The sequence below is a fragment of the Megalobrama amblycephala genome, linkage group LG23, assembly GCF_018812025.1.
Source record: "Megalobrama amblycephala isolate DHTTF-2021 linkage group LG23, ASM1881202v1, whole genome shotgun sequence".
Lineage (NCBI taxonomy): Eukaryota > Metazoa > Chordata > Actinopteri > Cypriniformes > Xenocyprididae > Megalobrama > Megalobrama amblycephala.
In genome coordinates this window covers 18218362-18506719 of record NC_063066.1, presented here as the reverse complement: position 1 = coordinate 18506719, position 288358 = coordinate 18218362, and the positions used below count along the sequence as shown (strand labels likewise).

General features: G+C 37.8%; 8 protein-coding genes across 25 annotated transcripts; 5 read left to right on the top strand and 3 right to left on the bottom strand.

Moving 5' to 3' along the window:
* The first annotated feature begins 14891 nt into the window (after positions 1–14891).
* On the top strand, positions 14892–87286 carry rxfp1 (relaxin family peptide receptor 1). 3 transcript variants are annotated; one of them, XM_048176908.1, is made up of 19 exons: positions 14892–15234; positions 15268–15356; positions 17574–17723; positions 55308–55391; positions 62400–62505; positions 64734–64805; positions 65961–66032; positions 66188–66259; positions 66643–66714; positions 66918–66986; positions 67214–67285; positions 73706–73777; positions 74080–74151; positions 76021–76092; positions 76526–76597; positions 77654–77883; positions 83472–83882; positions 85258–85476; positions 86529–87286. In XM_048176908.1, the coding sequence occupies exons 2-19, from the start codon at positions 15314–15316 to the stop codon at positions 86837–86839; spliced, it is 2271 nt and encodes a 756-aa protein (XP_048032865.1). In that variant the 5' UTR covers positions 14892–15234; positions 15268–15313; the 3' UTR covers positions 86840–87286. The 3 variants fall into 3 exon arrangements, with proteins under 3 accessions (XP_048032865.1, XP_048032863.1, XP_048032864.1); XM_048176906.1 differs by having other exon boundaries at positions 14892–15356; XM_048176907.1 differs by lacking the exon at positions 64734–64805 and having other exon boundaries at positions 14892–15356.
* A 7803-nt stretch (positions 87287–95089) lies between these two features.
* Positions 95090–108513, top strand: etfdh (electron transfer flavoprotein dehydrogenase). The gene is made up of 13 exons (XM_048176128.1): positions 95090–95283; positions 96178–96324; positions 97352–97581; positions 97794–97875; positions 98077–98195; positions 99735–99812; positions 100135–100281; positions 101238–101378; positions 102487–102630; positions 102721–102889; positions 102991–103173; positions 107240–107461; positions 107960–108513. Exons 1-13 carry the CDS (start codon positions 95253–95255, stop codon positions 108121–108123), a joined length of 1857 nt encoding a protein of 618 aa, XP_048032085.1. The 5' UTR covers positions 95090–95252; the 3' UTR covers positions 108124–108513.
* Positions 108514–108558: 45 nt separating this feature from the next.
* Positions 108559–115372, bottom strand: ppid (peptidylprolyl isomerase D). 2 transcript variants are annotated; one of them, XM_048176129.1, is made up of 10 exons: positions 115199–115372; positions 114115–114255; positions 113704–113810; positions 113136–113324; positions 112651–112773; positions 111587–111693; positions 111137–111281; positions 110167–110253; positions 109150–109192; positions 108559–109046 (listed from the first exon to the last, which is right to left on the bottom strand). In XM_048176129.1, the coding sequence occupies exons 1-10, from the start codon at positions 115281–115283 to the stop codon at positions 108958–108960; spliced, it is 1116 nt and encodes a 371-aa protein (XP_048032086.1). In that variant the 5' UTR covers positions 115284–115372; the 3' UTR covers positions 108559–108957. The 2 variants fall into 2 exon arrangements, with proteins under 2 accessions (XP_048032086.1, XP_048032088.1); XM_048176131.1 differs by lacking the exon at positions 115199–115372 and adding an exon at positions 114904–114922.
* Positions 115373–117663: 2291 nt separating this feature from the next.
* LOC125259232 lies at positions 117664–122037 on the bottom strand. Its single transcript, XM_048176712.1, has 3 exons — positions 121858–122037; positions 120444–120673; positions 117664–118296 (listed from the first exon to the last, which is right to left on the bottom strand). The coding sequence occupies exons 1-3, from the start codon at positions 121934–121936 to the stop codon at positions 118120–118122; spliced, it is 486 nt and encodes a 161-aa protein (XP_048032669.1). The 5' UTR covers positions 121937–122037; the 3' UTR covers positions 117664–118119.
* Positions 122038–123304: 1267 nt separating this feature from the next.
* Positions 123305–254705, top strand: rapgef2b (Rap guanine nucleotide exchange factor 2b). 15 transcript variants are annotated; one of them, XM_048176952.1, is made up of 33 exons: positions 123305–123965; positions 165660–165730; positions 168333–168389; positions 177141–177224; positions 188344–188419; positions 190953–191120; positions 199165–199182; positions 225663–225794; positions 228367–228402; positions 231803–231980; positions 233731–233867; positions 234593–234751; positions 235056–235208; positions 235824–235988; positions 236066–236173; positions 236273–236476; positions 237793–237901; positions 238107–238383; positions 238463–238620; positions 239045–239059; positions 239660–239900; positions 240026–240412; positions 240499–240710; positions 241041–241164; positions 241579–241602; positions 243381–243604; positions 243861–244031; positions 244149–244298; positions 244761–244826; positions 247076–247277; positions 247992–248440; positions 249099–249350; positions 252350–254705. In XM_048176952.1, exons 1-33 carry the CDS (start codon positions 123897–123899, stop codon positions 252373–252375), a joined length of 4902 nt encoding a protein of 1633 aa, XP_048032909.1. In that variant the 5' UTR covers positions 123305–123896; the 3' UTR covers positions 252376–254705. The 15 variants fall into 15 exon arrangements, with proteins under 15 accessions (XP_048032909.1, XP_048032903.1, XP_048032917.1 ...); XM_048176946.1 differs by having other exon boundaries at positions 249099–249450; XM_048176960.1 differs by lacking the exon at positions 249099–249350.
* An 820-nt stretch (positions 254706–255525) lies between these two features.
* Positions 255526–257558, top strand: LOC125259161. Its single transcript, XM_048176592.1, has 2 exons — positions 255526–255721; positions 256147–257558. Exon 2 carries the CDS (start codon positions 256337–256339, stop codon positions 257480–257482), a length of 1146 nt encoding a protein of 381 aa, XP_048032549.1. The 5' UTR covers positions 255526–255721; positions 256147–256336; the 3' UTR covers positions 257483–257558.
* A 3314-nt stretch (positions 257559–260872) lies between these two features.
* On the top strand, positions 260873–264475 carry LOC125259369. Its single transcript, XM_048176985.1, has 2 exons — positions 260873–263734; positions 264160–264475. Exon 1 carries the CDS (start codon positions 261012–261014, stop codon positions 263562–263564), a length of 2553 nt encoding a protein of 850 aa, XP_048032942.1. The 5' UTR covers positions 260873–261011; the 3' UTR covers positions 263565–263734; positions 264160–264475.
* A 334-nt stretch (positions 264476–264809) lies between these two features.
* LOC125259370 (galactose-specific lectin nattectin-like) lies at positions 264810–268297 on the bottom strand. Its single transcript, XM_048176986.1, has 6 exons — positions 268164–268297; positions 267965–268065; positions 267392–267471; positions 266816–266938; positions 266426–266537; positions 264810–265894 (listed from the first exon to the last, which is right to left on the bottom strand). Exons 2-6 carry the CDS (start codon positions 268020–268022, stop codon positions 265812–265814), a joined length of 456 nt encoding a protein of 151 aa, XP_048032943.1. The 5' UTR covers positions 268023–268065; positions 268164–268297; the 3' UTR covers positions 264810–265811.
* Between the last annotated feature and the right edge of the window lie 20061 nt (positions 268298–288358).

Below are 288358 nucleotides of genomic sequence, written 5' to 3'. Positions count from 1 at the left end.
GCCTATATATCAATCATTTTTAAGTGTCTGGTTAGGTTTAGATAAAGTTGTTTTATATTAAGGACAGGAAAGCGCTTCTCTTTCTCCTGCATGTGTATCTAACTCCACTATTACTAAATGTCTTGTATCTTATTCTATTGTAATGGCACAGCCTCCTGCAATTCTTCAAATGACTGATAAAATGATTGCTAAAATACATTTGATGAACAAGTATTTGTAATTTGTAACAAAATACTTTTTGATGTATTTGTGCCCATCTCTGCTTGTTTGGCATATCCGGTGGCACGTCCGGTTTTCTTTGTCATGATTTACCAGCAGGTAGTTGCCGATGAATTGCATCATGTGCCACTGACAATGCTGTGGAACATGATGCCGTATGTTGTGGCACCTCCAGTAGTGACTGACAGATGAGTTGAGATTATGCTGATGTAATTGTGACATAAAATCCTGAATAAATAGCCTAATTTAGTGTTCTTGTTGGGGGTTTTTTGTTGTTGTTTTTTTTTTTAAATATATAAATTAAATGTTTTTACAAATCTGTTGTATTTTTCAAATAGGCCTATGTTGTAAAATTGTGGCACATCTGTATTTGAATGACATACAGTGCATACTACTGAATGTTATGTAATATCAGAAACCCAGTCAGTTTGGGTTAAAATTCTTTGAAGTTAAAGTATTAGCATTATAATCACATAATTAATACCAACATATGAAATTAAATTAAATTAAGGACATGCATCAGAAAAATTGGGAATGTTGGACAATAAATATGAATATAACAGCTTGATTTTGCAGTGTTGTCTAATGTTAAAGCAAAAGTGTCCAAAAGTGGAAATTATGCGATAACGGACACAGCAATGCATCATGTATTATAAGATCATTATGTTTGTAGCGTGATCCATTAAAACAGGGGGCAAGGAAACAACAGTCTTACAACAGGCAGAGATCAGGGCAGGTAAAACACAGTCCAGGAAACAGGCTAGGATCAGGGCAGGCGGCGGAGTTTCACAAGAGGGTAAACAGTCCACAGGAAAACGCTCAGAAATGATCACCTCTGCAAATCAAGACTTTGCGGTGTATGAGTGTGTGTGTGTGTGTGTGTATGTGTGTATTAAGTAGTGTGAGTGTGATGCAGTGCAGGTGCATGTGCAATCAGTCCCAGGAATGAGGGCCTATGGGTAGCGTAGTCCGAATGGAGGATGCTCAGAATTCCGGTGACGGCTCCCTCCGGCGGCCCGGGAGGAAGAGCCACGGGAACCGTATTCGTAACAGAATACCTCTTGAGGGGGCCCTTCATCCACCAGCACTATTACCTACATTCAGGGGTTAAATTGGGCCGGGCCATCCGGGGCTGAGCCCCGGCACATAGGCTTACGAGGGCTCGACATATGCTTGTCCGGGACTGCGGGACAAGTGGATTTTTTGAAGTGAAAGAGAATTTTACTTGCCTGACCAGATAAGTAGTTTGATTAAAATGTCAATAACAACCAAAATGCGAGAATGATTAATCTATCTTAAGTGGCGACTGATAGTGGATGTAACGTACTGTTGGTGATATTGCGCTGTGTTGAGGATTCAATTCAATTCAATTCAAATTTATTTGTATAGCGCTTTTCACGATACATATCATTTCAAAGCAGCTTTACAGAAAATGGATGTCAACATTACAATTTAAAGAATGTAGTTAGCAAATAATATACTTTAGGTAATTAATTACAATCACTGTTAGCAGTTTAACTGAAGGTAGAAGCAAAGAGCTCCTGGAAAATGAATTACATTAACAATAAATTAGGATATAGAGATTGTGCAATGTGAATGTTGATCCAGATGATTGCGTCTTCTGAAGTCCTCGCAGGAGCTGGCGCCGTCTCTTCACAGGTGATGGTTGTCTGAGGTCTTCTTAAGAGGCTGGATCCAAACTGAAGCTGAAGTCCTCTCTAGTCACCTCAGGGCGGGTGTCCCGAGGTAAAACAGAAAAGCAAAAGGAGAATAATTAGCGTAGCTGTTGTTCATAACTTTAAGCAAAGATAGTCATGTGCAGTTGATCTGGTATGAGATGCATTATGTGAATGCTTGGCTAAAGAGATGAGTCTTTAATCTAGATTTAAACTGGGTGAGCGAGTCTGAGCTCCTAACATTATCAGGAAGGCTATTCCAGAGTTTCGGAGCCAAATGTGAAAACGCTCTCCCTCCTTTAGTGGACTTAGCTATCCTAGGTACAACCAGAAGTCCAGAGTTTTGTGACCTTAGAGAGCGTGAAGGATTGTAGGGCATTAGAAGATCGGTTAAGTACACAGGAGCTAAACCATTTAGAGCCTTATAGGTCATTAGCAATACTTTATAATCGATATGGAACTTAATAGGTAACCAGTGTAGAGATGATAAGATTGGTGTTATATGATCATATTTTCTTGACCTGGTAAGAACTCTAGCAGCTGCATTTTGTACTAATTGTAGCTTGTTTATTGATGAAGCAGGACAACCAGCTAATAATGCATTACAGTAATCTAGTCGAGATGTCATGAAAGCATTAACTAACTTTTCTGCATCAGAAATAGATAACATATTCCGTATTTTAGCAATGTTTCTGAGGTGGAAGAAGGCTGTTTTTGTAACATATGAAATATGATTTTCAAAGGACAAGTTGCTGTCTAATATAACACCCAGGTCTTTAACTGTCGAGGATGGAGTAACAGTACATCCTTCTAAATGCAGATTGTAGTCTGAGAGATTCTGTGTACAGGTTTTTGGTCCAATAAGTAATACTTCAGTCTTATCTGAATTTAATAGAAGAAAATTACTAGTCATCCAATGTTTTACTTCTTTAACACACTCTGTCAGTTTGGATAATTTAGAGATTTCATCTGGTCGTGATGAGATATATAACTGAGTATCATCGGCATAGCAGTGAAAACTAATTCCATGTTTTCTTATAATATTGCCGAGTGGCAGCATGTATATTGAAAATAGCAGAGGGCCTAACACCGATCCTTGCGGCACTCCATAGTTTACTATCGTGATCTTAGATTTTTCCCCGTTTATATAAACAAAATTGTGACGGTCTGATAGGTACGACTTAAACCACCGTAATGCCTGTCCTTGAATACCAGTGTAATATTGTAGTCGATCTAAGAGTATTATATGATCTATAGTGTCAAACGCAGCACTGAGATCAAGTAACACTAGTATTGAGACACAGCCTTGGTCAGAAGCTAGAAGCAAGTCGTTTGTAATTTTAACGAGCGCAGTTTCTGTGCTATGATGAGACCTGAATCCTGACTGGAATTTTTCATAGATAGAGTTTTTTTGCAAGAAGGAGCACAATTGGACCGACACCACTTTTTCTAGTATTTTAGACATAAATGGAAGATTTGAAATGGGTCTGTAATTTGCTAATACGTTTGGATCTAATTGTGGTTTCTTAATGAGAGGCTTAATAACTGCTAGCTTGAACGGTCGTGGGACGTGACCTAGAGATAAAGACGAGCTGATAATATTGAGAAGAGGTTCTTCTGCTACAGGTAACAGCTCTTTCAGTAGTTTAGTGGGTATTGGATCTAATAAACATGTTGTTGGTTTAGACGCAGTGATAAGTTTATGTAGCTCTTCCTGTCCTATAGTTGTAAAGCACTGCAACTGTTCTTGAGGGGCGATAATTAAAGCTGAATCATAAAACTCTGTCAAAGGTTGTACATTTACAATTTTATTTCTGATACTTTCGATTTTTTCATTAAAGAAATTCATAAAGTCATCACTACTAAACTGTAATGAAACATTTTGTTCTGGTGATGTCTGTTTATTTGTTAATCTAGCTACTGTACTAAATAAGAACCGTGGATTGTTTTGGTTATTCTCTATAAGTTTGCGAAGATGCTCAGCCCTGGCTGCTTTTAGAGTCTTTCTATAGCGGGACGAACTGTCTTTCCATGCGATTCTGAAGACCTCTAAACGAGTTTGTCTCCATTTGCGTTCTAGATTACGAGTTTCTCTTTTCATAGCGCGAGTAATACTGTTGTACCATGGAACAGTATTTTTCTCCCTAACCTTTTTTAATCTCATCGGTGCAACAGTATCTAATGTACTAGTAAAAATGGTGTACATACTGCTAGTCATGTCCTCAAGATCATTTGCGTGTTTGGGTACGATGAGCAGCTGAGACAGATCAGGCAGATTATTTGTGAATTTATCTATAGTTGTCGGGAGAATTGTTCTGCCTAGTCGATATCGTGGCGCAATTTGAAAAATATCATCAATATGCAGTACGCATGTTACAAGGTAGTGATCAGAGACGTCATCACTTTGCGGTAGAATTTCTATATCAGTAGGATTTATTCCATGTGATATAATTAAATCTAGAGTATGATTAAGACGGTGAGTGGGTCCAGTGACGTTTTGTTCGACCCCAAATGAGTTTAGTAAATCTGTAAACGCAGCCCCTAACGTATCATTTGTATTGTCTACATGAATGTTAAAATCTCCAACAATCAGCGCTTTATCAACGTTGACCAATAGGTCTGAGAGAAAGTCTGCAAACTCTTTTAGGAAATCAGCATAAGGCCCTGGAGGTCTATAAACGGTAGCCAAAGCAAGAGATAGTAGCGACTTTTTACTTATATCTGAGAGTGTAACATTTAGCATAAGAATTTCAAATGAATTAAAGCTGTAGTTTGTTCTCTGAGTAACATTAAGTATCTCTCTATAGATTGTTGCTACACCACCGCCACGGCCAATCAGGCGGCATTTATTTTTATAACGGTAGCCAGGTGGACAAGACTCATTAAGACCAAAATAATCATTTGCTTTAAGCCATGTTTCAGTAAGGCAAATTACATCAAGACTATTATCCGTGATAATTTCATTTATGATAACTTGAGGAGAATTCAAAACAAATGAGCTCTGTTCACACAAAGAAACTCAGTTATCATGTTGCAATAAAAATTCAATGGGGTTTAGCTTGCTATTTACGACATATGATAAAGTTAAGCATCACACGACCGAAAGTGCTGAATTCCTGAATATCACCTCGACTCAAATTGACACTAATTTCATACAACAGTTCAATAAACAAGTAGTTAATATCAATCACTTACGTTTTAGATGCAATATGCCTGTTTTTGTTCTATTGTAGCAGCGAAAATAGTTCTAAACAAAGCAGAAGCAGCGCATCTCGCAGCTACGCTCAGCCGTTTCGAATGATTCAGCGTTTTGAACGAATCGGTTGAGTGAAGATTCAATCGCCCATTCATAAACAACTGCTTCATTTTTGATTCAGAGTGAATCGTTTGAATAAATGAATCAGTGGCTCACTCATTAAGACGGTCACTTGCCGCCATCTACTGGCGGTTTAATTTCATGTTTAAAAGTATAAATTTCCCACCAGCATTTCTAATTTGTTTATTCAAAAATATTTAAAGAATCTCATAACATTATTGAACGCAGTTGTACTTTTTCAGTGTAAATTATTTAATTTGGTAACAACCCTATAGTGTCTTACTATTTTAATTTATCAAATGTAAGCATATGAAATAAAAGATAAAAGATTTGAATAATATATATATATATATATATATATATATATATATATATATATATATATATATATATATATATATATATATATATATATATATAATTTTTTTTTTTTTTTTTCAGACAAGCTACTTTTTTACTCTGACAAGTAAATGATTTAGTTGTCCAAAGGACAAGCACAAAACCAGGCTTAATGTCGAGCACTGTATTTTGTATATTCTGTCCTTTAATGGTAGCATCACTCTTATATTTGATACTGACACAAAGGAGAAGGCACAGGCCTACAGAAATATTTTATTGTCATCAGATGTAGCTTTGCACACTACCAGCATCTATAGAATGATTTTGATCAGCATTTTATTGTTCATAGCAGAGGGCTCTCTCAACTTGTTATATTTTCCAGTTTGTCAAATGATACGATTTTGTAGTCTTTGCATACACATGCACCCCTCGAAAGCCTGAAACCACAGAGCCCCCCCACATAACAAATACCAATTTAACCCCTGCCTACATTCACTCAATCTTCTTAATCACAAAGTGCAAGTTGTCAGCCTTTTATTTTGCATGAATACATGCCATTACCAAAACATCCGAATCTTTAGGTCTGTTATAAAATATAAATATCACTGCATGAACTACATATTGGCACATAGTCTGAACTATTTGTACAGGATACTCATTTCGAAGGCTGCATCCTCCAGAGGTCGCATTTGAAGGCTGTAAACTTCATTGAGGCCGGCTCATTTAAGAAAAACAACCGTTGAAAGAAAGAAAAACAGCATTTTACACCTCACGAGGAATAACCGTAAGTTTTATTATGGTTACTTTTCTTAAATAAGACATCCTTAATGATGTATGCAGCCTTCAAATGCAAGCTCCGGAGGACGAAGCCTCTGAAATGAGACGCAGATTCGAACAGTAACAAAGCCGTCAGTTTTACCGTATCAATTCCAGCGTGGGTCCTTGTCTTTTGGAAGTGCATGCAAAGTGGATTTGCTTTCACACCATAAAGATGTCATGTCAACATGTCAACAACACAAACCAAACTCTTCCAGTCTCAGCTTTTTGAAGTCTCAGTCTTCCAGTCTCAGTGTTTGAAGGCGGGTCAAAATAGATGTTGTTCGCGAGCAACCGGCTGCCATTACGCAAATTTTTACATTGTTATGTAGGTTTGTAACAGAAAGTGAGACTGGAATTGCTGATGACTCATTTCGGCAGTTCAGAATCAATTCATTACTTTTTCAATCAAAATTACTTTTTTATCCTGCACTTTGATCTTTAAAACAATGTGACAAAAACACACGCAAGTTCGACCCAAATGTTTAATGTCATGATTGTCACCATCGATTTGCATTAGTTTATATCCAGCTGGTCGCTTTTATCGATTCGTTATGCAGCAAAGTTACATAATTAAAACTAGTGTCATGAGAAAACAAACTGTATCGTTATGCAGCAGACATATAAACAAATCAGAAATGCATTTGATTTCATTTCTCTTTTAACATCACTGTAATACAATACAAATCTTATTTAAATAATAATAGTTCTAAAATGGAAGCAAATAATGTATACATACATACAATATGTGTCTAATGTCAATGCTATGGCCTTTGTGTAGATATTTAAAGATGGTCATCTTTAAATATGGATTTATATGAAATGGTAAGACTTTATAATAAGATTCCATCTGTAAGGTTAATAAAAGTATTGTTCATTGTTAATTTCAACATTTCAACATTTTACCTCATTGAATGTTTTCAGAAACTGTATTTTTGCATGATTTGTATTTTTATTGGACTACTGACGACTGCAGGGTTCAGTGAGTGAAGGGTCGCACACCGGTCGATAAGCGTAGCGCCGCACCACGTCTTTAAAATTCGAACACATTGTCTTCTTTGGGGCTGTTCACACAGAACGCGCTTTTCTGCGCTACTTTTTCTTTGTTTTTCTATGTAAACATGCGCTAGAAGGACGTGCAGAACCGTTGCGCTCGCGTCTTGATGCATGACATGGCGTTCTAAAGCCATGAATCAGTTCAGCTAAGTTAAAAAAAAGTTTATAAAAAAAGTTTGTATGCACACAGGCAGTGCCACTGGGTCTGTCCGCGTTGTCCAGATACTGATACTAAGTTGCTTGCTGCTAGACGCGGCGCGTCGTAATGAACTTCACGCGCAGAACAGCACATGTATTCAAATCAAAGCAATGTTAAAGGGACAGTCATCACATTATAAAATGCGGTTATATTTTTTCCGGCATCACCGGGCCCTCCCTCAGCTTGGGGCCCTGGGCTTAAGCCCAGGTAAGCCCGTGCATTAATGCAGCCCAGGTTGCAGGTGATGATGTGCCATGTCCCAAGTCACCTCGCTTCGGCGCATCCACTCAGTTACAGAGGGTAAGTTGGACGGTTCCCCGGACGAGGGGAAGAGAGGTGGCTGGAAGCCCAGAACGCATTGGAATGGGGTGATGCCAGTGGCAGGTTTCTTCAGAGAGTTTTGAGCATACTCTGCCCACATTAGGTAGCGGCTCCAGTCCGATTGGTTATGTTGTCAATACGCGCATAGGAATCTTGTGAGCTCTTGATTCATGTGCTCAGTCTGCCCGTTAGATTCGGGGTGGTACCCAGAAGAGAGGCTGATGTTGACGTTCAACTGTTTGAAGAAGGCTGTCCAGACCCGTGAAGTAAACTGTGGGCCCCTGTTGGATACAATATCCTCTGGCAGACCGTAGAATCGAAAGACATTATTGCATAGGAGTTCTGCTGTTTCCAGTGCAGTTGGTAACTTGGGAAGTGTTAGCAACAGGCATGCCTTAGAAAAACGATCAATGATGGTGAGTATGGTAGTGTGGCCCTGGGATTCGTTAAGATCCGTGACGAAATCTATAGCGATGTGCGATCAAGGTTGTAGCAGACCTGCGGGAGCTTGATGTGGAGTTTTGGAGGTTTGACAGGCTGTGCAGTTGGTGATGAAATTGGTAATGTCCGTCAGCATGGTTTCCCACCAGAATTGATTCTGTAATAGGTGTAGAGTGGCGGTGATACCTGGGTGGCCGGAACTGGGGCGATCATGGACTTGGTGTAACAGTTTGTCCCGGAGGTGGATGGAACAAAGGTGCGGTCAGGTGGACATTCTGGTGGAGGCGCAGTTTGTTCGTTCACCTGAGAGATCTCGGTCATGACATCCCATTGAACTGGAGCGAGTAATAGGGTTTCAGGGATTATATTCTCTGCATTTTCTGGACGTTCAAGAACATTGCCCATCGTGCTTGTCGGGGGTTCAGTCGTTTGGCAGACCACAGATATTCCAAATTTTTATGGTCAGTGAGAATGGTGAATGGGTGTTTCGCTCCTTCTAACCAGTGGCGCCACTCCTCCAATGCCGCTTTCATTGCCAGCAGTTCCCGGTTGCCCACATCGTAATTGCGCTCCGCAGCTGACAGTTTCCTGGAGTAAAACGCGCAGGGAAACATCTTTGCAGGGTTGCCTGGAAGCGTCTACCTCCACGATGAAAGGGAGCTCTGGATCTGGGTGACGGAGAATGGGCGCCGTAGTGAATCGTTCCTTTAGCTCTTGAAATGCATGTACGACTTCGGGTGACCAGGTGAGTCGTGTTGGCTGGCGCTTTGTCATGGAGGTTAGGGGAGCGGTGACCCCACTGAAGTTTCTAATAAACCGCCTGTAGAAGTTGGCGAACCCCAGAAACCGCTGTAATTCCTTTAAAGTGCGCGGTTGTGGCCACTCCAGTACCGCCTTTACCATGCTATCATCCAGTGCCACTCCCTCCTGACTGATAACATAGCCCAGAAATGCAGTTGAGGTGCGGTGGAACTCGCATTTCTCGGCCTTGGCGTATAATTTGTGCTGGATCAGGCGTTGAAGCACAGCTCGGACATGCTGGACATGTTCCTCAAACGTGTTTGAGTATATGAGGATATCGTCTATGTAAACAATGACCCAGCGATTAAGCATGTCTCGGAAGACGTTGTTGATGAAGGATTGAAAGACTGATGGACTATTGGATAGCCCAAAGGGCATAACGAGAGTCTCATAGTGACCGGTGGCAGTGGAGAAGGCTGTTTTCCACTCATCTCCCTCCCTGATGCAGATTAAGTGGTATGCACAGCGGAGGTCCAGCTTGGTGAAATATTTGGCTTGTCGTAGTTGTTCAAGGGCTGCAGGAACCAGTGGTAAAGGATATTGGAATTTCACAGTGATATCGTTCAGGCCACGGTAATCGATGCAAGGGTAGACTGCCGTCCTTTTTCTTAACATAGAAGAAGCCTGAGGATGCTGGTCATGTAGAAGGCCGAATAAACCCCTTAGCCAATAGCTGCGGACTCAGGTTGCGACAGAGGGAATATTCTGCCCTTAGGCGGCGTTGTACCGGGTAGTAGTTCAATGGCACAGTCACTGGGGCGATGAGGAGGCAGCTCTGTTGACTTGTCTTTGCTGAATGCAATCGCTAGATCAGAGTATTTGGCTGGAATGGCAGATTCGATGTCAGGCTCGGTCTTGCAGTCAGGGATAGTCCCATCTATCGTCTCCACTGTTAATGGAGAATGGCAGTTGGTTAAAGTGATCTTGTGGTCATGAATGAATGTATCTGACATGAAATTTCCTGCCGCGCCAGAGTCCAGGAGTGCATGGGTAGATATTATCTGATCATCGACAGTTATTTGAATGGGAATTTTTAGACAGTTGGATGCATAGTCAGAGTACTGGGTCGGATGGGGCAGTTCATCTTAATATGGCCGGCCTGGCCGCAGTGGAGACACAGATGTAGCTGGCGTCTTCTCTCACGTTCTTCTGGAAGAAGTGGGGTATATCCGAGTTGCATGTGTTCTGAGGTTGCGTTGACTCTGGTGGATAAGGGGCTGGGACGGCAGGATCGAAGGAGATTATCAATGTGGATGGCGAGTTCGATGAATTCATTTAACGATCTTCCCTCTTCGCGACAGGCCAGTTCAGCTTGGAGTTCCAGAGATAAGCCCTTGCGAAATAACAATTTCAAAGTGTCTTCGACCCAGTTTGTTTGAGTAGCCAGCGTGCGAACGTTTAAAGCAAATTCAGCTGCGGCTGATTTACCTTGGCTCAGTGAGAGAAGTTGATCACCAGCGCTCTTGCCACCCTCAGGATGTTCAAACACCTCCTTGAAGCTTTGTAGAAAAGAAGCGAATGTAGGGAATACAGAGCTATCCTCTCTCCATACCACCGTGGCCCAGTTCAATGCTTTGCCGGTGAGCAGCGAGCATACAAATGATATCCGACTAGATTCGTTGGAGTACAGTGAGGGCTGTTGATTCACAAATAGGGAGCATTGAAGAAGAAAGCCCTTACATTTAGCCGAATTGCCGTCGAACTTCTCTGGCAGAGCGAGGCGTGGATTTACTGCAGGAGACGCGGGGGGCACGTGACTGGCAGGTGTAGCGGGCGGCAGCATGGCGGCTTCAGGAGGATTAAACCGCAAACTTTGCAAGGTCTTTACCAGCTCCTCGGTGAGGAATGTTAGGCGAGTCAGTTGGTGCTGATGCACCGCGAGCTGGCTGGCCTGTGCTGATAGCTCGGCAGAGATCTGCATGAGAGCTGCTGGATCGTTTGATGGCGAAGTCTTCTGTAATGATGGGTCAACAGCGTGAGGATCCATTTGCAGCTTTTATTAAAACAAAGCACAATACAGACAAGGGCAAGGCAGTAGCGTAAACAGGGACAGGCAGAGGTCGTGGCAGGCGGCAAGGAAACAGGGTCTTACAACAGGCGTTGATCAGGGCAGGCGGCAGGCAAAACACAGTCCAGGAAACAGGCTAGGATCAGGGCAGGCGGAGGAGATTCGCAAGAGGGTAAACAGTCCAAACAGTAATAGATAAACAGTCCACAGGAAAATGCTGTATGAGTGTGTGTGTCTTAAATAGTGTAAGTGTGATGCAGTGCAGGTGCATGTGCAATCAGTCCCAGGAATGAGGGCCTATGGGTAGTGTAGTCCGAATGGAGGATGCTCAGAATTCCAGTGACGGCTCCCTCCGGCGGCTGGGAAGGAAGAGCCGCAGGAACCGTATTCGTGACAATAGCCTATTTCAATTCAGACCTAGATACTATTATTACTATTGTTCCACTAGGTCTGAAATATATTGTTCGCTGCAAACATGATGATCTTAATTTTATTAATTATTAATTTACTATTAATAAATGTGTAAAGTTACTCAATAAAGTAGGCTAACTACGTTACCTCAGATAGATGAATGGTTGGATTCCACAACTGGTAAAATAAAACATATATAAGACAATACAACATTTACTGTAGGAGCCATAAAATTTACTGAAGATTTCTTTTGAAAACTGTTCTATTGCGCTTCTGATTTGGCAGTGAAATTCGCTGATTTTGGGTGCGTAAGATGTGAAGGATTCTATGGTTTATTTAGTATTTTCACCCCATAATGGCTGCCGCACTATCACGCTAGTGGCTGTTGCCCATAAAGTATCAGAGTGTCGCCTCTTTTGTTCTATACTCTGATTTTATTCAGCTGCTGCTGCTAAAGTGAATAGCTGAATTACTTCTATGAAACCTTTCTGGGAGAGAGCGCCCTCCAGCTTCCAGTATGAATGAAAAGAGTGAGCACTCCATAATGTATGTGACACATGTCCAACAATGTCAGTGGCACATGTTACAAGTTTTAGTGGCACATGCCACCATCCACTGGCACATGCCAATGACAGCCGGATGTTCCACGGAATGAGTCACTGCATAGCTGCATGTGCCAAAGGCTTCTGTGCATAAGATGCCATGTCACTTAAAGGTGCTCTAAGCGATCCTGGGTGGAGTAACTTCCTGTTGACGTTCGAAGTGTTGTCAAACAAAACAGAGGCTAGCTAGACCAGTGTGTTCAGGGGACAGGCAGCTAGCGGATAGTGAGGAGATGTTTGCTGTATGTGACAAAAAATATTTTGGCCTAAAACACGTGACATGGCTTAGAGCACCTTTAATGTTAATTACGCCATTCACACCTCGTGTTTTAATCCATATCTTTTGTCCACTTTTAACCACTTCTGTCATGATTTCTTTGAGGGGATATGGGTAGGTAAATGTATGGCTGTTTGCCAAAATGATAAACAAAAGAGTATAAGCAAAATGATATTTTAAATTCATGCCTGTTTAGTACACAAGAGATATCAGCTGCTATAATGAGAAGTCTGTGTTGTAGGAGTCACTCAGAGTATCTGGGTCATGAGGCAGAGGGAGGTTAGAGAGCTCACTGTAAACTTATTCAGGCTGTTAACTGTAAATTAGCTATTGATTCATAATGTTTCTCTGCATAGCTCTAGGTGTGTGTGTAGCAAAACTCTGGGGAAATTGAGCTAGAGATCAGGGTTGCCAGGTCAGCGCAACAGAACCACGGACTTGGCAACACTGCAAGAGTTGTGATTCAATTAGAGACCCATAGTCATGGATCTCAATAAAATCTTCTTGGTAATTGAAAACCTTTTTTTTTTTTTTTCTTTTACAGGCAAGACTTCCATCTGTGTCTTTAATAAGGTCCTCTTTGAACACCACTGTCTGGCATGAAAATGGGAATGTTTCCCCACTGAGCTGGTGACCCAGAACTGGACTTGACTGTGTGAAAGGAAGGTCACATTCTTACTGTTGCACAAGGACAAGCTGTCCCAGTGTTTCTTCATCCAGGGTTTTATGCCATTGCCATTCTGTCATTCATGAAGGAAATGTCATGTAGATGTGGCTGAACAGGGCAGTGCTTACAGGGTAGAGACAGTGTGGTGAGTCATGGGTCACTGTGATTTTGCCAAGTAAGACATGTTCCTGGATCAACATGTTTGTTGACAACATTCCAATCAACCAATCAGATCTGAGGGACAAGTTTACCATTTATGTCAAGTTTAGGCTTGCAACCATGGTTAGGTGCTTCTACATCAGTGTTATTCACCTATCTTTCCCCTCTGATTTTAGGTGTAAGTTATGGGTAGGATTAGGTTTAGGGGTAGGAATAGGGTTTCAGACAAAATTTTCAGACTGGAATGTTGTTCCAGGATCAACAAAATATGTTGATCCAGGAACCGTGAGTCATGATCGTCCTGCTAAAATGTCGCATAGACAGCATTTTGAGAGCAACTGAGGGAGGGACACAAATCCTGCTGTTTTTACAGAAAAAAAAACTAGCTATGCAGATTGTCTAAAATACTTTTTTATTGACATCCACCATAGTAACACAAAAGCCAAAAGCCACAATTTAATTCATCACAAGTATAGCTTTTCCACACGCTGAGATAAATGCTAATAAATATAAGGTGCAGATGTTATGCAGACAAATATCATGCACACAAATATTACACGTTAATTTAACAACATAAGATGTAAAATAAACCCTAATGTACAAAATCATCATGGCACCTGTTTGTGGGTGGATATATTAGGCAGCAAGTGAACAGTTTGTCCTCAAAGTTGATGTGTGAGAAACAAGATAAAAGGGCAAGCGTAAGGATTTGAGCGAGTTTAACAAGGGCCAAATTGTGATGGCAAGACAACTGGGTCAGAGCATCTCCAAAACTGCAGCTCTTGTGGGGTGTTCCCGGTCTGCAGTGGTCAGTATCTATCAAAAGTGGTCCAAGAAATGAACAGTGGTGAACCAGCGACAGGGTCATGGGCGGCCAAGGCTCACTGATGCATGTGGGGAGCGAATGCTGGCCTGTGTGGTCCTATCCAACAGAAGAGCTACTCAAATAGCTACTCAAATGGCTAATGCTGGTTCTGATAGAAAGGTGTCAGAATACACAGTGCATCACAGTTTGTTGTATATGGGGCTTCATAGCCGCAGACCAGTCAGGGTGCCCTTGCTGACCCCTGTCCACCGCCGAAAGCACCAATCATGTTTTCTTTTACATCACGTGGATGGCCGGGTGTGTGTGCATCGCTTTCCTGGGGAACACATGGCTCCAGGATGCACTATGGGAAGAAGGCAAGCCAGCGGAGGCAGTGTGATGCTTTAGGCAATGTTCTGCTGGGAAACCTTGGGTCCTGCCATCCATGTGGATGTTACTTTGACGTGTACCACCTACCTAAGCATAGACCATGTACACCCTTTCATGAAAACAGTATTCCCTGGTGGCTGTGGCCTCTTCCAGCAGGATAATGCGCCCTGCCACAAAGCATACATTGTTCAGGAATAGTTTGAGAAGCACAACAATGAGTTTGAGGTGCTGACCCAGATCTCAATCCAATCCAAGTCCGATCCATATAGTGTATATATATATATATATATAATATATATTACATTAAATGTAAGGTTAGATCTATTACTTTTTTCCTGTATAGCAAGTAAACTGTTACCAATTAACAGGGTTTTAGCTTTATTTAAAAGTTTATTTAAAATGTGTCTGAGAATTTAAACACTGAACATAGGCATAGAACATTTTTGTTACCAACAGCACAGATCTATTAAACATCACCCCCTACACTTGTTTTCCAATTTAAAGTAAAGCGATGTAGTTCATTGCAAAGTCCCTCCCCCAGGTGTCTGTTCGTTGTGCATGTGCGTGCGCTCTCTGCACTCAGTACCCAGTCCGCTCGCGCACAGGAGCGCACTGAGCATCTCGGCGGAACAGTCAGACCTGTCCAAATCCGGCAATTCGCACACAACTTTCTTTTTCTTTGTTTGAGGAGGCTGGCAACAAGGAACTGCAAAACTCGTTTTTGTGTGTGTGTGTATGAATGTATATCAGTCAGGGGAACATAGAGGGTTTCAACTGTTGTCGGATATCACATTCTCAGTCGCCGTTACCATGCAAGTTCACATCGCCAGCATCTTGCTGTGTGGAGTGTCGGGTGAGTTGTTGTGCTTCAGGTGTTATCCTCATTCATTGTAGAAGAGAAAGCAGCCTGATTTCATGATGTTTATCACTCAAATCAACTTTAACTATTAACAGTGAATTTTCACTATCAAAAATAGTTTTAAATCATGTCCATTTTTGCCCCTTGTGGAAGCATCTATTATTCCGTTGCTTTTGATACATTGCCGATTACTGGGGAATATTTATTAATTTTATTTTACGGTTAACCATTGAGCCACGTGCGAATTACTTTCAAAGGTCGACTTTTTATTTATTTTCTTCGTGCATTCGGTTGAGGTTCGTCTTGCAGCCTTAGAGACGTTTTGTACGTTTTATCTTGAAGACATTTTTAACAAAACACCAAAGACTTTGTGATATGTAAATCAATAGTTAGATTATTAGACGAGCACTTGTATTGTCAACGTGCCCTCAGATACAGACAATAATCAAGCCGCTGTTGCTATGGTTACCTCCTCAAGCAAAGGCGATTTACGAGTTTATATATTTAGCGCGAGTCTGACTAACTTGTAATATAACGTTCGTGTTGTCAATGAATCGTTTGAACGGTGTTGAAACTTTTGTAAAAAAAAAAAAAAAAAAAATAGACATATATATATATATATATATATATATATATATATATATATATATATATATATATATATATATATAATTGAATAAAGTATAGAATAGAAGTCTGTGTGTAGGTCAGGTTTTGCCTTCATTGAGGGAGCCAGCCAACGGTCACCACAAGGAAAATCAGCTGAATAAACATACTAAACAACGTTTTAATTAATATCTAAAAAAAAAAAAAAGAAAAAAAAAAAGTTGTTTAAGGGTCAGTGGATAGGAAATATCTTGAATTTAGTATAACAAATAGAAAAAGTCAATAGAAAGTCCCCACTGTGGTCCAAAAAAGACTGTGTATTTGAATACCTATTTGGAATCTACTGTATGATTTGTATAATAACAGTAATAATAACAACATATTTGTTTTATCTTGATTGTTGCTTATAGTCTATGTTCTCCAATTTGTAGGATGAGAGATTTAAGCAGCACTCAAAAGCAGAAAAACTCCTTTTCTTGATCCAAGCACCACTCAATACAGCTGCAGGTCCTCAAAGAAATGTTTTTATGGACTTGTACTACCTGAATAAGAAAAGTTAAGAGAGCAATTGGAGCAGGATGAGTATTTGTGTGGTTTGCACATATAACTGGTGCAATGAGAAGCAGTGCATCATGGCAGTATTGATTTATTGATTCAACTAGAAACCTAAGAATATCTTAATGGAATATTTTATGATATCAGGGAGGGGTTACCTTTCAAAATGTTGTTATTTGTTGAAAATATCTTAATTAGGATCTGATTAAGATCATGTTAATTGTTATAATTTGCGGTGACATTTTATTTTACACTTGAAACATTTTACAGAACACTTTGCAATAGGCACCCATTCATAAGCTTTTTATAATAATTATAGTATAATAGTTATTAATTATCAATCATGACCTGTAATACATACAACGGAATAACATATGCTGTGCAGAATCATCCATTGTGTTCTATTAATTTTTTTTACAGCTTTTATCAATAAGATGCTTTTGAAGTATATCTATATTTTCTCTGTTGTATAAATTCATCCTAGACCTATGCTGTGTAACTCCCATTAAAAGAAAAAAAAAAGCTACTGCGTGATAAATAGCCCTGCGCTGCACGGTCTGCCTCTGAGCTTTTGCTACACTACAGCAATTCTTCACATTGACACACATCTACTTCTTCTGCTGAGATGTATATTCATATAGGTTGCTTTGAGAATGACTTGCAGTTATGTGAGTCATAAAGGTTGTGTTGAAACATCGAGTGAAGAATAAGAATAAAACCTTTAATAGATTTGTATCAATCATGAGAAAAGTAGCTATGCAGTGCAGGAGCTTTGTGATGTTCATTCTTCAAAGTGGTCATATTTCAGTATGCATTTTAGAAGTTTTTCAAGGTGATTTCTATGACCTCAGGTAATTCAGGTAATATTTTTGAAAACATGTAGGAAAAGGGGCCATTTTAAGTTAACACGATTGAACATAAATTAAATGTAAAAATATGTTTGAAAAAGGCGTTACACCTCACAGTACAAGAAACAGACAAATGCAGCAGTGCAAGACAATAAATAATGCTCAATTTCTCTCTTTCCCTTTGTCTTTGTCTCTTGTGAAGTGGTGCTGACCATGTTTAATGTATCAGAGGATCAGGCTCACTGCCCACTGGGCTACTTCCCCTGTGGAAACCTCAGTACCTGTCTTCCTCAGCTACTACACTGCAATGGCGTGGATGACTGTGGGAATCAGGCAGATGAGGAGAATTGTGGTTAGTTCAGACTCCTTCCTGTCTGTCTCTTGTTATGTCCTCTGTGTGCTATTCTTCTCCTTTATTTTTTATTTTATTTTACATTGTACTGTAAGGCAATGGTATTGAGCTTTTTTAATAGTCGGTTCTAATTCTGATGTACAGTCTGTGTATGAGTGATTTTTTTTCAGTGACTCTTTCTTAGGTTAAATCGTTACTCCAGTAGGTGGTTTCTCTGATTCATTCAGAAAGATGAGTCATTGAATCATTCATGCAAACGAGTCATTGTAAAATGTTAATTCATTATATATAAGAGTTTATTTGCAAAAACCTATAAAAGCCACAATTAAAAAAAAAAATAACTGACTGCTGTGTTATTCTCCACATATAGCATGTTCTGAACCCTAAATACGTTTTGTCAGAAAAGCTGGAATTGTCCATTGTCAAGGCATCGCGAGTTAACGTTTTACAGCAGAAACCGACAAGCGCCCTTGTTGTTGGGCAAAGTCCGTTTTAGTGAATCAGTACGCAGTATTCAGGTCAGGTGACAAGGCTGCTAGTCACTTCAAAAAGACGTGCTAGCTGAGGGGAGTTTCATCAAAGCTGACTAAAAGTGATCGAGGATTTATAATTTCGACTCCTGCAAGTCCTTGTACACCATATCTTACTTGTTGAACCCTTGGTTGTCCTTTTGCGTTTGGGTGTGCGCGCGTATATGTGCCGATCTGTTTGTGTGTGCCTTTGTGTGCACGTGTGTTTGAATGTGTTCACATGTGTTTAAGTGTGTGCAATGACAAAAAAATTACTTGGTTTGGTTTAACATGAAATCTGCTTTTGCCAAAAAATGACTGTTGGAGTTATCTGACTGGAGCTAAAAAACAAACTTTTAATATATATATATATATATATATATATATACAAAACATACTTTCAATGAACTTTAATTTTGTAAGTTACTTGTATTGTTTTGGAATTATTACTACTTAATCAAAACAACCCAACTGCAGTTTGATTGATATTACTTGGAATACACAACGGAGTTAGGCTATATGTATATATATATATGAAGTGTTTGGTTCCAAAACGCTATAAATCCATTTTGACTAATTTGACTAAAAATATGTTTTCTTTATCAAGAAATCAGCAAGATGAAAACCACTATTTTCTGTTTCAAACTTTCACATAGCATCTTTTGGTTATAAAAACATTAAACATTCAAATCCTAGATTTTGATTTTCAAAGGTTTATTATAAAAACAGATTGCTTTTTCCCCAAAATGTAATAAATCCATGACACTTTTTTTTTTCTAAATGCAATTAATCCATCAATATAAAAGTTATTTTTCATATTGGAAATACACAACAAATTAAGTTGATTCACATATATGAAAGCCTCTGAACTTTGTCAATACTGATCTTAAATACAGGCATTTGACTAATAATACACTCAGGCGTTGCTCCCAAAATGAATTTGAGTCATCTTGTGAATGTTATGAATTAATTATGTCTCTGTTTGTCATTACCGATTAAGGAGTATCTGACACCACCGCACAGTTAAAATAAACACATGTGCCAAGTACATTGGTTTTAAAAACGGCTTTTAAAAACTGTTCATGATTCAGTTTTGGAGACCGTGACAGAAGTTTGATGCTGTCGTGGAACAAGCAACAGCCGGCATTTTTCCTCCTCCCGACTCGAGTGCCTCATCTTCTTAATCTCCTCACGTAAATGATTAGATTTTGATTACTTACGTTTCTTCCCCACCGCAGAAACCACCACAGGTTTATCAATGGTGTCAAAATGATTTGTTGATCACAAAGTACAAAGCAGATAAGGAAAACTAGAATGCCGGGTGTATTCAGAGCGCCAGCATTACTGTTTACAGTGCGTGGAATGGTGTGCTGTGATTGGTTGAGCGGATATATTCTTTTTTTTTTTTTTTTTTTGCATCTTATCTTTGATTCTTGTGATTTTCTCTGACTATTTCTCCTTCCCCTTCTCTGTTCTTCATTCTATCTGTGTGAGGTGCAACTATGTGCCAGTTGAGTTTGCTTTCACTGCTGGATTCTGACTCTAATACACAATCAGTCAAATTAAAACAAAGATTTATGCAATTTTCATCTGCACAAAGTGTCATATTTCATTTATCATCTCATCCATCTCCCTGAATAATGGCAAGCCTAACAGTTAAACAGTTTGGTTTATCGTGGCTTATCAAGCCCCAATTGATTTTGTTCCCCGTGCAGGATTATCCTCTACTATCCCTCAAAGGCTTTCTGCTGAGAAAGTACTGATGAAGAACCAATTAAGTTGTAATTGTCCTCCCACCTTAAAATCAAATAGCATTCCGTGATTTGTTAACAATTACCTTCTGATTATTTATTTTTTACAAGACAAAACCCACAGTGCAGTTTATCTTGTGAAGAGGCACTGTGCAAATGGGTAGTAATTTCCCGTTGATTCTTCAGTGATCATTTACTCCAGCAATGTCACAACATGTTATAATGGAGGTTATGTAGGCAGTTTTGATAATGTCATACTTGTCAGAAGCAGAACATGCCCAGCCATTTGGCTACTGTCTCACAGCATCTGTCAAAGCGACTGTATCAAACTCAATCTTATGTGTCAACATTTGGTCCCTACAGCAGTGGGCACCATGTGTAACCTTGTCTTACTCGCTTTCACAGCCTTTGTATGATGGAGAAGAGGGGGAGATTAAAAGGCCTTGCGTCAGTACCAGACTCTAAAAGGTCAGGGCGAAGGGAAATGTCACATTGTACATAATATCTTAAGACATTTACTTGCCCTGTATGTTAAGTCAAGCAGAACAGGAAAGACACGAAGTGAGAAATCCTCTAATGCTTTTCCAAATCCTTGAGATTGGTATTCCGAGCATTTGAGATTCAACTCCCTCCTTTCTTATCGCATTCCCCTTGTCGTAACTGAGTTATCAAAGCTTTTTCAGGGCCAGAAAGGTCACTTTTGGATATCTCTGTAAACGGTGGGCATGAATCATCCAGGCTTAGCACCTGGCATGCATGGAGACGATTGCTCCCGCTGTTCTTCGAAAAGTTGGGTATCAATGAAAGACCAAGTGACCTAAGTGATAAGCTGTACTTGAGCTCTCGAAAGATGATAAAAGTATTTTTTCGAACTAGAAAGAAAAGAAATAGTACCTTTTAGATCTGATAGATAATAAAGTTTTGGATAAACAATTGAATACAAAATGAAATGCGGGCCCACCCGTAGTCAATCTCATTCTGTCTTTCTCTCATCTGCGCTCTTATGAGGATGAAAGACAGGGACACGGCCACATTTTGACTCTGGGTGATGCCATTTGTCATTTTTGCCATGAACGCTTTGAACCTCAAGAGCTTTGTCAGATTGTAAAATTCGAGTCCCTCAGGAGCAAGAGTATTCATCTCTGGGCTCATATACATTTTGTCATCACTAATGGTGTGTAGCTTTGATTTAGCATCGGATTAATCTTTGAAACTGAAGATATATTGCTGCACCGTGGACAGTCATCCATTATGACGGTGGTTTAGTCTATTCAAAATAATCTTCTTTCTCTCAAAGTGATTTTTTTTTCCAATTCTTTTGCTGCCAATATTGACTTCTGTGTGGATTTTCTTCTTCTAGAAAATGTCTTTCCTGTAGCTTTTGTGAATTGTTTCAACAGTGGTTAGAATTTGATTGTTTTGCTAGCTGGCAATTGAGACTCTGACTGTGTCATATGGAGGTTGGATTTTTTCTCTGCCATCCAGCGAATCTAAAATATCTCACCAGGCTTTCTTCTGATTTCATGTTCCGCAATACCAAATAAACAAAGCATTAAGTTAATCTTCTCGGTCAACAAACTGCTACGTCATCCCACCTGTTTATTACTGTAGGCCGCATGCATTCCCTTCAGCAAGTTATGGTGTAAAGTCAAGCATGATCTAAAACAGGCACATAAACTAAAAAGTTTGATGAAAAGAGGGGAAAACATCATCCTCCACTAACAAATCAGACAGCTTTTTAAACTACTCATGACCACCTTTATTAGAATTTATCATGTTCTATTGTATTTATTGTGGTATATTTTTTAACTAAATTGAAGATTTTATAAATTATAATCTGTTAAGGGAATAGATTTTTCACTAAAGATTTATATTACAACTGTGGCTATAGTTTCTAAATGTGTAGGTTGCTATTTTTTATGACAAATGCTATAGATCAATAATAATAATAATAATAAAAGTCAACATTGGCCTAAGCATGGTAATAAGAAGTCATCAGTGGTATTACCTGTAATTATTTCCTTGTTGTAACAAATGCTATAGTTAAACAATTACAAGAGCTGTTACTTTTTCATAAGGGCAAGTACAAGTTAGAATCAAGAGCTTTAAAGTTCTTGAATTATTGACTAAACAACTGGTTTTCCCCATGTGTAGAATGTGTTCTGCTATTAATAACAGATAGGGTACAACGGGGCTAAAGGCACACCTTAAGATGTGCTTTTCACTACTCTCAAAGTGTATGATTGCAGGAAAAATATACATGAAATAAAATAAAAGTGGTTAATTTTGTATATGTATGAGGTGGTGAGGGGGGCCTTTTACCCCACACATGGGGTAAAAGGCCCCCCAGCATGGGGTAAAAGGCACACGGTATTCATACAAATACTTTAGCTAAAATAACATGTTTTTAATAATGTCTAGGTTACTACTTGTTGGAAAGAATCACTAATTAGCAGTTTTTACTAAAAGTTTGTACTATTTTCTGTTTATTTTGTTCAATAAATATACTGTCAATAAAATAGGCCTATGTTAATATGAAAATATATTAAATACAGAAACAAAATTTCTTTAAAAAGTAAAGATTCTGAAAGCATTGAAGGAGATTTCAAAATATTTAATATAGATTTAAAGTAGTAACAATAAATGATATTTTATTATGAAATAATAATATAATATTCATTAAATATGGATATTATCTCTAAGATGGATACCCAATTTGATATATTTGGCATCTGAATCTAACCATGTCATGTCAACAAATGGAAAAGTCAGTCAGCTATTCATTATCATGTTAATTATTGTGCCTTTTGCCCCAACATCAGCGGCACTTTTTACCCCAAATACCATACTTTTACATATTCTTTCCGTTATTGAAAAACTGTTGCTAAAATTACCTTGAACAAAACTGAAAATCGTTAAGAAGACCTTTGTCTGAAAATACAAACATTAATTTAATAGATTCTCATTTGCTACTTAAATCAACAACATTTTCACGTACATTTTGAAAAACGAATGTTTAGGAAAGTGCTGCGGCAAGTTTTTGTGCCATCTAGTGGTTTAGAGGAAAATAAAATCAAAGGCACCTTTTGCCCCGCGGCGCCTTTAGCCCCACTGTACCCTAGAGGAAAAACCTGGCTTTCAGATATTCCAAGAGATGACAGAAAATTAACATTTTTAGTATTAGAAAAATAAAAGACAGTTTTACTTCCCATGGTACTTTGTAAACAAGTTATGTTATCAACCAACTTTGCATGTGATACCAAAAAAGATCATTTTGCAAAAATAAATAAGCAAACAAACAAACACATCAACCCCTCAGTGTTCAAATCAAAACTATGCCCTTGCAACCAAGGAGAAAACCAATCCTTATTTTTTGGAGGCAGTCCAATTGATGGTTAGAGCAGTGTTTCTCAAACCTCTCCTGGGGACCCCCACCACTGCACATTTTGCATGTCTCCCTCATCTAACACACCTAATTCAACTCTTGCAGTCTCTACTAATTAGCTGATGACTTGAATCAGGTGTTTTAGATGAGGGTGACATGCAAAATGTGCAGTGGTGGGGGCTCCCCAGGACAGGTTTGAGAACCACTGGGTTAGAGTATAAACCTATACAGGGAGTTTAAATGTTGCAATCTCAGATTTGATGATAAATATTTGAGTTCATATTGAAAGTTCCTGACTTTTCATTTCAGATTTTGATATTTTGGGAAATCTAAACACAGTTTGAGATGTTGTTGAGAGTCTATTTCCCTGAAGAAAATTCTGAGAACCTAAAGTTTTTAAAAGTTTAAAAGATTTCTTATTACAAGAAACAATTTATATATTAATGACCTTTATTATTCCCCCACCCCACAAGTATTAGCCATCTCAGTATTTAATTAACGGCCTTCTAGTTTAAAAGAACAGCAAATTAACAAGGTCATGATGCACAGTTGGATATGTGACTCCAGGCAACTGCTGAAAATGCTTTAATCTCTGATGGATTGGTTAAAGGATTCAACAAACATATTATCATTAATTTTCATACGCTGAGCATGTCACTTTTGTTTTGTTTTAGAAAAACGCAGTAGTAAATCCTATTCATTTTGTTTGCTTGGCTTAAAATGCAGACTGCAATGTTAATAAGGTGCCACAATGTGTATTGATTCAGTGTCCATTCATTACTTCCCAATCACAGAGCCATTATTTATTACTAATTTACAGTGCCATTATCGAAATGTATAACTGAAGGATTTTTCAGCCAAGGGTCCATTAAATAAAACTAGTAAAACAAATTTGTCAAAAAAAAAAAAAAAAAAGCAAACTCAGAACTGCACACTCACAAAGGCAAGACCGTTGGAGTGTCAGGGCTCTGTCACCAAACAAGAATAAACCAGACCGAAGTGACAGAACCCTGATATGCACAGTGGTTAGTCATCACATTAAATGGGACAGAAATTGTGTCGCATTTGCCATATTTATTATAGAGGAACAATGTGAAATGCAATAAACTAATGATGCTGTTTTTTTGTTTTTTTTTAAACCTGAATTGTGCAAACTTTGGCAGTTCAGTGATTGGTTCCTCCTCTTATCATTTCAACACAGTTGCTTTTAAACCCATTTTTGTTTCTAATCTCATAGGAGCTTGCAATTTTTCAGAAATACATTCCAGTTTTGTGTGCAATATGTATCAAATGATCTGTAAAAAGGACTGTGGGTGGTCCATGAGAGTGACTTATTGATAAGCCAAAATAAATGGACTTAAAACAGCAAAGGGTGCCTGCAACTCTAAGAAAGATGAATGTACTAATGTAATAATTGATTAGCAGTCTCTCTCTCTCTCAGCGCCCTGTAACCTTGGTCATGCCCCAACAGTTCTGTGATTGGAAAATGATTTCATTTACTGTATGGGCTGCATTTTTGCACTAAAATGTAATGAAAAATTATTGGAATTATCTATCTATTTATTTATCATCTATCTATCTATCTATCTATCTATCTATCTATCTATCTATCTATCTATCTATCTATCTATCTATCTATCTATCTATCTATCTATCTATCTATCTATCTATCTATCTATCTATCTATCTATCTATCTATCTATCTATCTATCTATCTATCTATCTATCTATCTATCTATCTATCTATCGACTTTTGAAGTATGTATATTTCATATAAATGTGTGGTATATGTATATCTTCATGCAGCATACATGTTTTGGATATTCATAGTCCAACATGGATAAAAAATACATCACAGAAATTATATAATTAGGTTATGCAAATACAGTGCTTAAACATTTACAAAACTAGGCACATTAATATTCATCTGTGCTTGAGTATCCAGTAGTCCACAGAGAAGAGTAGATGGATGGATGGTGCAATGTATACTTAACGGGTTGGTTCACCCCGAAATGAAAATTCTGTCATCACCCTCATGCAGCACACGAGAATGAACCTCATTGGTTACGCAGCACGTTTGAGCTTCCGGAAGAGGTTTGTTCTTGCACGTGTAGCAGGTTTGGTTGAGCTTCTGCTTATGTTGAGTTTATGATCAATGTTTACATGCGAGTAAAAGCCTAAATTGAATCTGATCATCATAATTTTCTCTTCAGAAAATTTGGACTAAACCACTCAATTTATATGGATTCGTTTTCCAATCTCTTTATTAGGTTTTTGAAGCGTCCTAGTGGAAGTTGCAAAGGCAGTCAATGGAATTAAATCTGACAGCATTCTGTCATCAAAAATATCTTAATTTCTCTTCCGAAGGAGATTGAAAGTCTTTCGAGTGTGGAACGACATCAGGGTGAATAATTAATGACAAAATTTTCATTTTGGGGTGAACTAACCCTTTCAAAATAGATCAGGAAAAGTTTACTTACCTAGTACTCTTGAAGCAGTATTAACAGTTTGTTGAAGCAGCATAATCATACATTTTGCAGGTCTTTAACAGATTGTTTTTTTTATTAAAGCAGACATGAATGAATAAATGAACTCAAATGGGTGATGTACAGGCAGTCAAATTAATGAGCCATTTGTTGATTGAGGAGATAGATGAAAATGATCAAAGGGCCATTGCAAAGACATCACAGCTCCTCACAGAAAGTGAGATCTTTTGAGAAAAAGAGTCAGGCTGTTGTTTTCCCATGGACTTCAGCTCTAATTTTAAGCCAGAATCAGACCTTCTCTTGTTGTACAGATATATGTTATCTAAAATTGGTCAATGTAGTAATTTAGCATTTAATGAATTAATGATGACTTCAGCTCTGTGGACATTAATAGAATCATAGAGACTTACAAGACCTGAAACCATGGAAATCTTTTCATGTTCACAAAGGCTCAGTGTTTTTTGCTCTACAAGTGGCTGACCCCTACATCCAAAGCTTTGTTTATAAATGTTAGATATTTTTAATGAAAAATGTATCAAAGCCTGTATCCAGGGGCAGATCTACTGGGGTGGCATGGGGTGGAATGGGGTGGCAACTGCCACCCTAAGAAAAAGCTTTGCCACCCCATCTGCCACCCCAGTATTATAACAGAATAAAATATAAATGTTAACAGTGTTTCAAGTACTGCTTTTCAGCAGCGACGCTTCAATGTGATGACCTAAAAAAGACAGCGTAACGCAAAATAATGTCAAGAAACATGTCTTTCAATAAACTGTGCATGATGGTTGCACGTGCACGCAGCGCGCCCAGTGTAGTCAGCTTCATTGACAAATGACTCTTTTGAACCGGTTCTTTGGGAGTCAAAAACATTGCACAGCCAAGTTCACTTACGATTTTTTTCCCATTTGTTCATGAATTGGAAAATTACTGCTTCCCGACTAACTCAGAAGTCCAGTGAGAATATGTCTGAGATTCATTTTGTTTGGCAAGCCGATTCACCGACCGACCGCTCCACTTTCATCATGGATAAAGGTCTTTTTCCGATCCCACGAAACAATAACATGAAATCAATAAGAAGATCCCGATCACAGAAAATAATAGCAGAGTTAGGTAAGAATCTAAACGTATTTGAGCTTTTCTCGATTGCTAACTAGGGCTGGACGATTAATCGAAAAGTAATCGAAACCGAAATTCAGAACCTCTAACCGACGTAATTTTCCCATGTCGGTTATTTCGTTTTTTTAATCCTTCCCTTTTAAAAACATAGCACGACTCTGCCCCATCCAGTCAGTGGCATAAAAGCAAAACACGGAGGTGAACGCCGGTTCAACACCTAGTGATGGCGCACGAGTGGTGAGACATTTGGACATTCAAGCGATTAGACGATCGGATGTGTATTATTATATCGAGCTACCGCGTTCGCGCAGCTGCATTGTGGCATGAACATTCATACAAACAGTAGCTGCACAAAACGTGAAGATCGCGCGCACAGAGAGGAACGCAGATACTAGTTGTCAGCGCTGTCCTGTGATTTATCACTAAAGTAGCTAAGAAACTCAAAACTTATTAAAGCATTTATTTTTCTACTTTTGAAGGAACTATTAACAACCCACAGCTTCACAATTAATAGAGAGACAGTATGACTAATTCACACGCAATCGCTCTCATTACGCACTGGTACTGTGCTATGTGATTTACAATGAGCAGATAGTGACTAACTGCTGATAGTGAGCTATGTCAGATCGCTCTTTCAATAGGAAAAAATATAATAAAAGTCAAGCATATTTACAGTAGCCTACAAACCTTGTCAGTGAACTATGAGGGCAAAAAAAAAACAGAAACAAAATAATCGTTCATTAATCGTAATCAAGGTAAAATGTTCAATTAATCGAGATTTTGATTTTAAGCCATAATCGTCCAGCCCTATTGCTAACACATTATCAGTGATTCAGTTGGACCAGTTTCCCAAACCATTCGTACAGTTCTCAAAACAAAGACACATTTCTCAAAACGTTTAACAATGACAACATTAGGTAGCAAAACTGATGACACACCAGTCAAAATCAGAGAGAGACCTGAAAGAATCATTTGCAGGGATTTTAAACGTACACAGTACCAGTACTTTAGATGAGGGAAATTTCACTATTCTATGTACAGTAAACTGTAGCACGTTATACACCCTCAAACTTGTGATTGTAAACTTTCTTTGTTGCCATTTGTTATGTGAACTGTATTTTTGCAGAACTGAGAAATGACTGCCTAGGGATATAGTCTTGTTTCAGAAGACCAATACACTGCTATAGTGCTGTATATACTGTAATTAAATTTGGCCAAATGTGCAGAGGATACTGAATTTACCTTTAATGTAATTGACAGGATACTGTATTACAGCGCATACCAAGTTCATACATATTTTTCTCATGCTTTTCATCTACTGCAAGATCACTTTACAATAGTAAAATGAAAAAAAAAATCTTTTTTACTGTATCTGCATCTGTAAATTTATTTTTGTATAATGTAGTAGACACTGATCTGCAAAATAATTCCTGAATCCCAATAAGAGGTTTTTGTTACAGTTTATTTAAGTTTTGTGTGCCAAAGTTTGATTTTGTTAGACAAGAATAAGTTTTTGACTAGAACATTTTATTTTGACCTGCAAGTTTGAGGTTTGAGTTGGTGTATAGTTTTGAGATTTTGTTTATAGTTGTGAGAAAATGGTGAATTGTTTCATGAATTATGCGTTGGCAATCAAGAAAAACAGTAACTAGACTGAAAAGTTTGAAAGACAAATTTATGCTGACTTGTCATAAAGCCAACTTAAAGTCTTGTTTAAAAAATGTAAAAACCTTGGTCAGTTAGTCCAGAATAGATGTTCTGGGTGATTGCTAAAGTGTTGCTAGGAGAGGCTCTTGCTATGCAGTTGCTGGGGTGTTGCTAGTTGATAGGGTGTTCTGGGTAAACACACACAGATATTCTCACCTCTGTTAACAGAAACTAAAAAATTGTTTGCAAAAAACATGTTTTTGTTGCTTTTTAACTTGCACTAAAACATGTGATTTATACCATCGAAGTAGCCTGTGTAATATTAATAAAACTGCTCATCTCCTTTAGTGATACAAGCTCAGACTCATTTAGAATCTGTTGATATTTTTCATATAGTGTCGTGATTTGGTGCCATGATGGATATTGAAATCTTGTTATTTATTTTTAATTTTAAACGGTATATACACTAGGCCTGCACGATTCTGGGAAAAATATGAATCACGATTTTTTAGCTTAGAATTGATATCACGATTCTCTACAACGATTTTTTTTCTCATGAAATGTAATGTTTATTGCACACATGAACCATGACAAAACAAAGCAAAGCATACCTTGCAAATCACACCAGATTGACCCTCGTCTTCTTGCTTGAATCCAAAATACTTCCACACCACAGAATGTGAGCCTTTTTTCGGAACAAGTTGAGACTGAGTGGTTGGCTGATTCTCGTCACAAGGACCTGGGTTTTCATCAATATCCATTTTGTTTATTTCCGAACTACCGCGCTCGCTCGACGAGTGAAACACGAGACTAAAACAAAGTCCCTTTAAGACAAGTCATTTCACTCGGCGGCCATCTTTGAAACGCCTCTCGGGCATCCTGGGCATCATGCAGCTCTTTGAATGGGGAAACATAAAATTCTCCAAAACTGTTCGCCAATCTTACGATTAAATTTCATATTTGTAATCACCAATCAAATCTAAAAAAACTGTATTTTTTAGGCTGGATCAAGCTAATGTGCTTGCGCAGATGTAAATGCGCATCTCCTGTGCCGCATTTTAGAGGAGCGCGTCTGACTGTTTCTATAGAAACCAGTGCTTCTAACGGCTGCTGCAGTGACGCGATGACTTTACCAGTCGGCGATTGGCTCTTATTTAGAAGGCGGGACTTATTCCGCCATATTGCCCGTTTCACTTTCTCCCATTCAAAACAATACGAGTGACACGTCTTGTGTTATTCTATAGTCTTTGACTAAAAGGCGCTTTGTCGTTGGCTGAGGGTGAAGCCCCGTGAGAGCGGTCCTTTCAAAATAAAGGCTGATTTTTTTTTTTTTTTTTTTTTTTTTTTAAATCGAAGTCATTTAAAAATGAAATCGTGAACAGGGTGAATCGAGATCGCGATTTTATAACGATTTATCGTGCAGGCCTAATATACACTGCCCTCCAAAAGTTTGGAAACACCCCTGGCAAAGTGTGGTTTTGGACGATATCAGCATAATTCCTTATAATTTTTTGGTGCAAATACATTAAAGTAACTTGACATTATCATTGAAGACCAGCAATAATAATTTTCAATTTGATTACATAATAATGGCAACATGTCAAAGTCAGACATGCCCCTTTTCCAGCTGTGAAGCCTGGTTACTGGTTTAATCTTGGCCCAGGTTTGTAAAAGATTTTTGGGTCAGCACACCTTAATAGCTTCAACAATTGATTGCCAATTAAGTTTAGAATACAATGAACCAATTAGAACCCAGTTTAGGTCAGATAGCTGCTAATGGTGGATATTTTGATGAATCGAAAATTTAATTTTTTTCTATGTATAAACTGTTTATGTGATAAAATATGTTTTCGTGGTTTGTGTTGTTCCTTATCAGTGCAAAATTATCACAAATTAAAAAGGATTCATGCCACTATTGTCCAAAACCATACTTTTCTAGGGCATTTCCAAACTTTTGAAGGGCAGTGTAGATGACTACTTTGTGATAATGCAATGTTTGTGAACTCAGTCCTATTATATTAGGTGTCTTTAACTACTTTGTACTAAAATTTATTATTGTGTACATACATGTTTTTATATTGTACTTATTTAAAACAAAACAAACAAACAAAAATACAGCTTTAATTATCATGTTGAGCCTTCCGTTACCCCTTAACCCAACCTTAAACCTACCCATACCACCAAACCTGTCACTAACCTTACTCGTATCCACATCACTAGCAGCAAAGCAATGTTTTGGAATACAACATGAATACAATAAGTACACTGTACTTATTTATTTATTTATTTATTTTTTTATGTAAGTTCATAGTCGATAAGGACACCTAATATAAGGTGTGACCAAACGTCCATTTTCTTTTTGTGTCCTTGTCCTTGTCCTTGTAAATTTTTACCTACTGCTGTAAAAAGCTCAGTGTGAGACACAAAAGCATTCATCTAAACAAAACTGACATTCTTGTATAGTGTAGAAAACTGTCAACTAAAAAGTAGAAAGCACATGCAATTTGTATATAACAAATATTTCCATAGTGATAAAACATCAACATTTTGACTAGTGTGGTTCGATGACAACTATGTCAAAAACACTGGCAATGGCCAATTTACTGACACAATAACTAGGTTTTGAAGGATGAATTAAATGTTATGGGGGAGAAACTACATTTTGAGGACATGCAATTGAGTTCTGATGTTCCAGCGAACAGTTGTGACAATTGCATTTAAAATTTAGAGAATGTTAAGACAGTTTCAAAAAATGTGCAAAACGATTTAGAAAAACTGTAATTCTAAAATTAATTCTAATATTAACACCTATCACACACACACATACTTCCAATATTTTTTCCGGTTGAATGACACAGGTCAAATTGTATTTAAAGACTTTATTTTTTAAATTGAGCTCTCAAATTTAATTGAAGGAATCGTGACAGCCCTCTCTTGTAATGAATGTCACTTCAGTTCTACTTTGAGTATGAATTATCATATGCAGTAAAAGACAGAACACCACAATGCGGACATTGTAAAATGTTTGCCACAAACTCAACTCTGTCATTGCTGGTATTGCAAGATCTCATGGCACAAGATCTCTTCAAAAACCTAATACACACACTCACACACAGTTCTGTCATGAAACTCTAGATGGTGCAGTCCTATAGCTCCTTAGGGGCTTACCTTATCTGCTTGCAATCACATCGTTCTCTAAAGGGCACAGCTGATTGGTTCCTGCTGTATAAGTAGCCAATGAGCTTACTGCTCAACAAATACTTGGGCAGCATCTGCGTAGCAATTTACAGCACTCTTTCAGAAACCCTCTACCTTCCCCAGCTCCACCTGTATAGATCTCATGTGGGTAATTTATGTACGTTGTATTTTACAGCAGGAATAACAGCAGCAGCAGAGTAGTAAATCTATTCTGCCAAGACCAAACATCTCAACACTGTCATATCCATTACCATGCCAAAGGCCGCTTTTCCACCGTCGGGCCGAACAGTTCTTAGAATGGTAAGGAACGGTTCCAGATATGTTTCCACTGGAGCCTGGTACAGCATGGCGTGATTACAAACCATTCTTGGCCCGGAATTCTCGGCACGGTTGTCTAACCGAATCGTGCTGCTGGTAGAATCCGTGAAGTGATGTCGACACACAGGATCAGTCAGTTGTCAGTTGCCTGGCTACCAGTTTGTCCGTAGCTGGCTAAGCGCTCTATTTGAACGATGTAAACACAAATTAATAAAAAAATTAAAAGAAATATCTAATCATCCACCCTAATGCTGTTACAGTACAGAAGGGGACAGAGACACAGGAATGCAGGTAATATAGTTTATTGAACAACCAGTTGCAGAAACGGAGTGCAGGTAAGTGATGGCAGATGAGACAGATGACAGATATGGATACTGGATTGATACTTGTCTTTTCTCTTGCAGATATCGTTGACAGATGACAGACTGGAGCTGAGAAGACACAGTGGAACTTACACGAGATGAGGAACAACGAAGGAGACTTGGGCACACACTGGAGACAGGTAAGTATCTTGGAAAGAGTCCTTGAGGTAAGCATACAGTAAGACCATGTGCAAACGAGACCGGACAGTGACTGTGCGAGTGCGTGTGCCTTTTGAGCTGCTGCTGATGACGGTGCTGATGGACTGCAGGTGTGCATGATTAGAACTCGGGTGATGACGTGTGCTGTGTCTGGGTGATGATAGAGCCCCCCCACCCTGACATTGTGGTGTTCGGCCTCTGCCACAGGGTGCAGGTCTCACTGGATAAGTGCCACGGAAAGTGTCAAGCAGGCTTGGGTCGAGTATATCATATATATATGGGGACCCATGAGCGTTCCTCGGGACCGTAGCCCTCCAATCCATGGTAGGCTGTTGTAGTGAATTCTGGGCCTACTCGGCCCAACCCAGAAACTGGTTCCAAGAGTCCTGGTGGCTGTGGCAGAAGGTACGAAGGAAGCGACCAATCTCTTGGATCTTCTGCTCCGTCTACCCGTTCGTCTGTGGGTGGTATCCTGAGGAGAGGCTGACGGCCACTCCTAGGAGTGAGAAGAAGGCTTTCCATACCCTGGAGATAAACTGTGGCCCTCTATCCGATATGATGTCCTCAGGAATTCCATAATACCTGAAGATATGATTGAACATAAGTTCAGCAGTCTCCATGGCCATGGGCACTCTCCTTAAAGGAATCAGACGACATGATTTAGAAAATCTGTCAACAACCACCAGTATGCAGGTACAATTATCTGAGGCAGGAAGGTCAGTTATAAAATCTACTCCTAGGTGTGACCAGGGTCGATTGGGAATGGGCAGAGGCTGGAGTTTTCTGGAGGGAAGATGCTGTGGACTCTTCGAGATGGCGCATTCCTTGCATCCCTGCATGTACCTTCTGACATCCGATGCCATGTTCGGCCACCAGAAGCTTTCTTTAAGCAACGAGAGGGTTTCATTGACCCCAGGGTGGCCAGTGCCCAGTGACGCGTGAGATGCTTGAATGAGGGGAGTATGCCGTGTCCGGGTGACGTAGAGCAAACCTGGTGGGCAACCCGGCGGAGCGTTGGTGGAGGCATTGGACTCAGGCAGTCTCTTCAGACCAGACAATGGGATTAACGAAGAGCTTCTTGGACAGAATTGGTTCAGGAGTTTCAGAGCTTTCTTCAGGACCATGGATGTGAGATAGGGCGTCGCCTTTTACATTCTTGGATCCAGGGTGATAAGAGATGGTGAAATTTCCGATGTCATAATTGATCTCCACTGGGTTGAGTTTGCGGGAGAAGAAGGCACATGGGTGAAGTCTACTTGGGTTCCCCTGCTGCTGTGACAGGACCGCTCCCACTCCGGTGGTTGAGGCGTCAACCTCCACGACGAAGGGCTTTTCAGGATCAGGATGTACCAGGAGGGGAGTGGTGGTGAAGGCTTCTTTAAGAGTCTTGAAGGCTTGGGTGGCGGCTGGGTTCCAGGACAGACACTTGGGCTTACTGCGTAGGAGGTTGGTGAGTGGAGTGTAAATGATACTGTAACCTTGAATGAATCGTCGATAGAAGTTTGCGAATCCTAGGAATCTTTGGAGCTCTTTTATGGTTGTGGGAATGGGCCAGTCCTTGATTGCAGTCACCTTCCTCTCGTCCATCCGGATGCCACTGCTATCGAAGTAGTACCCAAGGAACTGCACTGAGGGCTGGTGGAAGGTACACTTCTTTGCTTTGAGGTACAGGTGGAATTCCCTCAGGTGTTGCAGGACCTCCGCAACGTGGTGGTGATGGTCAGCCATGCTCCGGGAGTAAATCAGGATATCATCAATGTATACCAGGACTGACTTGTGAAGGAACTCCCAGAGCACCTCATGGATGAAATCCTGGAATACAGAGGGGGCATTGACAAGTCCATACGGCATAACCAAATATTCATAATGGCCAGTAGGGGTCACAAATGCGGTCTTCCACTCACGTATCCGGATGAGGTTATGCGCGCTGCGGAGGTCCAACTTGGTGAATACAGTGGCACCTCGGAGATATTCTAGTGCAGATGGGACGAGAGGAAGTGGGTAACGGAACTTCACGGTGATCTTATTGAGTGCTCTGTAATCAATGCATGGCCGCAAGCCTCTGTCCTTCTTTGCCACTAAGTGACAGAGCCTCTTGGATGTATTCCTCCATGGCCTTCTCCTCCGGGATGGACAGGGAATAGATTTTCCCGCAGGACACTGGCTCACCCGGAAGCAGATCAATGGCACAGTCCCATGGCCGGTGTGGAGGCAGCGTGGAGGCTTTCTTGGGGCAGAAGACCTCACTAAAGTAGGCGTAACACGGGCGAATGTCCACTGAACGGTTCTCAATGGGGCTTTCAATGGACTTGGCACAGATTGGCAGATCTTCGGAATGTGGAGAGGTTGGGACTGGAAACTCAGAGAAACAATTCAGAAAACAGTTATCGCCCCACTTCAGGATTTCCCCAGTTTTCCACGAAATAACTGGGTTATGCTGCTCCAACCACGGGCGCCCTAGAATCACGTCAGCGGTGGATTCCTCCAGAACCAGCAGATGGAGTTGCTCCACATGGAGGATGCCGACTTGAATCTGGATCGGGTCGGCGCTGAAGCGCACTTGTTTTCGACTGAGGGGCCTTCCAGTTACTGAGAGGATCTGGTAAGTTGACGGCATTGCTGTAGTTTGGAGCTTGAGCTGATGGCAGAGAGCGCCAGGGATGAAGTTGCCGGCTCACCCAGAATCAAGGAGGGCACTGACTGGAAGAGAAACACCGGCAGCAGTAAGGTTTACAACAGTGGGGAGTGGTTTCATCTTATTTATAGAGGAAATAATCACACTCACCATGGGACAAGCTGGACGAGTGGGGCATTCAGAGATGTAATGCCCAGATAATCCACAATGGAGACATAAATTCTGGGTCAGCCGTCTACGCCGCTCAGTCATAGGCAGACGAGTATTTTCCACTTGCATGGGTTCGTTCGCTGGTTCTGGGGAGCTGACGGATTCTGGTCGGCGGAGTGAAGATGGAAATAACGGCTGGCCCTGGTGCTCTTCGAGACATGACTGCATACGAGTGGCGAAGCGAATGGAGAGTTGGATAAAACGTTCAAGCCCGATGGAATCCTCATATGCAGCGAGATGCAACCACACGCGTGGGTCCAGTCCTTGTCGATACGTGGTAATGAGGGACTGTTCGTTCCACCCGCTAGTGGCAGCGAGGGTTCTGAATTGAAGAGCATATTCGTTAACAGTCATTGATCCTTGTTTCATCTGATATAATTGCTCACAGATCGAACAATCCCAGGCAGGTCTTCCGAAGACTTCTTTGAAGTGAGTGATGAAACTGGAGAGAGACTGGGTTATGGTATTTTTCTGGGACCAGAGAGGTTCAGCCCAGCAAAGCGCCTTGCCATCTAACTGAGAAATTATAAATGCTACCTTAGCGTGGTCATCGGGATACAGGTGCGGTTGCATCTCCAGGACCAGCGAACATTGCAGGAGGAATCCGTTGCAATCCTCCGCCGAACCAGAGAAGGGCGCCGGTTTGGCCATGGGACTAGCAATGGCAGGTGGTGCGGAAGTGCTCACTGGTGAAGATGTGGGTGGAGTGATGGAGAGTGCTCAGCGTAATACGTCCACGAGCTCTTGAAATGGATCCAGGGTGCTCATACTGGTGTTCAGCTGTGTTGAACAACCAGTTGCAGAAACAGAGTGCAGGTAAGTGATGGCAGATGAGACAGATGACAGATATTGAGACTGGATTGATACTTGTCTTTTCTCTTGCAGATATCGTTGACAGATGACAGACTGGAGCTGGGAAGACACAGTGGAACTCACACGAGACGAGGAACAACGAAGGAGACTTGGGAACACGCTGGAGACAGGTAAGTATCTTGGAAGTCCTTGAGGTAAGCATACAGGTAAGACCATGTGCAAACGAGACCGGACAGTGACTGTGTGAGTGTGTGTACCTTTTGTGCTGCTGCTGATGACGGTGCTGATGGGCTGCAGGTGTGCGTGATTAGAACTCGGGTGATGATGTGCGCTGTGTCTGGGTGATGATAGAGCCTGGAGTGTCTGTGACATTCGCAGCCATTATTACATCTCATATTGTAAGTAAACCATCAATGCATCTTAGGCAAGAGGTCTGAGATGCATCAGAGAAAGAAAAAAAATCACTCTAAAAAAACTAGAGCTGAATTCTGCACTGTCATTATGAATTCAGAAATTTAATATGACATTGTCACTGCTGAGTAGAAAGAATGAAAAATTAGGGTACTGAAAACTTTAACGAATGTTGCATCAACCAGAAATATGCTCAGTTTGTCACTTGTTGACATTGCAGTCCAAAACATCTATTACATCACTTCAAGCTTATGTGTTTATCTAATTGGGGTGGCAGTCAGTTTTGTTGATCTGCAGGGGTTTTGGAGTTCAAATAATTTACATCTGTGCATCAGAGAATGAGTTAAAACATAAACAGTGTAGGTTGTGATTCCCCAGTAGTGGCAGATGGGGGGGATGTGTGTTTTTGCTGTATTATTTAACAGTTCTGAGTCTACTGGTGATCGAGTGATCCAGGGGGAAATCTCTGACAGAATTTGTCAGGACAGAAGTAATCATAAGATTAAACAGAGATGTCTTAATCTTGTATCTGTTATTTCTATTTCTGGATTCAAACACTCTTAGAAGAAGAAAATGAGCCAGGCATTCCTATACTTCCTCTATAACAGCAATGGTGTGCAAAAATTCCTTTCAAATATGATTTCTCATTTATAATGTCCTTCCAGGAACGATTTGTTAGAATTCTGAGCTTGAAGTATTGTGATATGTAAAGTACACTACTGTTAAAAAGCTTGGGGTAGGTACGATTTTTAAATGTTTTTGAAAGAAGTCTCTTATGATGCTGACACTAGAGGCTGTGGTCTTTAGCCTCATTATTAGAGCGCCCGACTCCCATGCCAGCGGACCCGGGTTTGACTGTGATCTTTTGTATCCAATCCGGTCCATGCCGGTTACACAGCATCAGAAAATGTCTCCCCCACTGTCTAATGGTTCCACCTGTCTGATCTTAATAGTTAAAATGGCACATTTCAGGACAGATATTTTTTGGTAACTTTGTCATAATGTGATCAAGACTTCAGTCTATTTTAGAAGTATAGGGCAGCGTCCAACTAATGCTACCCTTTGTGCATGGGGCGTTTCTTAACGTTGACATGAAACGGAAGTTGTGAAATGGCTTTTCAAACAAGGAAACGTGGGCGAGACTCGTTTTTGTCTATCGGGAATTGATTTGATGGTTGTGGTTTGCTATTGCTGTGATGTCATGTGAGTGACAGGTTGTCCCGCCCTCGCACCAATAAAAACATCATCAGAGAGTAGATGTTGCTGCAAGAGGGAAAGTTATTTTGAAAGTTATTTTGATTAAAGATAATAATGATGTAATAATATTGATGATGATGATGTGCACAGATGAATAATTTATAATAAATAATGCAATATTCCATTAAAAATAAATGTGAATTTTGATTTCATGGTGGCTTTAAAGGCACAGCTGCAACTATTTAAAAGTGTCAGATTAAGACTGGATTGTGGCTAAGAGGCATAAGTTCTGAGGTCGCAGAACAGCAACTGCAGCCAGTAGCGATGTTGCCTTTTGACTTTTGATATTTATCCCAAGAGAGAAAGAAAGTCTGCTGTGATACATGAATGAGGCTAATGTTTTAAAGTCAGCACAATGAAAGTTGTCACAGTTCTAGAATAGAAATAATTTCTCAGTGTATATTCATAGCACATAATATACACTACTGTATATTATGTGCTATGAATATACTAAATTAGAAAACCGCTATTTAAATTTGTAATAATAATGCACAGTATTTTTGTTTTTACTAAGGCTGCCCTCGACTAAAGAATTTTTTTTTTGGTTGACTAGTAGTCATTCGTTTTAAGCATTTTATCAACTAATCACACGTTTATTAATCAATCATGATAAAGAGCCTTTAATGCCTACATAGCCTAATCAGTGTTCAAACACATACATAAAGTCTGCCACAGAGCACTGGCAGAAGTAATGATTATGAATGCATCAGGGAAAAACAGCAAGGAGACTGCTTTAACATTTTAATAATGAATTGATAAACTAGTGTTTTCTGAATTGCAGCTGCAAAGATGAAGTTGACGATGCTGACTAGTCATCTCTGCAGAAGTGGACGCACCTTGTATGCACGTTTCGTACGGGTTACATAACCTGAGAATATTTGTTTTCCATTTGAATTGGTTCATTTAAAAGTAGAAATGTCGCTTTCTATAGTTACATTTAAGTTTAAGTTCTTTTTTTTTTTTTGGCGCACTCAAGTGCCGAGAGAGACGGACAGAATGCGTATACTGTTTGCTTTCATTATTTTACAAAAGCAAAATGTTTTGTTGTTATTGTGAGTGCACATAACTAAAAGTACTCTTCACAGTAATCTTTACAGATTCAAATGATGTATTACTCTTATCTGTATGACCAAAAATGACGGAGTAATTTAAGTGCAAGTGATCGCACCGGCGCCTCCATGTTAGCTGTCATGCAGTAATCGCGCTACTATTCAGGTTTCACACTCTGCACAAACACTTGAATAGCCCACATTTTTCTAGGTTAACCTTAAAGTGAGGGGCCATGTAAAGTTGCTACTACTTATATGTTTCAGGTGATAAGCCATATTTGAGGTCGATGAATGATAGGCGAGCGTTTGGATGTCATGCCCGAAATACTGTAATTACCACAAAGATCAGCTTAACAATCTGTCAGTCGCAGACTGTGTGAGTTCCCTAATTCCTGTGGATTTTTTTTTCCTGTGACTAAGCCTCTTCTTGTCGACTAACGGTTAGTCGACTATTAGTGGGCAGACCTAGATTTTACTGTATTCTTCATCAGATAAATGCAGCCTTGGTCAGCATTAGAGACGTCTTCCAAAAATCTTATACCAACCCCAAACTTTTGAATGATATGGTACCTCTAGAGTAATAAATGGACATTTTATCATAATTTTAAGGTTAAATACTGGCAACGTCAAGCTCCAAAGTGAACATAAAAAGTCATAAAAGCACCAAGTAGTTCATATGACTTGTGTGCCATATAAGTCTTTTGAAGTCATGCATTTTTGAGTGAGGAAGAGATGAAAAAAGTAATTTCATTTCAGTATTCACTTATGAGTTTATTATGTGTTTTGTCAAATAATTACTTCATATTTGGTCTATTCCTCACAAAAATATCATTTGGAAAAAAAAGACAGGTTTTGATTAAAGACAGATTAAAGACAGGTATTGAATGACAGAGTACAGTAAATAGGAATTTAAATTTTTGGGTGCACATTTCTTTAATTCAGTTGTGTCTAAGCATTTATGCTAACAATTTCTCAGTAGCCGTTGACACAGTCTTGCGGCATCACAGATCACTGAACTGTAACTTAATAAATAAGTGGTGGAATGTGGCAGGGGCATTTGTCACGTACGTCAACATCCGCTTCACTTACACTTTGTCATCATTTGTCTGAACCTCACTATGTGAATCGTGTACGTGTCAAGGCTTTTCTTGGGCGTATTAATGATAGTTATCTTTCTCATCTCTTCTTTTTCTAAGCTGCCATTTCATGGTTCTCCATTAGATTTTGTTGACCCTATAGAAAACCTGTCAAACTTAGAAACTCATCAAACGAAGAGAAAGTAGAGGGTTGTCTTTGTTTAAAATTGGCCCTGATTGAGGCCACTGATTTTCTCTCTGCTGTCTAATAGTCCCATCATTCTCTCATAATTTAATTGTAAACGAGGGTATGGAATGAACGTTTGGATAGAATGGAGCACTGGAAATGTTCCTCTGGCACTCTTTATACATTCAGGACAAACGTTTTGTCCATTGCAATGAAGTCATAGCACTCAAAGCAAGCAATAACATGGTAAAAGTGATGAACTGACATGAACAAACAATGAACAGTTGTATTTTTAAATAATCTTAACAAAGATTAATATATACTATAACAAATGTATTGCTCATTGGTAGTTAATGTTAGTTAATACGTTAACTAATTATTGTTTCAGTTCCTCAAAGCTGAGCAGCCACCAAGATTTATAGTTTCAGAAAAGATCCACCTTTCATATTTTCAGTAGGCCTACTATTTCTGTCAGGACCGCAAATATTATTGATAATTGCATAGAGTTTGGATTGGCAGTATTATTCTGTTCTGGGCAAGAACTCCCTGTGCATCCATGCAGCCTAGCATGGATAAGAGCAGGGAGAGCAGCAATAACCCCCCTTACGGTAACAGAACAGAACCAGCATATGTGCAGATATCATTAATGTCAATAATTTAACATGTACACATTTTTCAAGAATTAGTCTGATTCAAGGGGAATCAGAAGACCAAATCCTGACTGATGAGAGGAGGAGCTGAGGATGGTGTGGGGTAATTAGATCCTGAGAAATGCGATAGTACCGATAATACTCAGGAGCTTATATATGGATGCTGTGATAGCGTTGTATTTCTGTAGGTAGACGTGATTCACCTGGGAGTCAGTTGATGCGAGCTTGACTGACATGACCTGCCAGAACTGACGCTACGCTTGATATCTCAAAGTACTAAGCTCATAATTGATGTCTCTTGTGAGTGCAGGTCATACTATCATGACCACAGGGAAGCAAAAGAAAGTAATCAAGCAAATGATAATGGGGCAAGATTATAAACAAAATAAGAAAATGAGGAGGTAAAGCAGATGTTAGTCAGGTTTTCTGTTAATGTCACAAACAATACTCTTAATATCATCTTAACCTACAATACAACCTACAATGTCTGTCAATATGACATTTATGTTCCAAGAAATATATTTCAAATAAATGCTGTTCTTTTGAACTTTCTATTCGTCAAAAAATTCTGAAGAAAATGTATCTACATAAGTTTTCTACAAAAATATCAAGCAACATGTCAGAATGATTTCTGAAGGATCATGTGACACTGAAGACTGGATTAATGGTTGCTAAAAATTCAGGCTGAAAAATTATGTTTTATAGGGTTTGTGAACTGAGAAATTTTCCTTGATCTTTTGGTATGCAAGAGGTCATTGTACTATTAAAACATCCTGTAAATTTCAGAACTCTAAAGTTCCTTGTTAGTCCTAAAACAGTTTTTATTGAAACCAAGCTAACCAAGCTAAAATAACATTACCTTCCAAGGCCCTGTTTAAACCTGATAATAAGATGCGTTTTGATCAATCGGATAACAAGTAGATGAGGGAGACGCATACCTGTTTACACCTGGTGTTTTAATCTGTCTCTTTTGTTCACTTTCAACCACTTATGTCCTGATTTCTTCGAGGGGAGGGTCTATGGGCGGGTAAATGTATGCTGTTGTTTTTTTTTTCAGATCTTTTGATCTAATGGATGAAACAAGCTCACACAATTTACATATGAACGCGCATGGAGATGATGGAAAACAAACGGAGAGCACCAGCTTTCGTTTCTGCTCTGATAGCCGTAAGACCACACCAAACGCTGTGAGAGCATGTTAGTATCAGGAATGGTGAGAGAACATTGTGCTTGGTACGTTTTTTAATCAAAGAACGCTCCCTTTATAATTGCTGGAGCTATCAACTTTCACCAAAACTCCTGTTATAATCAATAACGCTGTCTAGACTGCACAATGAATCTCTTATTTACATCGTGCAGAAATCGAGTTGCAATGATGAGTTGCACTGCATTCATGTCTGTCATCGGCTACAATGCTCATCTCTGCCACCTCATAGGAGCTTTTACATTGAAGTCTCACAACAGACAAGCCCCTTCCAACAAAACATTGGCCCTGTCCCAAATGGAACCCTAAGCCCTCGCAATCTTCCTCAGAGTCCACACTTTCATGATGTAATGGTGCTTTGACTGTTGGGTAGAAGTCTGCTGCAGAGTTTGCTTCAGTGGGGACCAGTGGGTGCATTGGAGAGTTCATGCTGGGCAAGACCAGCAGGGATGGGAGAAACCGGGAAATATCCTCTTCAAAATCATCTGTTACATTCCCAGATGCCAGGCTCAGCACATTCATAGTGGTGGGAGTGTGGGCGGGCTTCCATACAAGTCCTCAAGCTCCACTAATACTCTGGGGACATGCGTGTTAGCAGTCTCCCTCACCTGGTCAGACATGACAATGGGCACAGGGTCCGGGGGCAGTATATGACTCGGTTTTGTTTCCTGGCACTTTCTCCTCGGCAGGTGCTGACTCCGTGTCTGCGGTGGAGTTCAGCTTCAGCTCTGTCTGCTTGGGTGATGGCTGACAGGGCAGTGGGTAAGGTGGAGTGGGGCTGGTGGGCTCCACGAGGCTGATGGAGGCAGGACTAGATGTTTATGCTCCTCCCGAACCTATGTTTGGAACTCCATTTAATGAACAACAGTTGAACTGAATGAAACTGACACAGACTAGAAACTAGAAACTAGGACTCTCAAGCAAGCAGTGATAAACACAAAGAAACATAGCATACATGTTTAACCCTCTGGAGTCTGAGACTGATTTGGGGCCTGGAGAAGTTTTGACATGCCCTGACATTTGTGTTTTTTTCAGTTGTTCATAAACATATTAATGGAAAAAGTGTCATTACACTGTATTCAGCACAAACTAGGCTACCATAATATGTGAGGAACATGTATGTACATGTTTGTGTTTTTGAAGGAATAACATTTATGCGTGGTTATTGAAAAAACAAAAAACTTAAGTCACTGAAATAAGGGCAAAAAAAGTATAGTAAATCTGTGTTACAATACTTTAGGGTATTGGAGGTTGTAAACTGGAGTTTTTGCTTTAAAATTATGTAAATATTATGCTGCCTATTCCTTCATATAAAACAATATATTGATTTAGTTTTTGTAAGACACTTTTTGCCAAGAAACACAGTATGCGTGGAGGCGTGAATCACCACTGAATAATGGGCCATTCTCACCTGAGAAGACAAAAGAATTGCATAGTAATGAGCTGAAATGACTTGCATATTAATGAGGCATTTCAGTCAGGTAAAAAAAAACCTTCTGTGATGTCTCAAGCTCATCATGATATATGAAACATACAGAAAAATATTATTACAATATAAAGTAATTGTTTTATATTATACTTTAAAATATAATGTATTTCTGTGATACAAAGAGTCTGAATATAGGCTTTTAGTTTAAAAGCATGCACATTTGGAGAAATATTGGATTCTCATATGCTTATGTCAATTTTCTATACAGAGGAGTTATATTTATTTAATATTCATTGTCATTACTATGAGCGCTGGTGTTTTCAATTCATACTTGAAGTCGGAGGGCGCTCTCTGTGCATTTTTAGTCCACAAATTCATCTAAAAGAAGAAGAGGCTATTCCATGAATGGAGTTTCCAATTCATACTGCAGCCGGAGGGCGCTAAAGAAACAAAAACTCATAAAAGAAAACAGGAACTAACTGCATGTCTTCTAGAGCTCGCTAACCATGACTTTTACATCCAGATAAACACTTTTCAAGACAATAAATACACGATTGAGACGATGAATGCATGTATTGCCTCTGAATTTGCGTCTGAATAGCGCTGGCTCTGTGGGCGTGGCCGCGTTAGCAGATAATGAGCTGAATCACGGACTTCTGACATGGCTCTCTTTTCATACAGATTACATAAACACAGAAGGTTTGTTTTCTATTTGACTTACATGATTTAAAACCTGACATCTTAACGTTTTTTTAGACATAAGTTTAATTTTTTTGTGATTAGTATTCACTAAGTTACAGTTCATTTTCTGAGAACTATCAGATTGGACTTCGTTCAGAGGGAGAGGAGAAATCACGCATCATGTTTTCTTTATTTTACAAAAAGCACAACATTTTGTTTTTACTCTGAGTGTATACAAATAAAAGAAGATATTCTATAGTTTCAATTGATATATTACTTATGTCTCTATGACAAAAAATGACGGAGTATTTTAAGTCTGTTTTGCTGCAATGTGAAATAATGCAATGCGCGTTTTCAGACCACAGAGTGTTAAGCAATCTCTCTAATAGTTTATCTCCTAAACTAAAAAAGCACGTTGAATACCTTTTGTTTTCTTGACTTTTTACCCATATTTTCAAACTGGCTGTATCTGAAACAGAAGGCAGCTGCCCAGTCAGTCAATGATTGAACAGAATAGGATTGTTGTACACTGTAAACCCGAATAAGTTGGGCTTACTCAAAAAATTTGAGAATAAGTTGCAGCATTTATGAGTTGATGTTCCCAATTTTAAGTAAGAAGAACTTTCAAGTTTTGAGTTTGTAGTACTCATGAATGTTATTTGCTCGTAACTTGAAGTACTAAGTTAGCTAACTCATACATTTTAATAGCAATTAACATAAAATATTTAGTTAATTAACTTTTTTAGTTTGAGTTCTTGCAAATCAAATGAGTTATTTACTTCACTGTAAACCCTAAAAAATACAGAAAACACCAACTTGTTAATTTGCTAACATGTTAACAATAGCATGGTATAGCACTAACTGAATAAGTACAGCAACTTAAAACATGTAACTTACCTGCTCTCATACCAAGCCACATGCGCTACTTGTAACCATGATGGTAACTCTCCAAAAACCCACATTAACAGAAACTCTTCTAAATTAGCATAACAAATCATTAATCACTACTAAATCTCCCTCACCATTAATCTTGCGCAAAAAAAAAAAAAAAACATTATATAACACATCATTTTAGCATGTACTGTCCCTTTCGAGTGCAATGGGCAAAAAATGCTCGGAAATACAAATCCCAGTCCAGTTTCAGTTAAACTTAAGTTCACACAACTCAAAACAATGAAACAGTTCAGTTTACTTAAAAAAAAAAAAATCAGTTCTGTGAACTCAAAAGAAAGTTCTAAATACTCATAGCAGTTAATTTAACTGAACTAATTTGAGCAATTTAAGTTTGTTCTACTCAAACCAATTAAGTATTTTGAGCATTAGGGTTTACAGTGTATAAAGGTTCCTTCTAAGAATTCAGACAGGCTTAAGGCCAGGACACACCAAACCGAAGGTCAGCTGCTGGGCAATGTCGTGCCGTTTTTGAACATCGCCGGCTTATCTTTTTGGTGTGTTCTGCACTGTTGGCTGTAGTCAGACACCATCTGGGTTTTTTGGGCCGATTCAGCATGTTGTGAATGAGTCCATGCACAAGAATAAAAGCGAATGTAATGAAAGCAAGCAAAGAAGTCAAGATGGTACAGACAGAAGGCTGTTATAATTTTACATCATCTTACCTGAGCATTCTCTTTTTGAATGACAAAAACGGTGAAAGTGACATGATGTATGGTTAAGTATGGTGTCCCAAACTTGAAATTTGTGCTCTGCATTTTACCCATCCAAGTGCACACACAGTATTGAACTCACACTCAGAGCAGTGTGCTGCAGTGCCTGGGGATAGATTGGGAGCAGACATGTTCATGTCCCTGTGGTCCAAGTCCAAGTCAAGTCTTTGAGGTTCAAGTCTAGTCAAGTCAAGTCTCTAGTCTTTAGGGTTCCAAGTCAAGTCTTTGTTCTATTTTTAGCAAAAATTTTTCAGCTATTTGTTACTGTAATTAACTGATTACTTTTATTTTAAAATTGCTCAGTAAAGCACACAAAATATTACTTAAATCATTACTATTACTTTCCAACTTTATACAAAATTATACCATTTAGATTAGAACAAATTAACTTGGTAAATCTGGATATTATATGCATATATTAGCAAATAATTGGGGGGGGGGGGGGGGGGGGGGGGCATGAAAAGGACATAGGCTACTTCTTGAAAATGGACCACAAGCCTCTGCAGCTGTGCAACACCACAACTTTTCTTTTGGATTAATTGATTGCTTTTCAAATTAAATGACAACATTTATCGCAAGGTAATGCTTGGCTATATTTTTATTATGTGTTGCTAATTTATTTAACAGAAGTTTTCAAATGGGTGAAAAATGTGCGTGCCTTCAGATGCGTCACATGCTTGCTGACTTGGTGTGTTTAGAGATGATTTGTGATTCGCTGCTGCAGCACATATTTGGGAATGAATAAATAGTAAAATGTAGTGTTTCGTGTCGTCATGTGGGGTAGTAAAGAGAACATAATCGGGAATGCCATGCCAAAAGACATTTTTCAGAAGTCTCTGTCTTCAAGTCCAAGTCAAGTCTCGAGTCAGTTGTTCACAAGTCCAAGTCAAGTTGCAAGTCTTTTTTTTTTTTTTTTTTTGCAACTGAAGTGCAACTAAAGTCCAAGTCGCAGACTCGAGTTTCCATCTCTGATTGGGAGTTAGGTGCCATGACTTTCGGGGTCCAACTCTCTAATCATTAGGTCACAATTGCCCCCTTTTGACTATTGATGCCTGCTGATATAGACAGATATTTATATATTTAGATACTTAGACGCAGGCTTAGACTGCACATGCTAGTTGACAGTCACCTTTAGTCCTTTTGGTCTGTTCATGCGCAGCTTTTTGGTCGAGGCACACCCGATGAGAGGGGACAACACAGTCAGCATTTGTTGCCGCTAGTTCTTTGATGTTAGCTTGGTGTGTCCCGGGCTTTACAAGGCACCATAATGCCATGTCTAATGATCTACAACATATTCAAGAGAGCTTTAGACCAAGAAAATATTTAGTGACTTCAAAAGTTATTTCTCTGTGGAAATGTAATTACAGGTTGAAAAAAAGAAAGAGTGCATTAAAAACTCATTTTCTGCTTTCAACTTCTCTGTCAGATGCCATTTTTATTCTTTCCACCAGCTGTTGCATGCATAGGATTGTAGGATATCAAAGATAGTGAAGGATACATCCACACTGCCTTAAAATAACCAGATAAAGGTAATTTAGTGGAAAGGATGTTATGAAAACATTGAATTCGACATGTCTTGATGTCTTCCTATTTCCATATGCTGCCCTGAGGGTCGCATTTTTAGGTTTCTGACACAGCAGCTGTCTAGATTTAGACAGTGTATTGAATTATTCAGACACACTGACTCATTCTGTCTCATTATTAATAAAATATTAAATATTTTCTTTAGTGCTGAACTAGATACTTTATAGATTCCAAATAAAATTAAAATGTTAGAAAATAACATTAATTCTAAATATTTGTAAATGTTGAGCTTCTTATTATAGCCAGAGGCTTTTGTCTTATATGAAAGTCTTATCATGCAGAACTTCAAAATTCTCAAAAATTTTGCAGCACCAGAAATATGTAAATCGTAACACATTTCCTCCACACTTACATTTACATCTTTCATAAGATTAATCTTAATATTACTGGAAATTGTTTGATTGGCACACGTTTGTTTTCATTTTATGATTGGAAACCCAACCAGTTGTCCATTTCATTATCTCTAATGGTTTAAAAATGCCACTTTAAAAAAAATGCTATTTTGTGAACTTTTTGTGCTTCATTGATGCCATTGTGTTGTGACAACAAAGAATACAAATGAACTGATAACAGGTTCTTTTTCTGAGATCCAGTTTACTTTTTTGTTGTCTGTGAAGCATCAATGCTGTCAGTATGATTAGACTGTGCATGGGATAAAGTTCTCAACTCAAAGTGGACTGAAATGATTTGTTGAAATGTATTGCATTTATCGAGTTAGAAGCTACACTAATGTGCTTATGATGTTGTATCTTGTGTATTTTGTCTTCTCAGTGTGCTATTATAAAATGCTCCAAGACAGGTGCACCATGGGAATGCAGTGGCCATGTCACATCAATCTCGCTTGCATCTGTTAGAAAGGTCGTTTGTGAGTGAAAACTATGTCTATGTAGTAGAAGGTGCTGTGACACGTCATGTGAATTCAATGTTTGACCAATGACACGTTTACATTTATTTTTAGAATTTGAACCCCCCAGAGTTATATGTGCTCTCTTGTTAAAACAGCCTTATGTTATGAAATGGATGGCTTGGGACTTCTATATTTTCCTGTCTGGATGAAATAGTCATAGCTGAGGGACACAATATGACATCAACAGTATATCACAGTAATCACACCATTGACAACCTGATTAAAGATGCTCATCTTGAGTTTCATTGATTTAACCTTGAAGGTAATGGCTAGCCAGACACGTTATCCTTTCAATGGGCCTAGTCAATTTCCACGAGATAGAGTTGTATAAAACATACTGTATAACTAAATGAGAGCTATGATGATCTATGACACACACACACACACACACACACACACACACACACACACACACACACACACACACACACACACACACACACACACACACATCAGAATGGGGAAGAAAGATGATTTAAGTGACTTTGAATGTGGCATGGTTGTTTGTGCCAGATGGGCTGGTCTGAGTATTTCAGTAAATGCTGATCTTCTGGGATTCTCACACACAACCATCTACACAGAATGGTCCGAAAAAGAGAAAACATCCAGTGAGAGGCAGTTCTGTAGGTGAAAATGCCTTGTTGATGCCAGCGGTCAGAGGAGAATGGCCAGACTAGTCCAAGCTGATAGAAAGGCAACAGTAACTCAAATAAACACTTGTTACAACTGAGGTCAGAAGAGCATCTCTGAACGCACAACACGTCAAACCCTGCAGCAACTGGGTGCCTCTCCTGTCAGATAAGAACAGTAAACTTTGAACAGGAAGCATCGTTTAAATGCCACAGCCTGAGTATTGTAAAAGTGGGTCCAACCCGGTACTAGCAAGGTTTACCTAATAAAGTAGCCTTTGAGTGTGTGTGTGTGTGTGTGTGTGTGTGTTTGTGTGTGTATAGATATACTTATTCATATTATTTATGAATAAATATAGCCTATTTCATTCATTTTATTTATTTTTTTATTTCCCATAACAGCAGTTAAGTAGACACTCATTTCTTTAGATTGCTGTTTATTTGTAAGCATTTGGTTATTTAAAATTAGTTCTGCATTACCTGAAATGCAGTGGTCATCTTTATCTGTAGTTTTTGTAATAATTTTGTTCCATTTGTCATGGACCAGCCGTATAAACAAGGTAATTAATCTAAATGTTACACTGGGATGAGATATTACCTCAGCACTTAATCTTCCTTGTCATTTTACGTTTCTGTTGCCAAGCCTGAAAAAGCAGCAATGATGCATAGAGGATGTAGTGTGGTAATGCTTAGATTTAAAAAGCTCAACAGCTGCATCACATTCATATGTTTTACAAACATCCTCATTACAGATTTTAACGTTATCAGACAGTAACATGTTATCACACCAAATTCACAAAATCGATACTACCCACTTGATGTGATGTTCATCCACTTTTTAAGGATGACAGTGTCACAGATTAATCATGATGTGTTGTTAAGAGACATTAATAAAGTGAAGCGTATTAGTGGTGGAGAGCTTTTCTTTGGAAACACCCTTTATCTAAATTGGGTATTGTTATTGTCATGCGCTGGCTTGACTTGATAAATCCGAAACAGGAGGCTTGACGCAGATCAACGATGAGATAACATTTAATAAACATTAGAAACCATACCAGCATGAAACATTAACACAAGACCATGATTAGACGATGAGGGTTTAAATTCATAAAGGTAACAAGAGACTAAGTGAAGGACTGGTGTATGATCAGTTGACATGGCAACAAACAAGAGATTCTATGGAAACTAACAAGATTACAAAGGAGACAACTGGTAACTGAAACTAAATAAACAGGAACTTAACATAGGCACAACAAGACAAAAGAATATCAAAAGAATAGTCCATTAAACAGACACAGGGAGTCGTGACAATTATGTTTGATGGGGCAAACTTTCAGTCAAGACACAATAGAGTAATAGAAGTGTACAGTGTAACACTTTAGTTTAGAATCCAGTTCTCACTATTATCTAGTTGCTTATTAACATGCATATTACTAGGATATTGGCTGTTTATTAGTATTTATAAAGCACATATTAATGCCTTATTCTGCATGACCATATTCTACATCCCTTAATCCTACCCAATTCCTAAACTTAACAACTACCTTACTTATTATTAATAAGCAGTAATTAGGAGTTTATTGAGGCAAAAGTCATTGTTAATAGTTAGTCGATAGTGGGAATTGGACCCTTAACTAAAGTGTGACCAAAGATTATATGTTGGTTTTACTAATGGCTGCCTTACTGCTGCTCAATATAACCAACAGTGTGAGCTGCTGTAATTGTGACATGGATGGGGAAGAAATAACCTTTCAGAGCCTTGCTGGGACACAAATAGCAGCATTTCCTGGTGGATTTAAAGTCTTTGCAATGCTGTTCACTCATGTTGTGTGTAGTATAGTGTTATAAGAGGTCCTTTTTTTTTTTTTTTTTTGCAAGTGGTAGATTAGAGGAAAAGATTGTGAGTACCCTGCCCCAAATGAAAGGAACAGAAATGTTCTCTTAAATAAATGGTTTACAAAAGAGAAAGAACAGAAAAAAAGAAAAAGAAAAAAGTATGAGTCTGTCAGTAGTTATTATTGTTCCAAATCAGTCCATATCCTTTCAAATACTTTCCCCTTTGTGTTCTACAGAGAAAAATAACAACATACAGGTTTGGAATGACATGAAGGTGCGTAATGAGAGAATTTTCAGTTTTTGGTGAACTATTCCTTTTTATGGTTCTAATAGGAAAAGCAGTTGAAGTTCCTTTAATTCCACTGAACAACACAGTCCAAAGGGGGATACATGCTTGTTTTGTGGAATACATGCTAAACCTTAATTGAAGGCAGATGACTTTGCTACTATGTCTAGATAAGACTACCTACTATTTGCAATATCCTAAAGCCTGTTTGTAAGATAATAATTAAAGAGTTAGTTCACCCAAAAATGAAATTTCTGTCATTAATTACTCACCCTCATGTCCTTTCATACCTGTAAGACTTTCATTCATCTTCGGAACACAAATCTTTTTGATGAAATCTGAGAGCTACGCAACCACCACTTTTGACGTTTCAAAGAGATTTTTTTTTTTTTTTTTTTTCCGAAGATGAACAAAAGTTTTACGGGCTTGGGATGACTTGAGGGTGAGTAATTAATTAGAGAATTTTCATTTTTGTGTGAACCAACCCTTTGAGTGAGAATATTAATTGAGATGCCAGATAGGATTTTTTTAAATTTATTTTTTATTATGCTTAATCATTTATTTATGCCATTTGAATATGACCTATTTTTTGTCCTGGTAACAATATTTGAATATCTCTGTAGGTATGTCTCTTTTTTTATTTATTTATTTATTTTTTATTGTAAATTGTTGTGAAGTAATGCATTTCTATATGGTGCCAGGTTGCTTAATATTTTTATGAACGTTTGACAGGTATACATTTTTTTTCCATTACAGTTTACGAAAGTCATCAGCCCTGCCATTTTGGCACTTGAGTTTAAAATGAGAGAATGACTTATTTGAACACCCCTAGATTGAAATTGTGGTATGATGTAAACAAAACAAAACAAAAATATTTCTGTTGATGCAATATTAAGAATATAGGATATTTTATATAGATATATAGGCTACAACATAAAAATCATCTAAATTCGGCTGCCTGGCATTGCTCACTTTCTTGGAAAAGTTTATTAAAAGACTGTTTGAGGTCTTTGTAGCACAGCTTAGATGTTTAATTAACATTTGCATTTCACCCATGCTTAATCAATTACCTGCATGACACGAAAGGAATGCCATAGAAAATTGATGGATAATGAGCTACTCAAGCAAAGTGTTGATGTTTCAGCATCACAGAAGTCATTTCCTTTATCCTTAAACACTAAGTAAAATTAAATATGTTTATTGTTAATGACCCCAGAAGATATTCTCTGAGGCGGCGTGCTTGCATTTAACCATGCATAATTTGGCTAAACAGAAAGAGCACCAGTTAGAAGAGAATTACTGAGCTGAATCATCTTTAGAAAATCAGTTTTCTTTGTCAGACTGCTGTCAATTTTAAAAAATATATAAAATATGTATATTAATTATATATAAAAGAACACTATTTTTATTACATAAAATATATTTTTATGAGAATATCTTTTTCCCTACATCCTTGTGAATATGGTTTTTGTTATGTTTTATTATACTTTGTAATGATGTTTTATTAACAAAGTTTGGGAGGAACACGTTCAAATGATCTATCCAACCAGCATGAGAGGAGGCCTATATATATATATATATATACATAGCCAGCTCACCTCTGTTCCTCAACAGTTCCACAACTTCCAAGCTCAGAGCCCTTCCCCCAGACAGCACAGTGAATATGTGTGCTCTTTACTTATCTGATTATTTGTAAGTGTGAAATCGTGAAGATCTGGAAGAGTCCACTTTTATTCGTTTTTAACAATTCATATGGGCTCCTGTGGACCTTGAAGAATTAAAGTCCTGTTAAATCATACTAGTTGCTCTAGTTTATTCAGTTTATCTTAATGCACAACTGTGGATATAAATGCAGTCCATCCATCCATCTGTAATGGGTTGATCCTTGGGGCGGGGGTTTTCATTCTGCGTGGGTGGATGGAGCTGGGTGGAAGTCAAGTTCACGGCCCCTTTAAAAATCATGGAGATTTCCTTTTACTTCCGTTTTCTTCCGGCATGGTGTACAGGCTGTGTGTTGTTCGTGTTGCAAGAACAATTTGATGTGCGTCAAGCACTAAGCTTGCAGTAAACGCCGTAACCTGTTGTATAAGGTTGAAATTCTCCTCTAACTCTGGGTGTGGGCCTGAGGGTGTTCAACCGCATCAAGGCACTTCGGGGTATGTAATTGTTTTGATTTATGTTGCCGTGTTATTTTTAGTGGTGTCGGCTAATAATGGACTGTTTATTTAGCGTGATCCAGAGAATACTGGTGGATCGTTCACCACTCTTATTGAGGGCCAGTCAGTTGTGCTGCAAGTAGGTCTTCATATGGTATTTTGAAAATTGTTTGCTGCTTCAAAGAAGTAATTTTAAATTTGTGTATGTGTGGCTAATGACCAAACTGAGTATTTTATAGAAATTTGTCCGTTGCTGATTTGCTGCTGTGTGGCAGCTTGATCGTGGTGCTGTGTTGCGGAGAAGTCGTCCGGCTTCTTCAAGTGCACCTGATTGTGTGCGTGTGTGTTCAAGTCGCATTATAGCGAACTTGTTTGCATTGAATTTATTGGGGTTTCTGTTTCTTTTCTTTTTTTTCCTTCCCAAATGTTGAATTATCCCAAGGGATATTGATATTGTCAAATCAAGATATATCATTACTGGTGGCCACTGAATGCTACTTTTATGTAAAAGTAGTTTTGTACTTGTAACTTGTGTATTTTTCTAATGTATTGTGTGTTTTGTATGATTATATTTAAGTATATTTGTGTCAAATAAAGATTTTTTTTGTACACCCCTCTGCTTGTTCCTTCCATTTGTTTGGAAAAACCTGTAATTGTAGAAAACCATTTACATTATACAATTTACATGTTAGTTGGTACTAATACCCGCCCACACATCCATCCATCCATCCATCCCCAGAATGTTTAATTAAATACAGACAGTGTGGCTCCCCCTGCCTTTGGCAGGTCACTATCCCCATGTGCTGACCATTTGGGCTGAGAGGTCAATTCTCAGTGAGGCAGCTGGATTATTAATAGAATTGTCAGGCTGAGAATGTGCTCTCTTTTGAGCCAATGGACAAATCTGACATTAAGAACCCAGCTTGAGTCTACTGTACCTTTAACATCATTACCTTTACACATCATTACATACATACTATATTACAGGTATTGTATTACGCATTACTGTCTGCAGTTTATTTATGTTTTAATACACAGATTGTTTTAATGTTTTTAAAATAAGTCTCTTATATGCTCACCAAGCCTGGATTTATTTGCTCAAAAATACAGTGAAAACAGTCATTTTGTGAAATGTTAGTAAATTTTTTATGTATTTTAAAATGTAATTTATTCCTACATTGGCAAAGCTGAATTTTTAGCATCATTACTCTAGTCTTCAGTGTCACATGATCCTTCAGAAATCATTCTAATATGATGATTAGCTTCTCAAGAAACATTTCTTGTTATTAAAAACGCTTGTGCTGCTTGAGTAAACCATGATACTTTTTTCAGGACGCTTTGATGAATAGTTCAGAAGAACAGCATTTATTTGAAATACAATTTTTTTTAACAATGTAGAAGTTTTAACTGTGACTTTTGATCAATTTAATGTGTCCTGGCAGAAAATGAGTATTGATTTCTTGAAAAACTATTTAAAAACAAAATCATCTGACTCCAAACTCTTGAACAATAGTGTAAATGATTTTTTTTGCATTTGAATACCTACGAATACAAATGAGATCTCCCTGACAGTGATGGATGAAGGTGGATTGAGAAAGGCGGAAGGTTGTTTGAGATGTTAAGTGTGAGGTGTCAGGAGACAGGAAACGCCACGAAAGTCACACCTATTTTGCATGCCACCTGCTTCATTTCCTATACGACTTTTGTAGTTGGCAACCAGTGTCAAGATGATTGACAGGGGTTGCTGAGTAGGTTAACATGAGTCTTAAAAAAGAACAAAACCAAATGTGTTATGTATTATGCAACTTACCCTGAGAGAAGGAGTGGAGGCACATTTGTTGAACCAAAGACCCTGCAAAATGGTTCTTAGCCATTTTCCATAATGGTCTTTGTTGTGCCATTAATGTGTTAAATCTTTCTGATGCACACGTGAACACCCGTGACACTGACTACAGACTAACCCTTTACTTCTTCTTGTTTTTCTTTTAGGAGACAATAATGGTTGGCCACATCTCTTTGATAACTATTTCGGCATCCCCAGTAATAACCTTGGAACTAAGTCAAACGCCTGCTGTAAGTATGCTCTCATTTTTATATTTCAGAGGTTTAAGCTTTACAACAATTCAAAAAAACTTGAACCTTGTGTAGGGAATTTTTTGCATGTTTCTTTTAGAAATACTATGCGTGTAAAATTTGGTTTAACACATTTGGCAGCTGTATTTTGTCCTTCCACATGCTGAAACAACAGAAAGATGGACAGTTAGAATAATAAATGCACAAGACCTTTTTCAGTCTGACATGGATATTGCTATTCACATTATTAAAATAAGCACACTAAAAGAGTCCCTCGAGAGCATGTGTAGCTATTTGTTGTAAAAAAAAAAAAGTAATACGTTTATATAAGATATTTGATTTATATACTGTTTACACTACTGTTCAAAAGTTTGGGGGTCTTTTTAAAAGAAATTATTACTTTTATTCGGCAAGAATGCATTCAATTTATCAAAAGTAACAGTGAAGAGTTTTACATTGTTACAAAGAAATTCTATTTCAAATAAAAACTGTTCTTTTGAACTTCTTATTTATCAAAGAATCCTAAAAAAAACTGCATCATGGTTTCCACAAAAATATTAAGCAGCACTTGTTTTAACAATCCTAATAAGTGTCAAATTAGCTTATTAGAATGATATTTGAAGGATCACATGACACTGAAGACTGGGGTACTTCTTTTAAAGCATATTGAAAATCGTACTGAGCCCAAACTTTTGGACAGTTGTGTACAGTATATATTATCATAACATTTGCATTTAATGCTTTTTGTGTACAATGGAGAAATTGCTTTATTAGTATTCATAACAAGTAATTGGTTTGTCAGAGAAGCGCATTATTAGTCCATAGTTTGCAAAAGCTGTAAAATGTAGTTCTTTTTTCTTACAAATCCAGGCACTTGAACACAAGATTTAATAAATAGCCAATTATCCTGAAATTAAAGAGTATGCATGTGGAGAGAACATAATATTATAGCTGGGATACTTGTATGCTCACTGAATTGGATCAATTTGAATGATTCAAAACAAACAACTGACACCCTCAAGACCTTTGTTCATCTTCGGAACACAAATTTAGATATTTTGATGATGATGATGATGCTGATGCAGGAGCCGACCAATAATGAGTCAGCGTTCGGACATAGAATCTGGAAGCACTGGACGTAAACAACTTATGAGAATGTCAAAGAAGAGAAGATATTGTTGAATAAAGTCATTATTTTTGTTTTGTTTTTGTGCATAAAAAGTATTCTCGTCGCTTCATAAAATTAAGGTTGAACCACTGCACTACCTTTCTGGACCTTGAAAGTGTTGATTATATTGATGTCTATGGATGAGTCATATACCTCTTGGATTTCATCAAATATATCTTAATTTGTGTTCCAAAGATGAACGAAGGTCTTACGGGTGTGGAACGGCATGAGGGTGAGTAATTACTGACAGAATGTTCATTTTTGGGTGAACTAACCCTTTAAATTGAACACTTTTTCTTCTTTTTGGATTCTATTCATGTCCCACTTTGATATTCTGTTATCTGGCTGACGTGCTCTGACAAGCAATATTTTCCTGTCAAATGCTGTCAGTACAGCTGTATTTACTTACTGGCCACTTCAGGACAGACAAAACCACCTGATCATTCCCAAACATCACGTTATGAATCCCTGCTGTGTTTTTATGTGATTACACTCTTTCCACTCATCAATATTTACTCTGTTTGGAGATTTTAAGACTTGTGTGTCTGATGATTAGAGTCATGCGTAATGCTCTCTTTTTGCCAAAAACATGATTGGACAGGCAGGTTAACAGCTTAGAATGGACAGCAAAAAAAAAAGTCTCTCCTTTAAAATCATTTTTAAAAGGCTGTTTGATGTTTTCAGAAATATTACTTTGATACTTGGTCAGGAAATGAAAGAAGATTAGGACCACTCATAACTGTTAGACAGCTCATATCTTGGCTTATATGGTTTACGATTGGAGGTGATAGGCAGGATTGATCACAGATGCATGTTCAGATGGAGCCTGGGTGTGAAAACAGTGTGATATTGCAGTGCCACTGCAAAGCTCAAATAAACAAACATGACTGGACAATATGTGTCCAACCTTTTTTGCTGTGACTTGTAACCAGCTTATCTCAAGGTGATTTTTAGTGGTGATTCAGTTCCTCTCAAGTTCACACAGACACACAGGCAAAGGAACCACAGGTGAACTTTATCACATTGTGGACTCGAGGGACATGTTCACTCACATTCAACAACCAGAAAATGTCAAAGCAATGATTTTGTCTTAATTAGGAACCATATGTGTTTTGTTGTATGATTTTTTTTAAAACTTTATTTTAAGGTGTCCTTTATACAGTGTAATTGTACAAGTAATGAGTAATAATACTAATGTAATTATACATAATTAATTACTATAGTAACTATGTAACGTGTGTAACAAGGACACTGAAATAAACGTTTTTAGTGTTGCTTTAAAAGTGTGATTATGCTATTGTTCTTTTAAATTAATGTCATTTTACAATTTAATACAATGACATTTATACATGACTCAAATATCCAGGTACTTTTGACAGCCAGTGTAATAAGAATCAAAATTTAATTATGTTTTCTATCCATATGAATTTACATCAACTAATGATATGTCAAATATGTAAAATGTTTAAGCATTTCTGGTTTCAGCATGAATCATAAGAAAAACTCATCCCTCAGTAAATCATAATTATGACATAAAAATTCAAAATTAGCAGATAAAGTCATATTTATAAGCCTAAAAAGTCAAAATGATGACATAAGTTATAAAGAGATAATGATGTGAGTGATAAATATAGGGTCATACTTTAGATTAGGGTACATATATTTACTATCAAGTACTTCTCTCTCAATAAACTCCTAATTACCGCTTATTGATAGTAAGGTAGTTGTTGTAGTGGTTATTTTTAGGTATGGGGTAGGGATAAGGGGTCTAGAATATGCTCATGCAGAATAAGGCATTAATATGTGCTTTATAAGTACTAATAAATAGCTAATATGCAAGTAATATGCATGCTAATAAGCAAATTTAATAGTGAATATTTGTACCTAATTTACAGTGTTTCCAAATGTACTAATTACAAATGGCTTTTATCTCATAATTTTTTACCTTTTATGTATTTATGTATGTATTTATAGTATTTCACCTTTTTATCTCATGATTATTTATCTCACTTATGATCTGTATCATAATTTGACTTTTTAAGTCAATTATGATTTGCCAAACTGTGGCAGAAATGAGCTTCCATAAATTTACACTTCATTGGTCAGAAATAATTTTCAGTCACTTATGTTGTCCTCCAATGAGCTCAGGTCATTTACATAGCAAAACAACTTAAGCAGATTCAATTATAGCAGATGTGATGGAAACATTCCCTACATGCATCCCAGCACATGGACCATTGTTAATTAATGAACTACAAGAAGAACTAAGCAACCCACAATAAACTGGCCTGAATAAGCAATTAAACTCCAGTCCATGTTGGCAGTGATGACTCTGCTGTATTCGTACCCCTCATTACCATCAAATTCAGCACTGAAAATAGTTGATTGGTCTGGAGACAGTGTGAGCTTTATTATTGCACCATCTCTTCTCCCCTTTTCTCCCTAAATTAGTCACTGTGGGCCATCCTGTTGTGTCGGAATTTGTTTTTTTTGTTTGTTTTTTTTTACTGTAGCCTCCCTGCGTCTTTTGTTCTGCCTTTGTGCTTTCACTTCCTTCCCCAGTGTTTAACACAGATAAGAGTCTATTGGTACAATGTGTTGGGCCACAGATGGTCTGTCGAGTCATTTACAATCCTTGGATTTGAGGGCGATCATTTGCTCTGTTTAACTGCGATAAAGACTTTTATCTTGTGGCTTAATTCTGTCTGGCAGACTTTATTGAACTATCTAACTGCTGACACCATCAGATTACACGTTTGTTTTCAGTCTTCACGTACAATAGGCTTTATGTCCTTTATCTTAAATGATCTTTAACAACTACAGTGGGGAAAACAATTATTTGATCTCCTTCTGGAAAATCCAGAAAAAAACCCATTATATAAAGGTTATAAATTGATTTGCATTTCAGTGAGTGAAATAAGTATTTGATCCGCAAGCAAAACATGATTTAGTACTTGGTGGAGAAACCCTTGTTGGAAAGCCCAGAGGTAAGACATTTCTTGTTGTTGGTCACCAGGTTTGCACACATCTCAGAAGGGATTTTGGTCCACTTCTCTTTACAGATCCTCTCTAAATCCTTAAGGTTTCTTGGCTGTCGCTTGGCAACTCGAAGTTTCAGCTCCCTCCATGGATTTTCTATAGGATTATGGTCTGGAGGCTGGCTAGGTCACTCCATGACCTTAATGTGCTTCTTCTTGAGCCACTCCTTTGTTGCCTTGGCGGAATGTTTTGGGCCATTGTCATGCTGGAAGACCCATCCAAGACCCATCTTCAGTGTTCTGGCTAAAAGAAGAAGATTCTCGTCCAAGATTTTGCGGTACATGGCCCTGTTCATCGGCCCCTCAATGCGGTGAAGTCGTCCTGTACCCTTAGCAGAGAAACAGCCCCAAAGCATAATGTTTCCACCTCCATGCTTGACTGTAGGGATGGTGTTCTTGGGGTCATAGTCAGCATTTCTCTCCCTCCAAACACGGCGAGTTGAGTTGATGCCAAAGAGCTCAATTTTGGTCTCATCTGACCACAGCACTTTCTCCCAAGCCTTCTCTGAATCATTTAGATGTTCATTTGCAAACTTCAGACAGGCCTGTACTTAGGCCTTTTTGAGCAGGGGGACCTGCAGGATTTCAATCCATTGCCGCGTAGTGTGTTACCAATGGTTTTCTTGGTGAATGTGGTCCCAACTGCCTTGAGATCATTTACAAGCTCCTCCCATGTAGTTCTGGGCTGATCCCTCACCTTTCTCATCATCATCCTTACCCCATGAGGTGAGATCTTGCATGGAGCTCCAGATCGAGGGCGATTGATTACAGCCCCCCCCCCCCCCCCCCCCCCCCAAAATAAAAATACATAATTCACATTATTCACAAGAATTCACATTTTCTCATTTTAGTTGTCTTATCCTTTTATTTTAGTGAGTAGAATGAGTAAATTAGGGCTAAATCTTTTTTAAATACTATACTAAAAAACATTCTCTCCCAAGTCCCAAGTCCCAACTCGCGAATCATATCGCGGTACGCGAGAGGACTCTCTTCTTGTTCTGTTCCCGCTATAGTTTAGGCTTATGTTAAATGGATATTTATTCATCGTTTTTTAAAATAAACCCACAACTAAAGTAGATGGGGCTCTAACTCTGATGCTTCAACATCTACGCAACTTGGAAAAGAGGTGGCTTCCTCTGCATTAGGTAGGCTAAGATGTGTTTTTGACTCTTTGCATAGCAGTCGTTCATTATATATTTTAAATGTAGAAGATATGATTCATATCTTTTATGAAATATAGATTATATGTTAGATATATAGCCACCATAGACGTTTAGAGGGACTCCCCAAAGTTTCCCCAAAAATTAAAAACGGCCAAATTGTCCCTCAATATTTTATATTCGTGATGCTGCTCTGCTGCACTTCATTACGCGTAGCTCTGTTTGTTATTTGGAGGACAAAAAGTTTTAAACATTTTTAGGTTGCTCTGTCTCAATAGTCTAACAGTGCTCGTCAATGTCAAAAATGAGTGAGATGGCCAATCAAATCAAAGAAGGCGGGTCTTACAGAAGACGAGTATGAATTCCAGCACATCGCAGCTAATGGAAATTAGCAGCTAAACATCAATATACTGTTATACGAGAGGAATGCTGAACGACCGAGAGTACAGGGATGCAAGCAACTCAACTTTTCAAAAAATGTCACTGTTTTGAATGTAAAATATGATATAATTTACATTTGATTCATGTAACTCATAATTGAATGTGACAAGACAAGAAATGTTTTGCGTTTGCGACATATAAGATATCAGTAGAGTGAACGTGTGCATATTTTAAAACAAAATATTATTTGCAAATAGTGATTAAAATTGATTAGGCCTACTTCACAACTTATTTTACAATTTTTACTTTTATTTATTCCCTTAATCCTTTTAATACTTAATAATTATTTCATTCCTTTAAAACTGACATTAGGAGTACTTTCTTAAAGTGGCGGGACTAATCTGTGTTCGACATAATCTGTTGGAGGCAGAATTCTTGCTGGTTGGTAGGGGATCAAATACTTATTTCACATGATCAAATGCTAATCAATTTACCTTTATATAATGTGTTTTTTTCTGGATTTTTTGGTTGATATTCTGTCTCTATCCATTAAAATGAACCTACCATAAAAATTATAGACTCCTTGCTTCTTTGTAAGTGGGCAAACTAACAAAATCAGCAGGGGATCAAATAATTATTTTTCCCAGTGTATTTGTTTGCCGTTTCTTGCTCCCCCTATTGTACAAAAGTTTGTTACATTTCGGTTGTTCACAAGTATTTGTAACATGTGACTTGTTAGTTTTAACAAATAAATTAAAATAAATATGTAAAAATGACTGCTTTTGACATTGGTAGAACAATTGCTTTGGTACACACTATTGCTTTGACATTTTGGTGCCATTGTACAAATGGGTGTACAACACTTTGGATGTACAATAGAACATAGTAAAGCACTATATAAATCCCTTATTCATTCATTCATTCATTCATTCATTCATTCATTTATTCATTCATTATGAGGTAACAAGCATACTAATGGATTACTTAAGCTGTGATTTTAACATTGAATAATAGACTTGACCTTTAAAGGTTCAGTTTCTCTTGAGAGCTGGAATTAATCTAATTGGGAATTCTTAGTGGAATCCTTAATACTACCTGACATAGACCCATAATTTAGTGCTTATTAGTTCAGCACGACTGTTTGCATATTAAATATTACTATGGCAGATCAAGCTGTAATGCATAAAAATGTTGTAAAGTACTTTTTGAATGCTAAGTGGTGTATCTAAAATCTCTTTATCTCTCCGTTTCTGTCACGCAGTGCTTGGGACCGTCCCAGCTGAGTGCCAGTGCAGGGACCTGGAGCTGGACTGTGACGGTGCACACTTTAAAGATGTCCCCACTGTATCCATTAATGTCACCATGATGTGAGTTTCATGCCCTGTGTTTGGAGCATGGCTGCATTTTGTTGAGTTTATGTGACTTTTTGGATGTGCATGACATACCAAAGCCCTGTGCACTGTAAAAAAATATTTTTCACAACATTTTTTCTTTTGTCAAATCAACTTAGATGATTAATGTGGTTCAGATAACAATATTTTGAGTTTCTGTTGATTAAACCAATTGCCTTTATTGTATTAACTCAAATTTTTAATTTCAATGAACTCAAAATTTTAAGTCAACCAGGTAACTTACATTTTTAAGTTAAACCAACAATTCTTTTTTACAGTGTGGCTGCACAGAAGCTGACACGTTTGCTTTACTCTAAATAGTGAATGTGTAGGGGACTCAATAAAGATTTGTTAAATAGTTTATGTACTTTATAAAACAAGTGATGATTGCATCAGAAGCCTAGTCTGATGTATTTGATTTTGAGTCTTAATTAACTCTGAGTGCCTTCAATTTGTGATTTTGGAGCACTGAAAACTGAGATAATTGCATTAAAGGTAATTGTGCCAATAATATTCTCTACACACCATAACTGTGAACCTTCATTCTCATTTTCGCTCAGTGCCTCATGAAAATCTCTATTGTTCACATAATAACTGGCTGATATAAAGCTTTAGCAGTTTAATATGTGGGTTTGAAATTCATATTTATGTATCAGTTGAAGCTGCTTCTTAATTAAGGCCCAATTTCCTGTATTGCGGCTCTGTTTGACTTTCCGCTGTTCATTAGTATGCCGCTGCCAAACATCTAAGTAATGCAGAGAGTGTGGAAAGGTGTATTAAATGCAATGTCACTCTCTGATTTCAAGTAGACACACTGTGAGCCTTCTCTCTACGGTCTCATGAAAATCATTTCTTTAAAACAGCTTGTTTTTGTAAGGTGAAACATATCCTTCGGTTTTTCATGAAGTCAAACATTGCCATTCAATCCTGTTTTTCTTACACAAAAGTGTGTGTGTGTTCTGGAATATGTGGTTTACGAGGACTCAAATGTGTATAATGACATGAGTATTACAACATAAACATGGTTTATGAGGACACATTCTGTGTCCTCGTAAACCAAATGGCTTAAAAAAACATACCAAACTGTTTTTTATACCAGCGTGTGTGTGTTACGTTAAAGCTTTGGTAAATATGTTTGCATGTTATTTTGAGGTTTATATATGCATGTAACTGGATTAGACCGATGGCAGATGGCCATATCAGTCTAAAGTAATCTGATCTGTTTTAAGTAATCTGATCTAAATTATGATATCAGTGTCTCTATGTTAATGTTATATTTATGTCACTTTACTGAAGTGCTGTTGGGTAATTCTTAGCAGTGCTTTGACAACATATATTTGCTTAGTAGACTGGTGCCTCACTGTATCTACATGTCTACGCCCAGTGCAACCATTGTCGCGTCACTTTATGCCGCAACAGCTTGAGGCTGTCTACACTAGACACTGTTGCGAATCAATTTGTCCTTTATGTCAGAAGTGCTTCATGCACATCAGAAAAAGAACGGGGCATCAGTTTACTCTCAGGGATTTATCATGTCACGTCGTGTCACTAAACGCCGCATCAAATGCAGACAGTATCACTGATTATAATGGGTTCTATTGTTTTTTGTCGGACCACTCACGTCCGGTGTAGACACAGTGTCGCTCAAATGACAGAGAATTAATATCAGATTAGTTTTTTATTGCGTAATGTAGCAAGAGATCTATCAATCAAGTGTCCGTCCGTCTGTCCGTCTGTCTATCTACTTTTATCATTCTATCGTTCTGTCTATTGTTCTATCGTTCTGTCAATTGTTCTATCTTTCTATCGTTCTATCTACCTACTTACCTATCTATCTATCTCTCTCTCTATCTATCTATCAATCAAAAAATGCTGGGTTAAAAATGGACATAATGGCATAAACATATGAATACATGTTAATTTCCAACACATTTTGGGATCATTTTAAACAGGCAATACAGTAATTTTTAAACAATAGTTAAATAAAACTACCCAGCAGGTTGGGCAAACATTTAACCCAAACGCTGGGCTAAAACAACCTATTCGCTGGATTTATCCATTTTCAACCCAGCTTGGGTTGTTTTTAACCCAGCATTTTTTAGAGTGTAGATAACTGTAAAAATGTGTGATCACTGTTGCTGTGTCACTATTATGACATGTACTTTCAACAAACAATTCCGTGATGCCTTTTGTTAAAATTGCAGGTCCCTGCAGAGGAACCGGCTGAGGAAGCTAAATGCGGACATGTTCGTAATGTACCAGAGCCTTCAAAAGCTGTAAGAGCCTATCTGCATGCTTCACTAAGTTTATCTCCTCCTTTATCATTGGACTGTGTGGATGCTGTAATGCTATGAATGCTCTCTTGGCAATATCGCAGGTGTTTCTTGCTGGTCTTCACTGTGCTATTGAAGTAAGAAGTGTGTGAAATAGAGAAGATGTTGAGTGAGATTAAACAGTCCCTCTAGAATAAAACATTCAGTGCTCTCCACAGGAGCGAGCTGAGAACTGAAGTACTTGAGAGAGTTGTCTTTTTTTAACCTGACAAAAATGGCTCAATGTTTTTCTTTCACCAGCTGTTAAATTTTTCAAGTGTGTTTGCATGTCTTAATCTGACATGCTCTCTTGTTGTGAATATCTTCTAGTTGTGTTTCGTTCAGATGTACCAGATGAGTCAAACAGAATCAGCCCCATATTTTTGTCCTTGCCCCAAAACCATACTTGATCTAGTGACAGATGCTTCAATGTGCAAGCAAACATCAATGTCAATTTCAGCAGTGGCAAAAATGTGGGAATATAAGCCACAATGCATCATTTGTGGAGCACAGTAGAGCTCAAGTTGTGTAAGCTTTGGATTTCTTAGTTTAATGACAGAGCCGTTGGGTATGAGTATGAATACAGAAACGTTTGATGTTAGCAATGCAATGAGGTTTAGATGAGGTGAGAATGACTACTCAATAGAGGAGTAAATTTAACCTGATTTTAGTGGTGCTCGGTTGTGCAGATTTCAGTACTTCAGTGCTATGTGATTGCTAAGGTGTTCTGAGTAGTTTTTAGTGCTTTGTTATAAGGTGGTTGCTTCCTGGCTGAAGTCAAAAACTTGAGGCCAATAAGTTTCTATGACAGTCTGGTCCTAATATATGTCTCTGGCCTCTTTTTCAATGGGATTATATACTTTCATTCAAAGGTAAAAATTTAAATAGTTTAATGAAGTAATGACGAACCTAAGAGTATATTCAAATAGTAAACAGTAGTTTTAAATTATAATAATAATATTTTACTGTATTATTGTTTTTCCTTAGTGAGCATAAGATTCTTCTTTCAAAAACATTATAAAAACCCTACCAACTCCAAACTTTTATTATATATGGTAATATCGTGTGTTACTTCTCTGTCTTCTACCTCTTTTTAATGCTTCCTGTAAACTGTTTCAGGTATCTCCAACACAACCGAATTAAAGCGGTGCACCCGCATGCTTTCAGAGGCCTTTACAATCTGACGAGACTGTGAGTTTTTAAAGTCAGCAGACATTTCTATTGTCCCTTCAAATACTGTAAAACTTTCTAATAACACACTTTAGTTTGCTATTTTTCTATGTGCGCATGCTTTTAAAAATGTTTTTGGCTACTCTCAGACAAGTGTTATCTCTTATTTTTTTCAGGTATCTCAGTTATAATCGAATTACCACCCTACTTCCTTATGTGTTCCAGGATTTGCACAAACTAGAATGGCTGTAAGTGTTTCTTGTCATTCTCTGATCTGCTTTCTAAACTTCAGCTAAATCAAGATGGATTTCATCAGTGCTTTTATGCATCAAATCAAATTACTGCAACAGCAGTTGTCAATCAATACACATTCTGCAATGATGAATAGCTGATGTTAATTTCTATGTGATATCAGCCAAGGAGTGATTTCTATAGCACTCATTTGTAGTCGTCAAGGATCGGCTCTAAAGAAAAAGGAGTGATTTAAACCTTCACCACACATCTACTTGAATGCCATGAATTATGGTTATAACCCTATGCATAAATCAGTGTCCCCAGAACAAATATTAAACAAAGTACTACATTTTGTAAGGCTGCAGTGTTTTGTAGTGAGTTTCTTCTATTTTTTAAGGATTCTGGAGAACAACAATATTCATCATATCTCCTCTTTGACCTTCTCTGGTTTGCGCTCCCTTGTGCTTCTGTGAGTTTCAGCCTGTTGCTATTTTGGTGACTCATCTTCTGTCTTTCAAATGTAAATCTTATATTTTAACAAATGTATAGGAGCCATTCTCTGAGACTTTTTGTGTATGTATTTTTGTATTTATTTGTATGTGCTGCACTATACTACTTTGTATTCTAAAGCTTTTGCTTTATGTCTGTGTGTGTGTGTGTGTGTTGTTTCAGAGTATTGTTGAACAATGCTCTCACAAAGCTTGACGATATTTGCCTGGAGATGCCACGATTAAATTGGCTGTAAGTTTGAATACAACATTGTCATTATGAAATCACTTGTGTTGTTATTTTATAGCCTGCAGAGCTTGTAGAGAGCACTTTAACTTTTGCTCCCAATAAATCAATGAATCCGTATTGCTTTAATGTAAATGATTTGGTCCTCTAAGCTGATGACTTTTTGTGTCTTTTTCTTTACCTATACTTTCCACATTGTTCATATACCCTCTTATTTCTATTTGTGTTTGCAGAGACGTTGAGGGAAATAAGATTGAGATTGTGGGAAATGTGACCTTCAGGTCCTGTAACATGCTAACAGTGCTGTGAGTATTCCCAACCTCCTGTAACATCTGCTCTCTTCCTCTCCACTGTGTATTAAACAATCAGATGACTCCAATAGACATTAGGGGCTTTCGCACCGAATAGGTCTAGGAACTTAGTTCTAGAAACTAGCCACTAGGATAGTTCCCCGAGAATTAATTTCTCCCCCGGGCTATATCCCTGGTTGCATTCGCACTAGGAATAGGAACTTTGAAGCGGCCGACAGCGGCGTCTTTAAGTGCGGCATTTACAAATGCTAAAACTGGTGAATGGAGGATGCCGTGATCGGAGCTGTTTGTTGTGTGTTGTGGGTTTCGTGATAATGGAGATGGAATGGAAGAACATAATCTACGCGACTGAAAGAGCAAAAAGTGGGGATAAGAGATGGAATCTCCTATGAAAACTTTCACACATTTTCACACAGCTTTTAAAAATGCCGGGTGCCGGAGTTCGACATGCGTTTGACCAATCAATGTACACTTACGTCATTGATAGTTCCTATAGAGCTGGTTTAGACCCTACTCTGAACTAGGAGATAATTTAGTTCCCCCAAAAGGAGTTCCTAGTACTAAAATCGTTCCTAGTTCCTGCAGTGCTCTCACGGCAAAATCCGGTTACTTCAGCCAATAGTTCCAGGAACTATGGAAATGTTCCTCTGGTGTGAAAGCCCCTATTACAAATGTATTCCAGTATTTAAAGGGATAGTTCACCAAAAAATGAAAATTCTGTCATTAATTACTCACCCTCATATCGTTCCAAATCTGTAAGACATTCATTCATCTTCAGAAAGCAAATGAAAATCTTTTTGATGAAATCTGAAAGCTTTCTGTCCTTCTATAGACAGCTACAGTATGCAACTGACAGTTTGACGCTTCAAAAAGTTCATCCATAGTGATAGTGTTGTCAAAAATATCGATATTTCTATATGTATCAATACTGGAATGTGTAAAACGATTCCAATACTCCTTTCTGCAGTATAGCTACACCGATACCAGCTGTGTGCTCTTGCTCTCCTCTCTGACAGCGAGTTGACACGCACCTGCCTCCTATCATTTGTCTCATTCACTCCAGTTAAATAGTGTTGGTTAAACCAGGTCTGAATTTCGCCACTGGATTGCGCATAATTCTACTCATTTCCTCAGATTTCCTGCTCACATCTGGAGCGCACACACATAATAAAGCTGCCTCTGACATAAAGTGCCAAAATTAGCTCTTTTTCGCAGCTTGTTAATGGTCAAAAACACAAAATAATGTCACAATGCCAATCTTGGTGAGTATTAACTTAAACACAGTCGTAAACAGTTCAGGAAGAATGTGTAACAGTAACAGTATTTTGGGTCCGTGCGTCAGGTCTTAGAGGGACAGCAGCCTAATAAACGTGCCGCTCTCTTACAGTATTTTGTTAATGTTAATCAAACAACAAAAGACATAGAGAAAATCAGTTACTGCTCAGTTAACTTGTGTAACTTTAATTGAATAATCTGTATTTAATTTTTACAATGAACATTATTCAGTGTTATTTAAATTATCACTTTATTATTAATTAATTTGTTTCTTTATTCAGTTTTTTATCTGAATACTACTGTTAGATCTACCTGAAAAATAAAGCAGTCTATTTCATTTTTATCTTTATTCTATTGTATTTATTTGTGCTATTATTAGTCATTTGTTTATTTGTTATTGTTTTATTGATGTTTGCTTATCTTTTTTTAAATTCAATTTACCATTTGAAATCAAGCTTCTTTTGTGAGATAATTGTATTTGTGAGATAATGGTAATGGTAATTGATCAACGTTTATACAGTTGTGGTCAGAATTATTGGCACCCCTGGTAAATATGACTGTAAAAATAAATCTGCATTGTTTATCCTTTTGATCTTTAATTCATAAAATTAGCAAAAATCTAACCTTTCATTGAAGGAAAAGAATTGAAATCGCATTATGAAATAAATGTTTTTCTCCAAAACACGTTGGCCACATTTATTGGCATAATCTTTTATGAGTAAAATATCTCTGAAATATATTCCCATTCATATTTACATTTTTTTAGCACACCAGGGTGATCATGAACAAGAAAAATGTCCAGCCATGACTTCCTATTCCACAGGAGTATAAACATGAGGAAACACAAAGGAGAAAATTCCCTTAATCATTCATCACAATGAGTAAAACCAAAGAATATAGTTCTGATGTGCAGCTAAAGATTGTTGAGCTTCACAAAATAGAAACTGGCTGTAAGAAAATAGCTAAAGCATTGAAAATCCCCATTTCCAAAATCAATAATTAAGAAGTTACAAATCTGCCTGGAAGACGACATGTGCTTAAATCATCCTATTGCACGGTGAGGAGGAAAGTTTGAGTGGCCAAAGACTCTTCAAGGATCACAGCTGGAGAATTGCAGAGATTAGTTGAGTCTTGAGTCTCAGAAAGCCTAAAAAAATGATCAAAAGCACCTACATCCCCACATGTTGTTTGGGAGGGTTTCAAGAAAAATCCTCTGCTCTCATCCAGAAACAATCTCCAGCATATTCAGTTGTCAGACAAGACTGGAACTTCAAACGGGACCGGCTTCTATGGTCAGATGAAACTAAAAAAAGAGCTTTTTTGGCAGCAAACCCACCAGATGGGTTTGGTGCACACATGGATAAAAAGTACCCCATGCCCATGGTTAAATATACTGCTGGATCTTTAATGTTGTGGGCCAATTTTTCTGCTGGAGGTCCTGGACATCTTGTTCAGATACATGGTATCATGGATTCTATCAAATACCAACAGATAAAAAATCAAAACCTGACCGTTTCTGCTAGAAATCCAATAATGGGCTGTGGTTGGATCTTCCATCAGGACAATAATCCAAAACAAACATCAAAACCAACACAAAAATGTGTCACTGAGCACAAAATGAAGCTTCTGCCATGACCATCCCAGTGCCCTGACCTGAACCCTAAAGAAAATGAGTGGAGTGAACTGAAGAGAAGAAGCACCAACATGGAGAGATTCTGAATGGTCTCTGATCTCTTGTCAGGTGTTCTCCAAACTCATCAGGCATTATAGGTGAAGACTCAGAGCTGTTATCTTGGCAAAAGGACATTGCAAAAAGTATTGAATAAAAGGGTGCCAATAATTGTGGACAACGTGTTTTGGAGAAAAACATTATTTCATAATGTGGTTTATATTTATCAAGGGTGCCAATAATTCTGACCACAACTTTATATGAAAAAAAAAGCTTAAAAGTTTTAACATATAAAGTGATCTCTTCATAAAAATTCAAAATTTTTGATTGCCTAGACTTTTAATGGATGGACAAAAAAATAAATAATATTTAAAAAAACCTATATGACAGTATATGGTAGCATTTTTTTCCCTGTGGTGTCGAAAATGGTATAGAATATTGATACTTTTCAAGGTATCATATCGAAGTTAGAAATTCCAGTATCATGGCAACATTATACAGAAATCGTAAAACTAATCTATATGAATTGAGCTGGATAACCCATTGTACCCTATACTTTTTAAAGGGTTAGTTCCCCCAAAAATGAAAATTCTGTCATTATTTATTCACCTTCATGTCATTCTGAGCGCTTTCTGTCCCTCTGTCTTTAATCTAATGAATTGAGTGGTTTAGTCCAAATTTTCTGAAGAGACACGATCGCTTTATATGATGGTTTTGGTTTTTATTCACATATAAACATTGATCAGCAAACACAAAAAAAGCTCAGCCAAACCTGCTTGAGCGTGAGAACAAACCTCTTGTGGAAGCTCAAACATGCCTCATAACACACAAGAATGACCTCATTGGCTCTTGCACACATCAAGCAAACATGCTTGAGCTTCCGTTTACCACAACTGTTGTGTGAGCTGATGAATGTTTATTTGGGTATAAAATGTGTTCATAAAGCGATCGAGTCTCTTCAGAAAATTTGGACTAAACCACTCAATTCATTATATTAAAGACAGAGGGACAGAAAGCTCTCAGATTTCATCAAAAAGATCTTCATCTGTGTTCCGAAGATGAATGAAAGTCTTACGGGTTTGGAATGACATGAGAGTAAGTAAATAATGACAGAATTTTCATTTTTGGGTGAACTAACCCTTTAAAACAAAGGTTACAATGGGTTATCCAGTCCCACTGGGGTTAAAGGCTCTTTTAATTTTATTGTCTCCCAAAACACTAAATAGAAATAGTTAAACAATTCTAATAAAATTACAAAATAAAATACTATAAAATACTTAAGAGGTTATGAAATGCTAAAATAATAATAATAATAATAACCCAATTTGCCAAAGTGCTTAATTTAAATTTTCTGCTCATCTTCCATATTTATGATCAATAGCCGGAGAAAGTAATGGCACAGACCCAACCAAATCTAACATTCACATACATTTGTTACATGTCCACTGTTGTTTACCTTAGTTTGACCTAGTTTTCCCCATTCTGTTTAAAGGTGCCCTAGAATCAAAAATTGAATTTACCTTGGCATAGTTGAATAACAAGAGTTCAGTACATGGAAAAGACATACATTGAGTTTCAAACTCCATTGCTTCCTCCTTCTTATATAAATCTCATTTGTTTAAAAGACCTCAGAAGAACAGGCGAATCTCAACATAACACAGACTGTTACGTAACAGTCTGGATCATTAATATGTACGCCCCCAATATTTGCATATGCCAGCCCATGTTCAAGGCATTACACAAGGGCAGCCAGTATTAACGTCTAGATCTGTGCACAGCTGAATCATCAGACTAGGTAAGCAAGCAAGGACAATAGCAAAAAATGGCAGATGGAGCAATAATAACTGACATGATCCATGATATCATGATATTTTTAGTGATATTTGTAAATTGTCTTTCTAAATGTTTCGTTAGCATGTTGCTAATGTACTGTTAAATGTGGTTAAAGTTACCATCGTTTCTTACTGTATTCACGGAGACAAGAGCCATCGCTATTTTCATTTTTAAACACTTGCAGGCTGTATAATGCATAAACACATCTTTATTCTTTATAAATCTCTCCAACAGTGTAGCATTAGCCCGTTAGCCATGGAGCACTATCAAACTCATTCAGAATAAAATGTAAACATCCAAATAAATACTATACTCACATGATCCGAAGCATGCATGCAGCATGCATGACGAACATTTTGTAAAGATCCATTTGAGGGTTATATTAGCTGTGTGAACTTTATGCACTGTATTATAGTCGAGAGCTCGGGGGGGCAGGGAGCACGAGATTTAAAGGGGCCGCAGCCTGAATCGGTGCATAGTTAATGATGCCCCAAAATAGGCAGTTAAAAAAATTAATTTAAAAAAAATCTATGGGATATTTTGAGCTGAAACTTCACAGACACATTCAGGGGACACCTTAGACTTATATTACATCTTGTGAAAGAACGTTCTAGGGCACCTTTAATTTGTCGTTTCATTCACCTGTGTCCAGTTAATTATCCTGTTATTAAGTTCCCTTTGTTTGTATTTATACCCTGTGTTTTCCCTCATTCCTCGTCCGTTCTCATTTATGTGTTGATGTGTATATTGAGTTCCTGTCTGTTCCTGTGATTAAATTCTACTCCACGTTTTCTCCTTCGTCCTTGTGCCTTCATATACCACCATCACGTAACAACATTTACATATATTTAATCCACATTTCATTTTCATATAATAGTGCTATACAGTATATGGAAATGGATTGTGGATTAAATATATGGAAATGTACATGAATGTTAGAATTGGTTGGGTCTGCGCTATCTTGAGATCTGTAAAAATGTTTTCTAAGACCTGGGATGGATCAAATCCAATGTTCAACATTATTTATTTCTTTTTTTCTGTTTATAACTTTCTGCTGATGGTTATTGGTAAGAAGGACCTCAGATGAGTGGAAATGTTTTTTTTTTTTTAATTGCATACACATAATCATATTTATAGGGGGAATTTTAGTCCTGTTGTTCCTCACTTTTAATATGCATAGTTTGAGGTCCTTCTTGCCAAAAACACAAAAAAATTAGGTCAAAATATATTTTTAGGCAAAGCATTTTCATCTCCTTGCTTCTTGCTTTTCAATTTTTAATCAATGTTTTTCAGAAATCAGTGCAATAGACTTATCTGCCTTTGTTCACTTTAAAACTTAGTTTAAGTAACTTGGAAACATTTACATATTAAGCAGAATAGCGACGTGTGTAGACTACAGTAATGAATATTATGCAATATTACCCTATTATAATTTCACTAATTATATGCAAGAGTGATTCTGTTGATTAAAGGTCAGATCCCATTTACCTTCTAAATTGATTTTTGTTTTTGCACTCATCACCATTGACATTGTTGTGTACTCCTATGTATTTCTTGCACATTCCTTTATTCTGAAATGGTCGATGTGTTTCTGGTCACCAAGAAAAATGAGAAAGATTTTTTTTTTTTTTTTGCAGGGTCCTCCAGCGGAACTGCATTAGTTACATCCACGTGCAGGCTTTCTCTCTGCTTCGTAAACTGGGCGAGCTGTAAGTTCTCAGGCATTCCATTATAAATATTTGCCAAAATAATCACCACAAAGTGTTCTCTGGAGTTTAGTCATGACCCATTTCTGTGCTATTTTTGAGAAGTTAAGCAAAAAATAAAAAATCCTCCTTGCATGGATTTCCTTATCATTTTCAAAGTCCGGGTTGGTCTTACTCCCATCCAGCTCGACTAGTTATGGGACATCAGTTCTCAAATAGTTTGGCATCAGACTGGCTTATTCATCAATTCTGTCAAGAGATGCCTATTTGAATGCAAAAGGCATTAATATTTTCTCTCTCCACAGGGATTTGTCCAATAACAGAATCAAAGCAATCCCTCCTGATCTTTTCGTCAATCTTGGAGACCTGCTTCAGCTGTGAGTCTTCCATTTAAATGCACATTACAAACCTCAAACTGGTTCTAATGGTTCTATACACCAGGGGCATGTGGTGAGCTTCTGCAAAGAGGAGGGAAAACTGTTATTTATTTTTATTCCTATATAAATTACCTGTAGTTTTTTTTTTTTTTTTGGATCATTAACATCATCAAAATGTCGTCTAGTTTACACTACTGTTCAACTGATTTCAGCATTGATAATAATATGAAATCTTTCTAGAGCACTAATAGGTTGTTTGCAATCACGTGGTTCTGGTGACGCGCGAAATACCAGTGGAGGGCAAGCAGTGAAAATTAGAATGGAACAGATGGAGAAAAGTCCTTTCTGTGCTGGTTTAGAAAAGTATAAACACAAAATCACAACATATGTTGGACGTGATCTTTATGTTATGAAGAGAAGCGACTTTTCCACTGAATTGAAAGACTTTCCTGCCATCGAGGAGGTAGATATAGAGGATGTAAAGCTGCCGTCACGCCGTGTTCAGTTCTAGTCTGGGTTTGTTTATATCGCGCTGCCTTTCTACTAGTGAAGTTAGGCCAGTATTTTGATTTTCTGTTGTGATTGTGAAAAATGTCGCCATTGTCGGTCATTATGCTGAGTCGAGAATTGCAACAGGAGCTCACATCATCGTTCAAAGAAAAAACTGGACGGTGTAATACAATCATTTTAAGGGAAGCAGGTTGAGGAGGTGACGGAGAGACGCCGTATATCTAATCAAATAATGTCACTGATTTAACCCACTCCCTATCACATAACGTTAGCTGAGTGTTTTTGAAAGTGTTGTCTTTGTTGTTGAATCGACTTCTGTCAGCTTGTTAAACATTTATTTATTTGGACATTTTCTACCAATGCTGAAGCAGCAGCGCGTGACACTGTTCTCATGGTAACCAGATCAACATTGTGAACGGAATACTACAAAACTTAAGCGAAAACACCAAATTATCATTAAATGGGATAAAATAGCTTCTCTTCCCTGCAAACGATAGCATGAAGAATGTGGATATTTAACCAAGTCAAAAACAAATAAGGTAAGCAGGTATCCATATTCATTTCAGTATCAGCAGACGCAAAACGCTATTAAAGGCGACAACTTTAAAAGGTAAAAAACGATATAATTTATAAAAAACGGTAAAAGTTATGTAAACGATATAAACACCTTCTGGGTTCTCAATTTTATCAATTTGAGCAACCATAAACGACGCAAAACATAAAAATTTTGAGTTTTTGATAGGATTCCTATATATAAAAATTACTCCCTGCACTCCAGACTCGTTCGCGCTGCTGTTGTGACGTCATGTGCAAACAACCTATTCAGCATATTAGAATGATTTCTGAAGGATCATGTGACGCTGAAATAATGATGCTGAAAATTCACCTTTGCATCAATAAATTACATTTTAAAATATATTAAAATAGAAAATATATTTCACATGTAATTGTAATAATATTTCAAAATACTTTTTTACTGTATTTTTGATCAAATAAATGCAGCCTTGGTGAGCATAAGAGACAAAAGAGGGGCTTTCAAAAACATTAGAAAATCTGACACCAAACTTTTGAATGGTGGTGTATGCTTTTTTATTTATTTATTTAATAATACAGTAAAGAAGCATATTTTATGTAGTTTTTTGTTGTTTGGCTACTACTAACAGTCAACCAATTGGACAACATATCATCGTATCAGCGTATCGCAACCGAAAAACGAAACTGACCAACACTGACGGGGTAACGTCAAAACCTGACACAGTGTCTGTTGCCATCTGATCATGCAGTGTGATTTGGCCTTGCACAATATTTCATATTTTATTTCCATGATTTTTCAGTTCGCTCTTGCCTTCTATTTGTCAGGAATATTTCATATAACCCCATCATGGACCTGCAGGTGGACCACTTTGACAAGCTGCATAAGTTAAAGTCACTGTAAGTCTTTTTATAATTTTCTATAATGATGTACTGTACAAGATTTTGAAGCTGAAATAGAGGAAGTGTGAAGTAGCCCTCTCCCCCTTTTATACCTCTCTGTTTTTTAAAAAAAATCCACATTCCCATGAGACACAACAGGAATACCTTGTGATTATAGTAATGTGCTGTTTGAGGGCCCCTTTCAGTGCAGAACAATGGTCCTACCCAAACTTCACGCAGTGAACATTGCCTTCGCCTCTACTCAACAGAACAAAAACAATCTTTTAGGTCATACTTCAAAGACTTCCAGATAGCATCTTGGGCACAAAACTGCATAGTTTTAAGAGAAGAAAAAAGGAAAAGAGGGCTAAAACATTGTAAAGTGAATACTGAAATGCGAATGATGGTTTTCTAAAGAGCAACCCCTGAGAAAAAGCTTTTTGTGTCACAGGAGCATTGAGGGAATCGAAATTGGGAACATCCACAGAAGGATGTTTGAACCTCTCAAGAATCTGACTCACATGTGAGTGCTGCTTTTTGAAAGTTTTAATCTCAAAATTGCTTTCAATTCTGCTTACTCAGTTTCTGAAACTTGTCACCATTGAGAATGATTCGGTTTTTAATGGTTAAATAATAAAGTGTTGAGGCTGATGTTCAAGATATTCTGATTGAAATGCCTGACAACTGATCTCTAATTATTTGTACTTTAAAACATCAAACAAACAATGGCAGATTGTAAAGACCGATTGCAGATGTTTTGTAATGTTTTCTCTCTGGAATTTCCTCATTAAAAAAAGATAAAGACAAACCCTTTAGTTCTCATTCCAGAAATTGACTCTAATATGTTGTACAGTATTCTATTAATTATTCATGGTAATCATTTTTTTCCCATGACCTGGTGTAGTAATTGGGAGTGATTATGATGTATCGCCTGAAAGTGTGAAAAAAATATGCAAGGGTGTTTGGAATATATATTGGAGTGTTTGCAATTCCCTTGTCAATCATTTCAGCTACTTGAAGACCCGGTGTAGTGTCTTTCTGCTCTGCACATCTTGCAGGATATAATTTACACTGTGAAAAATGAGAACAATGAATCTTGCAAGTAATTTATGATGTTTCCTCTTGGATTGAGACTGAGAGTGTGCTTTTTTTTTTTTTTTTTTTTGCCTGTGAAATTCAACTCAAGACTTCCCTGCCATTTCTGGAACTATATTAAGCTCTGTTCACCTCTCTTCTTTTGTCTTCCCCTTTATAAACACCTTTCTCAGCAAGGAAAGGTTGACTGACAGCAAAACGCTCTCATATGTTCGATTGACAGGGAGTTGAATCAGTGAGAGTTTCAAGATTTTTACAATTTCATTATTTTAGTAAAGATTTGGAGATATTAATTTATTAGATAGATAGATAGATAGATAGATAGATAGATAGATAGATAGATAGATAGATAGATAGATAGATAGATAGATAGATATTTCAGCATAAACACATCAATATTCGTGAGCTTAACCATGTCATGACAGGACCAAAATGATGATCTGATTATGTTTTTCATTTATGCTTCTTTCTCCCTTCTTTTCAGCTACTTTAAAAAGTTTCAGTACTGTGGCTATGCACCTCACGTCCGCAGCTGCAAGCCAAACACTGATGGCATCTCATCTTTCGAGGACCTTTTGGCAAACATTGTGCTGCGCGTCTTCGTCTGGGTTGTCTCGGCAACAACATGCTTCGGCAACATCTTTGTGATCTGCATGCGATCCTACATTCGCTCTGAGAACAAGCTCCACGCCATGTGCATCATCTCTTTATGCTGTAAGATCAGATACAAAATATCATGCAATGTCATTTTAAAGTGTGACTTAAGTGTCCAAGTTTCTAAATAGATTTGACACTTTACACTGACTTTAAGATTGAAGTACACTGCTCATCAGCTCCTAGAAAAAGAAATTTCACACATAATTAGTCTCTTTTTAGGTGTATTTTTTTTTTTTTTCTTTACCTCTAGCATTGATCAAAATACTATGGAAGCTTGTTTTCACCATGAAAAATAGGTAATTAGAACATTTTATCTCACACTTCTTACTTTTTTCTTGCAATTTTGAGTTTAAACACAAAAAGACTTTTTATTCTGAATTGTGAGAAATAAACTTGGAATTGTGTGTTCTAAAATCTGAATTGCAAAATAAAAACTCAAGAACAAATTCATAATTGTGAGACGAAAAAGTTCCAATTAACTTTTTTTTATTTTTTTATTCTGTGGCAGAAACAAGCTTCCATAAAATGCTGTTTAGCCTGACATGGATTAACGTAAAAGTGCTTGGTGTGATTTTAACTGGAAATTCAGGATTTCTCTAGCCTGGGTGCCAGCCCGAACCCCGCCCACAACATTTTTTGGACGGGAAGTTCGGTCTGGACTCGGTCCATTGTGGAGTAATTATGCTCGGCTCCCAGAAGGCCGAGCCAATCAAATTGCCAGGGCGGGCTTTAATCGATGATGGACAGGCTATCTGCGGTTACGTAACCACCCACGTCATCAAAGAGCGCTTGGGGAGTTTGATTGACAAGCGATCTAACCAATCAGAACGCCGCATCCGCCATGTTGTCCAACAAAGCAGTCAGGAGTTAGAAGATTAACATCGGTGGAGTTAAACTTGAAAAATTGTGCATATTGACGTCTTTCCGCGTTTGAAACAACATTCATTCTCATGTTCATTCATGTTTATTTGATGCTATAAATGGACTAGTAGGAAGAGATGATCGGTTCACGATCATGGTCACAACACATTAAAGAGCCACAAAACGGTTTTTATTGTTTGAATTTTTTTAATAACTACACAGTTTGAAAGCTGGGACTTTGTTTAATATCATAAGTAACCTGCTCTGTCTCGTCTGTCGATGTGTTGTCAGTTTCCTCTTTGCTCTGTGATGTATTTTTTACTCTGTGTGGCATGAAAGCGCCACGGCTTGTCGGACAAAGCAACAGTAACTAAGGGGGGCTTTTGCGAAAAGTCTTTGCGAAAGGTCAATTAGTTTACAACGATGATTGCTGTTGTTGAAGAACTGAGATGTGTAGATTCCGCCATCGCGTCCGTTATAGAAGATATCGACAGCGCATTAATTTTAAAAGAGGAACAGAGGACCGCGATCAAGGCATTTGTCGATGGGAAATGCCTTTGCCGTCCTTCCTACGGGATTCGGCAAAAGTTTGATTTATCAGCTGGCCCCGATGGTCGCTAAGAAGAGTTCTGTTGACAACTATGCGTCACTCAACATACGTTACTTACTCTGTAGCTCTGATTGGTTGTAGGTCTATCCAATTGAGGTCTTTCCTGGATCGGTTGAAATACGCCCCCATAATCAAAGCCCAATGGAGCAGTATCAGACTCATATTCTGACTAGAATTGAGTATGACCACGTCAGGCTAGGATTTCTCATTAAGATGAGAAAAAAAATTAAGTACACTAAGGGCCAAATATACTAAACAGGGCAAATTAGCATGAGAGCGCAATTCCGAAACAGCGCAAGATGGGAGTGGAAAGTTCTGCACATGATCTACTGACGACGCGCAAATTAAAGAACAAAGACACAGCCGGATCATTTCCGTAATGACCAATGCAATTCTAGTTTATTCTACATGCTTTTTTGGACCGGTAAATAATGGTGCAAATACCAGTAAATTGACTAGCGCAAACATTAGTAAATTACCTTGCATGATTCATTTAAACACTGTCCTCCCATAAATTTTGCGTCTGAAAGGGAATCTCCTACAAATGCATATGCAATAATGTCAGCCACAAAAACAACTGTCCAACTGTTGTTCAGTGCAATTTTTTCACTACGTGTCTGTAGTAAATCCTGACAGTAGCTTTTTAACTCCAAAAGAGAGTTTGCGCTGGCAGTAGTTGTTAGTAAAGCTGGCCCAAAAGTCAACGGTGCTCTCTAGAGAAACAGGCTGATAGCCTGAGGGCAGCTCATAGCCATCCAGCAGCATTCAAAGTCTGCGTTTACCCGACAGTGTTCACTCTTGATTGAAGTACCGCCACATGTCTCACTTTTTATTGCACATATTAATTCACCCATACAAACTGACCACTGATGGACGATGCAAATGCTATGTTTGATTAACAATTTCCTAATTCATATTGCGCACACTATAGCCTTCTCCCAAAGGAAATAGCAAGCCATGAAATGAAAGTAGTTCTTTGATTTCTGCTCTTTGATGGGCTAAATAAGAGGATATCAAAGTTGTGCACTGGGCATCTGTATGCTCCAGAGAGCACTGCCATTGGCGTTTCAGATGAATGTAGCCTAATTCAGACTACATGGAAATCAATTGTTCAGAGTGTTCACTTTGAAGTGTAGATGACAACACTTAGATGTAGCAACATTTACAATTCTTTTTTACATTTATATTTAATTTCTGTTTTACATTCACCTACTAACATACTCTGAAGGTGTCCTGTGGGATACTATCACCAAGATGAAATCCTTTAAGTCCTACAAGTTGCGAGGTGGGGCCTCCATGGATCGCATTTGTTGGTTCAGCACATCCCAAATGCTCAGTCAGCTTGAGATCTGGGGAATTTGGAGGCCAAGGCATCACCATTCCTGCACATTGCAGATGCTTTCGGCAGTGGACAGGTCACCATGGGCACTCCGACCAGTCTGCAGCTATGCAGCCCCATACGTGGCAAACTGTGATGCACTGTGTGTTCTGACACCATTTTTATCATGGGCAGCACTAAGTTTTTCAGCAATTTGAGCTACAGTAACTCTTCTGTGTGGTTGGACCAAATGGGCTCCCCACATGCATCAGTGAGCCCTGGGCGCCCCATATCCTGGTTCACAGGTTGTTTTGGTTGGTACTAACCACTGCATACCTGAAACATCTCACAAGACTTGTTGTTTTGAAAATGCTATGACCCAGTTGTCTACCAATTACCATTAAGCCCTTGTTAAAGTTAATCAGATCTTTTCACTTTTTTTGTCAGTGGTGTTAATGCTGTGTCCGATCAGTGTAGGGAAACTGAGGTGTGTGTGTAAAAGTGGGTTAAATTATTTAAATATTATATTTTATGATATAAAAGGAGGGGCCTTGGATCGGACTTGTTTGTTCAGCACACAGATGCTCGATTTGATTGAGATCTGGGGAATTTGGAGGCCAAGTCAAACTTGGCTCCTCAAACCATTCCTAAACCATTTTTGCTTTGTGGCAGGGCACATTATCCTGCTGAAAGAGGCCACAGCCACAGGAAATACTGTTTCCATAAAAGGGTGTACATGGTCTGCAACAGTTCTTAGGTAGGTGGTACACGTCAAAGTAACATCCACATGGATAGCAGGGCTCAATGTTTCCCAGCAGAACATTGCCCAAAGCATCACACTGTCTCAGCTGGGTTGGCTTCTTCCCATAGTGCATTCTGGTGCCATGTGTTTCCCAGGTAAGCGACGCACATGCACCCAGCCATCCACGTGATGTAAAAGAAAACGTGATTCATCAGACCAGGTCACCTTCTTCCATTGCTCCGTGGTCTAGTTCTGATGCTCATGTGCCCACTGTTGGTGCTTTCGGCGGTGGACAGGGGTCAACATGGGCACCCTGACTGGTCTGTGTCTATGCAGCCCCATACACAACAAACTGTGATGCACTGTGTATTCTGACACCTTTCTATCAGAACCAGCATTAACTTCTTGAGCAATTTGAGCTACAGTAGCTCGTCTCTTGGATCAGACAACACGGGCCAGCCTTCACTCCCCACATGCATCAATGAGCCTTGGCCGCCCATGACCCTGTCGCCGGTTCACCACTGTTCCTTCCTTGGACCATTTTTGATAGATACTGACCACTGCAGACTGGGAACACCCCACAAGAGCTGCAGTTTTGGAAATGCTCTGACCCAGTCATCTAGCCATCGCAATTTGGCCCTTGACAAAATGTTCACTTGCTTCCTAATATATCCCACCCACTAACAGGTGCCGTGATGAAGAGATTATCAGTGTTATTCACTTCACCTGTCAGTGATCATAGTGTTATGCCTGATCTGTGTATACATTACTGTTCAAAATTTTGGGTTCAGTAAGATTTTTTTTTAACGTTGTTCAAAAATGTCTCTTTTGCTCACTAAGGCTGCATTTACTTGATCAAAAATACAGTAAAACAGTAATCATGAAATATTATTAAATTTTCTGTTTTAATTATGTTAAAATTTAATTTATTCCTGTAATGGCAAAGATGAATTTTCAGCATCATTACTCCAGTCTTGTCACATGATCCTTCAGAAATAATTCCAATGTGCTATTTGAAATAGAAAGCCTTTATAACTTTATAAATGTCTTTACTGTCACTTTTGATCAATTTAATGGATCTTTGCTGAATAAAAGTATTAATTTCTTTTAAAACAAAAATAATAAAAATAGCCTAACACCATGCGGACTGGTCTTTTGACCTTAATAGCACATTTGTGCAGTTTGTTGCTATTACAGTAACAGGGTCACATTAAAGCATTTTCTTGGAAACTTCAATAGAACTCACGCCACTCAGCTGGACATGTAAATTGCACTTTGGACATCATAATTGACCCACCATCTGCCTCAGGCATGGTCTGGTAATGCTGAGACTACACAATTTGCTAAATGCTATACCGTCCATCACCCAATATCATGTTGATCGTGCCTGAATTGCTCAATATTGTTTCCTGTGACAGTGTAATCGTCATAGGTAAAGTTTCTCTGTTAAAAGTCTGTGGGTGAGAAATGCTATCAATTTTTGGGCGCCTGAAGGGGGGAGATGAGTTAGACTTGGAAAGTGACAGACTGGTAATAAAGGTTTCTTTATTTTCAGCCTGCTGCCAGATTTCATCAAGAGTTTGTATTATACATTGTGCTTGGTTGATGCAAACTGCTGCAAAAAAAAAAAAAAAAAAAAAATCATTCTAATACATTTACCCCTGGTTTCACAGACAAGGCTTAAGCTAGTCCTAGACTAAAAATACATGTTTTGTCTCAAGATGCACACCAGTAATGTTTTTTTTTTTTCTAGGGTACGTTTATAAAAGCTACTTAAATACCCTATTGAACAAAGGCTTAATCCTTGCTTAGTCTAAGTCTGTGAAACCGGGCATTCGTTTTTATTTATTTCAAAATATTCATATGTAAATCAATCAATATTTTAAATTAATAGTTTTGTATTTATGTAGTTGAATAAATCATTTGCAGTGCTGGTAATGTATTTGATTAAGTAGTTTAATTCAACTCAAAAACTGAAACTCAAACAGTTTTTTAGTTACAGTATTATCTGTATTTCCTGAAGTGTAAAATATATAAGTAACACATAAAAATGATGTTAACCTCATCTGTATTCCTCTAGCTAACAAGCTTCCTCTCTTTTCTCTGCTACACAGGTGCAGATGGTCTGATGGGTGTCTACCTCTTCATGATTGGCGCCTATGACCTGAAGTTCAGGGGCGAGTATAACCGTCACGCTCAGGCCTGGATGGATAGTGTACCCTGTCAGGTGATTGGATCTTTAGCCATGCTGTCAACAGAGGTGTCAGTGCTGCTCCTCACATACCTCACCCTGGAGAAATACATCTGCATTGTCTACCCGTTCCGGTACCTGACCCCTGGTCGCAGACGCACTGTTACCATTTTGGTGGTTATCTGGATCTTGGGCTTTGTTATTGCTTTCCTGCCACTGGTCTTTAAAGGGGTTTTCAAAAACTTCTATGGAACCAATGGCGTTTGTTTCCCTTTGCACTCTGAGCAGCCAGAGACTCTTGGAGCCCAAGTCTACTCCATTGTGATCTTTCTGGGTACGTGAGAATCCCTAATCTTTGTTAAAAATATGTTCTTTTGGACAAAACAGCACAACAGTCATGTTCTGGCAGTAAAAATCTCAGTCATTTTCTCCACAGAGTAATAGATTTTTAATGATTCTGTATAAATCTTTTAAGACAGACCCGCCATGAGCTCTGAGGTTATTAATCAACAGAGTGTGTGTGTTTCAAAAATACAGTAAAATACACTAATAAAGTTAAAAACACTAATATTGTGAAATATTACATTTAAAATAACTGTTTTTTTTTTCTTTTAAAGGTAGGGTAGGCAATTTCGGAGAGACTAACAATAGCAATCTAGCTTTGAAAGCATAAGATCCCACCCTCCCTCTAGAGCATCTCCAAAGTCACGTCTTCTCCAAAACACATGAACGCGTCTCGAGAGGCGGAGTTAAATTAGCTGATGTCTCAGCATTACAACATTACAATAATAATGAATGTAAACAACTTACAGAGCTCTTACTTGTACCACCTGACTGCTGCAGATTCATTTCTGCGTTGATTGTGTTGCCATAGAAACACATAAATCTGAGTCTGAGGACGTGAACAGGTCCGGGTAGAATGTCACAGGTTGCGATCTCATAATTACGGTTATGACATGGTGTGAACGCAGCATTTATTTATTTCAAAATACTTATATATAAATAAATCAAAACTTTAAATCAATAGTTTTATATTTATTAGTATATCATTTACATTTGGAGAAAGAGTGCTGGCAGTTGCAGAAAATAACATTTAAAAAAAAACTGATGCAATCTTGTGCCTTTTTCCATATAGACTATTTTTTGGCATTGGTTTATAATGTTGCTTTTCTTCTCAGAACTGGTTGGTTTGGTTTATGTATGCTTTGGTTTGTAGCTTAAAATCAATCAATGGGAAATTAGAACCAAGACTTCTAAAAAGTGGTTGGTCATTGTTGCTCTCCGTTAAAGTTTTTTAAGATTAAAAAACTTAAGATTCCTCCTCAAAATGTTTGCTTTTTTTTTTTACTTTTTTTTAAACTAGCTTTACTGTTTTAACAGCGGTCAGAGTTGATGGACTCTTTTGTTCCTGGAAAATGTTCTCTCTGTGAGGGCTCAATTTGTTTGTGTGATAGAGGTCATATGGAGAGGTCTAAGTTTAGATTGGAGGAAAAGACAAGGGTGAAGAAATATTATTGAGAAAGCTTTGAGGAAATGTGGTGGGGTCCAGCAAGTCCAATCATCTCAACAATAACTTAATCTTTTTTGACCTGAAAGGTTTAAAGTGTATTGTTGCGGCATTTATGTTTTGTATTGAGGTCACCCTTCACATTGATGAACACTTTTCACTGTTATATATCATGTTAAAAACATATCCTTTTTCCAAATAGGTCTCAATCTGGTGGCTTTTCTCATCATCGTACTGTCTTATGGAAGCATGTTTTACAATATCCAGAGAACAGGAACACAGACGACCAAATACAGCAACCACATTAAGAAAGAGCTGACCATTGCCAAACGCTTCTTCTCCATTGTCATCACCGATTCTCTGTGCTGGATTCCCATTTTCATCCTCAAGATTCTTTCACTAATGGAGGTCGAAATCCCCGGTAAGTGCCTCACGGGGCCCATTTAAAGTATTCAGGGTCATCGATTTTTTTTTTTTTTTTTTTCAAGGATAAGTTTGAAATTGAGCTGATGCTGAACTTTTTTCATCTTTTTTTATTCATCATTCTCTTTCATTTCACATCGATGTCTGTAAGTATTGAAAAGAATAAAGAGGTCCAAACATGTACATGTAACACAAAGAGCATGCAAAACTTTTCTCTCATAATCTACTGTACAGTACTCTCTCCCTCACGTTGTTACAGACCTGTATGCATTTCCTTCCTCTGTGCATTCAAAAAGAGACATTTCAATCATTCTTTTGCATATAATTACAATGAATAAGGGCTGGAGCTTTTAAGCTTCAAAAATAATGCAAAAGCACCATAAAACTGCGATAAACATAGTCCAATCTGAAGTGATATTATAGATGTGCATGAGAAACTCCAAAGAAGTTGTCATTCCATTGATGATCTTCCACTCTTTCAAGTCACTGAGTTTTGTGAATAAAACATTTGCACAGAATCTGTGAACTGATTTGTTCACAGATTGGAAATCATATCAGTTCCTCGTACAAAGCCATCATATGTCTTTAGAAGACTTTATAGTGCACAGGTCATGTCGACTACTTTTATGAAGATCTGTATTCAAAAATTCATCTTTTGTATGTCACTGAAGAAAGAAAGTCTTACAGATTTTGTACAGCATGAGGGTATATAACGACAGAATATATACCTATGCCTTCAAAGTATGTTCGATGTGCAAAAACATTAACTGCTCTTTTCATCCACATAATATTCAACAACGGCTGGGCAAATGACACTGTATTTCACTACGATTACTTCTGAGACATTTCACTGTAATGTTATAGTTTTTGTTCCCAACCTCTCTTTAAATAATGATATTTCCAGAGATAATTAATGGGCAGTTGTGAAGTGGACTGCCTTGTCGAAAATGATTTTTCAAAGAAAAGCAATCAGTAAAAAATGACATGAGATATCAACCCTCAATGCATAATTTTCCTCCCCATTACTCTTCTGGAATGAACCCTCTGCAGGAACCATCAGCTCGTGGGTTGTCATCTTCATTCTGCCGATCAACAGCGCTCTGAACCCCATCTTGTACACGCTGACCACGCGCCCCTTTAAAGAGACACTGCTCCAGGTGTGGTCCAACTACAGGCAGCGGAGACCCCTACTCAGCAGCCATCCGCCTCATCTGCCTTCCTTTACATGGCAGGAAATGTGGCCTCTGCAAGAAAACAGCCAAACCCTTTGCTCCCCGGACTACCTGGCGCATCCGTCTGAAATGTCCAACAACTCTGGGACCACCCAGTTACTGCCCCTGGAGGGGTCGAAAGGGACATGAAGTGGTCTGATGGGGTCCTGCTATCCGCATCACCTCATGTTTCACACTCATTCCGACAGAGCATACATTTTTTTGTATGTTTGTGGATGTCTCCATACATGTCCTCACTCAGAGCAGGGATAATAATGATGCAGTGCATTTAAGGAGTGTTTGCCGTTGTGTTTGTGTGTGCGTGTGTTATTAATGACAAAAAGAGACAAAGACGGAGAGCAATATGTTTGCAACCCCTGCTGAAAAGACCTGCTGGTTTGTGCTGGTCTAGCTGGTTTATCAATGGAGAATTGCTGGTCAAAGGGACTGTTCAGTCAGCTCATTTGATTTTCTTTCTTCTGCAGAACACAAAAACAATTTTGTGTGTGTTTTTGTCTATAAAATGAATGTCAGTGGGGTCTAAAACAAGGTTTTTATAATTAATTGAACTAAAAATAAGCCTATAAAATATTGTTACTTGAAATAAGAACAAGAATACGGAAGAGGATTAGGGTCAAGCAATAATAAAAAATTAAAACCATCTAGAGATTAAAGTTGTTCAATTTCGAGAAAAAAGTCGAAATAAAATGTTGAGAATAAACTCATTAAATTACGAGAAAAATGTCTTTAAATTTCGAGAAAAAAGTCTAGATAAAATGTTGAGAATAAACTCGTTAAATTACGAGAAAAAAACTTGTTAAATTTCGAGAAAAAAGTCGAAATAAAATGTTCAGAATAAAGTAATTAAATTACGAGAAAAAAGTTGTTAAATTACGAGAACAAATTCGTTAAATTATGAGAAAAAACTCGTTAAATTTCGAGAAAAAAGTCAAGATAAAATGTTGAGAATAAAGTCATAATTTAATGAGTTTATTCTCAACATTTTATCTCGACTTTTTTCGCGAAATTTAACGAGTTTTTTCTCGTAATTTAATGAGTTTATTCTCAATATTTTATCTCGACTTTTTTCTCGAAATTTAAATGAGTTTTTTTCTCGTAATTTAACAAGTTTATTCTCAACATTTTATCTTGACTTTTTTCTCGAAATTTAACGAGTTTATTCTCAACATTTTATCTCGACTTTTTTCTCGAAATTTAACAACATTTTTTTCACATAATTTAACGAATTTGTTCTCATAATTTAATGACTTTTTTCTCGTAATTTAATGACTTTATTCTCAACATTTTATCTCGACTTTTTTCTCGAAATTTAACGAGTTTTTTTCTCGTAATTTAATGACTTTATTCTCAACATTTTATTTCGACTTTTTTCTCAAAATTTAACAACTTTAATCTCGAGATGGTTTTATTTTTTTATTATTGCTTGGCCCTAATCCTCTTCCGTACAAGAACATCATATGTGACCCTGGACCACAAAACCAGTTATAAGTCGCACAGGTATATTTGTAGCAATAGCCAACAATTGTATGGGTCAAAATTATTGATTTTTCTTTTATGCCAAAAATGCATATATTAAGTAAAGATCATGTTCCATGAAGATTTTTTGTAAATTTTCTACCTTAAATATATAAAAAATTATTTTTGTGAGTAGATATGCATTGCTAAGGACTTCATTTGGACAACTTTAAAGGCAATTTTCTCAATATTTGGATTTTTTTTGCACCCTGAGATTCCAGATTTTCAAATAGTTGTATCTTGGCCAAATATTGTCCTATCCTAACAAACCATACATCAATGGAAAGCTTATTTATTATACAGTGACCCTTGCAGAATCTGTGAAAATGTGAATAATTTGTAACAAAATAAGAGGGATCATACAATATGTATGTTATTTTTTATTTAGTACTGTCCTGAGTAAGATATTTTACATAAAAAATGTTTACATATGGTCCACAAGACAAAAAAAAAAATGCTGAATTCATAAAAATGACCTGTTCAAAAGTTACTGTGTGTGTGGTTACCTGGATGATCTACAACTGTTTTTTTTTTTTTTTTTTTTTTTTTTTTTTTTTGTGATGGTTGTTTATAAGCGCTTGTTTGTCCTGAGCAGTAAAACTGAGCTCTGTTCTTCAGAAAAAGCCTCCAAGCCCTGCAAATTCTTCAGTTTTCCAGCATTTTTTGCATATTTGAACCCTTTCCAGCAGTGACTGTATGATTTTTAGATCCATCTTTTCACACTGGTTTTCACCCCCCGGCTCTTAATGCATCGTGTTTCCTTCTGGAGCATCAGTGAATGTTTGAACCGTTTTTAATAGCTGTGTTTGAGTCCCTCAGTTGTCCTCACTGTGAAAAGATGGATCTCAAAATCATCCAGTCACTGCTGGAAAGGGTTCAAATATGCAAAAAATGCTTGAAAACTGAAGAATCTGCAGGACCTGGAGGATTTTTCTGAACAACAGAGCTCAGCTTAACTGCTCAGGACAAACAAGAGACTCATGAACAACCATCACAAGACAAAACAAAAAACAGTCATGGATCATCCAGGTAACCACACACAGTATTAAGAATTAAGCGTTCAAAAACTTTTGAATAGGGTCATATTCATAAATTCAGCTTTTTTTTTTTTTTTGTCTTGTGGACTTTATGTAAACATCGTTTATGTAAAATATCTTACTCAGGACAGTACTAAATAAAAAATGACATGCATTTTATATGATCGCACTTATTTTCACAGATTCTGCAGCACTGTATATATAATATATAAGCTTATATATTATATAAGCTTATTATATATTATATAAATCTCAATTTAAAAAAAATTGAGCCTTATGACTGGTTTTGTGGTCCAGGGTCATATATAAGTTTGTTACAACATGGAGGTTATGAAATGATGACAGACATTTTTGGCTAAACTCTATTTTAAGCTTATTAAGGAGCCTGGTGGGGGCATCAGCACACCAGCATCCAAAATACAACATACAGCTAGTGGCCAGCAAAGCTGATCTTTTCAACATGGACATAAGAGCACAATTTATTTGATTGTATTGTATTTATAAGCCATCGATAAGGCTTAATCAGTTTGTTTACAAGTAGTGACTCATCCACAGGATCTTTAACGACAGAGAAAATAAAGACATGGTTGAATAATAAAAGTGTTTACTTAGTGTTTTACCATACGTCCCGTTTGTTGTATTGATTAACAACTTGTCTTTTCAGTGTTAGTACTGGTGTGCAGCTATTTAGTGTTTAAGATGTGTTTTGTTGTCCACCTGAAAATGTGTGAGCATGTTAATGACTGCTGCTTTTTGTACAAAATGTAAATATATATTGTATAGAATTATTTTTTATCTATCCAAACTGGTTCAAGCACCATTCAGGTTCTTAACAGATGTTGTAGGAGCTCCTTGGTTTCCAGAACATACCATTAATTTTACTGTGAAGTACAAAGGCAGTCCTTAATTAGACACATCTGTCCGTCATTTTAATTGTCTTTCTCTTTCAAAGCCACAGGAGGAACAAAGTGATAACGTCCTCCCGGTGTTACCTTGTTTTTATTCTTAGATCATCAGAAGGACTGTTCACAGATTTTATTGAAATAAATCACTGTATGAATAGAAACCCATGCATTTTATTTGTTCATCCTTATTTGAATATTTTTACCCGAAATTGTCTGCCTGCACGCACAATGCCATCTTCATTCAGGGAGTCAAATATAAAGATGTAGTGGGATTAATCTCATGTCTATAATATATTTAGGCTATATTTCAATGCAAAAATTTAAATAAAGAAATAAGAAATTATATTTTGTTTTATGAAAATAGAATAAAGCCATAATTTTGGACTGAAAATTGACCTGACATGTTTTAGTGAGTTACCCAGCTGCCATTTTTTGATATAATGATTAAGAAATCTAAGCATGGACTTCAGGCTTTAATGTTGGATGACTCTGCGTTAGGGACCAAAAAGAGCCTGATTATTAATAAAATACCATTAGTAAGACTCTCACAGAGCTCCTCTCTTACATGTGGAAGTGTATAATTTACATCTGTGATCATTTACAAATAGCCTATTGTTTTCTGACTGCCAACCCACCGAATGAAGAGGATATTTTCATGTTTTCCTCGAGAAAATCCTGTTTTTTTTTTTGTTTTTTTTTATTACAAGTTATTCACAGAGATTACCTTTAATTTTATGAATGTAAAGATGACAAATAAAAATAATAATAATAATAACAATAATAAAACTTTCCTGGCATTTCATTGTTCGAATGCAATTCTTCCTCAACTCATTATCAGAAAGTGTCAGAGGTGAAGCTGTTGATATATTGCTTCATGCAAAACTCACCTGTTGTTAAATATAGGGGAAGTTTCCATATGAGTCACAGGTGGGGGATGTGCTATGGGTGTCAAAACGTAGGCTATGGTATAAGGATTCACACATCCATAAGGTGAAAGGCTATCTCTATTTTTAATACATACATTCTCTTTCTCCTACACATTCTGTGCTATTCACTATAATCATTACTGTTTCTAGTAATAACAAGCTACAAATGCCCTATAATAGAATATAACATTAATTAATTTAACTACAATTCTATCTTTTGGGACTGATATACATGCCGTTAAGACATGGGTTATCATGTTTTATCGTAGAAACCATGCCAAAACCAAGGGGCCAAACCAGTCACGTTTTTTAAATACATTTTAGCTTTTCTATAGTAAACTTACAAATTCACACTCCGTGTTCCATTCAAGTGTTTTTTTGTTTGTTTGTTTGTTTTCATCAGCAGCGTGAGGTTGTCATGGCAACCAGATATATCACACGCGAATGCTCAGTCTATTTGCGGGGGTAGAAAAAACACGTTGAAAATAATACAAAATCTCAAAGTATTCTTTTATTAAGCAAATCAAGGAGTGGATTACTCAGCCACCGCTTTAAAACAGATAACTTTTGGGCATGATTAAAGTTAAACGCACAATAGCAGGCACACAAACACTATGGTAAATCTTAGCCTACTGTAAATTTAGTTTATATTCTATTAAATCTATGTTTAAGTTTTGTTCTGGGTAAATTAAAGTGACTACACATGACACAGTCTGTTACAAAAAAATAAATAAATAAATACCAGCAGCTATTCAGTGTTTAAGATGTTTTTTTTTTCATCAGAAAATGTGTGTAGCATGTTAATGACTGCTGCTTTTTGTACAAAATGTAAATGTAGCCTATAGTGTATAGAATTACTTTTATCTAGCCAATCTTGTTCAAGCACCATTCAGGTTCTTAAGAGATATTCTAGGAGCTCTTTGGATTCCAAAGGAAATATCATTACTTATATTGTGTGGGCCAAAGGCAGTCCTTAATTAGAGACATCTGTCAGTCATTTTAATAGTCTTTTCTCTTTCAAAGCCAAAGGAGGAACAAAGTGATAACGTCCACTTTGTGTTACCTTTTTATTCTTGGATCATCAGAAGGAATAGTTCACAGAGTTTACACAGTTTGAAACAGGGACGTTCTATTCCATGGCCACCTAGCTAGTCCATTAAAGCCCTAAGCAGACCAAACCAGACCCACACACACACAAAAAAACAACTCCCTTAGTTCCTAAACAGAAAACGGGCCTAAAAACTGACAGTGGCATCTCCAGGATTTTTTTCTAGGGGGTGCGTCAATAATTTAAATATCCTGCACTGATTGCATTTTATTTATTTAATTTTCCATTTTGCCCTAAAATGACATATTTACAAAGTCACATTGTAAAGTTTGCACAGTCATTAAAGGATTAGTTCACTTTAAAATGAAAATTACCCTAAGATGTACTCACCCCAAGGGCGGAGCCAGGGGGTGGCCAGGGGTGGCTGTAGCTTGGCCACCCCTTTGGCCACCCCGCTCACAACTGCTGTTTCTTTTTTTTTCTTTTTTTTTTGTCTACTTTTTTTGATGACAAGAATTACGTTTATTTAAACGCAGAACCATCTCTTTAAGACCACAAAAAATTTGACTTTTCAGACGCGCACTCCAACTTCGCCTCATGCAGCGCCAGGCGCAAGTCAAACGCGCGCGGAAACGCTACAGGTGCCGGATGAGCTTCAGCAGAACAGCAGTGAACAGCGAACAATAACATTATTGCTTACGTAAATGTTTCTCAACTGGTGGGTTGCACAAATCACGCACAAATATGGCGCGCTGTACATTACTTACTATAAATAAAGCGTAAAAGAAACTACGAGCATGCAACGTTGTAGTTCTGTCGTCTATATTAAGTCATGACATAACCAAAAAGGCGATTAAAGCTGCGTTAAAACTGTGCATGCATGTAGGCCTATTTGAGATATATATGCGTCACATGTCTCTGGACTAAAATATTTTAATTGATAGAACTGTTGAAATTATTTATTTTGACAATATAGAAAGTTAAACATTTAGGCCCGGTTTCACAGACAGGGCTTAAGCTAAGCCAGGATTAGGCCTTAGTTCAATTAGGGCATTTAAGTAATTTTATAAATGTGTCTTAGAAAAAAATATTACTGATGTGCTTCTTGAGACAAAACAGTTGCACTGACATATTTTGAGATATCTCAGAGCAAGTTTCTTTCAGTTGAAACAGTTCAAACATGCATTTTAGTCTAGGACTAGCTTAAGCCTTGTCTGTGAAACCGGGGGTTAGTGTTTACTTTTTTTGGTTACTTTTTGAAACAGACAAAATCAGAATTGTTGAAGTACATTGATTATACATAAAATTCAATGAAGGTTGAATAATCTTTGAACTACAGTATGTACATGTCTCATCCATGGAGATGGACTCACCCTCAAGCCATTCTAGGTGTATATGACTTTCTTCTTTATGATGAACACAATTGGGTATATGTCGAACGTCACATGACCAAACCAGAAAACTGGTCTCATTGCATCCACTTGTCAGAGAAAGTGTTAACAGCAGTATGAACTGACGGCATATCTATGGACTTTTAAGGTAATCAGCGAAAATACGTAGTTCACATTGTTATGGGTGTTTTATTCTATTAAATATCTAAACGTTAATGTGAAGAAGAAAAATGAAAAAGCTTTTAAATATCAATCAGCATATGCAGGGGACATCAGTTATGCTCATCTTTGCTCGCTCCTTTTAAGTTATCTTGAATAAAACAGCTATTTTTTCATGAAGCACATACAAAAGACCTAAACGATCTAATCTGTTTTACAGAAAACTGAAGTTAGATTGTGCATAACCCCTATCGGAGTTATATTTATAAATATCCTGACGCATCCAAGGTTTATAATGGCAGTGAACAGGGGTCACGAGTATGAGCTGAAGAAAGTGCATTCATCTAAAGCAAAATGTACTCCACATGTCTCCAGAAGGTTAATAAAGGCCTTCTGAAGTGAAGCGATGCATTTGTGTAAGAAAAATATCCATGATTAACAAGTTAAGAAGTAAAATATCTAGTTTCCGCCAGACCGCCTTCCATATTCAACTTACAAAGAAAGTGTAACGACTCTCAAAACACTTTGTAAGTTGAATATGGAAGGTGGTCAGAATATTTATTAGCATTACTCTGACTGCAGTTCATCAGAAGGAAGAAAGTCATATACACCTAGGATGGCTTAAAGCTTGGGGTAATTTTCATTTTAAAGTGAACTAATCCTTTAAGTACATCAAGTCTGCCTCTAGGTGATCCTATTGCACAGTAAATAAAGTGGAAAGAGAAACTCCACTGACTGCCAACTTGCTATAATTATGGGTGATTCTTATGAAACCTGTCAAGAACATTATGTGAATACACAATCAAATTAAAGAAAGTGGGAATTGTTTTTTCTTCCCTAATGTAACGCATATCCGAGTGAAACTAGAGATGGACTTTATATTGATGCCACTCGCTGATCTTTATTTATTTATTTTATGATATGCATGGAAAAATCATTTATAATAAATACTATAATGTTCCATAAATAAACAAGAATGGTCAAATTTGATTTCATGGTGACTTTAAAGATTATGGGGGCACATGAGTTTTAAAAAAAAATAATGATATGCACAGATAGGCCTAGGCCTATATCTTTTATAATAAACACTGCAATATTAAATAAAAAAAACAAAGTGTTTATTTTTCATGAAAATAGGTCACATGCAAAAACAAATCTGTAATGGTCCCCAAAATTAGCTTCTTCATTGTTTATTGTTTTCTGTTTATTTTGTTTTATTTATACCGTTCTATGATCTCAGATTGTAGAGCGCCTCCTGGGGTCTAAATTAAATGTTTTCCTGACAGCTAAACTGAATGACAGTAAAGCCACGCTATCCTACACACGTGTGACTCGTATCCATATGAGTTCATGATCAAAAATTCATTCACGTTTTATAATTCCGGCGCGTTTTTATGACGTCATTCTGAGCTGCGCAACAGACGGGGCTGTTCAACTTGTGTTTGTTATGACACCTATTTTGTAACAGGGTAAGCCGAGGTGTTATTTGTTTTTCCACACTTAACCTGGAAAACCACGGGAAGCACTCTCCAGAGTCACAGCTGCACATTCAGCTCCATAAATGTTTCCAGCCTGTAGATATTCCCTCCAAGGTACCGTCAAACTTTCACTATCATGTAACCAGAATTCTAGCAGAACGTTGTAAACCTTCGATTCTGTAAACCTAAAAGCATGTTTACTGCCCTGTTAAGTTGTTATTATCCACGTATGCACGGGACATGCCGAGTTTCGTGTTTTAACCTATAGGTTTGTCCGTCTAGCTAGCTAAAACAACACAGTAGCTGCTCAATATACAGGGAAAGTAGGGCAAAGGTCATTCGAATATCGGTCAGATATGTCCTTGTCTGAGAGGTGAACAGTTTGATAACGTGTTCCTGCATTAAATATGTGCATAAGGCAGAATTTTGTAAGTAAACAAAAACAGCTTATGACTCTGTCTGCTTCTTTTAGACGAGTATCTTAGTTAGCCTGTTACTTAAGGGAGGATTTTGTAACAGCTTGTCCTGTTATACAAAGTCGATATATTTAGTTTGGATGGACATTATATATACACAGTGTGTTTGTAAAACTATACTGTATGATAATTCATTTTTTTACAGAATATTGCAGTATTTATTATAAATGATTTATTCGTGCATATAATTTTTTTATGTAATAAACAAACAATCAAACAAACATCTAATCTTTAGTGAAAATAACTTTGTCCCTCTTTCAGTGAAATTCTCCTCTCTGATGATGTGTTTATTGGGACAACCTGTCACTCACATGAGATCGAAGCAATAAACTATCCAATCAATTCCCAAGGGGAAAAAAACAAATCCCGCCCTAGATTTTTTCTTGTTCAAGGAGCCATTTCACTCGGAAATGGGTAACAATAGGGAAGAAAATACTATAGCATTTTCCGTTTCATGCCAACTTTAATGTGTAAACTGTCCAACATTTCTGTCTGTGACACTTGTTTTTCCTTTTATTTTATTTATTTGCAGCACGGAGGTGTCTACATGCACTAAAGGCGGTTCAAGCGGATCATGTCGCACCTCAGGTGTACTCCTCACGGTCCTCCTCCTCATCTGTGCCACGAATTACCACTCATTACACAGTGTATCCCAGAGATAAGGACCCGCGATGGGAAGGTCAGTTCTGTGCTGTTATCTCATCATTGTATGATCCCCTTTAGAGATGAGAGTGAGCACAGAGGCTGGACAAGTGTTGCCACATGCTGAAGACAGATGAAGGTTTTAAATTGTTATTGGATGGAAGTTCAGACTCTGCATTTTATTTCCTGGACTGGAAAACCTTGGAATTTATGAGAGAATTAACGCATAAGCCACACTTTACATTAGGTGGCCTTAACTACTATGTAAGACTATGGATTTACTGTTTAAATTCATGTTGTTCTGGAAAATTCCCACATTTACTGCTAATGAGTTTGAGGTATGTTTAGGGTTAGGATTAGAATGTTGGAGTGATGTGCTGATGTTATTATATAGTTATAAATAGTTATTGGTCTTTGTAATTCATTGTGTAAAGTAAAATTGCTATCGCAAGCCAGCATTATATCAGTTGAGTGCCATACTGAAGATGTTTCTAAACCATAATATTTTAATACAGCTACTTTGTACTTAACACCGTGTCTACACCTGATGCAATCAAAGTGACAAAAGCAAATAGAACCCGATTATGATCCATTATAATCAGTCATGCCGTCTACACTGGGTGCGGCACGACATGGCAAATTCCAGACGGTAAACTGATGCCCTGTTCTATTTCTATTTCTATTCCTTCAAGCACCCACGCTACTTCTGATACGAAGGACAAATGAATTCGCAACAGTCATGTCTGGTGTGAACAGCATTTAGCTGTTGCGGCGCAACTTCATGCGACAGCGGTCGAATCTGGTGTAAACATGGTGTAAAATTATTTTGTTGAGAGTAGAGAATCTGTACTAAAAGTCTTGACTTAATGCATGCACACGGATAAAACAATTTACAAAGTCTTTTGTTGAAAATTAAAATTTTGCCTTTGAAGTCAGTATGAGAGTAATTATATTAAGTTTGTATATATGTGCATAAAGTAAATAAAAATAATTCTCTATATGATTTTTGTATTAAAAAGAGGCTCAGCTGATTGTGACACTGTGATATGTTTTCATATTTACAGGGGTGGAAATGGAGCGCTTTGCTGATGAGGCAGACGTTGTCATTGTTGGTGGTGGTCCAGCCGGCCTGTCAGCAGCCATTCGGCTGAAGCAGCTGGCCAATCAGCATGAGAAAGAGCTGCGGGTTTGTGTGGTGGAGAAGGCGTCTCAGATCGGAGCACACACATTGTCTGGAGCCTGTCTTGAGCCCTCTGCACTCAATGAGCTTATTCCAGACTGGAAGGAGAGAGGGGTACAAACAAACACATACATACATACTGTCCCCACTTAGGATCTGTTAACACACAAAGAATTGTAAATGCTATACTGCTATTTTAAATAAAAAATAAACATGTTTTAAAATAGCTTTAAAAATATGGAAAATACGTTCTGGTTTACTATGATGTATTAACAAAAATAATGTCCATGATGGCAAAGACACTGATTTTGTTTCCTGTATAACAGGCGCCACTGAACACTCCAGTTACAGAAGACAAATTTTCTATTTTGACAGAAAAATACCGCATCCCTATTCCAATATTACCAGGTAGGAGACTGCCATTCTTGCAAATGGCCCACTTTAGAGAGTTATACAACTTCACACAATAAGACTTTCAGAATGTCAAAAATAATATATAAATGGTGTTTTTGAGTCACAATGTCCTAAATGGTTTTCTATACAAACTATTAAAGCTTTTAGGACTGGTTCAGTCACAGGGATGCAATTGAATGCAATTTGTGAATACAGGACTTCCGATGAATAACCATGGAAACTACTTAGTTCGTCTGGGGCATTTTGTACGCTGGCTTGGGGAGCAGGCAGAGGAGCTAGGAGTGGAGCTGTATCCAGGCTACGCAGCTGCTGAGGTCAGGCCTTTCTTAACTGTTAGACCTGCTTTTGTACTTGTAATTTCTTGTAATTTGTATTGTGAGTGAATGTACTTGTTGAATGTACTGAATTGGTAAGTGAAAGGTTGTAGGTTCAAACCCCACAAGATGATCCATTCTAGAGCTGTCATGATTCCTCGATTAAATTAGGGTACTTGATTTAAAAAAATTCTCAATTGCAATTTACCCGTGTCGAGTAACCGCCAAAATACTGGAAGTGGTGCATTCCACGGACGAGAATCCATAAACCACATTATTAGACAGTTTTTTGAAGGTGCATTTACACGACAACGATGCACTAAAATTGGAAATGTTTTTTTTTGTACAGTTGACAACATTATCAAAAAGATCCCCTTTCACACGGATCCTCGAAAATGACTAAAAACGTTGTATTATGCATTCCAGACCAGTAGTTGGCAATGTCACTCTGTAAAGAAACACTACGCTCATGCGCATTCTTTTACAGAGCGCTCGCATCAAATTGTGCATGCCTATAGACTAAACACATAATAAGTATGGCATTTCAGGCCCCCAAAATGCCTTTGTCGTGTAAATGAACAGCCAAAATGCATTAAAAATTTTCTGTTTTTAGTTGAAAATTGTGTCGTGTAAACAGCCCGCTGCACGATGAATTAAAACCATTTAAAAACCATAATATAGCATAGTGCTATTGTGGATTCACAAAGGCTCTGATTTAATTAAATAAATATATGCCCTGCGGGTTTAATATATGTGTGTGTGTGTGTGTGTATATATATATATATATATATATATATATATATATATATATATATATATATATATATAATATATGTGTGTATGTATGTGTGCTATAATGATTTACCTGCGTTACGGAGAGACGGTTTTAACATTAAGTGACATCTGACGCACAGTAGCCAATGGCACGCCGTTATGCTTAGTGACACATCCGGAGGCACATCCGATCTTCATTGGCATGTGCCAGTGGATGGCATGTGATACTGACATTGTCGCAAAACACTGACACTGAGTCGCGGAACATGTTGGCGAATGTTGTGACACCTCCAGTAGTGAGTGACAGATGAGATGAGCCGCTATACTGACGTAATTGTAGCGTAATTTAGTTATATTTTAATAAATGTCAATTAAAGTTGGTAATATTTTTTTTCAAACATGCTGTAGCACATCTGAATGTTTTGTAATACCAGTGCTATTGTATGTAGTTTACCACGCAAACTGCCTATTCTAGGGAGGACAAAAAATAAATCTATAATGGTTCACTATGAATAACGCATTAACAGTCGCATCCGTTACTGTAAACCTTTATTTTTGCATGATGCTGCACGCACGGTAGGTGTCAGTACAAGTACTGACTGGCCAGCGCAAAATTCTCATCTGTGGCTTTAATATTTCAAGTCCTTCCAAAAAGAGTAAAAAACAACTCAATTCAGTGATTATAATCACTTGACCTGGAATAAGTGACTTAACTTCAGGACCTGTTGACTTCTGCAAACTCTTCTGAATTGGTCTTTTACACAGATGCTGTTTCATGAGGATGGAAGTGTGAAAGGAATTGCAACCAATGATGTTGGCATTGCTAAAGATGGCTCTCCAAAGGTTTGTCATCACCATAAGGTTTTATATTTCAGTATTCCTTCCAGAACAGAATATGCAATGGCAGTTGGATGAAATTGTTTTTTCCCCCTAAATACACATTTCAAACACGCGTTTTTTGATTTATGTGATTTACATTCATAAGAAAAATGATATAAAAGTCAGCTGAATGTCCACATCAAGGCTCAATGACTTTCTGAAGCACAGCTGAAGATGCACTGTAAGAAAAAATAAAAGGGTAATTCTGGGTGAAGTGGTTCTGATGTGCGAATAGCATATGTATGTGTTGTTACCAGCACATTTCACACTCTGTTGAACTCTTCAGGATGTGTTTGAGAGAGGCATGGAGCTCCACGCTAAGGTCACTCTGTTTGGGGAAGGCTGCCATGGACACCTGGCCAAGCAACTCTACAAGCAGTTCAATCTCAGGGAGAACTGTGAGCCGCAGACGTACGCTATTGGCCTCAAAGAGGTACAAGAACTCGCTTGCTTGGGTGATTCTTTAAACTTTCATACATAAACATTGCCTTGTTCAGTTTGATGTCACTGTTCCCCTTTCACTGACAATTGTAGTGATATCAGCTTGTAATTTTTGCACAAGGGGTCTTTGCTTTCATTTACAAGCTTGAGCTTGTTAGTCTCATTAGCATGAAATATCCACTTCAGCAGAACTTACATACACCAAAATTTACAGTTTTAATCCTATCTATATTCTAAAGGTTTTTACAGAGGGGTTTGTTGATATATAATTTGCCTGATTTTATACAACATTTTATTCCTAAAAAAATGGTGATTTTTTTTTGTTGTTGTTGTTTTTTTTCTGGCTGCATTTTGATTTATGGAGTGATAAAAAGAGATATCCAAAATCCCTTCTGTAAAAACCTTTGACTCTAATGTCAAAACAAACAAACAAAAAAACAAGTATTTTGAACCTGACTTCATCCAATATTCAGATTTTCAGATTTTTGTTCTAGACATTATGCAAATTAGTGCATATTTAATTAGATAATGCATAATTTGCATATTTAAACATAACATTTCAGAAAACTTGTAATACAAAAAAATGTTTGCAATTCTTAATGTAATCAATCAACTGGGGAAGTATTGTGATATCTATTAGCTTGTTTTTTTTTACCCTATTCACCTGAGGTGTCTCACCTTAAGAAAATCAAACTATTGGTATCGGCAGATATCATTCTGAATAATCGGCTCTCTGTATCGGAGGATAAATTTACTATTGGTGCATCTCTATTATGTTATTATATATCCATTGTTACTGTTAATAATTATGAATCATTAATATATTTATAATAATAATAATGATAATTACATTTTATATATTATATTATAAACATTTAATACATAATTAACAGTATTTAATTAGAAATAATAACAAAAATAACAGCTTTTTTTTTTCTTTTTTTTTAGCTTTGGGTTATCGATGAGAAGAAGTGGCACCCAGGGCGGACGGAGCACACGGTTGGCTGGCCTCTGAACAGGAACACATATGGAGGCTCCTTCCTGTACCACCTTAATGAGGGAGAACCACTGGTGGCCCTGGGTTTTGTTGTAAGTCATCTTGTTCCCGAACCTTCTGGGTCAAACTCTGATTGAAGTATGTCATTGGACTTGCAAGAATCTTCTTTGAAGACTTAATCTTAAAGCTGAATGTTCTGGATTGATGTCTTTGTCAGGATGCTTTGATCTGTAGATTTATTATTGAACTCATTCATCATGTTCTTTCATGAGCTAAAATGATGCGCAAGAGAGTGGGAAAAGGCTTTGAACTTTGAAATTGTTCCTGGTCATGAGGACATTTTCTCATCCTGCTGATAATATAGCATATCAAAATGACATTTTTTCCAATCACTTTTTAAAGAGGCATTTCATGGAATGCTTGTGATTCATAGAAACTAGTCTCAATTCCAGACGTCTTGAGGAGTTCTGCAGTGATGACGGGTTATTATCCAATGTCGTCATGCCTCAGGATGGTACTCATTCTGATTGGTCACAGTTGTCTGGAGATACAGTGCAGCGTTGGATTGACAGAACTGTCAAATCTCATGATTGCTCTGAATTATTTTCATTCAAGTACATGTCGCTTGCAGAGCTGTTAGAGGCATTGCAGTTGTGAGAGATACTGTATTGAAGAGACACTACTGTTCAGAAGTCTGTGGTTAGTAGTTTTTTTTTTTTTAAAGAAATTAATACTTTTATTAATCAAGGATGCGTTGAATTGATCAGAAGTGACAAAAAGATTTCAACTTCAAATAAACAGTTCTTTTGAACTTTGTTCATCAAAAAATCCTGAAAAAAAACAGCTTTCATAAATACTTTTAAGCTGCACAACTGTTTTTAAAATTGATAATGTTTTAAATAAATTTTAAATAAAAATATTTTAATTTATTCAAATGATATAATATTTCACAGTATTTAAAGTGTAATAAAATTTTACTTTTTTTTTTTTTTTTACAGTATTTATGATCAAATAAATTCAGCTGATGAGCAAATATTTACTAGCCTCACACTTTTGAACAGTGGTGTGTTTATCAGTTGATATTTAATTGTGCATTCTCATTTTCAGTTTTTAATATTGATGTATCCTCAAAACCCCATTGTTCAGCTCATCTTAGCAGGCAACAGTGCTGAACTGCAAATGTTGGTTTGTCTTCCTCAGGTAGGTTTAGACTACACTAATCCCTACCTGAGCCCATTTAGGGAATTCCAGCGTTGGAAACATCACCCCTCGATAATGTCTACCCTGGAAGGTGGCAACAGGATAGCATATGGAGCCAGAGCCCTTAATGAAGGAGGTTTCCAGGCATGTCGGCAACTTGAAATTCTCAATATAAATTCTTCTTCTGTCTGTTTTCTTTTGTTTAACTTCTCACATCCATGTTCTCCCCTCCAGTCAATTCCTAAACTGACCTTCCCAGGCGGTATGCTGATAGGGTGCAGTCCGGGTTTCATGAACGTGCCCAAGATCAAAGGCACTCACACGGCCATGAAGAGTGGCATGTTGGCAGCAGAGACAGCCTTCAGGAAAATCACAGATGAGAATCTGCAGTCGGAAACAGCAGGTAGCCAACCCAGACATCTTTGCAAATTAGCTGAGATGTAACTCTCAGAATATTAAAGGTGTCCCTAGACAGAGTATTTTTTGTGAATTTTTCTCTGCTAGGTCTCTACATTCCTGAATTTGAGGAAGCTTTTAAAAAGTCCTGGATCTGGAAGGAGTTGTATTCTGTGAGGAACATCAGACCATCCTTCCATAACTACTTTGGACTCTACGGAGGGATGGTATACACCGGAATCTTCTACTGGATTTTAAGAGGAAAAGAACCTTGGACTCTGAAGCATAATGGTAAGAACTGAGAAACCGGTTGTGAACTGGTTGCTTGTTAAAGGATTAGTTCACTTTCAAATAAAAATTAGCCCAAGCTTTACTCACCCTCAAGCCATCCTAGGTGTATATGACTTTCTTCTTTCTGATGAACACAATCGGAGAAATATTAATAAATATCCTGACGCATCCGAGCTTTGTAATGGCAGTGAACGATGATCAACGAGTATGAACTGTGTCTCCATCCATCATAAACATATTCTACACGGCTCCGGGGGGTTAATAAAGGCCTTCTGAAGCGAAGCGAAGCAATGCGTTTGTGTAAAAAAAAAAAAAAAAAAAAAAAAAAACTCCATATTTAACAAGTTATGAAGTAAAATATCTAGCTTCTGCCAGACGGAAGTGACATCACGTCAGTTATGCTTTTTCTGTAAGTTTAATAGGGATGGTGTAGGACGTAGCATAAGTGTTTTGAACTGCGAGAGTTTTACACTTTCTTTGTAAGTAGAATACGGAAGGCGGTCTGGCAGAAGCTAGAGATTTTACTTCATAACTTGTTAAATATGGATATTTTATTACACATGCATCACTTCGCTTCAGAAGGCCTTTATTAACCCCCCGGAGCCGTGTGGAGTACACGTTTATAGGCAGGAACACACCAAGCCGACTAAGTTTTCTCAGTGTGTTCCGCACCGTCGGCTGAAGTTGGTCCTCTTTGGGGTTTTTTCGGTCGATTCAACATGTTGAATCGGTGTCTGAGCTCGTCGGTCCATTGGGCCATCTGATCATTCTGATTGGCTGTTCAGCTACTGCCACCTGCTGGTACGGAAAGGCATTTCATCTTACACAGGCGCAGAACGGACGTGCTACTTGGCCGTCGGCTGTCTAGCATCGGTTTGGTGTGTCAGGGCAACTTTGGACCCAGACGCTGCCGATGTGAGCCAACCCACAGTCTGCTTTCGTCGCCACTAGTTCGTCGGCGTCGGCTTGGTGTGTTCATGCCTTATGCTGCGTTCACACCGAACGCGTCTGGGGCGTCTGAGGTGTCTGATTTACATGTTAAGTAAATGTAAACACGCGTCTAGGTGTCCTGCGGTGCGAATCAAGCGTCTAGCGCGGCGCGAATCGGCCGTTGACGCGCGAATGGCGCGGCGCGAATTGAGCGTTCACGCGGCTGACGCGCGAATTGAGCGTCTGACGCCCAAACGCCCGAGTTGAAAAATCTGAACTTTGGCGTAAATTCGCGGCGCGTTAACCAATAAGGGACTCTGCTTTGGTAGTAACGTGTTTATGATGTGATCAGCGGTGGAGACCAGAACAAAGATGTCGCTGCCACCCTGAGCTCTATGATGTGTCATTATATTTTTATCGAGACAGGAATAAAAAGGACCTTGCCTGGAAGAGAATAAGCGAAGAAATCGGACAATCTGGTTAGTTGTAAAACTTTTTGCATGATTTTAGCCGTTGATACTAGCCCACCTTCAAAAGCCGGCCGGCATAACCGAGTTAAATTGCCGCTACAGGTTTCCAACTGACGAGATTATGTGTTTATTCAGAGGATCTGTGCAGAAAGAGATGAAAGCCCCTCCCATGACGCGAATTCGCGTCTGAACACATTTTGTTTAGACGCGCGAATTGAGCGAATTTTACGCGCGTCCGAAGCGTCTGACTTCAAAATGTTCAAGCGTCCAACTAGACGGTTCGGTGTGAACGCAGCATTATGATGGATGGATGTGGATGGAGACACTTTCTTCAGCTTCATAATCGTTGATCCCGCTCACTGCCATTATAAAGCTCGGATACGTCAGGATATTTATTAATATTTCTCTGATTGTGTTCATAAGAAAGAAGAAAGTCATATACACCTAGGATGGCTTGAGGGTTTCATTTGAAAGTGAACTAATCTTTTAATAACAAAAGCTTTTCTTTAAGACCATTGTTTCAAAGACAATATTGCAGATAGTTGCAAATTCAGTATTCTGAGCTAAAATGTCATTGCTCCAGTTTCTTAGTTAGTCTCAGAGCCATTGAACACAAAGATTATGGTTAAAAATTACATTTTGAAAAGTTTAATTATAAATTATGATTATTTTGGATATTACTATTGAATGGATTAATGGATATGAATTTGTTTGTATTATTAGAGTAAATGTAAATTTATTTGCATTTATTTAGTTTAATTGATTGTATATATTTATTGAGCACAGGAAATGGGGAAAGGTGCAAAATTGTTTTTTTTCAATGGCAGTGTTAAAGTATCTTATTTTTTAATTTAAGGGGGAAAATGATATTTTTATTATTGTTATTTTAATCTTGTGGATCTTCTGAAGATTTTGAATTAATGTTCTATAGATAAGTGAATTTTAGACACATTCAGCACTTTTATAGATGGCAAAAGCTTGGTGAAATCAATTCCAAATTTATTGGCTAGATTTTATGCAGTTTTGTTCAGAAGTTAGTGTCATTGTCCAGTTTAAGTTCAGTATTGATTCATTTCCATTTGTAAAAATCATTAGTTATTAATTTAGTTTACTTATAGTTTCATTTATCTACACAGCAGCTCTGGAGAAAAGAGGGATGTCATTGTCCAGCTCAGTTCAGTTTGCATATAATGGTGTCAATGCAGGCAGATTAATGGCAAGGAACCCAAACTCCAACAGGTGACAGAATGGAGAAAAAAACCTTGGGAGAAACCAGGCTCAGTCAGGGGTGGCAGTTCTCCTCTGGTGCATAACAGTGCATAATTTATGATTCAGGCAGCATTGCAGATTGAGTATCAGATTGAATCAGAACATTCAACATATTTAATCCACGTCCATCTGGTCGAAAAGTGGATTCATCATGCTGGTATGGAGACAGGTTTGTTGAGGATCTGTGCCAATGGCTGTCGTGTTGATGAGGCCTTCACAGGGGATGGTCTAGTTGACACAATCTCTGCTGACACGTCTTTAGGGATGTGTTGTGCTCATGTTTAGGCACAGATCTGACTACGATAAACGGATAAACAGAGAGACTAGCGTAGATGCCATTCTTCTTATGATGTAACAAGTACATCAGGTGTTATAGGAAGTGTTCCCAGTTCCGGATGACCTAATTTATGCAGCCTAACAATCATTTAACTGATTTGAAAATAGAAATTGGTTATGTGTATGCCAGGTTAAAGATATTTAGTTTTTAGTCGAGATTTAAACTGACAGTGTGTGTCTGCTTCCTAAACAATGCTACGAAGACTGAACCAAAGTTTAGGTGCCAAATAGAAAAAGGATCTACCACCTGCGGTTGATTTTGATATTCTAGGCATTATCAGCTGACCTGAATTCTGAGATCGCAATAGACGTTAAGGACTATAATGCGTTAAGAGCTCGCTCAAGTACTAGGGAGCTAAACCATTTAGTGCTTTGTAATTAGCAAGTCTTTGAAATGTATACAATGTTTAATAGGGAGCCTATGCAGTGTTAACAGAACCAGGACCATAGGGTCATACTTCCTGGTTGTAGTAACCTGCTGCTGCAACCCAAAACATAGTTGCTTAGTAAAGTTAGTAAAGTTGCATCAGTCCGCTGGTAAATTCTTGTTTACAAAGTTCTATTTACAATGACATTTATTAATTTTGATACTGGGTTGTTGCTTTGAGTATTTCTGAGGAATTAGAAGTTCATGAAGGTCAGATCTTTGAAATAGTTATTTCTAAATGCTAAATGAATGAATGAATGAATGTAGATATAAATGTATACATTACCCTCCAAAAGTTTGGAAATTGCCCAAGGCAAAGTGGGTTTTTAGACAATTAAGTCATTTTCTGATGACGTTTCATAGTTTGTGTTCAATGCAAAATGCAAAAACATTTTATTAATATATTAATGAATTCAAAATGTAGAAAAATACAGGATATATTCTGATATTGTCCAAAGTCTCACATTTTCTAAGGTGCATCTCAAATTTTAGATGGCTTTTAATCCTTTTTCATTTAAGAAAACCAAATAGCAAGAATAAAACATATCCTTGACCACCACAACTGTATGTTCTGAGTCTTGTCTCATTTCAGAGCCATGAACTAATTTGCATTTAACTTCTAATGGTCTTATAGGTCTGGACGCTGATCAGCTGAAGCCGGCTAAGAACTGTACACCGATTGAGTATCCAAAGCCTGATGGGAAGATCAGCTTTGATCTGTTGTCATCCGTAGCACTGAGTGGGACTAATCATGAGCATGACCAGCCGGTCCATCTGACGCTCAAAGACGACAGTGTGCCTGTGGCCCAAAACCTTGCGATCTACGACGGTCCCGAGCAAAGGTTCTGTCCCGCTGGTATGTAATTATTTCTGCTGCATTTGGCAATGGAAACCTCCTTATTAGACTTTTGTTAGCACACAATAATGCAAGATCAATATGCTCCACAAGTTGATGAAAACGCCTGGTTGACAATAGGGCTGGGCGATATATCGCATGCGATTGTCACGCGCATTTCGTCAGTAAAGCCGGTTCCCTGATTGCTGCTAAATCGCTATCACCTGCTTTCAAATGGAGCGGCATTTAATAGACAGAGCCGTAGATCACTGACAAGCTACGCAATATCGCGTTTATATCGCAGATGAATCGCCTTCGATAATGAACGCGATATTGCGTAGCTTGTCAGTGAACTACGGCTCTGTCTATTAAATGGCGCTCCATTTGAAAGCAGGTGATGGCGATTTAGCGGTAATCAGGGAACCGGCTTTACTGACGAAATGCGCGTGACAATCGCATGCGATATATCGCCCAGCCCTAGTTGACAAGCTGCCACATTTTATCCCTCCTGTCCCACAGGTGTGTACGAGTATGTTCCTCTTGAGACAGGCGATGGCATGAGATTACAGATTAACGCACAGAACTGTGTCCACTGCAAGACCTGCGATATAAAAGACCCCAGCCAGAACATCAACTGGGTCGTGCCAGAGGGCAGTGGGGGACCAGCATACAACGGCATGTGATTTCAGCATTACATATTTTTTATTATCATCACCATTAGGGCACATCGCACAGATTCAAACTTTCAGGGCTACAGCTTTTGAAGACTTGAGTCTTTCCAATGTGCCTAAGGGAACAGAATGTCCTCGTATCCTCCTGTCTGATATGAGCTTGAAGTGTAATTACATAAAGTGGCTTTGCATATTTCAGGTTTGATCAAATTGTACGAATTGAAAGAATTTTATATATAACATCTGTCTAAGGAATGTGTCATAAAAGAAAAAGGATCATGCTAGATTGATAACCAGTGGACGTTTTAGCTCACCATGATGCGGTTAACTGTAAACTGACAGTTTTGTATATATTGTCAAAGTTGGTTACTGTAAATGGTAGAAATAAATTAATTGTCACAATTTGTTGGATTGTTTTCTAGAACTACAAACACAAGAACCTTCAACTTTGAAAATATTCATTGTTTTAATCCACACAACTGACTGGCTAATTCCCATTTGACAAAAACAAAAATGTTTTGCTTTTTTAGTCAGCGATCTATAGAATGAATGAACAGCAGTTAAGACAAATGAACCCAGAAACAAACAAAAAATAAATGTTTTGCAAAGTCACTCTTTAAGGTCAGCAATCTTTAGGTCAGCTCACTAAAAATGCATTGAGACTTTGTTCCTTGACTTATAACACACAGTACAGATTATTTGAATCTCTTTCCAAACCTTTTTACCCTAAATTAGAGACTCCAAGGCATTTTTACCCAGCTATAGACTTTAACACTAAGACACCAGTGCAGTGTAAGTGAATATATGCAGGTAGGTCGGTGTGGAGTGAGGTCACTGCAGTTTCCTTTACGCAAACATTTTGGCGTAAATCTTCTTTTCTTTCTCCTTCTCTTCTTTTACTTGCTGCTTCACCTTCAGCATTTCATTTCCAATTGCTTGAACCAGGGAAAGGAAAATGTTAAAAAAAGAAAACTATTCGCAAATCATAATCAAATATTTTTTTTAACCAAATTTAGCATTTGTAAAGAGCTAGTTAACCTTTGTCATCTGGTGCAATCTCCTGTGCTTTCTTCAGATCAATCTGCAGTTTAAAAAGACAAAAGATAAGTATTCTGAAAAGACAATTTTTTTTTAAATTAATTAATTTTGATTTTGCCATTGAGGCATTGCTGCTGATATGGTGTTAAATCATAAATGGTGCTCTGAAAAGTCAATACACAGAAACAAATTATGTAATTGGGAGCAATTTTCTATTACTGTAAAACGCATTCATTAAAATACAGCACATTTTAGAATGTTCTGACCTTTTCCCTTGGGTCTTTGTGATGAGTTTATAGCGATTCTGTCTGTCAGAATGTTATTTTATTATCATTAAGCTGCTAGTTTTTATTAATATTTTGAATTTATTTTTATATAATATATATTATATATTAAAGTTCTTGTCATTTTGATGGTTTTTGTCATTTTATTTTTTATTTAGTCATTTTAGTACATCATGTTAACTAGTTGAAATAGTCTTTCCTATTGGCTTAAGCAGTTTTCCTGAATAAAAAGTCCCGTTTACTAGTTCTGAATTGAACTGTCAAAGATAATTCATAATGCATCCTTTTTTTAAAGCCTGAAAGCTCCAATCTAGTTTCCATCTGCATGGAAGGAAAAAAAACACATCCTTGATAATTTCTACTTTTGTGTTTCATGGAAGAAAGTCATACATGGTTTGGACCAACATGAGGGTGAGTATGTGATGCCATGATTTCTTTGTTTTCTTTAAGGCGTTTAAGGTGGTTGTCAAACTATTTATTTGTCAAGCAACTGGCTGATTAAAAAAAAAAAAAATTTAATCTAATTGACCAAAAGCACCAAGACCAGTTGGCATTCTTCTTTAGTCTCATTATGTACAATGAGCACAAAAACCGTGAGCAACTCTTTTGGTAGTTCCCCAGATTTGACTACTCTGTTTGTTTTTTATTCTTTTTTGGCTTGCCACCAGTTTGAGAACCACTGATTTAGAGTGAGATGAATGTATTTCTGCACATGTCTGTGTAGTGTTTATACCATGGCCTTGTTGAATTCTTTAAGTCCCTGCCAGGCTTGAGCTCTCCTGAACAACGCTTTAGTATTTGACTGGTTCAGCTCCAGGGCCTGAGAGAAAAAAAACAAACAACAAACATAACTTTGTTATAATGAATAAAACATCACAATCACCTCATAAACCAATAGAAAATACAGTTTTAGGGTGTGTTCACTCTTGGCAGGTTTGGTTCAATTAAAACGAACACTGCTGCAATTGCTCTGTTAGTGCGTTTCATTTGAAGTGTAAACTGAAGAGTGAACGCTGCTATCCAGACCTTTTCAGGGGGTCTCGGTCCACTTCCAAACAAACTCTGGTGCGGTTCGACTGAAATATGAACACAACACGGACCAAAGACATCTAAACGAACCAAAAACATGACGTGATGTCACCTAAAAAGGACAGAATGCTTAGGCATACCTGGTTCTTCCTGTCATAAGAGCTGCGTTGCCCGCTACAGTTAAATACAGACGTCAGAACAATCGTCTCTTTGCAGCAGATCTTCAGTGTGTGACTCCTTTACGAATTTTATAAGTCTCAGCTAGTAAAAATACCACCATTATGTACACATACAAGTAGCGCATTTAACCCAGAAAACAGTTGTCCAGTTGTCCAGCCTTATTCTTAGACCTTTTATTCTGTATCTTTAGATTTGGTGTTAAAAATGACAGTGTGAAAGCTAAGCAAACCAATACAAAATGTATCATTTTCTTTTTTGGTACAGACCAAAAGAACCTAACTACATGAGTGAACACACCCTTACAGGACTCAACTGATTCCATTTCAACTGTTCCCTAAATAGAGAGCCGGATAGCAACCATGACAAGGTTATTTCAAGAGCGGTGAATGGCTGAGATGTGTTGTTATAAAACATCCCGAGGCCCTTTGCTTCTTATATCCTTTGACACCGATGGAACAGGACACCAATCAGACACCTTAAATGTCAAAAGTTACCTCATCACAGCTCTCGACTGCTTCTTGCCAGAGTTTCAGTTTGAGTTTGCAGGCGGCCGTGTTGAGAATGCAGCTCAGGGCTGTGGGCTCCAGCTTCTTTTGGGCACTATCGTCATCTAAGGTTTTCCCACAAAACTCTAGATACCTGTGGACCAAAGTAACCTTTAGTGAAACTGCTGGTTTACAATGAAGCATACAGATATGTCACATTCACAAATGTTATAAACAACTTTTACTTTAGATTACACAGTGAGAGATCTTGCATATCAAGCAGGTACTCTACAGGAATGTCATCATGACATGAGTCAATTTGAGAAAAGAAAAGTCAGCTATAACAGCATGTTTAAAAAGGTTTGACAAATTGATATCAAGTCTGGAAAGCTGTCTCTTGAATGTCACAAAGCAAGTGTAATGCATTAATGGGGCTTAATAGCAGACTCAAGTGTTCACCTTAGAGCTTTTGAATATTTCTTTATGGCTGACTGCCAGTTCTGAGCCTTGAAGAAGTTATTCCCAATGTTTTTCACATCCTCTGCCACAGACAAGACTTTGTTTGTCTAGTAAGAGGAGAACATATTAAAAATTAATTAACATTTTTAGCATGTGAATCACATTTCAGCTCTTATACTATGTAACACCATGTATAAATACATTCATACATGCACAGTGGCAGACTATAATGTTTTTTTAATGGCCTGCCTATCTATCTATCTATCTATCTATCTATCTATCTATCTATCTATCTATCTATCTATCTATCTATCTATCTATCTATCTATCTATCTATCTATCTATCTATCTATCCACTGAAAAGGCTATCAATAGATTTGGAAACGACCTTAAGTGGAATAACTGATTCTATTAATAGGCCAATCAGGGATGATGCCAATAATTTAATATCCCCCAAATTAATCAGCCTGGCCAACATATAGTTCTATCAGTAGTTATGTATAATGCACTATAATTTTTGTATCATTTTGATTAGCAAATTGCAATGGGCCCTATCTACAAACACAATATTGATCATTTATTTGTTCTAAGTTATAAAAAAAAAAGAAAAACAGTTAATATTGTGTTTGTAGATATGGCCCGTTGCAATTTGCTAATCAAAATTCTACAAAAATAACTACATATATATATATATGAGTACAGTCCAAAAGTTTGGAACCACTAAGATTTTTAATGTTTTTAAAAGAAGCTTCATCTGCTCACCAAGGCTACATTTATTTAATTAAAAATACAGTAAAAAACAGTAATATTGTGAAATATTATTACAATTTAAAATAACTGTGTACTATTTAAATATATTTGACAAAGTAATTTATTCCTGTGATGCAAAGCTGAAAAAATGCATATTTATTCAAATGCATATTTATAAAAATATGTGTTTTTATATTCTTTTATATAATTTATGAGTTTATAAAAAATGTGTTTCTGGGTTAAGGTAATACAAAATTATGGAGCAGATGACAACTATAGGGTATATGCAATTGAACATGCAGAAATATAATCACATCTTTAAAGTCCACATCAGAGTCCTCAGGGAAGTCTGGGTAAGCGTCTCCTGAGCCGTCGTTAGGTGCGATGCCCCAGTCATCTCCTGCTTTATGTTCTCCACATTCAGCAATGACACAGGGCTGAGAGAGAGACAGTTGCAATCAATCTAAATATTCATATTCATTGCTCACTGGGAAAAAAAAGAAAGCGCACTTTGTGTTTCCTTATTGGAGAGAGAATTGGTCACACACAATGTCTTCTCCTTTCAAAAAGCTAATTTATCACACTAGCTGTGCAGAACAGGTGACAGATTAAATTTCATGACTATTAAATCTTGATAATGGTGACTAAATGCCTGCAAAAGAAAGACCTCAGACACACCTGTCCTTCAGGAGCAGTTAAGATCTCTGTCATGTTTTATTTCTAAGCTTGGCAGCAGATGTCACAACGTCATGATGTGTTTAAGGTGTAAAAGATGTTTGCATGCATTTAACATGGGCACCTTCACAGGATTGTCTTCCTTAGTTTCCATCCCTTCCAGCATCTTCACCACCCCCATTCCTTTCAGCACCTGGCCAAAGACAACATGTTTGCCGTCCAGATGCGGCGTGGGAACCGTTGTTATAAAGAACTGTGAGCCATTTGTGTTGGGGCCGGCGTTGGCCATGCTGAGCAGCCCCTCTCTGTCGTGCTGAGGGGGAAACCAGAGCGAGAGACCACCATTAATGAAGCACCACTTCATTCAAGAAAAAGCAGAAGGTTTATCTAGGTCTCATTTGTTCCTCAGAGCAGACACCAGGAAATTAGTGGATGCCTCAGGGAGATGAATCAAGTGCTGTGTTTGGTAGATTTAATCTCAGAGCAATTTCTGAGCAATTGCACAGACTGATGGCTTTGGTTAATTAAACGAAAAGTTCACTGAAAAATCTGTCATTGAATATGTGCATCATACAAGGTTTGACATCATTAGAGATGGGTCGTGTGACCAGGATCCTATATCATGATTTCCACAATTTTCAAGAACAGCGTGAACATTCTGCTAAAATACTTTTGTGTTACAGGATATGTACCTTGTAGTGAAAGTTTTCATCCTCAAACTTGTCACCATAGATGCTCTCTCCTCCAGTTCCATTCTGATTAGAAAAATCCCCACCCTGGATCATAAATTTTTTGATGACTGAGGGGTACAATAAGAAATAAATAGTTGATTCATTGTTTTATAGAGGGTCAATTATTAGTGTTTAAATGATCATACTCAATATATAAATGTGACTAATAAGACTATTTGCAAGTATGACATGAGCAATTGAATATTTTACAACTTGGCATAAAAAAAAAAGTTTATTCACTATAGTAATTTTCATGACTTTTCTCAGCCTAGAAATTCGAATTCACTGATCTTTCCAGGTTTTCCATGACTGAAGCCTGCACATTAGATCATTACACACGTCTCCATGGAAACGGGAGGTCAGGACACTCACTGCGGTGGAATGGACAGCCCTTGAAGTGCAGCGGTTTTCCAGTGCTTTTACCAATCCCTTTCTCACCGGTACAAAGAGCACGGAAATTCTCTGCCGTTTTAGGGACCACATCGGCAAAGACCTCAAACACTATACGGCCGACTGCAAAGAGAAAAAAAAAAAAACATCAAGAATAAATGATCAGATTATTTCAATGATCTTTAATCATGCAGGTGATATGTGGTTGCACATTTTGATAAGCACTTTATCTGAATATATTGAATTTGCTTTACAGATATCAATAATAGAAACTCAAAATCTATGGTTTAATTGCCCAAAGAGTTTGAAAATCACCCTTATGTATACTCAATTGTGATTTTCTAATAAACTAATCAAAATGACTTTAATATTTTAAATTAAATAACATCAAAACATTTATTTTCATCAGGAGGTGCATCAGTTTTTGGTTAAGATCTTGTACTGACAGTACAAGAGGTGAGCACTCTGTAAAGTCTGCTCCAGCACATCCCAAAGACTTTCAATGAATTTAAGGTCTGGACTCAGACGTGTCATGTGTGAAAATGATTCTTCAAGCTCCCTCCTAGCCATTCTTTCACAATTTAAGCCTGATAAATCTTGGATTTGTCATCCTGGAATATGGCCATGATGTGTCTTCTTACATGTTTTTTTTTTAAGAAATGGAAAGCTACACACTTCAATCAATTATGGTTAAAAAAAACTGTTCCCAAACATATAACATGAAATATAATAATTAAAGAAAGACCCAGTCATAGACTCTTAAGTACTTGCCTTTCTTTTTTTTTTTTTGGCCGGGCAGGTTATTAATACATATGAAGGGGACATAAAATGTACCGCACAACAACGACTCGTGAATATAATGCAGAAAACACTCACTACCACCGTTCAATGGCAAAACAGGAAAATTCACTTGCTTTTCTAAATTGTTGAGTTCCTGGTTGATTTCAGAGCATTTATTTCCTAATTCTTTCTCTCCCTTTCTTCTAAGCAGTTGAGAGGCATGTGGCAGCAGACAGCAGCATGCAGTCATTCAGCTTCTTTCTAAAGAAAAACAAAAGATTCTGACCTCTTTCACCACCGATATCTACGTCAAAGAATACCCGAGGGTTGTCTGCGTTTCCAGGCTTGGCTACGGGAGTTGGGTTTGACATTTTCTTTGATTTTGATAGGGAAAGGGGTCCTACACTTTGCCTACTCTGAGTGGACGGGTAACTGGAAGATTCTCTGAGAAGAAAGCACCGGTGAACTTGTAACTGAAGCATAAGTTAGCGTGTAGCGCCCTCTACTGCTGTGGAGACTAGTAAGCAAGGCGCTGTACATCTCGAAAACTAGCGTACAAAACACATATCCAATCACTTTACATGCCATTCGTTTTTAAAATAGCGATATTTTGCTTTGAAATTAATTGAAAGTTCTTAATTTAACTAGTACTACGTAACACCTTGATCACTTTTTAATCAAAATAGCCTAATAATAATAATAATAATAATAATAATAATAATAAATGTTATTATTATTTTATAAATATACTTTTTATATAGGCTAAGGTTTTACAGCTAGATAGTCACAGTCAGATACTTATGAAAACATTTTCAAAATCAGGTAAGAGAGTAAACCTTCATTTTTAAAGTTCTCTTTCCATATTTCACCTTTGTCTTATTTCAACATCACAGTATCTGGTGCATTTTATAGTTTATATACAAGCATGACATTCATGATGTTATTAATATTTATTTCAGTATATATATATATATATATATATATATATATATATATATATATATATATATATATATATATATATATATATATATATACACTACCTCTCAAAAGTTTGGCATCAGTAAGATTTTTAATATTTTTAAAAGAAGTTTCGTCTGCTCACCAAGGGTGCATTAACTTAATTAAAAATACAGTAAAAACAGTAATATTGTGAAATATTATTACAATTTAAAATGACTGTTTTCTATTTGAAAATATTTTAAAATGTAATTTATTCTTGTGTTGGCAAAGCTGAATTTTCAGCATCGTTAATCCAGTCTTCAGGGTCACATGATCCTTCAGAATTCATTCTATGTCAATTTGCTGCTCAAGAAACATTTAATGTGTACAATTGTACAAAATATTTGCGTACAATATTTTTTTTCAGGATTCTATGATGAATAGAAAGTTCAAAAGAACAGTGTTTATTTGAAATCTAATCTTTTGTAACATTATAAATGTCTTTACTGCCACTTTTGATTGATTTAATGCATCCTTGCTGAATAAAAGTATTCATTTCTTTAATTTCTTTTCAAAAAAATAAAAATAAAAATTCTTACTTACCCCAAACTTTTGAATGGTAGTGTAAAATATTACAAAATCTTTGTATTTTAGATAAATGCTGTTCTTTTGAACTTTCTATTCATCAAGGAATCCTGAAAAAAAAGTACACAACTGTTTTCAACACTCACAATTCAGAATATACTGATTTTACTGTATTTTTAATTAAATAAATTAAGCCTTGGTGAGCAGACAAAACTTCTTTTAAAAACATTAAAAATCTTACCGATCCCAAACTTTTGAGCGGTAGTGTATGTGTGTGTGTGTATATATATATATATATATATATATATATATATATATATATATATATATATATATATATATAAATAATTATTGTGTTAATTTTATTTCAGTTATTGTTTAAGTAAAATGATTTCAGTAAAATGATTTTATATTTTTGAGACATAATAATAACCCTAGCAAAATAGCTGCTGTAAAATAAATACTTTTATAGGCATCTTTTTAATTTTATGTCTGCAATTATGCATGTTTCCTGAATTAACTGATTTTTCATTTGAGAAAATCCTCATCTGGCTCAAAGACACCAATACACTATAATCATTTGCTAAACACAGGTTACTTTAGCTCAAACCACACTCTAAAAAAGTATTGTCGATAATGAAAAATTGAGAATGGCAGCTGAAGAGAGTCATGTCTGTTCGTCTCAGTAAGATATTGGAAATGGCTGAAGTGGGTTGTGTGCCATTATTAACTGAAATTGACCACTGATACAGGCAGGGGAACACACATAACCCTGTTTAACTAGAGGATTACTGCTTTCTTGCTCCTATCGACTGTCTGAATCCATGGTGACCCTTCTTAAGAGGATTTGAGCTCTATATTTTTGAGACATTATAAGCTCTTGACAATGTGAACCACAGAAATGAGGTAAACAGCAAAGTGAATTGAATTGTTTTGCTTTTTCTACATTCATTTGGAACTAAATGCATCTAAATAAAGGTTCTAAAAGAGGATTTTTGCAGTGAAGCCATAGAAGAACCATTTTTGGTTCCCCAATAAAACCTTTTTAGTGAACAGATCTTACAAAAGAACCATTATTTCTTAGTGGCAAAGAACATTTTAACAATCTACAGAAGCTTTTTCCACTGTAAATAAAGGTTTCATTGATGTTAAAGGTTCTTCATGGAACCATCGATGCCAATAAATAACCTTAATTTTCTCTACTTTGATTTATGAAACCACATTTCATATCAAGGAGATTTAATGAACCAAGAAATGAACAGTACAGCAAAGAAAGATGCAAACATGCAAGATGCATGAATAATAAATTATTCAATGATCACAAAGCAGCTTTCAACAATCATTTGACTTAGCCCTCGTATCAATTTCTAGAGAAAACGTATGTGTCTGGAAGTGCTTTTTCATTGACTGTCTTTACTGCAGACAGGGAGAGAAGAAAAATGAGAGAATGGTGAGATTAGACATTCAGACACTGAATTTTAGTTTATTGTTCATATTACAATCGGGCATCCCAGAATGTGTATCATTTGTTTATATCTCACTTCATTAAGTGGGATCTGTTTGTTGTCGTCTTTGCTGTAAGTATTATGTGTGCTGTGGTTCCAAGCCTCCTGCAGGTCAGTTGTTTGTCCCGAAACCGGGGCTGAATGTGCCTGTGTGCAAGCACTGAATTATTGATTACTAGAGGAGAAAAGCTTTCTCTCCATCCACTCTAGCCATTTCCTGCCAGTGAAACTCATCACCATCTAGAGTAATAGGGGGAGCTGGTGGTAATCTAACCCTTCCCTCTGTGGTTACTGGTGTGTGTTTGCTCACAATGGGCTGGGAGTTGCTCCGTCCTGCACAGCTGATTGAAGGCTGTCAGAAAAGGAAGTATTTTATTTATTTAGACACATACAGTGAGGCAATACTATCAAAGCTAGTCTTTGCAGATTTGTTAAAAGAATATGTTTAAAAAATACATAGAACCAAAGTAAAATCTGATCCTAAGAGACAATGAGGTGTTCATGCGTCATACGAAACAAGTTCTCATTTTGAGGCATGTTAGATAAAGGCAACTATAAATAATTTTCAGAATTATTTACACTATAGTTTTGTTTTGAAACTCTCTTATGCTCACCAAGCAATATTGTAAATAATATTACAATTTGAAAAAACTGTTTTATATTTTAAGATATTGTAGAATGTAATTTATTCTTTTGATCACAAAGCTGAATTTTCAGCATCATTATCATGCTCATGCTATAATTAATATTACAAACCATGATACTTTTTTTTTTTCTTCAGGATTCTTTGAAAGTTGAAAATAACTTTTCTTTAACAACATAAAAGTCTTTACTGTCAATGCGTTAATTTAATGGAATTTAATTCTTTAATTCCTTAAACAACACCAAAATCTTACTGACCCCCAACTTTTGAAAGGTAGTTTTTATTTAACCCTTAAATGCATACCTCGGGTCTTAAGTGACCCGGGACGTCATTCACTACCCTCCTCCTGGTTCATTTTTTAAAGTTAGACATCAACCTTCTTGGTATTCCTCAATCAATTTATTATAAAGAATATAACAAGAAAAAAAATCATAAAATTATAAAAGAATGCCTGTTTTTGTATTCATTTTTTGTAAAGGTGTGTATGAGTGTACATATATTTTTTCTGCACAACAATAATTGAATCTTAGATGACGGAATAAGTGCAATTCACCTTTATTCCACAAGGTGGCAATGTCTGATACACAATGCTGAAGTGACGACTCATTCAGACAAAAACAAAATAATAAGAAAAACATGAAATGGCTCAGCGTTTTACTGCAGAGCAAGTACTGAACGCAATCAAATATGACTGTAACTGTTACTGGATGGATCTGGTGAAGCTGTTAGCAATCGAAATATTGATTTTGAAGAAGATTAAAATTTTGAAGTTTTGAGAATACGTTTGAGATCGCGAATGGGCTCATATTCGTGACCTCAAACATAAAAATAGCCTATTATTTGCTGAATTTACTGGTAAATGAGCTCTGACGAGGACAGTGATGACAGCATAAAATATCTGCTCAAACCGAGCCCTTTCAAGCTCCAAAAGGTAACAAAATATGATTTATTTTATTCTTCTGCTAATTGTTACTCTAATATCAGAGGAGTTTTATATTATCACGACAGGTAGAGATACTTCCGTGTTAGATATAGATCCGGGTCGATAAAGACCCGAATATGTAAGAATGATTGGTGAAACAGACATGCATTTAAGGGTTAAAAGTTTATAAATATAATAAGGGGGAAATGGGGCTAGTTGTCTGTTTCTCAGGGATTTATTTGGATTTATTGTTTCTCAGATTTATTTGAAAGTCAATTTCTCTCTGTTTTGGCTCCATTGGCCACAAGAAATTGTAAATAAAATATTTATTTTAATATATATTTTATAATTGTCAGATGTTTTGGTTCATTTTAAAGGTCATTTACACTGTTTTCAACAAAAAAACTAAAACCTTGTGGCCATTAATTTACAAGACAGCATTGTTTTGTGGGCCTGAAAACGCAAACTTGTAAAAACTGGTTTGAAAACTTTTGAAAAGTGCAAGTTTTTGAAAACGATGCCGTTATCGTCACCATGTAAGCTACAGAAACGTGAATTTGCAAAAACGGTGACGTCATGCACATGCGCATTACGTGTCTTTACAAAGTGATATCGCCATCTACTGGCCTGGCATGAATAATACAGCGCTTTTAGTCGTTTACACAGATCTGTGCGAATAGGATCGTTTTGACAACATTGTCTTCTGTACACAAAAAACACAAAATAGAATGTTCGTGGTTCTGTGTAATTTATTATCAAGTGGTTGTGTTTCTCTAGTATATACCTGTTATTCTCATGCGTGTTTCTTGTTAGATTAGATCGTTTCTGTCTACTCATGTGCAATTCACTAGCTACACATAATAATATAATATAATATAATATAATATAATATAATATAATATAATATAATATAATATAATATAATATAATAAACCTCATATTGTTTGTTGTTGATGACAGTCCGCCTATTGAGTGCAGTGGAGTACTGCAGACCCCAGCCCACTTCTCCGGTGCAGCGGTGTTTCGGTAACGACGGGCTCGCGTCAGCTGCAGGCCGGAAGAGGTAGTTGAGATCACTCGTGGCGTCTGGAGATAACGGGCCGATTCCAATGCTGCGGGGGAAATAGTCCAATCTGGGACGGAAATCTCCAATGCCATCTGGTCCTTGATGACAAGAAGTAACACTTGATTCCAATTCGTGAACTTAGCCTAGGCTACTATGTAAGAAAAAGTACGTGAACCAATTGCTGTGAAACATTTTAACAAAATAAGAAAGATCATACAAAATGCATGTCATTTTTTGTTTAGTACTGTCCTGAGTAAGATATTTTACATAAAAGATGATCTATGACTGTTTGTTTGTTTTGTGATGGTTGTTCATGAGTCTCTTGTTTGTTCTGAGTAGTTAAACTGAGCTCTGTTCTTCAGAAAAATTCCTTCAGGTCCTGCAGATTCTTCAGTTTTTAAGCATTTTTTGCATATTTGAACCCTTTCCAGCAGTGACTGCATGATTTTCAGATCCATTTTTATCACATTGAGGACAACTGAGGGACTCAAACACAACTATTAAAAAAGGTTCAAACATTCACTGATGCTCCAGAAGGAAACACGATGCATTAAAGGATTAGTTCACTTTTAAATAAACTTTTGCTGATAATTTACTCACCTCCATGTCATCCAAGATGTCCATGTCTTTCTTTCTTCAGTCGAAAAGAAATTAAGGTTTTTGATGAAAACAGTCCAGGATTTTTCTCCATATACTGGACTTCAATGGGCACCACTGAAGGGGGTGTGAAAACTTTAGTTGTGTTTGAATCCCTCAGTTGTCCTCAGTGTGATAAAATGGATCTGAAAATCATACAGTCACTGCTGGAAAGGGTTCAAATATGCAAAAAATGCTTGAAAGCTGAAGAATCTGCAGGACCTGGAGAATTTTTCTGAAGAACAGAGCTCAGTTTAACTGCTCAGAACAAACAAGAGACTCATGAACAACCATCACAAAACAAACAAACAGTCATAGATCATCCAGATAACCACACACAATATTGAGAATCAATGGTTCACATACTTTTGAATGGGGCCATCTGAATAAATTCAGCTTTTTTTTTTTTTCTTGTGGACTATATGTAAACATCTTTTATGTAAAATATCTTACTCAGGACAGTACTAAACAAAAAATAACATGCATTTTGTATGATCTCTCTTATTGTGTTAAAATTTTTCACATTTTCACAGATTCTGCAAGTGGTTCACATACTTCTTCTAACAACTGTATATTAGGCTACTTACTCATTATAGCCTACTAATGAAATAAAGTGTCCTACTAAAATAAATTCATAAATACTTACCTGTGAACAGCATTCTCTGTCCAGACTGAGTTTCTCTATCTGCATGAGAAGGTGTGGTGTCCTGTTGTACCCTCTTCATCACCCTCTGTTTACTCTTGTCTAACAGTTGCCAGATCTTTGAAATAACAGTAAGCGCATCTCAGTGACTGTAAAACAAGCCCTGGGCAGGAGGTCACTCACTCACTCACTTACTCACTCACTCACTCACTTGTGCGTCGTTGCCATGGAGTGTCTCCACAGAACCTGTGTTTAGTTGGGATGCATTAAACTTATGGATTATTTATAAAAAAAAAAAAAAAAGAATCCAACACAAAAATCAGTCCATGTTGATTTTCTTCAGTGCATACACTGTAACCTACACTTACTGTACATGCATTTCTTGCCATAAACAATAAACAAATTGATAATGATATGAAATAGGCCTAAATATTGGCAAACACAATGGATAAATCATTTAAATTAATAAATAAAATTGACAATGAAAATAGCCTACAGACAAATAAACAAACAGACTAATGCTTGATTGAATGAATAAATGAATATGTCTGAAATTGTAGGCCTATATAAACTGACATAGAGAAAAAAAAAAAACAGGTTATGGTTCAATGGTTCCTTCAATATACCTTCAAAGCAATGTTAGTCACTTTGATAAAAGCGTCTTGCCAAATGCAGCCTAATGTAATTTTTGAAGACAAGTGTTTACAAAAGACTAGTATTTGTTTGTTTAAGGAAAACTGTTTTCTCATAGTATGCTACATCAGCAGGCATTAAATATTTGATATTCAAACACCGTCTTTAAACCGGTTTGCTTTTGTTGATATAATAATAAGGCTTGACTTAGTGTCAGATAACTGATTTCCAGCATCATGGATGTGTCTTGACAAAATCACATAATGAGGTTTGATTAATTTATTTCTGAAACATCCTTGACAATCCCACTAATGATGACTTCTGAAATGTAAAGGGTATAAAGGAATGGTTGATTTATTGTTATTAGTTATTATGAGTTGTCAACAGTACAGGATGTCTTGATTTCATGAACATAATACATGGCTGGTAGTCACGTGATCAGAGGTGTTGAATTCCAAAGTGCCCATCTGTGTCAAACCAGATAGGCCCACAACTTTCATATGTGGTGCATCTAATATGATCCGCTCTAATTATAATTACTCATCATAATCATGTAAACCTGAAAGTAGGAATATTTTTCCCAGGGGAAAAACAAAGCCACATTTTTTTGTAAAATCAGAAACAGATTCACATTCTAAAATTGAATATTTTAAAATAATGATGCATTAAATTAAACAAAATAAACCTTAAAATATACGTTTAATTTAGCATTTTCATTGTCTCTCCCCCTCACTTGCCTGAAGGTGTGTGGGGTGTACGACTCAAAGCTTGTAATTCTGCCTTCAGCCTGTGGATGGCGACATAGCACTATGCGTTGCGCGCATTAAAATTGTTCTGTGGGCGCATTATTGTGCTGAATGGACTCGCCCATGAACCCTCTTGACGCGTCGGTCACCATGGTGGTGGCTTACAACAGCGAGCCCAGACGGCAGACCATCCGTCGCGTTTAGACACTAAAACACTATTTATAAATGCTGCCTTTGACCCTCCGCTGCTTTGCACATAGCTTAAAATGGACAATCACCAAACGCATGGAGTGCACGTTGTTTTAAGATGGAAAACTGAAGAAGATGGAATAGCGAACAGGGGACAAACGGAATGCTGAAAAATGCACTCGTCTGCGTAAAGCATAGACGTACCGCTTCCCTGCAAAAACCTTTCATTAACACGAAAGTCGCCTGTCAACTCACAGCCGACGCTCCAGCGGCTGGAACAGGAAAAGCAGACTGTCTGGTCTTGCTTGATTGGGACGAGGGACAGTAAGAAATATCCTGGCTTAGGCTGTGGCCTGGGGACAGGCTCTCTTCTGCAGCTGCTGCTATATAAAAACATTAGTGTACCGTTTATAAACCACTTGTGAGATTCGCTCTGGATTGTTTCACTTAATTGTTGAGTGCGTTTTGAAAACCATGGCGTCCTATGTGGATAACAGTTTTCGGCAGGCGGTGATGGTGAATCCTTCAGACAGGACGCAACAGGTCAGAAGACGTTCTTTTAAATCATCGATTAAACCAGTCATTCAATCAAATAAGTCTTTTAAATCATTTATTGTGTGTACGAGTGGCTGTTAAATGTTACATTATGCTGCATTTCTGCAGTTACTAATATCACGTGCATGGAATGTTGTTTCTTCCATTGTTGACAATGCAACGTTTGTTAGTTTATATAGAATAGTCAGTCAGTGCAATTAAATTAAATTGTATGAATTGACTTGTAGGCCCATATATGTATATAATTGTCCCCATTAATCATCTTATAATGCTGGCACGTGGATTTTGTCTGTTTACTGCAGTCCATTGCATAAACATGAAGCAAACGTTTGTAAACTTTACGTCTTTCACCTCTACGCAACCATTGTCAGCTCAGCTTTGCGTCGGAAACAGTTTAACAGTACCCACAGCAGTAGTTTTGTGTGATGCGACACAAAATGACATTTCGTTAGAGGTTTTAAGTGAAGATATTGACCCTGTTATGATTTGGAAAGGCGTTGCGATGACATTTTGCTTGCTTTGTATAGTCTCCACCCTTTTACGTGGCTCAGTCGGCGACCGAAAAACTGCATTATTATTTGTTTTCAGCAGGGCTGTCGATATATGTAAAAGTCTAGATGTATTTGCAGTTACGTTAATTTTCCTCTAGAAGTGTTGTAGCCTATCGTCTGTAATGATTTTGTAATGAAAAACTACGAAAAAGAATCGATACCGTCAAGTTGGGCACTTAAAGTGACAGGATGCTTTGTCAGACATAAAATAAGCTGCACGTCCGTTTAATTTGATGTTGCCCTCTGTTTCATCTTAGATTACTATAATTATCATGCATATTGTGTTTGTGTTTTATTTACCGAAAATAACCAATCAATATTTGAAGTGTATTTGAGGTCTTTGTTATACAGTGGACTGTGAACGAATGGGTGTTTGAATGAATCATTTAAGTAAACGATTCTCGGGGCTGCAGTGAATGAACGAGACAATGAGCATCTGTAATGATTTGGCTCTGAGAAAAGAATCGATGCTGCTAGATTTGATTGAGCCTATGAAAAGACAACAGTAATAACCTAAAATAAATTAAGCTTTCCAAAACCATCATTTTTATTGTATATGGTCACCATTCATTTGTACGCATTTACATTCACAAACAAATGGCTGATTGATTCGTTCATTTAGTTCACAAGACGCCGAGTTCATTAAGTCCGTTCACAAATTAGACCATCTAAAACAAACAAAAAACCTCCTTCACAGCCCACACTAGAATGTTATATATGTGCTCTTCCCACAGTCTTTAAAAGCAAGAACGCAGTCACCTCCTTCAAAACAAAAAATGAGGCAGTGCATGGAAGTAAACAAGAATGATTTGTTTACTTTAAAGATTCGTTCACGAACTAACACCACAAATCAATACCAATTAAATAATGGCCCTGTTTACACTGGTATTAAGATGCATTTTGTTCGATCGGATCACTAGTCCAGGGAGACACGTACCCAAAGTGTGTCGGGCACTTGAGGTGAGAGGCTGTCAGACAGGTTAATTTGATTTAGCCCCCTATTTTTCAACTTTAATGGATTACAACAATTCTCATACAGATTATTTGTGTTTTGTTGAAAAACAACCAAATAAGGTCATTTTATGAACCCTAAAGTTCACTATTAACATAGCAAACCAGCAGGCCTGCTTCACACATGCATACTGTTAATCACACAATAATCTCATTATCGTACAAGTTCCTGTTGTGTAGAAATAAAAAAAGATTGCTCATTAAGGCCTTTACATCAGATTGAGCCCCAAACTGATTGTGAAAGAACTGATTTTGTGCACTACGAAACAGTCACATCTGTTCATGTACTTAGTTGTTTGTACCTGGATTTAGGCATTACAGACAAAAGAGGCTCTTGAGGGTCAGTATGGTTTTCATTAGCAAATGCAATTCTGTACAGCTGCATTTCCTAGAGATTACGTGATATTCCATGTCTGTTCTCATTGAGTGATAGAGCCTTTAAATCATCCCGGGTCGCTCTCAGAGTTGGCCTTTATTCAGCAATGGCAGTACTTCGGTCTTAGTGATCAGCATGTGTGTGGGTTGGGGAATACTGACCCCTAAAATCAGAACGCACCACACCTAAAGTTCACAACTGGAATGGTCACTAGTTGCATAGGATATAGAATCAAGGTCCGTGTGAAATGCATGATGTAATCTTGGTCAGTTTATGTGGGCTAAAAGAAGCTGTTCCATGAAATGGGCTTTAAGACACCCTTAATGTGTAAAGACTTCTTTTTAGGGAATGACGCAGGCTATTCTAATGGAGCTTGAAGCTCATTATGGCTTGACGGCAACAACCTCAGCACTTTGCATTAACATGCTGATGGATGGTGTAGGTCTTAATGGGGCAAAATGTTCCCCGTTGGAGTGGGAGATATGGGGGAATAGTGGAGGGTATGGCCTGTACAGCCTTTGGGACACTATTTTCGACAGCAGACGGGTATTCCAGGGTCAAAGAGACTATAAACAGGCTGATGGTACTTTGTGCTTTGACCTCTGTGAGTTGGTAGATCAAAGTGCAAGAGGGCACGTCTCTTATTGTTCCTAAGAGGTGCATCTTGAGTATTAGGTAATTGAACAAGCTAAATATATCTCTTTGGCGTCAGAAGACAATATTTGGCTGTTTTCTTTTCTTTTTTTTTTGCCCACAAAGGTATAAGAAGCTGGTCATCCTGAACTGATGGTTTCCTTCCAAGCAGCTTCCTTCCTTTCTTTCACAGTGAGAGGAAGTGCATCAGAGGGATGTCAGAGCTTGACAGAGTTTAAGAATGCCTTTTTTCTTGTTTGTCTTAAAAAAAAAAATCCTTCCTTTTTTGTTCTTTCCTAATGAAGCTTTGTGTTACACACATATGCCAGTCAGTGAGCTGCAGATGTCTTCTGAATTTTTAAAAGAAGTGGCATATGGATGAATCTCTCAAACTCTGGAAAGAAATTGTCTAAGTCGTCTAGCTCCTATAAAAGAAATAAGTTTTCAAAATGAAAGAAAATGAAGCCTGCTTGTAATGCAAAACCTATGATGTATCATTTAATCTTTATTTATGCATAATTCAGTATTATATTACTTTTTACTGCTTTATGCTGATTTAAAGGTGCCCTAGAATTAAAAATTGAATTTATCTTGGCATAGTTGAATAACAAGAGTTCAGTACATGGAAATGACATACAGTGAGTCTCAAACACCATTGTTTCCTCCTACTTATATAAATCTCATTTGTTTAAAAGACCTCCGAAGAACAGGCGAATCTCAACGTAACACCGACTGTTACGTAACAGTCGGGATCATTAATATGTACGCCCCCAATATTTGCATATGCCAGCCCATGATCGAGGCATTAGACAAGGGCAGCCAGTATTAACGTCTGGATGTGCACAGCTGAATCATCAGACTAGGTAAGCAAGCAAGAACAAGAGCGAAAAATGGCAGATGGAGCGATAATAACTGACATGATCCATGATATCATGATATTTTTAGTGATATTTGTAAACTGTATTTCTAAATGTTTCGTTAGCATGTTGCTAATGTACTGTTAAATGTGGTTAAAGTTACCATCGTTTCTTACTGTATTCACGGAGACAAGAGCCGTCGTTATTTTCATTATTAAACACTTGCAGTCTGTATAATTCATAAACACAACTTCATTCTTTTTAAATCTCTCCAACAGTGTAGCATTAGCCGTTAGCCACGGAGCATAGCTTCAAACTCATTCAGAATCAAATGTAAACATCCAAATAAATACAATATTCACATAATCCGATGTATGCATGCAGCATGCATGACGAACACTTTGTAAAGATCCATTTTGAGGGTTATATTAGCTGTGTGAACTTTGTTTATGCTGTTAAAGGCAAGCGCGATCTTGCCTAAAATAAAAATTGTCACTAAATTACTCGCCCTCATGTCGTTCCAAACCCGTAAGACTTTTGTTGATCTTCAGAACACAAGTAAAGATCTTTTTGATGAAATCTAAGCGCTTTCTGTCCCTCCATAAACAGCTACGCGACTACCACTTTGATGCTTCATAAAGAGATTGTAAAACTAATCCATATGAATTGAGTGGCTTAAGCCCCCGATATACTTCAAACAAAATCGAAGAACGAACTGATGCAACGTCATTTTGAACAAAATCAGGCCAAAATGAAGTTCGTTTTGTGTTCTTTTTGGAAGTTCGAAATGGCTTGCCAAAGTAAACTTTCGGGAAAAGTTCGCTTCAGCTGCAAAACACCTTCATGCCACCATTGGTCCCACAATTGGCGCCGCCTTCTTTCGCGTGGAAGTCTTCTCTGACTCATTTCATCTGTTGAGTTCGTTGAGGTAAGATCTCCGCGGGTGAAAACATGAACATGCTGGATAGCTGCTTTATATTACAAAATGAAGTTGTGCTTCTGATGAAATGAGGCACTAACACTGTTTTTTGTGTTTGATACTGTAAAGCTGCTTGCTTTTAAGCAGTCTATTGAATGAACATCTATTCTATATGCTATATATATATAAATGTGACGTGACTGGAGTGCTAATTTGCAGAGCTCGTGCTAACATAACCATGTTATGATCAGACGCTTTTCTTATGCTTTCTATATATAAAAAAAAATGCTTGCAGTTTTCTCATTTTTGTGTTTATTTTGTTACTGAGAAGAAAGTGTACACTACGTATTTGTCGCTCTCAGCAGTGTGAGCGGCGTCAGGTGTTCGATTAAAGTATATCGCAGCTCACGCGTTTCACGAAGAACAAAAACGAAGAACGAAAAAGAACTTAGTTTGAAGGATATCGGGGGCCTTTAGTCCAAATTTTCTGAAGAGACTTAATCGCTTTATATGATGAACAGATTTAAATTAGGCTTTTATTCACATATAAACATTGATCAGCGAACATAAAGCTCAACTGAACCAGATTCACGCGCGAGGACAAATCTCTTGTGGAAGCTCAAACATGCTGCATAACACAATGCATAACACAACACATAACACAAACCTCATTGGTTCTTGCATGTCAAGTGAACATGCTGTGTGTGTGAGATATATATATATATATATATATATATATATATAATATATATAATATTATTAGTACTGAAGTTTGTAATTTTTGTAGTCTATCTTTTTGTTATATGATTGATAGATGGCTAGATAAATAGGTTTTTCTGGATTTTTATTAGGGCTGTCAAAATTAACGTGTTAATGCAAATAATTTTAATGGCACAAATTTTATTAACATGCGATTAACGCAGCGCGCATTTTCTGTTTGACCCATAACCTAGCCCGTAGTTGGAGAAATGGAGATGCAGCCATAGTTCAAGGCGCATCTAAAAACGCGTGGAAAGCGCACCAGCGTCGCTTTCTCCTTCTTTCCAAAGCACTTGTGCTCCCTTGGCGTCTGTTGTTGCTATGCAACCATGAACTGCGCTCTCCACGACGACGAGGAAGTTTCAGCAAAGGATAACCCCACAATGATGACGATTGTTATTGTTCTTTCAAACATTTAATAAAATAAATAAATAAATAATAATAATAAAAAAAAAAGCAAAGAATAACCCCAATCCAGAATAACCCCGATCAGCTGTTTGGTTAAGCGTTCGATGTTTTATTACGGAAATTTACAGAAGATTACAGATTAAAATGTGCGATTAAATTGCGATTAATCGCGAATTAACTCGTGACAGTCATGTGATTAATCGCGATTAAATATTTTAATCGATTGACAGCCCTAATTTTTATATATAGTTCTCTTGTTTTTAAGTCTTCTTGCCAAGTGAAGTCATGTTATGAATGGCAGCCATTGCCTTGAAGAAGTGGTTGTTATACACATACCGTACATACACAAGCGTGCGTGAACCAAGAGCGGTTTCAATGACATCTCCCATCTCAGTTTACACAGGAAGAATAGACGGACTGGCTGGAGAACATAAAGAAATGATGACAACTGTTGTGTTGTTAATGCCAGAACACGTGGCATGTCTTTCTTTGTCACTGTCATTGTCTTGTGAGATATTATTCTTTGTTAATGCATCGCCTGTAATAGCCCACCAATTGCTGGTTGTCAAAATGATTATAGAACTGCATTGGTCTTATTGGGCTATTTCCAGTATGAGGTCATGTGACCTTTTGGTTTCATGCCAAATGATGCTTTGCATATGTTAAAGCTGGCCAGCCAAAAGTTGAGGAATGCCTAATGACCGAAGAGGGATTTCACTAGGATTTGGAAGTCAAATTAAATTTTTTTTTTTTTTTTTTTTAATTTAAAAGCATTCCAATCCAGTTATTGCTGGACCAACGGCATTTTGGTAGGAGAGTCTAATAAGCTTATCCAATGAAGTGGAATGCACTATTTGAATGCACCAGTGGTCATCACATGCTTAATTTACTTACAAACAAACTTAAAAGATGCTCCTCACACGCTACGGTTGGCCATTACTGTGTGTTTTACCTGCTGTGCACAAGTTTTCTGCTTATGGATAAATCCAGTTATAGCTTTCTAAAATTCTACCATTCAAAGGTAAGAGAGACTTGATATGATATTATGATATTATATTGATATGATTTGTGGGAAAACGTCCGCTGCTTTAGTTACTTTTGAACTATTAAATCATTTTGCTTTCTAACTAGGGATGGGAATCAATTAAATGTATTAATTCAGATTCTAGTTGTTAAACATTTACATATTTAAAATGTATGCATTTAATAGACTCTTGTATCCAAAGAGACTTACAAAAGAGGAGCAAAAGCAATGTTTTGCAATATTCCATTCTATTAAAGGTGCAGTGTGTAAATTTTAGCAGCATCTAGTGGTGAGGTTGCAAATTGCAATATAGAGAAGCTACGGTGGCCAACACAGGACAAATATGTAGTCATCTGAGACAACAGAGAGTAGCTAATCGATCAAACGTGCTCTGTAAGAACAGTTTGTCCGTTTAGGGCTACTGTAGAAACATGCCAGTGCAAAATGTTGACTTAACATGTAAGGGGACCTGTGGCGTATGTAGATAGAAATGGCTCATTCTAAGGTATAAGTACATAACGGTTCATTATGTAAGGTCTTTATACACCACTGAAAACATAGTTATGTATATTATATTGCATTTTTGTCAGTAGATCCTTCTAAATTTACACATTGCAACTTTAACAGTTTTGATTCAGTTCTAGCTGGATTTAAAAAGTTACCTTATGGTCAGTGCATAAGTAAAGAACAGCTCTGACCTGATAGCATTGACTTACTTGACAGATTCAAACTGATAACTTATGTGTTCAAGAATGATTTTTGAGTCATTTTGATTGATTCATCAAAAAGAACCAATATAAAAGAGCCATTAGTGTGTCATTCTGTATGTTTGTTGTTGCATGCAATCAGCAAGGACAATGTTTTTCCTCTCTCATCACATCCAATTCAGACTGCAAGCTCACACAACTCGGACAAAACTGTATATTTGGCATTAATTCAGTAGGGGCATAGGAATAACAGTGCAGGAAACACAAGTTAACAGTAGAATGCAGATGTTTAAGAACCGTTAACAAAAGCGAACATCGTGAAGATTCTGTCCCAGAATGTATTTAAAAAAAAAAAAAAAGAAAAACAACATTTTTTTTTTATTCCATCCCTATTTCTAACACCCTTAATACAAGCTCAAATCAAAACAAGAGTGAAATGGGGTCATCACTGAATATGAATGGGTGTCTTGGGGTGAAGGGACTGATTTAAATACACTTCTTGGGCATCAGTAGTGTTTGGCGGTCGCTTCCGGTGCTTCTTTTGATCCTCGCATTGGGCTGCTTGTCAATGGAGACTCATCCTCATCCTCGCTTTGATCTGATGCTCTGTTTCTCTGCTCTGATCCATTTGTTAGCATCTCTCTCTGTGATCTTCTTCAGTAAGTGAAACCTCTCGCTCTGAAAGTACAGACAAAACGCACAGAGATCTCTGAAGCATGATAACTTTTCACAAAGCATGATATACAGATCATGCTTTATTGAGAAATTTGTTAGGGCGAGTATGATTATTGCTATTGCTCTTGAGCGTTAAGGGTTTTTCAAAATGTTTAAATTTATATGATGAGCAGATTGAATTTAGGCTTTTATTCACATAAATATTCATCAACTCGCACATCAGTTGTGGTAAACGGTAGCTCAAGCATGTTCGCTTGACGTGCGAGAAAAACAAGGTTCCTTCTCAGGTGTTATGCAGCACGTTTGAGCTTCCACAAGAACCAATGAGGTTTGTTTTCGCATTAGGCAAGTACAGTTGCGTTTCTGTTTAAGTTTGCTGATCAATGTTTATATGTTCATCATAAAAAAAAAGCAATCATGTCTCTTCAGAAAATTTGGACTAAACCACTCAGTGCTTATGGATTAGTTTTACGATCTCTTTATGAACTTTTTCAAGTGTCAAAGTGGTAGTTGCAGCGCTATGGAGGGACAGAAAGCTCTCAGGTTTCATTAAAAATAGTATTCTGAAGATGAACGAAAATCTTACTGGTTTGGAACGATGGGTTTTCTTGCGGGTTTGGGTGAGTAATTAATGACAGAATTTCAATTTTTGCTTGAACTAACCCTTTAGGTTTTAAACTTATTTCAAGTGCTTGTACACTTTCTCTAGCATAATTATTTTAGTTAATTGTAAGCTTTTTAAGCTGATTGTAATGATTTTGAGGTTACTTTTGTGCTTTGTTAATTTCTGACGTCCTTCTCTGAGGTATGGCAGTACATAATGCTTAGTGCGTTGGTGGTGGTTGTGCATTGTGTTTTTTGATTGCTTGTTTCGCCCATAGCTCTCTGACGAACAAAGAGCCCAGACAAATCTTCAGTTACAGAAATGTCAAGGCTGGAGAAATGTAAGCGCATCTGAATTCATCTTTTCGACGTAGCAGAAGAGGAGCCAGAGACATACTTTCTGATGGAAAGAAAGAAAACGAAAGAAAGGAAGAAAGAGAAAGAAAGAAAGACATGCAGACAGATTTCTTCAAATGTTCTGATTGGACAATGCCACCATTTATTGAAATAGCTGCTCTGCTCTGGCTAGAAGTAGCCTGATCGCAACTAATCTGGGACTAGCTCCTCTGAATTAAATCCTGGCGATGAGTATTAGGGAGAAACTACAAAACTGGTCTGAGATCAGTGTTTAAAGGTAGCGTTAACTGGAGTAATCCTTCCTGTACCTTACCATGTTAACGTCTGTGAATGTAGATCAACACATTAGCTGATTAATTACCTGATTATCTGCAGTGGGTTAAGGATTGTTTACAAAAGCTTCCTTCATTCAGTATGTAGGCCAGTGTCCACAAACATGATATGTGTGTGTGTGTGTATGTGTGTATATATATATATATATATATATATATATATATATATATATATATATATATATATATATATATATATATATATATATATTCATATATAATCATTCATTGTGAACGTGACATTTTTATTTCCAAATTTTCATTACTTTTTTTCTTACTTTTTTGTTTTCTATTATTAAATGTATTAGTAATTAAGAATAATTACTAATAAATTTAATAATAATTGAAATGAATAATTTTAATTATATTAGTCTAATTACTGAATTATATTTACTGTATTACAGAAAGTATATTAATGCAACACAGTCATGTTTATGACAGCAAACAATGTGAATTATGCAGGAAAACATTTAATTTATTAAAAAATAATGTCACAATGCAAACTGATAATAAAGGTCCTAAATATATATAATTTCCTTTATGTGTTTTACATAAAAATACATTTTTATTTCTTTGTTTATTTTGGGGTGAAACATGACCTGGAGTTTTTCTTGACAAATTTACCCATATGGTCTCTTTTTTATTTATTTATTTATTTATTTTTATTCTGTATTTTTAATAAAGTATGCAGACATTATATGTCAAAGTCAACCTAGTGGTACACATTTTATTATTACACCTGAGTGCTCTTTAAATGTTTCCCCCTGTGTATAGTCTGTGTTTGTGGCCAGTACACTTGGCTCTATGAAGGAGCAGCTCAGACACATGAGCCTGGTATTGTATTCCCCCTCGATCAAGAACAATGGCACGTCTCCAGATAGAAAGCGCTAGTCATGAGGTCATATTCCCTACTGCTCTTTATGGCTCCATAGACCCCTTCACATTACCATGTTTATGAGGGTTCAACACAGGTTTTATGATAACGAAGATTTAGACCAGGTGATGCCCTGGTCTGAAAAGCATCTCTCTCAGCCCAGACTGACGTCTCATTCTCTTGCCCTTATTGTTTTGAAAAAGCAAGTCATTATAGTGCAAAGCCAAATGTCCATGAATTTAATAAGCTGCCTTGTTGTCTCTATGCGTCATACAAATGTTCTACTGATATATCACCAATACGTTTTTTCCATTTGTGATATCATATACGCCTTTGCCAGTTTTATATCGGCCGTTGGTCACGCTGCTCTCTGAGATATCGGCAATCGAAAAATCCATATCGGTCGACAACTAGACTGCACTAGAGCAGTGGTTCCCAAACTTTTTTGAGTTGAGTATCCCTTGAGGTATTTACCATCCTGCTGCATACCCCCTCTCTTCCACTTAGACTGTACCTTTTCCTTGTGATTCTTTTAAATACTAAAACCCCCAGTAGGTGGCGGTAAGTCACTGTCTTAATGCGTGAGTCATCAGGTCATTAATTCATTCAGTAAGGAAGCAAGTGGCTTGTATTTATGAATGAATCATTAAATCAATGACTTTCACAAACGATTCATTCAAATCCGCAGATTCGTTCACAAAACACCATTTTGCGTTGAAGTTCTGCTGTGGCTTTCATTGGAACTATTATTTCGTTGAAAAAGTGTGCAAATACTGACAATACTGTGAAGAAAATCACTTAAAATTACTCTTTTGTTTGTTGAACTGTTGTATAAAATCAGTGTCACATTTGCAATCGTGTAGATAGCCTATTTGGATTTACATTCTTGCTCGTATAATATTATCAACATCTCACAAAAGGTATGATTTGTATCAAGAGTTTGAATCTTGATTTTGAACTTTGATTTGAACTCTTTTTGTTCTTCATGCTAGTAAGTGCCAAATCTACAGGTTTGCACGATTTGCTAAGGCAGCAGATGCAGACTCTGCACGCAACCGCACCCGTATGCACGCTGCTTATGCTTACGTAGAAATGGATGCAGTCAGTTTTGACCGCAAAAGGTGTGGTATTTTGGTTGGATTCCACGCATTTACGGCATTGTGCCTGTTAGGGTGGGGGAGAATTGAATGGATGGTAAAACTCAGCATTTTGTTTGTGTACCCCCTATGTCATCTCACGTACCCTCAGGGGTAAGCTAGCAATGTGATTCTCTAATAAGCCTGAAAATACACAACATACACAAATATTGTTAAATAGAGACCATTTTAATTTGCTTATATAGAATTTCATTGTATTTTTTTATTTTATTTTATTTTTTTGACTATTTTGTTACTTACTGGTCTATTCAAAACATTATAAATCTTATAATGAGCTTTTTCCTTCCCCTCCCTTTTCTGAACTGAACTGTATCGGATGTGTTAGGTAACCATCTCAATCTCAATTTAATCAAGTGACTGTGAGCTTGACTGAAATGTGGCTAGTCACATTTTCAGTGTCTTTAAAAGTGCCAAGAACTAACAATAACACCAGTGGTGCTTACTAATCCAGACTAATCTAATTCTCACTGGAATTTCTGACCGTTTGACTTTTGTTCCTCTGTCCCACTCTTGCACAAGGATGGAAGAGTTTTGTTGTCCCCCAGGAGAGCATTAACCTGGGCTAAACCTATGGGTGGATTCTCCATGCCAGTCTGCTAGTATCCAGATTAGACAGGCCGCTTTTCCCAGATGCAGCTGGTGAAAGGACGCCTCACCTCAGTTCACCAGGTTTATAGAGGCTTCCTCAGTCCTGCTGAGGTAATATGTACTTTTGTGTGCCTCATGGACACTGATGGCAGAATCTGTTACAGATGAGTTTCGAACAGTGTTTGAGGTGAAACTAGTGATGTGAATCTCAGTGAATGAGTATATAGTATTCACCTCTAACCTTAACTAATGGAAAGCAATTGCTTGATCTCTTCATCCTGAGGGCAAGAGTTTGCCATTATGTTAGCAAGATATCATTACAAATATTTGAGTTTGTACTGTATTTGTGTGTTCACATTGCTCAACCTCAACATTAGGCAAAAGGTAGCATTTTCTATGTGTGGGTTTTATCATTATTAATGTATAATTTATATAGTACAGTATCTGGGTAAGGCTTGTGTTAGGTGTGGGCGGTATGTCCAAAAGACATACTAGGAAATTACATGAGTGGTAGTAATGTCTATATCTGGACTTTTCTAGTGACTGCTAATTTACACTACTGTATAAAAGTCTGAGGTCACTGAGTTTTTTTTTAGTTTTTTTTTTTTTTTTAGCAAGAATATATTAACGGTGCCGTAGAACGTCTTTTCAAAAGATGTAATCTAAGCCTAAGGTGCCCCCAGAATGTGTCTGTGAAATTTCAGCTCAAAATACCCCATAGATTTTTTTAATAAATTTTTTTAACTGCCTCTTTTGGGGCATCATTAACTATGCACCGATTCAGGCTGCGCAGCCCCTTTAAATCTCTCGCTCCCTGCCCTCCCGAGCTCTCGACTACAAGTGCAGCTATACAGTGCATAAACAAAGTTCACACAGCTAATATAACCCTCAAATAAATCTTTACAAGATGTTCGTCATTCATGCTGCATGCATGCATCGATTCCTGTGAGTATAGTATTTATTTGGATGTTTATATTTGATTCTGAATGAGTTTGAGGCTATGCTCCGTGGCTAACGGCTAATGCTACACTGTTGGAGAGATTTATAAAGAATAAAGTTGTGTTTATGAATTATACAGACTGCAAGTGTTTAAAAATGAAAATAGCGACGGCTCTTGTCTCCATGAATACAGTAATAAACGATGGTAACTTTAACCACATTTAACAGTACATTAGCAACATGCTAACGAAACATTTAGAAAGACAATTTACAAATATCACTAAAAATATTATGTAATCATGGATCATGTCAGTTATTATTGCTCCATCTGCCATTTTTCGCTATTGTCCTTGCTTGCTTACCTAGTCTGATGATTCAGCTGTGCACAGATCCAGACGTTAATACTGGCTGCCCTTGTCTAGTGCCTTGAACCTGGGCTGGCATATGCAAATATTGGGGTCATACATATTAATGATCCCGACTGTTACGTAACAGTCGGTGTTATGTTGAGATTCGCCTGTTTTCCGGAGGTCTTTTAAACAAATGAGATTTATATAAGAAGAAGAAAGCAATGGAGTTTCAAACTCAACGTATGTCTTTTCCATGTACTGAACTCTTGTTATTCAACTATGCCGAGGTAAATTCAATTTTTGATTCTAGGGCACCTTTAAACTGATCAAAATCAATGCTTTTGAACTTTTAAATAATCCTGACAAAATGTATTAAGGTTTCCACAAAAATATAAAAAAAAAAAAAAGTTTCAGCATTGATAATAATATGAAATCGTTCACGGGCAGCAAATCAACATATGTGACCCTTGCTTGCAAAATGAGTTGGAATGCGCAGAGGCTAATTTCGAGATACAGGCAAAACCAGTCAAATATGTCGATTTTGGTCAAATTTGAGATTGTCACAAAAATGAGTTCATTAAGCCCTTGTCTAGCAATCCAAATGCTTCAAATATCAATTAAACACCTAAAAGTATCTTTATTTGTATGTTTTCTGAGAGGAGTATCTTTCCTTTTGACTATGAAAAATTCTGTTTTTCTCTGCTTGCTTCATAACTCACGTCTCCCCTCAGCACTAGTTTGGTATCGTTTTAAAGCGCAAGCACTCCAACTTGGTTCAGATTCTTGCCATCAAAAAATCGCTATGAATATTCGCAAATGAAATGTGATTTTCAAACTCATGCTGATGTAAACAAATCGATCTTACTTGTTCTGACTGACAGATCCAAAGCGTGGACACAAAGACGCCTCAGACAGCGCGTGATCCCGATATACACATATAAAGTTTATAAACAGAATTACAGAAGGCCTACTTTAAAATATTGAAGTAAAATATTTAAAAAAAGTTGAAAGTTGGTTTTGATGAGGTTTGTTTGCCAAATTAGGTGTTATTAACAGGGATTTTAAGATATGATTGCTAGGTGGTTTTGTTTTGGAACCTTCAGAAAACTTTAACTTTGCTGACTCTATCGACTTCAAACAGTGATTTGTTCTCTGATTCTAACAAATCATACATCATTTTGAAGTTTGAAAATTTGCTCATTGTGACTCATTTTGCCAGCTCTGGTCACATATGTTTTCTGAAGGATGTGACACTGAACCCTGAAGACTGGAGTAACGAATGCTGAATATACAGCTTTGCCATCACAGGAATAAATTACATACAGACTTCTTTCAAAAACATCCTATAGACCCCAAACTTTTAAACAGTAGTGTTTTTAACACGCACAAAAAGGGAAAAAATAAAGAAAATTCCAATTATATAACTCAAATAGTTGAATATGACTGGATATGTTTAAGGCCGATGACACAGTGACTTATTTGGAAATTTGATGAAGCTTCAAATTAGAATTTTGAATGTTATCAGGCTTAGTGTGGGTGGTATATTTTTGTAGGCTTTTCCACCATTCTGACAAATCAGTCTATAAATGAGGACAGAAAGGTGGCTTGCACAGATGGTGGATGGATCTTTTTGTGCTGCGCATTAGCAGCATCCTTCTTGCACGGTTCCTTCTGTGCACCTTTTTTTCCTTGACTAAAGATTGTGACACTAAATTTGTGGTCTCAGATCTTGTTTGGTAAGCTTTGCCCTGTCACACTAAGCACTATTGTGTGACTATTTTAGTCCTAATCCCCTATGTCTAATAAAACCAATTAGCTTAAGCCCGTCTTCACTGGCCTGTTTGTATTTGATCAGTAGAAGGCTTTGAACTAGGTTAGGAACATGCGAACAAAAAAGCCCTCCTGTTGGCCTCATCACAGACCGTAACCCAGATTTTCTTTACAGTAGCAGCTCATAATCATCCATACAGTGACAAGGTTCACTGCAAATATTTCAGAAACACTTTTATTGTACTGCAAAGCCCTTAAATCCCTGATATGAGTGTTTATGGTGTGTGGTTAAGTAGTAAAGGCTCACTGATTGTTTTTAAAGCAGTAGCTTCAGTTGTTTGTTTAATTCATGCGCTCCGTAATATCATTTTACGCTATCGTATTACACATCTGTGATTATCGTCTTCTGCACATGATGGCCATCTCTGCTTCCTGATTGTAGATGCGTCCACCTCACACTGCGCTTTTGTGTCAAAAACATATTGTTCATTAGCATAATTACCAGTGATGTCTAATGGGTGGCTTTTATAATCTGCTTCAGTGTCCATTTAGCATTATGCTAATGAGAGCGGCATGTGATTGTAGTAAGAGCGAAAGAGGGCAGCCATTCATCAGGACAGACCCCTCCTCAGCTTTGTGTCACCAGTGCGGTCTCAATACAGTGGACCCCTGTGGAAATCAACCAGCGCTTGTCACAAATAATCAGCATCGCTGTAATTATTCTGTCATGTAGAGGAGTTACTTACTCCACTTGGACTTGTTCAGTAGGAAGCATTAATATTTAAATGTTATTTTAGTGAATAACCCGGTCATATAACCATGACAGACATTATTGATGAAGTCAAGGCACATTTTATGTGGGTCAGCTACAAAAAGAGAATTTTAGCAGCACGTTGATGCTCGTTTTTCCAATGCAATGAAAAAAATAGTGACCTGAGGATGTCAAGATCCAAAATGCATTGTAAAAATGACAAAAACACCATAAAATTAGTACTTGTGCTCAAAATACCATGTCTTCTGAAGAGATTTAAAAGCTTTGTGTGAGAAACAAATTAAAAAGTATGTTGTTTTGTTCACTAAAAAGTGCAATTGAGATTTGAGTGCTATGGTGATAGATTTATATTGCTTTACTATTTTTTTTTTTTTTTTATATATATATATATATATATATATATATATATATATATATATATATATATATATATATATATATATAATACTATTTATATATATATATATATATATATACTATTTATATATATATATATATATATATATATATATATATATATATATATATATATATATATATATATATATATATATATATATATATATATATATATATATATATATATATATATATATATATATTTTTTTTTTTTTTTTTTTTTTTTGGAATGTCCATTCAAATTTTTCCTTTTGTATTCCACTGAAGAGGAAGTCATACACAATTGAAAGAACATGAGAGAGTAAATTTGTGGGCAAACTCCTTTATATGTTAGTGATTGTTAATCAATATGCTAATTAATCAATCAACATTGTTCCCATAAGCTAGACGGGTCTTTAAAAAAAACAAAACAAAAAAAACAGAAAAACTCTGACATCAGTTTTCCTTTTTTAATTCAATTGTGGGCCAACATCCTGAGGATGCAGCCTGAAATAGCATGATGATTTCTTCAGACGCCTTCAATGTTGAGCTTTCAGGGTGGTATCACACGAATACTATGTAAACAGGAAAGTAAGTGCTGTGTTGACCAATTAGGTGAACAATTGGAAATGGGAGTAACGACTCTCTCAACAAACAACAAAATATAGTCATAGCCAAACATAGTACAATGCCTTTGTTTTGCTTAGTTCTTCGAAACCGTTTTATATAGTAAATTATTTTCTAGGAAAAGATTACAAATTACATTTCCTAATCTAGTTCATAACAAAAAAAAAAAAACTTAAATAAAATAAGCAGTCAATGTGCATCAGAAATTATTTATCACACTGGCTGAAAAGTCAATCAGTAGGGTCAATAAGATTCATTTAATGAATCAATATATCTATAGACCCCTTAAAAGTTTGTAAACATTGCAACGTTTCCTGGTGGGCGGGGCTTAGCTGGAGGCAAAAAGAGACGCTGGACTCAATGTTGACAAGCGTAAGCTAGCATTTTTTTAGGAGTTTTAGGAGGGATTTATTAAACATAGATGCAGAAGAAGGTACAGAACTGTCCGAATATGTACAGTCACTGACTCTGCGGGACCGTGACAGCTATTTTTGTAAATTAACTTAAGTTTTGGATATTTCTTAGACAACATATGAATTAATTCCCATATGAAGTAATTACTTTCGGGTGGTTCTGGGAATTTTGTCAAGGCTTATTGTCTAATGTAACCTATCGCTGGGCTAATTATGATTAGCAATGTGGATCATTTTAAGAGACCAAAGGATGGCACACACATCTATCGCTGTATGTTTGTTTAACATTTAAGCTAGCTAGTGCGCTGAAAGTTGGCGATTTTTCACCTATAAAACAGAAACTTGCTGATTTGTACTAGATAAAACCAACACACCATTACATATGCATCGATTATTTTACCTGATATGAAGTGCGCACTGCAAACAAGAGTATTATTTATGATCGTCTTTGTCCAGTCTGTACGCCGTATTGCATTCAACCACAATTATCTTTTTGATTTCTGTGAAGGAATGTCTGCCGGGATCTGGTAAATCTTTAGTTTTGAACCAAAAGTCCTGTTCCTTCTATTCTGGCAGCCAAAAACACAAGAAGACGACATTTTAAAGTCAAAACCTCAAACTTTTAGCGCGCCTGCTATGAGTTCTTATTTATGTTTTGCCTCCAGCTAGAGCCACAGTGACGTAGGTGATTAAGGGGTCTATTAAATGGTTCTGTCCTTACTTTTTATGTTGTGAAAAATATTTAAAGGGGACCTATAATGCCCCTTTTACAAGATGTAATATAAGTGTCTGTTGTCCCCAGAATGTGTCTGTGAAGTTTCAGCTCAAAATACTCCACAGATAATTTATTATAGCTTGTCAAATTTGTGATCAAAAACACGCCATTTAAATGCAAATGAGCTGCTTCTCCCAGACGCTTTCCAGAAGAGGGTGGAGCTTTAACAGCTCGTGCTTCAGTTGCTCAACAACAACAACAAAGCTGGAGAATCTCACGCAGCCAAAATGATGATTGTCAGTAACGGTGTTCAGCCTTACATTGTTCAAACTGGAGTAGCACAATGATGGAGAGACTCAGGAAGATGTTACAACTTATAGAATGCATCTGGACATTTCTCAAAAGTTAGTGGATACATGTAGCTGCTGTGGAGTTGATTCAACTCCTCAACTAGCATGTGCAGTCATGTCATGTTAATCTTTTGTGCAAATTTAGAATTAAATTTACCATAGTTTGTAAAGCAGTCCAGCGTAAATTGACACACTCTACTAACAACACTCACAGGGATGGGCAACTGGCGGCCCGTGGGCCACATACGGCCCGCCATGTCTTTAAATACGGCCTGCTGAACCACTTAGGGATCAATTTTCAAACATTTGAAAAGTAAGTAATGGAAAGATTGCGTTCAGCTTATGATGTTAATACTAAAACAAACCAGGAGAGGTTGCTATTTCCAGTCGATCCCCGTATTACTTACAGTGTAGGATGTGAATATGTGCTGTTAGTTTACTAAAATTAGCAAAAATTTGCTGGGGCTGAGCGGCTCTAAAGAATGGTAAGGAATGGTTCCAGTTGTATTTCTACTTGAGCCTGGTAACGTTACAACACCACACGATTACAAACCGTTTTCGCCCGGAATTAGCCAACCGTGCCGAACAGAACTGCTAGAATGTGAATGACGTCGCCACTCGGGATTGGTCACCTTTGCCTGGCTGCCAGTTTTATCCGTAGCTTGCTAAACATGATATTTGAGCAACGTGAACACAAATTAATCATACAATTAAAAGTCTCAAGTCTCAATTTATTTATAAAGCACAATTAAAAAATGAAATTTAACTGATAATCTTCCATAACGCGGCCAATATTTACATTTCGTGTGTAAACTATTGCGTTACCAAGGCAAAGACTGAAGAGCTCCGTTATCAGCCCACAGTGGAAAACTAAACCATATCCGTACCGGCCAGCTCGGAACGGAATGGAACGGTAAAGCAAAGAGAACGTTTGACCCCACGGTGGAAAAGCGGCTAACAAGAAGTATGAAAGATACACATACACATGTGACGTCAGAGTTGCACTTGTCTTAGATTTCAAAGGTAAAATGCATAGTCAACAAAACCTTTTTGCCAAATGAATGGCAGGAATGTATGCACTTAATTATGTTCTTATAAATTTTTTTAAAATAGTATTTTCATGGTAATATGTGGATGTGGATTATGGTAATGCCATATGTAACAACTATTTTAAAGGTGCCCTATAATTAAATATTGAATTTATATTGGCATAGTTGAATAACAAGAGTTTAGTACATGGAAAAGACATAAACTGTGTTTCAAACTCCATTGTTTGCTCCTTCTTATATAAATCTCATTTGTTTAAAAGACCTCCGAAGAACAGGCGAATCTCAACATAATCTCCCCCAATATTTGCATATGCCAGCCCATGATCAAGCCATTAGACAAGGGCAGAACATCTGAATGTGCACAGCTGAATCATCAGACTAGGTAAGCAAGCAAGAACAATAGCGAAAAATGGCAGATGGAGCAATAATTACTGACATTGATCCATAATAACATGATATTTTTAGTGATATTCATGAATTGTCTTTCTAAATGTTTCGTTAGCATGTTGCTAATGTACTGTTAAATGTGGTTAAAGTTACCATCGTTTATTACTGTATTCACGGAGACAAGAGAGTCATTTTTAAACACTTGCAGTCTGTATAATTCATAAACACAACTTCATTCTTTATAAATCTCTCCAACAGTGTGTAATGTTAGCTTTAGCCACGCAGCATAGCCTCAAACTCATTCAGAATCAAATGTAATACATCCAAATAAATACTATACTTACATGATCTGATGTATGCAAGCAGCATGCATGACGAACATCTTGTAAAGATTCATTTTGAGGGTTATATTAGCTGTGTAAACTGTGTTTATGCTGTTCAAGGCAAACGCGAGCTCCGGGGGAGGGGGAGCACAAGAATTAAAGGGGCCGCAACCTATATATCGGTGCATAGTTAATGATGCCCCAAAATAGGCAGTTAAAAAAATGAATAAAAAAAAAATCTATGTAGTATTTTGAGCTGAAACTTCACAGACACATTCAGGGGACACCTTAGACTTATATTACATCTTTTAAAAAGAAGTTCTAGGGCACCTTTAAAATAAGCACTTTTTAACGAGGCTGAGTTGAAAATGTTTGTAATCAAAAATAGACTGTACATTTGTTTGTTGCAGAAAATGCCATTGAGATGTTAATATTGTTAAGAAAGAAGTTAAAGGGATTAGGGATAGTTCACCCCCCAAAAAATTCTGCCATCATTTACTCACCCTCAGTTTCCAAACCTGTATGAATTTCTTTGTTCTGTTGAACACAAAGGAAGATATTTTGAAGAATGTGGGAAACTGAACAGTTCTGGGGCACCATTGACTTGTGTATTAGTCCCCAAAGCAACCTGGTTACAAACATTCTTCAAAATATCTTCCTTTGGGTTCAACAGAACAAAGATATTTATACAGATTTGGAACAACCTGAGGGTGAAGAACAACCTGAAGCAGTGTTTTGAAATCGCCCATCACTAGATTTTGTTAAAGTCGTGTTTTTTTTTTTTTGGCGCACAAAAAATATTCTCTAAAGTAAATCAAAATCAACCACCCCTTTAAACACTGTTGTATATCATTTTATATTCAAACATTGATTGTCATGTGTTCTACAGTCTAGTGTATAGAATCAAATGTTTGATTCAACCAAATTATTAAAATTAATATTTTTTTAAAAAATTAGTTTCTTGTGAGAAAACGATTTATCTATTCATTTGAGTCTGTTTATAGAAGTACTTGATTTGATATTGTACATTACTCTTTTGTTTAGTTAAACACTATCATTATCACTATTTTCAAAAATGTTGCATTAGAGTCGGGTGTTAAACAACCAATTTTAACTGAACTATCAAAAAGTATATTTTTAGAAAACAATTTGTTTGTGACTTACACTGCATATACATGAGAATAGGTGAATGCTTGCAAAGGTGTATGTTAATATATTCCTTTCTCTTTCCTGAACAATGTCCCATTGATACAGCATCTGGTAGTGCCACCACAAGCTGGTGTTACAGAAAAATAATACTGCCATTAAATACCTCATAAGCAAATTTTTTTTCATAGACTTGACAAGGCTTTTTTTTTCAAACAAAATACATGATCTATTTGAATGCAGCCTTTCCTGTCAATGCCTTTTTTTTTTTTTTTTTTTTTTTTTTTTTTTTTTAGGATACGTTGCAGCAGGTCCAGGGTTTTCTTTCGCAAGTATTTTTCCAATTTATATTCTGTGCCTCAGATTGTCTTCAAAGGAGGAACACTATGGACCCCACAGGCCTAAAATATGCAGCAAAAATACTCTGAATGCTCAGAAAAGAAGCTCTTTGTCTCTGAGTTCCCTAGCAACCAAGTGGACTAGAATGGCTGGAATAGAATCACCCTACAGAGGGAGAGACTTCAATTGATCCGCTATTGTCACTCGCTTACACTGGCCAGTAGCGGTAGAGGTTTTTTTTTTCTTTGAGAGGTTGAGGGTGGGGGAGGAAGAGAAAGGAGCTCAGCTGAAAAGATTGGCTCAGAGATGGGGTGCAGACGCAACACTGTACGTAGCCCTTGGCTTTTAACTAAAACTCGCTCCCCCTCCACAGCCCGGGATGTGCTACATCATCAGATCTCAGCCAAGTAACGTTGTTCCGCCTGTGTCAGCATCGGTGATTGTTCATTAAATTGTCGGGGGAGAGAAAGAACAGTGTGCCCTTCCGTATCTCAAGCCCGTTTTATCCAATTAGCCCATCTGCTATTTGTTGATGAAGTTATGTGTCAGAAGAGCACAGCGATGATGGTGTCTGAAACGAAGGACCTTACAGTGCCCTTCCTGTTGTGGTTTATTTTGTGCAGAATCTTATTCTTTAGGGTCATGTTGATTGTTGTAGGATTGTAGGATCGTTTTGCTGATGTCTAAGAGCAAGTAGACTATAGGAATAGCCAAAAATGAAAATGTTATGTCATTTACTCACTGATTTTGTTCCCAGTGTTGTTATTGTTAACAAAAATGGTCCCACTTTATATTAGGTGGCCTTAACTACTATGTACTTGCATCAAAAAATAAGTACAATTGTATTGCAAAACACTTTTGCTGCTATTGAGGTTGGGTACAGGTAAGGTTAGGGACAGGTTTTGTGGTATGGTTAGGTTTAAGGGTGGGTTAAGGTGTAAGGGAAGGGTCAACAGTGTAATTATAAATGTAATTACAGAAATAAATTACAAATGTAATTACATGCAGTTATTTTTAAAATAAGTACAATGTAAAAACATGTATGTACACAAGTGCACTGTATCAAATGTAGGGGTGTAAGAAAATATCGATATGTGAATATCGCAATATTATGTTTGGTGACACTATTGATTCTCAAAAACACTGTATCGCTATTTTTTTCTAAAATTAGATCCTCTTTCTGAAAAAAAAACAAAAAAAAAAACAAGAAATATCGCAATACACTGCCTTTCTTACAGTGTCACAATATATCACAATATATCGTACTGCAAACCCTGTATCGTGATACGTATCGTATCGCCAGATTCTTGGCAATACACAGCCCTAATCAAATGATTCATTTAAATGCAAGTACATAGTAGTTAAGGCCACCTTATAGGGCTGGGCGATATATCGCATGCGATTGTCACGCGCATTTCGTCAGTAAAGCCGGTTCCCTGATTACCGCGAAATCACCATCACCTGCTTTCAAATGGAGTGCCATTTAATAGACAGAGCCGTAGTTCACTGACAAGCTACGCAATATCACATTCATATCACAGATGAATCGCCTTCGATAATGAACGCGATATTGCGTAGCTCATCAGTGAACTACGGCTCTGTCTATTAAACGGCGCTCCATTTGAAAGCAGGTGATGCCGATTTCGCGGTAATCAGGGAACCGGCTTTACTGACGAAATGCGCGTGACAATCGCATGCGATATATCGCCCAGCCCTACCACCTTATATAAAGTGGGACCCAAAAAAATATTAAAAATAGCTTTCATTAATTGAAATAAAGCTGATAAAATATATAAAATATTTAAAAAATAAATGGTAGATTAACATGTAAAAAAAAAGTGTTGTATTAAAATAATGTTTAATTTAAAGTATTAATACTAAAACAAATAAATTTTGAAATAAAATAAAGCTAAATAATATTGTAAAAACCCTGAAAATGACAAAAGCACATAACAAAATGACTAAAACTTAAATTAAATTTAAATGAAAACAAAAAATAGAAAAATAAAAGCTAATTCATAATATGTATAAATACTATAATATTATATATTAAAAATGCTAAGATAACACTGGTTGTTCCATTATCTTATTAATTTCTTTCTTCATTAGGCAGAACGTCTAGAATGTTTGCTTTATACTAGCAAAGCCCCAAAAATGATAGAAAAACATCAAAACAGTAATGAAATTTAGTCCATATGACTCATTGTCTATATTCCAGATCTTTTGAAGTCATACAATAGCTTTGTGTGACGAAACATTATCAGTGAATACCGGCTTATTATTTGCTCTTTTCCTCAAACGAAGCTTTGAAATAGCTTGGAATATAATACCTGAGTCATATAGACTGCTTTTATGGTACTTTTATATTATTTTATTGTCTTTTTTGGAGCTTAGGATAAATTTAATGTACTCCTAGAAAGAAAATGATATGGGGTCAGAACAACATAAGTTATGCTTTGGGATTGAAAATGTTACTTCTCCTCTTTTTCGAGCAGATCTTGCCGAGATGAATCTTTGAAAACTGTTATATAATACAACAGGGATAGGAACAGAAATTTTTGAGTTTGACGCTGACAGAGCATGTGCAATTCTGCCTGGATGTTTGGCGTCGATCCCAGTCAAGGAGTGCTGTAATGTAGTTGAGTGTTGGTTTTTAGAGGCATCGTTGTTTGAACTGTTTATGTGGGACTATCTATCAGTGTGGTTTCAAGGTGATTTGTGGTTTCGGGCCATTGGGAAAGATCGCTCTTTGTATTGCAGTCCCTTCTCATTGATGAAAGGGCACAGATAACGTCTGTCTTGCGTTATCTGGTCACAAGTTTTCCAGCATCAATTCAATCTTTGTATTGCAGCAGCTAGAAAAATAGGTGTAGTAAACAGAAATGTGACCACATGACGTTTTTATTGTTATGACATTTTATTGCCTGTCAATCAGCTAATACACAATCACAGGACAAGGCTAAAGTTTTCTAACATTTCAGACTGTGACATTGATTTCTATGCAATTTTATTTTACAGTTTATTATTATTATTATTATACCAGGTTTGTGTGCTGACATTCTCTCAGTGCATGACATTTATTAAAATCTCATCATTTGAATTATTCTCTTCATCTTTCCCACCTCATCTGATCCAGCAAAGCTCCTGGAAACAGTGAAATAATAATGAAGGCAGCTAGTCATTGATGTAGTTCAAAAGAATGCTGGGAGCAGGAAGTCTCGCTTTTGGAATGAACTGTTTTAACAGCACATCTCTTCCTCGCTGCTGCCGCCTCCTTGTTCTGCATTATTTAACGCGTATGTTCTGCTGTGTGATGATGGTGATGCTCACAGATGTCGGGCCCATTAATGAGACACTTTCTCTGCTGTTCTGACAAAGTTTGATATGGTTTTGATGGCAGAGGAACATTTTCATTATTTATTTTATTTTTTATATTTTAAAATGACCATCTGGTAGTACATATTTTTGGATGATTCATTGAATTAAATGCTTTTTTTTGTGGAAGGTACTTTTAATTACATTATTTTCTCCTTCATTTGAAACTCTATGGCCGCAAACCAAAAGATTTGCAGTCAGGGACTAAAATGGTTGCAAATGTGGAGAAAAAATACATTGCAACATCAATTTAAAGGTGCCCTAGAATCAAAAATTGAATTTACCTTGGCATAGTTGAATAACAAGAGTTCAGTACATGGAAATGACATACAGTGAGTCTCAAACTCCATTGTTTCCTCCTCCTTGTGTAAATCTAATTTGTTTAAAAGACCTCAGAAAAACAGGTGAATCTCAACATAACACCGATTGTTACGTAACAGTCGGGGTGTACGCCCCCAATATTTGCATATGCCAGCCCATGTTCCCAACATTATGAAAGGCATTAGACAAGGGCAGGCATTAACGTCTGGAGCAGCACAGCCGAATCATCAGACTAGGTAAGCAAGCAAGAACAATAGCGAAAAATGGCAGATAGAGCGATAATAACTGACATGATCCATGATATCATGATATTTTTAGTGATATTTGTAAACTGTCTTTCTAAATGTTTCGTTAGCATGTTGCTAATGTACTGTTAAATGTGGTTAAAGTTACCATCGTTTCTTACCGCATTCACGGAGACAAGAGCGTCGCTATTTTCATTTTTAAACACTTGCAGTCTGTATAATTCATAAACACAACTTCATTCTTAGCATTAGCCGTTAGCCACGGATCACAGCCTCAAATTCATTCAGAATCAAACGTAAACAATATAACAGTATACAATACTCACATAATCCGACACATGCATGCCGCATGCATGACGAACACTTTGTAAAGATCCATTTGAGGGTTATATTAGCTGTGTGAACTTTGTTTAGGCACTGTTTAAGGCAAGCGCGAGCTCTGTGGGCGGAGAGCATGAGAATTAAAGGGGCTGCACAGCATAAATCGGCTCATATTTAATGATGCCCCAAAATAGGCAGTTAAAAAAAATAATTAAAAAAAATCTATGGGGTATTTTGAGTTGAAACTTCACAGACACATTCAGGGGACACCTTAGACTTATATTCCATCTTGTAAAAAAAAACGTTCGATGGCACCTTTAAAATAACGTTGATGCATCCATATGCTGATTCATTAGATTATATTTTGTTGAAATTTCAGTTACTTTGTGCAGTTGCATTGTCTGAATTGTATGAACAAATGATTCTTATGAACTGTTTCTTTTTAATGAGTCAGACAAAGCTTCTCAAAACAGACTATAAACTTGCTCATGTTTTGAAGCAGACTGCTGTGACTTGTACAACAATTTAGCTCTGTATTAATGCGTTAAAGGCAGGGTAGGTAAGAAATTTTGTTCCAAATTTGTTTAAACTTTCTATATATATACATGCATAATTAAAATGTAAGAACTCTGATAAAAAGAGTATAAAAATCGAGTGACTCTAGACCGTTTAATCTGTATTAAACACAGCTCATTATTTCCATCCGGGACGAAACATAGGATTGGCTTAGGCGGCTGTCACTCTCTCGCAACCATGGCAACCACCCTTTTGCCACACATGACCTGCCCACTTGCGCGCGCACGTTTGATTTGGGGAATCCAAGAGGCATGGATCCTAGGAATACCAAAACAATGGCAGAGAAACAGCAAGCTAAATGCACAGTACCGGCCTATGCAGTTAGTGAAGGCAAACCAGGCAAAAAAAGGAAGACAGTAACAGTACAAGAAAAGGCAATGAACAAAAAGTCTTTGGATAAACAAAGAAATAAAACGCGAGTTAATATCGGCGTGGCTTTCCAGCGATGGCGAGAACTGAGGGAACTCAAGGGGCTGAAAAGTGACTCCTTGATGGCTTTATTTCTGCTGGACAGGTAAATCTTTCTTTTTGTATTTTGATCATACGTATTTTTTTGTTTATTTTTTCATGAAGCATGTGTCATTAGCACACTTAGCTGCGTAATATAGCTAACATAACATTACTTAGCGAGCCGTAGTAGAGACGATAAATAATGATAGCTATAGTGTTGAATTGTGCATAATTTTACCCTCTGTCTAACTCTTTTACCATGTTCACCTGTAAGTTTACCTGCACGTTTTTTTTCGCCTTTGTTTTGTTTTTATATTCTCTACCTATGTTTACTGATGTCTTTACCTTGTATCTGTGTGTGTCGTACACACTTTGTTGTATGTGTGTGTTATTATTTTGTGTCTGCAATGCAGTTGTGAGTTGATATTTGAGTGTATGTTACTCTGTTGATCTGTAGAACAACGTATATGTTATGAATCTTACACGAAATTCATCTTCATCACAGTGTAAATGATGGTAATGGAAAAACGTGTATCATGCAACCTGTTTTTAGCTTTGCCTTATAGATAACTAGCTCGTTAGCGAATCAAAAAATATATATTTTAAACTTTACCAATATCAATATGCTAGCTTGATAGTGAGTACTAAAATACATCTTGTTTGTTTATCTTCATAATTATAAAGTTATTTTTATTACATGTGATTCTGACATGATGTCACTACATGCACTGTGCTCCTTCCTCTCCGCTCGTCTCAGGTAAATAACGCGTCTTCCAGCTCAGTGGTCGGAGTCGCACGTTCATGCGTTTTGGGGGCGTGGCTTTGGAAGGAGCCCAGAAGGGAGGGGGTGGAGTGAATGGAAATAATGAGCTGTCTTTAAAACAGTCGTGAGAGGTCTACAGACACTCGATTTTTATACTTTCTTTTTCAGAGTACTTACATTTTAATTATGTATTGATATATAAATAAAGTTTAAACAAATTTTGAAAAAAAAAAATTTATACATTTTTTTGCCTACCCTGCCTTTAAGTACATTCGCTTCTCATTATGCCTCTAAATAAGTTCTTTATCTTGACTTGTTTGGGATACATCCTGCTCTGTATTTTTCCTTTAACCCATTTTTCTTGGTTTCTTTCACATGAAGCATGTGTGTAATACAAAACAGTTTGCCCTCTAACAGCCACATGTGCAGTTCTGTCTAGAAGCTGATTCATCACCTGTCGTTCGTGTTGTCTTACAGTGGCAGGTTGATCACAGAGATTTAAAATTTTGGATACCGATTCCATAACTTATTCCCTTTGCAGCTTCATCCTTATGAATAATGCTGAAGCATCAGCATTAGACTGAGCATGTTTCACCACACCTTTACAATAGTGAGGCATCTCAGAATAGTGTTTTTAGCAGACGTAGTGTCCAGAGATGGCAGCTGTGTCAACTCTGTATCTCAGATCGACTCTTGACTCAACAACAATAAAGTGGACCGTCTCTGTTAATTATTCACACTTATTTGCAGCATGAATAATGCAGCCTCTGGCCCCAGTCGCTAGCTCTGCACTAACGGCGTGTGAACAAACAGCTCGAAAGGTGTTGACTCGACAGCAGGAGGTGTTGGAGTAGAACTGAGACCCAGAATCGTCTGCCTTGTCATCACTTCCTGTTTTTGTCTTTCTAATTGGCCTTCGCGAGTTATTCGATTTAGTTTTCCCATTTGCTTTCAATCATTAGTGCATGCTTCCAAAAGAATCATCTCCTGCTGGTAGGTTTTGCTATTTTCATCTAATGTAAGGGGATGGATGCAAGCCAGATCAGTTTCAGGCAGCATGTGACGCGTCAGTGTGCCAGCTGCTCGGCTGTCAGAATAAATGCCTGTAGACTGCTGCAAAAGCACCTGCAAGTTTAATCACACATGCTACACAGAAAAGATGGCTGGTGGGTTTATTCCCCTGTGAATTACACATTGTGTCAGATGAGGACAGTGTGAGTTAAAGGGTATTTCTATATGAAATTGGATAGTCTGTGCAGAGGATTTTTTGAGATTTTTTTTCTTATTTTTGACTCCCACTCGATGTGCTGTGATGGCAATTTTCAGAAAATGCATTTAATTTATCATTTTACATAGAAACGGATAATTTTGGTCAAACGGATAAAAACAAATGATGTCCTAAAATGATGATATAAACCTTGGAGGAGCAAGGATATTTTTAAATATATCTCCGATTTTGTTCGTCTGAAAGAAGATAGTCATATACACCTAGGATGGTTAAAAGCCTCAGTAGGAGATCTGGGCAAATGCTAACTGTAGCCTGCTAGCATTGAAAGCGTACGTCCCACCCTCCCTGCAAATCGCCGTCCAAAGCCACGCCTCCTCCAAAACATGAACGCACACAGACCATAAGCAAGATGACCAGAGACAACGTTATTTGATTACATCATGTCATTCACCAGTGAGAAAGCTTTACAGTACCGTAACAGTACTACAATAACGAACAATGTTTTAAAAACAAATTAGATGCAGCAAATGGATATGCTTGACATTTCTAATGTGACAGCTGATGGAAAACTAGCAGCATTGAGCACAAAATAAACAACATCACTGTTTATAATAACCAGAAAGGTTATATTTCAGCAAAAATACAATGTAAACATTGTCATAATATCAAGCGAAGGAACAACACAAAACAGATAAGAACGACACGCACAATACCCACAGGGACGCTGAGGGTATTTTCATTGAAGGAGAAAACAAGACGTTTTAAGGCCCCGGTATACTTCTTTTTCGTTCGTCGTTTAGGGGTAAAACGATGTTCGAAATGCGTGACCAGCGATATACTGTAAACGAACATCTGACGCTGAGAATTAGGTTAGATGAATATGTAAATATGTGCCGTGCACTTTCTTCTCAGTAACAAAATAAACACAACTAAAATTAGAAAACGGCAATAGAAAAGCGTCTGATCATAACAACATGGGTATGTTAGCACGAGCTCTGCAAAGTAGCACTCCAGTCACGTCACGTCTTCATATAGCACTTTATTCAATAGATTGCTTAAAATCAAGCAGCTTTACAGTATCAAACATGAAAAACAGTGTCAGTGCCTCATTTTATCAGAAGCACAACTTCATTTTGTAATATAAAGCAGCTATCCAGTGTGTTCATGTTTTCATCTGCAGAGATCTTACCTCATCGAACTCAAACACAGGAAATGAGTCAAAGAAGCGTCCCACGCGAGTGAAGGCGGAGCCTCAGGGCACACCTATGACGTTATCATCACTGACCAATGGTAGTATGAAGGTGTTTTGCAGCTGGAGCGAACTTTTCCTGAAAGTTCAAACTTCCAAAAAGAACATAAAACGAACTTCGTTTTGGCCTGATTTTGTTCGAAATGACGTCACATCAGTTCGTTCTTCGATTTCGTTTGAAGTATACTGGGGCCTTTACTCATTGTTTGTAGAAAGACTCAAAAACAAATGCTCGAAACATCTGGTGGTGGTGGCCTTACAATCCATGCACCAAAGGTGTAGATGTTGTAGTTTGCTTGGAACTTTGAAAACATAATAGTTCCAGATTAGACACTGGTGCTGCTGTCGTTGAGCTAATTCGTAAAGGCACACAAACTGCATATGCAACATTATGCGTTACTATCAAATCACATCAAAATCGAATACCATGTATCTACCTGTCTAAAAGAAATACTGCAACCATGGCATCATCTTTCAGACCCTTTGACTCCCGCAGTTGTCTCCAGCATGGAAAAGCAAGGCCGATATTAATTCGCTTTAGCTCTCTAGCCCTTTCTAAGACGGTCTTTCTTTTGGTTGATACTTTTCCAGTGCCAGGAAAGTTAGGTGCTGTTTGCCTGTCATTCTCGCGCTGACTCTGCACCACGTACAAGAAACACGCTGACGACGTATGATGTCTGCGTGAACAGGCTGCGCAGTGGTGTATGCAAACACACGTTGACCGACAGGGAACAGATGCTATCGGACCGTTCGGACCGAACGCAATGATTGAACTAACATTTTACTGTCCTACGCCTTCCACAGTTGATATATTTATAACAATACATTTAGACCGCTTAACATAGTGATTTCTACCAGAATATGAGGAGACTTTCAACCAGCATAACAAAAAATGTTTATAAAGACAATCTCTTATTGCACCTTTTAAGGCTGAGTAAATCATGGGATAATATTCATTTTTCGGTGAGCTAACCCTTTAAGGCAGCAGTGGAGTCTGGAGTGTGTCTTTTTTGTCCGCTTGATCTTATAGGATTACAGCTGCCAGTTAAAGACATGATGCTAAGCCATTCACATGCTTCAAGCCTTTCTCTTTCTGAGCTGCGTTTGACTACATCCATTTATGTTAGGTTGTAACAATGACAATTTAAGCTGTCTAGCATCGGATACACACTGGGGACCGTATTGAGGAAATATTAAATGTCACCAGATCAATGAACTGTTCAAATGTAGCCTGCATCAAGTGTTCTTGAATAAAAAAATAAAGTACAATAGGTTTGTTGACACTGTTATGCCTCCTACAGTCTTTATTGTTAGTTATATTTTGAACGTTTAGCGGACAGTGGGCCGTAACCGTATCCAGTGTTGGGACTGAGCCGGCTGTCTGCAAATGTATATTCAGTTGCTAATGCTAGTGACCTTGTTTTTGTTTGCAAAGACTCCACCTGGTGCTATGTGCTGTTCTATGGATAAAAATACCCTTAAGGGCCGCACTGTCAATAGGGTCTCAAGGACAGTGCGGAGCGAGCACAGTTGGCACGGGAACACAATGACACGCACTCTTAAATGCCACAGTGAGTGATCTATAGATTGGCATGTGCCCTCGTGGTAGTTATACTGCTGACCTGGCTTAACAATGCATGCTGGAGACCTCGCATTAACATAGCTGTCTGATCATGAAGACGTGCCACATATCCCTTTGTTCTAATGCTTTGCGGTATATTTTTGCAATGCATTGCAGACCAGTGATTTCTCTTTTGGATGCAGTACAGGGAATGTTGCCACACTTCTTGAGATAGACAAATAGCAGTAACACCCTCTTTAGAGAGCCATGCATGACCTCACAGGTCACTATGGCTGTCTAGTTGACGAATCACTTGAGGCTAATTAAAATGTGCAGACACCTTTTTTTTGTGGTCTGCCTGAATCTGTTTGCTTCCCTTGCTAATTGTTTGGCATTTTTGTCTTGATGTGCTTCAATTCACCCATATAAGCCTTTATTTATTAATTTAGACACATTTTTATACTTTTATCATAATTTTCTAAGGTTGTAAAATAAATGTATCACAGTTGTAACTGTCAGTTTATCAAGTTAGAAAAGATCTGTGGTGATGCCATCAATATCATACACTACCATCACCTTTTTGAGCTCACAGGAGAAGTGGCATGTGACTATGAGCAACATTGTAGATTTTTTTTTTATCAAAAAAACTGATTTTCAGGCAGGAAAGTAATTATTTTATTTTATTTTTTTGCCTAAGCAATCATTGTATTATAAATGCAATTATTTGACTTGCATAAACTGTTACTCTAGTATGAAGGTGCAATATGTAATATTTTCTGTCCACTAGAGGTTGCTGAGGCCTATTCAAAGCAAAGGCATAGCCTGATGACGCCAAGTTTTAGCGCGGAATCTTGGGGCATGTTGTCTTCACCTCAGCGGCTGGTGGAAAAGAATTGGGATAGGACTCGGGAAGAAATCATGTTCATGGATGCGATTATTAATGTTACTGTAGTATGAAGCAGAGCAGGACCGAGTGTTTTGGGAGCTGAGCAAGGCCGCTGGAGCGATTGCGCAAAACACGCGCGAGCAGCGGAATTTTTATTATGCCACAGTCGCCGGCCCCGCTTCCGCTTTTCCGGTCATGATTATGATTATTTGAGTGTGTTGAAAATGATGTTGTTATGTTACTCTATGCGTTCGCTCAGCGGCTGCTGTGAGACTAGATCGGTTTTAGAATATCATATTAAATGCTGGATGGCTTGTGTTGATAAATGTCATGCAATTAATTTTAAAACATATTTTATGATGGAGGAAATGCTGTATTACTGTTACTAAAAATAAAGCTGCATCTGATTATGCTATGTTAGCTACTTGACAAAAGTGTTTTTTATGTCTGAGGCATGGTAAAGCATGGTACTCACAAAAAATCAAGAACATTTAGATTTAAACAATAACGTTAAACTTGTTGAGCTATATAACAATAATTAGTTTTCTGTGTATAAATATATCAAAACGGTTGTTCCCTTGTCTATTAAAACATGTAAATATTAAAGCGTCTGTGTTGTTTCCATGGTTTCTACAAAATAAAACCAGAAACCGAGGGTAACGCGGGTATGACGCAATTGACAGGCGACTCCTCACACGTCCTGGAGCCTTAGTTAAAATTGCAATTTTCAAATGATTTATTGCTAGGGATATTGTAAGTACTCAAGTGAACAAAATATATAACACTGGCCTAGTGGTTTTCTGGATATTTTACTAAAAAATTCTTACATATTGCACCTTTAATTTGATGCTTTGCATTTATGCTAATTTCAAACCGACATGCTAAAACAGTTAGCTATGTTATGGCTGTTTGGGATAGTTGTAACAGTTCATTAAAAATGTGACAACCAACCCCTTATAATGATTCCAATGACTCCAGTTATCCATTGCGTCCTCTTTTGAGACAGAGTCAAAGTTTTTGTTGCGCATTGAGGGATTTGTGTGTAGAATGTTTTTATCATAGTATATGTTCATGTCTTTTTATCAGATAAAAACATCCGCTTCAATTGAGTGCATACGTTTTTGTGCACATTTTTAGAATTTATTCACATCTTGGCGTTTCCATAAATGTTTTTTTTTTCTTTTTTTTTTTTATGTAAAATCGCAAAATTCACATAAAAATAGGTGGATGGCAACATAGCTAGTGACTGAATGTGACAAGAATACAGTACACACACAACTACTCACACAAACACACACAACAGCTATACAGCTATTTTTGTGCTAAATTTAATGTCCTAAAAGAAATACAATATGATGTTTTTGGCACTTTATTCAAAAGTGATTATTCTTTGTTCTGCATTAAAGTTCTTGCATAAATTAGATAGTATTTCAGCAAACCATCTCTCATTGTTACATCTATCCCCAGCTTGTGTACAACTCTCCCCAGTAGAGGGGTAGGTTGAACCAACGGTACTCTTTGACAATAACTCAAATAATTTTTTATTATTTGTCATGTTTGACCATGTTTGTCTTGGTCAAGAGTGGCATTCAGCAAAGCTTATAAGCAGAAGAACACCATCTCCATGGTCAAACATTGAGGTGGTCCAGTTTAGTTGATGATCAATGGACTTTCCTGCATGACAGCCGTCCCAAAGTATACATCCAAATCTACCTAAGATTGGTTCAGGGATCAGTTGTAGAATGTTCTTGAGTGGCCTGTACAGTCTACCGATTGAAATCACACTGAAAATATTTGGTGGAATTTGTAGAAAGCAGTGTTAACATGGAAACCAAAGACTATCAGTGATCTGGAAGCTTTTTCAAGCGAGGGATGGGCAAAGATTCCAGTAGAGAGGTGACAGAAGCTTCTAAGCACTTACAGGCAGCATTTATTGGAGGTTATAAAGAAAAGATTCTGCACAAAATTTGACTTTTGGGGGTTGAATAATTTTGATACATTTTGATATATAATAAAATAATATGTATTATGCTTGTCTGTGTGTCTTCTAAAACAGTATTGATAAATAGTGTTGACTGAGAGATAATCTTTTATCTATATATATATATATATCTTGCTTTTATAAAAAAGACCCTCATTTCATCATGTGTTTATAATCCCAGGAATCTCGATCACTCCTCACAGCCACAAGCTCTGTCATGGGATCTGTGGCCAACGGGCCCCCTGCTTCCATTTACTAGATCCATGACAGAAAGAGGTCAGTTTTAGTGCTCAGCACGGGTCAAGGCTGACCTTTAGGACATACACCATGTGTCCTCCTTGGTTTAACAAGTATCCTGAAAAAAATGTATCATGGTTTGCACAAAATTACTAAGCAGTGCAACTGTTTTCAACATTGATAATAATAAGCACTAAATCAGTATATTAGAATGATTTCTGAAGGATCATGTGACACTGAAAACTGGAGTAATGAAATTTCCTCCATCATACAATATGTTTTAAAATTAATTGCATGACATTTATCAACACAAGCCATCCAGCATTTAATATGATATTCTAAAAATCGATCTAGTCTCACAGCAGTCGCTGAGCGAACACATAGAGTAACATAACATGCTGAAAATTCAGCTTTGCATCACAGGAATAAGTTAAAGTATATTAAAATAGAGTAAAACAGCCATTTTAAATTGTAATATTATTTCACAATTCCTGTTTTACTGCCTACAGTCAGAATTTGAAGACACTGTAGGCGTGATCCTGGCAGAGAGGTGGTTTCAAAATGTAGGCGGCATAGATACCCTCTTTTCGACAAATTCTAAGGCAGAGAAGGCAATACCAGAAAGCTCTCAGTGGAAAAAAACCCATCCAAGTTGGCTGACTAATCGAGAGAAATGCGGTTTATAAATATAAAACATTCAGTACTGAAAAGTGTTGATAAAAACAAATGTTTAATTAAAAATGCACTAACCAGTATTTGAGTGTGCTATGCATTTTTATGCATATTAGAGTATTAGAGTATAAATATTCTTTTTTTTTTGTGTCTCTTATGCTAACTAAGGCTGTATTTATTTGATCAAAATACAGTAAAACAGTAATATTGTGAAATATTATTACAATTTAAAAGAACTGTTCTCTATGTGAATATATTTTCAAGTGTAATTTATTAATGTGATGGCAACGCTGCATTTTCAGCATCATTACTCCAGTCTTCAGTGTCACATGATCCTTCAGAAATTATAATATTCTGATTTGATTCTCAAGAAACATTTCTTCTCATTAATGTTGAAAACAGTTGTGCAGCTTAATATTTTTGTGGAAACCGTGATACTTTGATGAATAGAAAGCATTAACTGGAAATAAAAATATTTTGTAACTTTGTAAGTGTCGTTACTATCAATTTTGATCAATTTAATAAATTCTTGCTGAATAAAAATATAATTATGAAACAAAATCTTTCTGACCCCAAATGTTTGAAAGGTAGTGTATGTTTTTTTTTTTAAGGTAATTAGAGATCATGGTGTTAGCTTAGCAACATGCTAACAGCAAAATCTTTTGAAATCAATTATAAGTTGATGTTATTAGATTTTAAAATCAATTATCATGCTGTTTTAAAAGTGGCTTATGATTTTGGTCAGCCTGGTTTGATATACCTTTGCCTGAGTTTTGTCAACAACACCATTGTGATGGACCACTATCTACTCCATTTAAGTGTCCCTATTTATGGTCATCATTATATATAAAGGGCATTGCATTAAGAACTCGTTGATTATGTCTATTCAGATAGCCTCTTCTGCTCTGTTTGGGGACTCTTAAGGCTAGTTACCCTGCCAACAGTGCAATTCAGCCTAATGTTGAGATGATTGTCCTCATCAGACTGATGGTTTTTAGATGCCACCTGTTCAGGCAGCTGATTCCAGCACGGTTTATTGCAATAGAGGGAAATTATTGACTCTGATCATGTAGATACTTAGACTGCCGGTTGCCATAGTCACTGTGATGCCTTGAGTGGAATGTGAAGAGCCTCTTGACCCATTCAAGATGCATCGTAATTGGTTGTGTTCAAGATGTTGGGAGACAGTGCAGAGAAGAGGCAAAGCAGCAAAAAAAAAAAAAAAAAAAAAAAGCAGCAAAACACTTTTCTGCAGTCACTATAGGAAAGCCAGCATACAGGCTATAACAGAATATGTGTACAAACAGCTGCAGTGTGCTGGCACTGCACAATGGCATCAGATAGCACATGGTAAAATATTACCATATTAAAATAAAACCCTGCTATTTTTACAGGGAGTTACTTATATAATTTGCTGCGTTGAGCTAGTTTTGCTGATCTCCTGATTTTCACTTGCAACAATAAAGTAGTTCACCCATAAATTCTAAATAATTATTGTCATGTTATTATTTATTCATGTTGTTCCAAACCAGCCTGACTTTCTTCCATGGAACTCAAAAAGAGAAATTTTGAATAATGTGATGTTCTTCTGAAGCTATACAGTGCTAGAGTTTAATATTAAAGTGTATCACTACACAACACCCTTAGCAACCACTCTTAGCAACATAAACTGTGTTCTCAATTGATATTGTTTCATTGAAGCTTACTGTATTATGTAGAAGAGTGTTGTGAGAAAGAGATCGATTGAGCGAGTTTATTAGCTGCATTTAGATTTAGCATTTTCCTTCAGGTCAGTCATATGTTCATAATAAAAAATCTGTTTAAATGTCCGATGTATTATCTTGTCATTTTAACAGTTAAGGGGTTTTCCCATGACTGACAGCGCTAGTCAAAGCATTTGTCAGTTGTGTCTTGTTCACAACAGTTCAGTCTTTTCAGTGTAAAAGTCTTTGCTACTTACTGACACACTCATAAAGACAGTCTTTGCCGCCATCTAATGGCGTAATAATGTAACTTCTCTTGCTGTTCACGGTCAGGGACTATTTTTTTCCAGCGAAAGGAAGGCTTTAATGAAAGTTTACTTCATGAAAGTTGCATTGATCCATATTTTTGGCTTTAATATTTGTATTGTGCAGTAACTGTTTTATAAAAGCAAAAGGGTACTCGAGGCTAGTGCTGTATCATGAATAAGTCACGGCTGAAGGGATTGAAGGCACTCTTCACGTCGTTCCTAACAACACCCTTCAGCCGTGACTTATTCATGATACAACACAGCCTCTCATACCTTATTGCTTACATATGGAGTGTTATATTGAAGGAATTATTTCCTTCAGATGAATGTGGTTGTCACTCCAGTAAATAACTGAACTGTGTATGAACGTAACCATATTAAGGACTCAAATACAGGAATAACAACTGTATTCTGCTGCTGTGAACATGGCTGGCCATAATCTCTCTTTTGTTGTACATCTCAAATTTGCTATATTATAGCTGAGATTGTTTTGCGGAGTGTGCAGAACAATTAAAATAAGCTGTACAGGTACAGTCTCATGGCTTTGTTCATTGAGTTTCGCAAAGGCTTTAGTCAAGGCTGCTGTCAAACAACTACTGTTGTTTGCATAACTCACCGGTTTCATCATTACTACTCTACCTGGTCTCAGTGGTATTTGTCGCTCAGCTTGTTACCACGGCACCCACTGACTCTCACGAGAGTTGCGTAACCACCAAAGGCTGAATGCCCTGGGCTTCACATTTTGTGTTTGACCAATCACAAAACACAATGGTCTCATTGTCACTAAGCACTCAGGGTGGAAGCAGTCACAATGCAGAAAGAGAGGACAGAGTGATCGCGTAAACCTAGTTGCGTTTAACTGTGAACCTGGCATCTGTTGGAAAACCGTGCCAGAGGCTCAGCCTTTTGTAAAATAAAGAAAAATGGATAAAAAAAGAAAAAGAAAAAAAAGTGGTGGATATTGTAGTAGTAATATTCCTCCTGATTCTCAGTTCACAGTACTTAGTAAACAGTGCCCACGACGTGTGAATGATTCAGACCCAGCATCAAGATGGTTTGTTATTATGGCAATAGTAAGACATGTTCTTTTTTTTTCCCAATGCCAATATTGATTTAAAAAAAAAGAAAAAAAAGTGTGTGTGTGTGTGTGTATATATGTGTGTGTATATATGTGTGTGTATATATATATATATATATATATATATATATATATATATATATATATATATATATATATATATATATTACACACACACACACACACACACATCACAAGCACTTATATTTGACTTTTTTTGTAATGCTACCACTCCCATTTTGTTAAATATTGCTAATGCTGAAAGCTGTTAATCTTAAATCTCATTATAAAAAATACCAATGTTATATTAGTATTATTTAAATACCTTTATAGTTTTATTGTACTTTTTTCAATTTTTACATTTTTACTTAAACTTACTTTTAGCAACATTTTCTAATTTTCATTAGAAAATCTAATATTTATATTTTATTTTATTTCAGATTTAATTTAACAAAATTATATTTAATATTTTAGTTTACAATAGCGACACTAAAATACTTTATATGTTGAAGTATTTTAATTTGGTTTTTTTTAGTTTGTTTTAAAGTTTAGTTCATTTTAAAGCTTAAAGTTTGAAGATTTTGAAAGAAGATAGATAGATAGATAGATAGATAGATAGATAGATAGATAGATAGATAGATATAGATAGATAGATAGATAGATAGATAGATAGATAGATAGATAGATAGATAGATAGACATTGCTAGCATGTTTTAACATTGTTATCATGCTTGTATCTTGCTAACATGTTTCTAACAAGATTTAGCATGAATTAGCACAACACTAGCATGTTTAGCATGTTGTTAGCCTGATTTAGCACAATTTTAGCGTGAATTAACACATTGCAATGTTGCAAACTTAAAATCAAATTCATCAAAATTTAAGTTCTGCTGTAAATCAGGTCTAAAAACACAATACAGCACAAAAGAGGGGGAAATGTTAACTGACAGTATGGTTGTTCTTTCATTTTTAGAGAGAATTTAGCTAAATGTTAATTTCAGCAGATTGAATTTGGATCTTTTATCACATGTATAACTGACCAAAAATAGCAAAGATCTGATTTATGTCAACATTCTCTTCTCATATAAAGATAATGCAAGTTCATTGTTTCAAAACTGTGTATTCTCATTGTGTTTAGAGCAAAGTTGTAGTGGACTCATTATGAACTTCTGGCAGAGAGAGAGCATAAAGGAGTGAAAACTCCTCATGGGGACACTGGGACTGAAAAAAATGGGGTTCTGCACATTCTTTCCATGTTGAATTTAGAAGTAGCCTAATATTTGAGGGGGAAAAAAGAAAGCCACAGTGTTCTGGTAGAGCTTCATTCCAGCCAGTTGTGGCGCTAAAAATTGCAGAAAGAGCTGGACATGAATCAGTGAAATCTTACACCAGCATGACATCTAGTGGACGATTTGTGTAGTGCATGCCAGCTAGAAGGTCCTTTGTCATTGTCACAGCCTTATTGTTCATTTTTTTTTGCAAGCATCGCTATTACTATTGCTCATATTTAGGTCTTTAGGACCTCTAAGCATTAAATGTAATGTGTAACACGCCATTTGTGCTACTGCATAAAAAACTAAAATCAAAATAAAATGGCTAAATAAATATATAGATTAAAAAAATCTAGCAAGCACAAAATGCTTGTTTGTTTGTTTTTGTTTTTTACCTTCATATATTGTATTCTTACTTTATATAGCCTTATATAGAATTTATATATATATATATATATATATATATATATATATATATATATATATATATATATATATATATATATATATATATATATATATATATATATATATATATATATATATAATTTCCAAAAATTTTGATAAGCTCTGCTTTGTTTTTCTGTTAACTATTTCTTCATGCCATGTACTGCTAGTAACAGCAGGGGGTGACAAACCATCATTTAATCGATTTTCTTTTCATCAGCCTCTATTGACAATGCAAAAGATGGAGGTTACCATTATATTCCAGTAGCCTACAGTTTGTCCATGTGACCTTGCCCTCTGTAACCTTAGAGTAAATTTACGGTTGCCTGCCCTCCAACAAACATAGGGCCTACAAGATGACATTTAAAGGGATAGTTCACCCAAAAATTTAAATTCTGTCATCATTTACTCACCCTCAAATTGTTCTAAAACAGTATGAGTTTCTTTGTTCTGTTGAACACAAAAGATATTTTGAAGAATAATGGTAACCAAACAATTGCTGTCTGGTACCCATTGACTTCCACAGTATTAATATCATACTATGGATGTCAATGGTGACCAATTTATTCTTAGGGTCAACACTCTGCTTTCATCTTGTCTGTATCCTCATCCCCTGCGTCTCGCCATGTTTACAAACAAATGACCAAAAATACTATCTGTCCTTTTCTGGCCCAATCTCACCTGACCAGTACAGTTTTCTCTTATTCATTTTTATTTATCGATCATTCACATAGTCTTAATAGGAAAACACAAGGGGTGGAGGACTGGAGGTTTACTTGTGCTATATCAAAAGGCAAATGTTTGGCAAGCTGTGTGTTTGCATTTGTGTTCTATGTCACACAGGGTCTCTCAGTTCATAATCAAGTGAGTCTGTGTGCGAGCACAGAACCTCTTTTGTCCTCTTCGCTATCCTAGCATGCCTTTGTGAGTACAAAGGCGGCCCAGTTCTGGCGTCAGTGCTCTTTTGCATGTGGAAGGGGACAGGGTGCGCTGTGTGCTCAGCTACATGGACACTGTGACCGGTTTGTCTGAAGAACCACTTGTAGATAGAGCAAGACTCTCTCTGGTGAAAGGACCTGTTTAGGGACCTGAGACTATTTGTTTAGAAGTGTCTTGCCAAGCCTTTTTGCACTGTACACCTATAAATGAGATTTAGTTGATATCAAAAACAGTTTCAGAATGAGCCATGGAAATGGATACAAGAGCAAGTGTTAAAATAGATATAGATGAGATGGGGGCAATTGTAACTCTTAATTGCTTTAATCACAAATGAGTGTAAACTACAGTCAATTTGAGATGATGGTTAATGTAATTTATTTTTACAATCGCTCTGACTACTTAAAGAGAAAAAATGATCTAATCTTTCACATTGTAGTCAGTTACATTGTCTAGATATGCAGTAGTCTGTGAGTTTTAAAAAACATGCTCCTGGTCTTCGATATATTTTTATGTTTGTTTTGTAACTGCATTTCTCCATTTGTTTTGAAGCCATTTTCTCTACCACCCTTTTCATTATGAAATAAATGTCATCTCATCCTGTGCTGAGAATTCTGGGTCAGTATGTGCTTTTACAGATGAATAGTCTTTGATCTTTTCTCTTCCTTTCTTGTTTTACCTGCAGGACCTGGAGATTGTATATTCCTACTTGCATGGAATGGAGGCGCTGTCCAATCTTCGGGAACACCAATTGAGGTAAAACTGAATTAAGGATTTGATAAATGGGTGGGGAAAAATGCACAAATGTTTTTTCAGGTCAAGCAGGTGGTGGATGCTGGGTTATACATACAGATGTGTAAATGGTAGACTGATGAGCAGTGATATATATTGTGTTTATGTATGTTTGTATGCTTTTATATATATATATATATATATATATATATATATATATATATATATATATATATATACATACACACACAAAAATAATATATATCCCGACGCAAATTACAAGCCAAACTCATTCTGAAAGTGTTCTCTTTAATTACAACCCGAATTCTGGAAATGTTGGGATGTTTTTTAAATTTGAATAAAATGAAAACTAAAAGACTTATAAATCACATGAGCCAATATTTTATTCACAATAGAACATAGATAACATAACAAATGTTTAAACTAAGAAATTTTACAATTTTATGCACAAAATGAGCTAATTTCAAATTTGATGCCTGCTACAGGGGACGGGGGCATGTTTACCATGGTGTAGCATCTCCTCTTTTCAAAACAGTTGTCACTGGGCATCGTGGTCACTGGACGTCTGGGCATCGAAGTTATGAGTTTCTGGAGTTTTGCAGTTGGAATTTGGTCCCATTTTTGCCTGATATAGGTTTCCAGCTGCTGAAGAGTTTGTGATCCTCTTTGACGTATTTTTCGTTTAATGATGTGCCAAATGTTCTCTATAGGTGAAAGATCTGGACTGCAGGCAGGCCAATTTAGCACCCACACTCTTCTATGTCAAAGCCATGCTGTTGTAATAGCTGAAGTATGTGGTTTTGCATTGTCCTGCTGAAATACACAAGGCCTTCCCTGAAATAGACGTCATCTGAAGGAGAGCATATGTTGCTCCAAAACCTTTATATACCTTTCAGCATTCATAGTGCCTTCCAAAACATGCAAGTCTGACCATAGAACACTTTTCCACTTTGAAAGAGTCCATTTTAAATGAGCCTTGGCCCTCAGGGCACGACAGTGCTTCTGGACCATGTTCATATGGCTTCCTTTTTGCATGATAGAGCTTTAGTTGGCATCTGCAGATGGCACAGCGGATTGTGTTCACAGACAGTGGTTTTTGGGAGTATTTCTTGGCCCATTTAGTAATGTCATTGACACAATCATGCCGATGAGTGATGCAGTGTCGTCTGAGGGCCCGAAGACCACGGGCATCCAATAAAGGTCTTCAGCCTTGTCCCTTACGCACAGCGATTTCACCAGTTTCTCTGAATCTTTTGATGATGTTATGCACTGTAGATGATGAGATTTGCAAAGCCTTTGCAATTTGACATTGAGGAACATTGTTTTCCACAGACTTTTTTACACACTCTTTCACAGATTGAAGAGCCTCTGTCCATCTTTACTTCTGAGAGACTCTGCCTCTGTAAAACATTCTTTTTATAGCTAATCATGTTACAGACCTGATATCAATTAACTTAATTATTTGCTAGATGTTCTCCCAGCTGAATCTTTTCAAAATGTCTTGCTTTTTCAGCCATTTGTTGCCTCCGTGCCAACTTTTTTGAGACCTGTAGCAGGCATCAAATTTGAAATGAGCTCATTTAGTGAGTAAAAGTGTAAAATTTCTCTAAACATTTGTTATCTATGTTCTATTGTGAATAAAATATTGGCTCATGTGATTTGAAAGTCTTTTAGTTTTCATTTTATTTAAATTTAAAAAACTTCCCAACATTTCCAGAATTCTGGTTGTACTATGTAAGGAAATATATTATTTAGCAATATTAGCTTTTCAATAACAATTTTGGACTGTTATAGATCTAACTTATGGTTATTATGTTAGTGCTAGTGTCTCATTCTTTTCGAAAAGTCTCTTATTTTATTTTCATTTATTTTATTTATTTATTTATTTATTTATTTATTATTATTATTTTTTTAATTCAGCAAGTTAATATATCTTGTGAGCAGTTATTAACAGTGTTAACTGTTTTAGTTTTGCAATAACAGTTTTGGCTCAAACTAAGGTATGTCTGAACTCTTAAATCATTTTAACTGCCTTCTCGAGGTTCTCAATTTATCATATGTATACACACGTGGATTTACATATTTGTGGGTTAAAGTATTTTGCTACGTGACCATGCAGTTCTAGAACAGTCCAAACCCTACCTGAGCCCACCAACACCCCTTCAGTGGTCCGTACACATCTTCAGGAATGTGTCAGATGGACTTGGTTAACTTTCTACTCTCCTACAGAGCTGAACTTTAAGGAATGCCTTTTGAAGAATGTTTTTGTCCTCTGGAATGTTTTTTTTTCTGTGGCAATACATCCGAGTTTGCTTAAACAGCACTTCTAGCATAAACCAACATTAAAATATGTCATCCACAAACAAAGCTTGGTTTTGTCCTTGCACTGTTCTTACCAACAGGCAGTCTGTATTTCAAGCACAATGCCAACCACTCCTGAATATCCACAAGGATTTTCGTCCTGAAATCCTGATTTTTTTTTTTTTTTCATAATCACAGACAAAAATATGAGGGTTCATTGTTTCTTTTGGAACCATTAAGTTTGGATATGTCACTGATTTATGTTTCTGTCTCTCTCTCTTCTCTGTTTTTCTGTCTTTTTTAGGATAATGTGTGAAACCGTACGCTACGAAAGACACGAAGCCAATGAAGTGCTCTATTAGTGAGTAACAACCATGTTTTCCATCCAATTTCTTTGTTTAAAGCCATTATGTTTCTGTAAGCTTTTGTAGGATGTGCGATGCATAATGCAAATAGTCTTCGAAAAATCATGCCACTCCAGAAGCGCCGATAAATATAGCTCGCTTTTCAAAAGTCTTATCAAATTACAAAGGTGAGATGTGAAAGCGCTGAAGTAAAAGTGTTACATTCAGCGCTGCATGAGCCTTCTGTCATGTTATAATGAGTATCCTAGTAGCTGAAAATGGCATTATGAGGAATACAGGGTTTCTGGGTGTTACACAAACAGCTATTGATCTACAACATCTAAGACACACTGACCCACTTTAGATTTGCCCTTCATCTGAAGAGCATGGCATGTGTGTATTTAAAAAGTCCCCACTTGTATCCTTTCAGCGCCTTTTTGAAGTTAGTGTTGGCATTGTCTGACACCCATCACATCTTGCTTTTTTTGGTCCTGGAGTCCAACACACATACACGCACATGCTCAAACACATATACTTATTCCCTTGGGTGGACCCAGACACTCCCCTCCGATTTCACACTCCATTTTTCTTTTCTACTGAAGGAAGATGAAGTGTGTGCACTTCCTTCCGTGAGTCACTACCCCCTGTCCATAAAGGGGAATGTCTCATTTACTCATCGTCTCTGATAGCATCTAGTCTATTGTGCCTGTGTATAAGTGGAAAGTTGCTGCACTGAACTGTTAATTACTGCTGTTGAATTAGGTCATTTTTAGGTTGGTTGATAGAGTTGGACATATCAAATTTAGTTTTTTTCTTCTCAACACCCAAGTAAAAAAAAAAAAAAAAAAAATGTAAATTTAAAAAAGTTTGAAGTTTTCAGAATGCATAATAATAATTTAAAAAATATTTTAATAAAATAAATATAATTTAATAAAATAAAATGCATATTCTGCATTCTGAAAAAAATATTCTAGCTGTTGTTTTTCATGTAAAACTACAAATTTAAGTTATTCACTGAATCTTTCCTGTCGCTGTAACTCTCAAATATGGCAACATAATACACCGTGTGCAGAATTATTAGGCAAGTTGATTTTCTGATCATATTTTTTTTTTTCGAGCACATTTTACCAATCAAACCGCATCAATCTTAATAACTACTATTAAATTTACTACTACTTAAAGGATTAGTCCACTTTTAAATATACTTTTCCTGATAAATTTACTCACCCCCATGTCATCCAAGATGTTCATGTCTTTCTTTCGTCAGTCGAAAAGAAATGAAGGTTTTTGAGGAAAACATTCCAGGATTTTTCTCCTTATAGTGGATTTCAATGGCTACCAACAGATTGAAGGTCCAAATTGCAGTTTCAGTGCAGCTTCAAGGGCTTTAAACGATACCAGATGAGTAATAAGGGTCTTATCTAGCGAAACAATGGGTCATTTTCGAAAAAAATACAACCGTTTATGCTTTATAAACAAAATATCGCCTTGAACGTACTTTCCGCTTCTGCATTCTTCATAACGCTTACGCTGAATGTTCTACGCCTTCCCTATTCTACTTACAGAAAGAATGCGGCGCCAGTTTTGTTTTTTTCCGTAAGTAGAATAGGGAAGGCGTAGGACATTCAGCGTAAGCGTTATGAAGAATGCGGAAGCGGAAAGTACGCTCAAGGCGATATTTTGTTTATAAAGCATAAACGGTTGCATTTTTTTCGAAAGTGACCGATCGATTCACTAGATAAGACCCTTATTACTCATCTGGTATCGTTTAAAGCCCTTGAAGCTGCACTGAAACTGTAATTTTGACCTTCAACCTGTTGGTAGCCATTGAAATCCACTATAAGGAGAATAATCCTGGAATGTTTTCATCAAAAACCTTAATTTCTTTTCGACTGACGAAAGAAAGACATGAACATCTTGGATGACATGGGGGTGAGTAAATTTATTAGGAAAAGTGTATTTAAAAGTGGACTAATCCTTTAACTACTATAACTACTATTTAATCATTTACATTAATCTTGCATCATAAAAGCATTCTGAGGTGTAAGTACATTTCTCTCATTTCTCAGCATTTGAGTTCAGAATCGATTCAAGAGAGAATCGGAAAATCTCAGATTCGATCCACGAATCGAGATGAATCGATTTATTGTCGCAGCCCTAATAATATGTGTTTTGGCAATTTTGACACAAGTGTGTAACAAGTTTCATGACTATTGACATCAAACCTGACACTTTCAGAACTCAATGCAGTTAATTGACTGTTGATGAAACTAAGCTGCAAAAATTAAAAACTGAATACACAAACATTGAGCAAACTTGTATTAGACCTGAGAGCAAACTTGAAGCCTGTAAGCATGAACAAAGCACTTTGCTCAATTAAAATAAGAGAAAAGCATAATTATTGACTTTTTTGGTGCACAAACCAACATTTGAGGTAGACCCCAGGCAAGAATAAACATTTATGACCCGTTTAATGTTGAATTTTTGAGATCAGAGAAATATTGCAGCAGCTTGTTGCTCCGTGTGGGTTTGTGTCTTGAATTAGACAACAATTTGGCAAAACAAATGCAGATTACATGTTCGTTTTGAAGGCTGTATCTGATTGGCTGTAGCAAGTTGTGCACAAGTGAAAGTGCTTTAGTGTTTGAAAACAGCAGGAGTCAGACTTTGTCTGGCATCCTGCTGTTCATTGTCTGCAGGGTGGAGATGACTTAACTTTCTTTTGGAATGCAAGTTTGTCTGGCGTGTCTAGTAGGCAAATGCATATATTTTTGGTTCATCTATAAGTTGTGGATTTGTATAACTATGTGAGTCAGTCCTCTGTTTTATCTGGTTGTTTTCATCCACACACTCTCAAAACTCCCAGTGGCAGACTATTTAAGTTCTAGCACTCCACTATGTCTGCTACACCATTCTTGATGCTGTACCTCAGCTACTCACTCCACTGTTTTTTTATTAGACAGCTCCCTGCTTTAAAGCTCCACACTAATAATAATCTTCAGACTTGTGTGTGCTGCTGCTGCTGATTTCCCTCAGGAGCAAACCACTCCCACCGCAACAGCCTCTGAACCGCTAGTGCCAAATACACAAACATGCCGCTTTCCGTGATGCTATAAAGACGCGCTTTTTATACCTTGTTTTTAAACAGGTTGGGAGGACAATAATATCACACTGGGGCTTCTAAAAATATTAGTGATAAAAGTTTTAATGTCTTTACTGAGGCACATTGATTTCTGCTTTTTGTAAATAATGTTTAAGCAATGTTTAAATTTGTTAAACAAGTTTAAAACCTCAGGGGACTTTGCTCTGGGACTATTCATGCTAATTATGCTCTTAAACAAGAAATAGACGCTCACATCTTTGTGTAAGTTTTTATATCTTAAATGAAGACTTAATTAGTCTATTTTAGTCGACGACTGATATTGATTTTTTTTTTTTTTTTCTGTGATGTATCCGAGTGGTCAATATAATAACAATTTTGTCTTTTTAAAAAAAAAAAATACAATACTTTTTTTTAATTACAAATAAATTGGATAACACAACAGATTGCATAAAACACCAGAAATTTCAGAATTGTTTAGTATTTGCTTTATCTTTTGCTTTACTGTTAGCATTAGGACTCTAACTCACAATAAAATACATATTACGATACATATGTCATCATACATCACAGTATAATTGAATTGCGATTGAATTATGACCTTTTGTACAAAGGAGTTCATATGTTAAGTCACAAATTAGATTTGTGGCTTAGTAGTACAGAATCTTAAATATTTCTTAGACATCAAAAGTTTGTCTTCTATTTTTCACTATATTATAATGTTTATTTCCAGGTGTAAATGAAAGAAAATCAGATTTTCAATTTGGACCCCACTTTATTTAATTTCGCATGAATGCACATTATATATCAAAAAAGTATTTTAATGTGTTGTCTCTTGACAATGATCAGTAGATTTATATATATATATATATATATATATATATATATATATATATATATATATATATATATATAATTTGCCATTTAACTAATGTTCCTTCTTGTAGAACTGCACAGTGTCAGTGAGAATTATAGTAGGATGACTTTGAGCTCATCTGTGCTGTCACACTCCAGTAAGGCTGCTGTCATCCTGCCATCTTTGTACTGAAGAGACTCAATAGAAATAAACCCTATAAAAGCCTTTTATGTGTGTAAGAATAGCAGTTGAATTTGAGTACTCATGCAGCGTTCACATAAAACTGTGTATGTGATGCGTGAGTGTGTGCATGCAGGAGTGGTGCTCTGTAGTGGCCTGGGTGATCCATCATTCTGTACCCTAGTCTGATATACACACACACACACACACACACATATGCACACACAGGTTTGTTTTACTATCAAAGTGAAGACATTCCATCGGCGTAATGGTTTTTATACTGTGCAAACTGTACATTCTATCCCCCTACACTACCCATACTCCTAAACCTACCCATCACAGAAACATTCTGCATTTTTACATTTTTAATAAAAAATTGTTTAGTATGTTTTTAAAGCCATTTTAAATATGAGGACTCATGAAATGTCCTCATATTTTATGTTTACGTCGTAATACCAGTGTAATACCCATGTCATTATGCAAATTTGTGTCCTCCCAAATCACAAAAACGTGTACACACACACACACACACACACACACACACACACACACACACACACACATATATATATATATATATATATATATATATATATATATATATATATATATATATATATAATAGAGAGAGACAGAGAGAGAAACAGCTCAGCAGAAGGTGTAGAGAAGGTTTCCCTCTCCCCATCATTCTCTCTGTATTCCTGCTGGGACTCCCATCAGCCCAAGAGCCGCCGCTGGGCACAAACGCACAGCTCAGACCAGAAATGTAGGCACTTCAACACAGATTATAAACACGGTTTTCATTTGGTAACAATTTACAATATTAACACTTTTATAATGTGGTTAAATATTATATACACTGGTTAAATATTACTGGATTTACTGTAATAATAACAACAGTAACTTAGTTACTTACAGTAGTTCACTTGAATCTTTTAAAAAATATATTATTTTATTATTTATTATTATTATTATTATTATTACTATATTATTTTAGTATATAATATACAAAAATACACTATTTTAGTTTAGAACTATTTTAGTGTATAATAATTTATGGCTCTCAAAGTTAACTGATATAATGTAAACGTTGGTTTACTTTTCTTCATTTAAATTTAACAAAGTTGGTTGTAAAGGTTAACTTTATAATACAAGTATAATATATACTTTATAATATAATATATGTATCAAAAAATAATTTTGGTGTTTTTTTAGTTTAGTTAGCTTTTTTCTTATAGGTTTTGTTTCTTTTTTTTCCCTTAGTTTTTTTTCTCCCCAATTATGTTAGATTTTATTTTCATTCCAGTTAACAGACATATTTTAATTGACATCTCCTTTTAGTTTTTTTGTTAATATCTAGAGACACCCTCACAAACGTTACCACAGTAACCATGATTTCTGGCAAAATGTCATTAAAATGCCAGTTATAACTGCTGCTACAGTTATTGTTTATTCTGTAAAATCGTAATAAATCAACTTTGGAAATACTGTATTTCCAAGTTGTCAGTTTTGCTATAGCAACAATAACTAAAGAAACTATAACACTTTAACATGGGTTAACATGGGATGGGTTTGTAAAGGCATGAACACTTTAATATAAAGCATGACCTTTTTATGACAAATATTAATATTATATTTTTCCTGTGTTTGCCTGTGGATTTTAACCATAAATTAAGAGTTCCCTTTTTTAGGCTTGCTGAAGATTAGCAGATAAATAACCCCCAAGGATGATTGCATGTCCATGTTCCTCCAAACCTTGCCTGCACTTCCTGCTCTCGTTTCTGCTCCCCAGTCATTCATGAGGGGCTAGAGGCTGTTGCTGTGTGCTTGATGAGCATTTGATGAGCGTTGGAAGAGTGTTTCAGTGACCCAGTTCAGTCAGCGCTGCTCCGTTGATGGTGCAGAACATCCTCACGCTCTCCCTCTCTCGCATCATTCCCGCTCTCTCCTTCTCTCTCTATGCGTTCTGCTGATTAATAATTGAGTGTTTCGTTTTTTTGTCTGCGCACACTCGGGAAAAACGATTAAAAGAGCGAGCAGAAGCTGCAATGATGAAGGGAGCGATGCAGAAAGAGAACGAAAAAAGCAAGCGGTGCTCGTGCTGCATTTGAGAGCAGTCAGGAGCTGCATCATTAGTGCTATAGAGACGATGGAGCTAGTGTGTGTGTGTGTGTGTGGGGGGGTTTTCATTTAAAGGTAAATATCCAAAAGTTTGGAGAAGTGTTTGTTGTGCTCAAAATGAAAGAAACTATTCTGTTGAACGATATGGACTTTTCAATGTGTGAAATAATTAAATAAGGGATCATGTACAGTATGCAGATTCTCACTAAATAATTAAATACGTGGATGTGAAATACTGATTTCATTTGAGTTCAAATTAACTCATAGTTTTACCTGTATATACCTGTATATTTGTTGTAAATCTTTTGCTAAAAGTAGTGCATTACAACATAAAAAAGATTGGAGGCAAACTGCAATAATTATAGAAATATTAATACTGAAGTTCCTGGATGTTATTTTTAGTGCAGTCAATAACATAGACACAAGATGATGCCAGTTGTGTTTGTATGAAACAAAAGTGTGAGTCTGTGGTGTGATACGAGAGACATAAAATAGCACCGGTTTCAGTTACAGAATGAGCAATCCAAAATATGGTGTTCCCATAAATGACGGCCAAGATTATGAAACATAGATTTTTCAAATTTTCTAAAATTCTTCTTTAAAGAGTTATAGGCAATGAACCAAACCATATACAAAGTGAATAATAACATTACAGTACAAGCTTTGATTTGAAGAAAAAAAATTTATCTGAAAATCGAACAAAAAGACAAAGGTGCAAGACTTAAAGGTGCTAAAGAGGATGTTTTATTTTATACATTTTTGCAATATTACTTGAAATTGTCTTTACTAACTGATAAAAGACTATTTATTAGGTGCACTGAAATGAATAATATCAATATACATCATCTGTGCACGAGGTAGGGCCTTAAAAACATCAGATCGCGTAACGATGATTGCGTAAACGATTGGCCAGTAACTTTCCACACTCTACAGGCACCGCATGCAATGTTTTTGTCAGGAGACAGGAGTAACAACTGCAGATTATGAGTTACCTGCGGTGAGTCCGACATAATGAATCCACTAACACGACACAGCGAATGCCGGTGGTAAATACTCCTTTTCCAATACTCGTGCACGAGTTTTGGGAGCCGTTCCCTCGAAATGAGCTGTGAAGGAGGGGGGTTGTTTTTACGCATGTGCTCAATTCAAAAACTCACTAACAGTCTTTGGATTCTCAGTCGATGAAAAGATCCTCTTTAGCACCTTTAAGGTGTGCGCTTCATTCTCTGCACTTCATGGGAGTGAGGAGCACTAATGTGTGTGTGTGTGTGTGTGTGTGTATATATGTGTGTGTATATATATATATATATAATGTATATAATGTATATGTGTGTGTATGTATGTATATATAATATATGTATATGTATATATATATATATATATATATATATATATATATATATATATATATATATATATATATATATATGTATATATATATATATATATATATATATGTATATATGTATATGTATATATATATATATATATATATGTATGTATGTATGTATGTATGTAAACCGTAAACCTAAAACCGTGATACAAACCGAACCGTGAGTAATCTGAACCGTTGCACCCCTAAAATAAATATATATTGTCTCTCTCTCTCTCTCTCTCTCTCTCTCTCTCTCTCTCTCTATATATATATATATATATATATATATATATATATAAAAAGAATAAAAGAAAAAAACAAGTCATATTAATATATATATATATATATATATATATATATATATATATATATATATATATATATATATATATATATATATATATATATATATAAAAAAAGAATAAAAAGAAAAAAACAAGTCATATTAAAATGGGCAATAATAAAGTGTGCAGTGTAGCATGAAAGCTGGGTTATTTGCTTCATGTTAGGACTGTCTATCAGCTCATAAACCCCAGCACTGCTTTAGGCTTATTATCTCACTGGAGTGTGTATCGGCTGTTCTGACTCAGTGATCAAGATGTCCGCTGCTCATTGGATTGCTCCTCTTTTCACATTCCCACTTTTAACACTTACTGGAGAGGCAGACATTGAGCTGGGCTCGCCGGGAGCTAGAAGGATGTCTTTGGCGTCGACCCAGCGTGCCTCAGAAGATGTCTAACGTTCCTGACTGCTCTGTGACCTGAAAAAAGGAGTGAGGATTGTGTGTCAGTGTGTTATTTCCTACACACACACATAAATCAAGCAGTCACATTTCAACTGGCATCATTTACAGGAGCAAGAGAGATGGTTTGTTGGCTGTTTGATCGCTCTGTCCACTGTTTTCCTCTGGGAATCTCCTAATGTCATCTTTTGTTTGCACACAGGAGTCTATCACAGGACAAAAAATGATGACAGAGTGTTTACATTAAGCGTCAATGTTATGTGTGTCTTTGTCAGCTGCTTTTTCTCTAACCATACAGCAAACCAGACCACATGTTAGAAATAAGCATGTTTTGTTTCCTGTTGGGCTCTGAATGACGTTTCTTCATCTTCCTCTCTTTTTCTCTCTCTTACAGTCCCGATGACATTGGCACATGCTGGTACATTTTGCTCTCTGGATCAGTCTTCATCAAAGAGTCCATGTTCTTGCCACGCTCCAGGTATGTCCCTGAATGTCATCAAAAACCAAACATCCGCTCTTTCACAGACATTTCTTTAGAGAAAAAAAACCCAAATACCCTTTCCATTAATTTGTAATACTTATTAACCTTGTACCTTCCTTCTCCCTTTAAAAGTTCTCATAACTAAATCGGAGCAAAGAATGTAAAGCACGATTCTGAATAAACAAAATTTGTTGAACCTTAAAAAGATTAATTATCCATCTGTTCTCAGTGAATTTTCATTGGCAGTTTCCTAAAAGGACTTCACCCCAGTTTGCCACTGAAAATACATCCAGAATGTACATTTAAAATGTGACTCTGACCAATTTAGTAAAATTAAATTAGCATTTAATTAAAATAGCTTTAAAGAGCCACTTTATCCCTATCAGTCCCCAGTCATGTTTTTTTTCCCTTGGACTTGATTTGTGGGGGCATTTTTACCTTTATCATTGTTTTTTTTTTATTTATTTTTTTTATAATTTTTACATAGAAATGCTGTCATAGTTTGTCAAATTCTTTAAATATGATCGTTTCATTAAAGTCCCCCTGTAGTCAATCATTTTATCCCTTAAAACTCATTTTTGATCACCGAAATGACATATTTAAACGATTTTTCCTGTGAAAATAATTTCTTCATGTCTTAAAGTCCCCCTGTAGGCATTCATTTTATCCCTTAAAACTCATCTTTGATTACCAAAATTACATATTTATGTTTTTTGTCTTAAAACATGTCTTAAAATAGATTGGATGTAACTCTACACCCTTGCCTCATTTAGTATACACAATTGTATGAATATGCAAATTAGCCCCACCTCCACTCACTTACACCAGCTCAGAGATACGCTTGTTAGTGATGCGCGGGTCGGCTTTTTTTCCAACCCGCGGGTCCCGCTTTTATGAAATTATTTGGCCCGCCCCAGCCCGCCCCGCACCACTGTATCTATTTTTACAACCCGCCCCGCCCCGCACCCACGACCATTTAATAGACATTCTAGGCATTGTAACGTAAATTAAAACAGCCTTTATTTCAGCCTGAAAGTGCTTGGAAACATCGCCCTGTAAACTGGCAACAACATACGATTATGAATATGAACCACAAATCAGTAATAACAAGATAATGATAAACATTTTCAACATTTACAAAGCAGCGTTTGTATTCATCTAATAAGCTAAACAATTTTTGTATGTCAGTTGGGACATTCTAAAATGCTTAACATGGCTTAATGTGCCAAGTGATATAAACAGACCAAACTTCATACTACTAAACATCATACTAATAAAGTATACTAAAGAAAAGCAGTTGAGCCCAGAATATGAACACAATTCGTTCAATTTCACGTTGTGTTTTCCTCCTACATTAAACCACTATAAAGAAAAAGCTTAACGTCGTTTAATGTAGCCTAAGTCAGAGATCAAAGATAAAATTCTGCACAAAACAGTTATTCTATATAGTATGCTTTATTTGTATGGTATTTACTAAGTTTGGTTTGTTAATAACACTGCCTTAGTAAATTAAGCCACGTTAAGCTCTTTCACATTAAGCGTTTTATATATCCCTTTCAGATTTGTATAGGACAACCGTTTACAGCCTACGCTACATAACCACTGAACTTTTGTTTTATTTAACACACAGAAATGTTCATTTACCGTTTTTATGTTCACTGTGCAAATAAACAGAATGGCATCCACTGTACCGGGGTTTAATCTATTTCGCCTAGACTCCACCCGCGCTCGCTTGATGCTCTAGTGGCCGGGATACAGAGAATCGTTTTTGACACATTGGCAAGCACAGGAAAGGCGATTGACTGCGACTGCGGGAAGCTTAGAATGTCCTCTCCGTCCCAGAAGAACTGGCCCTCAATGTAGCGTTTTATTTTGTTTTATTTCTCCGTTTTCTCCTGATTCAAAACAAAAGATTCATAGCAGTGTTTTGAAATCAGCCATCACTAGATATTGTTGAAATGTCGTTTTGTTTTTTGGTGTATTTTTTTGTTTCGAGACTTGTTTAAAGGGTTAGTTCAACCCAAAATTTAAATTGTCAACATTTTCTCAAACCCCTCATGTTGTTCCAAACGGGTATTATTTTCTTTCTTCTGTGGAACATAAAAGGAGACATTTTGAATGTCTTGGTTGTTGTAGATGGTATTGTCTACAAGCTTCAGTACCATAAACATATCTTTATGATGACAGAATTTTGGGTGAACTTTTTAATTTCTGACCTTGACATGTAGGCCCAATCCCAATTCTATTTTATACCCCTTCCCCTTCCCCTTACCCCTACGTCTACCCCTTCCCCTTGCCCCTTGAAACAGAGTGTCAAGGGGTAGGGCTGTTAATATTCCCCTAAGAAATGGGACACCACTACTAGACCGTTACACGTCATCATAAGTCGTCGCTAGCTCCTACGTCATAGATGCGCCGATGTTTATCACACACTTCTAAGATGCCATCGATAGCTGTAGTGATCTCTGTTGCTTGGGTGACAACTACATACAATACTGATGAATAAGCACGCAAACTGAATGCACTTTTTGTTTATATCATGTAACGTACACGTATTTATGGACGTAACCACAACAAAACAATACATTAATCAGGCATGCGGCAAAAAGACAAGTTAGCTGCCACCCGGTTTGAATTTATGTTGTCAAATCAATGCGGGTTTCGATAAAATATAAAAAAATATGTTGTGGAACTATCATAAAGTAAAAAACATAAGCAAACTTTTTTCATAGCGATTTTAGCAAATCTTTTTTTCGGAGAACATAACCGTATACATGAACACAAGATTAAAGGCAACATAAAACAAGTGATTATTTATTACTAAAATACCATTTACCGTAAAAAAAATACTTACATTTATGGGTCTCTCTGCTCGCTCGGTCGGCCATGTTGGAAATTTATCATACCCCTTCGTCTGAAGTGTGGTCCCGAAAAATCTACGTTTGAAGGGCTACCTGGCCCTTCCCCCTACCCCTTCCCCTCCAACCAAATGAGAATTGGGACACCCCTACCCCTTCACGTGAACACGCGAAACAAAGGGGAAGGGGAAAGGGGAAGGGGTAAGGGGTAGAATTGGGATTGGGCCGTAATCTGTAACCTAATCCAAAAATCATAATTTAGCATAATCTGACTACTTTAGAAAGGCCATTTATGCAGACAAAGAGTATCAACATTTTGTTTGGCACAATATAACGTAGCTGTAGCATAAAACTTAATATGACAGAAATGAAGCAGCGAACTGTAGCAAGGACATACAGAAAGAAACATTTTGACTGGGTAGAATTTAAAAGCATAGCAAGCTTTACAAAAACACTTGACAGAGATGCTTTAGATTTGGCTTGCAGTGGGAATATGTCATTTTATCACCATGGCAATGAGAGAAGCAGGTCTCTCTTTCCCTCGCTGTCTCATTTGGCTTCACAGAGAGAGCTGTGATGTTATACTCCTGTAATAGACTGTGACTCGCGCATCCAGTGAATGAAAACCAACAGGACAGCGGTGCTCTTCTTAGCGCTGTCTTGATAGCGCTCACAAATAGCCATTCCCCCCACCCCCTGTCTTCACAGAAACCCTGTGTACTGATTCTTGTCTGAGACAGACCAGATATGCAATAACATCTTATCAGCTTCCTTTTCCTTTATTTTTTCCCCTGTTTCTTTCCAAACAAAATCACTCTCTTTTTAAAACAGATTTGTGTAATACTTCAGTTTAATTGCACCTGAAACTCTCACTCACTGCAAATGCAGCATGCAAGTGTTTAATTGCACTGCGATTACCATCATTAAGAGCGTAATGGTATGCAAAGTTGTGGCAGAAGTCAGAGTTGAGTTTGAGGTGGCCTTTGAAAATGCCAGCGCCAGTACCACCTGGTACTCATGCCAGTGCTTATGCAACAAGTCTGAGCCCTTATTGCATGCTTAACCATCAACATGGGTTTCTATTGTTATAAAATCTGTTAAATCTGATCCTACAGTAAGTCCATTGTTTTCTTAACTATTCCTGACCACAAGTCTTGGAAAACCTTATTAACCACAGTTCCTTGAGATATGGCTTTTACCCTTACAAAAAAGTACTGTGGTTTTATCATGGTACAGATATGGTGTTAGGAATATGCTCCATGCTACTGAATGTTTGTCATACTTGTGTAAAAAGTTATTGACAATGGCTTCAAATTGTTTTCTTTGCTCTATGGCTAAACAAAACCAAGCACTTTAAATATAATGATTCTTTCCCAATAGTGTTTGGCATGAACTTAGAAGTTATAGTTGCTACGTCTCTTCATTTTTGTACATTTTTGTTATTGCTATCTCTAAGTCAGTTTAAAATAGTTTTTGTTTTTAAAAATGGCAGCTAAGACACTGATACTTTACATAAAAAAGTACATTTGATACAATTTAAAGTCAAATATCTTGGCTCAAATATCCAAATCACCTCTATACACCGATCAGGCATAACATTGACCACCTTCCTAATATTGTGTTGGTCCACCTTTTGCTGCCAAAACAGCCCTGACCTGTCGAGGCATGGACTCCACTAGACCCCTGAAGCTGTGCTGTGGTATCTGGCACCAAGATTTTAGCAGCAGATTCATTAAGTCCTGTAAGTTGCAAGGTGGAGCCTCCATGGATCAGACTTGTTTGTTCAGCACATCCAACAGATGCTCAATTGGATTGAGATCTTAGGAATTTAGAGGCCAAGTCAACACCTCAAACTCGTTGTTGTGCTTCTCAAATCATTCCTGAACAATATTTTTTTGTGTCAGGGTGCATTATCCTGCAGAAAGAGGCCACAGACACCAGGGAATACCGTTTCCATGAAAGGGTGTACATGGTCTGCAACAATGCCTAGGTAGTTGGTATGTGTCAAAGTAACATCCACATGGATGGCAGGACCCAAGGTTTCCCAGCAAAATATTTCCCAAAGCATCACACTGCCTCCACTCGCTTGCCTTCTTCCCATAGTGCATCCTGGTGCCACGTGTTCCCCAGGTAAGCGACGCACATGCACCCGGCCATCCATGTGATGTAAAAGAAAACAGTTCATCAGAATAGGCCACCTTCTTCCATTGCTCCGTGGTCTAGTTCTGATGTTCACGTGCCCATTGTTGGTGCTTTCAGCGGTGGACAGGGGTCAGCATGGGCACCCTGACTGGTCTGAGGCTATGCAGCCCCATACACAACAAACTGCGATGCTCTGTGTATTCTGACACCTTTCTATCAGAACCAGCATTAACTTCTCTTCAATTTGAGCTACAGAAGCTCGTCTGTTGGACCAGACAACACGGGCCAGCCTTCGATCGCTCCCCACGTGCATCACTGAACCTTGGCCGCCCATGACCCTGTCACTGGTTCACCCCTATTCCTTCCTTGGACAACTTTTGCTAGATACTTACCACTGCATACCAATAACACCCAACGAGAGCTGCAGTTTTGGAGATGCTCTGACCCAGTTGTCTAGCCATCACAATTTGGCCCTTGTCAACCTCACTCAAATCCTTATGTATGCCCATTTTTCCTGCTTCTAACACATCAACTTCGAGGACAAAATGTCCACTTGCTGCCTAATATATCCCACCCACTAAAGCCCCGGGTATACTTCGGCTGTCCGCATGACGTAATTTTCATCATGTGTAGGATTGTGGCCGGCCACACACCCCGTCCGCGTGCAGCCCAAATTTTGAGACCGCACGGACGGTGGCCATGTAACAGCGCATGCGCAAGCAGGACAGAAGAGTCCACTAGGTGGCAAAATGCACAGTACTGAGCACAATGTGCAATCGTCGAAGAAGAATGTGTAAAGAGCGATTCAAAACAAGACGAGAAAACTCAGAAGCATGCCTTCTCCATCACTTTTGATTCCTGTTCTCTTTGTGTATCTTCTGAACTATGTTGCAATGGTGGATGCACTATTTTTCTTCTCTGATCCTGCCCAGCGAATGTCCGGTGGATGACACAATGTCTGGTAAAAGTATAGAAAAAATTGTACTGTGCATGTGTTGAACTCTGTCATCTGCGCATCCGTGGTTTAGTATACTAGTATACTAGATGCACGGACACGACTGCGTGCGAGACACGTTCAGGCACGGTACGTGAAGTATACCCGGGGCTTAACAGGTGCCATGATGAAGAGATGATCAGTGTTATTCACTTCACCTGTCAGTGGTCATAATTTTATGCCTGATCGTTGTATATATACATAGTGTTCCTCATATACAAGCAACTTTTGATTAGATCAGGTTTTCCCAAAATGGGGTTTGAGAACTCCTGGGGTTTTGTGAGGAACTGAAGGGGGGTTGTGAGTTGATTAAAAGCTAACAATTAATTAAATCATAGAAATGTACAATTAAATAAATAAATAAATGTTAAATTAAAAACATTATCAATTAAACACTTACTAAAAATTAAACAACTTACTTTTATTTGTTTACCTGCATGGTCAGAGAACTGTAAACATGCAAATATGTTAGTGAAATTATCAAAATATTAACTTAAAATATTTACTTCCCCTGAGATTTTAGGCCAAAGGGGTTAAGCTGACAACAAAATTTGAAAATCCTTGGATTAGAGCAGGAAACCAGATGTTAGGACCGTTTTAAATTGAGTTTCCATAGTTCTTTTTATTTTTATTCATCAGTAGATAAAAAATAAAAAAGTTACTAAAAAAGTACTAAAATGCAAGCTTTTAAATTCTTAGTTTCATTAAGATGTTTACTTTTATTACAATTACCACTTAGGTTTGCATGTTCACCTCATGCATGCAAACAAACTCCAGGGTGGTTTTCCTACGAAAGTGCTTTCAAAGCCTTACCGTTCATCCCTGAAGTGATATGCATTTACTTCATGAGAACATTATCTGTGACATCTGATAGGTGACTCTGTCCCAGACGATGCTTCCCTGCATGCATCAACATGCCCCATTTGTTATTTAGCCACAATTTCTCATTTTTGCATGCCAATCCCCAGCTACAATCCCCCTAGCTGTACAAACCCACTTTGGTTTGTAGTTGGTACTTGTTTACAAATTTTAGCTTTTTGTGATTTATTTGTAAGTTTTAAGGACTATTCAGGATTATGAATAGTCCTTTTTATTTGATATACCTGTACAAATTTGAGTATGAATCCACATTTCTTTTCCTTTACAATTTCCCATGGGTTGCCTTTGATAGTATAGTCTCACAAGTCTTATAAGTGGCTACAGGTCTTGAGTTTAGGTTGAGAGGTCATGTTGTTTGTGGGTAGAGGTCAGCCCCACCCTCTTGGCTCCACAGGAAGTAAGAGGCAGGCAAGAATGTTGGCTTCAGTCGATCACCACTAACTCTCAAGAACGCACATTCCCCAACACACACGCTCGCGTAAGATGAAGGCGGTAGACGGAGCTGTCAGAACAGAGTTCTTGCAGCGCAGCATACGTGAAGTTGGATTATCATGTGGCGCTCACGTTTGTGTTTAGTGTGGTAGCAGCGTGTGTGTATGAATATTAAGAAGGGACATCAAAAACACATTTGAGGTAGAGGTATGGGACTGAATGCATGATTTTCATGTACTCTGAATTGTTTATGGATTTCTTCGGATATATTTTATAACAGCTCTATCTCATCGTCAGGTATAGTATTTTTATTTTTATTTTATTTATTTTTTTTTACATATTGTGCATTATGTTGTACATTAAGTGCATGGTTAGATTACTTAAAGAAATTTCTGTAAATATTTTCTTTAAGCATTCATTCCATCAAATACTTGTTTAAAGGACATTTTTATTTAATTTTAGTTATATATATATTTTTTAAACTAATTTTATTTTATTTTTACTATTGCAAAATTTTGGTTATAGTAATCATACATCAAGTATCAAGCTTTGCTAATCATGCCTCAAGTGTTTTGCTTCCAGCATCGCATTTAGTAACAGTTCAGAGTTGCTTTAGTGCTCCTGAAATGCTGTTTGCACTGCTTTATGTTGCTATGTGTCTGCGAGTGCAGATCTGAGAGGTTGTTTAGCACTCACTGAAGCGTTGTAGTAGAATCCTGTTATTGCATTATACATTCTACTGAACTTCAGCATGTCCTTAAACCTTCCAATATCCCCCCCCTTCTCAGACTTGCACACCAAAAGCACTTGCATAATAGCTTTAATCTTTGCTCAGCTTAATATGAAGAGATGGAAAATGGGCTTATTTACTTTGGAGACCCCTATGTTCTTTGCTGTGTGTGAATGCCTGCTGCGTTCGTCACAGAATCACATTCCAGACACCCGGAATGTTGTGTAATATGGAATGTGGGGGCCGACTGGGTGGGCATCACGTCTCACCGTGAGTTAAATTCCCAAGGAATGTGGTGTGGTGGCTGACGTTAATATGCTTTATTAAAAATGGTCTGGTGTTAATATAATTTTTACAATTTTTTTGGTTCTGCTCAACTCAACTCTTATTTTATTTTATTTTTTCCCCCTATATACATCTAGAAACATCTACAAATGCTTCTGTATTCCATTTTTCTGTTCATAATGCATTTTGCAGTTTTAATAAGTCTTGGAATCCCTAATTTTTTGTGTGGATTCAGATTATACCCACTGTATATCATGCACTTTGAATGAAATCGCCAAATCTTGAGGTTTTGTATTTGGATAGGAGCCTGCAAGGGAAATCATATAGCGATACAACACAAAGGGCTCATTGTGTGGTCTTAGGCTGAGGAACAATGTATAAAGAGGGAATCCCACCTGTTAGTCCAACTATATTAGCTAGTTACTATATTTGCCAGCTGCACCTCTACAGTAACCAAGTAACAAGTAGATATCCAACAGTAAGCATAGTGTATTACCCAAAGGCTTGTTGTGACACAAATGTTGGATCAAATGTTCACTTGTGTTTAAATTTTAACATAATTCATTAAATGTAATTATAGTGTGTCATGCTGTTTACCAGGAATTCTATGCACATTTATACTGTAAGTGCTGTATTCCAGTATGGAGTAATGGAATACTATAGAAACTATTGAGTGAGTGCTGTTTTTGGTTATACTAATATAAACATTTAAAGGAACATGCAAAGTGTCATTGTAAGGTATTGTATTTCATATAGTTGGGTATTTCCATAGTCAAATCAGCCTTGCTTTGTCAGTCACAGTTTTCTGAAGTGTATGTAGAGGTTTTGCTGACCTCTCACCTAGCTGAACCACTGTTTCTTTTTCACTTTGTGTGTGTGTGTAAGTGTGTGTGTGTGTGTGTGTGTGTGTGTGTGTGTGTGTGTGTGTGTGTGTGTGTGTGTAAGTATGTGTGTGTGTGTAAGTGTGTGTGTGTCATCTTTGGACCAGAGTGTCACCTGGCAGCTCATTCAGCTGCAAAAAGTGTCCTGCAAGCAGCATTAATGGAAAATTAACAAACCAGATGAAAGGTGAATTATATAATATATCCCAAACAGAATTGGGAAAGAAAAAAAAGAAAAGAAAAAAAATCAAGCATCCCACCTGTTTTCTATTGTTTAGCCAAATAGCTAGACCCATGCCAAACTCACTGTTTTTATGTCAAACCCAGTTGGGGTGCTTAAAGCCTCTATGGTTTTTTGAATATTAGGGTACAACGGGGTAAAAGGAACACCTTAATAAAAATGTGCTTTTCACTATGTGTATGATTGCAGAAAAAAAGGTTTTATTGAACATTGATGGAGCAACACATTTTGTTTGAAAATAAATCATAAAAGGTTTTTTTATGTTTAAAAATCTTATAAATGTATGAGGTGGCAAGGTGGGCCTTTTACCCCACACACAGGGCAAAAGGCACAAAAATATTTATGCAAGTTAAAATAATATGATTTTAATAATGTCCAAGTTTATACTCAAAACAATCACTTTAGCGAAGTTAGTACTATTTTCTGTTTATTTTGATAAATGAATTCTTTTTTGTTCAGTAAATGTCACAATAATTTAATATAACTTACAGTACTTATAAAAAATGTGATATTTACCACCTTAATCTAACCATGTCTTGTCAACAAATAGAAAAGTCAGCCAGCTATTTATTGTCATGTTAATTATTGTTCCTTTAGCCTTTTTAATCGATTTGCTACATAAATCTACATTTTAAAAAGCGCAGAGCCGACTTGCTGTCTGTAATCGCATCAAGGATCAGCTAAATTTCCACATGCATCATCGAAAGCAGTTGTTAAGAAAAGTGCTGAGCTGAATTTTTGTGCCATCTAGTGGTTTAAAAGAGAAAGAGAAAGTCAGATGCGCCTTTTACCCCGGTGTGCCTTTAGCCCCGTTGTACTGTACCTTTCATGCAGTGTGTAATATGGCAGTTTGTGAATGTAAAAGGTCTGCAAAGTTTTAAAGATCAAAGTTCACGACAAATAAAGTCATCAGCAATTCCAGTGCAATGTATATTATGAGATAAAGTGTTTTTTGACCATGGATGCATGTAAACCTATTGCAGGTGACCTCCAATTATTATTACATAATTATTATTATTATTTTACTTGCAAGCTGCCTCTAAAAACACAAATGATTTAGAAGAACAACATAGTGATTAAATGCGCTCTGTAGAGTGTTTGTCCGTTTAGGGCTTCTATAGAAACATGCCGGCGTAAAGTGACGACTTGACATGGAGGGGGACCTGCGGTGTATGTAGATATAAATGGCTCATTCTAAGGTAATAAAAACATAACGGTTCATTATGTACGGTCTTTATACACCACTGAAAACATGGTTATGTATATTATATTGCATTTCTGTCAGTAGATCCTCCCAAATTTTACACATTGCACCTTTAACCAAACAGAAGTTCAATGCAAATGATTAAGAATCCTGCATGGAACTCCACCTCACGTTTCCATGGTCCCCTTCTTAAATTTTCAATAGAGTTTTTTGTGTTGCTACTCACACACTCCATCACTTTGCACTGTACTTCTTTCATTAGGCCGTGATGTCATCCGGTGGGCTTTTCCACTCTGGTCGTACTTTCTTTCCCTGTGGAGCCTTACTGCCTAGGCCAGGAACACTGCCACAAGTGTGTGGATGTGTTCCTCTGGCTCAGATTCTAAGCACGCTTTCATTCCCACAGAGTCTCAGGATTCCATAATTGGTTGAGCGGTATATAACCTCTCTATCCTGTTCTTCTCCTCTAGCTTTGGGAAGAGGTCTGCTGGGAGTTTACGTCGTGGATGCGAGTGCATCGTTCTGGAGCCATCCGAGATGATTGTGGTGAGTAATCATGGACCAGATAATCATCTTAACTTCATACTCTTACTAATCACACTGTATAATTGCAGTTTTTTACTGCAGTTTCATTGCTTTTCCCCAGTGGTTCCCACAGTGTGCTACTCATTCCCCTAGGGCTACATACAAGGTCAGATTTGACATTACAGAGGCTGATAACAATTAGCTAAAAACTATTTTCAAAAGAAAATGTGCTGGTTCTATTTAGCAATGGGTCACTATGGTCGACCGGCTGTCCAAGATGGTCTTATTTTCTGAAGTTAGATGTTTTTTAGGATTTTGAAGCTTTAATTAGCATGTTGCTTGATCTTTGAGACAGATTACACACTAAAACACTCTGAAAAGTTGTGCATTTTTACCACAAAATGTCTTGTGTAAATGCCCCCTTCATGGGATAGGTAAACCTAAAATTAGTCTGATTTCACAAGGTTTCGTGACTATATTAATACGCTAAATACTTTACTTCAGTTCCTTTTTGCCATCATGACCTATAAAAAAATATTTAAATATTTAATGAATACAAATTCATAGTATTCAATATTTCAAGATTGGGGAAAATAAAGTTGCTGTCTGAACACAAGCTACAATTTTTAGTGACAACTATATTATACATAGATTTTTGTTTATAAATAATATTTGTTTAAGGGGAGCACTTTAGTTTTGTGTGGTCTAGTTTTATTTTGCATCAGGGGAACCAGACTAAAGTTAAGTTTGAGAACCACTGCTTTAATTATAAATGGCATATAAATGTTGGTTTGTTTGAATTCAGCATCTTGTTTACATTTTACCACAAGCAAATTGCCCATGGATGGCAATTTCTTCAACATGGCATCCATTTGAGGCACTTGCCTTGCCAAAAAAACCTAAAATGACTTATATTTAGGAACCCAAGCACTTCCGTGCACCCTAATATATTCCATATTCACTTCATGATGTATGTACACAAGTATAGAAAGACCCTTGCTATCTACATTTACAGCCTCGGATTTGGTTAAGCTCATGGAAATGTGACTACAACTCAATGGGCTCTTATGTTTCTTCATGTTGAGTTTTTGGAGTCAGTAAGATTTATTATTATATATATATATATATATATATATATATATATATATATATATATATATATATATATATATATATATATATATATATATATATATATATAATGATTATATTAATTAAAGAAATGTTGCCGTTCTTTTGAACTGTATATTCATCAAAGAATCCTGAAAAAATATCACAATATTTTCCCACAAAAATATTGAGCAGCACAACTGTTTTAAACATTGATAATAAAATGACATGTTTCCTGAGCACTAATCAGAATATTAGAATGATGTTTGAAGGATCATGTGACACTAAAAATTCAGCTTTGCCATCACAGGAATAAATTATATTTTCAAAATATATTAGAATATAAAACCGTATTGTAAATTGTAATAACATTACATAACATTACTGTTTTTACTTTCATTCTTTATTTTTCCCCCCCAAATAAATGCTGCCTTTATGAGCATAAGAGACTTCTTTCAAAAACATTAAAAAAAAAATAAATAATAAAATCTTACCAACCCCAAACTTTTAGATGGTTTATATGTATCTCAACCCATAGAGTATTACGCAAGCAACCCCAAGGTCATGGTTCCATTCCCAGGCAATGCATGTACTGATAAAATGTATAGTTTGAATCCCCTCTTTAAAAGCATCTGCCAAATGCATAAACAATCTCCGATTTGGGCGATGGCCACTGTCCTCGACAGTTGATTGTGACCTCGTTGGGTATCTCATCTGTTATTACCGGCTGATGCTGCCCTGTAATTACAGGCCGAGGCAGGATATAGATACTGCACTCTCACTTGCTCACACCGCCCAATATATTCCCACTGCTTCGCGCTCTCCGGCAGTTGCCATAGCAGCGGTTGGTACGGTAGCGAGAGATTTGATGTGTAATCCCAAAGGCAGAGTGGGTGTGAAATGTGAGGCTGCAGCAAAATAAGGCAGAGGGATAATCATGTCACTTTTTATGGCATAATGTCACAGTGGCCGGCCCGTTTTATATGCAACTTGTATCCATCATGCGTATGTGTATGTGTACTCATTGACTGTCATTCAAAGACCTGCAATGGGCAGTCTACACCCCTTCAATGGCATTTCCTGGTGCCACACCAACAAAATACCTCGGCCTAGAATATGCATTGTTTAATTATTGCCATTTGAATCCATTTCTAGGTTAATGTCATAGAAAGTGCATAACATGCACAATTCAGCACTGAAAGACCCTTGCAAGCTGCTGCTCTGAAACTACATCTCCCTTTTCTACCTTTCTGTCTGCTGTGCGCCTCTCTTTGACGTAGGCGTTTGAGGCTCAGCCCACACGCACACACACACACACTCACACACACAGACAGGCTCGCACACCCACTGCTATTTTTACACAGCGCCAGTAAGAGGGGCAGGAGGGGAGGGGAGGGGGGTGAGGAGAGAGAGAGTCTCACTCAAATCTCTCCTCCGTTTGCAGGTGGACTATATGGATGAGAATGAGGAGTATTTCCAGCGGCAGGCATCGCACCGACAGTCCCGCCGAAGGTTTCGCAAGATCAATCAGAAGGGCGAGCGACAGACCATCATCGACACCGTAGACCCCTATCCTACCGGCAAGCCGCCCGTAGCACGGGGATACCATACGGTCAGTCGTATGCTTTAACTTTATCTGTACAGCCTCTCCTTTGCCACTCCCCCCAGTATGACTGTTGGCGTTCCTGTTCCTCACCTGTCCGGCTAGCTTTCCTGTTTGTTTACATGCTGGTAAATGTGTCATTGCAAATGCTTGTTTTTTCTCTATGCGTAGGGATGGATGGTATGATCTAAATCTGATGTTTCAATATCAGTGATTTTAGATTGTACATATCATAGTATAGTTATTTGTACTGGATAATACAAAAAATGGTTTATATTTATTAAGTAATTATGTTGTTATGCTTATTTTTTTGTATAATCCATTGAATTAAGTAATTTATATGGGATAATTAAAAAAAATAAAATGTTTATTTGGATGCAAACCAAAAATAAGTTAAACAAATTATCAAAAACTATTATCTAAAACTATTAAAATGAATAGTTAAAATCTTAAACTATTAAAAAATTATCAAAACTATCATCAAACATATGTTACAGTCTTAGGCTTTGTTTACACTAGTGCATTTTCATTTTATAAAGCATAACTTTCGCTATGGTTCCGCCTAGCGTCTAAACTGCTCCAGAGTTTTCGAGCCTCGGAAAATGAAACTTTTAGAAACGTTGCAGACTAGTGTTGTCAAAAGTACCGACTGACATTTTAAAAATGTGACGCTTTGAGCGCTGTTGAGCAGATTCGTAAACACCTCTGATTGGCCATTGTGTTCACGCCCTCATCAGATATGTCTGTGATTGGCTACAATGATCAACGCTTCAAAAACATGTTGTAAATAGACATCAATGACACTCTTCACTGAGCGCTTACACAGATACACACGGGAGCGTTTGAAAGCAGGCATCTATCCGCTGATTGATGTCTGCTTTGAAATGCTCCTGCTTTCAAAACAATTTTAAATTCATACACTTCTGTGTGCTTTCAAACGTTCCCGTGCGTTGATCACTGTAGCCAATCACAGACATATCTGATGAGCACGAGAACACAAAGGCCAATCAGAGGTGTTTACGAATCTGCTCAGCAGTGCAGTACATATATTGCGGTCGGTACTTTTAACAACACTACTGCAGACCCTGTTTTAGTTTGAAAACTCTGGGGTTGTGTTTCAATGTAAACAGACCCAAACTTTTGAAAACGAAGGCGTGGCTGCCCACATTACGCTACTGGAACACAACAATAACAGCCAGAGCTGTTGTAACAGACCAGCCTCGATGACTGTGTCAACAATAACATGAAGACAAAACTGCAAGCTTTGCTGACTTTGTTGTCCTTTTTAGCAGCCATTGTGCAGTTAAACTCTGCATTTTATAACATTGCAGCTGCCTGCATGAGCAAAAGGCAAGCTATTATTAGAGCAATCGGCTACTGTTTACATTGCGCGCATGCCCAGTGTGCACGAATGGTCATGTGACATGCGTTTTCGGTCGTGCAGTGTGGACGGAGATCTTTTTTGAAACGCAGTGGAAATGCCAGTATGGACGAGGATGTTAAAACACTGTGTTAAAACGAAAATGCACTAGTGTAAACAGGGCCTTAATTCTGGCTGAATAAGTCCTATTTGAAGCTGTAAAATAGCTTATTTGTGTATGTTCATCTTTTTTGTCACTTTCATGTCTAAATAATGCAAATAATAGTGCTAATATATCTACAGTGTATAAATGGTGCAAAAAAAATGCTTGATGAATTTCTAACGTTGCATGATATATACTGTACCATCATACCGCCTATGCATGAGTCGACTGGTTTTATTCAATGTTTTTGACTGCTGTGACAAAATATGATCACACATTCTCACATTTCTTCACCATAACCAGTTCAGTGCATCAGATGCGCACCAAAATGTTCCTCTCACAAAAGTTACGCTACAGGGTTATTGTGTAAAGCTTTAGCTTACTGGAAGTCTACTGGAAGTCTCTCGGCACTCTTTTTGGTAACAATACCCACTTCTCTTTCCTCGTATTACAAATGTGGAAGGAACAAGGTTTCTGTCTCCTTCCTATGAACTTCACTCTAACTGCTAATATATTTGCATTGTTCTGCAGTTACTGTAAGAATCTGTTCATTTAGCTAGTGCAGCACCATCCTCATGGTTGTTCAATTATTTGTTTTTATCTTGTTACTTAATTAATATTCTGTCAAAAACAACTTAGTTAGTTCACCCAAAAATGAAAATTACCCCATGATTTACTCACCCTCAAGCTGAGGGTGTATATGCTAGGTGTATATGACTTTCTTCTTTCAGATGAATACAATCACAGTTATATTAAATAATGTTCTGGAACTTCCAAGCTTTATAATGGCAGTAAATAGAGAATGAGATTCTGAAGCTCAAAACCATCCATTATAAAGGATATCCACATGGCTCTGGTGGGTTAATAAAGGCCTTCTGATGCGAAGCGATGCATTTGTGTAAGAAAAATATCCATATTTAAAACTTAAACTAAAATAACTAGCTTCTGACAGACGGCCCATACAAATCGATTTACGGTGAAAGAGTGAACTCTGACCCGACACATGACATATTGATGAACGCAGAAGCGCAGAGGAGAGAGCAAAACAACGCTCACGAACTAGAAGTCTAAAACAAGAAATGTCAGTGGATTTCGATATAAGAGAAGAGGAGTTGGAGTTTGTTGCCCAGCCCTATTTGTTTGAACAGCGAGAGGCATCAAAACTTATGCTACTTCAACATCGCGTCAGGGGTTACTCTTTTTACGTAAGTCGACGTGCGTAGAGCCATCTGCCGGAAGCCAATTATTTAAGTTAATATGGATATTTTTATATTATTATTTTTTTATATATATTATTTAGTCAGACTATAGAGAAAATTATCATTTAAAACCAAAGCTAAAGCAAACTTGCACATTACCTTTAGAAGCCATGGTGAGAGGATAGTTTCAGATCGAATAAACAGAGTTCAGGTTAAAATGGCTGCTAGCTCATTATAAGATGTAAAAATAGGCAATGAAATTTTCAGAAGCTCTCTTCAGCTGTTTGGACAGTAAAATCAGAATAGCATCTTTGTTCCATCAGTTTCTTAAATATTAATTGCAGCAACTCACACTGTGCCTGTATATATGCAAGATACTTTACTTTTTTGTAGTTTGCATAATAGTTGCTCATTTTTATTGTGCTGTGGTGGCTATTATATGGTCTCTCTGTAGGTGTTAGCTGGTGTTCTGCCTATGTGTCCACTGGCAGTATGTCGTGTTGGCTTAAGATGTGCTGGTGTTTTATGCGCTCAATCCCCACTGTGCTCTGGGCAGGCTGAAGTGAGAATCCACTGCACTGCTACCATCTGTATGTGTGATATACAACATCAAGCCCCAGCCGAGTAAAGGAAAGAGACAGAGCAGATAGAAAGGGGAAAAAAAAAATGTATACATATTTACATTTTAGGGCTGGGAGAATAAATCGATTCATGGATCGATTCTGAGATTTTCTGAATGCACCGCGATTCTCTCTTGAATCGACTCTGAGCTTAGTTTTTAACAGCAGATAGCGCTCGAGGCTAGTTTTTAACCGCATGCTCAAATGCTGACGAAGAAGAACGCTCGTGCTTTCGGCTATGTACTTGCACCTTACAATGCTTTTATGACACGAAATTAATGTAAACAACTCACTACAAACACCTGTGTAATTCGCTTCAACTTGTCGAACTTTTTATGAATAATTATTTTATAGAAGGTTCAAGTGTGTGTACAGAATTGGAAGAGAGCGGAGAACGGCTGTTTCTAAAGCATGCAGAGCCATCTGCTGTTAAAAACTAAGCTCAGAATCGAGTTGAGAGAGAATCACTACACTGTAAACCCAAATAGGTTGGGCTAACTCAAAAAATTTGAGGTAATCAGTTACATAAATTTTTTTTGAGTTATGATGTTGCCAATTTTAAGTAAGCAGAACTATCAAGTTAAGTTGTATGTAGTATGTAGTATGTAGTACTCATGCATGATAATAGCTCCTAACTTGAAGTACTGAGTTAGCGAACTCGTACACTTTGATAGCAATTAACATAAAATATTTAGTTAATTAACTTTTTTATTTTGAGGTCTTCCAAATCAAATGAGTTATTTACTTCACTGTAAACCCTAATAAGAAAATTAAAAAAATGCCAACTTGCTAATTTGCTAACATGTAAACAAATAGCATGGTATAGCACTTACTGAGTACAAGTACAGCAACTTAAAACATGTAACTTACTTGCTCTCAAACCAAGCCGCATGCGCCACCTGTCACCATGATGGTAACTCTCTAAAAACCCACATTAACAGAAACTCTTCTAAATTAGCATAATTTAGAAGCATTATCCATTAATAGCATTTTCCATTAATTTTGCACAAAAAATATTATATAACACTTAATTTTAGCATTTACTCTTCCTTTTGAGTGCCTTTCGAGTGCCAAAGCATGCTGGGAAATAGAAATCCCAGCCCAGTTTCAGTTAAAATTAAGTTGGTCTAAATTCATACAACTCAAAACAATAAAACAGCTCAGTTTACTTAAAATATATCAGTTCTGTGAACTCAAAAGAAAAAATTCTAAATACTCATAACAGTTAATTTAACTGAACTAATTTGTTAAATTTAAGTTTGTCCTACTCAAACCAATTAAGTATTTTGAACATTAGGGTTTACAGTGCATGGTTTCGGAAAATCGATCCAGAATCATTTCTTGATTTGCTATTCAACAATTTATTGTCCCAGCCCTATTACATTTGTTTAGATTAGATATTGGGCTCACATATCCAATAAACTATACTTAAAGGGTTAGTTCACCCAAAAATGAAATTTCTGTCATTAATTACTCACCCTCATGTCGTTCCAAACCCATAAGACCTTCGTTCATCTTATGCATTTCCGAACACCGGCTGTATTGGCTGAGCTGTTCACGTGAGCACAAGGACACATGCATGTGATGGGGGGTTAAAAAAAAACTATTGAGGGTTAAAAAAAAAAAACTCTTGGATTTTATCAAAAATATCTTGTATTATATAATTTGTGTTCCGAAGATGAACGAAGGTCTTATGGTTTGGAACGACATAAGGGTGAATGCTTAATAGCAGAAATTTCATTTTTGAGTGAGCTAATCCATTAATTCTTTAAATGATCACATATCCAGGATTATGGGGAACAAATGTAGTTATATCCTTGGCTGGCACTTTTTTTATTTTTATTTTTATTTTTTCAATTGAAGGGAACGTTTACCCTCAAAAGCATGTCATTTATATATCAGTGCTAATATTTATTTTTGCAAATGTATCATTATTTGCTGTTATATTACATTAACCAGCATTAAATTAAGTATTGGCAAGTTTTGTAAATGGCTTGATTTATTTTAATTTATATTATTTTATTTTGATGACAGATTACAAAGACATACATTTATTATAATTTAAAATTTATTTTTATATTTATTCATTCATTCATTCATTTATCCATTTTGTTGTCTTTAGAGTAATAAGCACTGATGAATCATTCACAATATGAGCAGGAACATTTTATATATAAAGTTATTGGGGTCAGTTTAGATTTCTTGGTAATTTTAAAGGATGGATGCCATGGTGAGGTTGTAAGGAGAACGGGGCATTTTTATGTGTCTTTCTTTTGGCACGTTAAGAGAAAGAAAACAGGGTTGTATTTTATTGTACTAAATCTCCAGCAGATTTGACAGTGAGGCTCTGCTTTCATAATGCTTTGGGCATTCATCTTGGGAATTTTTGACACAGATGTTTCATGGAGGTTTAAAGCTGGACCATCACGTAGACACATTCCTGAATTTTCTCCCCCAATTCTACTGCAGTTCATTCCCAGCATTCCTCCCATTCCCATGGGAGAGAAGACAGTGTTCCCTCAGCTTGTTTGGAAATTCTTGTTTTGTTTGGTACAACAAAATACGTCAAGCATCATTGAGCTAAATTGTTTTTCCCTTGAGATGCATTAGAACGGGACACCAAAATTATTCCCACCATTGTATCTACTCAGCTGCACAGTTTTCCCCAAACAGCTCCCTTTTTGTTGTTGTGATCCATGGGAAGAGATTTGGACCATGTTTTTGTTCTCAGATCAGTGGTAGCAGGCTTAGAAAGTTCACAGTAGTGTCTTCAAGAGGGACCGCAGCGCATTGGATGTTAAGCTGACGGGCGCTCCAGCTAATCTGTGAGTTTGGGAGAGTGCCTCCACGGTGGGATTTCCATACTCAGACATAGCCGAAGGTGAAAATTCACTTCCCAAACATTACATCATGTATCAGCCTTGAGTATCTCACGTAACCTTATAGAGACTTGCTGACTGGCATTAATTTGATTCAATTTCTGGCCCCAGAGTGAAATAATTGTACTCTGCTGCCTGCCTCGCGCAGTTGAACTCGAGTCTCTAAGCCTCTCTGCCCTAGACGTGATTCAGATTTGTCATACTGTATTTGGAGACATCTTGTAGATGTGTAATAATTCAAAACAGCTTGGAGGCAAATTATGAGGTACAGTTCATTCATCTCAGTGATGTGTTAATGGACATCCCACATTTTTCATTTAAGTAACATTTTTAACGTTGTTGTTGTTGTTGTTGTTGTTGTTATTATTTATTATTATTATTATTATTATTATTATTATTATTAATCAGTCATTCTATCCCACACCAAAATGGGAAAGTCCCTGATGTTTTTTCACCATTATACAGTTCTTATTTTATTGCATTGCATTTTATTGCATTTTATTTATTATTGCATTGAATTGCATTTTATTTTATATTTGATTGCATTTTATTTTTATTATTATATTAATTATTATATTATATTGTATTATTTTATTTTACACAACAGCATTGAAATTTAATTTATTGTATTTTATTATTTTATATTATTTTATATTATATTATATTATATTATATTATATTATTTTTTACACAAAACGGCATTGAAATTTATTTTATTGTATTTTATTATTTTTATTTTATTGCAGTTTTCATAATTAGTGTAGTGATGATTGGTGTAGGTTATGATTGCATGAAAAAAAGGGATTGGGAAATTTAATTTTATAAATTGTTTACTATTTGTGCCATTTTTGTGGTGTTTTGCAGTGAAAACCCAGCAATACTTAAGCATTTATGTGAATCACAAGTTATCAGAAATACTGAGGGTATTTGATGAATTTACACTTGTATCACACTTACAACTGTGCTGTAAACACCCCATGAAATCAATAATTGTAGTTTAAAGGCTTTTAGTTCATAGTTTTGATATCATCTGTATACTTATAATTTAAAATTTAGTCATTTTCTATCACCATCTAGTGTAGCAAGTACTAAAAGATGGTTCAAAACTGTGATGTAAACTAAAGCTTTTTTCTTTTCCTTTTTTTATTTTTTTTTTACTGATAAACCCTGTCCTGCCCAAATTTCCTCTTTCAATAGGAAAAAAACTGTTCTTGTCAAGCCATTTAATTGGATCTTTAAATAAAATTAGTTTGTCTGTCAATAGTGACTTTACAGTAAGCCCAGCGAACAGTGACTGCCTTGTTTTTGACTTACACTGGGTACCATTTTGTCTGTCTATAAATCTGTCTTTTTCCCCTCCTCTCTGGTTCTGTGGGGCAGCTGGTCTTTAATGATCATGAGACCCTTGTTCAGTCAATAAATACCAGCCTTTTCCTTCTTTTGTGTCTCTTAATTTACTGATCATTGCATTTCAGTTATTCAATAACTAAATGATCTCCCATCGATTGTATTTGGTTGCATAATTAGCAACCTTTCAGTTCACCTGAAGTGTCCGTGTTCCTCATTTTAGCTTATTTTAGCTTTGTGGCTTTTTATTTCAGCATCCGCCTCATGTTTCTCAGCTGTGCGTGTGTGTATGTGTGTGCACTACCCTCTGTTGTTTTTTGATAGCGTCTGAGCTTTTATAAAGGATATGTCCCTCTCTTCTTCCCGTAGTATGACTTGCAAAGTGCTTAACAGGGTTTCTCTGAGCCTGCTCTGCTCCTCAATAACCCAGACTGATAATAACTCTCCTCTTCTCTGCTTCTCTCCTCATACTGGCTCCTCCGCAGGAATGCGTTAAGGCTCAGGTATCGTATTTATTCACTGTTTCTGTTTCTATTTCTCTGTGTGTCACTTCCTGCATAGCTGTGATTTATATATGTATGTGTGGGTTATATGTGAGTTTATGACCTTGTGATCGTGGCAATATGGCTTAATTTGTGTAGATGTATCTCATTTATTTTGTCAAATGAATGTTTGGTCCAACAACGATAAAGTGAGTGATTCTATACTGCAAGCTTCCAGGTTGCACACTGATATTATTGCCTCATAACTAGTTAGACAAATTAGAATTTTATGTTTTAATTTTTTATTTTTATTTTTTTTGAGTTCCACTTGCTGCTAGTGTTCCTGGGGCATTGCCATGCTATGCTATGAATGCTAGAGTGTTCTGAGTGACTGCTTGGTGGTTGCTTTCTGGACCAAGTCAAAAGAGTCTCTGTAATGTTCTGGTCTCTAGATATGGCTTGAGTCCCTCCTTGTTTTGCTTTTGTTTCCATTCTGTTTTGTTTTCATGGCCAGTGAAAATCATAATTTTGATCATTTAAGCATGTTATAGTATTACATTTCCCTAACAAGCTGCACAATTTGAGGTATCATTAATGTAGCATAAATGGTGCAGAATGAGTTATGTACTGGTTAAAGGTAACGCTTTCATAACCAACTGATTATGTTAATGTTTCTCAACTAGTTTCAATTCAGGAACCAGATCATGCATTGGACATTAAGCGGTGACCCAGAACTGTTACTAAATTTGATATTTATTATGGGGAAAAAATCCTTCCAATCCTTCCAATCCTCCATGTCATTCATTTGCATATTATTGGGCCTATTACTAATACATTTATATACTGATGGAACAAACTCTGGGGCAAATATTGTATCAGTTTTAGCTAAATTACTATTTTGCCATTTCACTTATTTAACTTGTTTAGCCATATGACAGTTGTATTTTTAATGAATTACCAAAAAATAAATAAATATTATTATTATTATTATTATTATTATTAATTTAAATTCACTGATACTAAAATAATGCAATAAACATTCATTAAACAACAGAAGATGCAACATAAAGCCCAAATGTGCATAACTGATAACAAAAACTATTAAGAAACATAATTTGTGCATTTAGTGCATTTTCATGTCTATACGAATTAAAGGGGCAAACAGGGAATTCTATGAATGTTAGTTTACAGTTTTTCACTGTAAATTACAATTTGATTTGCCTTTTTTACTGTATATTTAACTGTATTTTACTGTAAAAATTGCATGAAATGTCTGGTTAGATCTTTTAGTTTTTCCCTGTATATAGTATAGTTAAAGGTGATAAAGAGGATCTTTTCGTCGACTGAGAAACCAAAGACTGTTACTGAGTTTTTGAAATGAGTGCATGCGTAACAACCCCCCCTCCTTTCGAGGGAACGCCTCCCAAAACTCGTGCACGAGTATTGGAACACGAGTGTTTACCACCGGCATTCGCTGTGTTGTGTTAGTGGATTCATTATGTCGGACTCACCGCAGGTAACTCATAATCTGCAGTTGTTACTCCTGTCTCCGGACAAAAACATTGCATGCAGCGCCTGTGGAGTGTGGAAAGTTACTGGAGCACGCAGCCGCGCTCGTCTCTCACAAGGAACGTCATGGCAGTGATTGACAAGCCAGAGGGCCAATCCGCGCACGTCACGGCAGTGATTGACAAGCCAGAGGGCCAATCGTTGGCTGATGTTTTTAAGGCCCTACCTCGTGCACAGATAATGTATATTAATATTATTCCTTTCAGTGCACCTAATAAATAGTCTTTTATCAGTTAGTAAAGACAGTTTCAAGTAATATTGCAAAAATGTATAAAACAAAACATCCTCTTTAGCACCTTTAACCTATTATTATTTTTTTTTTTTCCCATAGCATTTTTACAATATTTTACAGTTAAAATTGCACTAATTTTTTCAGTGTTGCTTGTCCCATTATTTACGTAAAACAACAGCAATTTAGGATTTAGAAGCTAGGCTTATTTGTACTGCACTAACAGACTCGGCCCTTTTCCAGCACAAACAAGAGTGCATGTAAGATATTTGTGTGTTAATGTGTTTATATGTGTCTGTTTTAGCGTGTTATTTGACGCCCTAGGCCTGATGAGGGCTGCTGATGGGTAGATTTTGCTGCCACTGAGCTTATACTTGTTTTGCCATAATTAGATTCAGTGAGGAGTGAAGCAAAGCGATTGGGAGATGGAAAGTGTGATCGTGTGTGTTAGAGAGTGGAAAAGAGTGAGAGAGGGAGTCTTGTCAGGTGTTCTTGTGAAGAGTCTGCTCTATTTTTAGTGCTGTCCTCGGTGATGGCTGCTGCTGCAGTATACGGCGGCACAGAGACACAAAAGGCCTGCACTTAAAAAGATTTATACCACTATAAACACACACAAACATTCAAAGCTATCGTATGGCTTCAGAAGACTTGGAATATAGTACACAGGTCGTATCTGTTATGGTCCTAAGGGTTTTATACTGTCAAAAATGTATTGCTGTGGAGAAATATCAATAAACATGCTGTTTTCTTCATATTTGCAGCACAACATGAAAATTATTTGCATTTCAGTCCTGCTGAACTGCGCATTAGCATAAACGACAGTTGACAGTTATGACACCAGCTCCGTCATAGCTGTTATGACAGTTATGATAGAGCTGATGGTTTAAGCCACACGGACGTTTCAAATGATAACAGCGGGGCGTCGGGTCCAGATGGACGGCTATCAGCCAGGAGCGATGTACCTTGCAGAAACCTTGCAGTCTTTGTCCTTTGATCTTGTTGTCTTTTCATCCCTCTTTCCTCTCTCACAGCAGTTTTGTTGTTGATTTCCATGCATACATGGTAATAGAGGTTGACCGTTAAACCACTGTCCCATCCAGTGACCTTTCAGGTTTGCACTTTAACTTTTACACCTGGAGCTTTCTTTCTCTAGTCCAAACAGCTTCATCTTTGCCCTGTTATGACTGTTATGAGTTCTTGTGAATCAAGAACTGATTCATATTTCGATTTGAATTGTTCAAAATGGCTAACAAATCAATCTCAAACTCATGAGTTATTGGTTTGAACCGGTCTATAAGACTCGCTGAATTGTAGTGATTATTTACCTAACTGAACTGCACATCATGCCTTTCATCATTTTAAATTTTTATTAGAGATGCACCGATGTATCGGCCAAACAATCGGTATCGGCCGATTAAAAACTATTATTATCACTATGGGCCATCTGCTGATTGTTTAAAAACTGCCGATGATCAGGGCCGGTTATATCCTGTCAATCAAAAGGGTACGGAAAACCGTGTTCGGACTGCAACTCATACATACTGTGTGTGAAGAAACTCACTCTTGTGATTAAATTTAACGCATTAACAGTTTAAAAATGGCGACGTTAAAGCAGGCTCTTTTTTACCCTATGAATCACTTGTAGTTCGCTAGAGAGTGCGCACGGACTTTGAAAGGTTCGTGCGCTCTGAACTGTGCACGAGATGGAGCGAGACACGGAAAATGAAGTAAGGCCTGCTATAGTCTACCCGCAGCTTAAGACAACTTTTATTTTCTTTCACACACAGCACAGAGAAACATCTTTCTAATAAACCGACCAAACTGCCTGTCAAGTGATAGATGAAACTGACAATGATTTTATCTTTTTTAAACAAATGAAAGGCAATGTGGATAAACATTCACAGCCACGATGTACAGAACACTCTCAAAGATATAGAAGAATATGAATAAAAACATTTTGGATCAATAAACTTTAAAATATATATATATAATATTATAACTGCAGAAAGGCCACACTGCAGATATACATTTCATATGTCGGCAAATCAAATTACATCGGCTAAATTGCCTGCGCGAGCTTTAACTAATCTACAGCGCAACATTGATGCACCAAAAAAATAAAAATAAAAATAATAATAAAAAAAATAATTTAATTAAAAAATATATAATTTTTTTTATCAAACATTAATTTACAGAATTGAATTAGAACAGAATATACCGTTCTAATAAATGAAAATAGCCTTAAAAAAATGAAATATGATCAAGTCAAACTGCAAAATGCCTGAAGTGCAGGGGAACATATATTCAAAACACAAGTCAGAAATAGTTAAATTAGATAACCCAGAGTGATCAATAAATAAATTAAAATTGAAGAAATTATTAAAATAATGAAAGTAAAGCTAGAATTGTCAACTTGTCTTTTTAACTGCAGAGACAATAAACGCTAAACTGGAGTGGCAGTCTTTTTAGGTAAACATCCACAGCATCCAAAACTCATATTACATCCGGCTGAAATAGCTTGAAATCACTTGTAGCTACCCTACCTGATTGAGAGACAAAAATCCAGTCTTTCATGCGATCTGCCGGTGTCCGTTTGAGTCTAGAAGCGCCGCAGTGTTTGTCGTTGTTGAGTTCTAGGACATGAGCAGTTGGCACAACTTGCATTATACGTTTTTTTGATCATCTTTTACCATTTCAAAGTGCATCCAATTGTACACTTTATCCCAGACATTGGGATAAATTGGGATAAAAGACATTTAATCCCTGCCGTGAAGATGCTCATCTGCCGGTCACGGATCATGGAAGTGAAACTTAACAGGGGTGGTTGGATTTATTCACGCACATTAAAAAATATTTATTAAAAGCTTCTTTCTTTTCACATTTTTATTTATAGTATTAACATAATAGGCTGTATATAACCTATTGGGAAAGAACTGGTATGTCTATGTAAAATCAGATATTGAGCGCCCCCATATCTCGTCTCATAACACCTCTGCGACGATTCGACTGTGAGATTGGTAGTCGAATCAGGCTCCTCCTATCGAAGATTCGAATCGTCGACTATTCAGGGTCACCCCTAGTTACCTCAGTAATGTTTTCCAAAGTTCACTGTTCCTTTTCTGTCTATATATAAAAAAGACTAGAGAGGAGCGTATTTACGGTAAATTATGTTTGTGTAAATTTGCCATGAAGACAACAAGTGCTTATGAAAACTACCTTTTGTGATTACTAATACAAACATTTCAGTTTTTATTTGAGTGTAATTATTATATCTGAAAATAAACAGCAGCTGAATATAATACCTCTGTTGTTAACTGTAACCTCTAATATTGTAGTGTACCAAATGAGAAGGTTCCCTATATAGTATGCAACATTATTTGGGGGAGATTTTTTTTTTTTTTCCATAAGAAAAAACAAACTATCGGTATTAGCCGATAACATTCTGAATAATCGGCTATCGGTATCGGCAGAGAAATTTAGTATCTGTGGTGCATCTTTAATTTTTATAATTATTTGAGAATTGTTACTGCTCTTTGTGCATGCAAGTTTTGTAAGACTAAAAGCAGCATTACTGGTTGTTCATGTAGCGCACTTATACTTAAAGATACGTATATAGTTTTGTTTTCATAAAGGATACTTAGTGGTGTTGTTTAGTAAGTAGTAAGAACAAATATTGGCAGGCAGTGGGAGAGTACCTTCATTAAATGACTAAAAGAATCGTTTATTGAATCAAATCTAAGGAATCGTTCATTCTTTATGATTCCCACACCTAATTATGATGCATCAAACTCGTTTTTGTTTTCTTTTAAAGGGTTAGTTCACCTAAAAATGTGAATTCTGTCATTAATTACTCACCCTCATGTCGTTTCAAATCTGTAAGACTTTCGTTCATCTTAAGCCGCGCACACACTTAACGATTGTATGGCCGATTATGAATGTAAATTGATACTTATGACTGATCGCGCTCAAACGCGTCCAATCAGAGCCAGTTGCGTTCAGTCTGCGATTGCAGTCGGTGTTCAAACTCCATGTGTGAGTATATAAATCTGCTTCAGTCGCAGGAAACAATCGCTGTATGTTGAGCTCAGTCTTAGAATGTTTTAGCTAGTCGTTAAATGTGTGCCCGACTTTAGAAACACAAATGAAGATCTTTTAAATGAAATCCGAGAGCTTTCTGTCCTTTCATAGACAGCCTATCCAATTAAAACATTGACACTTCAAAAAAGAGATCGGAAAACTAATCCATATGAATTGAGTGGTTTAGTCCAAATATTCTGAAGTGACTCGATCGCTTTTTATGTTGAACAGATTTAATTTAGGCTTTTATTAACATATAAACATTGATCAGCGAACATAAACAGAAGCTCAACCGAACCTGCTTGGCGCACAAGAACAAACCTCTTCAGGAAGCTCAAACGTGATGCGTAACATGAGAATGATTCTCATTGGTTATGTTTGAGCTTCCGGAAAAGGTTTGATCTCGCTCGTCATTCAGGTTCGGTTGATCTTACTAAACCACTCAATTCATATGGATTAGTTTTCAGATCTCTTTATGAACTTTTTGAAGCGTCTCAATTTTAATTGCATAGGCTTTCTATGGAGGGACAGAAAGCTCTCAGATTTCATCAAAAATATCTTAATTTGTGTTCCGAAGACGAACAAAAGTCTTACAGGTTTGGAATGACATGAGGGTGAGTAATTAATGACAGAATTCACATTTTTGGGTGAACTAATGCTTTAATATATATCTTATGTTGGCAAATGCTTACAGTAATTTATTATTTTGATAAGCCCAGATTCTCCTAGTGTTTTATTTAAAATGGAACCATTATGTATACAGAAAATATGAATAATTCATATGTGTGCCATAGTTTTGATGTTTGCATGTTGTAGAAATCACTCATCAGAATGCAGTTGCTTTGCTTCTGGAAGAGGGGAAAAACACACTTCCTCCTTTGGGTACTGTTACATTGACCCTGCATGGCCTTCATAATTACCAGAATGCCACATTTCACTTCACCATTGTTTTTAGACAAGCAACTCTTCCTCCTGCCTTTCTTTCCTTAAGAAATTCACTTAAGCTCTCTTGCTCTAGTAGGAAATCCTCTTCCTGCATCTGTGTTTTCACAGAAAGTGTTCAGGATTGGAAGTGCACTCATAGACACTTTGAACCTTGACATGCGGTGTGAGAATCAAGCATCTTGTATGAGCAAGCCAAGGCACATTCTCTTCCTCCACAGGATTGAACACCTATGTTGTCTATAACATTGATCTTTAATTAGTCCCATGCTAAACATATCCCCCCAAGACATCAGATCTTCTTACATACTAAGAGAGAAAAAAAAAAAAAAAAACACACACAACATGCCTTTTTGGCACTGCCTAATTGGGATGCAACAACTTATAAAAACATTTATTTATTTATTTTTATGTCAAAAAATAAGTTAACTGTAGCCATTACAACTACTGCGAGTATAAAACAAATTCTGGGTTATGTTCTATAAAACATTCATTTAAAATCTAAATAAAGCCGTAAGCCAGTTGCATTTATTAAAAATAATAAAATTCTTCCAAGTAATAGTTCATTATCCTAATAATAAGCTGTTTATGGGTGCCAAGCAACATAGGTATTTAAATATGGAATCTATGCATTTATCTGCGTTTTGCAACAGCTTTGCTTTATTATATAGAGTCTATATAAATGTTTGAATTTTTTTTTTTTTTTTTTTTTTTTTTTTTTTACAGCTGATGTACATCAGAATTTAAATACATTGTGCTGTTTAGCAAAATAGCAACCATAAGCAACATGCAGTAGCAGGCTACTAAATTGTATTACTGGATTGAAGAGTTGTATATTGTGAAAATGAACATTAATTAATCATTACTGTTTGGAACCACTTTGTCCTGCCTAACCAACCCCCTTTAACCCACTGTTAATGCATGTCAATTCTTGGTTTATTATAAAGGTCATTTGAAGTTGCTCTCCTTCTCGTAGTATAAAGGCAGTGGTCCTTATTCTTATGCATGCAGTGTTCTCTGTCTACGATCTTAACCAGCCCTAACACTGCATGTTAATTACTGTGCAAGTCATTTAGAAAATTACTCTTATGTAGACATTTGAATGTAATGAATCGGGTTCATTGAGTTATTAGTTGGACTGTTTTATATCACAGTATAATTAATTTTAAATCATAAAAATGATATTTATATTGCAATATAATTATTGAGTTTATATTATGGTTTATATTATGATGGTTTATCGCCTTTGGATAATCCTTTAAATTAAATAGTTTACTGATGGTATTTCATCTTAGATTTTTTTGGGGGGCAATTTAATGGACGTTCTACCTCTTGTTTGGAACACATTTTGCTTTGTATTTTTTCTTCATGTTTATTCACCATAGTCAAATGTAACCCACTGTAGCCATATAATTATATCTACCACAGTATAAGTAACACATTTTTACCGTCATTACTACACAGCTCTATTTTTTTCTATTTGCAGATATTTTACTTAAAGCTGCAGTCCATATGTTTTGCCTTTTTGTCGCCATCTCTGTTTGAAACCTGCAATTGCAGTCATTTGCGGAATTATCATTTTTACGTGGGTTGTGCATCGACACGGCTCCTCAGCGCGGATTAATCTAATGTTTGCTGTCAGTCACCACATCGCTGTGGATACTGTACTTCAGAATCACAGATTCTACGTTTTAGAAGTATGACCAAAATAAGAATTTTCACCAGAAAATATCATCTGAATAATTAAGTATCATGTCTGCTACTTTTGTTCTGACCAACTGAGAAAAAAGTATTACAATAAATCGCTTTACCAATGGTGATTAAATCTAACGATTGCTTTGCTTGGATCACTTCAAACCGTGCAAATTATTAGGGGCCAAGCACCGAAGGTGCTTAGGCACCTATTGTTATTGTTGGCGTTCCGTACGCTTATTATTATTCTTCCGCTTCTTCTTCCGCTCTTGAAGTCTATGGCAGCCCATAGAACCGCTTGCGGGAAAGTTGTGAAATTTGGCACACAGTTAGAGGACAGTCTGACCTTTGTCCATAGCAAATTTGGAGTCTCTAACTCAATCCCTCTAGCGCCACCAGCTGTCCAAAGTTGCACTTATGTTTATGCTAATAACTTTTGAACCATAAGGGCTAGAAACAAAATTCTTTTTTCCTCTGATTCCTTGGGTCAAGACGAATCGAGTGAACCATATGACGTCATTTTCCGTCATGAAAATTTTTCCGCCATTTTGAATTTTATGAAAAACCTACTTTTTCGAACTCCTTCTAGGCCGTTACTCTGATTTTCACGAAAATTGAATCAGGTCATCTTCAGACCATGATGACAAAAAGTTATGGAATTCAAGTCGATTCCTCAAAGCGTTTTCGAAAAACATGCGAACGAATTGTACGTAGTGCTTGCGAAAATAGACATAAGGCTGTATCTCCGCAACGCTTTATCGTATTCAGACCAAACTTGGTACCTGTCATCACAAGCATGACCTGAGGCAACATGCAGTGTTTCGGCGCAGCGCCACCTACAGGTGCGGAGATATGAAAAATGGTTATTTTTACTTATAACTTCTGATGGGTTTGTCCAAAAATCATAAATTCGGGGAATCATGCCGAGTCGAATGATATCCAATTTTCCCATATTGGCCATTTTGGCCGTCGGCCATTTTGAATTTTGTGCTAAAATGCTGTATTTTACGAACGCATTAGCGTATCATTATGAAACTCGGTATGGGTCATCAGCACAATGCTCTGAAGGAGCCTGAGAAGTTTCGGACCAGCGCCTCCTTGTGGTCAAAAGTTATAACAAAATTTACAAAAATACTAATAACTTTTGTCTATATTAACCAATTGCAATAAAACTAGTTTCTGTAGATTCCTTGGGTTATGCTGAGAAAATAGATATCAAATTTGCCATAGTCAGCTAAACGTCCTGTCCGCCATATTGTTTTTCTTTAAAAACCTACTTTTTCGAACTCCTCCTAGACCGTTGCTCCGATTTTCAACAAAATTGAACCGTGTCATCTTCAGACCATGCCGACAAAAACTTATGGATTTCAAGTCGATATGTCAAACCGTTTTCGTATACCAGAGCAAAGAATTTGAGGCATGATGCAAAAACGACTCTTGAAGCTGTATCTCTGCAATGCTTTGACATATTTACACCAAACTTTACAAGTGTCATTGTCACCTCACTCTGACCATACCACAACAATTTGGACACAGCGCCACCTATTGGTCGAAAGTAATGAACCAGTAAATCCTCATTTTTGATCATTTTACAGCTCTTTTACCTAAAATGATCTTAATAGGTCTTTAATTGATCACTGCTGAAGTTAGCCTGATGCTCCCAGTCGTGTTGGCTTGCTTCTTGTGCCGTTTTTGTGCTTGGCCCCATAATTGCTGCTTGCAGCTATATTTATTATTGTTATACTTTGTTCTCAAATTTGTTAATGTTAAAGGTCCCGTTTTTCGTGTTTTTTTTTGAAGCTTTGATTGTGTTTATAGTGTGCAATATAACATGTTCATGTTTCGCGTGTAAAAAAACACAGTATTTTTCACATATTTTACTTATCTGTATACCGCTGTTTCCACTGTCATAAAAACGGGCTGATGACTTCCTTGTTCTATGAAGTCCCTCCTTCAGAAATACGTAACGAGTTCTGATTGTGCCAGCGGTTCCTGTGTTGTGATTCGACAGCTCTGAGCGCACCGTGCCCGGAAAAGGTCACGCCTCTTACCATAACGTGGAGATGCACGCGCTCAGTGTTATTGTAAACATGTCTTTAATTTTACCCTATCAATTTGAGCCGGAATCAGACCCGGTGATTGGACTGCGGGATGAAAATAACAGCGTTTCGACGACATGGCGACAAACACACTCTACAAACGCAACTCTTGTGTATTCCTGTGGGCGGAGGTTAGTCAAAAAACTGTTTTAGTGACGTCATTAAAGAAGGAAGTAGAGGGATGTAGTCCAAACTGGCCGTTCGATGTAGGCGACTTCTGTTAAATAAAATATCTCGCTTGGCATTGAACTTTGAGCTTTAAAATTTTACAGATTTTATTTATACTCTAACAACAACATTACACACTAACTAAAGTTTGAAACATGGGATCACGAAGAACGGGACCTTTAACAACATCAGCATTGCATGACTATGTGTATTTAATCTGTATTAGCGTTACCTGGAGATTTCAATTTCTGTAGCCACTCCGCAGTTCGAAGTCTTTTGCTTTTGGTGAATCTCCAGTTGTCACTGATGATTGTCATTTGGACCTTTCTGGCTTACAATCCGCCATCAAAATGATAAGTTTAATTATTGCAGCTGCTGTAAGAAAAGGCTACAAATGATCCTCACAGCATACTCCACATGCCATATAGCCTACTAGCTGGGACTCCTCCTTTATGTAAACAGATGTGACGTAATGACGCAAAGACGAACGGCGGCATGCTTGAATTTCCTGCGGAAACCCACCAGTACCCCTTTTATTAGAAAACATTATTACAAGCTTACCGTTGTGAACCAGGCTAAGGTAAGGAGATAGTTTTGAACACTGGCTCGTTATGTACTTGCTCAAAAATTGATTTTGGATCATTGTTAACCCAAAAAAGTTACGGACTGCAGCTTTAAATATATTAGATGTCAGTACAAAATGAGAGTTTGCATTTGCCTGTCACAGTTGCAAGAAGCTTTTCTTCGTTTTAGCTGTGGCCCATCTTTTTGGAGAATGAGTGCAGACTAGCCTTACTGTACTCAAATTTTGAAAAGGTTTGGCATGAAAGGAATGATCCGGAAGAGCTTCAGTCGATGTTAATCCTATCTGTCTGTCTCTCTCTCTCTGTGTGTGTGTGTGTGTGTGTGTGTGTGTGTGTGTGTGTGTGTGTCTGTGTATGTCTTTCTCTTTCTCTCTCCCACTTCCTCTCATTTCCTCTGTATCCGACTCCCTTGAGTATAGGCTGGAGGGATCTTTGACAGTTGTGCTGTTTTCAGCAGTAGAGGGATAACAGTAGCTTTTCTAAAGGAACTAATATCTCAATTTGTATTCTGAAATGCCTCTCAGAGCTTTGTAAGAAGCATGACATATTTTGCCTACATCATCACTTCTCTAAACAGCTTGGTTTTCCTTTTTCATGGATTGATTAATTGATCAAAACCTTCATATAACGTTAATAAAGCACAGTTTCATATTATTGCATATCTTCATGTGTTGAGCTTTGATTGACCTTGTGCTAAACAAAGTACTATCAATGAAAAACTATAACTGCTGTCATTTTAAGGGACTTTGATTACATAACTATTGATAGCCAAATAATCAGCCAATAATTGGTCATTGAAAAATTATCAGCATTAGCTCAATTGTGTTATTTCCAAAATCTGTTGACTGCTTTTTAATGGATGATGTGTTTTTTTGTTTATATATATATATATATATATATATATATATATATATATATATATATATATATATATATATATATATATATATATATATATGCATGTATGTATGTATGTGTGCCACTTTGATCTCTAGATATGTTTATGCATCAACCTTTTAAAAACCCACATCCGTTGTGCACTAAACATAACAGCTGGATTATAATGTACCTTAATCTAAAAATCTATTTGCCCAAACAGATTTCTTCTGTCTTTGTGGTCTTTGTTGTTTCATATGAAGCGGCGGCTTCTTGACCCAATCTCAACCTTTCCATAATGAGCATCTATTGTTCCTGAAATGTGCTCTGGGTGATGCTGAGCCGTCCCTTGATGTGACCCTGTTACCGTGGTGACGTAATGACGCTCGGTTTTCCTATGATGATTGGTGGTTACTCTGACGACGGGACGTGGCAGCACCTGAGCTTGTTTTTGTCAGGCATTACATCATCGTGGATGATGTCATCAGGGGGGGTTGTTTTGGTCCCTGTGCATATCTGGAAGCCGTCCAAAATTTCACTCGCTAATGCCTATCTGTATCTTCACGCCTACGTGGCTTTTGTAATCACAGACGATAAACATGCAAGCTGGCTGTTTCTATTAGATACGGTAGTGAAATGCTTATGTGTAAGCATAAATGCTAAAAGCCTTCACAGTTGTATCACATATAATTGCCATTTCATTGTATTAAATTGACATAAAGCCTTTGATGCAACCATTAACAAAACACATTTTAATTCCTTTAATTGTTTTTAATTAAGTTTATGTATTTATAAAGATTGTTTTTATTTCCTATTATTTATATATTTTTATTTACACCGTTTTACCTTTCTGTCAAGACTTATTTATACATAGTAGTTTTATGATATAAAATGTGTCACACATTAGCAAATGGAAATTTGCATAAGTCATCTGATTGGCTGTCTGTTGGCCTATTGCCCTGCTTGCATGCATTGTTCATATTTTTCTTTGTTATTCAAATTCTAATTATCATATAGTGTCAGTCCAGGCACAGCTATATTTCACAGCTCACCTCTCTGTGAAACAATAAGTGCTTCATATCAAATGGACAGATGACTGATTGATTGACTGATAACATTTATTGTAGCCTATGTGTTTATTTTGACTGACAGAAAGAGATATGGACCTTTAGGGGGGTGTGCGTGTGAGGGGTGAGCTCACTTCCGTCATCACAAAGCTAAAGGGTCGTGTGTGGGCGGGGTTGTCAGTCGCCCAGAGGGGTTACTGGAGCATGTGTGTTTGGTGGGGGGTGGGGAGTGAATTGGCAGCGTTGTCATAGTAACAAGAAGGATGTCAGAGAGCCATGTGCTCTGTGCTTCTGTCGTCTGCTACCGTCTTCCATCTCTTTCTCTCTGTCTCTCCGTCTATTTTTCTTCCTCTCCAGCGTTCTCTCACTCTCCCGCCCAAACCGACCAGGAAATGGCTCTCCTCCGCGGTTGCCATGCCAACTGCCTGCAGCCCTGGTGGTGAGCGGAGGGGAGCGTGATAATGACATTACTCTCGCTGGGCTAACTGTGCTCATCCTTCATTTCTCTTGTCTTTCCATTCCTCTCTTCCTCTCCCCCGTCCACCGTTCAACTCTCTCTCATCCTTTCTTATTTCCATATCTGCACCTCACCCATTGCATGCTCTTTTATTCTAATTTTCTCATTAGTGCCTTTAGTCTCGCAGTGTCTGTGCGAGTGTGTGCGTGATGTATATGGGTAATTCACATAAAATACTTTTGAGAAGTTTACATGTCTTGTGCGATGTGCTTTGTTCCATGTAAAACTATTTTAAATGGTTTTTCTTTGGCTGGAACTGTAGTGCATGGTGCTAGCAACACCAAGGATCTGGGTTTGATTCTCAGGGAATATAAATAAATATAATGTTTTAAATGTATACTTATATAACACACACAAAATAAATTTATATCGCATCTAACATAAAATTTTGTAAAAATATGTGCGTGTATGTGTGTGTGTGTATATTATGTTTATTCTGTTTATTTTCACATTATTATAGATAGGACACAGCTGATTGGTCCCTGCTGTATCAGAAGCCGATGAGCTTGCATGCTCAAACTTTAAATACATGGTAGCCCGCTTTCAGAAACCCTCCACCTTCCCCAGCTCCACCTGTATAGATATGCTGTGGATAATTCATGTACGCTATATTGTATAGCAGCATATTATATTATATTATATTATATTATATTATATTATATTATATTATATTATATTATATTATATTATATTATATTATATTATATTATATTATATTATATTATAACAATTATATGAAAAAAAGTTATAATAATGAGATTCAGCTCATATTAAATATTTACATATTTCATAGTGAAAATAGAAGTTTGGCTGGACATATCAAAATGTATACGTTTTTTTTTTTTTTTTTTTTTTTTTTTTTTTTTATAGCCAATCAGCTACATTCTTATTCTAGAGAGCATATGATTGAGCAAAAATGAAAAATTGAGAGTTGGACGGTGAGGTTTGTTTGTTCTTGAGAGAATTTTAAATCTGTAAATCTGCTATAAGGTATTTTGTCAACTTTTTGGAGTAAAATAACATATAGATCTAGCCTTATAATGGCTAGATAATGGACGTGATTTTATTACATGGAGTGTTTAAAATGAACTAGTGAAGGAAAAAAATGTTTTAAAAGAGAAAGCAGTTACAGAACCTAAGATTTAAATGTTCCCTTATACATTCGTAGAAATGTTAACCTTGATGATGATTAACCACATCATGCGTCAACTACCCATATGTATGTTGGAGTATATGTGTGTAGTAAGCGGCACCAGCGGCGCTCTTTCAACATCAGTGAGGGAGGGAGGAGGTTCCTATTCAAAGCCCCCTCTCTTCCTCCCCCTCCACACACACACTCAGTCTCTTACACACTCACACACCCCCTGCTTTGGACACAAATGAACCGGGAGTGTTTAACAAAGACAGCTTGGATGCGTGAGGTTGGTTCCCTAGTCACAGTCTCTGCTAATGGTGCATAAAGCCGTACGCGTGGACACGAGAGAGACAGAGGAAGATGATGGGGAGGGAGTGAAAGTGCTGTCAGCCATTTTTGCCTTTTTTCCCCTCATTTTTTACAACGCTGTCGATCAGCATTGGTCGTCACTGGTAGGAGAGTCTTACTTGATTACCTAAAAAGGAGGATTCATTTTTTTCCCTCATCCCTGCCTGGATTTCTCATCCTGTTTCTCCTTTTATTTTCATTTTTTCCTCCTTCATCCCCTTCTTTTCATGGACCTAGTGGACAGACAGATGCCGTGTGCACCTGACAAGGAAAAGCGTTGATTTTTTTGGAGGGAGAACCGTGTTGATCGAATCCAGCACATCATCTCCGGCGAACATACTCTCTCCCCCTCCTTCCCTGGGAAAGATTCTCCTCTTCTCCCCTGCAGGAGGGGGGAAAAAAGAAGGGAGACAGGGGAAGACTCACTGGAGGGGGGAGAGAGGGGAAGATTAGTGGGAACCAGCAGGATGCTTAAATTTCGCCCTGGCTCTGCACCTCCATTATGAAGCCATTAGTTAGTGGTGGCGGCCATGGAGTCTCCAGCCAGGCTGATAAAAGCCCTGTAAGTATCGACCCTACATTTCTAGTTCTCTCTCCTCAAAATACTACCAGCATTCGCTCGTCAGATGTGCCAAACATGATCAGGATGGACGAAAATGGCGTTGGATGCATTAAACTGCTAATGTTAGTTTCACTGTAGAGAGACAAATGAGTTAAATGTGGTTTTAAATGGTGTATTTCCATGTCTCTAGTGTTTCTGTGAATTTGTAGCTTGTTTTTGATGCAAAGCTACTCAAAGGGTTAATTGCATGTATGCAGATTTCTTTTAATTGACATTTCACATACAGTACGTCTAGCTTAGCACTGCATTGTATCGCTCGACCCGTGGAATCTTGTTTTACGAGAGGCTGTCGAGTGCCACGACCTCATTCATCCGCTGCTAGTGTAATGTGTGTCAGTGTGTGAAGGCGGCCATGTGCATGCCGCCCCCCGTCACCCCGCACACATGCTCAGATGTGTGTGTACTGGATGATGAAATGGCCAAGATTGTGTCGTGTTTGTCACGGCTCTTAGGAATCGGTAAAACTTACATTTAAATGGCTTGATAATGACTGTGTGTGAGCGTTTGAATGTGGGAGGAGTTATGACATCACTGAACGATGCTGCCAGCTCAACATCTGTTGCGTTTCATAAAGCTGCTTGTGACTAAATGCATTTGATAGCGTGTTCGTTCACGTGTGCGTGTGTGTATGCGAGTGAGTGATCACGCTCTTCGGTGTTTGCACACGGGCGGCATCGGAAAGCGATCAGCGCTGGACTGCTGAGTGGAATGATGAGCACTTTTAGCTGTAAATGAATTGATCTTCTGTCAGCCATAATGTGCTAGTGTGCGCTTGGCCTTGTACGAGCATTGAAAACGTGCCGTGTTCGAACGTCTTCATAGACTATAGACCGTAGTCCATGACATAAGAGCGTTGCTATGCAACAAATATAACAATTCTCTGTGGAAGTTGCAGTGATATGGTGAACAGGTGTTTCACGTCAGAGCTGTTAGTATATTGTTGGTTTTAGCACAACTACAACGCTGTATTGATCAATTGTAAGTTAAAACTTAAATTGATTTATAATTTAATTTTCCCTTTAAGGCATGCTAGTTCTCTCTGTGGCCATCTTAGTGACTCCATTGGGCAGCTATTATTCTAGGACAGGGTTTTTTTTTTAAATGTGGGGAGTACCTCCCCAGGGAGGTGCGGAGTAGGGCTGAGTGATATGACGACGTCAATCGATAAAGATTTTTCTATATAGTTTATCTGTATGTAAATACATTGGTGCAGTGCAGGACTGCTTAAACACAATATAGCAGCAAAAAAACATGGACAAATGAGAAGAAAGAGCAGGACGTGCTTGATGATGAGTTATTAAAAGCACAATAAACCGCAAAAAAGAACTGAATTCGATACTGACAGGTGGCTTTTTGTGGTGCGCATCCGAAGCGCACAAGTGCTGAATTCAGTTCACTTTCGCAGCTTATTATGCTTGAACCATCATTTATGACACATTTTTGAGTCGAAATGCCCGTCTTGGTGAGTATTCACATAACCAAAGTCAGCCATCGAGAATGTTGTGTTAGAAGGGAGGCCCACTGTCTTTGACTTTGAAAACCTCTGATCTAGGTACTTTTTTTTTTTTTTTTTAACTGAAAGGCAGGATTTCCACCATATTGAGTGTCATTATTTCTCCCATATATCTCCTCCTCATACTTTCCCTGATTCAGTTCACTGCAGCTGTTTTCATTATTTTTTATACATCCTTTATATACCTTTTCGTTTCAGGAATATATGTGCTGCTGTTTAAAATTGTAACTTGAAATGACGTAAAGAACGATTTTTGGTTCCTTATTATATATAATCCTGTACAACTTTTGAAAGAAGTCACTTTTGTTCACCAAGGCTACATTGATTTGACCAAAAATACATCAAAACAGTAATTGTGAAATATTACAATTTGATTTTATTTAAAAATGTAATTTACTCCTTTGACAGCAAAGCTGCATTTTCAGCATCATTACTCCAGTCTACAGTGTCACTTTAGTGATTCTTTGGAAATCAATCTAATATGCTGACTTGCTGCTCAAAAAAAATTATACTGCTTATCTAAATGTATGATTTTGCATTTGTGAGACTTTTATCCAAAGCGACAGAGTGCATCCAAGCTATACTTAAGTATTTATATAATTTTAATATCACTATGCAAGATCTGAATATACACAACCTTGGTGTTGCTAGTATTGTAATCAGGGGTGCTTTTTTTTTCGTCTGGTTCTCAAAGGAACACCTGGAGATGTTGCTTGGTACTCACACTGTGCTCTCCTCACTATCTTCTTTTCTCTCGAACATGGTAGATGATGATAATGATGTTTTGTTTTGTTTTTTTGTTTGTTTTTTATTAACATTCATGACACAGACAACAGCAAGAATATTAGGCTGCTGTCACTTTAAAGGCCCGGTTATACTTCACTTTCCGCGCCCGGACACGTCTCGCGCGCAGCCGTGTCCGTGCATCTTTCAAAGTTTACTCAACCGCGGATGCGAGCGGATGACCGAGTTCGACACATGCGCAGTACAATTTTTTTTCTTCTATACTATCGTGTCATCAATGGGACATTCGCTGGCCAGGAACGGAGAAGAAAAATAATGCATCCACCATTGCAACATAGTTCAGAAGATACACCAAGAATCAAATCAGAACAAGAATCAAATACGATGGAGAAGGATATGCCTTTAAGTTTACTCATCTTGTTTTTGAATCACTCTTTCCACACAGTTCTTCGACTGCAATACTGTGTGTATTGCCACCTAGTGGACTCTTCTGTCCTGCTTGTGCATGCACTGTTGCATGCGCACCGTCCGCGCGGTCTCAATCTGGGCTCCACGCAGATGGGGTCCGTGAGCCCTCCGGATGACGTAAATTACGTCATGCGGACGGTGCACGAACACGGAAGGCCGAAGCATACTTTGGGCTTAAAGGTCCCGTTCTTCGTGATCCCATGTTTCAAACTTTAGTTAGTGTGTAATGTTGTTGTTAGAGTATAAATGAAATCTGTAAAATTTTAAAGCTCAAAGTTCAATGCCAAGCGAGATATTTTATTTAACAGAAGTCGCCTACATCGAACGGCCAGTTTGGACTACATCCCTCTACTTCCTTCTTTAATGACGTCACTAAAACAGTTTTTTGACTAACCTCCGCCCACAGGAATACACAAGAGTTGCGTTTGTAGAGTGTGTTTGTCGCCATGTCGTCGAAACGCTGTTATTTTCATCCCGCAGTCCAATCACCGGGTCTGATTCCGGCTCAAATTGATAGGGTAAAATTAAAGACATGTTTACAATAACACTGAGCGCATGCATCTCCACGTTATGGTAAGAGGCGTGACTTTTCCGGGCACGGTGCGCTCAGAGCTGTCGAATCACAACACAGGAACCGCTGGCACAATCAGAACTCGTTACGTATTTCTGAAGGAGGGACTTCATAGAACAAGGAAGTCATCAGCCCGTTTTTATGACAGTGGAAACAGCGGTATACAGATAAGTAAATTATGTGAAAAATACTGTGTTTTTTTACACGCGAAACATGAACACATGTTATATTGCACACTATAAACACAATCAAAGCTTCAAAAAACCACGAAAAACGGGACCTTTAAGACGGAATGCATGCATGGACTGACTGAATATACTGACACACATCTGGTTTCTTTCTCAACTGTTCGCTAATGACATAACCGAGAAAATACTTGCAGAGACAGGAATTTTGACATAATTTTGTGTGTACGTGTCCCTTCAAGTGAAAGTAAAAGCAAAAGAGGAATCAATTCAGTGTTCCAGCGCTGTCTAAAACGCGCCTCTCTCTGTGTGCGCACGCTTCAGGTGTGGCACAGATAACAGCTCGTGAGTTCCGATTTTCGCCTCTTCTTCCGCTTTTAAAATCATTTGAATGTGTTAATAGGCGAGACAAAACACACCCAAATGATAAACTTTCACTCTCTGATGGTTAAACCTAGCAGTAAATCTGCGAATTGCATGAGTGCGAACCGTTGGGCCTTATCCGTACGGATAACGGATTAAATGCGATCCATTGCACCCCTAATAATAAAAGAACACACTTATCATCATGATTGCCATCTTACCAGAGATGGAGAAATATCCTACACCAGTAAGTAAACGTGTCCCTGTGAACCGGTACTCAAAAGTGCTTCCCTCCACGCTTTCTGGTGCGCATCGTTTATTTTTACCACACATGCGCACCTGCGTACCACTTATGTGCACCCCTGATTATAATCTACCAGTTGAGCAACAGGAACACACTTACATAAAGTGACAACTTGTGCTGTAACTGCAGTGCAAAAGATGTTCAAATATGATTTCAGCATTTTTTTCTCACTTTGCAAGACTTTATTTGCAATTGCTCCAATGAGAATGTGTGTACAGAGCTCTTTTTGAAGACCTGTAGGACTCTGTTAGATTAGGAAACCAATACATGGAGAGATTAATTGTGGACACTCTTTCATTGAATATCAAGAAGTGGTCATTTTCCCTTAGCTTTATTCCCTACATTAGCATAGTAAATATTTTTGCCTGCGTTTGTGAGAATATCGGTCTTGTTTAATCTGACGCCAAGCCGAAGCTCTTTAATCTTTTGATCCTCTCGGCTCAGGAAAGCGAGAGGCCCCTAGAGCGATACTGAGGCTTATGAGATACGTTTGCAGCTTTGAGTCCTCCAGCATCAGCCCTTTTTCTTTTTTTTTTTTTTTTAATGTCACACCTTTTGCTTTGACAGATATGAGCTCCTCACAGAGACATAGCAACAGGTTCATATGTCTATATGTCCACATCTCAAATGTACAACAGCAGGTACAGTAGGACTATATTCGAAACAAGTATGCATGCAGTTGTACATAAAATAAGCTTTCCTACCTGCACAAAGCCATTTTGGACTTTGGTCACATTTTTGTCTTATGTAGGTCATTAAGACTGCATTATCTTTTTTGGGTTTTAGAAACAGCTTGTGACCCGCAGACATTTTAAAGAGCAAGGATTCGGTTAAATCTGTGACCATGTAACTTCACATTCATACTTGTGTATGTGAAAGGGCAATGTAGCCGTAAGCTTATTCATTTATTTACAATCTCCCCCAGAGGCATCACAAGAGTGATGTTTGAGACCCCTGCGAGTATAGCGTGCTGTCTGTGACCTGTGCGCTGTTTGACTAAAAGCCTCTTGGGTTAATTGACGGAGGCCTGCCCTAAATTCTGTGGTAAGAGAGTTTAGTCATTATTATGTGCAACAGTGACATGAAAAGGGCACTTAAAGGACAGGAGCGGACCCCTGGGTGGGCACGGGAGGCAGGCAGGATATTGCTATTGACACATGCATATTGACTGCTGTCGCTACCAACATTTTGTCCAAATTATGTGATTGCATACCAAAGATATATGTAGAATCAAAATGGATTGGGCTGTTGCTGATAAGTGAAACATTTTTGGTCATTTTTTTTTTTTTTAATATTTGAATTATGACCTGAGCAGATTATACTACCATTAATCTCTTACTGTTTTGAAATTAACACTTGTCAACCTGCCAAATGCAGGTGAAAATCCACTGTGGCGGGTATAGCACATATCAACACACTAGCCAATTTGGCAGGTTATGATTCATAAATGAATAATAATAATAATTATTAATGTCAGCTGTTCAAAATCACAGCGTCACTCACAGTTTTTCACTAAAATACAATGATTTAGGACAAATATATGTATATAGTGACTGGTGAATTGTGCATTTTTCAGTAACAGGTTTGTTTTTGTGGCTTGAATAAATATGCTTCATACAGAGAAATAATATAGCTTGCACTTTCTCTTTCCGTTTGCGCTGTTTTTCTTTTTTTTTACCTTAATTCAAACTCATTTACCCCATTTGTCAAATCTTTAAGTGAACTTTTGCCTGTATTGTGATTAGATTCACTGTTTTGGACTCCAGCCTTGAACTTGAGAACGCGAGTAGAGAATGACGTGATCGGTGTGCAATAAACCTGCCTGTGAGATGTCCGTGGCGCTTCCTGTCTGCTGTGCGACCAGTTAATATTCCGCCAGAGCCTTAGGAGACAATTAAAAGGCTGCTTTTTCCCAACCCGTTCTCATAAACGCTGCATGTCCCAAGACTTAGCCAAGAAAAGTCCTAGCATCTTTGCTATGTGCAGGTAAACTGACAATTGTAAGAGAAGTAACAGAGAATTTTGCTTTTATTTCCATTTTATTTTATTGGAATGGTATCCACAAACAGTGATTGACTGTCGTAAAGCTGAAGAATGTGATCTTTTGATGTGAGGATAAGTGATAAAAGATTTGTCTTGCCATTATGTTCCAGCACACAGTCTCGTTATAGTCAATTCAGCCGACAAACTCACATTCACAAATATATGGGTATAATGTGATTTTATGTATGTAATTTTAACCAGTATATTGCTCATCTCCAGCTTAGAGAATAATCTTCAACAGTCACCCATGTTTCATTTCTTGCTCAATGCTCAGTGAGCCTGTGTTTATTTATAAAAATGTATAAAAGGAAGGTATTTTTGGATCAGACAAAATTTCGGGGAGGAAACATTGAACGTCATGGACGATTTATGTAATATTTGTGAGGTTTAGGGAATTGGAACACTTTGTAATGTTTTGTTCTCTACTTCTGTCATAAGCTGTCCCATGCAAACAAATCTAGAGATTCCTGCAGATTTGGAGCAGCTGTTGTTCATGAGGTTCTACTTATTCTCTACTAACTTTTGAGGCTAATTTGATAATATTCTCAGCAGAGTTTAACATTTTACCATTTTTAAATCCATTCTGCAGATTTTCCAGCTCAGAAAACAAGGTGTTGGGTTTAAATCAAGGTCACAATTCTTTTTCGGTCCGTCATCTTTTTCTTAGGTGCACCTAAAGATCATTTAAAAATATCAATGACATTTCTTTTAGTCTTTACTTAAATAATGTACATGTATTTCTGTAGAAAGCTCTTGTCGTTGTAATGAAGATGTTGTTAAAACACTCGCGCAGTTGAACCTCCTGTGGGAAGAATCATGTGCAAATCAACCTCATTTACAAACAAAAAGACACCTTGAAAAATGGCATCGCTCATTGCTCTCTGCTCAGCGTAAGCAAGTAACTGCTTCATTGTTCCCTGCTCATTTCTATAACAGCCAGTAGAAAAGCCCATGTACACTCCTGAGAAGTGAATTTACTGGCGTGGTAGAGGTTTTGATGACTCCTTTCTGCAGTGGAAGCATGAGGAGAAGGTGATGTGTGTATCATAGCTGACAGCTCTGTGGCCATCCAGGACTGTTAAGGGAATAGCCTTGAGGAACACGACCGAAGGGATGTGGAAGGAGGATTGAGGCACTTTGCTGCTATCACAGCGCCTTTATTTTAACTGCTGAATGCACCCGCTGACCTAATAGTGTGCACTGAAACACATCACTGTGAGTGTGTACTGGTGCTTCAAGAACCCTAATCAAATACACTTCTTTTTCTTTTCTTTTCTTCTGTCATTCATTTGTTTTATCCTTCTGTCTAATTTTGTTCTCTTTTGTTTGTTTGTTCCTCGTTCTTTCATTTGTTTGTTCTTTTGTTCACTTTTGTTTGTTCGTCTTCATTTATTTGATCTGTTTTGTTTGTTCTTTTTGATTTTTTTTGTTTTCATTTTGTCCCATTTGTTCTGTTTTTCTTTTAATTCTCTTTCATTTTTGTTTTTTCACTGTATTGTTCGTTTGTTAGTTCTATGGTCCCACTTTATATTAAAGGGATAGTTCACCCAAAAATGAAAATTTTATGTTTATCTGCTTACCCCGAGAGCATCCAAGATGTAGGTGTCTTTGTTTCTTCAGTAGAACACAAATGATGATTTTTAACTCCAACCGTTGCTGTCTGTCAGTCAAATAATGCTAGTGGATGGGAACTTCTACAATAAGAGTAAATAAAACTTGCTTAGAAAAGTCCAAATTAAACCCTGCAGCTCGTGACGACACATTGATGTCCTAAGACACGAAACGATCGGTTTGTGCGAGAAACCGAACAGTATTTATATCATTTTTTACCTCTAATACACCACTATGTCCAACGGCATTCATCGCTCGATTCGTTTGGTCTGATCGCGCTCTGACAACGGCAGTGATGTCTAGCACTCATTGAAGTATATGCGCGAGACATCACTGCCACTGTCAGAGCGCGATCAGACCAAACGAATCGAGTGATGAATGCAGTTGGACATAGTGGTGTATTAGAGGTAAAAAATTATATAAATACGGTTCGGTTTCTCGCACAAACCGATCGTTTCGTGTCTTAAAACATCAATGTGTCGTCACGAGCCGCAGGGTTTAATTTGGATTTGTCTGTCGTGTTTTATTTACTCTTATAGTCCAAGTTCCCGCTGACTTGCATTATACCACTGACAGACGGCAGCGGTTGCAGTTAAAAATCATAATTTGTGTTCTACTGAAGAAACAAAGACACCTACATCTTGGATGCGCTGGGGGTAAGCAGATAAACATCAAATTTTCATTTTTGGGTGAACTATCCCTTTAAGTGGCCTTAACTACTATGTACTTACATTTAAATTAATCATTTGATACAATGCACTTATTGTGTACATCCATGTTTTTACATTGTGCTTATATTTTAAAAACACCTGCATGTAATTACATTTGTAATTAATTTATGTAATTACATTTATAATTACACTGTTGACCCATCCCTTACACCTTACCCCTACCCTTAAACCTACCCATACCACAAACCTGTCCCTAACCTTACCCGTTCCACCTCAATAGAAGCAAATGTGTTTTGCAATTCAATATGAACCCAGTAAGTACACTGTACTTATTTTTTGATGCAAGTACATAGTAGTTAAAGCCACTTAATATAAAGTGGGACCAGTTCTGTTTCTCATTTTGTCATTTTCCGTTCAGTCCTCTTTCTTTCTTTCTTTCTTTCTTTCTTTCTTTCTTTCTTTCTTTCTTTCTTTCTTTCTTTCTTTCTTTCTTTCTTTCTTTCTTTCTTTCTTTCTTTCTTTCTTTCTTTCTTTCAGGTGTAAATAGCCCCAATTAATATGAATATGAACTGCCATGGCGATAGATTCAAATAATGAATTTGTGCATATGAGGGGAGGAATATTCATCAACACATTAGTGTGTTAAAACACCTTTATCCTCGCCAATCTGCCTCCTTTCCCTCTCTTACTGCACCAGTATCGCTGCAGATAGTGTGCAAATATATCATTTTTCTTATCTGCTTCTACTCCATCTATAAGGTTGTTTTCTCTCTGTTCAAGCTCTCCATCTCCCGAGAGAATTGGCTGCATTTCCGGCATGTATACGATTATGGGAGTGGAAATTAGGTCAGATGCATTTTGTATGAAAGCTATACTCAGCCACAGCTGGTTGAAGACATCCAATAGCCCCCCAAAAAAGCAATTTCACTTGTGAACACACATACACACACGAGCACACACACAGACACAATCGGGAGCCGATTGAATGGGTTTTATCGGAATGTGGCCACACGTGTGTGTGTGTGTGTGGGATGTGTGCTCTCTAATATTAGCTGAAATTGGTTCTTAGCTCCTTATCTCAGTGCTGTTGTCAGAGCCTTTCCTCTTGCACAAGCTCCCACACACGCACACTTTGCTCTTGCAGCCGCACCCCTTCAGATATGTACAAAGCGTCGCTCACACTGTACCAGAGGAAAAAACATGCCACATACACATCTTTTAGTCTGACTATAAAGCATCTTTCTTTCATTAATTATGAATTTGTATTTGTATTGTTTTCCTAATGATTGTTTTTTATGTAAAAATGAACCAAACTTGTTCTTGCTGTAAGCTAAGATGGTATTCCAATGCCAAAGCTCTCTTGCATTATAAATATAATTTTCTCTCACAGCTTCAGATTCTCTACAGCTTGGCTTCAGGGAATCTATGTACAGTATATGCCGGCTTAATAGCAGACTTGTGGAAAATATGCAGGATTGTGGAAAATATGAGTTGTTCAAGCACTAGTCTTTTGAGGTCATAGAATAGTTTTGCGTGCAAAACCACTTGTCAACAACCATTAGCATTAGCAAAGGAGCTGCGCTATTCTGTTAAATCAAACTAGCGAAACCCCACATTAAATGTGACTGACCCGGCTGACATTTTGTTGCATTTGGCAGAACTGTGGATGGTGTGGAGGGGAAACTTGCTCCTGTTAAGATATTGTCTGGTCTTGTTTCCAGCTCTAATAAAACACTGAATGTGTCTGAGGCCTAGTTTCACCAAAAATCCTTGAGGAGTCGTATCAGAAACATCAGACTGCAGGTGTGATGAATTAATGATAGCGTAGTGGACTGCAGCTTTCCACAAAACTGACATTACTTTGAACTTCAGCAAAAAAGGAGACACTGCAATCTTTGACATTTAAAAGTTCAATGAAACCCACAGAACTTTGTTGCTTTTAGTTTATATCTATTCTCTTTGAAGTCATATACATGAGCAAAAATTTGGGTAAATGAACAGATTGGCTGATTGGCTGTTATGGTTATTATATTCATTGCAGGATGTATATGGATTGTTATAGTCAAATGCACATCCTGACAGTCTGTTTGTTTCCATGTGCAGCTGCCGGCAGACTTCAGCAGATTACACCTGGCAGACGGGATTCACCCGCAGGTGACACACGTTTCCTCCAGCCACTCAGGATGTAGCATCACCAGTGATTCTGGGAGCAGCAGCCTGTCGGACATTTACCAGGTGACAACACCATTCCCTGCTAGACACCTTGTCTTTGGGTAATGTTGGAGTAGCAGCTTTGTGACAAATGCCATCAAAATTTGACACATACTTAATGCTCTGAACTGACAGCATTTGACAGTTTTTACTGGTTTATGCCTCTAAGAATAATGAAGCTAGGACTAATAGAGGAATAGTTTACCTAAAAAAAAAAGTAAACATTTCTTGGCTCTCATGTTGTTCTGTGTAACCCGAAAGGAGAATTTTTGAACAGGCTGGCAGACACATGAATAACAGAACGTGCAATTTCTCACATCTAAGTGCACAGTGATACATAGTTCATAGTATCCAAGTCAGTTAAAAATCACAGTAAAAAGCTCTTTATTTAGAGTTTTCTGAGGCTTTGTCAGAAACTGAACTGAATGCTTTTGTAAAAAAAAAAAAGTCTCAATATGCTTTCCAAGGCTGCATTTTTTTTTTCATGTTTTTGTACTGTATCAAAAATACAGTAAAAACAGTAATATTGTGAAATCTAATTGCAATTTAAAATAACTGCTAAACTGTTTTCCATTGTAATATATTTTGAGATGTGATTAATTCCTGTGATGGCAATGCTTAATTTTCAGCATCATTAATCCAGTCTTCATTGTCACATGATACTTCAGAAATCTGAAAAAAATGGTTTTATTTTTTTATTATTGCTTGGCCCTAATCCTCTTCCGTAGAACAGCATTTATGTAAAATAGAAATCATTTGTTAAATTACGAGAAAAAACTCATAAAATTTCGAGAAAAAGGTCGATAAAATGTTGAGAATAAAGTCATTAAATTACAAGAAAAAACTCGTTAAATTTCGAGAAAAAGGTCGATAATATGTTGAGAATAAACTTGTTAAATTACGAGAAAAAACTCGTTAAATTTCGAGAAAAAGGTCGATAATATGTTGAGAATAAACTTGTTAAATTACGAGAAAAAACTCGTTAAATTTCGAGAAAAAGGTTGATAAAATGTTGAGAATAAAGTCATTAAATTACGAGAAAAAACTCATTAAATTTCAAGAAAAAAGTCGAGATAAAATGTTGAGAATAGACTCGTTAAATTTCGAGAAAAAGTCTAAATAAAATGTTGAGAATAAAGTCATTAATTTACGAGAAAAAAGTCGTTAAATTACGAGAACAAATTCATTAAATTATGAGAAAAATATTGTTAAATTTCGAGAAAAAAAGTTGAGATAAAATGTTGAGAATAAACTCATTAAATTATGAGAAAAAAGTCGTTAAATTACGAGAACAAATTCGTTAAATTACGAATTTGTTCTCATAATTTAACGACTTTTTTGGTTTTATTTTTTTATTATTGCTTGGCCCTAATCCTCTTCCGTAGAACAGCATTTATGTAAAATAGAAATCATTTGTTAAATTTCGAGAAAAAGGTCGATAAAATGTTGAGAATAAACTCGTTAAATTACGAGAAAAAACTCGTTAAATTTCGAGAAAAAGGTCGATAAAATGTTGAGAATAAAATTGTTAAATTACGAGAAAAAACTCGTTAAATTTCAAGAAAAAGGTCGATAAAATGTTGAGAATAAAGTCATTAAATTACGAGAAAAAAACTCATTAAATTTCAAGAAAAAAGTCGAGATAAAATGTTGAGAATTAACTCGTTAAATTTCGAGAAAATAGTCTAAATAAAATGTTGAGAATAAAGTCATTAAATTACGAGAAAAAAGTCGTTAAATTACGAGAACAAATTCATTAAATTATGAGAAAAATATCGTTAAATTTCGAGAAAAAAAGTCAAGATAAAATGTTGAGAATAAACTCATTAAATTATGAGGAAAAAAGTCGTTAAATTACGAGAACAAATTCGTTAAATTACGAATTTGTTCTCATTATTTAACAACTTTTTTTGGTTTTATTTTTTTATTATTGCTTGGCCCTAATCCTCTTCCGTAGAACAGCATATGTAAAATAGAAATCATTTGTAACATTATAAATGTCTTTACTCTCACTTTTGATCAATTTAATGCATCCTTGCTGAGTGAAAGTATTAATTCATTTAAAAAAATATACACATATGTGACCCTGGACCACAAAACCAGTCATAAGTCGCACGGGTATATTTATAGCAATAGCCAACAATACATTGTATGGGTCAAAATTATCGATTTTTCTTTTATGCCAAAAATAAGTAAAGATCATGTTCCATGAAGATATTTTGTAAATTTCCTACTGTAAATATATCAAAACTTTATTTTTGTGAGTGGATATGCATTGCTAAGGACTTCATTTGGTCAACTTTTCTCAATATTTTGATTTTTTTTTTTTTTTTTTTTTTTTTTTTGGCACCCTCAGATTCCAGATTTTTAGTTGTATCTCAGCCAAATATTGTCCTGTCCTAACAAACGATACATCAATGTAAAGCTTTTTATTCAGCTTTCAGATGTGATGTACATGTATTGACCCTTATGACTGGTTTTGTTGTCCATGTTGTCCTTGTAATCATTATTATTTTTGGGTGAACCATCTCTTTAATGTTCATGCAGATTTCATCCCTCATTCGTTTATTTAATTTACATTTTATTCATTTGGCAGATGCTTTTATCCAAATCTTCTTACAGTGCATTCAAGGTACATATTTTATCAGTATGCATGTTCCCTGGTAAACATTTGTCACTAAACATTTGTCACTATAACTAAACCTGAGCCAATGACCTGTGAAACTGAGCCAATGAGATTAAAACAGAAAGACCCCATTTCCCTTTTACATATTTGTGTCAGTCTATAAAATGTCTGTTTTCCTCCATTAATCTTATTAATTGTGTTTGGCTTGGTATTTGCTTGAAAGTTTAATTGATTTTCTTGTGTGATGTGTTTGCGGATGTTTTGCGGCAGGCTGTGTGCAAAGGTGTATGGGAGATAATTCAGTTTATGCAGTGTCCACGATCCTGGCCTGATGGCCATCTGTTAAAGGCTAATTAACATCTGGACGGTGTCCTCGTGAAAAGAGGTTGTGATCTCCCTGCTCTACACCCCACTTTACTACAATGCTCCTCACCTCTCCATGTGATCCACGTCTCATAAAACAAGAGCAGGCTGTATGAAATGTTGCCAATATTAAATGGATTTTCAACTCTAAATTCTGATTGGATGAGCAGCATTTGAAGATGAAACTGCACCTTCTTTTATTCATGTGTCTGCCTGGCAGCCATAAACCGGCTACAGTTAAGCTAATTAATTGATGTATAACACTATATTACTTAATGTAAAAACAGCTCATTATCATTAATACATTTTATTATTTATTCAAATTATTTATTATCTATTATAACATTAGTGTCTTTTATCATATTGTCATTTTATAAAAGCGACAAGCCACAAAAGGTGGTGCATCATGCCTAAGATTATCCGATCACTGTGGCAAAATTACAGCAATGCACAATGCAAGACTTTCAGAAATTTATGCTAATTTTCCCTCAATTTAAATTGATTATTTTGATCAAATCACAATAATAGACAATAGAAGAAGCATTTTCACTAGTGGTGAGACTTTTGGACCCCAAGCATCTTACAATACTTCAGGCCTCTATTGTCAAGAGTAATGGCCCATATCCTCAATGTGGCTGTCAAAACGGTCACTTTTTTTTTTATACATTTGAATAAATAATGATGCAGGTTCTTCAGGGAGGCTTGAAAGCATTGATCCAAGAATAGCCCTGCTAAAAAATTAATGTTCCCTTCACGCTCATCTTAGCCGCCCAAACAGCGCTATGGATCGCACCAACCATGGCATTTTGAAAAATAAATCGGTCCTTTCACCAGCTACAACAGCCCATATGTTTGTTTTCCCTGATTAGCTCCTAAATGGTTTTCATAAGAGAAGCCAGCTTGTTTCTTGCTCAGTTTCCATCAGTGGTGGTGTTTGATTTGCATCTCGTCAGTACAGTAGGGATACTGATTGGACAACCCCAACGTAGTTGGTTTGACTTGAGTGCATTGAGTGCGTTCAATTTCTTCAAGCTTATCTGCCAAAGGCTTAATGAGCTGAAGCGAGTCTTCAACCTAACCATGTCTGGGTGAATATGTTGCAATGTAAATCCCAAAAGGTTCGGCTAATGGGTGACTGCTTAGTATATTGATTTTAAGATCTTGAAACGGCATTAATCAACAGTCATTTATGCCTTTCTTCAACAAGATTGCTGTTGTTTAAGCACATAGATATCCAGTCGTCATGCACCAGTGGCTAAATGCCTAGAGAATGCATATTTAATTCATAGTTGAGAGTAGGGAATTACTGGGGTTTCCTACGATTTGGTGGATATAGCATTTGAGATTGTCTGTCATTGTAAATACTGCTCATTCATAGATCTGTGCTCATATTTTAACAGTCCGAGCTTCTGAGCAATTGTATGCCACAGGGTTATCGACCATCTGTGAGGACCTTAGAGGAACCATTCTCCCAATATTTATTTACTCACCATCATGTCGTTCCAGACCTGTATGACCTTGTTTGCATTGTTAAGTTAAGAACTTTATTAATCCCACAAGGGGCAATTCTAGTAGGGGAGTAGCATCATATAGCAGACACAAAATATCTCATAGCACAGAAAATAAGTAAATAAAGTAGTAAAAACATAACCCAGCATGCTTCATAAATAAATTCATAAAAAAATAATAAGAAGAATTAAATTGCAGAGATGAATAGCCTCTGGAACAAAAGGTAAATTTATATCTACATTGAACACACAAGGAGAAATTATCTTTTTTATTTAATTAAATTGAACCCTTAAGCCTCAAACAAGGATATAAAACAAGCATAAAAGCATAGTTTATTTTATTTATTTATTTATTTATTTTTCCAGGAACAGATTAAAATTGTTACTCACTTGAATTGTAATTGATAATCACCTCAAGTGCTGTGACCAGATCATTGAGTCAGTGATTTGAAGTTGAAAACCATGTCAGTCCAATATGGAAATTAATTATTCAGAAGTTCATAAAACAAAATCAGATTCAGGAAAAAAAAAACAAAAAAAATTTGCTCAAGAATAGGAGATCACCACTTCTCCTTTTGTGTTCTGGGGAATAAAGAAAGTCATACAGGTTTGGAACAGCATGAGGGTGATTAAATGATGACAGAATTATTTTTAGGTGATCTGTTCCCACATGTTGTGTAGACCTTCTTAAGATGGATGCTATGTGATAAGTAGCCTTCTCTTTTTTATATTAGTGCATATTGCCACCTGTCACTGACATCCTCCCCCACTACCCTGTCTCCACCCTAAAAAAGAGCCCAACCTCACATCGCCCCGCCCCATTCGCCCTCTGAGTGGCTGCTTTCAGCACGGTCTGAATATTTGATGAGTAATGCAGGTCATTTAAGTCAAAATGACATGCGTTTGTGTGAGCCCAGATCGAGGGGCTTAAAAAATTAAAAGTGACTGGAAGCCCGAGCTCTAAAGATGCGGCTGGGACCCGGCATCTGCAAGCAGTTGGTCAAGGCGACATTGTGGGCAGTTACAGGCAGGAATAGAGCATCGCTGGGAATCCTCGGTCAGGTGAGAGCAAATCAGGCTTGGTTGCGACACGAGATGGTGGCATACACGACGGGATGGGTCTTTCTTTTGTTGCCTACCTTCTAAGATTGGGCCGTGTGCTGTTGGAGTAATGGGTTGTATTTTCTCAAACAAGGATTTCAAACATCTAACTCTATCATCTGTCATGTATCAGAAAATATTGTTGTTGTTACATGTGCTTGGTTATTTGGTTTGTTAGTTGCCTTCTTTGAATTTTTTTGTCTCTAGGGTTGCTGCTATACATGTCCTTTTGACATTTCCTTTTGATTCTGAATTAATGGAAAAGGACGTGGTTTTCTTTAATCTCTCTATCTCTCTCTACAGCAGTGATCAGTTTCAATGTTCAGGATAAATATATTAATTTAGCAGAAACTCCACAGTGACTTACAGATCTAAAACAAACAAATAAAAAGTCCAAAATACTTTACGATTGACTGAAGTTTTCTTACACATAGGCCACCGAGAGTGAGCCCGGCGACATGGACCTCAGTGGCCTGCCCGAGACGGCCGTTGACTCCGAGGAGGATGACGATGAGGAAGATATTGAACGTGCCTCAGATCCCCTCATGAGTCGAGACATCGTCCGAGACTGTCTGGAGAAAGACCCCATGGACCGAACGGATGATGACATAGGTGAGCGATTTCCATATAATCCTGAATAACATTGGCAAAGATCCTTTACTAGAACATAATGCAAACACTAGAAGTGGAGATTCTTGAAAGCAATGAAATAATTTGCCAGGAAAAGAAGGCAAAAAAAGGTCGGAGAGACTACAAAAGGAAAGCATGAGGGGGAGATGTGTTGTTTTTTTGTAGGTCACCCTCTCAGTCGAGTCTCTTGGAGCACATTAAAATTTGATTGGCTGAGCTGCATCTACAGCTACGCTTCAGTGGTGCCGTGCCAAGCACAGGTCATCGAGTACCCAGACAGGCCATGAGCACGGAGCAAAATCTCTTGTCTTTTCTCTTCTTGTTCTCAATTGAATCACTCAGTGCTTTGGGCAGCCCTGTCACACTAGCTAAAACCAGATACTTGATTTAGTTGGTCTGTCAAACATCGAAAGAATAACTATTAACTTGCTATAGAAAAACTATTATCTTGCTGGCCAGTTCCATTTATTTGTATTGATTGTAAAATAATGATTATATTGGAATGAATGGACACAAGAGGTTTAATGAACCATGTTCTGTGCAACAAAATGACAAGCACACTAGCTAGGATGTCAAAAAGAGACAGACAAACTTGCCAAAAAATGAAAACGGATGTTTCTCTAACTATAAGTACTTTTGGCACTGTAGACTGTAAGACAATTAACTCTCTTAAAACACACATTTTACATTCTCATTAACTGATTTAATTTGTCTACTAACAATGCTCAACAGTGTATACATGTAAATCACAGGGGAAAAAAATTCTCAAGGTCATTATTTCCATCACGGTGTCATTTCTGCCACATCTCAAATGATGTGTTGTATTTAATAACATTCTGCGGTGAAAATCACATTAAGCATTATTGGAATAAAATGTCAGGCTCTATTTTATTCTTAATACACATTTAATTATCTTAAAATGTATTTTTCTTTTCACAAATTTTATCTCAAGCTCTTCACTGATGCTGTTGTGAACTTATGACGCTGTTGTGAAAACTAATGGAAATGACAGCAACTGAGAGGCAGTTGTAATATGTCTAAAAATTGATAATTAAAGAAATAATTTTCATGCACTATATTTAAATGGTTTATTTGATCATCATACTATAGTTTTTAAAAATCAATGTTATTTTTATTATGGATTTTCACATTTTAAGATTGAACATCCAGTAGCATAAAACAATAAAATCTATACATAATGCATTGGCACCACTGGGGCGCCCTGACTGGCCAGGGCCCTTAGAATAGTTTAATCTTGCCCCCCGTCACGGCGCCCCTGCATAAAAGTCATACATTTCAAAGGTATCAAAAATTGTCCAAGACATGGATCAGTATATAGTTTCTATGACAGTTTTATTTTGACCTCCATATAATAATTAAAAAAAAAAGAAATAATGTGCTAGTTTTTATAAAAATCAACCCCTGGGAAGTGTCCATAGTTGAAGAAACTACTGACAGTTTAGTTCTTTGTCACTGTGGAAATGGATTTTGTCATGTATAAAATGTCCTGTATATTGCATAGCAGGATTAGCCGGTTTTCAGAAATAGCTTCATATTAATAATGCATTCAATGCTTGGTTGCTGTTATTTTTATAGCCATGGAAAGAATGTTTTCCGTTCTGCATCTGATAAGAGAGAACAAATATCAATGAAAGACTTTCAGAGACTCTCATGTATCTCACTTAGTCTTAATTGTATCTTTCACTTCTTATTTCTCACTCTGTTTCTTCAGAGCAACTGTTGGAGTTCATGCACCAGCTTCCGGCCTTTGCCAACATGACCATGTCCGTCAGGAGGGAGCTTTGTGCTGTCATGGTGTTTGCTGTGGTGGAACGGGCCGGCACAATCGTCCTTAATGATGGCGAAGAGGTCGGTCAGACTTACCATGACATGATCCAGTGGCATTAGCCTTTCTGCTCTTACTTGAAGCCTCAATTTAACCTTCAACCAATATGTGTGGCCTAGTATGTGTAGTACATACCCTGCACTTTTTATTAAATCGATAGCTGTTAGCGTAGCTTTTCACACTAATCCCATTTTAGTTCTTTCTTAAACCCTGATCCTGTCACTTTTTTTTTTTACTTTTTTTTTGAAGTTATGTCGCTCAGTTTTAAAATTTCATCTGCTTTACTTCAGTCTCGTGCTAATCTTGATTCTGTGGAATCGCTAACATGTACTGTCACCCCCCCTTTCGTCACAACCAATCAGCCTTTTAGCTTCTGCACTGTTAAACCTGAATGGATGCCAGCATTCAACATCTTGAGATTACAAGATGCCCGCGGTACAGCGGGAATCACTTATCTCCTTATCTCAGTATTGACATGCCAAAAAGAGCCATTTTCCCCCCTAATGCATCTATATAATTGAAAGCAGGACAGAGCTTGAGGCTCATACAGTTCATTGTGATGACATGTTCTTTGCTGTTATAAATACTCAAAAAAAGCAGCAGCACATACCTAAGTCCCTGTGCACAAGTTTTGTATTTCACCACAAAGGTTTATATTACGTATTGTATCCTGAATATGATTTAAATTGTAATATCACATTAACTGATTGTGTCTTACTGTTAACTTTGCATCATTCCTTTGTTGTAGCTGGACTCATGGTCTGTGATTCTGAACGGCTCAGTGGAGGTGACGCACCCAGATGGCCGGACGGAAATCCTGTGCATGGGCAACAGCTTTGGTGTGTCCCCCACCATGGAGAAAGAGTACATGAAGGGGGTGATGAAGACCAAGGTGGATGACTGCCAGGTGAATCAAACAATACTACGAAAAAAAAAAAAAAGAGGAATGACTCTTATCCCCGCCCAAACTATTTTAACTGCTTGTAATGACTCATTTACTGCAGAAGTGATGTGGCTCTGCCCATTCATTAAGCATGAGAATAATAGAGGTGATTAGTGAAAAATTAGAAATAATGAAATCTTGTCTCTGTTTCAGTGCACTGGTGTAATTATCATGGGGAAATCATTTGAATATACTGCTGCATCATGAAACTGATTTACTTTCCCCTCACGGTTTGTGTCTTCTTGCTCACTCTTGCTTTCTCTGTCAGTTTGTTTGCATAGCACAGCAAGATTACTGCTGTATCCTTAACCAAGTAGAGAAAAATATGCAGAAAGTGGAAGAAGAGGGTGAGATTGTGATGGTGAAGGAACACCGTGAGCTTGACCGCACAGGCACCAGAAAAGGACACATTGTCATCAAGGTGAGAACCCAGCTCAGAATGTGACAAGTTTTTTTTTCATACCCAGAGGTAAAGAAATGTAGCTTAAGTGACAAAAAAGGCTATCCTGACTAGAGAATTTAAATTTTTCTATAATCATTTTCCTAGAATGGATGTTACCTGTCATGTGGTCTGTTAATAGCTCACATAAGCTTAAGGATTTAATACTTACACCAGTGTTTCCTGCACCTCTATTTTGTAGCACTTCGGAAAAGGGAAATTATATTTTATGAATTGCGTCCAATGAGATAAGCCAAGTTGTGCCACACTGCAAAAACCATATTCTATAGAAAAAGGTTGACTTGCACTCTCGATGACATGGCATTTGCCCTGATTTACACAGACGCATTGAACATAGCCCTTTATTGATTCCTAAACATGGAAATATGCTTAGCACAGTAGAGGCATACAGTATATGGACTGAATATCAAATAATATTTTACAAGTCCAATACCTCAACGATGGGAGCTGAGGGAAATTTGCCCAACAGCAATGAAAATGACTCATAGTTCTTCTGGTCAACCACAAATCAGAGCCAAAATTGTATTAAAATGCATTGCTTTGGCATCTTTTAAAGAGTATATTTGGTTTTTACAGGGCACACCGGAGCGTCTTACCATGCACCTTGTAGAAGAGCACTCAGTGGTTGACCCCACCTACATCGAGGACTTCCTGCTTACCTACCGCACCTTCCTGCCAAGCCCCATGGTGGTGGGCAAGAAACTGTTGGAGTGGTTCCATGACCCCAGCCTCAGGGACAAGGTACATAGACACATTTATTCAAGCATTCTATTCAATCAGTTCTCAATTGAATGATTAGTAACCTCACATTTCATCAGGTTACACGGGTAGTCTTGCTGTGGGTGAACAATCACTTCAACGACTTTGAGGGCGACCCCGCAATGACACATTTTCTTGAGGAGTTCGAGTACAATCTGGAGAGAGAGGTCAGTTGTGTGCAATAAAACCTTAAATTCTTTGGTGATCTTCAGCTTTGTGGCCGAATTGACTGCAAAAATCTCATGTAATGCCTCTCTTTGAACCAGAAAATGTGTGGGCACCTAAGACTGTTAAACATAGCATGTGCTGCCAAAGCTAAACTGCGGGTGGTGACCCTGACAAAACCCTCGAGGGAAGCCCCCCTGGCCTTCACCCTGCTGGGGGGTTCAGAGAAGGGCTTTCGCATTTTCATTGACAGCGTGGAGCCAGGCAGCAAAGCTGCAGAGGCCGGCCTTAAAAGAGGAGATCAGGTAATGTCACACCAGCACTGTGCAGGATCTGAAGTAAGCTACAGAAATGGTTGTTAAATTGACACCGTAATAGCAACTTGCTGTGGCATTAGGAGCAGTAATAGCAGTGTGGGACTGGAAGTGGAAAACATTGTGTGAGAGCATTTGTAATTGGCATTGTCAACCGGTGAAAGCGGAGTTAGTCACAGCACTGAGAGCAAACTGCCCTAAATCAAATCATAAAGAAGAAAAGCAAAAACCTCATCTTATGATTTTGTTTCCATTCAGCCTGTCTTTCAAACATAAAAGCACATTAATTTCAGCCCCTCAACTTGTTCTGTAGTCTGAATCTGTCTGCCACACTTCTTGTCTCCTTCACACAAGCAGAAAATGTGATTTCAGATGAATTGAGTATGTCACACTGTTCTTTTTGCCCTTCACTCTATGTGGTATTTGGCTCATAAAGCTGTTTAATGAGTTGCTATCTATTTGCCCTCCGAACCACAAGAAGAATGTTGATTGTTCTGAATGCTAATCAGCTGATACTTGGCCGTTTTGAGATTATTGATAATAACTGTGTCTGCTTAGCCAATTAAAAGATGTGGTAGTTCCCCCTTGTATCAGTCAACAGCTTTGACGATGGATAAACAATTTGTTTTATTTAAGTTTAATTTGAGTAAATAGGGATTAGAATAAGTTTTCATTCAATTTCTTTTGTGTAATTGGTAACAAGAGAACACACGCCAATAATATTAATCATGGAGGATAAGAGGCTTGTAAACTGACATCCATTTTACAAAAACAAAACTTTCTATGACAAAATCAACAAGTGTGCATTTTCAAAAACTAAAAAGTGGGCATAAAAAAGAGAAAAGAAATCATTTCCATCAGAATTTCCTGTGCTAATTTTTTTATGAATTTTGTGAACCTTTTTGCTGTTATTAAATTATGTACGTATCAGTATTATAATCTTCCATCAGCTGTCATGCTCTCTAGATATCAGTAGATATTGGTCAGTAAAACCCATATTGATTGGCTGCTAATGTTAACGTGGACCTGTATTTGTTTGTGTGTGTCACTGGTGTCAGTTTGAATGAGTGAAATGAATGAATGAATGAATGAAAAAGGTCCTTTCACATAGAAAATATGTAACACTGAATAAGTGTCACTCAGCATACCTCACCTCACTGAGATGATTTTATTAAGTGACGTGTAACGCCGCAAACTGCTCTCTGAAAAGTGTACAAAAATTTTAGAACATTATGTTTTATGTGTATTTATCAACTGGCCCAGCTGCAATGTTGATTAAGACCTTGGATTTCCATTTTTTTCCACAGATACTAGAGGTAAATGGGCAAAACTTTGAAAATGTGCCGCTATCCAAAGCCAACGAGATTCTCAAAAACAACACGCACCTGTCCATTACTGTGAAAACCAATCTCTTAGGTAAGTTACACTGGCTGAAATTACAACAGCTGCACAGACTGTCATTTAGATCCAAAACACGCTTTATCCAAAACTTGCCAGTTAGCTCTCCTTCCTTTTGCAGTAGGGGAAAATGTAGTTGTAGTTGCTTTTGATTAGTTGTTTTTTGAAAATGTTAGATGACATTGTTAAATCTCTTTCTTTGTGCTGTGTTCTCTACTCTCAGTGTTTAAGGAGCTACTGGCCAGACCTGACCAGGACCAGGAGCAAGAACAGGAGGAGGAGCCAGACAGGAAAAACGGGGCACCTCACATCCCTAAAATCGGGGACATTAAGAAAGCCAGTCGTTACTCCATCCCTGACCTGGCTGTGGATGTTGAGCAGGTCATGGGTCTTGAGAAAGCTAGTAAGAAAGCCAAGGCCAACACCGTAGGTGGTAGAAACAAGCTGAAGAAGATCTTCGACAAGACACTGACCAGTATTCTTCCACCCAAACCTTACAAGTAAGATGTGCTTGATGTAAGCAGCCGCCATTAGCAATTTGGTCCACCGCAGTGTATAACTCTTCTGGTTTGTTCACAGTGATGTTGGGGTGGGGCAGTCCCAGGATGACAGCATTGTAGGGCTAAAGCAGTCAAAGCAGATCCCTCCTGCTCTTCCTGTCAGTGGAAACCTTTCATCAAGCAACCCTGACCTGCTGCAGTCACATCATCGCATACTCGACTTCAACAACCAACCTGGTAAGGCGCTTTATGTGGTTTCACAAAGTAGGATATGTTATTGCATCAACATCCTTGTTGGTTCTGGAACAACATTCTTATCAACCTCTGAGATGTTAGGGTTAGAGTTTGGCTGTGGCTTTAGGTTGGGATTAAGGGGTGAACAGCATTCAACAATCATTTCCCTAGGGATATGATTTAGCCAATAATCATTTGATCCAGGAATTTATCCATCTAGGTTTGACAAACTTCTTATGAGTGAACTGACTTGTGAGTCAGTAAATAAAGATAGTTGAGATCTTTGCCAGGATAGTTTAAATATATTCGTGTGATATCTTACCTTGCACTTTCCTTGAGGGCATCTACAGAACCCTTCAAAGAAGTTTAATCTCAGTACATGCATATTTGATAAGATGTTCATGCTGTCCTAAATGTCCTCTTTCAGAAGCAGTACCTATAAGTAAGTATTTGATCTTGCCCCGTCAGAGGTTCCTTAACTACTTTAATTTTTCTAATCACAATCATCTTCAGGGCACTTGTCTGCTCAATTTTGACATTGATTTTGCTATCCAGAGTTCTTTATGCTGCACAGTTTGGTGGGATTCAATCAGGTCTTAATCTCTGAACACTTTGCATTTGGTGGGATTCATCTAAATTCTTTAAATTCTTTTTCACTGATTCATGTCGCTTTCACACTAGAGGTTTTGTTGATTGACCTTGAAAGTTGATTTGTTTGCTTAGTGTGAAGGTGTCTTCTGAACATGCACCAAGAAAATTTTAAAATTTATAAAAGAAGCTTTCGGTGATGGGTTAATGTTAAACAAAGTCTGGCAAGTGGTTGATGTAGAGATAATGCATAAATTGATTACATTGTAGACATTCAGAAGTGGATCATTTCTTGATTGTCCAAAAATCTAGTTCAGATTCGGACTTACACAAGCTTACCAAGTGTGAAAGTGACATGTGTTCATTAGTGATGTAAAATGATCATGGGGAACACATAATAAGTGGACTTCCACCCAGATAAAGGCTTGATTCTAGTAATTTGTCTTTTCTTTAGACATGTCAGACCAGGTATTGCGAGTGTTCAAGGCAGACCAGCAAAGTCGGTACATCATGATTGGGAAGGACACCACAGCAAAAGAAGTCGTAGCTCAGGCCATCCGAGAGTTTGCCTTGACTGCTGCCGCTGAAGCCTATTCATTGTGCGAGGTGTCAGTCACTCCTGAGGGCGTTATCAAACAGCGGCGACTTCCTGAACAACTCTCCAAACTAGCCGACAGGATCCAGCTGAGTGGCAGGTGCTGCCTTAGAGCCCTTGTGGCCATTATGTACAATTCCTGAAATATTTCTGTTTCAGAGGCAAATCACTTAAGACACTTGTTGACCTCTCCTCTCATTGGCCTATTCTCCATTTAACATGCAGGTACTACCTGAAAAGCAACATGGAGACAGAGACACTGTGCTCTGATGAAGATGCCCAGGAACTACTAAGGGAGAGCCAGATCAGCCTGCTGCAACTCAGCACGGTGGAAGTGGCGACCCAGCTTTCAATGCGCGCCTTCGAGTTGTTCTGTGCCATCGAGCCCACCGAGTATATCGATGACCTGTTTAAGCTGAAAACTCGCCTAACTGGGCCCCCCAGTCTCAAGCTCTTTGAGGAAGCCATCAATCGGGAGACCTTCTGGGTGGCCACGGAAGTGGTGCGTGAGCCCAACCAGCTCAAACGCATGAAGATCATCAAGCACTTCATTAAAATTGCACTGCATTGCCGCGAGTGCAAGAACTTCAACTCCATGTTTGCCATTATCAGGTAAAATGAGATTTAAGTTCAAGAGTAAAAAATTGTAAAAAATTTTTGGTGTCCCAAATAACAATGGCGTTGTACGTCTTTTCCAGTGGTCTAAATTTGGCACCGGTGTCCAGGCTGAGAGGCACATGGGAGAAGTTGCCCAGTAAATATGAGAAGCTGTTTAGTGATCTTCAAGACCTATTTGATCCCTCCAGGAATATGGCAAAGTACCGGAACCTTCTTAACAGCCAGAACCTGCAGCCACCCATAATACCACTCTTCCCTGTAATCAAGAAGGATCTCACCTTCCTGCATGAAGGTACGATCATTCTCACTGATGTAGGTGAGGACATATATAGTATCCATGTTTGTTTATTATTGAACATCTCTTAGTTTTGGGAAGAGATTATGTCAGGTAGATAAAATAGCTTTATATTCCATGAAAAGCACCTACAACTCTGCATAGCTTTTGAGGTTTGTTTCTAATTAGGACTATTTCTCTTTGATCTTTATAGTTTGTGCAGTGCATTTAATGTAAGGATTACAAAGAGGCTGTTACTGAAGGATGTTTATTTCACATGCAAACAGGGTTTGTAGTACAAGAGTGTAAATTATATGATATGAGCCCTTTCTTTATTGCTAACTCTAGGGAATGACTCAAAGGTTGACGGTTTGGTGAACTTTGAGAAGCTGCGGATGATTGCTAAAGAAATCAGACACGTAGGCCGGATGGCAGCTGTAAACATGGACCCTGCTCTGATGTTCAGAACCAGGTGAGTGCTTTCCTGATCTGACTGCTGCAATGACTTCTTTGCCTTTCTTTCAGGCTGGACTCTTCACACCACTGAGTAGCTTTTAGTGCCCACTTACTGCGACGTGTACAGCTCTCACCTCACGCTTCCACGCACAGGCTTTTACTAAGGTTTTTTCAACGTTGAAGTGTTTGTGATGTTTACGTACAGGAGAGTCAAACCATTGTGTACGTTTCTCTTTGTCTGCATTATTGTCAGAGAAGTTACTGTCTCTCTTTTGGTCTCTGATGCACCTCAACCTGGTACCCTTGGTCTGTTTCTCCTCATCTAAGTGTGTCTCCCTTTCTTTCTCTCATGGGCTTTCTTTCTCCCCCATTTCTCTCTTCGTCCACCCTCTCTGCCCCACACTTCACTATTCATGGCTCTCCCTTACAGGAAGAAGAAATGGAGGAGTTTAGGGTGAGTATGGTGAACTCTCACCTTTGGCCTCATGTGTGCCCCCTCCTTTCATTTGGGCTGTGGCTCCTCACCATCCTTTATTTTTATTTTTCTGGTTCATTTGAGAATGCTTCTGCTCTGACGGATCCCATCCAAGCATTTGACTACCATCACTTTTGCTACTCAGGGTCATTGAAATAAGCTCACCTCATTCTAAAACACATCCTAATGTTTCTGTTGTATTATTACCATCGATTTTTAATGTTTCACAAACATGACCCTACCAGTATGCATGAATTTATTTACAGTTGTTTGGTTCCAGCTCATTTATTAATTTGATGTCCCATGATCCATTTTTAGCAAAAGTGATTTAACGTGCCCCTTCCAGCTAAACTACTTAACATAGCTGCACGTCTTCTACTAAGTATTTGCAGTCTTGTGTGAGTTTTTTGTTTGTTTGTTTGTTTGATTTATTTATCTTTTTAATTATTTTCCTTAGTTTAAACGAATTATTATTTTGTATATAGGGACTAAGATTGTGTATGGATGCAAACCCTGCCTTTAAGAAGTTTTAAGTCTGTTAAATGCTTTTTCCTATTATAGCTTAATATACAAAGACTTTAATTATGCTAGTGGTGCAGAAATAATGCACTTCACCTTTAAAGCTGCAGTGTAGTCAGTAACATTTTTTTTTTTTTTTTTTTGGTAAAAAAAAATATCCAAAATAAATTTGAGCAAGTACATAACCAGCCAGTGTTCAAAACTACCTTCTTACCTTAGCCCGATTCACAACGGTAAGCTTGTTATAATGTTTTCTAATTCGAGAGGTACTGGTAGGTTTCTGCAGAAAATCTGAGCATGCCGCTGTTCATCTTTGCGTCATTACATCACATCTATTTACATAAAGAGGGAGTTCCAGCTAGTAGGCTATATGGCATGTAAGGATGCTGCAGGTGACGGATCGTTTATAGCCTTTTCTCACAGCAGCTGCAATAATTAAACTTATCGTTTGGATGGCGGATTGTATGGTATGACAAATTAACGTTAGAGATTAGACTGTGCAGAAATTGAAATCTATATGTAACGCTAATACACACTAAATACACGTAGTCATGCAATTCTTATGTTGTTAACATTAACAATTTGAGAACAAAGTATAACAATAATAATAATTTGCATGGTTTGATGTGATATGAGCTAAGCGATCGTTAGATTTAATCTCAATTGGTAGCACAATTTATTGTAATGAAATTCTTATATTGGTCATACTTCCAAGACTACAATCTGTGATTCCAAAGTACAGTATCCACTGGTGCGGTGACTTACAGCCAAACATTCTCCTCAAAACATTAGATTCATCCACGCTGAGGAGCTGTGCCAATGCACAATCCACGTAAAGATGATAATTCGCAAATTACTGCAATTGCAGGTTTCAAACAGAGATGGCGACAAAGAGACAAAACGTACAGACTGCAGCTTTAAGCATAAAAGAAATATTAGTTCAAAGCTTTTCCCCAGAAATGAAAAAAAAAGGATATAATCAGTGAATCTTTTCTAAATATCATGCAAAGTTCGAGTATGATACTTCTGTTGTTTACATAGCATCCCATTTTTGTTTAACTGCCTGTTTGACTGAGATGTGAAATGCATGGAATGTTTGGATTGTTCTAAAGCTGCAAGGAATGCAACTTACTGCATGTCAAAGAGGCTGAGAGACTCCATCTGATCCTGCATCAGCATACTACACACTATTAAAGTCAGCCTGCTTCTTTAACTCTAATGTGTGTGTGTGTGTTTAGGTCACTCAGCCAGGGCAGTGCCAATGCGGCCGTCCTGGATGTAACCCAGACAGGCGGGCACAAGAAACGGGTCAGACGGAGTTCCTTTCTCAATGCCAAGAAGCTGTACGAGGATGCACAGATGGCACGCAAGGTCAAACAATACCTGTCCAACCTCACCCTGGAGACAAACGAGGAGAGCCTGCAGACACTCTCAATGCAGTGTGAGCCCTCAATCAACACATGTGAGTAGGGTGCAAGCACGCACACACAAATACAAAAAACACTAGCATGTGAAAAAGTACAAAAAAATGTATAAAATTATAAAGCATAATACAGTTTCAAGGCCAGTAAGAAGTACTTCTAGTGAGTAAATTTTTCCACCAATCTCTTGCCATTGGTAAAAAGTAAATTTTGGACCCTGGTGGGTTAATTATTTCCTCATTATTAAGATATATATTTCAGCTCTTTGTTTACAAATAGATCCTTTCAATTTCACAGTGCCGAAGAGTTCCGGAGACCGAAAGAGACCTGACACATCGCCCGTGGTCGCACGGGCCGCCACACACCAGCGCCAGCAGCTTCAGAAAGCCAACCAGGCGCTTCAAGTGCCTGCCGTAGCCCTCTACCCATCTCGCAAGAAAGTGCCGGTCAAAGACCTACCACCATTTGGTAAGACCACGTATTTTTGATACTTCAACATAATTAAGTCATCCAATACAAATATATTAATGCTTCTACTGTATATTAATGGTTCTCATAAGGCTCTGTCTTATTGTGTTTGCATAGGCACAAGCTCACCACAGTCTCTGAAGAAGATATTGTCCCTTTCAGAGGAGGCAGGAGAGAGACACAGGAAACAGACAGAGGATAGTGTGTCCAACAACTCCTCACAGTTGTCATCTCCTCCGACGTCTCCTCACAGCTCACCTAAGAAAGGTAAGGATACACACAGACAGACACACTATGGCATTCGGTGTATACTTAAATGTCGTTTTTCTCCAACCTCTAGTCTTTGCACACTCGATTTAATCTCCTCATTGACTTGTCAGTGAACTGTGGAATAAGAGGCCTATAGTGGGCATGCAGTGAAATATATTGTAAGACAGCGTGTTACCTCACCACTGGCATGCAGTTCATTGCTCTGATAGCTGGCGCCCCTTAGTGCCCCATGTTTTCATGTTTACTATTTAATATGTTGATACTGCCATCTAGTGGTAAAAAAGGTCACGCATATGATATGGAATATTCTGCCATGGTTGACATGTTTCAGTGCTGTTATTGGAACGCTGCTTGTCTCTCATTTGAGTTACAGATGCACGACTTTCCATCTTTCCTTTTGAATTTGTGTCACATAACATGTCTGTCTCTCATCACTCACCTGTTTTGCCCTGTATTCAGCCATCGCAGCTATAAGAAGCCATGGTATGAAGGGTTTTTCCTCCTTCTGTAGAAAATCACCAACAGGTAACAGGGCCTAGATACAGATTTAGCCTGAGAGAGTTCACACAAGCATCATTATTGCTGTGTCTCAAAATGTAGTGAGCTGCCTACTAAAACATCATCCAATAGAGGTAGTTTGGTGTCTTTCATGCTCACCAAGGCTGTATTTATTTGATCAAAAATAATTTTTAGTAATTTTTAGAAATGTTATTGCCATTTAAAATGCCTATTGTCTATTTGAATATATTTTAAAATGTAATTTATTCCTGTGATGGCAAAGCTGAATCTTCAGCAGCTGTTAATCCAGTCTTCAATGTCACATGAACCTTCAGAAATCATTCTAATATACTAATTTGGTGCTCAAGAAACATTTCTTTTATATTTCTTTCTTTTAAAAAGTTGTACTGCTTAATATTTTTTTGGAAACCATTTTATTCAGAATTCTTTGACGAAAAGAAAGTTAAAAGTGCAATATATAATTTTTAGGAGGATCTATTGACAAAAATGCAATATAATATACATAACTGTTTTCAGTGGTGTATAAAGACCTTACATAATGAACCGTTATGTTTTTATTACCTTAGAATGAGTCATTTCGATCTACATATGCCGCGGGTCCCCTTACATGTTAAGTCGCCATTTTGCGCCGGCATATTTCTATAGTAGCCCTAAACCATGTTTGATTGATTAGCTACTCTCTGCTTTCTCAGACGACAACATCTTTGTCCTGTGTCGGCCACCGTAGCTTCTCTGTATTGCAATTCGCAACCTTACCGCTAGATGCTGCTAAAATTTACACACTGCATCTTTAATAAACAGCATTCATTTAAAATATAAAACTTTTATAACATTATAAATGTCTTAACTGTCATTTTTTATTTTAACGCATCCTTGAATAAAAGTGATAATTTCATTCATTCATTCATTCATTAAAAAAAAAAAAAATTGACCTCAGACTTTTGAACAGTAGTGTATGTTTGTTTGACTAGAACAATTCGGAACCTGTTCAAAATTGCTGTCTAGGTTGGCAGCTCATCAGTATTGATACACAGCCAATGAGATGTTTTGTTCTCAGTTCAGACTTTCCCTAAGATATTTCAGTGGTGTGATTGGCATAGTCAGTAACATTTGTGTCAAAACTTTTAGTATATAGTGTGTTATATAGTACATTGTCTGTTGGGGGTTCTACTAATGACATTTTATACATGTGTATTCTGATATTTGAGTGACCTCTCTCAAGTCTAGACAGTGTTTTTGCACCTGTTTTGCTCCTAGCTGACAGAAAAAGGCTAGTGCTTTAACTGTGTGTGTGTACTGTAGGGCCCAAGCTACTCCGCTACTTAAGTAACTGCCTGGTTTTGATTAGCTAAGTTAAGAGAAGGAAGTTTTGGCTGTATAATGCTTTGCTCTGGCAGTAGCATAGTGTTTTATGAATTTTTGTACAGTTATTTGATATAGAGTAGTCTCAGTACATGAATGATTGAAAGATCTACTTGTGTACTTGTGCATTTTATGAGTTGAACCTTTTCTGACACCCTGAGGCCCAGTTTCACAGACAGGGCTTAAGCTAAGCCAGGATTAGGCCTTATTTCAGTGAGGGTATTTAAGCAGCTTTTATAAACATACCCTAGAAAAACATTACTGGTATGCATCTTGAGACAAAACAATGGCTCTGACATATTTTAAGATATTTCAGTGCAAGTTGCTTTCAGTTAAAACAGCCCAAACCTGCATTTTTGTCTAGGACTAGCTTAAGCCTAGTCTGTGAAAATGGGGATGAATATAACATCTTCTATCTTGCACTATTATTTTATCATCAGTTTCATCTTGTTGTAAGCTGTAAAGGTATATCTTTTATGGGAAGGTTAAATTCTATTGTGCAATTGTTAGTTAATTATTTCAATTGATGACTTTGCGATTTGCAACCACTAAATCTAGCGATACTATGCGAACACTGACATAAGTCACAGATTTTCAGTAACTCTGTTCCAATAGAGTACCTAATAGAGAGCATTTTTAAGACACCTCTGACTGCGCAAATTTTTGTGTGCTGTTGTTGTATTGTGTTGTACATTTACATTAACATCAAACTAGAATCAGTTTTCTTACAAATCAGCTGTACATGTAGGTGGTTACCAGCTAGGTAGCTCTCTAGGGTATGGAACAAAACCTATTAAAGTGAAAAGAGGCAGTTTTAGACTGGAGTACCACAGGGCTTTCTATTAGGGCCAAACCGTTTTCTTATCATTTTGTTCTGTGTACTCATTTGCCAGGTTATGGACGAGCTGGTGATTACCTGTCAGACTCTGGCCACAGTGAGATCTCCTCACGCTCCAGTCTGGTGAGCACCTCCTCCCTGGACATGGGGCAAGAGGAACGCAGGCAGCGGTATGGAGGAATAGCTGCGGAGGGCCATGGCAGTGGTCACCGGCTAGAGCGCAGGGCGACTGCTGACCCTGACCAGTACAGCTTGGGGTAAACACCACTCTTTACTTTCTCAGCTATTTGGTGTGTTGCATGAATGACCAGTTAATCGGTCTATTAGGAACCCTGAAACATTTAGGCTGGTTTTCGGCTTATCTAACTCCAATCTGACATATTTCTCAGGCAGTATTTTCATAAGACATGTACTTGTGTTTTATAAGCAGCTAGTCGGAGCACAGTAGAATGGATACAGGGTTCTTGAAAAATATTTTTAAAAATATTTTAAATTCTGCATAATGTTAAAAGTGCAACACTTGTGGCAGGGAAACCAAAAAAGCAAAAAACTCGATGCAATAATGCAGACCATCTGAATGTGTAATAAAAGGGATTCATTTATCAGAGGGTTTTATTATGCACACTGGAAATACCAATACCACATAAAAATATCAAAGAAAATGTCTAGATCAGGGGTGCAAAACTCCCAGAGAGCCTCAGTTTCTGCAGAGTTTAGCTTCAACCCTAATTAAATGCACTTGATCAAGCTAATCAAGTCCTTTAGGATTATTTAAAAACTACAGGTATGTGTGTTGGAGCAAGGCTGGGACTAAACTATGCAGGTCCCAACTATGACACTATGTAGTCTATATGAAGTTGTCAGCCTTACTAATCGACAGGCCTTTTATTGGACGACTGGTTGACCATCTTGACCTGGCAATGTATTATTACTATTAAACCTTCTGAATCCTTCTACCATTCTTTTTTCAGGTCCTACTCATCCATGCAGGATTGCCGGGGTCTGTATGCGGGCGGCACCGTGCTGTCTTCTCCCAGCTCAGAGGAGCTTACCCAGGACCAGGGTGACCGGGTGTCTCTTGACGCTGCTGATTCTGGTCGTGGCAGCTGGACTTCGTGTTCCAGTGGCTCCCATGACAACATTCAGACCATGCAACAGGGGCGTAGCTGGGAGGCATTGGCAGAGGGCGCGGGGCTGTGGGGAAGTAGAGGGAGCTGGGCGTCCGCATCCTCTACGTCCTCGGCGGCATGTTGGGGCGAGGACTCTGAGGGCGACACAGGTACCATCAAACGAAGAGGAGGGAGAGATGTGACCACAGACCCAGAGACCAGCAGCATCACCTCCACCGGTTCAGAAGAGTCCAGACAGCACAGTCGACGCCCCTCACCCATCACTGCAGGCAACACCAAGGCCGTGATTGGTAAGAGTCGACACGTGAATCTGGTTTAAAGTTCACCCAAAAATGATAGTTATGTTAATATTTACACACCCTCATGTTCATCCAAAGCTGTATGGTCTTATTTTTTCCAAAGAACACAAAGTGAGAAGCATCAAACAGATTTTTTCCCCCGTTCAGTAACCTTTAATACCGTCTATTTCTGTCTAGCTTCATAATGGACCAAAAAAAATCAAATATTGATTTATTTCATGCCAGGTTGTGCATCAAAATTGAATGTCAAACTTTATGTGTGGAACCATATTTGACTTGAAAGATGTGTTTGGAGAAAGATTTTCATTTTTGGGTAACTATTGTTTTAAGAGTAACCACACCAAATTCTACAGTATATCCTTTCCTATGTGTTGTGCATTTCAATGCTTTGAAAGCTGAAGTCGCGATCTTTGCATGAAAAGTCTGAAAACATATTCCCAATGAAAATGAAAATGAAGCATGCTGCAGGTTGAGACAACCTCACTTTAATTACTTAATTGTCATGTTGAACACTACAAGGTGGAACAACACAGACTACCTACAAAAACAATCCTTCCTGATCTAGTGCATGTCTGCATGTGTCCGTCCGCGTGTGTGAGAAGCATTACGGATATTAAACGGAACTGTGGTGTCCGTCTCCTCCCCTCAGCACGGAAGGACGGCCGTTACCGGGACCCTCCGCCCACGCCACCAGGCTACACGGCACTGACCATCACGGATGTAACTGAGGGCACGGCTCACTCAGGCAGGAGACCCCCGGACTACACCACCGCCTTGCAGCGCTCCCGCCTTGTCACACATTCCCCCGACTCCCAGCAGCCCCCGGCTGCGGGAAAACCCACCCACTCGCCGGACCCCCGGGGCCGAGAAGAGGAGGAGGCAGAGGAGGTGGAAGAGGAGGGTGAGTGCTTGTCTCCCAAACTCAGAGCTCAGAGGAGGAGAGGTCCACACACAGCAGTTCCCCCCAGGCCATGAGTTACATACACCACCCCAGCAGGAAGGTAAAACATCCCAAACTCCAGTTACTTCCACACTCACACACTCACACACCCCTCGCACACGAGTCACGGTCTCTGCATGCCAGGAGGACAGCTCCTTCACCTGCCCACCATCACCAACCACCAAAGCATCTCACACAGTGCATGCGTCGCCACGGAGACAGCCTGCCCCCCGTCGCCGTGGCAACATCCCAGTCATTGCTCCCCGCTCTGCCGTGTGTATTGGCTCTCACCCATCAGTGCTCACAGGAAAATCACTAGATCTGCCATCATAAATGCTTGAACACATGATAGAACCTGAAGTCATGTTTGTGTTGTCAGGTAGCACATGAAATAGTGTTAGTACTTATCCGCACAAAGATCCTGAATTGAGGAGTTGTCATTTTATTAATTTTCACAGTATTTTTTATTTATTTATTTATTTATTTTAATTATTTCCTGTCCTGTCATGTTTGTCTTTGGTATGGTACGGCCAGAGCATATTTTATTTCCTTATTATATTTAGTTGTCTGTCTATGACTTTGTTCCAAACCCAAGTGCATTTCCTATAGACAGCTTTATTAGATTCAAAGATTATGCTGCTTTACATTTTGGCCAAAATCAAAGGCAGTTATACATGTAATCTTTGTAGGCAAGGTAATCCCATAATGCATGTTCTTCCAAGATTGTGTAGTTGAGCAAATCATAGATTATTAATTTATCATATAGTACATTTGTGTGTATATTGGAAGTATATCCAGTATGTACGCCATCTTGGAAGAAAATTTGGACCCACTTTATATTAAGTGGCCTTAACTACTATGTACTTACATTTAAATTAATCATTTGATACAATGCACTTATTGTGTACATACATGTTTTTACATTGTACTTATATCTTAAAAACACCTGCATGTAATTACATCTGTAATTAATTTCTGTAATTACATTTATAATTACACTGTTGACCCATCCCTTACACCTTACCCCTACCCTTAAACCTACCCATACCACCTAAGCTTTCCCTAACCTTACCCGTATCCCACCTCAATAGCAGCAAAAGTGTTTTTCAATTCAGTATGAACCCAATAAGTACATTGTACTTATTTTTTGATGTAAGTACTTAGTAGTTAAGGCCACTTAATATAAAGTGGGACTATGTTGTGTGGTTAGTTCAACCAAAAATGAAAATTCTGTCATTAATTACTCACCCTCATGTCGTTCCACACCCGTAAGACCTTTGTTCATCTTCAGAACACAAATTAAGATATTTTTGAAAAAAATCCAATAGCTCAGTGAGGCCTCCATTGCCAGCAAGATAATTAACACTTTCAGATGCTCAGAAAGCTACAAAAGACATACACTATATTGTCAAAAGGTTTGGGACGCCTGCCTTTACGTGCACATTAACTTTAATGACATCCCATTCTTAATCCGTAGGGTTTAATATAGAGTTGGTCCACCCTTTGCAACTATAACAGTTTCAACTCTTCTGGGAAGGCTTTCCACCAGGTTTAGGAGTGTGTTTATGGGAATTTTTGACCATTCTTCTAGAAGCGCATTTGTGAGGTCAGGCACTGATGTTGGCGAGAAGGCCTGGCTCGCAGTCTTCGCTCTAATTCATCCCAAAGGTGTTCTTTTGGGTTGAGGTCAGGACTCTGTGCAGGCCAGTCAAGTTCCTCCACACCAAACTCGCTCATCCATGTCTTTACGGACCTTGCTTTGTGCACTGGTGCACAGTCATATTGGAACAGGAAGGGGCCATCCCCAAACTGTTCCCACAAAATTGGGAGCATGAAATTGTCCAAAATGTCTTGGTATGCTGAAGCATTAAGAGTCCCTTTCACTGGAATTAAGGGTCCAAGCCCAACTCCTAAAAAACAACCCCATACCATGATCCCCCCTCCACCAAACATTACACTTGCCATAAGGCAAGTATTGTTCTCCTGGCACCCGCCAAACCCAGACTCGTCCATCGGATTACCAGACTGAGAAGCATGATTTGTCACTTCAGAGAGCACGTCTCCACTGCTCTAGAGTCCAGTGGCGGCGTGCTTTACACCACAGCATCCGACGCTTTGCATTGCACCTGGTGATGTAAGGCTTGGATGCAGCTGCTCGGCCATGGAAACCCATTCCATGAAGCTCTCTACGCACTGTTCTTGAGCTAATCTGAAGGCCACACGAAGTTTGGATGTCTGTAGCTATTGGTGCACAAAAAGTGTTCTCATCACTTTAAAACATTAAAGTTGAACCACTGTAATCACATGAACTGTTTTAAATACGTCTTTAGTAGCTTTCTGGGCATTGAAAGTGTAAATTGTCTTGCTGGCAATGCAGGCCTCACTGAGCCATCGGATTTTATCAAAAAATATCTTAATTTGTGTTCTGAAGATGAACGAAGGTCTTACGGGTGTGGAACGACATGAGGGTCAGTAATTAATGACAGAATTTACATTTTTGTGTGAACTAACCCTTTAAGCATTTCAAATCAGTCACCATTTGAGTTGCTCAAATGCTTTTCACATTTTGTTGGTCTGAGCCCCAAATCCAGTCCACTTGCAAACTCTACTTCTTTTTTTTTTTAAGCATTGCATTATTTAGTTACAAACAATGGCGTGCTTACATCATAAACATGAGTATCCCTGTGTGTACTAGTGGCAGCTGTTTGCCGTATAGCAATTCAGGTGAAGATGCTTATACTACCAAAATTTAACATGCACAGAACTGCATTAGCATCTGTTTCCTGCAAATGCAATGCAAGAGATGTGACACCAAAGGTAGTTTCTGTGGAGATAAAGGGAAATGCACATTATACGTCATCAATAACGGTTCACTTTCACATGTCACTGGGGTTTGGAACAGAGCCTATGTATAAGAGACTGTCCATGATGCTCACAGAGTTTCTCTCTTGTTCCTCCAGAGGATGAACAGGTGTCTGCTGTTTGAATGGGGATGACACTGGCTTTTATACGGTTGCTGCATTGACTGATGGCCCATATCAGGCCTCCACAGGTCGGTCAGACAGACAGCCAGACCATCCAGTCTACATCTTGCCGGCACTGCCTCTCTCCCTCCTCAATGATGGATTCATCTCCCTGCCCTGCCTTAATGCATCATGGGGGTTTGATGCCCTGCATGCTAAAAATACTGTGAAGAAAGGAGGCGAGCAAAAAATAACTTATTTGGCACTTTGGAGAATGGAAATATGAACTGAACTGAAACTCAAACACAGCGCTTTGACATTCACACACAAGAAACAAACTACTGTTAACGGTTGTCTTCAGACAATTTCCTCTCTTTCCTTCTGCTTAAAGGTCACTCTAACGTGTTTAGTAGTTCCCCTCAGCACTTTTTAAACTGTTTTTAAGGTGTAAACTGATGCACACAATCAACGTTTCATTCTCCTAATTCTGGAAATGCAGTTTGGATGGCGAAGAAGGCTTGACTACAACTTATCACCCCACCTGTTCACATCAGTCCAGACGACAACACTCGACATATCTGTATGGTATAGCGTTACAGTATTATATATTTGCAGGAGCACGGCTTGAAGGACACCTCTTCTACTAGAGAACGACATCACGATGGAGTTCGCATTGACTCTTGGAAAACGTAGCACACCGATTTGACAAGGAAGGCGCTTTGTGAGAGGAAACGATGCTAAGTAAAGCCTTAGTTGGTTGTTTTTATTGGTTCTTGGCCTTAATGTGTTTGAAAGCCCTAAGAAAGTATGAATGGTTTGGTCAAAGCTCATAACAAACATGATACAGAAATAACGGGCCGAACAAATCTACATCTGTGAGTAATCCAGCCGCCAAAGTCCATTAAAAGTGAACCAGTTCAGTTGCAGTAAGCTTTTAGTGATGGAGAGGAACTGTACACATTCATCTTCGATAGTGTTTTACCAGTTCAGCACCTCCTGAAAGCGATTTAAAGCAGTCTTCAATATGTGTCACAACATCAAGCGCCCCCTGTTGGTGTAGGTGAGAACTGAAGGCTACTCAGGCAAATAGGGTCGTCCTATTCGGGTGCTACTTCCTTCCTCTCATTAAGTGATGCCATTAAGGAGGTGTGTGGAAAACGGTGGTTTCTGTGTTAAGTTTTTCTTTATGAGGACTCAAGTCGTGCATGTTTCTCCTGGAGTGGGCTTTGATCTAAATACCACTGCTGCACAACAGCTTCCACAATCGCTCACAGGAACTCAACTGAAACTTGCTTTTGAGACCCCAGTGGGCCGGGAACACGCAAATCCACCTGACGTCTGCCAGTTAGAGCAGAACTGAACCGGTGGGAGCACGTCACTTTTATTCTTTCATTTTAATCACTGAGTTAAGCTGATCACATTGATCAGTAGTTAGAAACAATAGACTTGAGAAGAAAAAAAAAAGAAGTTTGCAGTGTTTTCCACTGTACCCTGTAACATCACTACTTCAGTGTTTCTTTCTCTAGTTGCCTGTTTGTTTGTTTGTTTGTTTGTTTGTTTTTGTTTGTTTGTTTGTAGGTTTTTGTTTGTTTGTTTGTTTGTTTGGCTCCCACACGTTTTTTTTTTTTTTTTTTTGTAATGGTTGCGGATACAGTTGTTAATAACAACACATTTGTAACAGTAAATATATCGACCATCTGCTTCCACTTAATTTTTTTTAGTAAATATTCACGTTTTGGCAAGCCAAAATGAGTCGCTTGTTTTGCAAAATAAGTTGCACAAATTGTACAAGCATAAATACAACAAGGTAAATAGTAGTAGGTAGCTGTTCTGCTACTCTGTTCGATATGTGATGTCAAGTGAGACGTGTACATTTAGCTGGTGAAGATTCTCTTTTTTTGACTACTTTTACCTGTACGTCTTTTACAAAGACAATTGGTGGAGTATGTATTTGTTCTTATTTTTTGTCTTTCTTTTTGTTTTGTATTTTTAATACAATAATTGTAAATATTGGTTATATTTTTGTTGAATTGTAGAAATGTATGATGTTTATGCCTCAACATCCAGTTTATATGAAGCTGGGAATCAATAAATTCGACAAAAATGAATCAACTTAGTTTTTAAATGCTTATTATTATTATTATTATTATTATTATTATTATTATTATTATTATTATTAATGCTCTTCTTTTGTTCTGTTGATCCTGCATTGTTTTCAAACATTGTTTTAAATGACCTCTGGCACCATCTAGTGTTTGCACAAGAGAAAACATGGAAGTAACTTGAAATGTGTATCTCATACTTTTCTAACTGACAAATGTATGTTGGGGTTAATAAAAGACATCCATATCTATCTGCTGTTCAACACTCTTTGATTTTTCAGTGTTTCTTCTGAGATTTGATAAGCTGAACAGGATGAGCTGGGTCATTCCACATTATTGAGCATAATGCACCGTAAAAACTGAACTGTTGTAGCATACTGTATCACAGTATCATATTATAGATACACTGGCTGAAGGTGAAAATCTTCCTCCCAAGATGACCAACCCCCACTATTTGGCAGATGTTTTAGGATTTTGTGCATCGTTTTGGTTAGTCCAGGTAAGGTAAGGTTTTCACAAGTGTGTTATTGGCAAAAATAAGCAATAATGCCTTAGTAAGCATACTAAATATGCAGTTATACATCTTGAATGTATAATTGTGTATTTCAATGTGTAAATATTATTTAAATTAAGAAAAAAAAAATTGATTTAAGGTAAGAAAAACTTAAATGTAAATTAAAGGCACAATATGTAAGATTTTTGGATTAAAATATCCAAAAACCACTAGAACAATGTTATATATTTTGTTGACTTGTGACATTATCCCAGATGTTTCCAAGAATGTTTAAATCCAGAGAAATAAGCAATTTGAATAAGTTACATTTTAACCAGGATACAGGCCTGTTCATCCATCGCCTATCAATGACATCATACCCATGTTACCCTCATTTTTTTTGTAGAAACCATGGAAACCAAAGACGCTTTATAATATATTATATGTTTTATTAGACAAGGAAACAGCTGTTTGCATACATTTATAGACAGAAAACCTTTCTTTTCGAGACAAAAAAAATATTTTCGACTGAAGAAAGAAGAACATGGACATCTTGGATGACATGGGGGTGAGTAAATTATCAGGAAATTTTTATTTGAAAGTGATCTAAACCTTTAAGTAGCTTTTTTAAACATTCCTTAGTGTATAAACGGCTTACGTGTGTGGCCCCTTTAAGACTTGTTGCCCCTTTAAGAAGTGACGCAGCAAAGTTGTGTGGAGGAAATGCAAGCCGATCCAAGTTGGAGTGTTATATGTGTGCGTGCATCTTATAAAGTGAGTGATTCACTGTTAATATACACTTAGGATAAAGTTTAGCTTGTAATCTTGCATATAATTAAGTGTTGAAGTTAATGTAACTAAATTCGAGTGATTAAGCGTGTTTATCTAGCGATTGGTACATGCACGTGCATATTTACATCTGTCGTCAGATTATATGATCACTTTAATTATACTGATGTTATATCTTCTTTTGAGAGAAATTGTTATTCACATTTTAGATGTTTGTAGGAAATTACAAATATAAGTGTGAGTTGAAGATTATAGTTAAATGGTTTATTCAGATGCTAATATGTCTAATTATAGTATTTCATTCATTGCAAGTAATATTCCACACTGTGTGAATTATTGTTTAATATATAGGATTGTTAAATAATTGGATCTGTATTATTTACTTATTGTAATTATTTATCTTTGTACAGACCACACACCTAATGCTTCAGTAAAAAAGACCTCAAAGAAAGAACTGTGGTTGACTGAGTTCCTGGGTTCTGACCGGCCCACCAGGGCGAGTGTTTCTTATCAAACAGTCCTTAAGAGATAGAGCTGAAAGTCCAATTTCCAATCCTACATTTGGTCCTTCGAGCCGGATTGTCACTTCCCTGGATTAAGATGTCAGCCAGTTCTGCACCAGTAAACTCTTCAGTTCGCCCAAAGCGCCGTCCAGCTTATTTACAAGATTATGAGGTGGATATTCCAAGCCTTCATAAATCATCTTCACCAGTTAATACGAGACAGCAAGCAGTGGAGTCATCTGATGACGATTACTCTTCATCACACATTGGAGCATCAGCTGCAAAGCCTAAAAGAGCACACAGTTTACCTGCGTTTTCTCCCCCTTCGAGGCTGACTGTCAGGGATGAGCATCGTGACCTCCTAAATCCTCTACAACAGCGCATTTCTAGCTCTTCCCGCCAGTTGTCACCACACTGTCCAAATCGACCACTACTGTCTGAACCTAATGCAGAGTTCCGTCCCCTTAGTGATGAAGGTGATGGATACCAGAGTGATCGATCAGATGCAAGCTCTATAAAGTTGCAAAGGATCTCAGAGGAGAATTCCAGACTTCGTGAAACACAGCAGGCCATTAAAGCTGACCTTAAAAGAATTGAAACAGCCAAAGACGAGTTGATTCAGCTTTTAGACCGAGCTTGTAGTTTGCAGAGACCTTTATCGACTCCTAACACCCAGTCTAATCATCCATCCGTTAAGTTTCACCATGCCGCGCATGTGAGTGATGAAGACTGGCCAGAGCCTCCTCCACCCATTGCATATGAGGAGACAGAAATTACGAAACCGTATAATGACCAGCAGAGGCTTTACAGCAGTACAAGGGCCACACCAACACTTACCCCTCGACTCACTACAGTGGAGAAGACTATGGATTTCCGCCATCCAATTCAGTATGATGACCAGCAGAGGTATGGCCAGTACCCTTCCCAACTGATAAGTTCTCAGCATGCTTATGACCACCCATGGGATTCATCCACACATCCTTATCCTGGGCATCACAGAATGGCATCCTATGTGTCACCTCCCATTGCATCTGTGGATCTGACAGAGAAATATTATAAGGGCCCATGTCCCACCATTCCTTATTTCCGCAACAATGATCCCAGTGAGTTTGCCCGATTAAAAATAGCCTTGGACAATCTCTTGCCATCTGATAGTACTGAGATGTTTAAATATCAATGTAACGAAGTTCGTCAATACGGGAAGAAGGAGGCGGGAACCGGCGAACATTCAACAAAACTTTAATTAGAAATAAACAAAGAACAAAACGAAAGTAATGCCGGCAGACCCTCGCGGACGTCTGCCGGCCACACAAACATAATAAAACATAACATAAAGTCCAGGCCTGGTCCTCTCTCGTCCTTCACTGTAGTCGCTCCTCCTTTTATGCTCCCGGAGCTCCTCCGTGAGGGACTCAAGGCCGGTGCGCCTCCCAGGTGAAGCTCATTAACACTCGCGCCACCGGCCTCGCGCCGTTCCCTCACGGCTCTCGCCCGCCCTGGTCGCCACATACCCCCATCGCCCCTCGCAGGCCGGGGGTACTCCCGAGACTGCGCTCTACTCCCCCCCGGGGCCTGTCTCGGCGGCCGCAGCACCTGGGGGTAAGGACAGACGAGACGAGAGAAAGGAGACGGAAGCAAGGGGAGCGACAGGACGAGAGAGGGGAGAGAGGAAAAAAGAGAAAAAAAAAATTCTTGGTCCGGTTCCCCGACACACTGCCGTTCGGTCCTCAGCCAGCCGGGAGGCTCTTCCTCGCGGTGCCATGCGGTGGCACTGGACGCTCGGTGGACGGCCCGATCCTCGACCGCCTCCTGGCGGCCGGCGATGGCTCCTCCGGACTGAGGGCAGCCGGCAGCGAGTCCCCCGTTCCCTGCTCCTCCCCTTTATGGCGGACGGCAGCAGGCTCCGGCCCACGGCAAACGGCGGCGACTCCTCCGCTCCCTCTTGGACGGCAGCCACCCCACCTCGTCCCAGGGGCACAGCCTCGAGCTCTCCGTCCCACCTGTCACTAGGCTCCAGCACCACCGCCTCGGGCAGCCTCTCGCGGTCTACACACACTCCCGCGCTGCCCGAACTCCGCAGCACCGCGATCCCCCTCAGCAGCGAGGGCTCTTCGACAGCATGTCCCTCCTTCCTCCCGGGTTTCGGCACCAATGTAACGAAGTTCGTCAATACGGGAAGAAGGAGGCGGGAACCGGCGAACATTCAACAAAACTTTAATTAGAAATAAACAAAGAACAAAACGAAAGTAATGCCGGCAGACCCTCGCGGACGTCTGCCGGCCACACAAACATAATAAAACATAACATAAAGTCCAGGCCTGGTCCTCTCTCGTCCTTCACTGTAGTCGCTCCTCCTTTTATGCTCCCGGAGCTCCTCCGTGAGGGACTCAAGGCCGGTGCGCCTCCCAGGTGAAGCTCATTAACACTCGCGCCACCGGCCTCGCGCCGTTCCCTCACGGCTCTCGCCCGCCCTGGTCGCCACAATCAAGTTTTGGTTGACCACCTGAAATTGGATGATGCTTGTTTAATAGCAGACTCCTTCTTGCACTCCCCTACGCCTTATCAAGACACCATGATGGCCCTCAATGAGCGGTTTGGTCAACCCCACCAGGTAGCATTAAGAAGGATTGCTACCATTCTTGATTCTCCTGATATAAGCCGCAATGACCCATCAGCCTTTGAGAAGTTTTCCCTTCAAGTGCAGTCTTTAGTTGGTCTGCTTAAGACTTCAGGTCAGGCGGGTAGCATTGAGTTGCAGTGTGGGTCGCATGTTGCACGCCTCCTCAGTAAGCTGCCACCTGAAAGACGGGCTGATTTTCGCCGCCACATGTTACAACGGCCTGGGGTAACATACTCATTGTTAGATCTGTCAGAATGGCTGAAATATGAGTCTTGGTGTCAAAGCTACGATGATCAAACAATAAAGGGGGAAAGCCGAGCCAAACGAGAGCCCAGAGTAGTTCCACGAACACGCCGAACCACTGCCACTGTACTGACTGGGTCTGGGAACAATGCTGAGGTGACAACCTGTACATATTCTCCTGCCAAGGTTGATGAGAAAGCTAAGAGTAGGCTCTCAGTATATTGCTCTTACTGTCAGAACTCTGAGCATCCATTCAGTCAGTGCCCCAAAATTCCAACCCTTACCAAAGACCAGCTCTCAGAGTGGATACGAACCAATAGGAGATGCTGGCGCTGTGGCCTTGCTCATCAGGCTGTCCACTGTGGACTAAAGAAACCATGTCCGCTTTGTCAGAGAAAGCATCTACGAATCCTCCATGAGGTAAATGAGAGGCCTGCCATACAAGCATCCAAAAGAGAGGCTTGCTTAGTCAGCTCAGCAACACAGACATTGTACCTGAACAAACCAGTCAGCAGTAATAAAGTCTTACTCAAAGTTGTCAGAGTTCTCCTTCACCACGGCAATTGCACCCTGGACACATTTGCAATCCTTGATGATGGATCCGAGCGTACGATGCTCCTGCCAGAGGCCGCACAGAAGCTTGGCTTGCGAGGGACTCAAGAAAGCTTAGCTCTGAGAACAATCCGTCATGATGTGCAAACCCTTGATGGAGCTTCAGTCTCATTCTACATTTCTCCATACTCCAGTCCGAAGAAGCGGTATCTCATATCTGGAGCTTTCACTGCCCCACAGCTTGATCTTATTGATCACTCTTACCCAATATCCAAGCTGCAGAAGCAATACAAACACTTGGTTGGACTACCACTGCAGTACTTTGAGAAGGCAAAACCTCTCGTTCTTGTTGGTGCAGATCAAACTCACATAATCTCACCAATCGAGCCAGTAAGACTTGGTCCACCTGGAGGCCCAGCTGCAATAAGAACAAAGCTGGGATGGACACTCCAGGGCCCTACCAGCCTGTTGGAGCAGAAACTCAAGCCAAAACAGTGTCTCCACCTTTCCATTCCCCTCAGCAACACAGAACTGTTCAAGAATGTTGAAAGGCTGTGGCAAGTGGATGTTTTGCCATTTCAGAATGAAAGGGAATGCACAAGATCCAAGCTGGACCAAAGGGCCATTGAGCTACTTGAAACTAAGACTGTCCGCGTAGAGGTGGATGGAATACGCCGCTATGCGACACCCCTGCTACGCAAGTCTGACATGCCCTATCTTCATGCTACTATGGAAGCTGTCATGCCACGCCTACGAAGTACTGAGAGAAAACTTGCCAGAGACCCACAACAAGCTGAAGCTTATTCCTCTGAAATCCTGAAATTGGTTCAGTCTGGAGCTATCAGAAAGCTCAGTCCAGAAGAAAGGAAAAGAGATGGTGAGTCCTGGTTTATTCCACATCACATGGTGTGCCATAATGAAAAGAATCGTGTGGTGTTTGATTGCTCTTTTCAATTCAATGGCCTCAGTCTGAATGATTCCCTCCTTGCTGGCCCCACCTTGGGTTCATCACTCCTTGGGGTCTTACTCAGATTCCGTGAGCATGCAGTGGCCATCAGTGCTGATATTCGGGGCATGTTTCATCAGGTCCGCCTTCTTCCAGTAGATAGACCACTTCTTCAGTTTATCTGGCGTGACTCAAAGGAGAAGAGTTCCCCTGATGTCTTTGAATGGCAAGTTCTGCCATTCGGGACAAACCTGCAGCCCCTGCTGTGCTACCTTCGCCTTACAGCAGCATGTAAAGGATCATAGCCAACCCAACGAAGATGTGAGGTTCTCAATAGAACAATGTTTCTACGTTGACAATTGGTTGCAGAGTTTGTCGTCATCAGAGGAGGCAAGGCAACTGGTTGACAAAATGAGGGGTCTGCTGGCTGAGGGAGGTTTTGAGTTGAGACAGTGGGCCAGCAATGTACCAGCTGTCATTCACCATCTTCCACATGAAGCCAGATCGGAAGGTCTTGAACTCTGGCTAGCCCATAAAAAGACTGATGTCCAGGAGTCCACATTAGGCCTTAGCTGGAATTGCCCTACAGATGTCCTGACGTACCGTCACCGGCCCATAAATCATGGCGCTCCAACCATGAGGATTATTTACAAAGTTCTAGCTAGTCAGTACGACCCCTTGGGATATATCCTCCCGTTCACCACCAGGGCTAAAGTACTGGTCCAACAACTTTGGAACAAGCAGCGCAGCTGGGATGACACCCAACTTCCCCAAGCTTTAGTCCAGAACTGGAACGAATGGGAAGGTGAGCTGCAGTTTCTGTACAAGATCAGTTTCCCAAGGTCATATGTACCAGCTTCAGTGGATCAAACCAGATCTGTAACAGACCTTCATGTGTTCAGCGACGCCTCAGAGAGTTCATATGGAGCAGTCACTTATCTGCGCACTGAAGATCATCTTGGTAAGATCCATCTGTCATTCGTACTGGCACGTTCGAGAGTGGCACCAAAAAGAGTCCTGTCAGTGCCCCGTTTGGAGCTCTGTGCTGCTGTAATTGGTGCACAGTTGACAAACCTGCTGAGAAAAGAGTTAACTTTGCCACTTCGCCACACAGTTCTTTGGACAGACTCCACCACGGTTCTGTCCTGGATTCAGTCAGAGTCCTGCCAATTCAAAGTTTTCGTCGGTACCAGAGTGGCTGAAATCCACGAGCTTACCAACCTCACTGACTGGCGATATGTGGACTCAGGTCAAAATCCAGCAGATGACCTTACAAGGGGAAAGACTTTGAAAGACCTTGCTAAGCCCAACAGATGGAGCCAAGGGCCCCCATTCCTGCTCCTCTCACCAGAAAGCTGGCCAGCAAAACCTGTAGAGTGCCCTGAGATTGACAAGTCTGAGCTCAAGAAATCTGCATTCTGTGGAGTAGTAGCTGTAGATGCATCATTTGGCAGTGAGCACAAGACCTGGACAGAATTGGTAAAGGCTGTTGCACAAGAGCTACATGGGGCGGCTGGAGAGCCAGGAGAACCTACAGCGAACACTTACCAAGCAGCAGAGATCTGCATATTCCAGAAGGTGCAAAGTGAAAGCTTTCCTGAGGAATTACAACGGCTGAAATCAGACAAGCCTCTTCAACATAATAGCCGCTTACTCACCCTAGCTCCAGAATATGATGCAGCTTCCAATCTAATCCGAGTTGGCGGTAGGCTAAGACGTGCTGAAACATTAGATCCTGCCCTGAAACATCCCATTGTACTAGATTCTAAACATCCAGCTGTCAGGTTACTCCTCCAAGATTTCGATAAAAGTCTCTGCCATCCAGGCCCTGATCGGGTGTTTGCAGCAATAAGAAGACAGTTCTGGGTTCTAAGAGGAAGAGAAGCCATCCGCAGCTTACAGCATGCCTGTATAGAATGCCAACGTCTGAGAGCCAAACCTACCGTTCCCAAAATGGCAGACCTTCCTTTAGCACGCTTGCGTCTTTACAAACCAGCCTTTCATTCAACTGGGATGGATTGTTTCGGTCCCTTCCTCGTGAAAATTGGTCGACGAGTAGAAAAGAGGTGGGGAGTCCTCTACAAGTGTCTTACCACCCGGGCTGTACACTTAGACCTTCTGCACAGTTTGGACACTGATTCCTTTCTGATGTCCCTTCGAAGGTTTATTGCACATAGAGGTTCCCCTGTAGAATTACTATCAGACCAAGGAACAAATTTCCGGGGTGGGGAACGGGAACTCTGCGAAGCATTCCATTCTATGTCACCTGATCTTCAGCAAAGACTTGCACCACGGAAGATAGCATTCCATTTTAATCCTCCTGCAGCACCACACTTTGGGGGAGCGTGGGAGAGGGAGATAAGATCCATTAAAATGGCATTATCTGCGACTATTGGGGCCCAAACAGTATCCGAAGAAGTACTCAGGACCGTGTTGATTGAAGTGGAGAATATTCTTAATTCGAAACCCCTTGGGTATGTGTCCTCTAATGTGGCTGATCCTGATCCAGTAACACCCAACCTTCTTCTCATGGGGCGGCTAGATAACTCCCTGCCTGCAGTCATATACCCTAAAGAAGAAGGCTTGAGTCGTCGTAGATGGAGACACTCCCAGGTACTAGCTGACCACTTCTGGTCCTCCTTTATCCGCCATTATCTTCCAAACTTGCAGGTCAGACAGAAATGGCACTATACATTCCCTAATATAACCAAAGGGACGGTAGTCATGATAATGGACCCCCAGCAGCCCAGAGCACACTGGCCTATTGGAAGAGTAGTCCAACTGCACCCCAGTCAAGACTCACAAGTGAGATCAGTGGACGATGAAGTTCAAGGAAAGGTTTATACTAGACCTGTAGCTCGACTTGTGGCCCTACCCCCCATCCCGGAAGATGATAAAGAGGAGCCTAACACACCCACTGCTGCATCAGTAGCTCACACGCAACCTTCTCAAGTGTCAAATTGATCACACAATTTGGGGGCGGCTGTATAAACGGCTTACGTGTGTGGCCCCTTTAAGACTTGTTGCCCCTTTAAGACTTGTTGCCCCTTTAAGAAGTGACGCAGCAAAGTTGTGTGGAGGAAATGCAAGCCGATCCAAGTTGGAGTGTTATATGTGTGCGTGCATCTTATAAAGTGAGTGATTCACTGTTAATATACACTTAGGATAAAGTTTAGCTTGTAATCTTGCATATAATTAAGTGTTGAAGTTAATGTAACTAAATTCGAGTGATTAAGCGTGTTTATCTAGCGATTGGTACATGCACGTGCATATTTACATCTGTCGTCAGATTATATGATCACTTTAATTATACTGATGTTATATCTTCTTTTGAGAGAAATTGTTATTCACATTTTAGATGTTTGTAGGAAATTACAAATATAAGTGTGAGTTGAAGATTATAGTTAAATGGTTTATTCAGATGCTAATATGTCTAATTATAGTATTTCATTCATTGCAAGTAATATTCCACACTGTGTGAATTATTGTTTAATATATAGGATTGTTAAATAATTGGATCTGTATTATTTACTTATTGTAATTATTTATCTTTGTACAGACCACACACCTAATGCTTCAGTAAAAAAGACCTCAAAGAAAGAACTGTGGTTGACTGAGTTCCTGGGTTCTGACCGGCCCACCAGGGCGAGTGTTTCTTATCAAACAGTCCTTAAGAGATAGAGCTGAAAGTCCAATTTCCAATCCTACACTTAGGTTAAAAAAAAAACATTACTGGTGTGTATCTTGAGTCAAAACAATGGCACTGACATATTTTAAGATATTTCAGGTCAAGTGGCTTTCAGTAAAACAGCTTAAACATGCATTTTAGCCTGGGTTTTTTGAGAAACCGGAGGTTATAGTTTCAAAAGCAGATAAATGTTAATCCTGCAAGAAAAAAATCCTTCATACAGCCCAACATATCCTAAATATGTGATATTCTCTTGTCTTCTGACAATGAGAAATTTGTTCATGTCAGACATCCCAACCTGCAAAAAGTCATTTCAGGGAGGTCCCCCCCAAAAAAAAAAAAAAAAAAAAAAAAAAGAGGAAGGAGCTATAAGCTATAGGCATATGCAATTATTCGTTAATTATGTTTAAATATGTAGATTACTTTTACCATTTATATAAGCTGCTTACACTATTTATGTAAACTGCTTTTATTTATTTTCCATTGCAACTTTAAACAGGTCTAAGGAGTTTGTTGTTTTCATGTAGCCTTGGCAACTAGCCTGAATAATATGCACATGAAATGAAACTTGTCAACTCACCTCACTGATAATTGATTGGTTGATTTGCCGAAAAAGGCCATTCGGGATGCTCTCTGTCTTACATGCGCTTCGCACACACACGCAAGGTCTCTCTCTCGCTCCCTCTCCCTCTCTGCCGTGCGCGCGCTGGTTTGAAACACAGTCTCTATGCGCGCTCTTGCTCGCTTGCCTGTATCATTCAGAATTGAATTCTAGGTCCTCCTATTAGGCCTTTTTTTTAAAAAAATTGAACATCTCCATGGTACTGTCCCAGTGTACCTTTCTAATTTGTTGAATAACAAATTTGTTCACTAGGGCCTCTTCTTGATTTATTTTTTTATTTTATTGTTGTATTTCATTTTATTGTCTATTGTCATTTTTCACGTACAGGTGACACCGTGTCAAAACAATACCTGTTTACATGGAAAATGACTAAGATTGCTGTATGCTGCCAGGCCAGTAGTTGGCAATGTCACTTTGTGAAACACTAGACCAGACACGTAATACACATGTACATGGCATCACCGTTTTCAAAAATTCAACAACAACAACAACAACAAAACACTTTCTCTCCTAAGAGCTGTATTTTGATGGCTATTTGATGGCTGTCTGCATTTGTGGTGCAACAGATTTTCAGAACAATAACTGAATGCTATTTGATTTATTGAGTTCAGTTGATATTGGTTACATTTGCACTGTATGGGAAATAAAAAAACAGCTTTGAAAAAGTTGTGTGGGTTTCAAGCAACATTAGCTAGATATACTAATTTGTAGTTTAGAGCAAATTATCTGCATAAGGTTCTAGTTGGTTGAAATGGCCAAATTTAATGTGTGATACTGCAGTTAAAATGTGGAGGGAAAATATGCAGATAATGTAGACTATCAATAATCATGCAACTTAACTTGTCAACTTGTTTTAAGTAGCTATTAGAAAATCATTTAGAATGGGCATGATATTTCTGATTTAACATGGGCATGTCAAATCAGCACTGGCACACACAAAAGGTAACTTGTCGGTACATTCTTGGTCATTCCAGTTTTTTGCACCTGTTTTGAGAAAAAAAAAAAAAATAGATGATTTAATTATAAATATATAATGTAATTATGCAGATATTAACCTCATAATGTTTATATTTAGAAAGACAGATAAAGAAAGCCTGTTTCGTTATTTACTGTAGCTGGTCATTGTAGGTTTACAAATTCCAGAACTGAAGACATTAAAGGGATAGTTCACCCTAAAATGAAAATTCTCTCATCATTTACTCACCCTCAGGTTGTTCCAAACCTGTATACATTCTTTTGTTCTGTTGAACACAAAGGAAGATATTTTAAAGAAATTAGTGGGAAACTGAACACACCGTTGACTTCCATAGCATTTTTTTTCCTACTATGAAAGTCAGTGGTGCCCCATAGCGGCCTGGTTACAAACTTTCTTCAAAATATCTTCCTTTGTGTTCAACAGAACAAAGACATTTATACAGGTTTGGAACAACTTGAGGGTGAGTAAATGATGACAGAATTTTCATTTTTGGGTGAACTTTCCCTTTAAATGACATTTCCATCATTCAAAGCAGTTACCTGCATAGTTCATCTCAATACAATGCTCATTTGCGCCTGAGTTATTGGGTTCTCCGGGGTTCCAAAGTTGGACATTCATTTTGGACCCATCACTCCAGAACCATGTTCCCTCCTGTAAACAGAAGTGCACAAAGATCACTGTGTTTAGGACAATTATGGGCTCATGTGAAATAAACACTCTTAGGATCAAAAACTAATAATAAAGTCTTCATATCCGACAGATGCTATTTGCACACCTCTGTGTAAATTTTAACATTGACTTTCACTTTGTCATGTTGATTTAATGTTAGACTGTAAAGTATTACATATACTGTATATGTTATAAAACAGCACAAACAACAAAAGTTTCAAAAATAAGTAGCCTAAATAATAAATAACATAGTAACATACTGAAACAGCATCATAGCCTCCTATCCAGAATGATTTTGAACTTGAGATCAAGCGTTTTAAGAAGGCGTTCTCCTCTTGACTGTGTACAGATGCAAGGTTCCCACCGTAGTCCAAGCATGTTATCTGAGGAGAAGATGATATGAGGAAAAACAGCTATTAGCCATAATATTAGACTTTTTATTAAGTCTCTTTAACTATGTAATAACATTTAAATGAATGACTTTGAACCCATTTTATATTAAGTCTCTTTAATAAAATTTAAATGAATCATTTGATACAATGCACTTATTGTGTAAAAACATATTTTTACATTGTAGTTGTGTTTAAAAAAATACATGCATGTAATTAAATATGTTATTAATTTCTGTAATTATATCTAAAATTGCACTGTTGATCCTTCCCTTACCAATTAACCAACCCTTAAACCCAACTATTTTGCCAATCTTTTCCATAACCTCACCCATATCTGACCTCAGTAGTGGCAAAAGTGTATTGCAATTTAAGTACAAAATAATTAAAAACACCTAATATAAAGTGGGACCAAAACTTTAAATAAATAAACTTTAAGTTCTATACCTCTGCATCCTTCCAGATCATTGCCTGGTTAAAAACCCTGAAGCATCTATTTCCGTGTTGAGTCCACCCACTCCGACAAGCTGTTCCATGGAGATTTGGGTTGTTTTATTGTCAACTTAAGTGATCTTTAATTAATTGCATTTTATATCTATTATAATTTTTAAAGACAAAAATGAGCATCAACTCTTTCTTTATCAACCATCTCTATTCACACAAGATGTTCAACTGAGGCATAAAAAGTGTAACACAATACAAAGATCATACCTTCACAACATGTATTTTTTCGACAATGTATACATTACAAACATATATATTTTGATTTACTGGGCAAAAGTTAATTAAGCGTAATCTCAGCCATGCTAAGTAAAAAATTAAGAAAAACAGCACTGTTTCTCTGCCAGATGATTTCAAACGAAGCCATTATTGAGCTCTGAGACAAACTAAATTGAACAACATGTACATTTATTCTCAGTGTTGTTCTGATGTTAAAGGTCATGTAATAAGACACTGAAAGTCAGTTGGAATTCAGTTGTGGTATTTAGTAATGTTCATTATAAGCATGATGTATCTTACCTGAAGCATTCAGAGCAAAGAGAAGACAGAGAGACACACAGACAGTCCAGAACGCCATTGTTTCTCAAAGAACACTGAAATCAGCCAGGAAAAATGAATACCTGAAATAACAATGAAAAAAACATTAGACAAAGCATATCTTAAAATGATATCTAAATATTATATTGTTACATTAATTGACAAGTTTAGTGACACTAACAGAAAGCTTGCTGTTTTTGTCTGTGTCTCAATGCAGAAGTTTGAGTTTTTATATGGTAGATCAATATGTTTTTTCAAACACCAATCAACTACAAATATCAAGCTGAATCATTTATCAGTGGATCAACAAGGCTACACAACAACCCCACACCCAAGATTCCAATCTTATGTTTTGCAATGTTGCATGATGATGAAGATTTTAAAGTTTTAAAGGCCTTTTCACACGAAGGACGATAACTATAATGATTAAGATATAGTTCCAAAAACAAAAAAATCATTCTAAATATGAAAGAATCCACACTACAAGTATAACGATAATAGCAGAGAGGGAAGATATCGATGGAATCACTTTCAGAATGATTTTTTTCCAGCTGATGAATGATAAAAACATTGAGAGCAGATCAGAATCCATCCTGTTTTAAAGAGCTCGATCATTTAAATTAAAAGAAGACAAACTGCAGCAAGCGCTTGTAAACAGAACAATATTGTCCGCTGGTGTGGACGGTAATATTACGGTTATAGTTATCTTTATAGGTATTGCTCTTGGTATGAACAGGCCTTTAGAGCTCAATTAATGATATGAACAGTCAATTGCAATTATTGTAAAACACATTGTTCAAAAACATTGATTAATTCAGGAACACCATTGCTGTGTGTCACAATCTGTAACCAAACTCACATCTGTAAACTTTCAGGACTGTTTTATGATATTCAGCACTTTGTCTAGGTCTAATCACATAAATGTACAGTTGTGGTCAGAATCATTGGCACCCTTGGTAAATACGAACAAAGAAGCCAGTAAAAATAAATCTGCATTGTTAATCCTTTTGATCTTTTATTTAAAAAAATATCTAACCAGAATTGAAAATGAAGGGAAAATCTCTTTATGGAATAAATGTTCTTCTCCAAAACACGTTGGCCACAATTATTGGCACCCTTTTATTCAATACTTTTTTTCAACCTCCTTTTGCCAAGATAACAGCTCTGAGTCTTCACCTATAATGCTTGATGAGTTTGGAGAACACCTGACAAGAGATCAGAGACCATTCCTTCATACAGAATCTCTCCAGATCCTTCAGATTTCATGTTGGTGGTGCTTGTCTTCAGTTCACTCCACTCATCTTCTATAGGGTCCAGGTCAAGGAAATGGGACGGCCATGGCAGAAGCTTCATTTTGTGCTCAGTGACACATTTTTGTGTTGGTTTTGATGTTTGTTTTGGAACATTGTCCTGATGGATCATTCAACCACTCCCTATTATAAGATTTCTAGCAGAAGCGGTCAGGTTTTAATTTTTTTATCTGTTGGTATTTGATAGAATCCATGATACCATGTATCTGAACAAGATGTCCAGGACCTCCAGCAGAAAAATAGGCACAACATTACAGATCCAGCAATATAGTTAACTGTGGGCATGGGGTACTTTTTGGTGCTCTGTGCGTGCACCAAACCCATCTGGTGGGTTTGCTGCAAAAAAAAAAAAAAAAAAAAAAAAAAAAAAAAAATATATATATATATATATATATATATATATATATATATATATATATATTTTTTTTTTTTTTTTTTTTTTTTTTTTCATCTTACCATAGAGCCAGGTCCCTTTTGAAGTTCCAGTGCCGCTGGACTGTTGATCTGAAAGAGCTACGTGTATGTAACGCTGACAATTCAATGATCGCTTTGGTGCTGATGTCCTGTTGATGTGTGGAAGGCCACATTTGTGGACGGAGCTGCAACTCTTTTTGAGGCAGTTGTGCCTTGTGGTCAATAAAATAAACCACATCATACTGTTGTAAGGCTTTATATTCTTCTCTGGGTTTAGCAGCCTCTTTTCCTTCCCATTATTGTTTGAGAAATTGTCATTTTCTTTTCTATTATGCATGTACATTTGTATATATGTTATTATTATTATTATTTTTAACTTGTTATTGTAAATTTATGTGAATTTATTATCCTTATTGCGTAGATCTTTTGTTTATCCATTGGTGTATCTCTGTATGGAAGGTTTTTTCTTTTGAATTGGGTTGTTGTGTTTCACTTGTGGTTGTAGTAGTCTTTTTTTTTTTTTTTTTTGATTATTTATTTATTTATTATTATTATTTTGTGTGTGTCCATTCATGCAGTGTTATCCAATTGATTATTCCATTTTGACTGGGTTTGAGTATCATTATTAGTTGTTTTGGTTATACAGTGGGTACGGAAAGTATTCAGACCCCCTTAAATTTTTCACTCTTTGTTATATTGCAGTCATTTGCTAAAATCATTTAAGTTATTTTTTTTCCTCATTAATGTACACACAGCACCCCATATTGACAGAAAAACACAGAATTGTTGACATTTTTGCAGATTTATTAAAAAAGAAAAACTGAAATATCACATTGTCCTAAGTATTCAGACCCTTTGCTCAGTATTTAGTAGAAGCACCCTTTTGATCTAATACAGCCATGAGTCTTTTTGGGAAAGATGCAACAAGTTTTTCACACCTGGATTTGGGGATCCTCTCCAGTTCTGTCAGGTTGGATGGTAAACTTTGGTGGACAGCCATTTTAGGTCTCTCCAGAGATGCTCAATTGGGTTTAAGTCAGGGCTCTGGCTGGGCCTCTCAAGAACAGTCACGGAGTTGTTGTGAAGCCACTCCTTCGTTATTTTAGCTGTGTGCTTAGGGTCATTGTCTTGTTGGAAGGTAAACCTTCGGCCCAGTCTGAGGTCCAGAGTACTCTGGAGAAGGTTTTCATCCAGGATATTCCTGTACTTGGCCGCATTCATCTTTCCCTCGATTGCAACCAGTCGTCCTGTCCCTGCAGCTGAAAAACACCCCCACAGCATGGTGCTGCCACCACCATGCTTCACTTTTGGGACTGTATTGTACAGGTGATGAGCAGTGCCTGGTTTTCTCCACACATACCGCTTAGAATTAAGGCCAAAAAGTTCTATCTTGGTCTCATCAGACCAGAGAATCTTATTTCTCACCATCTTGGCAAACTCCATGCGGGCTTTCATGTGTCTTGCACTGAGGAGAGGCTTCCATCGGGTCACCCTGCCATAAAGCCCCGACTGGTGGAGGGCTGCAGTGATGGTTGACTTTCTACAACTTTCTCCCATCTCCCGACTGCATCTCTGGAGCTCAGCCACAGTGATCTTTGGGTTCTTCTTTACCTCTCTCACCAAGGCTCTTCTCCCCCGATAGCTCAGTTTGGCTGGACGGCCAGCTCTAGGAAGGGTTCTGGTCATCCCAAACGTCTTCCATTTAAGAATTATGGAGGTCACTGTGCTCTTAGGAACCTTAAGTGCAGCAGATTTTTTTTTTGTAACCTTGGCCAGATCTGTGCCTTGCCACAATTCTGTCTCTGAGCTCTTCAGGCAGTTCCTTTGACCTCATGATTCTCATATGCTCTGACATGCACTGTGAGCTGTAAGGTCTTATATAGACAGGTGTGTGGCTTTCCTAATCAAGTCCAGTCAGTATAATCAAACACAGCTGGACTCAAATGAAGGTGTAGAACCATCTCAAGGATGATCAGAAGAAATGGACAGCACCTGAGTTAAATATATGAGTGTCACAGCAAAGGGTCTGAATACTTAGGACCATGTGATATTTCAGTTTTTCTTTTTGAATAAATCTGCAAAAATGTCAACAATTCTGTGTTTTTCTGTCAATATGGGGTGCTGTGTGTACATTAATGAGGAAAAAAATGAACTTAAATGATTTTAGCAAATGGCTGCAATATAACAAAGAGTGAAAAATTGAATGGGGTCTGAATATTTCCGTACCCACTGTATGTGATTGTTTTGATGTGAAGTAATTTATTTAGAATCATCGTTAGTGATTTATTCTTCTTTTTGTTTGTTTATTTGGCTTGTCTTAACTTGAGACATTTTTTTTTTATTGCAGCTGTATCTCCATTGAAGTGTGGAGAATGACTGTTTGTTGTATTTTAATAAACTGTTAACCCTTGTACTCTGGCTTCCATTTCATTCAGTTGAACTGCCTGCATCATCTCTGGGGTTCCCTCTTGCCCTAGAAAGCGGGGTGGCGTAGTCAATTTGGCACGCTTGGTTAATATTGTCCCTATTGTTTAGGTCACAATTGTTAAAATATTTCATTGAGAAATTAAAAAAAAATCATATTGTGTTTAGTATATTAACATTCTTGAATGTGAATTGACTTGTTCCTAAGTAACATCATGCTTTCTTTTTTTCCAATTTCAGAGAACCCAAAGGAAAATAGGCAATAGTCTGATCTAAGACTGTTTAAAAATTGAAATGATTAAAAAAAAAAAAAAAACTGAACCGTTGAACCACCTGTAGTTATGACATCAGACCTCTTAATCTAATTTTTTAAAGGTTGTAATGCTTTTGTCCTATTCCTCCCCATTTTTTAAAGAATGATCTCATATCTTTTTGTCATTGATTGTGTTAAACTGTTAAATAACATAATTTGACAACTGCTGGAAAGGTGTCATTTATATTTTAAAAGGTTTTCCCCCAAACTGTCACAGACACGCCAGGCTCCAGCACCATCCAATCACAGCGCGCACCATCTCCCGAATACTAATCACCGCCATCTGAACCTCATTAACCTCATCATCACCAGCACTTCAAAAGGCACTCACACACACAGGCACTTTGTCCGGTCTCGTTCGCATTAAGGATACTTACCTCCATGCTTACCCCAAGGACTCCTGTTGATACTAACCTGTCTCCGAACTCCCTTCTGTGTTCCTGTGCTGTGTGTGAGTGTCGTCTGCCAGCAACTCCGTCTGGGCATCCACGTCTTCAACCTGCAAGTTACAAGGACAGTATCATTTACCATTCTATCAGCATTCTGCATATCAACCATTGCAAACTCACCTCTGTGCACTGTTACCTCTGCTTGTGTTCCAATAAAGACCACATTCTGCTGTATTCCATCTCCAACTGGTACATATTGTAACAGAAGACCGGACCTTAACAGCGGAACACAAGTATGAGTCACTCCGACCCATTCCAGGATTTGGTGGATGCTTTTCACCTCACTTTCCATGTGCAATCACCGCCACCAACGCCAGCACCAGCTCCAGCACTGGCCATCACTTCCGCATCCACCGCCACCACTTCGTCACTGCCCGTTTACGCCAGTTCCATGGCCAAACCGGCGCCCTACTCTGGTTCGGTGGAGAATTGCAATGGATTCCTCCTGCAATGTTCACTGACCCTAGAAATGCAACCGCACTTGTTCCCAACGGATTACGCCAAGGTAGCGATTCTCATCTCGCAGCTGTCAGGAAGAGCTCTCCAATGGGCCGATTCCATCTGGTCCCAGAATAATCCGGAGATACAGACATATTCTGGTTTCGTTGAACACTTTCGCGAAGTGTTTGGAAAACCATCCTGGACTCGTCAATTGGTGAGAAACTCTATAATTTGAAACAAGGGAAGATGTCTGTTAATGAATATGCTCTTCAGTTCAGAACTCTTGCTGCTCGTAGCGGATGGAACGAACAAGCGCTACTGACGTCATATCGCCAGGGATTGGATCCTCGAGTGTGGTTGCATCTCGCTGCATACGAGGACACCATTGGCTTGGAACGCTTCATTCAACTGTCTATTCGTTTTGCCACTCGTATGCAGTCGTGTCTCGAAGAGCACTAGGGTCAGCCACAACTCAACACCTCCCTCTGCCGACCAGAGTCCGTCAGCACTCCAGAACCAGCCAGCGAACCCATGCAAGTTGAATCGACACGACTATCTCCTGCTGAAAGAAACAGACGGCTGACCCAGAATCTTTGTTTGTATTGCGGATCTCCAGGGCATGTACTCTCCTCATGCCCATCACGTCCTCCACGTCCCATGGTGAGTGCCCATATCTCTAATCTCCAGTCGCATAAGCCACTCACCGCTACTGTAACACTTACTGCTGCCGATATTTCCCTTCCAGTGTCCGCCCTCCTTGATTCTGGGTCAGCGGGAAACTTCATATCTGGCGCCCTCTGCCGGCATCTCGGCATCAAGACCAAGAACACGCCGTCAGCTTACCAGATCCACTCAATAACAGGCAAACCTGTGAGTAGAAGACGTGTCTGTCGCACAACTACAACTATTCAACTACAAATTGGCGTGCTACATGTTTAAGACATCCAACTGCTGGTTCTGGAGGGTTCCACCGCTGACGTGATCCTAGGGCGTCCGTGGTTGCAGCAACACAATCCCATCCTCTCTTGGAAGACGGGAGAAGTCCTGAAGTGGGGCGACACCTGTTTTCCAGATTGTTTCTCCATGCTACCCATCTCCAAGTCTCCAAGCTCCAAGTCATTGCCGCTCTGTGCCACATCCATTGAGAGTCCTCTCGAAAACGCTCTGTGGACATTCCGTCATGTCATCTACCCATTATCCATCCCGGAGGAGAAGGCCATGGTGGATTACATCGAGGAGGCGCTGGCTCAGGGATACATCAGACCATCAACTTCCCCTGCTGCTTCAAGCTTCTTCTTCGTGGCTAAAAAGGACGGAGGCTTGCGGCCATGCATAGACTACTGGGCTCTCAACTCAGTGACCGTCAAATTCAGGTACCCCCTTCCTCTCGTCCCAGCGGCCCTGGAACATCTCCGTGGTGCCACTGTGTTCACCAAGTTGGACCTCCACAGCGCGTACAACCTCATCCGGATACGCGAGGGGGACGAGTGGAAGACCGCCTTCGTCACGCCCACCGGCCACTACGAATACCTTGTGATGCCGTATGGTCTAGTCAACGCCCCCTCCGTATTCCAGGACTTCATACACGAGGTGCTCCGGGAGTTTCTCCACAAGTTCGTGCTGGTATATATCGATGACATCTTGATTTACTCCCGGAGCACGGCCGAACATCGCCACGATGTTGCGGAGGTCCTGCAACGCCTGAGAGATTTCCAGCTCTTCCTCAAAGCCGAGAAGTGTTACTTCCACCAATCCTCAGTGCAGTTCCTTGGATACAACATCGACCACAGTGGCATCCGGATGGACGAGGGGAAGGTGGCAGCCATCAAGGACTGGCCAACTCCCTCCACAGTGAAGGAACTCCAACGTTTCCTCGGATTCGCCAACTTCTATAGAAGATTCATTCAGAACTACAGCTCAATCACCAGTCCACTCACCAGCCTCCTCCGCAATAAGCCCAAAAATGAACTATGACATCGGTAACCGAGAACTCCTAGCAGTCAAGCTGGTCCTCGAGGAGTGGAGGCATTGGCTAGAGGGAGCCAGACACCCCTTCCTAGTACTGACTGATCACAAGAACCTGGAGTATCTCAGAGCCGCTAAGAGACTCAACCCCAGACAAGCCCGCTGGGCCCTCTTCTTCACGAGGTTTAATTTCACCATCCCATATCGACCAGGCTCCCGAAATGTCAAAGCCGATGCTCTGTCCAGAATTCATGCACCTGAAGAAACCTCCGAAGAACCTGCCTCTATACTTCTTGAACAAATGATTGTCAGTCCCATCTCCTGGTCCCAAGAAACTCTTCCCTCTTCCAATGCCTCCACCAACACTCCGCTGGGTTGTCCCCAGGGACAGTCCCCAATACGTCACCATGACACGGCGCACTCCACTTATTCACTCTGCACATTCTTCACTTGGCACTGGCCACCCGGGGGTCAATGAAACCCTCTCGTTGCTGAAAGAACGCTTCTGGTGGCCCAACATGGCTGCCGACGTCAGAAGGTACGTGCAGGGATGCAAGGAATGCGCCATCTCGAAGAGTCCACGCCATCTTCCATCTGGCAAGCTTCTTCCTCTGCCCGTTCCCAACCGACCCTGGTCACACCTAGGAGTGGATTTCGTCACGGATCTCCCAGCTTCCAACGGATATACCTGCATACTAGTAGTGGTGGACAGATTCTCAAAATCCTGTCGTCTCATTCCTCTAAAGGGACTGCCCACAGCTATGGAAACAGCAGAAATGATGTTCAACAATGTGTTCAGATTCTACGGAATTTCAGAAGATATCGTGTCCGATAGAGGACCACAATTCATCTCACGGGTCTGGAAAGCTTTCCTCTCACTCCTAGGTGTGACCGCTCGGTTCCAGTGCGTGCTCCCACTGTTCCCCTGGTCAGGGGAACCATCGGACGTGCCATCTGTGGATTACTGGTTCAGAGAGAGCGAGAGGGTCTGGGACTCAGCACACCACCAGCTTCAACGGGCGCTTCGTAGGCGCAGGATGACAGCGGACCTCCGTCGTTCAGAAGCTCCAGCATACCAACCGGGACAGAAGGTCTGGCTGTCCACCAGAGATATCCCCATGCGCCTACCATGCCGTAAGCTGAGTCCCAGGTTCATTGGCCCATTCACCATCATCGAGCAGGTCAACCCAGTCACCTACAAACTACAACTGCCACCTGAGTATCGCATTCACCCCACATTCCATGTGTCACTATTAAAACCTCACCACCCTTCTGTTCCTTTATCCACAGAGCCTGGTGTGACAGAAGCCGAGCCCCCCCTTCCACTTATACTGGACGACGGAGCTGCATACGAGGTGCATGAGATCCTGGACTCCCGGCGTCGTGGTGGACAGCTCGAATACCTCGTGGACTGGGAAGGCTATGGTCCTGAGGAACGTTCCTGGGTTCCACGTAACAACATTCTTGACCCAAACCTGCTGGACACCTTCCACTCAACTCATCCCAACAGACCTGCCCCTCATGGAAGAGGAAGACCACCATGACGTCGGGGTCCTCGGCCCTCAGGAGCGGGCCGTGGAGGGGGGGGGGTACTGTCACAGACACGCCAGGCTCCAGCACCATCCAATCACAGTGCGCACCATCTCCCGAATACTAATCATACGCCACCTGCACCTTATTAACCTCATCATCACCAGCACTTCAAAAGGCACTCACACACACAGGCACTTTGTCCAGTCTCGTTCGCATTAAGGATCCTTACCTCCATGCTTACCTCAAGGACTCCTGTTGATACTAACCTGTCTCCTGTGTCTCCAAACTCCCTTCTGTGTTCCTGTGCTGTGTGTGAGTGTCGTCTGCCAGCAACTCCGTCTGGGCATCCACGTCTTCAACCTGCAAGTTACAAGGACAGTATCATTTACCATTCTATCAGCATTCTGCATATCAACCATTGCAAACTCACCTCTGTGCAGTTACCTCTGCTTGTGTTCCAATAAAGACCACATTCTGCTGTATTCCGTCTCCGACTGGTACATATTGTAACACAAACATTGAAATGGTCAGGAATTTGTTGATGCACCATTGAAGTGTAGTTGAAATATTAATGTTGTTTCAACATTAACTTGGTACATCAGATGGCAACATTGTTTTATGTTGTCATTACATTTCAGTTCTATTTTCAGTGTTTAAACAAAAGTTATTTAAATCAACATCACATTGTAACATTGATTAAACAACATTACCAAAGATTATTTTTGTTAATTTCAGTGTTGATTCAACAGCAGTGATGTAGAATCAATCATAGTGTAATGATGATTCAATAGCACATACCATTGATTTATTTTTTATTTTTTTTGATCATTGTTTCATCATTAAAGGATTTTCACTTCTAGTTCACTTTAAAATGAAAATTACCCCAAGCTTTACTCACCCTCAAGCCATCCTAGGTGTATATGACTGTCTTCTTTCTGATGAACACAATCAGAGTTATATCAATAAATATCCTGATGCATCCAAGCTTATGGCAGTGAACGGGACCAACGAGTATGAAACTTGAGAAAGTGCATTGGCTGCATCCATCCATCATAAACGTACTCCACTCACACTCTGGGGGGTAAATAAAGGCCTTGTGAAGCGAAGCGATGCATTTGAGTAAGAAAAATATTTGTATTCAACAAGTTATAAGTAAAATCTCTAGCTTCTGCCAGACCTCCTTCCATATTCAACTTGCGAAGAAAGTGTAAAGACTCTCGCAGTTCAAAACGCTTACGCACGTCCTACGCATTCCGTATATAGCTTATGAAAAAGTTGAATACGGAAGGCATTCTGGCGAAAGCTAGATATTTTACTTTATAACTTGTTGAATATGGATATTTTTCTTACACAAACGCATAGCTTCAGAAGGCCTTTATTATTGCACTGATAGTGGAAATGGGAATTTTCAATGCTTTAGTTATTTTCTTACAGCCACTTTCTATTTTGTGAACCTCAACAATCTTTTGCTGCACATCAGAACTATATTTGGTTTTATTCATTGTGATGGATGAATAAGAGAATTTGGCCGTTGTATTTCCTCATATTTATATAAGTCGTGGCTGGACAATTTCATATTCCTAGTCACCCTGGTGTGCTACAAAAACATAAATATGAATGGGAATATACTTCACAGACATTTTTCTCAAACTTTAGGAGTTGTGTGTTTTGGAGAAAAACATTTATTTCATATAATGTGATTTTCAACCCACTTTCAATTCTTTAAACAATGCGGATTTATTTTTTACAACCATCTTTGATCATATTTGCCAAGGATGGCGAAAACTCTGACCACAACTGTACAACATTGACCAATAATTGACTAAGAAATTCATTAATATATGTAGAAATGTTAAAAGATATACAGATTACTGCATTTCCACACAAAATTCATAAGTTGAGTACACATGTTTCATTATGCAGTTATTTTATCTGGCTTAACAGGCTCATTGCAAAACAACAGAAAGTTACTGATACTGGAAACTAACACGAACACTGCATGAAATCGCAAACGCAGAAAATTATGCAATGGTTTGGCCCATGACAGACCATTTCATGTGCACAAGCATAAACATTTAGAAAATACATTTCAGTATTTCATTATAATTATTATTTTTTAAAGGCAGTACTGACTGTCTAGCTGTCTTATCATTATTATATTGCATGAGTTATTGTACATTGGTAAACTTTTCCACTAAGATTCAACTGATATACAGTCTTTCAACTTCTGCCTTTTATATCCAGAAAATGATTTGAAAAATGTCTGTGCAGTTTGGTATAATTCAGAGTTCACTGATAACACTGTGGCTGGCAGATAATGGCAGTAATTTTCTGCTCATCTAAAACATTGTTTCATGTTTGCTTGAAAATATATTCAGAATTAGGTGCTGTGTGGACCTTTGACAAACTTCAACAAAATGTGTTATTTTGAAAATACTTTTTATTGTATTATCTCTATTACACTGCAAGCATTCTCTATTTCTTTATGTGCATGGATGAAATTCTTTATTTTCACTTTTGGGTAAATTAGTCCTTTAATGGATTTAACTAAAAAATATTTACTACTAATAATAATGTGGTTGAAGTAGAGGTGTGCATTCACGAGTGTGTATGTGTCTGCATCAGCGACCTCGGGACCTTTATGTGATGTGCCAGCTGCTGCTGCTCTCTTGCTCTGCTCCCCACACAGAGGTGACACAGGAACCAAGCCAGAGTCCTCCTGCTCCCTCCAGCTGTAATACACACTCATTAATGTCTAAATCACTGTCCTAATTAGCAGCACACTGTCTCATTAATCACTCTGTGACTGCAGATCCCATTTGTAAACACATGACTGCGTGTTACATGCTTTATTAAAGACATGAACCTTGATAGTTGATATTTAAACCCACATGGAAACCGAAACAAGTCCAACATACAGTAAGTACAGCCAAGCAATTACATATCCAAATGTGAATCATTTAGGGTGCGTTCACACTTGTAGTTCGGTTCGTTTGGTTCATTTGGTCCGGACCAAAGAAGAAAAAAAAACATTTAGTCAGAGGTGTAAAAAGTACTCAAAAATGTTACTCAAGTGAAAGTACAAGTACTGAGTGAAAATTTTACTCAATTAAAAGTAAAAGTGTCTGTCCAGAATCATACTCGAGTAAAAGTAAAAAAGTACTACATTAAAATTGTACTTGAGTATTAAAAAAGTAAAAGTAACAGCAAGAATGAAAACTAGAGATTCTTGTTTAAGCTTTTAATCTCTAAAAACATGAAGTGAATGAACCACATACAAAGTTTTATCCTCCTTTAGAACTGTTTGTGTTTAATTGTATTTAATTATCAAACTATAAGACTACTACCCAATGCCAGTATGCAACATGCTACTCAAAGTTGCAAAACCTCGGATTTAACTTAAGCAGAAGTTGATTTTCAAAATTGTGAGTGTCAGGCCTAGCTCTTTTGGGGCTAAAAATCAATCCTGCAGTGCCTGAAACACTAGTGTCTGAAACACAGGCCAGATATCCATCCAACTCTTTGCTGGCTTCATGTGTTGTCTGTTTCAAAGAAGCGAAAAAATCTTCATCATCAGATGAACTGTTGGCCATGGGTGCTCTTGATTCTGTGGCTGATTTTTGACTTCCTCCATTTTCTTCCACTGACTGTTATACAGTGGGTACGGAAAGTATTCAGACCCCCTTAAATTTTTCACTCTTTGTTATATTGCAGCCATTTGCTAAAATCATTTAAGTTCATTTTTTTCCTCATTAATGTTCACACAGCACCCCATTTTGACAGAAAAACACAGAATTGTTTACATTTTTGCAGATTTATTAAAAAAGAAAAACTGAAATATCACATGGTCCTAAGTATCCAGGCCGTTTGCTCAGTATTTCGTAGAAGCACCCTTTTGATCTAATACAGCCATGAGTCGTTTTGGGAAAGATGCAACAAGTTTTTCACACCTGGATTTGGGGATCCTCTGCCATTCCTCCTTGCAGATCCTCTCCAGTTCTGTCAGGTTGGATGGTAAACGTTGGTGGACAGCCATTTTTAGGTCACTCCAGAGATGCTCAATTGGGTTTAAGTCAGGGCTCTGGCTGGGCCATTCAAGAACAGTCACAGAGTTGTTGTGAAGCCACTCCTTCATTATTTTAGCTGTGTGCTTAGGGTCATTGTCTTGTTGGAAGGTAAACCTTCGGCCCAGTCTGAGGTCCTGGGCACTCTGGAGAAGGTTTTCATTCAGGATATCCCTGTACTTGGCCGCATTCATCTTTCCCTCAATTGCAACCAGTCGTCCTGTCCCTGCAGCTGAAAAACACCCCCACAGCATAATGCTGCCACCACCATGCTTCACTGTTGGGACTGTATTGGACAGGTGATGAGCAGTGCCTGGTTTTCTCCACACATACCGCTTAGAATTAAGGCCAAAAAGTTCTATCTTGGTCTCATCAGACCAGAGAATCTTATTTCTCACCATCTTGGCAAACTCTATGCAGGCTTTCATGTGTCTTGCACTGAGGAGAGGCTTTCGTCAGGCCACTCTGCCATAAAGCCCAGACTGGTGGAGGGCTGCAGTGATGGTTGACTTTCTACAACTTTCTCCCGACTGCATCTCTGGAGCTCAGCCACAGTGATCTTTGGGTTCTTCTTTACCTCTCTCACCAAGGCTCTTCTCCCCCGATAGCTCAGTTTGGCTGGACGGCCAGCTCTAGGAAGGGTTCTGGTCGTCCCAAACGTCTTCTATTTAAGGATTATGGAGGCCGCTGTGCTCTTAGGAACCTTAAGTGCAGCAGAAATTTTTTTGTAACCTTGGCCAGAAGCCTTGCCACAATTCTGTCTCTGAGCTCTTCAGGCAGTTCCTTTGACCTCATGATTCTCATTTGCTCTGACATGCACTGTGAGCTGTAAGGTCATATATAGACAGGTGTGTGGCTTTCCTAATCAAGTCCAATCAGTATAATCAAACACAGCTGGACTCAAATGAAGGTGTAGAACCATCTCAAGGATGATCAGAAGAAATGGACAGCACCTGAGTTAAATATATGAGTGTCACAGCAAAGGGTCTGAATACTTAGGACCATGTGATATTTCAGTTTTTCTTTTTTAATAAATCTGCAAAAATGTCAACAATTCTGTGTTTTTCTGTCAATATGGGGTGCTGTGTGTACATTAATGAGGAAAAAAATGAACTTAAATGATTTTAGCAAATGGCTGCAATATAACAAAGAGTGAAATATTTAAGGGGGTCTGAATACTTTCCGTACCCACTGTAATTTCCAGGTCAACAAAGAGCTTAGAACCCAAGAGGCGACACTCTGATACTTTTTAGGCAACAGTCACTAGATGGCGCTCCGGTAGCGCGGCCACCATTATGGGGGAAAAAAAAAACTGGACCATTGAATCCTTCACATCTTATGCACCCCAAATCGGTGAATTTCACTGCCAAATCAGAAGCGCAATAGAACAGTTTTTTAAATTAAGTCACCAGTAAATTGTATGGCTCCTACAGTAAATGTTGTATTGTCTTATATACGTTTTATTTTACCAGTTGTGGAATCCAACCATTCATCCATCTGAGGTAACGTAGTTAGCCTACTTTATTGAGCATTTTCATTTTATGAAACTTTACACATTTATTAATAGTAAATTAATAATTAATTAATTTAAGATCATCATGTTTGCAGCGAACAATATATTTCAGACCTAGTGGAGTAATAATAATAATATCTAGATCTGAACTGAAATAAGCTATATTGTACGTTTTAATGGATCACGCTACAAACATAATGATCTTATGATCTGCTGTGTCCATTATCGCATAATTCCCACTTTTGGACACTTTTGCTTCAATGGACATTAGACAACACTGCAAAATCAAGCTGTTATTTTCATATATTTATTGTCCAACATTCCCAATTTTTCTGATGCATATCATAATTTCAATTTCATATGTCGGTATTAATTCAGTGTTTATAAGTCTAATACTAATACTAGATCTTTTAAAGAGTTTTAACCCAAACTGACTGAGAGCAAAAAGTTTTTGTGAAAAAGTTTTTTTTTTTTTTTTTTTTTTTTTTTAACAAAGCAGCTGATTTTGCCATAGAAACTAGTGGACTGCCAAGTCACCTTCACCCCAAAATGGCGGACATACAAGGCCGCTGCTGGCGCAGGTGTTGCAATGGAACATTCTGTTGAGTGTTGCTTCTTGTTAGTGTATATTCTTTGAGGTCAAGGTGCTGTGCATTGTGGTAATTGATGCAACATGACGTCACTTCCAAAGGACCAATGAACATGTCTGACAAATTTCATGGAATGTGAAAATGAATCTCATTGAATAAATAACCATTAAATTAAACTGGTCATCAGCGCAATTCAATTGGTTTGGTAATAGCAAAAGAAAATAGAATGAAGTGATCTCCAAAAAATAAGTACTTTTTGACTGTAAATAAAATTGTAAGGAGTAAAAAGTACTCTTTTTTTCTCAAAAAATGTAATCAAGTAAAAGTAAAAGTACTGATTTTTAAATGTACTCAAGTAAAGTAAAAATCCCCCAAAATAATACTTAAGTACAGTAATCAAGTAAAATTACTCAAGTACTTTACACCTCTGCATTTAGTCCTTGTCCGGTTAGTGTTCACATTGGCAATTTTATCACCGAACCAAAAGATACCGAACCTTAAGGCATAGGGATACATTCACAACGTGATTGGTCGGATTTTATGACGTATTGCCTATTTTGAGACGGAACTTACCGAGCATCCAAAACAGTGCTGTTTGCTGAGGTAAATGCGCTCGTTGTGTGTGTGTAGCCTGCATGTGATGGTATTTTGGCCAGCTGGGAACTCGTGAAGAGCTTATAAAATGTGTTAAGTAGTCAAAACACCGGCGGGAATCCATCGGTCACACACACAAATGATCTGCTGTATGGAGACGCGCGTCTGATGCCTGTGATGGGCAAACTCGCGACTATGACGAGAAAAACCGACATGCGTGAGGATTCTGTCCTTTTTAGGGTCTCGTCTTCCTGTTTTTGGTTCGGTTACATGTCTTTGGCCCGGTTACATGTCTTTGGCCCGTGTTGCGTTCATATATCATTCGAACCGCACAAGAGTTCGTTTGGAAGCGGACCGAGACCCATCTTTTCAGCGGTCTCGGTCCGCTTTTTTGGTGCGCACCAGGGTTCGGATGGCAGCGTTCACATATGTTCAAATGAACCGCACTAACCGAGCAATCGCACCAGGGTTCGTTTTAATCGAACCAAACATGAAAAGTGTGAACGCAGCAAGACAACAGTTTAAATTATTATTTTTTGGGGGGGTTTCTACATTTCTACTATAAAGTTTATGATGATATAAACTGAGATTTAATCAGAAATAATAATAATAATAAAACTGTTTATATATATATATATATATATATATATATATATATATATATATATATATATATATATAAAGAGACTGGATCATTATTGCAGTGATTGTGTTTCTAGCATGTTATATGTTTGGCAACGGTTCTTGTAACCCTAACTGATGGAGTGTGTAGCTTTTCATTTCTTAATGAAAGAACAACCATGTAGGAAGACACATCATGGCCATATTTCAAGATGACAAAGCCAAGATTCATCAGGCTCAAATTGTGAAAGAATGGCACCTCTGAGACCAGACCTTAAATTCATTGAAAGTCTTTGGGATGTGCTGGAGGAGACTTTACATAGTCCTTGATTATTGCATTGTCAATACAAGATCTTGACCAAAAATCAAGGCACCTCTTGATGGAAATAAATGTTTGTGATGTTATTTCCATCAGAAATAAGAGGTGCATCAATTTTTGGTCAAGATCTTGTATTGACAATGCAAGAGGTGAGCACTCTGTAAAGTCTACACCAGCACATCCCAAAAACTTTCATTGAATTTAAGGTCTGGACTCAGAGGTGCCAAATCATGTGTAAAAATGATTCTTCATGCTCTCTGAACCATTCTTTCACAATTTTAACCACGGTGAATCTTGACATTGTCATCCTGGAATATCGCCATGATGTGTCTTCCTTCATGGTTGTTTAAGAAATGAAAAGCTACACACTCCATCAATTAGGGTTAGAAGAACTGTTGCTAAACATATAACATGAAACATAATAATCACTGCAATAATGATCCAGTCATAAACTTTTAACCCTTTAACTGTCACCCCCACTTTTTTTTTTTTAGACAAGAAAATGCACTATCCAAACTTAAATGGTTGTAATTCAAGAATACTTTGGAGTATAGACATAAGGCTGGTCTTGTTTTAAAGATGAAATTTGGCAGATTAGTGTAGATGTGAAATAACTTATGTAAGTGAAACAGAAAAAAAGTTATAGAAGTTTAAGTTTATGAAAATGTAAAATGTAAAAATATAATATTTTATATTTTATATAAAATATATATTTTACAAAACAAGTTTTACTCTAAAGCTGCAAGGAAATCAAAGCCAAAAATCGGAACAAGTGTGTTCCAAATTTCAGGTTGATATCTCAAAAAATGAGCTTTCAGTAAGATTTTGTTTGGGCGCAGTACCACACTTTTTCACTAGATGACAACCAAGCTCCACTACTGACCATATAAAGGCGCCTCCATTTCCATATATGGTTTGAGTGATCTGAACCATATATTTCCATTATTTTCATACAATTTATGAAGTAGACATCCTATATAGAAGTAGTATGGGAAGTTTGGCAGAATTGGATATGAATTCAGCCTCTAATAAACATAAAAATAACATGTATGTGGGTTATAGATCGCCGCCACAATCATAAATGTATTTTTTTTTTTCTATTAAATTTTCAGACCTTTTTTTCTCAAAAAATTGAATGGATGTTATCTTTTGAACTCTTGGCATAAAAACAAACATGTTTCAACCAATCTTTAATGATTTTTCATGTTCATCGCTATTTCAAAATAAAGGTCTGAACATGCCTTATGAGTATGAAAATATGCTTGTTACAAATTGATAAATTACTGCTCCTCTGTAATTTATTTTGAAAATCAGTCACCAAATATGTAAACTAGAGATTCTAAGCTTTCAAATGATATATAGTTTGTCAAGATTCGTTTAGGTTTAGTATAGAATATTACTGTTCTATACCTGTGGGACGGTGACAGTTAAGGGGTTAAGCATTTGCCTATTCAACAGTGACTTTTTTTGGGCCGGGCAATATATATATATATATATATATATATAGGGGGTCTTTCACATATTTTGGGGTCCTTGGCAGTTTGAAAACCCCTGCTTCTTCTAATTGAACCCTTCTCATGGCTCTTTTAAAATTTGCAGCAAATACAATGGACAGAGAGTGGACTTTTTGTGATTTCTGTCATTCACTTGTCTCTTTTGCTACTCTGCCTGATGTGGAATCTGACCAGCTGTCTTTCACTTGGGGGCGTTTGATGGCCGAACAGAGACAATACTGCCTCAATTGAGCTGCAGGTGCCAAAACAGAAAATCCTCAGAGTGTAGAAGCAGGCAGCAATGACAAACATTTCCAATGTGGTGAGATTCAACCTTTTCCTTTTGGATGCCATCTTAGTTACAGCCTTCATTTTGAGTTAACACATGTATATTTAAAAAAGAAAAAGAAAAAAGGGAACAGTTGACAAGCATAGTTTCCCTGTGTTGACATATTTATTTTTAAAAAAAAAAGTATAAATGGGACTTACTTTATCCCATTTTACAATAGCTAACAAATTAGAAACATCACTGGAAGAGAAAGACATTATAATGTAAATGAATGCATCTGCATACATGGTAGTCTACATAGCATAATAAAAATGGACTAAAACCTAGTAGCCACCACTAATTTCTATTTCTTTGGAGTATTTAAATGTATTTTGATAAATATAAAGTCTCATACTTTACTATTTCCTGCAGGTCAGTCATGTATATCACATATCTCTCCACTTGGTGGTGCCTCTGCTCCACTAGAAATGGAGGTGAAGATTGCAGTATAAGCTAGTGACTTGAGAAGTCGGGAATGATTAATTGTTTCCAAATAAATGCAAGGCTGTAGGGAAAAAAAAGTTACTGGATCAAAACGCAAGGACTTCTTGTGCTCCCTAGATGACTTGCAGTCAGCGATGTGTTTGTGTGTAACAGTGAGCATATGTGTTTGTGTTTCAGACTTTTAAAGGTTATCTACAGTAATTTTAAAGGTTATTTGTTCTATGTGCCAGCTGTGCAAGTACCAATCCAATCCAACTCTGCATTCAATAGGGGAAGAGCGGGGAGTGTTGTATCACAGGGTTAGATGTCAGTTTGACAGGTCAGAGCTGTGGTAACGTCATCAATTATCAGTGTTACATCTATCCCATCTTCTTTTTGAGCTCACAGGAGAAGTGGCATGTGACTGTGAGCAAATTTGTAGATGTTATGACCAAAAAACTGATTTTCAGGTAAGAAAGTACATTTTTTTCATCAAGATTACTAGACTCTATTGCAGCTTTAATTGGACAAGGACTGCGCAGGAGCCATTTGACTGACATGTAATGCAACCGATCACAGTTCGTTTTGTTCCGTGTCATGTTTAGGGGCATGAAAATGTAAAGTCGATGTCCCAACAATAACAGACCAGCATGCATCTAATAAATTATTCATTCAAGAACGTTGTGCAAGTTTACTGCAACAGTGGAGCCGCGAACTTCACATATTTTTGAAAATCCAGTGTTTAGTTGATCCTGATAAGCTCGTATATCACAGTTGTAAACACGACAGCTTTTTTTTTTCCACGAGGTGGTTTGGCGTCACAGCATTTGTTTCCAGGCAGAATGTTAAAGAACGCGACACACACATCACCAGGACCTCCTGTAGAATTCAACCAAACCAGATGACGACTTAAGAACGCCTGAAGTGTTTCCAGATAAGTGTGCCATATGCATCAGACATTCAGCCAACCGTCCGTGGGCGTGACATCTGAGGCTGGGACTAGTTGTGGGGATAGTTGTAACAGTTTATTTAAAAATATTACAACCAACCCCTATGATGATTCCAATGAGTCCAGTTTTCAATCACATCTTCTTGAGTTTTTTTTTATTTTTTTTTTTTATTATTATTATTCAAGGGATTTATTCAAATCTTAATAAATAGATAAATAAACTAAATGTTTTTCCATCATAGTTTATGCACATATCTTTTTGCCAGATAAAAAATGATCTGTCTCAATTAAAGGTGCCCTAGAACCAGTTTTAACAAGATGTAATATAAGTCTAAGGTGTCCCCTGAACGTGTCTGTGAAGTTTCAGCTCAAAATACCCCAGAGTTTGTTTTGTTTTTTTATTAATTTTTTAAACTTCCTATTTTGAGCCATAATTATACATGCACCGATTCAGGCTGCGGCCCCTTTAAGTCTCCCGCTCTCCCGCTCCCGAGCTCTCTGCTGCCTTAACCAGCATAAACAAAGTTCACACAGCTAATATAACCCTCAAAATGGATCTTTACAGAGTGTTCTTCATTCATGCTACATGCATGCATCGATTCCTGTGAGTATAGTATTTATTTGGATGTTTAC

Coding starts and splice junctions, on each gene's coding strand:
- rxfp1 (XM_048176906.1), top strand. CDS start 15,239: ATGAATGTATATCAGTCAGGGGAACATAGAGGGTTTCAACTGTTGTCG. Junction 15,357..17,573: donor CTTGCTGTGTGGAGTGTCGG/GTGAGTTGTTGT, acceptor TCTCTTGTGAAG/TGGTGCTGACCATGTTTAAT. Junction 55,392..62,399: donor AACTAAGTCAAACGCCTGCT/GTAAGTATGCTC, acceptor TCTGTCACGCAG/TGCTTGGGACCGTCCCAGCT.
- etfdh (XM_048176128.1), top strand. CDS start 95,253: ATGTTTCCAGCCTGTAGATATTCCCTCCAAG. Junction 98,196..99,734: donor CAGGCTACGCAGCTGCTGAG/GTCAGGCCTTTC, acceptor TCTTTTACACAG/ATGCTGTTTCATGAGGATGG. Junction 99,813..100,134: donor CTAAAGATGGCTCTCCAAAG/GTTTGTCATCAC, acceptor TGAACTCTTCAG/GATGTGTTTGAGAGAGGCAT.
- ppid (XM_048176129.1), bottom strand. CDS start 115,283: ATGTCAAACCCAACTCCCGTAGCCAAGCCTGGAAACGCAGACAACCCT. Junction 113,325..113,703: donor ATGAAAACTTTCACTACAAG/GTACATATCCTG, acceptor TTTCCCCCTCAG/CACGACAGAGAGGGGCTGCT. Junction 110,254..111,136: donor CAGTCGAGAGCTGTGATGAG/GTAACTTTTGAC, acceptor TTTTTCTCTCAG/GCCCTGGAGCTGAACCAGTC.
- LOC125259232 (XM_048176712.1), bottom strand. CDS start 121,936: ATGAAGAGGGTACAACAGGACACCACACCTTCTCATGCAGATAGAGAA. Junction 120,674..121,857: donor ACAGAGAATGCTGTTCACAG/GTAAGTATTTAT, acceptor CTTGTCATCAAG/GACCAGATGGCATTGGAGAT. Junction 118,297..120,443: donor TCAACAACAAACAATATGAG/GTTTATTATATT, acceptor CTTTTCTGACAG/CCTTCAATCAGCTGTGCAGG.
- rapgef2b (XM_048176946.1), top strand. CDS start 123,897: ATGGCGTCCTATGTGGATAACAGTTTTCGGCAGGCGGTGATGGTGAAT. Junction 165,731..168,332: donor CTTCGGGAACACCAATTGAG/GTAAAACTGAAT, acceptor TGTCTTTTTTAG/GATAATGTGTGAAACCGTAC. Junction 177,225..188,343: donor ATGTTCTTGCCACGCTCCAG/GTATGTCCCTGA, acceptor CTTCTCCTCTAG/CTTTGGGAAGAGGTCTGCTG.
- LOC125259161 (XM_048176592.1), top strand. CDS start 256,337: ATGTCAGCCAGTTCTGCACCAGTAAACTCTTCAGTTCGCCCAAAGCGC.
- LOC125259369 (XM_048176985.1), top strand. CDS start 261,012: ATGAGGGGTCTGCTGGCTGAGGGAGGTTTTGAGTTGAGACAGTGGGCC.
- LOC125259370 (XM_048176986.1), bottom strand. CDS start 268,022: ATGGCGTTCTGGACTGTCTGTGTGTCTCTCTGTCTTCTCTTTGCTCTG. Junction 266,939..267,391: donor TGATCTGGAAGGATGCAGAG/GTATAGAACTTA, acceptor TCTTCTCCTCAG/ATAACATGCTTGGACTACGG. Junction 265,895..266,425: donor TATTGAGATGAACTATGCAG/GTAACTGCTTTG, acceptor TTCTCAAAACAG/GTGCAAAAAACTGGAATGAC.